At 40.2% G+C, this 260,631-nt stretch overlaps 2 protein-coding genes across 4 annotated transcripts; one reads left to right on the forward strand and one right to left on the reverse strand.

Moving 5' to 3' along the window:
• Nucleotides 1-2,325: 2,325 nt before the first annotated feature.
• On the reverse strand, nt 2,326-193,497 carry SRRM3 (serine/arginine repetitive matrix 3). 3 transcript variants are annotated; one of them, XM_087927084.1, is made up of 16 exons: nt 193,197-193,495; nt 116,147-116,258; nt 81,619-81,878; nt 67,627-67,728; nt 56,329-56,463; nt 52,703-52,783; nt 47,276-47,305; nt 45,533-45,601; nt 43,051-43,086; nt 41,840-41,890; nt 36,984-37,088; nt 35,782-35,959; nt 19,071-19,417; nt 15,256-15,471; nt 13,544-13,681; nt 2,326-7,765 (listed from the first exon to the last, which is right to left on the reverse strand). In XM_087927084.1, the coding sequence occupies exons 3-16, from the start codon at nt 81,840-81,842 to the stop codon at nt 7,576-7,578; spliced, it is 1,902 nt and encodes a 633-aa protein (XP_087783210.1). In that variant the 5' UTR covers nt 81,843-81,878; nt 116,147-116,258; nt 193,197-193,495; the 3' UTR covers nt 2,326-7,575. The 3 variants fall into 3 exon arrangements, with proteins under 3 accessions (XP_087783210.1, XP_087783215.1, XP_087783226.1); XM_087927089.1 differs by lacking the exon at nt 47,276-47,305 and having other exon boundaries at nt 193,197-193,497; XM_087927100.1 differs by lacking the exon at nt 43,051-43,086.
• Nucleotides 107,489-112,792, forward strand: LOC113441446 (kelch-like protein 24). The gene is made up of 4 exons (XM_087922935.1): nt 107,489-107,587; nt 108,424-108,572; nt 110,398-110,625; nt 111,249-112,792. Exons 1-4 carry the CDS (start codon nt 107,489-107,491, stop codon nt 112,678-112,680), a joined length of 1,908 nt encoding a protein of 635 aa, XP_087779061.1. The 3' UTR covers nt 112,681-112,792.
• Nucleotides 193,498-260,631: the final 67,134 nt, after the last annotated feature.

A 260,631-nucleotide genomic window follows, 5' to 3' on the forward strand; every position in this document is an offset into this window, starting at 1 on the left:
TATGTGAAGATGCTTTCTATAGTGGACTGGTAAAAGGAGGTCATCAGTCGTTGTTCCACTTTATTCTTTCACAAGACCCCGAGGAAAGGGAGTCTGTTGGGCCTTTCTGGCCACCTGGGTTGTGTTGATTTTCCAGGTGAGATCTTCGCTGAGGTAGACTCCAGGAATTTAAAGGAGGAAACTCTCTCCACACAGCCCCCTTCGATGTAAAGTGGGGCGGGTTCCTCTCTCTTCTTCCGGAAGTCTAACACCATCTTCTTTGTCTTGCTGATATTTAGTTGCAGGTTGTTTTCTAAGCACCATGAGGATAATTTTTGAACCTCCCCACCCCGTACGCTGTTTTGTCTCCACCTGTAATGAGACCCAATATGGTAGTATCATCTGCAAACTTAATGATCACAGTGGATGGGTCAGACGATACACAATCATGTGTGTACAGTGAAACTGAGCACACAGACCTGTGGGGAGCCAGTACTAAACTTCAGGTTAGATTACTTAGTTAGATTGACTAAGTAAATAAATGTTTTTACTTTTATTGGAAGTTTATAAAAGCTTATAAAAATGAATTTGAATAATTTTTCCTAAGTTCCTATGCAAGTGGGACTTGCTTGCTAATTTTGCAAATAATTATCCAATTTCTTTGTTAAATATATTTTGTTAAATGCCAAAAATTTTATTCTGAACCCAAACTACAGAAAAAAAATATCTTTGCACAATATAATTTCATAAAACGCTAACATGTCTCAAATGAGAAGCAACTTTGTTTTGTGTGAGAGAGAAAGAGAGCAGAATGCAGGCCTAGAGAGTGGTGGCATCGTTGCTGGTGGTTGGGCTCAAACACCTGATGGGACGTCCAGGTGACAGTCGGAGTGAGAGGTTGGGAAATGAGCCCGAGATGTGGCTGTGGTGGTGGTAGGGAGGAGGAGACCTCATGGGCTTTTCCATCATGATCCCAGTGCCAAGATCCCAGTGCTAAGACGCCCTGGTTAACACTTTTGAACTCAAGAGGATGCAGCAGTGGAAGGCTGTCGCAAGCATGAAATGGGTGTGCCAGGTCTCACATACATATGACTGGGATGGACCAGCATTTGAAAGTCTTTGGAAAGGCTCTCCTCTAGGCTGCCCAGCTTTTCCTTTTGGATAAAGAAACCGGCATTCAAGAAGGTAACACCGTTCTCTCTGCAAAAGCTGATACTATTCAAGGAGAGAAGCAATCTAGAGCTAAGAGGAAATTTCCTGACAGTTAAAATCAGGGGTGGGATGCAAATATTTTTACCACTGGTTCTGTGGGCGTAGCTAGGTGGGCATGGTCATGTGATTGGATGGGTGTGGTTTCTTTTTTTGCAGCATCCCCCTAGGGTCCTTTTTTTTTTTTTTTTGGCCCCCTGGGCCTCAGGGAAGCCTCCTGGGAGGCCGTTTTTGCTCCCAGGAGCTTCCCCGAGGCCCAGGAAGGCAAAAAACAGAGCGCGGAGGGGGGGGCAGCCCCACCCGCCCTGCATTCCATTTTTTTTGCCTCCTGGGGCCTCAGGGAAGCCTCCTGGGCAAAGCAGTAAGACAGCGAGGGGGATCTTAGCACAGCTGATCGTCAGGAGGAAAACAAAATACCTTAAGGAATGACGGGGGGGGGAGAATGCAGTCAGCAATGTCAAGCATGCATGGTAAGGACTGACTCGGTGGGGAGGGGAGGAGCGGGAGGAGAGGAGCAGGGCCAGCCAGGGGCACGATTTGCCAGTTCTCCTAACTGCGCAGAATCGTAACAACCGGTTCTATAGAACAGGTCCAAAACGGTAGAATCCCACCCCTGGTTAAAACAATTAATCACTGAAGCAACTTGCCTCCAGAAATTGTGAATGCTCCTACACTGGAAGTTTTTAAGAAGAGATTGGGCAACCATTTATCTGAAATGGTATAGGGTTTCCTGTCTGAGCAGGGGGTTGGACTAGAAGACCTCCAAAGTCCCTTCCAACTCTTCTATTCTATTCTATTCTATTCTATTCTATTCTATTCTATTCTATTCTATTCTAAACAGAGCAGTAGATATTTTAAATATACTTTATACTATATCTTTTATATTTATTTTAGATATACTTTAAATATACTTCTAAAAAATGGAATCTGTAGTTGGCAGTCTAGATGGACATACAAAAGTTATTTGATATTGCAGTGGAAATTTTTGCAGCTGATGTTGGCCCAATATGGATTTACTGATAAACTTTACCAATTAAAAAGGTATCAGTTATTAAAATAGCAAACAAGTGAAAACTTTCCTTCCTTCACAAAACAGGGGGCCCAAGAAAGAATGAGAAGTATCCAACAAGCATTTTGTGCTCTGAAAATTGCTTTTTATTAGTCCCTCGTTTGAAACTAGAGTACTTGTTAGAGTTCTTGTGTTGGAACTTTTAACTTTCCTTCTAATAACATGTATTTCAGGTTCCACTTTTTCAAAGCACCCACCTTCCAGCTCCCTTGGCAGTTCCTTCCCTTGTAAAATATATGCAAAAATCATAAAAAGGCTTCACCATCAACTTGGATTTATAGAGAACTCTCATTTGCAAGTAAAGCTAAAGCTCTCATAGGAATTCATGTGTTGTAAACTCAACTAATAAATATTAATAACCAAAGGATAGATTTCCTCTTTGGAGTAACTGGTTCTTGTCCAGACTCCAGGCAATAACGTTAATCAAAACTCTTAGATTTTTTTTTTACTGTTAGTCTATTTCAGACTGCAATGAAGAATTTTAAATTAAATGTGGTATTCCAATCCTTCATCCAGGATTATTGCAAATAAAATTTTCCTCATCTTTTCCTTTTGTTCTATCTCATCAAGGATCAGAGGCATCCATGAAGTGGAAAGAAATGATGGAATGACTATTGTGCTATTGTGATTCAAGCTTTGGTCCCTTTGCAAATGCATGGTGACATCATGCACACCTACAATATGAGCAGATGTTGGATTACAATGGTGCAACACTCCTTTCATCATTTTGATAAAAGAATTGGAACCTGCAATAAAGGATATACTTTTATTGAGGATGTGCCTTATCTCTGTCTTCTTATATTTAATTTGATATTGAGACTATTGTTCAGGCCATAGAAATAAAGCCCTGGCATAAAGCCAGCTGGAATTGAACACAAAATTATTACTCCATGCTGATATCTTATTATTATGAAAATTGTATATTAGAATTCATTAATGCATTAAAAAAAAGTTTGGAAAGTTATGAAGTTACTCATTTAGCTGATTTAAGTATCATACATATCCTATAAACTCTTAAGATAGTTATGGAATTTTTACTTGGTGTCTAAACATGCTTAAATATTTCAACAGATTAATATTGATGTAGAAATATGGTAAAACAAAACAAAACACCACCCTCAGTGAGTTTACTGGATGGTAAAATTAGGCAGCTGATGGTCTCATTTGTCCAATAGTAGGTGGGATACTTATGCACAAACACATACATTGGCTCTTAATGAATGCTGGATATTACCCAAAGTTGACTCACCCTTCCATCCTTCCGAGGTCAGTAAAATGAGGACCCAGATTGTTAGGGCAATATGCTTGCTGACTCTGAAAACCTCTTAGAGAGGGCTCTAAAACACTATTAAGTAGTATGTAAGTCTAAGTGGTATTGCTATTACCACCTGCCACTTTTACACACCATCTACTAAGAAAGACTTGTGCAGACTGCAAAGGACTTCCCATTGTAAGGTCTCGGGTTCCACTCCCAATTCTGTATCTTTATGGGTGCCCTCCAGGGTTTTGAGAGGAATTCTTTGCACACATATCTGGATATTCATTTGACTATGTCTTTGAAATAGTCTTTGGCAACAAGTCAGTCTATTGAGCATGGTTGTGCCTACAGTGACTAGCAGCAGCTCAATTTGAGATCAGGGTTTTTCCCCAGCTCGTTCTCTACCCACTGGTATTGAACTTTGGACTTTTCCATGCAAAGCATCGTTTCTGCCACTGACCTATGGCTTTTCATTGACACTGTCCCATCCCCGAGCAAGGATTCTATTTCATCATGGAGATTCCATTACAATATAGATATTGTACATTTTATTATAATTGAACCAGATCATTGAATCTACAGCTTAACTCACAATCTAGAAAGAGAGAGAGAGAGAGAGAGAAGAGGAAGAGAAATATTTTCTACAACATATTTTGTTCCTGTTTGCTATCTCTTGCAGAGACTGCCGATGAATGCTAGGAAGACTGAACATTTTCCCTGATAAACCACCTTTTTCTGTTCATTACTGCTGGCTGGGTTTTGCTGTTATAGAAACTAGAAAGCCAGGGAGAATGCAATAATGGGGAGGAGCACTGTGGTTGCAGTCCTTGTTAACTTGGTTTGGAAATTGCTGTCCATTAATCAATGTTTAATATTGTCAAATTGGTCATAGAGTGCCAACCCACACAAAGGCTGTGTGTGATTTAATGGGAGAAGTTTTGACCAAACTCATTGCCTGCCCTCCTTCCCAAACACTTATAAAAACAATAAGAATATAAATTGTTGAACGCTAGACAGAACAGAACTCTGTTCTGCAAACAGACAAGCCTCAAGCCATATTTTTTAAAAATGGAGTCCGTTATTCCTTTCATCTTGTCAACCAAACCAGACTTTCTTTATGTTATAATTGTGCCTGGTAGTGCTTGATCTCCACAATCCCAGAGGTACTTGGTGTGCCATTTAAAAACAGAGATAAACAGAAGTCATTTTCCTTCAAAACATTTTCAAACTCAGACTGACTAAACAGGTTCAAAATAATAAAGGTTTCAGAACACAGGAAGAATTATTTGGCCAAAACCCATCAATTATACCCCATCCCCCAATATTTCTACCAGTGGTGGGATTCAAACTTTTTTACTACTGGTTCTGTGAGCGTGGCTTGGTGGGCATGACAGGGGAAAGATATTGTAAAATCTCCAGTCAGAGGTGGTATTTGCCGGTTCTCCGAACTAATCAAGATTTCCGTTACCAGTTCTCTAGAACTGGTCAGAACCTGCTAAATACCACCTTTGATTTCTACACTGAATTTCAAAATACTATTCTGGAGTCTAAAATTTGGCTATTAAAAGTTGAGGGCTCAGATTTGGTGGCTCTGGGCCTAAAAAATCTGGAGGATGATAACAGCCCATAAATTTGTATGACAAAAATTCTTTCAAAATGTCTGCCTTATTTTGGCTTTGGAATGGCTATAGGTCAGAATTAATTGTTCCAGTTTCTACAGGAACAACTTCTGGAGAGAAACCTTCAAACTAAATGGGATGATTTGCAGATTTCATATCTATGGAACAGGGAAAACCTAACCAACAGAGCAGTGTTTCTCAACTTCAACAGCTTTGAGCTTCAGCAACTTTAAAATATGTGGGCTTCAGCTCCCTGAATTTCCAGCAGGCTGGCTGTGGAATTTTGGGAGTCAAGTTCACACACTTCAAAGTTTCCGAGATTGAGAAATGCTGCAATAAAAAGTGCTTCCACAGATGTTATAGACCCATCATTTTATTTTTATTATGCTAACAAAGGATCTACCAATATTTCTGTTCCCCTATCTTGCATGTCTTCAGCTATTCAAATCAATTTGTTAGTCCTCATTGTGTCTTTTATTTTTTTAGAAATACCCTTTGACTTGATTGAAAAGGTTCTTAATAGATTTCAGTGGCTTGTCAAGGAAATCCTATAGATGCATGTAGAAAATGTGTAGAAAATCCTATAGGTGCATGTTTCTTTCCTGCCCTCATGGTAACTATAATGCCCTACAGCAGGTCCTCCAACCTCTGGGCCCCAGTGGGCTGTGATGTGTTTGCAACCGGGCCGTTGAAACAGTGGGCAAGTGTGGAGGTGCGCATATGCGTGAGCAGCAGGTGAGTGTGTGCATGTGTGCTCCATTTGCATGAGTGGCAGACGGGTGTGCACGCTGCTAGTGCAAATGGAGCTGTGGATATGCTAGCGCTTGCCAGCTGCTCGTGTGGACTCTCTCCCCCAGCTCTGCTGGTCCTCAAGACCGGAAAGATTTACGCCCATTTGGGCATTTTGCATTAAAGCTATCATTTGTGTACTGTAAACTGTACTGAGTTTTGACATGGTTTGCAAGGAAGGTACCTGGTTCTGCTCTAAATTACATTACTGCCAATTCCAGCACAGCTCACCTGTACGATTAGAAACTCTCAATCTCTCCCTTTCTCTTCTGGTTTTGTTTAGCTGATTGAAGAACTTGTCGTCCAAGTTCAACAGCTCGAGGTGTGTAGATTACTATTCATACAAAGTGCTTTTTTATACTACATCAAGCTGACAGTCCACCATTTCCAACAACCCTTGGGCTTTTTCGCCAGCTTGCTGTCATGGGGCAGAGGATAGTATCATCTGTCAGTTCAGATTATTTGTCCAGCTAGCTCTTCACTGTTTGCTCTCAGCAGCAGTTCTCCAAAGTATTAGGAAGGGAACAATCAAGAAATATCACTTGGACCTTTTCAACAAATATACCTGAAATCAATTTGGTTTCTGCAGGTGGCAGCATCTACCAGGAAATGCTTGGCATCTGTTATTAGTGACTATATTCAATAATCTCAGGGTGCAGCAATTAGGCTGTGGCTGGTTTTAGGCCCACAGAGGTGAACCCTCTTTTGAAAGCTAAAAATTCAGTATTCATCTCTGCATCCTTTTGAAGCCTTCCTTCCTTCCTTCCTTCCTTCCTTCCTTCCTTCCTTCCTTCCTTCCTTCCTTCCTTCCTTCCTTCCTTCCTTCCTTCCTTCCTTCCTTCCTTCTTCTCTATACATCCACCTCAATTTTTGACAGCTATCAGAGCTTTTCTTCCCCCATGAACATGACTGAATTATGCCCATTCCCACCCATCTCCATTTTGTCCAAATAAATTAAACCCCAAACTTCAGTTGGTACCAAAATTGAAATAAATATCTGCAAGAAATAAATTAAAAAGTCAACCCCAAGGAAGAATCTTCCGTGGCCTGTTTGTTAAGAAAACAAGAGCAAGAAATTAAAAAGTCCCCCTGCCTTTTCTTCCTTTTCCGGCATCCAAAGTTCTTTGCTGGAATTGAAATTTGTTCATTTGTTCTACTTATCTTATGGAATCATAGGTGCATTATATTCCTCTGGAGAATTCTTTCTACCTTTTATTGGTAGAAATTAAAGAATGAAATGAGAGCAATGTGCCTCTCCTCTGTGTAAGCAGCCACATATTTGAGTCCTCACCGGGAAAGATTTGAGCCACATCAAAATGTCTCATCCTATTTGAGTTTTTCATCCTTTCTGCTGAGCTGCATTTTCAAAGATAGCTTCATGGTTTTCCCTGGAGCACCCGGATCCCGCTTACAGAATTTCTGACTCCCCACTTAAGGTTTGGGCCCAAATTCATCAGGCTCTGGCCCGCGGGACACATCTAGCATCTCCAGGAATGCCAAGGTGAGTCCCTGAAGGGACCAGAGAAATGACAGAGACAAACCCTGGTGGAGGAATTAAGATGGGCCATGCCTGGAAAAAGGGGATGGAGACAGGGTTGGAGAGAAAGCTGGATTCATTCAGTTCATTCCTCAAAGTGGCTGGCAGGGAGTGCTCAAAATCCAGTGCTCTCAGAACTGCTTCGGCTGTTGTAGCTTGGACTGCGGCTCTGGGTGCGAGTCCGGCTCCTGCTGCTGCTGTAGCTGTCATAGCTGCGGCTGCGGCTGCGACTGTAGGAGTAGCTGGTAAGTGAGCTGGAAGAGGAAGGGCTGGGTCGATAGTAGGGGATTGGACGCTTCCGAGCACTGGGGGAAGAAAAAGAAAGAGTCTCATACCTTGGCAATAATAACAATAATATGAAGTGGATGGAACTGAATGGGGAGAGAGCGTTGGCTTTAGCACAGAGGACAGCTTTAAAAACTTGGAATGGAGGACAGCACTGATGATCATGATATCACCACATTAACTTTGAATTCTTAGGAGTGTTGTGTCAAGTCTGCTCACTTCCCATTCATTTTTTTAAACTGAAATTTCTTTTCTAAAATAAAGTCAGATGGGATATACAGCAGATAAATATGATCATACATAGAAGTCTTCTAAAGGAGTTTCAAATGTTCAGTTCATAATTTATTTATTTATTTTAATGCAAACAATGGAGAATAGAATCTGTAATTGTTTAAGATTAAACTACAAAGTTTGCAGATTTGTTCCTTTTTTATCTGGTGTGTACGGACTAAGTGGACTTGTAACTCCTCCTAAATACCTCCTCTTATTAAACTGGACTCCTCAGTGCTAAAGCTGCTGCCCCACCAGTAGTTAGTCCTGGATTAGCCAGCTAAAACAAACAAATGTGAAAGAATTAATAGTGTTTGTGATTTGCTGGAGACACTGGAGAATTAAAGCTGTAAAAAACAGAGGTTAGATGTTAGTTAGAAGCAGTCTTTTTTTCCTGGAAGCAGCCCTGCCTCACTCTAAAGAAGTATTATTTCCTGGCCAAAAGCCCACCCATAATCGTCCACATAATTAAAGTCCTAGGAGATGCAGTAGACTAATTATAAACATTGAATACAGTCCCAAGCCAGGATATATATATATAAGTTAAATATAATTTCAAGCCTGTTAATTTTGGCTGAAAGAATCACTGATCTAAATCACGGGATCTTGAATAAAGGCTCAGTAGAAACAGTTGGGAGTATCCTGGATCAGGCATGCTTTGATTGCATTGAATAAGACAATTAAAAGGGTGTATACTGAATATACTGGGAGTGGCATGAAATCAGTTAGATTGTTGGGTGTGCCCTTCTCTGGACATTAGTATGGGTGAAACTGCCTTCAGTCACTCCAATAAATCTTCAGATTCCTCCAGTTTCAGATAGCCTGGCACATGCACCTCAGCTCAGTGTCATTCTGAACTTTTTAGAATCCATTTGAGTTTTCCATTACTTTTTTGTGTGGCAGGCCAGTTTAGATATCCCTATAGATGATATACAAGGGATATCTTTATTCTGAATGTATCAAAGATTTCTACTAAAGCTAGGCTTACAGTACCTTTATGTTGCACAATGTTGAGAAATCAACTCTCTCTCTTGGGCTGGGCCCCAATTAATGGCTAATCAATGCTGCAAGATGTGCCCAAATTGCTTAGACAGCCTGGATATATATTAAATTGCCCCCAATTGCAATAGGAAGTCAATTAGTTGTTTTGTTCAACATAGATTTAGACCTAAGGAAATCATTTGATGCCTTGGGAATGTTTGGTATACAATAATGATTAAGGTATCAGGCTAGAAACCAGGAGACCGTGAGTTCTAGTCCTGCCTTAAACATGAAGCCAGGTGAGTGACCTTGGGCCAGTCATATCCTCTCAGCCCTAGGAAGAACGGCAAGTCACTTCTGAAATCTTTCCAAGAAAACTTCAGAAACTAATCCAGGCAGTCGCCAAATGTCAATACTGACTCATGTATCATCTTCAGCAATAGACATTTTCTTAAGAGAGTATTTTTCATATGAAAAAGGAGTGGAAGAGAAAATAATTCTTTATATCACTTCAAAACTTACCTCTGTTTTCAATATTTTGCCCTTACTGACTATGAACATAAACCAGTCAGAGATCATAGAATCAGCATTATGTTATAGTGCCAGATTTAATTTGACATGTGATAAAATCACACAGCCTGATCAGAAGGAGGGCCACGTTTCCTATTTTTTGAAATTCAAAACATTTCACCTTTTTGACAAATTGTCACTACAGTATGGAGATAGAGAAATTTCCCAGGAGGCAATTTTTAAAATATGTGAAAAATGTAGCCCTTTTTCCATCCAGTCCTCTAATCTTAGAGGACAAGAAAAAATCCCATTCTTCCCATCTGCAGCCAGATAAACTTCTCCTGATGTCGAAACGTGAAGGTGAAGCAATGCCCTGTGGAGAACATGAAATGTGTGAGGAAGATAGGAGGGTCTAGAAAGAAACCAGGCTGTTTCATCAACACCAAACCCATCTATAATTTCTTCATGCCATTAGATACCAATCAAAGCAACACTTGAACTATTAGATATACTCATCATCCTAGCTTCATTATTAATGAGAAAAGAGAGAAAGAGAGACGACAGGCAGACAGAAACAGAAGTGATAAAGCATAGCTCTACAAAGATTCACAAAGTGATGGATTCAAGGACACACAGCAGGTTTCTGATGGAAGGGAATGTTACCATGGTAACCCAGCCCTGCAGCTATGGGCTTCACTTGAAGTTTCTTCAGGAAGAACCTTGAAAGAGGATGGAAAAGGAGAGATTTGCATCTTTAACAGTGGGGACAGCAAAGCAGAAGACAGTAAGAACATGGGGAATTGGTAGGTGAAGGGAGTTACATTTGCACAAGAATAATAGAGCTCAGTTGCCTTTTAGATTTAACTAAAGGTTTTCATCAATCTACAAAGCTGAACCTCCTTCCAATAGTGAGCTTGAGGGAGTAGTGATTATTAAGGAAGTAATAAGGAAGTGGCTTTTAAATATTTTGCATTGTAGGCATCATGTATGCAGAAAAAGGTTAACTTGTGAATCAAAATATTTTATTTACTTATGTAAAAAAAATGTAAATCAATGTGCTACCCATCTGCCCAATAAGTTGACAGTGGCCAGCAGAGGTGGTATTCAGCAGGTTCTGACCAGTTCTGGAGAACCGGTAGCAGAAATTTTGAGTAGTTCAGAGAACTGGCCAATACTACCTCTGACTGGAGATTTTACAGTATCCTTCTCCTGCCACGCCCACCAAGCCACCCCCACAGAACCAGTAGCTGACTGGTCAGCTTATTATTTGATTAGAAAAACTCCCAAATTCCTTGATAATAACTTATGAGTTTGTACAGTGCTGGTGGCAATTGAAGAGAGGAAGAAGGGAGGAAGAAGAGGCAGAGAGGAGTGAAGTTAATTTTAAGGCACACTTCCCCAATCTGATGTCCTCCAACTATGCTGCAGTAAAAATCCCATTATCCTATCACATTGACTGAGGCAAATAGGATTTTCAGTCAGAGCGATCTGGAGTAGTCTGAGTTTGGAAAGGCAACTAAAGCAATTACATCAAACCAATATTGTGAATGAATGCATTAACTTTACATTTAACTTTAGTTTGAATCATGGTTTACTTCTATGTAATTTGGGAAAGAAAAAAAAAGAATGTGGAAGGAAGAAGGAAGGAGCAGACTGACTGACTCTCTGTAATAACCATCTTTGGAATGTGTCCCCCTGAATATGTTTCCTGTGTATTTTCTACACAGAAACACAACTGACAGGTTAATGCAGAAAGTCAAGGTCTATCAGACATTTCAGACCAAAGCTTTTAAGGCTGGTTTCTCAATCATAGCTGCTTGAAGATATGTGGACTTTTTCTTTTTTTAAGGAATAGTCAACTTAGTACAGATAGTCCTCGACTTACAACCATTCATTTAGCGACTGCACAATGTTACAACAGCACTGAAAAAAGTGATGTATGACAGATTCTCGCACTTATGATCAATGCAGCACCCCCAAATTACATCATTCAAATTCAGGTGCTTGGCGACCATTATGTATTTACTAGGGTTGTAGTGTACCAGGGTCATGTGGTCACAATTTGTGACCTTACCAGCTAACTTCCAATAATGCAAAGTCAATGGAGGAAGCTGAATTTACTTAACAACTATGTGATTCACTTAACTGATGTGATTCACTTAACAACTCTTGCAGAAAAGATCATACAATTGGGCACAACTCACTTAGCAGCTGCCCTGTTTAACAACAAAAAAATCTGGTCCTAATTGTGGTTATAAGTCAAAAACTATCTGTATGCCAGGCAAAGCAAAATCTTTTCTAGACAAAGAATTCAATAGGCATGCAGGACTCAAATACACGTGCAAATTGTGAACAAAGTCAGGTTGGGGCTGACTGGAGTTAGACATTATACCAGAGGCAAGTTCAAGAGAAGAGTGAAAAAAGATAAGCTTTAGTTATCTCTTCTGCTGGAAACTCTAACCTCCTTTACCCTAATAGATGTCTGAATGTATCTCAAGCCCCCAATGCCTCTTCTTCTTCCTCTGTAGATGCCTATGTTTCCAAGATACCTTTCAGAGATAAAAAGATTTTAAATGCTAGATAATTTAAATAAAAATGTTTCCATTAATGCCAATATTATCTGTATACCAGGAGTGGGATTCAAAGTTTAAATAACCAGTTCTGTGGGTGTGGCTTAGGTGGTGCACGTGGCTTGGTGGTCATGTGACTGGGTGGACATGGCTTGGTGGTCATGTTATTGGCTGGGCATGGCCAACTCAATATCACTCACATCGAGTCACGCCTCTCCTCGCCTGGCCTCTCATGACTGTGGGGATGCTGCAACAGTTGTAAGTGTGAAAAATGGTCATGTCACTTTTTTCAGTGCCATTGTAACTTTGAATGGTCCCTCCACACAAGCAAAGTACCAGCAAAGGAGGTGAAAATAACTCCAGAGAAGTTCCTGAGACAGGAAGTCTAGTCCTGCCAAGAATGTAATAAGGGTTAACGGAGAAGCAGTTTCTGTAAGCAACACCAGAATGTTTCCTTCCTGCCTTCCTTACAGGATTTGGCCAGTAATTTCTTCTAACAACCGGTTCTCTGAACTGCTTAGAATGTTTACAACCGGTTCTAGCGAATAGGTGCGAACTGATAGAAACCGACCCCTGCTGTATATATCATTATACAAATTTCTGAAATTATAAGACGGTAACATTTAGCTAAATTTCACAGTCATCTTTACTTGTTTTGTCTCAGTATGAGTTGAAGTTTAATTCTGAAACCATGCCTAAGGTTTATTTTTGGAATTCTTTCAATTTTATTTATTTATTTAATTTATTAATCAAATTTCTACACTGCCCATCTCACCTAAGTGACTAGGTGGTTTTCAAACATTTTATTAACGCTGAGATAATGTTCTGGCCTATCTTCTTTTTATGATGATTTTACTCTGTAGACTCTAACCCCAAACAGATAGAGATAAATTTGCCAATGCAAATTTCTTGGCTTAATTGTACTAGTTATTAATGTCAACTTTCTTCAATATAGTCTGTTTTTTATATAACTGCTATTGTTAGTATAATGTTTTCAGATGTGTATATTGGTTTTTTAGCTGCAGACTTTAGACTGAAGAATATTCATGTTGTCAATCTTTTAGGATATTTTTCTGTATGAAGCAGATCATGTAAATCTGTCTCCAGTGAAATCTGAGTGCTGGGCATATGCAGCATTGTTACCTCTGGAAAGTAGATGTTTGGAAAATACAGATCAAGGAATTTTTAAATCACTAGGTAGGACCAGATTTCTGAAAATTTCAGAGAATGCTTTAATTCTTCTGAAATCAGTTTGCATTTGCACACTTTACAAATTTTCAGACCAGCAATTATCTGCCATGGACTCTGCAAGCATTTTATTTTATTTTTGAAATTTTTTATTCTACATTCTGTTTGCAAAAGAATTTTATGAAACTCAAATGCTATTTTCCAAGATTTGCTGTAAATAACAAATTTTGGCCCCCATGTTCAGGGGCTTCCCATAGGAATGGAGAATCTAATATTTACCTAGTGATTCTTCTAGGCTCCATGAAACTTGGAGAATCACGCCTTCTCTTTCTGATGGGGGAATAGCTGCGGGAACGTCGCCGGGCACGGGTTGGTTCTGTGTCACTATGACGTGTTCGTGGCTCATTGTCCTTCTCTCTAGTAGTTAAAAAAAACACATTTACATGCTACTTCCATAAGTATTTAAGACACTCTGGACTTGAGGAGTTCAGGTTATGAGATTGTGGTCATCCTGGGCTATGCATTGTAGGTAAAATAATAATCGAGTTCCCACCAGGCCTATAAACAAACCCACACTGTAGCATGGATATAACATTTATTCTACATGTTTATGTACTGTCTATGTCCAAATGTCTCTCCTTGTTTATAAAATATTAATGTGAAAACAGCACTGCAAAAGGCAGATATTCTACTATTGCCTGAAAAAAAAATATTTCTGAAAAAATAAATAAATAAAACCAATATGTAAATATTGAATTATTTTATAAAAAAAGAGCAACTTTTACCCTAAATCAGGCAAAGCAGGCAGGCAGATTGAGTTGCTCACAGAATCACAGATTCATTCAGAGATCTATCTTTCTGCCATTGGCTACCTGAGTCTGCACTGAATAATAGAAGCTTCAGTCCTAAGGAAGGTTTGGCTCTGCTTAAGATCTAAAGATTAGCTAGAAAGCAAGAAAACCAACGATTTCCTGCTTTCTAGCTAATCTAAATCTTCGGCACAGCAGAACAGCTGATGGTCAGGAAAAAAAGAGGAAAAAATAGCAACTTAGCAGGCAAGTTTGCCAGGTAAGGAGTGAGTGGGCGGGGAGGGTTCCCGCAGGCCATGTGGGTAGCACAACCTTGTGTTCCTGAGCAGCCTGGATTAATTGCTTTGGGGGGTGCTCAGGGGGTGACATTTCTCTGTGGACCATCAATTTTTTTCATGGACCACTAGAGGGCCGCAGCCCACTGTTTGGCAACCACTGATCTAGTCCAACCCCCTGCCAAAGCGGGAGATCCTACACCATTACTGACAAATGGCAGTCCAATCTCTTCTTGAAAGTCTCAAGTGATGACGCTCCCACAACTTCTGAGGGCAAACTGTTCCATTGGTTGATTGGAATAAGCAGCTCATTACCGTTATTACCGTTAACTCCTTCCTAATATTTTTCAGAGTATATGCTTGATGTAGATTGTAGGGTGCTTCAGTTTTGCAAGATTCTATGTATAGGCGTAGAAAAATTAAAAAATCTGCTTGGAAGAAACATCACGCAACTTTCTTGGCTTTGAGGCCTCACACAGCCCTTAATTTCCAAACACCACCAGAACAGCAACAGGGTCTCTTCTTAAAGGACCATAACTCACACCAGATGAGCATGCAACTCACCAGGAAGGGCTCTGTTAAAAACTGCAATTACCACTGTTTTCTCCATTCTGCAAACTGAGAGGAACAGGACAGAGTAGACCAAATATATTTATATTTTGAACCAAGTATTATGTGTACAAGTATTAATTAATGGAAGAAGCATAACAAGAGTCTTGAATTTGTTCCTCAGTTTGTTGTGCACTCAAAATGCATAATTGTTAAAAGGAATGTACTTCAAATCATAGTATGAGCAAAGAAATTTTAAAAGCAATGAAAAGGTATGCATTAAAAATGATCCTAAAGTTCTTAGGCAAGACTATCACTTTCCCTATCTTGTTAGAAGTAGGGATTGCAGCCTCCATACCTGCTGCTTGTTGTTTTTTTCTGTGATCCCGATCGAGTCCTGCTGCGTCCAGCTCTCTTCTCCCGAGATCGGGATCGGGATTTTGATGGAGACTGACTAGAGCTCCAGGAACTGCTTCGAGATAGACTCCTCCTTCGTTCAGAATTGTGTCTGGAGTGTTTGACTGAAGTCGGAGAACAACTATGTGGTCTTCCCCGGTGGTGCCTCTCTTTTGCCCTAAAAGATGCAGTGGGTTAAGATTTAAAAGGCCGCAAGTTCAAATCCATGCAAAGGTATGGACACAAAATATGTTACCTTTTAAGGACCTAAGGAAAAGCCTATGAATTAGAATACAGATCAATCTAATTCGGCAGATACTCCCACTTCCTGTAGTTGCCACAGCAGTTCTCCTGACTTGCACCCTCAGCTGTTTTCACTTATTGAATCTGGAAGTTCAATTTTGTATTGGTCAAAAACAGCTGATAATCTAATTTTTAGTTATTCAGTATGTTACTCAAGTGCATTACACTTGCATATTTTCTCAGATGCTGTATGTGTCAGCAAAAAAAGAGATTGCTATTTAGATCTCTCTTTCCTAATCTGATGGTTTCATATATGCTGGGATGTTAATATCTCAAGATTTTCCATAGAAAATGTTGGTTGTTGGAGCCTCAACACATCTGAAAAGTACCAATTTGGCAAATTTGCATTACATTTGTTTTAGAAGAGATGCAAACCCGAATACAGATATCTTATTATCTGTACATGCCATTCGCTTCACTCATACTAAATGCTTTCCAAAGAACTGATATGAATTCTACTAACTTTGTGAACAGAATGGGATATCTTATTTAAATAAACCCTTAGATCATTAGAATGATCACCCAATGGCCACTGAATACTACTGTGGACTTCTTTCCCATGAAAGGAAAAGCCAGTTGTATTCTCTACCAATATCTTCCATAGAAAGACATGGGTGCCAGAAACAGGTATGGGAAGAAGGTGGACAATACGACCTGTGAACAGCTACTTCCTCTTTTGATTCTGCCTGTTTCCTTGATCTGAAGCAGGGGTGGGTTTCTACCAGTTCTGTCCACTCTGTAGAACCAGTAGCTCTGAAGAGCAGCAGACACAGAGAACCAGTTCTATGTCTGCTGATGTTTTGGCCCACCCACTCACCTGGGCTCTTACCTGAACTTTATTTCCTGATTTTTTTTCAACTTCAGCTGCCGTGCGAGGCACAGCTGCAGTTAAAAAAAGCAGGGGGAAAAAGGGCTTTTTGAAAGGCTGCTTCTCTGCACGCAGCATGCTGATGACGATTTACAGGCGAGCACCAGCAGCATGCAGGGAAGCACATTGTAAATCACCGAACCTTGTAAATGACCGAACTGGTAGTCGGACCCCACCCCTGATCTAAAGGTTATTTAAATCTAGTCAATGACCAAAGTAACGCACTGGTTTTGAATAGGCACCCTTTAGATATTCTTGAAGGATGTAAGCTTATTATTGTTAATATTGATCATCGCACAGTCAGCCAGATGTACAGACTGGGTTTGGCATTTTTGTTTACCTATCGAGTCCTTACCAAGGACCTGGGATAGGCAGATCTGGATGCTTGATGGTGTTACAGATATCATTGCAGGATGGAAGTTGTTCCCAGTAAAGCCACCTTTTGCAAATGACTGATGGCAAATTTGTCAATACCAGTGGTGTTCAAGTGGTACTCCAGTTGTTTTGGGCTTGCAACCTATTACTATTGATACTACTCCTACTTGCCTTTGCCACAGTCATTCTACTTCTGTTTGTATTTTGTTATCTTCTCCTTTCTTTATTATTATTATTATTATTGATTTAATATCCAATTTGATTCACAGTTGGGGATTGGTAAAAACCTGAAACAGTTCAAGTCCTAAGAGATTATTATTATTATTTCCAAGGGTGGGATTCAAATTTTGTAACAACCGGTTCTGTGGGCATGGCTAGGTGGGTGTGGCTAGGTGGGTGTGGCCATGTGCCTGGGTGGGTATGGCTTTTTTTGCAGCACCTCCCCCCATTTTTTGGACCTTCTGGGCCTCAAGAGAGCCTCCTGGGAGACGTTTTTGCTCCCAGAAGGCTTCCCTGAGGCCCAGGAAAGCAAAAAATGGAGGGAGGCGGATTTTTTGCCTTCATGGGCCTCAGGGAAGCCTTCTGGGCAAAGCAGTAAGTAAGTGAGGAGAATCCTGGCACAGCTGATCATGGGAACAGCTGATCATCGGGAGGGGAAAAAAGGTATACCTTAAGGAGTGACTGGGCGGGGAAGAACGCAATCAATGATGTCTGGCATATGCGTGATATTGTGCATGTACGATAAGGACTGACTGGGAGGGGAGGGGTGGGCAGAGATGGGTGGAGCCAGCTAGGGGCACGATTTGCCGGTTCTCCGAACTGTGCAGAATCATAACAACCGATTCTATAGACCCAGTGTGAACTGGTAGAATCCCACCCCTGGTTATTTCAGAGAAAATGAACATGTTGGATAGAGAGGATGGAGACAGTGAAGAAGCCTGTCATCTTGTTTGTGATCTTGCTGGGAATTTCTCACTTGCAGCTGAAAACATAGGACAGTCAAAAATGTCAGGAGGTATGATAGCCATATACATATCACCAAACAACAGGGCAAAGAGCATACATATTTATATAGAAGTGCAAATGCTAATTTGTAGGAATAGATTCAAATGTGGAAAGAATTAAGTCTGTCGCACCATCATTCATTCCATTGTATCACTCAAGGCACTGAGTGATTGAACTCATTAATAGCTCTTTATAAAGGTATTTTATCATGGTGCCAGAATTAAGGAGAGATGGAACTAGGAGTTGAGAGAGCTTTAAAATGAATATGATGTAAGGACAACCAAAAAAGAATACCTAATGAAAAACAGAGTGGGGAAAAGGCAGTCAAGCAATCTAATTTTGTTTTGATAATTAAGTAGTTGACACATTTTCTAAACCTGTGTTCACCTTTCAGGTTGGAATTAAATTCTCACAAAAAGGAAAGTTCCTTTATAAAGCTATTCCAATTCAATTTTTGAGAGGACAGAGCTGTTTCCATCAGCAGGATGTGGAGCAGAATTTTATCTTAACATCTGGTGTGCAAAGAACGGGAAGAAAACAGAATATTTCAGGATTTTCAGCATATCTATGTTTCCTGGGGAACTTTTATCTTAGGATGGCTGACATATATACCACTGTAGATGAGGATATTATCTGCAAGTGGTAGTACTCGATTATTATAATTATAATAATATAAATTATTATAATTTAAATTTAAATCTATCTTGCTGTGGTGACTAATCAGGTGACCCATATGTCTAGATAATCTGCTGTCTAAAATGTCATTGTGGGACATTTCGAATCTCTTTGTTTCTATTATTCTTTATCTTTAAATCAGGCTTGTTCTGGCCATTGCTCCAAATAATGTAGTGTCTTTGAAAACAGGATATACTTTACATAAATTCCTTTCAAAGGGAATTTTAAAAAGTTTAAGAACTGTAATCAATCCTCAAGGATTTTTTTTCAAAACAGACGGTCTTTTATTTTTGGGGTCTGGAGTACACAAAACCCATTTTTGCAAATTTGTACTGAATCCAGGAATGTGACTTACGTAAAAAACATTTTTGCTCAACTCAAAATGTTGGCCGTCAAAAGCTACCCATTTGCCACTGAGATACAGCTAAACTCAATCCCAGATAGAATCTAATCCAAAGAGGTATTCCTGACTACAGGGTTGGATGCTTGAATTGAACTATTCATTCATGCACTGAGCTAGTCATACATGCACCACAATCTTTGGCTCTTACGTTTTCAGATGTACCCTGTGGTTCTTTTCTGCCCCGGTTGTTGCGTGGTATTGATGTGAATAGGTAGACCCTTCTGAGTCACTGCTATATCCTGTATGGCTGACCGACCAGGATGATTCCTTGCTTGCAGAGGTTTTGGCCCTGCGACGCCCTTTGCGCTTGTGTTTTGATGTGGATCTGGTGTGACGCCTGTGGGAGGGTTTGTCTCCTCCAGAGCATCTCCCTGGGGATGTGGACCTCCGGGGGGTCTTGGCCCCATGTTTGTTCCCCCTGCTTTCTTTGGCGTGGAGCGATAGGGTTTCGGTCTTTATGTGCCCTTTGGCTGAAGGCGACAGGGAACCCAACCTCTGGTAGAATGAAAAAAAGGGAGCGAGCAGGAGGGGGAAAAAGAAAGAAAAAGGAGAGGAGAGGTTTTTAAAAGAAACCCCCCACCAACAAGGAAAGCTGCAGTACACAACGGCAATGCACAATGATTGAATAAGGCAGGCTACACAGAAACTACTCTGCACCTCGATCCCCTGTTCAATCTCTCGTCCTTAAACAACGCAGCTCATGCAAATCTCTGGCATGCAAAACAGAAAATGAACCAAAACCAAATGTAAATAGGAGGGAAAGTTCAATCGGGAGGAGGGAATCACCTTGGAAAAATGAAATTACATGATATATAATTTTTGTAATGATTTAAAATGATATTTAAAAAGAGAGAAAGGGGAGGATGTGGACGAGGGAATATTATGGGATGAAGAAAGGATTAGAAACAGGGGTCCAAGTGTGGGGTTGGATTAAAAAAAAATATTTGTTGATAGCCAATCGAGGAGTAGAAGACAGAAGTATGGGGAGGAACATGGTGGTGTAAATGATGGAAGGGGAAAGGGATGGTGTGGGGGGGGGGGAGGAAACAAATTTTAAACAAAAAGGAAACTCCACAAATGTCATCAGTACTGAAAATAAACAAAGAAAAGTTTCTGAACTCTTCCTGGGTTTTGAACTTTGTGCAGAGTCTCCACCAGCGTTCTATTCTCTTTTATTTCTCTTTAAATTTCACTTTATAATATTTTTGTTAAATTACCACTTTTTTTAAGTCCCTCTTGGTTAACGTCCACTTACCAAGAAAGTGGCATTTCCTCCTTTAGTAGGTAAGGTATGAAGAGAAGGGAAAAGTTGGGCAATATAAGTGAATCATTAGATTGACAAAAATGCAAGAGAGAAAGAGAGAGAAAGAAAGAGAAAGAGAGAGAGAGAGAAAGAGAGAAGAGAAATAAAAAAACAAAACCACCCTTGTCTCCTAGGGCCTTGCAGCAAACAATTAGGGAAAAGAGGGAAACAATCTCTCTGTTCCTCTCTCTGGGTCAATTATCAGAACTGGATTTCTATTTGGCTCCTTTAAAAAAAAAAAACCTCCAAGAACTGGTCTTTGTGCCTTGACTTACTTCCCATGGAGAAGCAATGACAACATGGGGGTGATGAGGATTTATTTCTTTATTTGGAGAGTTGAATATGATTGGTTTTCTTATTAAACCCAACCAACAATGTGGTTTCCATCCAGATTTGGAATATGAGAAATTTGTAATCCCCAGACCTGAAGCAGGAAGCCCTTGTCTGCTGAAGATTTGAAGCAGTTTCTCTCCTTATCCTGATGTTTCATTCTGTCTCTGATCCTGAGCAACCAGGTCTCCTAATTCAAAACTTCTCTACTCTCAACAGCCATGCAGACTGGGGACGTTGGAAATTGTGCATTGAAAGGATAGCATACTGGTGACATCCATTCAACTCTGCCATTAGCTTTGGTTAACCAGGTGTATTTTGAGAAATGTTTCAGAAGAACAGCAGTGTTCCTTCATTTCTCCCTTTCATCTAATCTTGTTCTATTATGGGTTAATGGATTCTCCTTTCTTTAGCAGAGGAAAATCTTCCCCTTCACTGCTGCATTTCCCCTTTTAATTTTAGTCATTGGAAAATTAGCCATGGGATTAGTATGGAAACATCTACTTTAGGAGATGGGCTCCCCCCCACCCCAAATAAAAAGCTATACAGCTATAACAGATATTTCTTGTTCTAAGAAATAATTATTGTGATACAGAAAAGCTTAATGTGGATTCTGTGCTATTTCAGAATTCCATCACTGTAAATAATGCATCAGAATAGAAGAAACTAGGCTGACAGACATCATTACCAAATCAAATCTTTGTTATGATCATAGACCAGCATAAACAGAAATCATCAGATTCTCTGTACTTCAAGCATTTATAAACTTTTTACCAATGTTACCATAATATTTTCGCCAGGAAACCCTGATCATTGTAGTTTCCCATGGATCTTCAGTCTCACTCTTTACAGAACAGTTTAAAAAATCCCCTCATTAGAATAAGAGGCTGTACCAATGTAAATTTTCCTTGAACAACTGAATGGCAGAATGCAACCGGATCAGATAACAAATCTCTTTTCCTAAAAAGTTTAATGGTTTGCTCAAATTCTTTCAACAAACATGGTAAGGTAGCCTTCAAATGTCTGAATCCCAATTGTACTTTGCCCTAGTCATTTTAAGTTTAGTGGGCCCACATACACCAATTTGCTTGTTTATAATAATTAAATACACTGTACAATGCCTTATTCCCATTAAAACAAAACCTTGTTTTCCATGTTTTTGGTTAGTTTTTCTATCCAGCTAAATGAAAACAATAAGTTTACATGTGGTGCCTTTCCTAAAATGGTGCTTTCCAATGGCCCTGCTAGATGAGCAAAATAAAAGCTGCAGTCCAGTTGCAGTCAAAATAAAAGTTGCAGTTCAGCACATCTGGAGGGCATCAGGTTAGGCAAGGCTGATCTACACATATCATGATGCTGATAGGAACTTCTTATGGCTTCTCTTGGCCAGAAAAGGCCTTCATGTTATTATCAAGATTAATTCAAAATGGAATTAAAAACAAATGTGTGGCTTAGTTCTACAAATACACATCAGAGATTATCTGAACATGTCTCTACCAACTCAGCATCCTAGGGATGAAGTTCTACCTCTGAATTATTCTTACAGAAGATTAAAATTATAGGTATCACTGGGCACTTTGATTCTGGTGTTGTCATGAAGGAGCTAGACTAGAAACAGGGAGACCGTGCATTCTAGTCCTGCCCTAGACCTGGAAGTAGACTGGTTGACTTGGGCCACTTTTTCATCCCAACTCACCTATCACCATAGTTGTTGTGAGGGAAATAGGAGTAGTAGTGGTATATATATCATCTTGAGTTGTACAAAAACAGGTGGGATATATCTCAAATGAATAAAATACATTTCCCACTTCTGAAGTCTGCCAGATGCCCTTGGACAAGTATATTGTTCAAGCTAAACTTGATTAGTAAAGACTTTTACAAAGAAAACCTTGTTCTTAAGTTGTAGCTAACAAGTGACTCTTTAGTGAGAAATCAAAGGGAATCTTAAAGATGACTATGAGGTGGACAGTGAAGGAATGAGGCATTTTACAAAGATTGCAATTGTTCTCTATCTAGTAATCCATATAGACAATCAGCATTTTCTTTTTATAATTACAGGAAAAAGAATAATTACAATGATATATAGCTTCCAAGATATTTGGAATTTATCTTAAGCATGGATATTATATTTCCCAGGATCCAAAGCTGGAATGTTATGTTATGGGGATAAAGCCCCATGAAAGCAATGAAGCAGAGCTGCTGACGTTTGTAGTACTATCAACATATTATGATTTTTGCATGTCCATATTTACCATAAAAGCACAACATGCTTTTTTGTTTTTCTTACAGTAAGAGAACTGAAAACAATGGACAAAATGGCATTAAGGGATTCTGCTTTATGAAGTACTACATATTTACAACAAAAATGAGGAATGCTATCTATCAAGCTTCTTCTTGGTATTTTAGGGTCAGAAATAATTATTTTTAATTCAAAAGAGGCTCTATTTTATATCTGATAAATCACCTAGGAATTCCAGGATCAGGTGGGAAGCGGGGAAAATATTTTGATAAAAACCATGACAATCCATTTCTGTAATGCTAATAAGAAATTGCAATGGATGGTATCAGCAGACATTAACCTTGACTCAAGGGCATCTTTTCTTTTTTATATTTTTATTAAAAAGTACTTGCTTTTTAAGGCTTCAGAAAGCTAAAGTTTGGGAAATAGCTTGAGAATATCACCTCTCCAAAAATAAAAAATTCAGGCCACCAAAGCTTTAGCTGTTTTGGATAAGGGTGCAGGCACAATAGACTATGGGCAACACCTGGAGGAATCTCAGAGGCTGGATGAAGGAATGTAAAAACACTGAGTCAGAAGAAAGAAAGGGACTTCTCCATGTGTTTCTGTGATAAGCATATGACCACTACAACTCCTGCAGTGGAAAAAACTATTAAACTCAGTGAAATTATGTATGGGGACACATGTGCAGAAAAATTCAGTACACTTTTTGCCAAATCCTCAAATATATTAATGTCTAAGATCTGTGATCATGTAGACTTGAGTTCATCATACAGAACTAAAAACATTCCTGACACAGGATTTGTAATGTGTGGTTTTAAAGTCACATTAACTGTGAATGTACAGATTATACTTAAAAATCTTTAAGGAATAAGGACTCTTTTGATTCTTTCTTCATGTTCTACCAATATTATAATTCCATGTGATGCTATAACTCTTGTCATCTCAGATAGTCTATCCTAGTTTGGTGAGCTGTAGATATCTTGATGAGGTATAACTCTGAACATGGACCTGATAGCTCGATTTGATACAGGATGTAGTATAACGTTTTTGGAAAATGCCAGGTTGGAAATTCTTAAGTCAAAAGATTATTGGTGTAGTCCTTCAACATTTTACTGATAGAAATAAGGAACCATGTTCATGTATTTGGAACTATTTCACAAAGAATTTCCGTACTCGTAAAGCATTACTGCATTATTCTTGATGTACCAATATTATCAATTTTTTCTTTCTCCCTTCCTTTTATTCTTGTTTCATTTTCTAGTGAAATGTGATAGCTAATAAACACACAATAAATAATAAATAATTATTATTGGGACATTAAATGGATCTTAGTAATTCTGAAGATATATATATATATATATATATTTGTTTTCTTAAGTTTTCGCGGGTACTTACATGTATGGTATTCACCTTTGTTCAGGTATTTTCCCACATCATTATAGTTGTGCTTTTAAAGTTGTAGCAACGTTTTGGCAGAATCTCATCTGCCATCATCAGGCTTCTGTGTTGTGTTCACCTGTGAGTCTTGGAATATCTGCTTGTAAGTTTCAACGTGGTTTCACTATTCACTCAAGTCCCGATAAAAAAAACTCTTGAAATCATCAAAAATATATACCAACCAGCTAAACACCTCATGGAACTAGCAGAACACTGCTTAACCAACACATATTTCATATACAAAGGACAAAGATACAAACAAATTGAAGGAGCCCCTATGGGATCACCACTGTCACCTGTCATTGCAAACCTGTTCATGGAAGAATTTGAATCCAGAGCCCTGGCTAATGCCACCCACAAACCCAAACTATGGCTAAGATACATCGATGACACATTTGTGATTTGGCCCCATGGAAAAGAAAACCTAAACAATTTCCTAACACACCTAAACAGCACACACCCCAAAATCAAGTTCACCATGGAAACGGAAACAAACAAACAACTACCATTCCTAGATGTACTAATCTACAAAAAAACAGATGGCACACTAGGACACACCATATACCAGAAGAAAACACACACCAACCACTACCTCAATGCCCAATCCCACCACCACCCAGCACAGATAAACTCTGTGGCCAAAACACTAATCGCCAGAACCAAACGCCTGGCAGACAAGACACACATAAAACTGAACTATGCACCCTGACTAAAGTACTGACAGTTAATGGCTTCCACAAAAGCAAAATCACTGGCTTGATCCACAAAAGCACACTGAGGCATAATGGAGACGCAGAAGATGAACAGACCTATGGAACAGCTGTCCTGCCCTACATAAGAGGTACTACAGACAAAACCAGTAAGATACTACACAGCCATCACACAAAGACTGCCTTCAAAACAGACAGAAAAATAGCAGCCATCCTAAGAAACCCCAAAGATAAAATTGACGTGGAAAACCAAGGCATATATGAAGTCCCCTGTGCATCATGCCCTGCCACATACATTGGACAGACCAATAGAAGAATAAGTACCCGCCTGGATGAACACAAAAATGCAGTAAAAAAGCTGGAACACACTTCCTCACTAGTCCAACACATGGAAGCCACAGGTCATAGCATCAACTTCAATGGCACCAAAACCCTAGCCACTATAGAAAACCCCAGCCACAGAATCATCAGAGAAGCCATAGAGATTTAAAAAAGACCAGAAAGCATGAATAGAAGAGATGATTCCACCAGACTGTCAATCATTTGGAAGCCTGCACTCACAAACAAAAAAATCTCCACGCCACAAGCCAGGCAAACACCTGGGCACAAACAGACTCCCCCTGATACCTCCAGCTCAAACACACCCCAACCAGGCACCCAGATGAAACCTAGCTTCCTAATAAATGATAGCTGTCCATTTACTCGGAGCCAAGCTGCACTAAAAGCCTCCAATACAGGAACACAATGTTGCCAGCCAATCAAGACAAAAAAAGCCACAAAACAGACAGAAGATATTAAAAACACCAATCAAGCAGAACACAGCAAACTCCAAGACCAATAAACACAGACCAAGACTCCCAACCAATCAGGATGAAGAAAAAAACATTATGGCACAGCAGTAGGCTCGCCCCAAATTTAAAACTGAAACAACTGTAAAAGTCTGACTCACAGACGAACTCAATACAGAAGCCTGATGATGGCAAATGAGATTCTGCTGAAACGTTGCTACAACTTTAAAAGCACAACTATAATGACGTGGGAAAATACCCGAACAAAGCTGAATACCATATATATATGGTATATATACATACATATATATGTTTTCTGAGGTTCTCGTGGGTATTTGTATGTGGATCTTTGGTTATTTGGGTTTTCTCCTGCGTAAGATTGGAAGTATTTAGGCAACGTTTCAATGAAGTCTCATTCATCATCTTCAGGCTTGTGTCTTCAGCTCTGTGCTTCTCAGAGGAGCACAGAGCCGAAGACACAAGCCTGAAGATGATGAATGAGACTTCATCGAAATGTTGCCTAGATACTTCCAGTCTTACGCAAGAGAAAACCCAAATAACCAAAGATCCACATACATACATACATACATACATACATACACACACACACACCAAGGATCTCACTGCAAGCAAATTTAAATATTTCACTGCCAGTTGATCTCTCATGGGACAAGTGCTGCTAATTATGACAGGCGACCATTTAGTCCTTTCCTTGAAAAAAAACATCTAGAGTGGGTAATGAGATATTTGAAGGGTCTCTTCCATCTTTTGTTTTTTAAATAAACTTGTAAACCTGTTTATGATGTTCAGTGGTCTAAAACTACTCCATAAAAAGCAGGAATAATGCTTCCATTTTCTAGTATGTCCTGCCATAGATATCTCGGGCTTATTAAAAATTGAAGGAAGATAGAAGACACCTTTCCCTACTTTTTCAGAATTAACTTGTAGAAATCTGGGGAAAGGGATTGGAATTTTAAAAATTGTAACACAGTTTGCATGCATCTATGAAAAGGAAAAATATCCTCTAACTAATCCCAAAAGAAAAACTGGGTAATGATTTGAAAACTGGAACATTGGGAAAGGACCGAAAAGCCTTTAGCAAGCTTGTCAGGATATGAAAGGAATATCTTTCTCTTGGGCTCTTTAAATTTCAATCGCTTGAATTATATTGCATTGGCAGAAACATGTATGTCATGTCTCAAAGTTTGTTGCAGAGTTGGCTGTAAGATGGGCAGCTAAATGAATGTTTTAAATCAATCAATAAATAAGGTCAAAATGGCCTCTCAAATGCCAGTGGTTGCAAAAGGACATGTCTAAATGTTGCTCTTTGCTTTGGAGTTGCTGGATCTAAGGAGTTCCGTTGGTTAACATCAGGGGGCTGGTCAATGGCAATCCTGCTGAGGGGTTTCGGCCTGGGCTCAGCTGGTGGCCAATCTACTTTTTCCAAGCATGCCCAACTACATCTCAAGAGAGTTAGCAATCCTTCTAAAATGTATATACCTACCAGTGAGGCACGCTATGGAGGCTTCAGCATGAACAAGAAAACAAAAGGAAATCAGTATATGTCATTCTGAAAAGTTAGCATTTCCACCACCAAACTAGCACCACCATGAGCTCAGGCAACAGTCTTTAACTCCTTCAAATTGTTAAATACGTATTGGAATTGGGGTGGTGATTGTGAAAACCATCTGATTCAGGCCAGAAAGGGCAGGAGGTACAGAGATGATATAGTTGCTTTCTACCTACAAAGTACGCACCTTGACTTTTTTGGTGCCAGTATTAGATCAAATAATATTTTTTCCATGATGGATTTGTCTTGTATTCTGCTCCAGCAGGATCACATTGTCAAATCATGATGGAAAACCGATCAAGAAGTGGTGAGCAGATTGTTCTTTCTGTTCCATATGTTCTAATATGAGTTAATTAATTAGACAATTGTGGTAATATATCCGTCCCTGTTTCATTATGCGGGGCTCTGCCCTTAAATCGTGTTTGTTCTCAGTTGTGACATTTCTGGATTTTTTTTTATGATATGCATGAGGGATCCCAATACTACAAGCAGTTCCATTCTTTCTGTGCTTCTTAACCTGAGTTGAAGTGCTGTTTTGATAGACTGCAAAATGCTTTATGCTTTGTTGATAGAAACAGCTTATTAAAAAGTTGTGCTTGTGTGTTTATGAATGTGTGCATTAAATCAGAGGAGGATCATTGGAGAAATGGTCTCCATATCAGTGACCTATCTTGAAGGAACCTTTAACAATCCTTTGCTTCTGGACATTTCTTAATGCAAGTCAGACTTGCTTCATTACAAATGTCCCCTGCAATAAACAGCATAAGATGGAAAAGCAAAGAGGGTCTGATTTGAACCAGGAAAATAGGAGGCTTATAAGCACGCACTAAATGGAGCAAATTAATTTATCCCTGGAAAAATAATTGGAAGCATAGTGGAGTATGAAACTCAAAATCCATTGGGGTATGTGCATTTTCTGGCCCAATTCAGTTGTTTAGGTATTTCATGTTAGGTCAATTGACTGCAGAAAGTTAGTATCAGAAACAGATCTTGAAATCTACCACATAGTTCAAACTTTCTGGCATTCAGTATTTTCTAGGATTAAGATTTGGGTGATAATGGTATTTGCTTTACTATGCAGCAGATACTTAGTTTTTGTTGCTGCTTCCCAAAATGTGAACCATGACAGGCAAGCAAATGTTTGTCAGCCTTGAATAACTTGGGAAGAACCCTATAGGGTTACTGTTCATACACCTGAGGATAAGGGATTGAGGAATCTTTGTTCAGATATCAGAACATAGGGGGCAAAAGGGTATATAGCAAAGAGGATAGGGGATTGTGCTTTGGAGTAGATTTGAGGACAAATCCCACCAGTTGCCTTACCTTAATCTTTCCCAATCCAGTACCCTCCAGATATGTTGGGCTTCCACCAAAGCTAAATCCAGAGGACATTAGGTTGGGGAAGGCTGCTTTATCCCTAAGCAAAGCTAAGGCGGAGAAAAACCTGAGTATACAAAAGGATGACCAAGTAAACTTTACAGGAGGAGAAACATGGATATAATTTTAAGTAATCTTTGAGGTAATTGGCTATGGAATGAACATAGAAAGGCCAAAACAATCCAAATCCTTATTGATTATGGGCCTTTATAATGTGTTATTTTGCTGAATGAGAAGCGTTTAAAGTTCAGAGAAGGTCAAAAACTTTTAGTGCTGGCTATCCTTTCCACTATTTTTGAGGCTATTTTTAAAAAACTTTGTATGTTTTAGAGCTAATCATGTCCCTTTTCTTAAGATAATTCAAAATATATGGGACAAAGTGGAGAGGAGTTGAGGGAAGGAAGGATGATTTCCTAGACTGGCCACATAGGAAGGAGTGGGAGAGCAAACCATCAGAGAAGCTGCTTTTCTGTTTGACAATGACTTCCCAAGAAGAAAAATGGCATCTGAAGGCTTATTTTGTGGTAAACATTCCTGAAAAGTTGTATCAAAGCCAGATCTAGTCAATGGAGTCACTCCAAAACTGCGTTATTCTAGTCATACACTGACATTTATCTTATTCTTCTAGTTTTTAACTTCTTTCAACTTTCCATGAAGTGATATCCTATGAAGTCTAGCCCAACTTGGAACCTCATCAAGAGCCACCATTTTAAATACAAATAAATGTTTGTGGCAAACTGAAAAATGTATACAGTCAGTCCTCATTTAGCAACTACCTTATTTAACAACCATCTGCAGTTATGATGGTGACAAAAAAGTAATTTTATGATCAATCCTCACATTTGCAACCTTCCCAGTCATTAGAACAAAGGAAAAACATACTCATGATTTCCCTTAGTGACTTCAGTTGTCACTGCCAATTGTGGTCACTAAACAAGGACTACCTGTATTGTAATTCATTATCAATCTCTGTCTAGGCGATATTTTAAGATTATTAAGGTTGTTAAAGTTATTCTTGCTTCACTTGAAACTGATGCTTTGGTGTAAATAGCTTTATGTTTCTGAATTGTGTACAGTATACAAAATTGTGATTACTACTGTATATTTGGAATTAACTTTTTCACAGCTTCTGCAAACTCAGTAACTACTAAACAAGTACATAAACACAATGCTGAGGATTCTATGGATAGTCCCTCTATTTAAAGATTCTTTAATGGGGATCATTACATGACTTATTTTTATCAGCCGTATTAAAAATCATATTTAAACCACACAGAGGAAATCAAATCAGCTGACATAATTATACCATTTATGAAAACAAACACAAGATCGAAGAGCTGAAAACACACAGAAATGCATTCTAACAATATAACATTTTTTAAAAAGAAAAAAGAAAGAAAAAACACGGGGAAAAGAAAAGCATGATTTTGTAGCTGTTTTTAAAAAAATACAATGAAAATTGTACAGAGCCACCAAAAAGAGACAAGCGTAAGGAGAGAGAAAGAAGGAGAGAAAGAATGAAAGAGATACAGAGAGAGAGAGAAATAGAAAGACAGAAAAATAACATTTAATCAAACTACGGTGCTTTTCAACAGGCTGATCTGTAGAAGTGAACGTGCGGAGGGAGAAAAATACCTACCTTCTGTTTGATCAGGAATGCAATAATAAAAAAAGAAACAATAATCTCCACATTTGGAGGGCAAAATGGGAAAAAGACAATGACTCTTTAGTAATGTACTTCAGACCCCTTTGCTTTGCTCTGAGTTTTCTTTTGACTCAGCTTTTCTTTTTTTCTTTTTGATCCATCAAGGTAAACATATGTTTTGCTATCTATATATCGGCATATTTATCAATTGTCTAAAAAGCACAGCCATTGGGAAATAAAATTTTAAAAAGTTACTATGTAACATTTAAAAATTTTAAAGTAAACAAAAAGTCCCAACAGCATGCAAGAAAAGCAGAAAATGAAAGCAGAAAATGTCAAGATTTAAGGTTTTCTTTGTAATGGGGAATAGGCCAAAAGTGACTTCCCTCAAAAGATGGAGGCATTATATAAGGTGACCATGAGGGAAAGATATAAGGGGGGAGGAGAGGGGGAGGCACAGTGAGAAATGGGAGGGTAGTGTATGGACCGAAAGAGTTGTAAAGGAGGCCCACAAGTGTAAAAAGTTGACATGAACATTGAAAGAATCTCTTTATAAGGGAAGTCAGTGTCTCTTTGAGTTTAATAGAGTTTTAGTCCTGTATCTACCTCTCAAGGTGTTTTAATTGGTTTTGCAGAGAGAATTGGATGATTTGGGGATAGGTGAGGATACTGCTGATTTTATTTTATAAAATCTTTATGAAAACCTACCAAAGATATCAGCTCAGAGAAGTTGGTATTGTACCAAGGATGGATAAAGGATGGCACTTGTATCATAATACGGGGGGCAGGGGGTGCGGGAATTTTCCTCACCTACCTCCACCCTTTTCTACCTATGGCTACAGTCCATCCTAACTCCTATTCTCCAGTAGCTGGTGTTTGGAATTATACTGAATGTGGAGGTAGTAATTCAGGGCACAGGCAGCTTGCAATCTTTAATGTTGTGTTGTGGGTTACATTTTATAAAGTGGGTGGAGCTAGGATAAAGAGAGGACTGGGCAGAACAAAAACTAAGTTTGATTTTGCTTAATGTTACCTTAATAAAAATTAAATTCAACATTGTTATTATGATTGTTTGGAATATCAGTATATGTCTCTCTGGTTTAGGGGCAAAAGAATTCCTAATTTGTGTCTCTAAAACCAGAGATCAGGATAGGGAATCTTATAATTAGCCTAATGATCAGGTGAAGGAAGATAATCCGGATTCTGATTTTTCCTGATAATTTTATTAAAATATATTTGGATTCAAAAGTTTTTGATTTTCTTCTAACTTTTTCAAATCTGCCTTTTATCTTAAAAGAATCTCTGGAACAGCTTAACAGATCTTTCCATTTGGCAAAAGTTACAATTTAAGTAAAGTTTAATTGAACATATGTGTTTTAACAATGTATGTAATTGTCTTCCCTTTTAAACATGAAATCTAAGGGACCAAAATGATTAAGAGTCATAAATAAGTAAAGAAAGATATCTGTGAATTTCTTAATTGGCTGGAGGGTTCTAGAGTAACATACATACATGTGTATATATACACACACACACACATTTCTAGATTCATATATACATATATGTATATGTATGTATGTATGTATGTATATATATATATATATATATATATATATATATATATATATATATATATATGACAATAGAGAAAAAAGAAAAAGCTAACGGTTTGCATTTCTGTACATTACAAAGTGGCAGAAATCAGAATGAAATAAAAGTCCCTCTAGTCCCCTTTCCTGTTTCTACTGAGTAAGAAATCAAGCTTTATAATGTCACATTTCAGATTGGGGGCTAAAAAAAAGCAGTGTTTCAGATAAAAAATAAAAACAAAGACTTTTAGAAAGTCATTGGCCACTGATGTTTAAAACAGGAAAATATGAAGCAGGACAAGAAGGGCTTTGTTTTGGAATCTTTAAAACTAGTTTTTTTTTTATAAAAAAAACTCTTTTAAATAAACATTTCCCAAATTTCAGAGATGTGAAGCATATTAATAGATTACATATTAGGATTTAAGCCAGTTTCACTAACTTGGATTCATCCTGATATTTATTGGTTATTTCTTCTGAAATTAAGCCATTATCTTGGATCTCTGCATTAATAGTTAATTGATTGCCCAATCGCAGCTGATATTGGAGGAAAAAAATAGCTGGTCCAATGAAACCGATGCTGGAATAGGGATTCAGGCAGATAGTAAAATCAGGTGGCCCCTATTGAGGTTTCAAAGCCCATTTTGTTCTCTAACTGATCCAAATCTCAGGGCATACAAGTCACACTATGCTTTAAAGCATTATTTTAAAAGCAAAGAGCATAAAATTGAAACGAGTAATGGAATAAATACAGTACTTTGTGTTTATGTGTACATGCATGTATGTTTTGTATATGGAAAGAAGAAAAATAAAAATGATAAGAATAACAACAAGCAAATGTGTCAGAAAGTGGATGTGATATATCTGAGACACAAAATGGGGGTAAGGTTTATGATCAAGAAAAAAGAATGGGTAAGCTGAGGAGAAATAGAGAGCCCTATTGAATTCTCTATGAAGATGACTTGCAGGGGCTTGCATTAATAAACCATTAACAATTAGGAGGATCAGGAACTCTGTTTTTAGGTAATGGATTCCATGCTGGAGCATGATGCACCAGTGGTTTTGATCAGCCCAAAGCCTGAACATCCCTCAGCCAGAAATGAGGTCTCAGTACATATGGCTCAATACAGCTAAATGCCTCTTGAAGAGACAGGCAACAGAAAATCATGTCATGCCTGACTCTGTCCCTAAGGTCAGAACCTCAGCTTTTTCAAATAGAACAGTAGTGCAATCCAATGCAACAATCTCATTAGCCAGAGTTGGGTCAAAACAAGTTTTCAAGTAAGAGATTGACAATGAATAAGCAGCTTTTCATCCAAAATTTGAGCTAAGACATCTGAGGGGACACATATATTTGCCTTCATTTGTAAGGCATCTGAGATCAACTGAGCTAAGACTTGTTCCAAGTGCTCTGTGTCATCCTGAAAATGTGATGGCCTTTCCTTCCATCTCTATGGTGCCTGAAATTTTACTGCCGGTTCACTTCAACACTGGATCACTTCAGTAATCAATCACTCATTGAGTTCTGCCATGAAACACATTAGCTGATTCTGGGCCTGTTATTGCCTCCCAATCTAATTTATATCAAAGGCTTCCTGAGAATATAATACGTTTGCATGTATGCAAACTGTGTCTTCTGTCATAAGATTCTTTGCAGAAAGCAAATAGCTGGGAATCTGTTGGCCACTGATCATATTAGATAGGGTTGGTGGGATTAGAATTCAACAATAGTTGAAAGGCTACAGATTTTCTATTCCTGTGGCAGATTATTTTCTTTTCCCTCAGAATGACAGATATGTTACAATATAAGGAATGAACAACCAGCAATGCCATTAATAGAGACAAACAAGATTTTTATATTTATTAATATTCTTTCAAGTGATTTGTATATCCTCTTTCCATTACATATTTCCAATTGTTGAAGAATTTTAAAAAAATAAAGCATAACTGAAAAACATCACGTTTCTTGTAACCATCTTTTGCAAAATTGGTTTTCAAAGTTTTCAGAGCATTTATGAGATATTTGGACCAGAGGCGACCATGAAGATGAAAAAAAAAGTGGATACTACTTGACTATCAATGGTTTTATAATAGTCCTTTGAATTTTTTGATGTGAGACAAGAGCAAATTTATTACTTATTTCCAATTATGTCTGGGTTGGGTTTAGATGATATTCTTATGACAATGTAGGAGAAGGAGTAGCAGAACCTGTGGGTGGAGTTAAAAGAGAGATCTGCGTAGAATCCCTACATAACCACAAATGAACTAAGTCCATCCTCCTTTGAATTCCATTGATTTGAGAAGATTAATGTCAGAGGCAAAAGATTAGGTCCACTTTTGGTTAATGACTGAAATGGAAGTTATTTGAATTTGAGATTAGGTCCACCTATGAAGATCCAATTAAACTGATTTATTGCTAATCACACTAATGCATAAGAATCTTTTCAATTAATGATTAACACCTGCTTGGGGTTAGATAAGAATCAACGGAATTATATATGTATCCATGTATTCATAACTATGTTTTTACTTATACCTATTATTTTGTAAACAATTGACAAAAATAAATAAATAAAAATAAATTCAAGGGAGGTTGGGCATAGTTTACTTGTGGCTATATACGGATTCTAGGCTTATCCTACTTTTAACTCCACCCCCAGATTTTGCCACTCTTGTTCCTTCAGAAAGGCCCACCAACAAACAAGCAACTGTCCCAGGAAGCTGTGGGTAAGTGTCATGGAGAATTGTTCCTTTCATTGACCTTTTAGAAAAGAGGGTATACGATCAAGAATGAATCATCTTCCTATTCACAGTACAGATGATTGTGCTCCTTGTTTTTCCCAGTAACAATTCTTTAGTGTTTAATTTATTATCATAAGTATTATTACTATTAAAATGTCACAACAGTGACAGAAACCACTGCCCTGTCACTAGAGATTTTGATTAACACCCAGCTATGTTTGACATCAAAAGAACAAGTCAATGTGAATAATACCTTCAAAATAGGAAGGTGCCTTATACACTTCATTGAATTCAGCATTATCTGTCCTAAATGGACTTTCTTTCTCATCCTGCCACCCTCCAAAGATGGTGAATGACAACTTCCTGTTTTTGGCTACTTAACAATGAAATTTTATGAGTTGTAATTCAATAAATTTAGAGGTTACAGAAGGATGATCTGTGGTTACTGGGGATTTATAGGAATTGAAATCCACATATCTTCAAGTGGCCAAGTTTGAGAAATACTCAGTAGCTTTTGAGGAGTTCAAGCAGTTACAGACTGCCTCTGGGGAACTTCTGTAAACAAATAATATGCTCTTTCTTGCTGATTTAAGGAATGTTCCTATCCTTGAAGGGGCTTGTGGATAAAAGTTAACAATCTCTATAATTGCTAGTAATCATGAACAGGCCGTGAAAGAGGGTGATAAAGGTGGGCATTTTGTGTGTGTATTTGTGTGCACAAGAGAGAGAGAAAGAGAGAAAGAAAAACGGGATTTAGAATGTTTTACACTTACAACACCCCAGCTTTTTGAACTGAAAAGATTTGCCAGCAAACTTTTCCCCTCATTCCTAATCTTAACTAAAAACCTGAGAAACGGATCATTTCTCCCCATGGTTTCATTTTTTTGCCCCTTCATATTGCACAGGTATATGAAGTTGCTTGGATATAGATAGCTGGATTGTAATTATCATAGCAGAATAATGGTTTGGGGGAATCTTACTCTGAATCAACAGAGTCTTTGCCATCCATCATATCCTGAGCAAAGTGTCCAAAAGAGAGCAAGGGAGGAGTGAAAGGAGGGGACAAGGCTGCTTTGGAAAGGAGGAATAGGTGAGGCTCAAATCATGGTAAAAACAGAAGCATCCGTACCTCCTGTTTCTTCTCCGACAGGGCACCATGGCTATGGCGACCATTCTGGGCACTGCCCTTGTGCCCATTTTGATGAGGCGTGGCTGATCGGCTGTGGCCAGTGCAAGAGGAGGATGGGCTGTGGCTGGATCTGTGGCTGCTGGCCCTTTGACCATCCTCTCTGTATTTGGGGCTCAATCTGTAGACAGAAGGGAAGGCAAAGGAACTGTCTATCCTTGTAAGTCATACTGAAGGCAGATAGCAGAAGGAAGGCTGCTGCTTATCACAACAAGTCGGGGATGCACAATGTGGCTTTTGTGGTTGGGCTGTGATTTTTCTTTTTCCTCTGAGTACACATGTGTGAGGGGATGGGTTTGGGATTTAAAAAAAATCAACTGCATTAATCTTATTTTGGAGTTTATGCTTTTTATATATTACCTTTCTCAGCTGATGGAAAGCCTCATTGCTCTTATTAAATCAGAGTTACAAGCCACTCCACAGGTTGCCAAAAGGGGGTGGGGGAGAATATTTGGAGGAGTCTGCATGCCAGCCTAGGTCTTCCACTGCCTACCCCTGAATCAGAGGAAGCCTACTTGTGGAAAAGCTGTACAGAAAATAGTACATTATTCTCCGTACCATGGTATTTAAGGCCAGTTTTCTCAGTCTAATGTCTTCCTTATATGGGAATTACTGCATTAGGTATTATCTTCAAACAGCCACATTTACAAGATTTCAATCCAGTGCTCTCCTAATTGCTGACACACTTTTACCAAATAATGTTAATATTATAGCTCAGCACTCTAACTGAACAGCACCCATATTTTAATTCAACGTTGCAGAACAGTTTGTGTCAAATTTCATTTCCAGTTCTTTAGACATATGTGTTCTGGTACAGATTTAGTTAAAGTTAGGAAGGATTTTCAGGGTCTGCCTTGAATAAAATGAACTCTATTTAGTAGCATTCCTCTTTCATGCTCCTGCCCTTTAAAAGAAAACTGGAAGGAAAAAAAACCTGGGTCATCGAGCAGACTCAGAACCATAGCAATGTGTGAACCTACTGCAATGTTGAGTTTTTGTATTCTTTGCTACCATTTTTAGTTTTTATTGTGCATCGCCTTGAATTATTTGAGGATTAGACAGCCTTAGAAATTGACTAAATGAAATCATAAATAATATAGTATGTCCACTAAAAATGTGCCATATCAGACTCAACCACAGCTTACCTGCCTGTGGATTTGCAGTCACTGTATTCCGAGGAAATGGAAAGGCTCCGAGAACTACAACTGCTATGTCTGTGGGAGCGACGAGGAGACAGTTCACTGTGAGATCTGTAAGAAGGCAGTGAGAAGCTGGAGCATAAGGTAGCTAAACAGAAAACAGTGATCGGATACTCTCTCATGGGATTAGCAAGGTTGCACTCGAAATTATGGATTATTCTGCCCCTCAAGTGCTGTTGGCTAACTCTCTGGTTTTCACTGCAGTGGTGGGAAAGGTGGAAGGGAAGAAAAGAAGAGGATGACCAGCAGCAAGGACTCAATAACAATGCTGATGGGTGCAAAGACTTGAACGACCAAGTTAAGGATAGATTGTCATCGATAAAATCCAGTTATGCTGTGCTACGAATCAAAAACAGCTTGATTGCATATAATTAACCAACATATCAAATGATCAATCAATCAATCAATCAAACCTGCCCTGTCAAGTATTGCTGCTGATGTTGTTGTCTTATTGCAGGGAAAGGCAAACTGTGTTGTGGTTCGCTGGCAGCCTGTGCAGACAGCAGCGTAATTGGACAGTGGGGAAGAACAGGGACCAGTCCGGGAGTCTGGAGAGGACTTGGACGAGGGTCTTGCGTCCAATGCAGAGATGGGGCCAGGACCATCTGGGAGTAGGGTGCTGCCTCCGGAGCCTCCAGAGTCTGGCAACAGCGAAGCAGAGGGCCCAGGGGAGCCTGTTCCTAGTGCGCATGTGCGCAGAGCTGCTAGAAGGCAAGAGCAGTTGAAACAAAAGGGGCAACTTGGGAGTAAGGCTGCGAGGTGATTGCCCCTCCCACAAGGTATAAAGGACAGGCAAAGATGATGAAACCTTTGCAGGAAGCAAAGTCGTTCATTCGGTTCAGATTCATTCTTGAAGCTTTTGTACTTCGGTGGTTTTTTTTCTAGCTCATTGGACACTTCTATTATTGGCAGCACTTCACAGGGAAGAAAGATGGGTGCTTATCTCGAGGGACTGTTTGAGATTCATTATCAACTGAGAATGAAAATAATTCCCAGAATTGCAATAAAACAAGACTTGTTCTTAAAATAAGCATGTGTGTAATTACGGTCAGAGAAGCCTTGGTCAGAACAAACTGTTTAAAATTGGATGTCACTGGGCAATCTCATTCTATGTTCAAAATATTACAAGAGCTCTTAGCCCTCTCACCCTAAAATTTCATATGATCTTATAGGAATGCCCTGAGATACTGGGAGATTTGGCAGGTGTGCAAGATTCAGATTGTGTGGGTTTTTTCTTTATTCATTTCAATCTGGGGACTCTCTGGATATTAACCGGGGCGCTCCATTTCTGATTCTTATCAACTTGCTGTTTTCACAGACATTTTAATGGAAAATATTTAAATGTTTGTAATGAAACTCTTATGAAAATATGGATCTTTAAATGTTAGAACAGAAAAGAAGGTACAAAGAAAACACAATATTCAACAGCAAAACCTACAAAGACATTGGACTTTTATTCAGAGGCTTCTGAACTAGAAGAGAGGGGAAAAAAATTCAGAGTCAGATTCTCTTCAAGGTCCTCAGCCAGCCAGAAAGCAGGAGGGACAACAGCCTGAGCCTCCTTATGACAGTGTACCAAACCTGGATTTGAAAATTTACCTTTTTTCAAAGAATTTTCCCAAGCTATCGGTATTTTTTTTAAATCAATTTCACCCTTGCTTCTTCTGGAGACTTTGCTGCACTATCATTGATGTTTCTTGTCATCCTTAGAAGCTATGTGTACACACACACACACACACACACACGGGTTTGCTGAATCCAGTGATCCATGAATTAACCAAACTTGCTGGGTTCATACAGTAATTTACACCAAGTATTTACACCAAGACAAATTCCTTGTGTGTCCAATCACATTTGGCCAATAAAGTATTCTATTCTATTCTATTCTATTCTATTCTATTCTATTCTATTCTATTCTATTCTATTCTACTCTACTCTACTCTACTCTACTCTACTCTACTCTACTCTACTCTATTCTAAAGCTAAGTCATACAAAAGGAATGCCTAGAACACCCTACCCAACTCCATTGTTACAGCCTCAACCCCTCACAGCTTCAACCTCAACCTATCTACTATGGACCTCACCCCATTCTTAAGAGGTCCTTAAAAAGGGCCGTGCATAAGCACACCAGTGTGCCTACTGTCCTTGTCTTACTGTCCCCATTTATCTGTATTTACTTTCTTTGTTCTTGTTTATATTCATACTTATATCTTGTACATGTTTGACAAATAAATAAACCTAACCAAATTGTGCAACTGATCTGATTAAGAGTCTTTCAAGAACCCAGCCTGAGTCTATTTTGAAAAACAATTGTCTTGACACAGCCCATTATCTTGTAAACAAGGTTTTTGTAAGTAACTGCCCTTACATTACAAAACATCTCCCCCCTGACAATTTGGCAGGTCTCCACTCTTTTAACCTTTGGCATTTTACCCAGACCTGGCTTTTTACCCGGGAGCTGGGATAGAATAGAATAAATGGAATGAAATGTTGGAGCTGGCTGTGCAGTTTCCTAAAACGATGATTATAGCACCAGGGTTTGGTTTTGGTTTTGGTATGTTTTTATATGTATTGGGTTTTACTGCTGTTGGGAGCTGCCTTGTTTAAGATGGGCAGGCATACAAATCTTTTAAATAAGAGCTCTCTACATGCTTCCCAGGTTGTAAATCTAAAAGTATTTCTGATATGTATAGGTTTCTACTGTAAATCAAGGGAGAAAATTTGCTAGACACAGGATCAAAAAGTAACGTTAATGTGCAAGAAATCATGCATTGCCTATTCTGAATTAAAAACTTTCCCACAGGTATGGGAGGGTTAAATCAGATTCAGCTCTCTGGAAGAAAAAGCAAAATGTTCAGAATGATCTCTCCACCCCCAACTCAATTTTAATTCCCTTCAACTCCACAAAATTTATCAACAATCTTTATCTCAGTTATTCAGAAGTTATTACTTTAATCAGGGATAAGCAACCTGGAGCTCATGTCGGTGCTTTTCAGGACTCCTGCTCTATTTGATCTTTTAAAAGAGAAATGGAGATTTATTGTGGCAGATAATCCAGCTTTTCCTAATTTGCTCACTGCAAATGTATTAGGGAGTAATTCCCAATTTTTGTTGTTCATACATTTAAATTGTTTTAACATTGTTTTCATTTTCCAGAGTTGCAAGGAACACAGGTGGCCTTATATATTTAATACGTTAATAATCCCACGCTAGCAAATGAATTCTGAATCAGGAAAGTGATGATTCTATAAGTAACTTGGCAACTGCAAGTTCCAGCAGTTTTCTTGGTAAGGTTTTCAGAGCTGGTTTTCCCTTCCCAACTTCTTCCTAGGGCTGAGTTTCTAGCCTGATATCATTGTTGGGTATATGAATACTCCAACTGGTTTGGGTTGAATAAATATGTAAACCTAGGATTAAGTGCTATGTAGCTTTAAGCACAAGAAACTGCAATGTCATTGTGGGTGCGGTTGCAGGCAGCCATATAGGTAGGAGGGGAAACGTAATAGCCCCGGCTTCTGGATGCAACTGTTTGAGTCCGGCTTCTGCATGCACCTGGTTACTGTTCCTGGTCTGCTGCCTACTGTTCTAGAAAGTCTATCTGCTTACCTTGGAGGCTACTGTGCCAGATACCATTTCACCTGAACACAAGGACTGTTTACTGGTGAGCTGTGGATTCAGCGTTAGTACTTGAGAGAAAGGTATCTTAAGAAGAAGATTTACAAGCAGATAAGAACATTCTATTTACTGTAAATGGACTTGATAACTGGATTGATAAACTGGATACTGACATATGGACTGAATGACTATTCTTAATCTCTGTATGAATTAAATACCTATTTAAACCACAAACAGTGTATTTGTCTCAAGTGTGTGTATACTCCTGGGCCCAGCCTCTCTCTCATTTGGCTGCCTGGCTTGACTGCTGCTGTGCACTCAGCTCAGGGGTTTATCCCCAAACACTAACAATCATAACCAATACCCCAAGCTGGCTCTCCTGTAAGTAATGTGAACAATACACAGGAAATTCCCTTGTGGGCAAACTATGATGAATTCAGGCCTGGTCAACAAGGCAAGTGCCCCAAATTAATCACCTTCTACCCACTCTATGTAAAATCAAGTGATAGCATTTATTCCACCTTCTGATGAATTCCTCCCTCTTAATTCTGCTTCATAGATCACTGCCAGTGGGATGTAACACTATCACAGGTAGATTATCTGGCAATGTTAGAAAGATGCTTTCTAAAGCAATAGTTTGAAGCAGAGACTGAAATGCTTAGAAGGAGATTTTTCAGCATTTTCTTGCCATGTTTCATGTGTTGATCTCACTCCCTTTTGTGATTTGACAACTTCCATTAAGGTCTATTCCAGTATCAATATCAGCACTGCTACATCTGTTAATGCTATGTACTTGCAGCCAACACAAGCAACAAGCCAACAGGAAGAAAAAGAAATTATTGATGAATTAAAATTATTTAAATTAGAGGTTCATTAAAAAAATATTAAAATTACATGATTTTAAAGGCTGTCTTAAAAGAAGCATTTTCCTCCTTTCTGATATATAGGAAAGAGTGCCTCTTCTTGGATGAAGCACTTCCCTTACATCAGAGACTATGCATCTTAAGTGTGGCATTTTCACTTCCTTCTACTTTCCACAGGAAGGAATGTTTTTATTAAATGGGAAAAAGACACCAGCTTTATATCACACCAACCAGATGTGTTTTATAGATTCCAACATCCTACCCTATCTGCTCTCTAGCTTTAGAAATTCATAAGCATTGCAGACTGACAATTGAAAACTCACCTTTTTCTGTCTTTATTTTTTTCTTTCCTTTTGCTCTTGGGACTTCTGGATCTACAAGAGAACAGGAAACAAAATGTTCAGGAGAAGGAGGAAGAAAGAAGAGAGAGCACCCGTGGGGTAAAACAAAGAGAAGGAACAGCCTCTTGGTTGGGCCTATTAAGTAATTTGCAGATAGTCTCACCGCCCTGGCATCTTCTTTTTCTTCATTTAACAAATGCCCCCATCTCCCCTCTCCCATCTTATTTTTATCCTAATCCCAACCCTTATGAAACCTCACTTCTTTTTGCTCTGCATATGCAGACCTTTTATATTACTAAAATGAAAGGGGATGTGGGTAGTGTCAGGGAAGGCTGTGTGGGTACAATATGTGGCATGCAATTATTCTATTATGGTTAGGTTGCTGTGGAGCTATATTACTCTGGATTTTTTATTGGGATATCAAGATCATATTTCTTGATGAGTTGCTATCACATCACCTGAAGAGGTATTTCTGCCAAGTGAAGCAGTTTTCTCACTGCTACCAAGCTTTTCAACTTTTCACTCAATATGATAGCTGACCCACAGCCAGTGGTGTGCTAGTGCTGGCTTGTGTCTGTTCACGAGAGCCAATTATTGAATTTTGGGGAATTTTGCAAGGTGGTTGGTTGAAAGTAGAGCTGAGCTAGGACACCTAGTGAACTGCATATCCCCAGACATGGAGCTGGCAGAATTGGTTGTTATACACTTATCAGCATAGCACTGCTTACAGTTATAAAGCTATCTTTGCTATAGTCTCTAGCCCATTTCAAAACAATCTGTATGAATATGCCAGGCTGTTTTTAAGCCCATCACAGGAAAAAGGGTCAAATAATTAAGTTTAAATTAATATTTTCTTCAAACTGCAAGTCAATTTATTGTCTATCTTACTCGCTATAAAGCAGACAGTAGCATATACTTGACCTTGGCTAAATTCAAAAACTAAACAGGATTAAAGCTGGTCAACACTTGAACAGGATACCAGCAGAGTGAAAAAGCCTCAAAGAGGAAGGCACTGGCTAATCTTCCTGGTGTTATTGCCAAGAATATATGGTTCTTCCATGTAATCACCAGGAATCAGGCTTGATTAGGGCCAGAGTTAACTTCTATGTACAAAGAAAGGAAAGGGGTGCTAGCCTTGGAATGCAAAGCAGTGAAAAACAGAAGGGGGAGAAAGCTACAGCGTTTGCCCTCACCTGTGCCTCCTCTTCTTATGAGATCCAGATCCAGACCTGACAGGCAACCAACCAGAGGAAAACCAATGGGAAGGAAAGGGAGAGGGATACATTGTTTGAAACAGAGGATTAATAGCACAACCAAATATTAACTGGAATGTTCAAAGGCTTTTTTTCTTTGACCTCACCCCCTTCCTAAGAGGTCTGTAGGGGGCGTGCATAAGCGCACCAATTGAGCCTACCATCCCCGTCCTATTGTTTTTTTATTTTTCTTATAAGTATCTATCTCATGTATTCAAAACTATATTTATTCTTATACCTGTATCTTGTAAGCAATTGACAAATCAAATAAAATCTAAATGTAAATATGACAATATTGTATGACAAAACTGGAATCCAAGGTAGAGACAGTGTAAGTGTGTTGACACTGACTCCTAATGACTGAAATTTTGACAGGAAACTTTAGTCTTCACTCAGAAGGGTGTACATTTAATTGTGTTATATAACTATTTCTCTGTGTTTGTGTGTGTAGGGGGTGAATGTGTGGGGTAAGAGAGAGAGAAAGAGAGAGGAAAGGGGGGAGGGAGGGATGGAGGGAGGAAGGAAGGAAATTGTACACACCATGGAGATTCTCAGTCATATTATCCCACAGACGCTTTTTCAAAAGGCAACTGGACTTCGCTTTTTTCCTTGAAGACACTTCATTTCTCATCCAAGAAGCTTCTGAAGAAGGTTTTGAAGAACATCTTGGATGGGAAGCAAAACATCTTCAAAAAAACTCAACAACAACCCAAAAACAAAGTCTAGTTGCCTTTTGAAAAAGCACCTTTGACAGAGTGGTCATTTGTTTCCCTAATATTACCAACCCTTCAATCTATTCCTGCTGTAAGTTAATGCATCTTCTAAAGATACTGTCCCAAACTGTTAGGGAAGGCTCCCGTCAGGAGCTTTTCAGAGTTTTTGGTATCAGTGGATCCTTTAGCTGTTGGGAGGCTAAATCAATATCTTTTTCCTTAATGGATTTGCTCCAGAATTGAGTTGCAGCATTTCTTCAAAACAGGAAGACATCATTTTTTCCAGTGAGTCCTTCATGTATACAGTATTTTTCTATACTCAACATTGTATAAAAGTTCTTGTGTATAGTTTAGTTGTGTATAAGTGTCTATGTACATTTGTATATACACACCCATATACAAGCACAGAGTCATTCTCTAAATCCCATCACATGACCAAGAAACTAAATCCAAAGTGTGAATATTAAAAAGGGAATATTTTGACAATCTGCTCTGAAACCTAAACCTTATGAGTGCCATAAAAGCATTTAAAAAAACATAAAAGTATAAAACATGTAAAGGTGCCCCTTGGCTTATGAATATACATTTAGTTGTCAAGATTCTGACCGCATTGAAAAAAGTGACTTATGACTTGTCCTTATACTTCTGACAATCGCTGTGTCCTCACAGTCACATGATTGTGATTCGGGCACTTGGCAACTGACATGCATTTATGACAGTTGCAGAATCCGTGTGTGTGTGTGTGTGTGTGTGTGTGTGTGACATGATCACAATTTGTGATATTCTCAGCCAGCTTCCAACAAGCAAAGTCAACGGAGGAAGTGGGATCATGGTAAAAAAAAAATTACCAGATGTGGTCGCATGATAACCCAATGACCACATGGCTTAGTGACTGAAGTTCCAGTCCCAATTGTGGTCATAAGTCAAGGACTACCTGTACCATAATTTGAATTGGAGTGAATTTTGGTTTTTTTAGTGCAGTCTGTGGCAGCCAAAGATCAGAAGTCCTTTTATTTTCACATTAATAAATTTCATTAGAAGGCATAAATTTTCATGATTTACAGCACAATGCGTCAGATGCAGAGTGGCTAAACTGCTGTAGTTTTTACACTGGGTTAGTGGAGAAAGCAGAAGAGAGGGCTGTTGTACAGATGCATGTTGCACATTAGACAGTCAGGTTACCAATATATTATATGATAAATTCAGGTGTTTTTTTTTAAAGTTTAAGAAGAAAGACAACAACCTTCTTTGTAAGATTTATAAAGTGCAAACAATTCTATCCATATCCAAGCCTGACAAAGTTCTTTCAAACCAAGATGAATGCTTGCTAATATGGCTAAATTGGAAATCTGTTCTCAAAAACACGCAGTTTAAATGAGACAGACTTATTTTGACTGCTTAATCCCTAATGGTATACCATCTCTTGAGTAACTCAATAAACTGATCCATTTAGCCCAGTTTCTCTATATCAACAATTTTCCTAAGTTTGGATTTTAATTTGCAGACTTCTCTAGCCAGCTGAGAAATTCTGGGAGTGGAAGTCCACACATAAAATGGCTGACATTAAAAATTCTAGGCTAGGCCAATGTTTCCTTTGCTCTCCTCAATCTTGCTTGAAGAACAAACTGTACCTGTTGGCTACGTTCCTTTTAACTGGAGATACATGAAAATGCCCTTAGCCACTCAACAAAGATAGCCAAACAGATTACCTGTCCCTCCGGTGTTTTTTTCCACTTTTCTTCTTTTTCTCCTTCCGAACTGGGGAAGAACTACCCCTACTGTAAGTAATAACAAGTATCAGATGTTAGTTAGTAAAAGGTAGGAAGGAAAAAAACACAGGCAGGGGTGGATTTACCATATAATATGTTGGTACTGTGTATCCCCAATATTCTGAGTGGGTGGAAAAGCTGTAGTTTTGGAACATTGGAAAATGGAGGGACAGTCCTATTCTCTTTCTCAGTCTGTGTCTCATACCTTGCACTCAATGCATCAGTATTGGATTTTTTGTTAGTTCTGAGCAGGATTTCTCAACCTTGGCAATTTTAAGATGTGTGGATTTCAACTCTCAGAATTCCCCAACCTCTGATTATGAAGAATAAGAAATATGTTTTATAAAGTGTTTCTTCTCTTTTAAGAATATATTTTGGTATTATACTGCCAGAATGCTCAGTCATCAAAGGAGTTACAGTTCCCAAGACAAGAAGAAGGGCACCAAATTGGAGTAGATGAATGACCACACACAAAGTGAATACACACAACCACACAACCTCATAGAAGTACACCTACATAATCCCATGCAAGGAGATTTCTTAATAAATTCCAGTTATGGGTATATCTGATATGAGCTACAAAATTCTAGATCAGTGGAGTCTAGATTGGTGGGATATCAAAAAGGCAAGATGGCAGGTGCATCACAATGAGAGTCCTACCTCTTTTGTACATGCGGATGTGCATGGAAAGCAGACAGGACTTGCATTGCAATGTACCTTCTGCCATCTTGCCTTTTTAGACATGCACATGCCACCATGGCCCTGGATATCCATTGGGTCACTGATGGCAAACCGCAACATTTTGAGTCACACATGAGTGTTCATCAATGCCCAACAACAACTATTCTTAAAAACATACAAGATTCTTGTGTATTTTTCAGAGACTATGAAAGCCTCATGAGAATGGGGTGTGGTCTTGCATAGCCTATGGATGGTCTGCAAGTCATACAAAAGAGCTGTGCTCTTATATGGGCTCCAGAGCCTCCAGAAATCATGTGAGAACAGAGCATTTTCCGCAGCTGAAGGCCTCATATGATCTGAGTATCTTGTGTAGGGCACAGGGGTCTGTTAATAGAAAGAAAACATTGCCTAAAGGTAATTGGTATATAACAGATCCTGAGATCACTGGGACCTGGGGGAAATCTCATGCACCTTGTGAAACAGCTGTGATGGTGCTAAGACTGAAGTTCAAAGGATTTGGGGGAGAGGGAAAAGGTGGGTGGGAGAAGGTTTGTTTAGAGACTCCAGTCCTAGTTCTAGCTGGATACCTAATCTGTAAGGGAAAATAACATATAACAATTCTTTTGTAATCATCTCATTATAGGCCATGCACTTCTAGGAAATGCTTTCCCCATTCAAGAGGAATAGGATTTTCACTTTCCTCTGAAAGTATACTGCCTTTTGCAAAAGATAAATGACTTCACAAATGCTGAGACAGAGTTTATAGTTATATGTAGGTATGTTTTCCACAAGGACAAGAAAATTACAAGGTACAGATGAAAGATTAGCAACTTAAACCAAAGGGCCAGATTAATCAATAAAAGAATTTTGTTTAAAAACCTCTGAAAGAGCCAGGAACAAAGAATTTTGGACAGGATTTTCATATCCAAGTTTCAGATTGCTGGGGAAAAAATGCATGACATCAAATATGTTGCCCTCCCCCACAAAATACCTGAGACTCACCTATGCTCTGATCCAGGTTTCCTTTTTTTGCTGAAGTTGCAAAACAGAAACAGACAAAGCAGATATTAAGGAAAATCTCTTCATAAAGAGAATTTGGGAAAGGGACCAGCTTCTAAAATTGGATTTATTATAAGATGGGGATTTCCCTTTCTCTCACCATCCCCAAAGGTTCTATTTATTAACTTTCTGCAAGTTCTGTCATTCTGCATGAGCTCTGAATAAACCCATGAGTATCTAAAGAATCAAGATTTCCTGAACAAGGCATTAGTTCACATTGAGATGAAAAAAATAGGCTTCAGAAGCTGTGGATCCTCTTTGAAAGAGATCCTCAGAGATGCATAAGGATTTTGCAGCATTGCTAAGTGACAAAGCATAAAACATTGACGTGCAAAGTAGTCAATCATATTTGAGTCTAATTTTTGTATGAACCCAACCAATTATTCAGTTTTCAATACAGCATGTTTTGTAAATGCTAGAAATAGGATTAAAATCATGGATTTTAGTTATCCATGGGAAAGTGCAACATATAAACATAGTCAATCTAGAAGACTTTAGTTATTTAATTATTTAATATCCTACACACTTCTCCAAGAAGCTCAAGGAATTCTAACAATTAAGGGAAAACCATTTCATGAACATTAGGAATCAGAATGTGTGTCATATCTGATATTAATGGAAGGCTTAGTGCCATCTAGTGCTGGAAGGAACAAGAAGCTACCCTGCCAAAATGTAAGGGAAACATGACACTTAAGCCTTCCTCTGGATTCATCAGAGCAGACCTATATTTCATCCAATTGAAGACCAGTCAGGTACCACTATAATTTCTTTCCTTGCCCATGGTTCAGGGTAATTTCTTTTTAAGCAAAAGTTATTTGTGGATGCACGTAATATTGCTTTTGTATGGTTAGCACTAGTAATGAGCATTTATGAGATAATTCATTAGGAAGTTGTAGTTTGAAGGATCATCATACAGCAGGTGCTATAAGTGCCTAGAAGGGACTTTAAAAATGCCTAAGAATTTAGGAACCAACGGGGAGTTACATTTTGCAAATCTTCCTGAAAAACGCTTTAATCTGCATTTGACTAGTTACTGTGTAGATTGAGACATGGCTGTCCCATTTTATATTTCTCAACCATTGGAGGAAGAGAAGATTAAGCTGTTAAAATGGTTGTTCAAATATGGGAGGGGAAAGAATGACAAATACATCATTGCTGTAAATGCTCAAGGTCTTTTTAACATCCCTGGAGAGACCTGAAGGGGGGGGGGGATTTTAATTGAAATCTGCTGATCCAGCCCTCCTCCTTCCACTTCTCCACATTTTCCTCACTTCATGCTGGGTCAATTTTTTTTCTCCGTTGTTTTTGTCCTTTTAAGCCAGTAACCCAATATAATAGAATGTGTATAGAAACCCCACTAACTCATAGTATTGCATCCTTGCTTTCCTGACCAGAATGAAAAGTGTCCATCGATTCAATCATTTCAAATTCTGAAATATTGTATTTCTGGACAGAGCCTCCCTGTGAGGATTGAGGCCAGTGGGACTAAAGGCAAAAAGTTAAGATGATGGTTGCAACTATGTAATCAAATCCATCAACTTTTTGACACCCTCTCCCCTGTAATATCCTGCTTGAGGCAATTGCTGTCACTGTTGTTCCTAAAGGCTTTCCCAATCCCTATAAAATATCTTAGTTCACCTGCTAGGCAGCCATTTTGCCTTTGTCAAAAGAGACATTCCAGGGTACTCTTGCTTTGAGTGATTATTTACTGGGCTCACCAAAATGGCTAAATAAATTTAGTTGGCTTGGCAGACACCAAACAAGCAAGTCATAGAAGAAGCAGAGTGAATAGCAGATACAGCCAGATAGTTTTATCACCCCATAGTTCCTCCTTTTAAATGCTTCTCACTAAAAAAAAATTGTTCCTCAAAACAGTTGTTCTCTAAAGAGAAGAGCACACTGAAGCAAAGAACCTGGAAGGTTGATGGGAAGAAGGAAAGGAAATGGGTGTTCCTGCTTGGCCTACATTGCCTCTTACAGCTGGCTGCAGTTCAATATCAGGCTCAAGATATTACTGACAGAGCTGGGCAGCCATTCATATTTAAAAAGATCTGTGACACAGGAGCAGGCTGGTCTTTACATTAGGTGGGAGAAATTGGAGATGTCAGCTGTGGTTGTGATATCCTCAGCATTTCATTTTGTTCTATTTCATTCTGATATATGGGGTCTCCGCCTTAATTGTATCCTGAAGATCAGGAACACTGCTGCCTAAAAATGTCCAACAATTGGGGAATTTCTTCCTGATGGCCAGCAAAACTGCTGTCTTCCGATATTTGAGGGGCTGCCACAAAGAAGAGACAGTTAACCTATTCTCCAAAACACCTGAAGGCAGGACAAGAAGCAATGGATGGAAACTAATCAAGGAGAGAACCAACCCAGAACTAAGGAAAAATTTCCTGACAATGAGAACAATTAACCAGCGTTAATTGGCTTGCCTCACAAAGTTGTGGGTGCTTCATCACTGGGGTTTTTGAAGATGAGATTGGACAACCATTTCTCTGAAATGATTTAGGGCAGGGGTGTCAAACTCATGGCCCGCAAAATGGATGCATCACACACTGGCCATGCCTACCCCCAGTTTAGTGCAATTGATACCCTTAGTATAGGGTCTGCTTGGGCAGTGGGTTGGACTGGAGGACCTCCTTGGTCCCTTTCAACTTTGTTATTCTGTTATTCTTTCTGTGATCATGTATATCCATCCAATCAAGCCCAAAGAAAGTCCAGAATGATATAGGATGTCCTGCCGTGGTACGGAGTTGGACAAAAAGAGCTTTTTTATTCTATTCTATGCATTTCCCTCATGTGTTTGCATCATGATCTAATTGAGTGAGATGCTTCACTGCAGCCTTGTTGCATCTGCCCCCCCCCTTAAGTTTTGGAACTGCCACTCCTGGAATTTTCCACTAGCAAACACATCTGGAAGTCAACAGCTGGAGGAAGGATGGAAACATTTTGGAAACAAAGATGATAGGCTGTTTGATTCTGTAGGTAATCTCTTAGTCTTCAAGCACAACTGCTCCTGTTGCCATGCCTTCCTTCTTTAATGGATGTGAATCATGTTTAGTGCAAAGAACATCATGCTCAATTGTATAGGGAGCCTCCTAAAGTCCAGCTCGCTTGCTCTCACACAAGGCGACAAGGCCAGGTAATCCTTTGACAGCAACTTTACAGAGGTCTAACCATTGTCAGATGCTACTGATGCAATAGATTTTGCTCTCTAAAGCAAGGGTGAGATGGCGTCCACCCTCCCCATTCCCTTTATTGAAGGCCATTTGACAGATAAGTGAGCCCTAATGAATTTGTATAAAATGAAATTTAGATTTATACTCTGTTTATCAGGCAGAAAGTCAAGGCTGGCAACTGAGTAGCATTCTTGCCTAAAGCTGATGGCAGCAATCTAGTTTGGGAGATAAAGGCTCTGTTTTCAATAGGCAGAACAGCTTGGGAAGCTAAAGTTCATCTAGACCAGCTCATTCCTATTGTCCCTTAGCATTTATTCCTCAGGTGATTGTTTCCCTTTGCTTCTAGGATCGACAGCCCAGCTGAGGAGAGGGAAATCAATTGCCCTTTCATGGGGCCTTTTCCAAGTCCTTCACTGCCTTCAGCCACCTACTCCAAATATATCTAATTGAAAAAACTTCATTTGGCATAGTGGGATGGGGGAGGGGATCCTTTCAGTTTTGATACAGTTTCCAAGGTAGAGGTTTCTCAAGGAGTGGAGTAGAAAAGGGAAGGATTCAAAGTCTCATTTGCTCCATCTGTGTGTGTGTGTGTGTGTGTGTGTGTGTGTGTGTGTGTGTGTGTGTTGTTAATGCTATCAGTTCTGGTTGCAGAAAACCAGATGAGCCCTTGATGTAGTAAAAAGATACAGAACACTCTAATTCTTTATTGCCATTTGATGATTATCTTGATTTATGCAACCCAGATCTGGTAACTCTATTAATGTGCATGCTCAAAACAATGGACCATTTAATATCATATCTGGCTTGCCCACAAGATGGCGACCATGAAAGTCTATTTATATTCTCTAGATATAAAGGGGTCTGTGTGTGTGTGTGTGTGTGTGTGTGTGTGTGTGTGTGTAGCCCTCTGTCTCAGCAAATTACTCTGGGCGGTTCATAATTTAAAACATATATTACAATTAAAATTAAAAAAACATTTTAAAACAAAACAGTAAAAAGCATTAAACAGTAAAAAATATTAAAATGTCTAATTCAAAATACATACAAAAACAAGGTATCTAGCCTATTAACAATACACTCAGGAGGCTGGGCCTTTGGCACATGTTGTGCTCCAGACTCGCAGGCATAGCCAGGTTTTTAGTGCGTTATGAAAGGCTAACAGGGTTGGGCCCATTCTAATCTCCAAAGGGAGGTTGTTCTACAGCGCAAGAGCCACTGCAAAAAAACCTTGTCTTTTAGTCCTTGTCAGTCGACATTCTTTGGCTGACAGGATCATGTGATGTGAGAAAGACCTGAAGAGATACTGCTTAAGGAATGGACTCTCCCTAACTTCTCAGACTGTAAAGGAGATGGCAGGAGATTTGTACTTTCAGACATGCAAGGTTTTGTTAATACAGTATAGTTTTACAATAAAGTAGAATTAGCTCATCTGGTAATCTTTCCTGCCTGGTTTACCTGGGAAGGTTGACAATAGATAAAATAATATTGAATCAGACATCAGCCAACTTTTCCAGTTAAGGAAGGAGTCTTTTGGCCAGATTCAGGCTCTAATACCTCTCTAACTTCCCTAACCCATGCTCTCAAAATGCTTTAACCTTGGCAACTATGACTTCCCAAATGTCTAGATCATCAAGAAGTTGTAGCCTATTGCATCAGGAGAGTATCGGGTCAGAAAAGGCTATCAACTCATTGATTCAGCTAGCTGAGTGGTTCTCAACTTGTGGTCCTGGATCACTGGAGGTCCTCAATGTCATCACAGGGTGTTCATGAAGGCTTGAAGAAATGTTATGATCCAAATATTGAGTTAAGTCTTGGGGGTCTATGGCCATGGAATATGGCCACACAAGAAGGAGGGGTCTGTGGTGAAGAAAAGGCGGAGAACCACTGATCAAGCCTATTATATAGCAGACTATGCTACTTGGCAGCAGTGTAAGACTATTTTTTATTCAAAATGCAAACAAGCAATAGAGGGTAATACAGAGATACAGAAAACTCTCTTTCCTGCCATCTAAGGATCATTCTGATTATTTCAGCCTAGATCTGGAAGCCCTCGGTATAGACCTAATTAGAGATGTCAAGAATCGCACTCAGAATTTTTTGCATAAATGAATAAATGAAGCAGCTCAATTGGATAATCCCAGATTCAAGTTATACACTTCCAGACATCAGTTCCATTGAAGAGACTCACCGGTTTCGCCGGTGACCTGATTTTTTTTTCTTTTTTTTCTTTGGTGGTGGAGAGGTGGAGCTACTAGACTGTCTCTTCAGCCTAAGAAAGAAGTAAATAGAAGACACTCGAGTCATTTCTTTAATGATTTCTCACAGGAGAAGAGAAGATATGTCTGAATCAGAGGTGGTATTCAGCAGGTTCTGACCAGTTCTGGAGAACTGGTAGCAGAAATTTTGAGTAGTTCGGAGAACCAGCAAATGCCACCTCTGACTGGAGATTTTACAGTATCCTTCCGCTGTCATGCCCACCAAGCCATGCCCACAGAACCGGTAGTAAAAAAATTTGAATCCCACCACTGGTCTGAATCTGAACATAAGTAGTACCACTAATGACTAAATCCTCGTCTTTACAACCACCAATTCATTTCTTGGCACGCTTATTGGTTTTATTTTCATTTGCAAATCTATCACCTTATGCGATCCTTTCCCCATACTACAACTGCAATTGCAGGGCTCAATTATGGTTGTAACTCGAGGACTAGATGGTAAGTCAATGTACGATGACTGAATCAAGACAAAAGGGAGCTCCAGCAATCCCAGAAGAGTAAAAAGAGAGTTCTTAAAAATTTTAAGAGCAAAGACAAAAATGATAATACCTGTTTTATAATAAACCTTAGATACATAATATGAAAACAGCTGCATAAGCAGAAAAGGCATTTCCTGATTTTAGAAAGATATGTTTGCAATGATTGAAAAGATGTTTTTATTTGTGAGCCATGGTGGTGCAGTGGTTAGAATGCAGTATTATAAGCTAACTCTGCCCATGGTCAAGAGTTCAATCCTGACTGGCTCAAGGTTGATTCAGCCTTCCATCCTTCCAAGGTCCGTAAAATGAGGACCTAGATTGTTGGGGGCAATATGCTGCCTCTGAAAACTGTGAGAGAGTGCTATAAAGCACTAAGGCACATTATATAAGACCAGTCTAAATAATATTGCGATTGCTATCTTTGCCACTATTATTTCAAGCCAGAGGAGATGCTTGTACATTTGAAGTCCCTCAATGATGGTATTAAGCTACATATAGGAAAGGTCTTCCCTCACAGGACTCCTTAGCATTTGTCCCCCTGCCTTCACTTATGGAATAGTCTCTCGAAAGAGGTACATATTATAATTAGTGTTAGCATTTATCGTTTCAAAGTTTCATGTATATAAAAACTTAATTTTTCATTTCTACTTCTTGTTTGCTGCTGCAAATGACGCATCAGAAGGGAAGCAAAAGATAATTGTTTAACATACACATGCCTGTAGGGTCGGGGTTGGGGATGGGGGTGTTTGTGTATCTGTGGGTGTCAGTGACAATAGCATTTTATTTATTTTTTATTAATTTTTATCAATTGCTTACAAGATAATAGGTATAAGTAAAAACATAGTTATGAATACATGGATACATATAAGAAAAATAAAAAAAAACAAAAGTAACAAATAAATAAATAAATAAAAGTGGGTCCCTTTACAGGGAGTACAGATATGATGACTTCATTTATTTCACAAAAAGGGCCTTGTGTGCCTATTTCTTCATATCACCATGAGGGATAAATCAGGAGATGACCTGAATTAAATGGAAAGCTCAGAATTGTCAGGGCCTTTTCCATACAGAATTAACTGCCGGGTAAAATTATTGGTCCTTAAAATTGCTGAATGCAGAATCCTAGAATTATACATTGGATTCGTGAAACACTCTACAGTACATCCTGAATTGGAAAGGAAAACTAAACACAAATAGTCTTCACAGCAATCTAGGCTTTTTTCACCACACCCTGCAGACATCTCTGATGAATTCATCAGTCTGCAATAATGAAAAGAAGTCCTACATAATCAATATAGAAAGTAGATGTAAACTAGGCTGTGGCTTGAAGTTATCTTTTTGGTTACATTTGTACAATTTGTTCCCCATTCAAGTTCTCTGGCATTGGCAGCCTGCCCACAAAGCATAGCAGAGATGTATAAATATTATCCCTTTTAGCTGAGTACAACATGTGGACCTGACCTGGTTAAAAATCTAGCAGCCACATTTGCATGAATCTTCGTTTGTTTCTTTTGGGTCTTTGCATATTGTGCAAACCCAGCTTGTTTAGTTCATTTATGTTCAATGTTGTATAATCAGGTTATTCATAAAGTATGGAGCCACCTGCATAGTATGTAAATTAATGTGGCCTTTGGGGGATTAATCAGCCCATTGCAGTCTAGTCCCCTGAGTGCTGGCAACTTTGACACAGATCTGACAATAAAAAAAGATTCTTTGTTTTGGCCAGGGAGGAAGATTTTTCCATCCCAGTTTAAAATAAGCAGTGGTACTTTACCAGAGAGATGCATAAAAAAAGACACATCTGGGTATTCCGTGTATGAATAGACAGTGCAGAGAAAAAGGGTAAAATATGATTGAGAATTTAGAGGGTTTTATCTTGACACATGGGACATCTATTGTGGGGGAATAAAAAAAAATCAGGATGGCAGCTATAGTGTGCAGCAAGTGTCCAAATGAAGTCAGAGACACTGACAAGAACTTGTAGTTTTATATAAATAAATATATGCTACAGCAAACAAGATAATCAGGCTAAAAGGAGCATCATGAAGTAAATCATAGAGCATACAGGGAACACAGAAGAAAAAGGTGGGAAAAGGGGAAACTCCCCCTTCACACCCACAGCAACCAATCAGAGTGCAGATTGCCTCATGCAAGAGCCATCATTCTCCAATCAATCAACTATAACGGTGTCCTGGCTCCCTGTACAACCCACTGCTCCTGCTACTAAATTTAAATATCTTAACATATAGTCATATGAAGACCATCAATGTGGCATCAATGCATATAGAAAAGGGATGAGGCATTAGCTGCCTGCCATCTTGATTTTTTTTTTTTTACATTTCCCCTCTATGGGCATTCCCAGTGCGATTTTACTTCAAATACATCCAACTCCTTTAACCTTTCATCCCAGAAAATAAATAACTGGCAAAACTGGTCACATAGAATTGCATAGAAGTCTGGCCCCGAACAAGGGCAAGGAGATAAATAAGAAATTTTATCACTTCCAAAATTACCAAAAACTTTTGTCTTCCAAAATCAAAAATCCGAAATGACAGCTGAAATCTAAGCTTTTATCTTAGCTAGAATTGTGATGTCATTGGTGGATATGGGGGCTTATCCTAAGAACAGTAGAAGAATCTGAGATTTCTCTACCAGTATTTGCTGTAATAAGATTTTCTGCATTTGTCAGGAAGTTAGTATTTCATTTCAAAATTTCACTGAAAAAAACCTCTTTTCCTAGGCATTAGAAAATTGGCCCAGCTGCTCCATCTGTTTCCTTGACTTGCTCATTTTAACATCTAAATAACCATTTGTTCATGGCATGGAATTTTTTTTGTTTTTTTTTAAATCTATTTGGAAGTTATTATTTAGCAGATGAAAATCCATAGTTCCGTTTGAAATGAACCAACAGTAAAGCTCTTATCTCTAAGATTAAGCTTCATGTAATAAAAGAGCTGTGATTAAATTTCATAGAATACTAAAATCTTGCTAGAAAATCAGTGCACCTAACTCCCAATAGAGTTTCCCTTGCAGCCGCAGCTGATATCTGTGACACTCACCTGTATTCTTGGTGACTGCTGTCATACTGGTAACAGTCAGCTGCACAGTCACACTGCAATGGGCAACCTTCTTCATACTCTGCATATTGTATGGCATATTCTTCTCCATCTACCATATGATGATTTTCTATCACTCTGTCCAAGAAAAAAAAGAGGAAAACAATCCTTCAGAGTAGTGGTGGGATTCACATTTTTTTAACTACTGGTTCTGTGAGTGTGGCTTGGTGGGCGTGGCAGGGGAAGGATACTGTAAAATCTCCCATTCTCTCCCCATCCCACTAACCTGCTTTCCAGCTCCATTCTCCTGAGCAGGGCAACCAAAGAAGACTCAGCTGATCAGCTGGGACTCAGGAGGCAGAGAATAGATGGGGGCGGGGCCAGTCAGAGGTGGGATTTGCCAGTTCTCTGAACTACCAGTTCTCCAGAACTGGTCAGAACCTGCTGAATACCACCTCTGCTTCAGAGCTTACCTTATCGTAGTATTATGGGGAAAGCCCCTTTGTGAATATGATTTTATTCATGCTTGTACCAGGATTCTTTGTGTGTTTGACTGCACATTGTAAAACAGCAGAGAAAACAACTCTCATTATTACTATAGGCCACAATCACATTTAAACTTCTTTTCTGTAATGTTTTGTTAGTATGTGTGTATCTGTGTATATATGGATGATATAGCTATACATACACGTATCCATTCTAATTATAAGGGGAAATGGAGTGACTGAGCAAAATTTCAATTTTCAGCAAATTTGCAGGGGTTAATACATTCCTAGTTCAGATTAACTCCACAAATACAGATAATCCTCAACTTACAATCACAATTGAGACCAAAATTTATGTTGCTAAGTGAGACAGTTGTTAGGTGAATTTTGCCCCATTTCTTCCCCATTTCTGTGAATCACTACAGTTAAGTTAGTAACATGGTTGTCAAGTGAACCTGGCTTCCTTATTGACTTTGCTTGTGAGAAGTTTGCAGAAGATGATCACATAATCCCAGGACAAAGACTGAATTTTGATCATGTGACTGTGGGGATGCTGCAGTGGTCATAAGCATGAAAAACAATCATAAGTGATTTTTTTCAGTGCCTTTGTAGCTTTGAATGGTCACTAAATAAACTGTTGTAAGTCGAACACTATCTGTACTTATAAGGCTGTCCGCCCCATTATTACACTTTTGTGTTGAGTGGTGTTTCTAAAATGCTTTTGAAAAGTTGCTTTAAAGTAAGTTTTTGAACAAATTATATTTCAAAATCTACTTAGGTATGTGCATGTTGTCTAAAGCAGTGGTCGCTAACCGGTGGACCGTGAGAAAATTTTGGTGGTCCACAGAGAAATGTCACCCCCAAAGCACCCCACAAAGCAATTAATCCAGGTTGTGTGGGAATACAAGCCTTGTGTTGCTTGCATTGCAAACAACTCAAGATAGTGAGGGGAGGGGGGAAAGGGAGGAGGGCGGAACTTGCCCAACTTACCCCACACGCCTCACCTGGCCACAGGGCTGCTTCTTTCTGCTTCTGCTTTGGGTTGCACGCAAGGAAAGCGGCAAAAGTCTTTCTTTCCCCCAAACTCCAACAGGAATGAGTCTTTGGAACCCTGCAAGCCATCCTGCTCCAAGAGGCTGTGCCATTCTAGTGGAGTTTTGGGGAGAGAAAGAAAGACTTCTGCTGCTTCTGCTGCTTTCCTTGCATGAAGCCCAAAGTCTCTCTCTCTCTCCCCCTGAGAATGGAGCTGGAAATGGTATCCTGCGATCCCAAATAAAGAATGATCGATCAGTAGGAAAATGGGGTGGGGGATTTTCCTGCATAATTTTGGGGATATTCCCAGGGTCTCTGCTGCTTCTGCTTTTTCTGCAAAGACCCTGGGAAAAGCCCCCAAAAAGTCTGCAGGAAAATCCCCCATCCCGTTTTCCTACCGATCAATTGTTCTTTATTTGGGATCGCAGGTAATGTGTCTCTCTCTCTCTCTTTCCCCCTGAGAACGGAGCTGAAAAGCAGGTTAGGAATGTGGCTGCCATGGAGGGGGTGGGGGTATGAGGGACATGTGTGTATGTGTGTGTGTGTGTGAGAGAGAGAGAGATAAAGAGAGAGAGAGAGAGAGAGAGAGAACATTACTGCCAGCCCTCCGAGATTAGATCAGATCCCCCCCCTCTCTCTCCCCCTCCCTCCCTCTCTCTCCCTCCAATGTCAGTAAGCCACCTCAAAATTCATATTAGTGGTTCGCGGGATTTAAAATTATGAGTTTGGTGGTCCCTGAGATCCAAAAGGTTGGCGACCCCTGGTCTAAAGATATGTTTTAAAACACAGATAGTTCTCGAGTTACAACCACAATTGAGCTCAACATTTCTGTTTTTAACTGAGATATAATAACAACATTTCTGTTGTTAAGTGAATCTGGCTTCCCCATTGACTTTGCTTGTCAGAATATATGAACTAGTTGCCAAGCAATTGAATTTGAATTTTGATCACATGATCATAGGATGCTACAAAGGTTGTAACTGTGAAAAATTGTTGTTAGTCACTTTTTTCAGTAATGTTGTAATTTTGAATGATCACTAAACAATTTTCTATGTCAAGGATTATCTGTATTTTAATGCATCTGAGTATTATATCATAAAATATGGGGAAAGGCTTCACCCAAAGGATAATTCTAATGTCAACTCACATTGAAATTTATAAAATTTAAAAATGCACAAATATTAAATTGAGCAATTTTTACATAAAAAGTGTAGGAATATATATCTAATAATATTACCACTACTTTGGAACAATCAGCTTGAATAATCTCTTTTGTGTCCCAATTGAAGTTTGCCTTAATGAAAGTGATATTTGTTGTATTTAGCATATGCAGTTTCTGCAGAACTCTGCCAAATAGAATGGTCAGCCATAAAAATCCCCCATCAATTTTTAATATCTGGAGAAAGACTGAAGAAGAGGCAGACAGTCCATTTGGTCTTATATTTCTTACTAGAGTGAAATATATTAAATTGCTATTTTAAGCTACTATAATTCATTCTAAATTTGCACATATAAATTAGCATCTTAATATAAATTAGCATACACTAATCTTATTCAAAGACCAGCATTGTCCAAAGACCTCCTGTGTCAGCATGCAGTTGCCTGGAGCTCTCTGCTATCATGTCACATTTACAACCAGCCTGACATATTGTTCTTTCTAGATGACCCTGACAGTACAGGCAGTGTAGAAAACAGGGACAGCTACTGAGCTGGTAAGAGCAGGGTGAAAAGGCTGGGAGAAAGAGAAATGAAATCTAATGGTTAGCAGACGAATATGAATTCTAAGACAGCCTTTTCAAGACAGCTCAGGGCAAGACGCTTGATGGGATCAGAAGCGAGGAGAAATCTCAAGATCCACTGAAAGAAAGAAAGTATTGTCATAGCCAAATCTAGACAGATAACTTGGGGGAAAGACAGATAACTTGGGGGAAGAAAAAAAAAACTAGAATAATATCTTATCTTTAAGAGATTGATTGATTGATTGATTGATTGATTGATTATATGCCATTTTCATTTTCTACCACATAGAATTTCCCCAGGAAGATCTATGATAATCTATAACAGAATAATAGAATAACAGCATTGAAAGGGACCCTGGAGATAACAGATAATCAGAGTTGGAAGGGACCTTGTAGGTCATCTAGTCCAACCCCCCCCCCCAAGTGGGAGACCCTACACCATTTCTGACAAATGGCAGTCCAATCTCCTCATGAAAGTCTCAAGCGATGGTGCTCCCACAACTTTCGAACGGAAGCTGTTCCACTGGTTAATTGTTCTCTCTGTTAGGAAATTTTTCTTTAATTCCAGGTTGGTTCTCTCCTTGATTAGTTTCCATCCATTGTTTCTTGCCTTCTGGTAATTTGGAAAATAGGTTGACCCCCTCTTCTTTGTGGCAGCCCCACAAATATTGGAACACTGCTATCATGTCACCCTCTAGTCCTTTTTTGTTTTTTACAAGACTAGCCATATCCAATTCTTGCAACTGTATTTCATGTTTTAGCCTCCAGATCCCTAATCATCTTGGTTACTCTTCTCTGTACTTTTTCAGAGTCTCAGCGTATTTTTTATAATATGGTGATCAAAACCGGATGCAATATTCTAAGTGTGCTCTTACTAAAACTTTATAATTGGTACTATCCTACTTATCTCTAAATAGGGAGCGGGAAAGGTATGTAAAAGTGGAAGAGTTCTCATTTAGTGAAGAAAATTCTAAGACTGAAAACTTTACTTTGCTAGTAGAAGGGTATTTTAGCCCAAGAATTTTTGGCATATACCAGTCAAGTTAGTTGACTTTCCTTTGCATTATGGATTTATTGACACTTCCTGGGTATTTCAGAATTTGGTTGCTGAGCTAAATTGTAACACTGCTTAAAATGAACCTTACCTTGTTTTGCTACATTAATAAGAGAATTATCATAACAATGATTTGGGTGCTGCATCTTGGATCAAATCCACAACTGCCAAAGCCCTCATGACATCTCTGTAAGTACTATTTATAATCCAGATGACATTTTAAATCTGGGAATTTGGCTGTGGTTTCCTCAATTATTTTTTGGATTAAGTAGAATGGGAAGAGGAGTCCCTTTAATTGTGTTTATTTATTAAAAATTAACCCATGCTTTGTCAATAAAGAGTAAATTATTTACTGAGAGCTCTCTATCTTTACAATACAAAAAGTATTGAATCAGCATGCAAGCAATGCCTCCTCACCAAACAAGAAATCCATCATGGACAAAAATAAGAGAAAATCACTATAATAACATTTGGAAATGTCACCCCCTCTGCCTTTGTCTCTGCTTTTTCAGAAAAAGCGTGTAATTACAATATTATAGCTGACTAATGTTTTAGGTGGAACTCTCCAGTCTTCCCTTGGAAAGATGTCAGGAGGGGAAAATTGCAGGAAGAGTAATACAGCCCAGCAGATACTGCCTGGGAGACATTAATCTCTGCTGTTCAAGAAGCTTAACCCGATTATAAGCCAAGTGAATAATTGGCTGTTGTAAGGGAAATAAACCCCAGGATGTTTGAGGGAGCAATATTAGTGGGCTGGAGAAACAAAAAAAAGGGAACATAGCTTTTGGGTGGGTTAAAAAGCTTACTCATAGTTTTCTCCAGGATAAAAGATAAAGCATTCTTTGAGTCAAAGTTTGTCCTTTGATAAGTTCATGGACATATCCATGCATTCTTCTGGTTAACATTACCGCCTTTTTTTCTATTGTTATTGGAGAGCAAAATAAAGGGAAATTCTTACAAACAGTACTCATGAGCTTCAGTTCATCATTGTCTCGTGACAGAGAAGGGGATTATATTGTCTGTGTGTCCAGTTTGTTTGCAATAATTTGAGGGCAAGAAAACAATGAAACACAATACAAATGTTCTTCTAATGAAAGAAAAGTTGAATCTCATTGCTCTCTATTAGATTTTACTTTGTGATACTGTTACGTATTCATAGCTGATAGATTGCAAGCTACAGTACAGCATCATAAAGCAGGCTGTACATCCTTCACTAGTTCTATCACAAGATCATCCAAAAGAAGGTTATGTTGGATTAGGCCCAAAACCTAACTAATCCAGCCGAGACAAGCCAGAGAGTTGGATATCCATGATCTAGACCAGGGCTGTCAAACTCGCAGCCCATGGGCTGGATGCGTCACACGCTGGCCACACCATGCCCAATTTAGTAAAGGGGGGGAAGTCATGATACTTTATGTGACAACACCATGACGATGTGAGTTTGACACCTCTGATCTAGAACAAGAGATGGAAAATCTTCAGGATCAGGGTTCCCTAAAACTCAGTCTTGCAAGGTTGAGTTGAAGTCTTTTTTTTTTCCTATCCAAACCCCCTCAGTCTCCAGACACAAAGACAAAATCTCCGCAGCATCATTTCAGTGGGCAGGGTAGAGATATAAAATTACTTTGTAAAGTTATTACATAAAAGTTACTGATGATAGTTCACTCCTTGTTGCCAGATTACCTTACCTAATGTCATGCCCCTGTCAGAGTCTGAATCTGAGGAGGAAGATGAACAGCTGAACAGGGAATGGGAGTGTGGCTCCGTTGGTTATGGAGGAGGCTGGGGAAAAGTAAAGTCCGGCTGAGCAGAGCAGGGAAGAGATAGAACAAGGGAGAGGGAGTTTTGAGGAAGACCCAGGGCCACCCCCTCTTCATCCTAGGGCATGCAGGGAGGAATGGAGAAGAGAGCAACATCGGTTGCATGGTTTATGGGGGAGGAAAGGGCCCTGATTCCCTTCATTAGCCACACCTGGGAATGAAAGTTTATAACAACTGAATGCTGTCTGTGGCAGCTGCTGGGAGCAAACGTGACTTTATCTTGTGATGACTTTTCTTATCTGTGTTCCTGGCATCTTCCCAACCATGTTGCCGTGCCTTCAAGTCTGGAATTCTTGCTCCTGCCATGCCAAACTAATTACCTCAGTTTGGCTGGATTGCACTTAAAGTTACATTTTGTGTTGACCATGTTTTGGACTTGATTCTCTCAGTTAAAGGCTGTTCCTGGGAGAGTTTTTCTCCAGCCGGAAGGTAACCTGGACATTGGGGGCAAAGTTGGAGCTATTAAAGGGACTCTTATTGACTGGGTGGCCTTTGTGCCATGCCCCAGATCATCACACCTACAGCTGTCATAGGTAAGGATATAAACAGGAATGGAGAGATTGCTAAAGCCTTTGGGACCCTGTAAGTCAGGACTGTCAAACTCCTGGCCTATGGGCCGGATGCTGGCCACACCCATGACCTGGGTTAGCAAAGGGGGAAAAAATCCTGATGTGTTACGTGACACTGCCATGACAATGTTTAACACCCGTGCTGTAAATCATAGGCCACAGATTAAACTCCTGCCCTCTTCAACATTGACTCGAACTAGCCCTAAAGAAGGAAGAGAAACACCATAATAGAATGCTACCCATTCCCCAATCCAATTCAGAAGAATACCATGATAAATTGTGTGCTGAAAACTACTAAGAGATCAAAAGAAGAGGTGACCATTATCCACTTCTGCCAGAGATCACCTACAAGCATGATCAGTGCCATTTCTGTCCTGTCCTCAGCATATCCTTAATTCTCACCTCTAAAATGATATACTGTATATACAATATAGTCATGTAGAACATAAGAGATGATAAGATTTGCATTAAAATACATGATGGTATTGTATATGTATAAAATAGAAGAAGTGGGGCAGGCAAGAAGAAAAGGGAGTTTTGAAGCACTTCAGTCCACCAAATGGTCTCCTTTAGCTGCTTTTCGTCTGGTAGAAGAACCTTTTAGATTGTGGTTGAAATGAAGCTTTTGGGGGGGTCTCAGTGGAGCTTGAGATACAAATGCAGCCTGCTCTTGCTAATCTATAATTTAAGTTACATGTAATAAACATCATTTGGGTTTACATAACATTCTGATCTTGTAGTACATTGACCCATAAACTAACTAAATATCACATTAACCTAACCAAGGTCAGCAGCAATCAACTTTTCTGGTACTTGTGAAATGTGTTATATAGATGCTGCCAGCAGAACCTTAGCTAACCTAGTTAATCTTATTACATAAATATGGCTAGCTAGGCCTTACTTGAAATAAGGCATTATATCTGCAGCAAGATCATGATTACAAGCAAAGCGGATGGAGGTTGCAAAAAAAACAACGATCTCACCTTGAAAGCTAAGGCTTAAGACTCCTTTGGCATCTTTTGACTCCATTCTGAGCATTATGCCTTGTTTAGAGTTTTGAAGCATGAATTCAGCTCCAGAAAAATAAACAACAGATGGCTGATGCTTCATTTAACATCTTTATAAACTTAATAAGTAAATTTTACAAACCAGTTGTAGATTTCTCCAACACAGAGCAAACTCAAACAGAAGTAGACATGTTACAAGTTCAGGGGTTCAGCAGTAACTTCAGCAGCTCAGAAACAGACATCAGTTTCACTTTAGTTCAGCAAGCAAGCAAGATACAGAGAAGCAGTTTCATTTCAACAGACAGACTCAGAGCTCAACATAGCTGCAGAGTTGCAGAGCTTAATATAAAGCCACGCCTAGGCTACTTCTAGTTTCAGTTTCCAAACTGTCCTCACTGGTTGATTTAGTTGCTGTGCCTATTCATTGGCTGACCTTGTTACCATGCTCTATTCCAGATGATGGATATACTCTGACATGCCTGTTTTTCTCCTTAGGACCATGGCTAATTTATCTCTGTTGTCCCAAATGGCCAGGCCTAACAAAGTGTTCATATTAATAAATTAACTTTATTCGTGTCCTGAAAATCCTTCTGATTTCTCTCTTGACCCCCTGATGGCTGTCCTGGCTGATGGCTGTACATTCATATGTAATTCATTTGCTGTGCAATGTGTAGTACATTAGTTCAATCAATCAGTCACTCAGAATAGAGTTGGAAGGGACCTTGGAAGTCTTCTAGTCCAACCCCCTGCTCCAGCAGGAGAATCTATACCATTTCCGACAAGTGACTGTCCAGTCTCTTCTTAAAACCTCCAGTGATGAAGCACTCAACTTCTGAAGGCAAGCTGTTCCACTGGTTAATTGTTCTCTCTGTTAGGAAGTTTCTAATTAATTCCAGGTTGCTTCCTCCTTCAATAGTTTCCTTCCATTGTTAAGAAACAATGAAAGAGTCTTGCCTTCTGGTGCTTTGGAAAATAAGTTGATCCTCTCTTCTTTGTGGCAATCCCACAAATACTGGAATACTGCTATCATGTCACCCGTAGTCCTTTTTTTCTCTAGTCTAACCATACCCAATTCCTGTAACTGTTCTTCATATGTTTTAGTCTCCATGCGTTTAGTTCAGGAGAAGCAACATCCTTAATAATGAAAAGGGTTGGGTAGGGGATGGACCACAATCTTTATCATCCATTAGGAAATAAACTCCAGAGATGCAGAAAAGAAGTTTACAGTTCTGTTCACAGCAAGTTGTATTCTTCTTTTCATAAGTTGGTGGCTTTTTGACAAGCAGCAAATAGACTGGTTAACTAGCCAATGACATCAGGGATGGTTGGTCATTTGACAGAAAAAGACTTCTTTGGTTGGGATGATGAATTTAGCCTGAATTGAATTAGCGTTGACACAATCTATCCACAGTATAGGAAGAGTACTTCAGAAACCAAGGGTTAGTTTAACAGAGAGCAATCTCTTTGCAGGCTTGCCCAGCCAATTAACCTTTTCTAGTATTCAAGATGAATATTGAACTTAATGAACTATCTGTTGAATGGTCAGTCAAGTACATATACATGAATACCCAGGTGCATGCAAATACAAATATTGGGATAAACTAAAACAATGATGTACCAAAGATCAGGGCAAGATCAAAGAACAACTGCTGGATAACAGAGTTGGCCAGGACTTGAATTTCAATGATGAAAAGCTGGCTAAGAACAGCCCAATCCCTTTCTAATAGTCACCTCCACGAGTCTTTTGTAACAAGACTCTATGATAAAAGCCAGCTGGTCAGAATCAACACTTTTAGATTATAAAAGGAGACGAAAAGGAACTGTGCTTGCTTATCTCTGTGTGTGCTTGTGTGAGAAGTATAAAAGTTTCTCGGATCCATATCTTGCAATTTTATTTGCTGTTTTTTGCTATTACTTCTCTGCTATCCCCTTAACTCAGCAATTTTTCTAGAGTTACAAAATAACTTTTCCCAACTATCTGATGACTAATTTAGATAATTCTCCTGCTAATATTAGTTGGGAAAATCATGTTTGTCATCAGTGACTGTCTCTAATTAGTTGTGCTGGAAATGAGCAATGTACTAAAGCAGGGGTGTCAAACTTGTGTTGTCACAGCGGCATCACGTGACATATCAGGACTTTTTCCCCTTCACAAAATCGGGTTGGGGTGGGGCTGGCACATGGGCTGCGAGTTTGACACCCCTATGCTAAAGGGACAGCTATATTCAAGCTGTGATTCAATAAAACTGTGCAAAGGCTGCACTATACTAAAAAATGGTTACTTTCTGGAGTGATTGAACCAGATAAGGACAAAGTTCCTGAGAAGGAGTGAAAAGGTTGTCTCTGGTTTCTTCCCTTAAGATACACTTCCCCAGAATTGAATTTATTGTGCAGTAAAATCTAGAACCCCATCTGAACTGGAAAGAACCATCAAAGAGGCTACGTTGGGAGAGAGAGAAAACTATGTTTCCTAATAAATATTTAGAGACAGAAGAGATTCTTACAACTATCTTCCTCTGTGGTTTCATGGATAAAAACTTGAATATCTTTAGTCCAGCATTTTGCAATTGGATTCCTTTCCAATAGCCATATTGGATTGTAATTGAGAATAATCACCATCATTTCAATTATCTGATATTTGGGGCACACTGCTCCTGCTATTTTTATGGCATTGATGGCAGTTAAATCTTAAATAAACTGGGTAGAACCATGATGGCGAACCTATGGCACGCGTGCCACAGGTGGCACACAGACCCATTTGTGTGGGCATGTGAGCCTCAGCCAAACTTACCTACACTGTGTTCGCATGCCTCCCAGCTGATTTTTGGCCCATTTGAGGCCATTTTCGCCTTCCCAGTGGCTTGAGGGAAGCCTCTGCAGCCTTGAGAGGCCAAAAAATGGGCCTTTCAGAAATACCAGAAGTGCCGAAACTGGCCAGTTTTCAGCCTCTGGGAGGGTGAAAACGGCCTCCCCTGGGCTCCAGAGGCCCTCCAGAGGCCGAAAAATGGACCTTTCGGAAATACCGGTAGTGCCGAAACAGGCCCATTTTTCGGCCTTCCAAGGCTGCAGAGGCTTCTCTTGAGCATCCGGGAGGGTGAAAATGGCCTCAAATGGGCTGAAAATCAGCTGGGAGGCATGCGCATGTGCAGTGCAGGTAAGGGGGCGGGGGACGGGAGTATTGCATGTGCATGCGCAGGGAAGCACATTGCATTGTGGGTGCTGGCATGTGCATGCTTTCCGTACACCACAACAAAAAAGTTCTCCATCACTGGGGTAGAACAATGTACAGGTTAATTATGAGTACCAGAACTCTTCTGGTGAAGGTTTGTATTAGTTGTATCAGAGCAAGAGTAAGCGATGAAATTTTAACTGACTGCCATGGGATTTACTGTTTCCTTCAGCAGGGAGACTTCCCCCGCTCAGTGGATAGAAAAAAAGAATACCGGAGGGAATGTCCAGCTTATCCTTCTTGCTGGCATTCTAAGTTTCTACATGCAAGAATTTGGGTGCAATTAGACTCTTTTGAATCTCCTCCACAGAGCTGGAAAGAGAGAAGCCAAACTGACATGATTGCATAGCAACTCTCCATACTTACATATGTCGTCCGTGTTGGTCTTCACGGGTGAGAACACCCTCCTTTTCCATCAGCATTTGCCGGAAGGTGCCAACCTTCTGCCGGATATCCTCTTCAGAATACCTGTTGGAAAGAAGGAAGGAAGAAAAGGAAGGAAGGAAGGAAGGAAGGAAGGAAGGAAGGAAGGAAGGAAGGAAGGAAGGAAGGAAGATGGGAAGCACATCAGCAATATTCAGAGTTTACCCTCCTACAGATATCAATCTTTCCTTTATTAAAGGTATCTCCTCCAAATCACAAGCCAACCATCTTGACTTTTTATATACCTCCCTTCCCCCAAGAACAACCCTGCTAAGAATAATTAGTATCTGGGGCTACTGAATATCTCTTTCCATTTCCCCATATTAATTCAATAACAGAAGACTTTACTTTGGCTTGCTGAAGCAACAGCACTAACAAGAAACTGTACTAATGGCCTCATTCTGCTTGGTCTACTACAGCATTTCCTCTTTGATGCTATAAGGTGCTGAGCACAACATCTGCCTTTGGTCTCCATAACAGAGCCTCTGGGATTCAGTTGTGCACACAGAGTCCAGGAATTAAGATATCAATAATTCTTATTCATCTAACTTCAAAGAATATATAAAGCAACATATCTGGGAGTCCCATAGTGACTCTACAATGTGGAATAAACCTCACAGACATACAAGGAGAAAATTAGGAAGGGATGCATACTGAAAGAACTGATGCACAGTTTCGCACAAATTGGAAAATTGGAAATTGCAGCTTTGCCTTTGGAATGGTACTCATTGTGTTATATAAACATCTCAAATCAAATAATTTGTTGTTATTGTGGCAGGGGTGGCTCCTATATTAACAGAATAACAGAACAGAATAACAGAGTTGGAAGGGACCTTGGAAGTCTTCAACCCCTGCTCAGACAGGAAACCCTATAGCATTTCAGACAAATCGTTGTCCAATCTCTTCTTAAAAATTTCCAGTGTTCACAACTTCTGGAGGCAAATTATTCCATTGATTAATTGTTCTAACTGTCAGGAAATTTCTCCATAGTTCAAGGTTGCTTCTCTGCTTGATTTGTTTCCATCCATTGCTTCTTATCCTGCCTTCTGGTGCTTTGGAGAATAGGTTGATTGTCTCTTCTTTGTGGCAACCTCTTAGATATTGGAACACTATTCATAATAGCCACCCCAAATCTTCTTAGCATTGACTGTTATCACCCAATATACTGTACACAGTGGCCATCTTTTTGATCTTCCCAGCAACTTCCTACCAGCCTATCCTCTGTTCAACCCTTCCCCCAACCTTCTTACTGCCCTCCATCTTCAATGATATGTTTTTCAGCAACTATAAAAAAATGAATGCTTTATTCAATTTGCACAGAATGGCAAAAAGATGAGATGTAACTTAGAGAAATAATTAACAAGCCTAACTCCTTAATGCATCTATACTTAACTATATTCCAGTGAATGGAATCAGCCATAAAGCAGACATTTCCCCCTTAAAAATTTAATCTACTTCCCCTATTTTCAGATGCCAGTATCTACCTGGCAAATCACTGACTGTCTTCACACTTTACTCTCAGTCTTAATGTGCTTTGTTTAGTTTTCACTTAGTGTGATGTGTGAAGCCAGTCACCATGCCTTATTTAACAAATCCCATTTAAATTAAATCAGGATTCAAAGCAATGTATGCGGCCAGCTACTGACCTGATTTCTGGGTGCATTTCAGAATGTCCATGGAACAGTGGTTCCTAAACTGGGAGGGTAATTACCCCCAGGGTGGTAATTTGAGCATATCCTAATTGTACAAATAGAACAATTTGTAATTGCTTGATTGTGAACTGAGGGTCGAATTTGGGGCTGCCACTGTTAAGATAATTGTAAAATAAGAGATTCTGCAATTTTTGTCAGGTTAATGACATTATTTGAGACAGAAAAAAAAGGGTTATTGGGTTAAACAGTTTAAGAACCACTCCCCTCGAAGTTAAGTCCCCAAATATGGACTTCTCTATCCTTTATCACTATAACAGAAGTGTTATGCAGGTTTCTACTGCTTTGTTGAATTATTTATGTAGGGGATGGGGTGTGTTTTCCATGTAGCTAGTCACTAGCAAGTGTAGCAGGTATGCAGCCATAAACACTGAATAAATAAATAAAAAGCATGAATAGTTAAAGTATGGCATAAGCTCTAAATTCCATGCAGGTCATAGGATCTTTCCTCACGACTGAATTAAAAAGCTTTTTACTCTTGAATGGCCAGAAAACAATCCCAGCATTAAATTTGCTATTCTCCTTACTAGTCGGTATCTTGCTTCTATTGTTCCTCTCCCCAGTCAGAGCAAATCTTGACCCTGAAGACTCTTCTTCACTTAATAGTTAGGAACTGAATCCCTGTATTCAGAGGCAAGGATGTCTTTATCTACTTCTGTGAAGCATTCATCTGTTTTAGGTTGAAAATGGTCCTTCTCTCCAAAGTAAATGCTAATAACATTTTAAGAGATTTTATTTTATTTATTTATTTTGTCAAGCGATTATAAGATTATAGGTATAAGCATAGACATAGTTATGAGTACATGAAATGCATACATATAAGAAAAATAAAAAGAAACAATAGGACAGGAACGGTAGGCACCTTGGTGCACTTATGCACGCCCCCTACAGGCCTCTTAGGAAAGGGGTGAGGTCAATAATAGACAGTCTAAGGTTAAAGTTTTTGGGGTTTGGGGAAGAAACCACAGAGGCTGTTGTTAGACATTGCTCGAGTAAGTGGGGAATTGCTATTTTTATATAATCACAGCTTATAACCATTTATTTCACACTCATGGGCTAAGGACAAGATGAAAGCCACGTGAAAGGGGAAAATAAGAACGATTGCAGAATTATATGGGCTTGTAAATAATTAACTCCAATGTAAGATGCTTTTGCTCTGCTATTGTATCGGGATAAAAAGACACCCCTCTCTTTAACCAAGACTGGAGAAATAAAAATGAAAGCAGATGGAAGGTAATATTTCTACATCACATTTAACCAGGTCTAATGAAGATCTGGCATAGTGTTTCTCAACTTTGGCCCCTTTAGGCTGGCTGGGGGATTCTGGGAGTTGAAGTCCACACAACATAACATTGCCAAGGTTGGGGAAGCACTCGTCTAGCAGCTACTTTTGTACACTCCCCTGTTGACTCTGGCTAGTGTAATCCTTAGTTTTATTTGTTGTCACTTAATGTGGTGTGTGAAGTTAACTCAGATCATTATCTCATTGCATGATGTAGTGTGTGAACCCAGAAAATAGATTAATTCAGAAATCGGGTTAATTGTTATCAATCAATCAGTTAATCAGAATAAAGCTGGAAGGGACCTCGGAGGTCTTCTAATCCAACCTCCTACTCAAGCAGGAGACCCTAATCTAGAAGAAAAAATAGACCCATCCTAAAAACTGATTGAACTGAATTTGGATTTGATTCCACTACTGCCAAACTCCAAACCAATTCAAGCAGCTCACAATATGTGTGTTGTGTGTATACATACATACAACCATACACACACACACACACACACACAGGCATAGGCATAGGCATAGGCAGATAGATGATAGATAGATAGATAGATAGATAGATAGATAGATAGATAGATAGATAGATAGATAGATGATAGATAGATAGATAGATAGATAGATAGATAGATAGATGATAGATAGATAGATAGATAGATGATAGATAGATAGATGATAGATAGATGATAGATAGATGATAAATAGATAGATGATAGATAGATGATAGATAGATAGATGATAGATAGATAGATAGATAGATGATAGATAGATAGATATAGATAGATAGATAGACAGATAGATAGATGATAAATGAATAAATAGATAAATAGATAGATGATAGATGATAGATGATAGATGATAGATGATAGATGATAGATAGATGATAGATGATAGATAGATGATAGATAGACAGATGATGATATGATAGATAGATGAGGATGATAGATGATGGATGATAGATGATAGATGATAGATGATAGATGATAAATAGATGATGATAGATAGATAGATAGATAGATAGATAGATAGATAGATAGATAGATAGATAGATAGATAGATAGATAGATGATAGATAGATAGATGATAGATAGATGATAGATAGATAGATAGATAGATAGATAGATAGATAGATGATAAATAGATAGATGATAGATAGATGATAGATAGATAGATGATAGATAGATAGATAGATAGATAGATAGATAGATAGATAGATAGATAGATAGATAGATAGATAGATAGATAGATGATAGATAGATAGATGATAGATAGATAGATGATAGATAGATAGATAGATAGATGATAGATAGATAGAGAGATAGATAGATAGATAGATAGATAGATAGATAGATAGATAGATAGATAGATAGATGATAGATAGATGATAGATGATAGATGATAGATGACAGATGATAGATAGATCATAGATCATGGATCATAGATAGATGATAAATGATAGATGATGGATGACAAATGATAGATAGATGATAGATGATAGATGATGGATGATAGCTGATAGATAGATGTTAGATGACAGATGATAGGTGATAGATAGATGATAGATGATAGATAGATGATAGATAGATGATAGATGATAGATAGATGATAGATAGATAGATAGATAGATAGATAGATGATAGATAGATGATAGATAGAAGATAGATAAATAGATGATAGATGATTGATAGATAGATGATAGATAGATGATAGATGATAGATAGATAGATAGATAGATGATAGATAGATAGATGATAGATAGATGATAGATAGATAGATAGATAGATAGATAGATAGATAGATAGCTGATAGATAGATAGATAGATAGATAGATAGATAGATAGATAGATAGATAGATAGATAGATAAGTGTGTGTGTATGTAAAAATTCAACCAGGTAAATAAAAATATACTTAAGGAAATAAGATAGAAAATGATGCTTCAGATATCCTACCATTTGGGAAATGAGGAAATCAAACCAAAGCAAGCAGCTTGTTTCTGCTATTAAGATGGAAAGGAAAAGCTTGTGTGGGCTCTTACAGATGGCTCAGCTGCCATCAAAGCCCTGATAAATATTTCATGGCTTCCTTGCATGCTTAGCTTTTCAATAATAGAACAGTTGACTTTAGGTTGGCGTTCAAATACACAGAAGGGACTATTGGCTCTTCCCCACCTCTGTCAGCAACCTTCTCTCTGCCTTGCATATTTTTGTTGCTGTCACCCTTTTCCTCTCTTCATGAAACAGCAAGGTGCAAAACAGTTCCCCTTCTTTTTCCACGTAGTTCTCACTCCTTACACGCAGGTGAGACACATATGCCAAACTAGATGTAAGAGATCATTGCTTGCAGATAATGGTGGTGATACTGGATGTATTGTAATTCATATTCTTATCTATATAAAACTATATTGTTCTCTGTTTATCATATTTTTATATATTTTGATATTTTTCTGGTGGGGGTTTTAATTTCTCTGCTATGGTCTTTCAATTCTTACACCCTGCACACAGGTGAGATACCTGTGCCAAACTAGATGTAAGGGATCATTGTAGTGCAGATGATGATGATGATGATGATGATGATGATGATGATGATGATGATGGATATATTATACAAGTAGTCCCCAAATGACAACAGTTCATTTAGTGACCGTTCAAAGTTACAACAGCACTGAAAAATGTGACTTATGACTTTTTCACATTTATGACCTTTGCAGCAACCTCATGATCATGTGATCAAAATTCAGATGCTTGCTAACTGGTTCCTATTTATGATTGTTGCTGTGCAAAGTCGATGGGAAAGCCAGATTCACTTAACAACTGGGTTATTAACATATCAACTGCAGTGATTCACTTAACAACTATTGCCCCATCCCTAACACTTTCTCACCACAGTTGATGATGGGAACTGGAATTCAGTCTTCGAAGAATCATACTTTGCACAGCCATACTCATTTGGGCTGTATTTTGTTTACTATAGAGCAGTGTTTTTCAATCTTGGCTATTTTAAGATGTGTGGACCTCACCTCAGAGAATTCTGGCTGAGAAAGTTACCAGTTTTCTTTTTAAAAAAACATGTTCTAAAGTGAAGTCTGTGAAATCAGCTTCAAGCTAATTGTCTCTTTTCCTTTCTTCCCAGAAAGAAATTGGAATGGCCTCCTTGAAGAAGGTTCGAATTAGCTGTTGTAGTGAATAAAAGTGTAAAAAAAAAAATTGACAGACAAATGAAAGTTACCCTAATTCTTCAGAGGGCATCAGCAAGATACCACTGGGTGTCACCTGATGAGATGGTGGGAAGGTTAGACAAGGAGTGGAAGAGAAAACAGAACACTGATATAAAACAATCAAGAAAAAGAACCAAGTCAGTTAGCAGATGATCTCATTGAATGGGTATCAGGTTTTAATGTTGTTTTTTATGAAATGGCAACTTAGCCCCCGTGACCAGAAACCCGGAAAGAAGCTTTCCGACTTCTTCCAAGAGACTTCCTGCACTAATAATGTTAACCTAGTTTGGTAATTAAATGTCTGCAAAAAAACCCCAACCAAGCTCAGAGAGAACCAAGAACCTTTCAGACTCTTCCTTATTGTCAACCCTACAAGGCAGATGAGATGAAGAAACCAGTATCGGGACCAATTTTATGGTAACTATAAAAGCAAAACAACCTCCAAAAAACATTGCCAAGAAAACTTTAAAGTCTTGTTCAAGATGTCACCAGGAGTCATTACTAACTTGAAGGCAAACACACATAGAGTAACAGAACCTTGCAAATCTGAATGGGTTCCCCTTTCCCTTCCTCTATCTTCATTTGAACTAAGGAGGGGCTTATCTAAGATACTTTCTTAAATTCATTTTCTTGGCCTGGTCTCAAGACTCTCTTATCTGATTGTTGACTTTGATAGTTGCTTTTCCTCCTGTCCTACAAGTCCATTCTCTGTGTCCTCCACACTTTTTGAACTCATTATAAATGAGGGTAGGAAATTCTTTTTATTGTTTCTAAGATTCTCTAATTATCTCAGTGTTTTTCAACCTTGGCAATTTTATAATGTATGGACTTCAACTTTTATAATTCTCCAGGCAGCAAACTAGTTGAGGAATTCTGGAGTTGAAGTCCACACATCTTAAAGTTGGCAAGGTTAAAAAACACTGATTTACCTCTTACAGTAAAAATTTCTTCCTGATATCTGTACTGTTTCTTCTTTCCTGATCTCACCCCGGGTGCATGGGGGCTTGGCAACCAGCTACAGAGCACATAGCAATGTGCTTAAGTTCCAAAAGGAATAGCTTTCTCCTATTGCCTGCCTCCAACCCCCTAATACAGTGATACTCTACCTCTGGGTAGCTTACAATTAAAATCATAAATATTTAAAATATTTAAAACACACACACAGTATGTGAAGACAGCAAAATTGCCATTATCATGTCTGCCAAAGGAGGACCATTTCCATCTCTGTTGTTGCTAGGCAAAATGCCAAGTCCGTTTCCTTGAAGAATGCCATAACTATGGCAACAGTCTTACACCTTGGTCTATGGAGGTTATAATATAAATATTACATTGTAAGTGCTAAGTATGGGGACAAATCTTCCCACTGTCAAGAAGCAAGATTAAACAGAGTGATACCACTGTGCCAGCAATATGTGGCAGGAGAGGTTTGCCAGAAAACAATTAACTTTTTTTCCCTCAGGAACTAAGGAGCTGATTCAGAATTGAGTAGGATTCCTCCCTTACCACTGTTATTTGCCATTGAGATCAGCAATATTTTCAAGTCCTGGTCTTTGTCCTAATATCCTCCCCAAAACTGCCCAAATTATTATTGTTAAATTTTTAAATTTCTTTTGTTTTATTATATTATACAGCATACAGAGTCACTACATGAGATGGGAGGCTATACAAATGTAGTAAAATATTTTGAATTTTGTTATAAGAACACTGACATTTTATGAAATTGTGATGTACCTCTCATCAGATCTCAAAATGATGTGGCAGTTCTCATGAGTGACCTATACTCATTTCTCCTTTTTGTGGGAGACCCACAACAATCAGACACAAATAGAAATTGGCTACAATGGAGCTAACTCTAACATCTATTTTCTTGCGTGATGTGCCTCTTCCTGAATAGAATCCAATCCATTATCTTTCCCCTGCTGATACCTGCTTCAGATCAACCTAGGGGAACTTTGCTACTGTTTAGGAGAGCTTGGTTCTCCAGAAAGTCAGGCAGAAAAGGTGAAGAACCCATATTTTTTTCACATTGGTCAAACCATGCTTCTATTTTAATGACACTTTTCACTGCAAAAGGCTCTCAGAATGACTGTTTTACAATCAAAGATGGGCAAGACTGAAACACTCCCTGTCTAATAATTCAGGTGTGTGTGTGTGTGTGATCCATCTGATCACTGAAATAAAATGATTTTGATGATCAGATGGTTATTTTTTCAAATGACTAAGAGTTCCATTCAACAAAGCCACCAACTCTTCTGTCCCTCATTAAAGCTCCCCTCCTTGACTTTTAGCAATAGGATCTGAATAAAAATAAATAAATCAAAAGAGGCTTTTTTAGGCAAAGAAAAATTTACATCAGCCTGAAAGCTATAGCCAATCTAATAGACTGTGCTATTGTGATTAATCCAGCCTTAGATGGAGCTCTGCTGCCTTCCCCGTTGCCATCAGCCCCAAATCTATTTATTTATTTTATTTACTTTGATTTGTCAGTCGCTTACAAGATAATAGGTATAAGTATATATATAGTTATGAATACATGAAATAGGTACATATAAGAAAAATAAAAGAAACAATAAGACAGGGACAGTAGGCACGTTGGTGAGCTTATGCACACCCCCAATCTACACTGGTAGATTGTGCTTAGTAAACATTGTGACTAATCCAGTCTCAGATGGAGCTCTATAAAGAGTCAGGCCTGAGAGATTAATAATAACCAACAGTTACCCAATGGGTGGTGAAAGATCCAGCTGAACGAGGTAAATATTTGCCATTGCACATTATTCATATCAACAATGTACTTGGTGACAGGATGTCAAAAGATTGTGGCATATGGGAGGCAACAGATGGCCACTCTTCTTATTAGCCCCTTTATATTTTATTTATTTATTTGCAGATGGAGCTGCTCAGGAAAAAAAAAACTGGAGAGGACAGCTTTGAGTTATAAACAAGGAAGAGAATTTGTGACTCTCAGTAGGAAGGAGACATAGAGCATTACCAATTAAACAAACTATGTCTGATTTTGGGATGCAAGCATATTCATTAGGGAAGTCCTTCAGAGTTTCTTCTTTAGTGCTTTGGGGTGTCATCTGATTAATTCTGAATTGCTCTGATCATGACTTCAGTATGTCCTGTTGAAAATAGGCCATTTTTTCCAGTAAACTCAAGATGAGTTTATAGGAGATACATAAACAGCTGTAACTTTTACATTTCTGACCCAGTTACAGATAGTCCTCAACTTAAAATGAGTTGCTTAGAGACCATTTGAAGTTACAACAGACCCCAATAAGGCTACTTATAACCTGATTTGAAGTTCTGATGGTCAGGCACCCCTTGGTTAGGCATGGTCATATGATAACTAGCTAAACAACTGCCATGATTTACAGCCATCATAGTGAGTTCATTTAGGATCATAAATCAAGGACTGTCTTTGGGTCAATAGCATGATGGTATGCCAAACAGCCATAGAGAGGTAGGGCTTTTTAAAAAAAAATGGAGAAGAAAAGGTTTTCTTGCATTCTGACTGTTTGTGAGAGATGTGTAGGGCAATGATATATGCTGTAGGGTCTATCCAGGCAAAAAAACCTGCAGTATTTTAGACAAATAGATGCAAGGAGCATCCTTCCCTTTTGCTAAGAGAGTATTTGCATCACTATTTCAACCCAGGGGACACTGTAGAGATGCCACTAAATAAATAACGTATAGAATGTAATACAGAAAAGTGGGGAGAAGGAATTATGGAATCAGGGGTGTTTCAAAGGGTGTAAAAGAAAGTTAGATGATGGGCACAGTCATGTGAGTGAAGTCACACAATGTGATGCACATAAAATCATGGTGCTTTGAAAGCATGGCTATGGCTGTCATGTACACTTTTCTCATCCCCCTCCAGACAGCCATGTATAGAATTAGACTGAATAGAAAGCAGTTAACACAAAATGTCAGGTTCCTCTTATGCTATTCTTGAAAAAAACTGGAAAAGTTGATGGGGGAAATAAAAAAGAAAGCCCCTATAAGCAATAAACTTATAAGCAGCTTGGAAATCAGAGCCTATAACCTACTTCCTTGTATTCCTTGGTGTTCTTTGCCTTCCTCTTATTCATTTGTTGGTTTATTCGTAAGATGTATATGAGTGCCCAACTCGTAATAATCATGTCCAAACTCATGCAATTATATATACTGAATAATTATAGGTAACAAATCAAATAAGAACAAAAACATAACCCGTTACTAAATGAATTGCTGCAATTGTTAAGTTAGTAGCATGGTTGTTAAGTGAATCTATGTAGACTATGCTTGTCAGAAAGTCACAAAATGGGATCACATGACTCCAGGAAACTACAACCATCCTAAATATGAATAAGTTGCCAAGCATCTGAATTTTGATCATGTGACCATAGGGATTCAGCAATAGTCATAAGTCTGAAAAAAAAATGGTCCTGTGACTTTTTTTTAGTGCAGCTGTAGCTTTGAATGGTCAATAAATGGACTCTTGTAAGACTGCTTATATTTTGGATTTTCCCCATTTAAATATTTAGTGCCCAATTATATTGGTGGCCATAAAAGCATTAGGAGAAAAGAATATTGACATAGGGATAGGATGCACTGAAAAGTGGAGGTTCTGCAAATGAATGTCCTACACATAGGCTTCTTGGAGTCTTGAAAACATGCAGGAAACATTTTGTCAACGTTCCAGCAAACCTGCATTCCAATCAGTAACTCCAAGACCAACATATCTCAAAAGTACCTTTATTAGAATAGCACCTGGCACATCTGTGGAGACCTGTTTTTTCGGCTTCCCACAATTTCTCAAACTACAAATCCATCCCCCTTCAGTCATCATCACATCGTCCAATCATGATCCGTCCAAAAGTAAGATCCTTATTTCATCCTGCGCCTTGTTAAATGACCTTGAACTAACAAAGAATTTTATTTTGCCTACTTAGAGCTACTTAATTAAAATCATCCCCCTTCCACCCTCCCAGGCTATGGAATATGGCTTCCAAAGTTGACACATCTAAGCATCACATATACTAACATTATTTTATTCCAATTCTTTCGCAAATTGTATTTAGAGAAAATCTATGTCTTTTTATGCACAGCTTTGCCTAACAAGCACAATCTTGCACATGGCTTATCCAAGCTTTTATTTCAGTTACCATATGTTTTTAGTTTTCAGTAATATACTTTGGGGTGGGTTCCCCGTAATTTCTTTTAATATAGTATTTCATAGAATAAAGAATGAAGGAATGAAGAATAAAGGGTGCTGGCAGACATGTGTACATTATTACTACTTGGACCATGGTGAAATTTGCATGTTGCATTGTTCACCAAGCAATTAACTTAAATTGGAGAATGCTGGACCGATATTGGCAGTGATAATGCTATATCTACATATAAAGGATCTATTTTGCTAGGCTAATGACTTTCTGAATGTATCAGTGATCTGTTTAAAAATCCTAGTCAATTAGTTAGGAGCTTCTATTCAAATATATGTCATATTTTCTCACAATGCTGTCTTTCTACTGAGAGCAATAGAAAACAGGCCTTCTGCCAATGCCAAGGAAGTGAATCTGACAGGCTTGACTTCTTAAGACAGTTGCTGCCGCTAGTTAAATCTGAGTCACAAACCAGCTGGCTGAGTTAGAAGCAGCTGCTTCCCTTTAGGAGGACAGAAAAACTCATGTCATACCTTCCCAGTGGCCTTCTGCTCCTCTGCTCCCTGTGATGCATCAGTCCCTTAGTGCACCAGGAGTCAAAAATAGAAAAGCAACTTAGGGTCGAAATGGGAGACAGCATTGCCTGGGGAATCTCTCTTTCCAACATTAAGAGCAAAACACCTCTCTTCCCCTAACTGGTTTTTCTTCTCAAAGATGTAGGAAACCCGTCACTCGAGCAGATGATGCCCTGCAGCAAATCTGAACTATACAGATTCATGTTCAGGTTGATTTAATTTGAATAGCGGATTAGCCAGTAATTAGAGCATGCCCTTTCCCTACAGTTTGGGGGATTATGCAATCTGTGGTAGACTAGGAGGTAAATCATAATGTTTGAGATTTCATGTGATGGGAAGAACTGCATTTTTAAACTGCTCTCTTGCAGAAAAAAAAGGTGAGATTTCAGTGTGTGGAAATCCAACACCTAACCAAAGATGCTTCCCTTTTATGTACTGTTTTTTACAAGGATGGATTAGATGTGCATGTGTTCATTTGCAGTACAGATACCTTAGATGAAAATATTGGGTTTTTTTTTTAAAGCAATCTCTTACTTGCTATTAACTGTTACAATATCCACATATCTTTACTTGCTATTAACTGTTACAATATCCACATATCTTTACTTGCTATTAACTGTTACAATATCCACATATCTTTAAGTTCTTTAAACTTTAGGGTTTTCATATGACAATCTTTATTTTTCATTAAAATATTCTCTGCAAAACCTGTGGCTGATTTCATGTAACCTGCTAAAATAATGATTTCTTTGGTTTGGCCTTTATGACTTATGAAGTATAATTGCTGAATGTGCCAAAGGTGGTATATTCAGTGCACAATTTTTATTTATTTATTTTATGTATTTATTCGAGTGGCATGGTGGTCTAGTGATGAAAGTGCTTGCCTTCCATTTGGAAGGTTGAGAGTTCAGTACTAGGTAGCGATAGATGTTTCCTTCCTAGGATGCAAAGAAAAAAAAAATCTGCTGTGAACTGCACATGGCATCAGGAAGGGCATCTGGTCAGTAAATGCTCAGCTCTATCCAATTACGCCAACTCTACCCCGAATAAAGGAATAAAGGAGTTTTTTATGTATTAAATTTGTTTGCTGCCCATCTTTCAGTGTGATGACCCTGCTACTGAGTAGCTGTCATTATTACATTATGCTTTGATGCAGTATATAAATTTTGTGAGTATGGCAGGTGCAGAAGCAAAAAGGGTCAGAATTTGAGAGGGGAACAAGACAGAATATCCAAAAGGAATTCAATTGTTCCAACTCTCCTAGATATAGTTCCCTAGCATGGCAGAGAGGTGGTGTTGACCATGATGCTGTTTTCCTATATGAACAATGTGGCTGTATGACAGTCAGTTCTAGAAGGGCCACAAGCAAACAACCGGAAACAAGATGGGACTATTACTAAGTCAAGAGGTAGATGGAAACCATTACATCATATGAGCAAAAGGTGGCGTGGAAATTTGATCCTTAGTTTCACTATAAATAGGGCTTCCATTTAATACACAGCAATTATTGAAATTCTTTCACAATATCAATATCAATCGCATATACTACTTCACAGTGGTTTACAGCCCTCAGCTTACAGTGTCAGTCTATTGTTCCTAGGTCCTCATTTTACTCACCTCTGAAAGATGGAAGATTCAGTCGACCTTGAGCTGGTGAGAATAGAACTGCTGTCAGTCTGCAGAATTAGCTTGCAATAACAGAATTCTAACCACAGCACCATCAGGACTCTTCACGATAATTTCATTACTTTTTCTGCAATATATCTACTTATTAGAAGTTCTTGAACCAGTTTTTCCGCTTCTGGTTTGTCATGAGAAGCCTGTTAGGGTAGATCCCTCAGAAACATTGGGGTAGCTATTGTGCAAACTTGGGTACTAGGTCAAACAAGTACTCACTAAACCAATAGTACTGATGATGCTATCCAGTTTGGGTAATGAAATGTCTGCAGGAAAACAACCATGCTCAGGGAGCATTAAGGACTCCTCACTCACTCGACCCTCACTTACCCTTGCTCCTCCATCATCTCCTGCAGCTCCATGCACTTCAGCTCCACCCGCCGTTTCCTCTCATGGTCCAGGATTTCTCGGTGTGCCTTCTTCACCAAGCCAGATTCTACCAGTCGTACTTCCTCTTCTGGTTTGTGCCAAGTACCTGAGGCACTGGGCTGGGGGAAGCCATTAGATGTCTCCTGCGGTGAAGGCATCTTGGTGCCGTTGTTATAGACAGACATGTAAACTGGGTGGTCTTTGGTGGTATAGGCTGAAAACTAGGAAGAGAGGAAAAGCACTTGTTTATTTTTTCATTGGGTGGGGGGGGAAATCCGCTAATTTACAATTAAAATTAACATCGGCAGATAATTTCACTGGGATCACACTCTGGTTGTGTTCACTCAACACACTTAATTGATGAATGAATGACTTCATTTCTGAATATGAACAATGTATTGAATCTTGAACAAGTTAGTTTTATATAACATGCTAAGCCACAAACAATCCAAGCATAGTATGTAGATTCAGCAACAACTTTTAACTAACCTGGTTATGTTGAATTCACACAGCCAAAATATTTTTAAGGTGCAAAACAGATGCAATAATAATGATGAGTTGAAGTCCATGTATCTTAAAGCTACCCAAGTTGGGAAATACTGCCCTAGGATGCATTTCTTATGAATAAGTATCTGTTATAGGGATAAAATATGCTTCACTAATAATTATTCATTATTCACAACAATCAATACATTAAAACACAGTCAAATGTACATGTGAGTAGATGCTAAAAAAATAACATCTGAGAATCAGTTGTTATTGAAACATTAAGTGATTCTTGAATGTCTACTTAAACAAAAGATCTGCTTAGGAAACACTTGCCATATTTTGAAGGCCACCATGGAAAAGGCCCATGGAGTCTCATACATTTACCACTATGGAGATTCAAAAAAGGGCTCCCAATGCCACATTCAACCCTTGGAGAGCTTGATATCTGAATGGTTCATGTATTATTTTGCTCTCAAGCCTTTAAGACTGCTTTTCTCACTCTAATAGCCTCCAGTGTGTTACCCTTTAATCTCTATGCTGGTTAGGAGATGATGGAATCTCAAATGTAACATATGAAAGTCACCAGTTTAAGGAAGGCTGTGTTTAGTCACTTGAAAGTGAAAGCATAGCCCTCTAATCCTGATACTGACACAAAGAAACCATAGCCAACAAAAGAAACTGGCATAAATTGCATGAGATAAATCAATGTTTGAATTTCAGAATCAGAATTTGATTTCATTGTGGAGAATAATACTGAAAGGAGGAAAGCGAGCAGAGAGAAATTTTACTGATTAGAATTACTCAGTGTTATAAGTCATCAAACAGAAACTCATATCTTCAAAACTGCTACATATCAGTAACCAAAAACAGGCAATGTCGATAGCTATGTATTGCATTTTGTCAAAATCTGATTGCCAGAATTCAGCTATTGTCAGTTTGAATAGTTGCAAAAGCTTTGAATGGCAAAGAAAACTGATAAAAAGACACATCTACTTTTTAAAATTAATTTATTCTAGCACCTACCTTCTCTTATCTTATCCAGTCAAGAAGTTTATTTTCAGCTTAATAAAAAAAAATAAGCAACAGCTGAGGAAGGGAGGAGGATGGCACCCAAGAATGACTGAGAAAGAATCTGCAATATCATGATGCACACAGTGCTGGGAATTAATTTAAACAATGTTGTTTTAAATAGGTTTAAGCCATGCATTGTGTCAGGGCTCCAACAAATCCACCCTCATTCAAATCGAAAGTGTTAGAAGTGGCCATGTTGGTACAGCCGATACTAAATCCCATCATATATTTCCCCCTTGACCCTGGTCATCCCCCCCCCCAGATGTGACTTCTCCAGTGGGACACATCCATCTCCAAGAGTCATCCATCATGCTCTCCAATAACCTTCTTATGCTCTGTCAACTTTGGGCTACCGAGGTGATTATCTAGGCATTTCAAGAATGCCTTGTTTCCCCCACCCCCCACTCCCTTTTTCTGGCAGCTAAAAAGCCCAAAGGAGTATCTTTTTAGTGGACACATTGATGACCTCAAGAGAGATTGATGAACTGCTATTCTCACAATTTCTAAGCCAGCTGAAGGTCAATAGAGAATCCAAAATCTGGAAACCACATCTCTAACCCAACCGAAATTCCAGATTGGGAAAGATGGTGGTTCTTTCTCCATGTAGGGGAGTGGATTCCCAGGATACCCACAGCAAGAATCATCAGCTTTGCTGCTGGGTACAGTCAGGCATGAAAAGCCATGCCCCTTTATAATGTGAGTTGCATGCATTGCACAGGTGGGCAGGGCTACTGTTCCCCGCTCCATTATGAAGCTTGCTCATTTTCCCATGATGCTGTGGGTGTTCTGAGGTTGCTGCTCCAAAGAAAATTCAACCTCCCTTGCAAATGAGAGGGGGAGATCCTTGAAAAGGACCCCACCTCAGGTGGCAAAAATCTATCATGCTATCCTCCAGTCCTTCATGTTTGTATGTAGGTACAGTTTGCACTCTTTTCACCTTGTGGCTGGTTGTTAATCCTTATCACGAAAATGAAGTGGAGTCAGCTAAGAAGAAAGGCTGGGATAAAACTGTCTTGTTTTGCTCCTCCCTACTGGCCAGCTGATCATTGAACACTGTTACTTTCCCATCAAAATGGTACCCATTATCTACTCGCAGTTGTATACATTTGAACTGCTACATTGGCAGGAGTTGGGGCAAGGATGCAAGTAAATCCCATTGCATAGCACTCAGGTGTTAAACCTAGTGTCAACCTGCAAAACGACTTCAGATGAAGCCATGCTTCCTTCTGCTTAGTTTCTTGTTGCCATTCGGGGGGAAGCGGGGAAGAGCATCAGGAATACGGTGCCTAAGCCAGGTAACATCTACCATCCAGCATGAGAACCAAGGTCCTGTCAATGGACACCTGTTGAAGTTGAGTGGGAACCTACATCTGGACTGATTGGCCCATGTGACTTGAGAGATAATAGGGGGTGAAGAGGTATTAGTCTTTTAACTATCCCTATATGTGGAAATAATTTAGAGCTAGCGTCACCTTTCTAAGTGCCAATATGATATACTCAATAAAGGCTCTCTTGAACCTGAACAAAGCAACACAGTCTAATGCTGAGGTACTAATACCACTCTATAAATCCTTAGTAAGACCACACTTAGAGTACTGCATCCAGTTTTAGTCACCATACTATAAAAAAGATGTTGAGGCTCTAGAAAAAGTTCAGAGAAGAGCAACCAAGATAATTAGGGGACTGGGGACTAAAACATACGAAGAACTGGGCACGGCTAGTCTAGTGAAGAGAAGGACCAGTTGAGACATGATAACAGTCTTGAGGGGCTGCCACAGAGAGGAAGGGGTCCATCTATTTTCTAAAGCACCTGTAGGTCAGACAAGGAATAATGGATGGAAACTGATCAAGGAGAGACTCAACCTGGAAATAAGGAGAAACTTTCTGACAGTGAGAACAATCAACCAATGGAACAGCTTGCCTTTGGAAGTTGTGGGAGCTTCATCACTTGAGACTTTCAAGAAGAGATTGGACTGCCATTTGTCAGAAATGGTGTAGGGGTCTCCTGCTTGGGTGTGGGGAGAGAGTTGGACCTGATGACCTACAAGGTCTCTTCCAACTCTGATTATCTGCGTCCTGACTTTCCTCAGTTCATTACTTGGAACAGTGACACCTGGGCTACCAAGATTTCCAGCCAACAAGTCCAGTGTCTTATCCGCTGACCCACCATGCCACCCTAAGTAAGGTAACAGAAACTTGCAAGCCTAAGAGTACACCTCCCCCCTCCACAACCTTATAGTCCAAGAAACTTGGGAGGGTTCCTTTTGAGACGTTGCCATGCCGTCCTTTTTTTCTGTAGACTCAGCTGCCTCTTCTGTGTTCATTGCATAAATCCGCTCTTCTTTCTCTTCTGTCTCTTAAGGACGTTCTCACAGACATTTACATCATGAGAAGCACTAACCAGCAATGTGTGAAGATGGAGCTCAGTACAGTGACTCTTGCCCCATGGCTATGAGAGAGAGGTGGGGTGGCTTTGTAGAGCTGTATTTTTTGTAAGGAATTGGAATAGGGCAGAGGTCTTCAAACTTGGCAACTTTAAGACTTGTGGACTTCAACTCCCAGAATTCTCCAGCCAGCATGCTGGCTGGAGAATTCTGGGGGTTGAAGTCCACAAGTCTTAATGTTGCCAAGTTTGGGGACCCCTGGAATAGGGCAACAAACAGTCCTTTGGTGATAGTTCATGTCAGAGACTGCATTCTTAATCAATTGCTTTTAAGCAAAGGACCATGCTGAGAATCAAAAGCTCTGTCAGAAAGTTTCCAGGTCTTCTCAACCCATGCTAGAATTATGTGTGTGAGGAAAAGGAAGATAAAAGAATCTGCAGATTGGGACTTCCGGTTTGAGCTTCTTCGGTAACAGACCAAAACCTCATCTCTCCGAGGCTTCGATCTGTGCTTGCTGCTGGAGCGCCCCGAACCAGCTGGTTTCCAGGCTAAGCCACCCCATAGAGGTGGTGAAGAGTGGGGGAGACTGCCTGCAGGGTTGAGGAGAGCCGCATCTCTCCTCCCCAGCTGGCCATTACTCCCTTTCCCGAAGGCATTTGTAGCGGTGGTCAGAAATGGCCACCACAAAGAAGAACTCAACCGGAAAAGAATGTGCAGAGGAAGATAAGAACAGAAAGTTTTGGTTGACCGGGTCAAACAGCAAAAACAACAAATAAGGTATCCTGGAATTTAAACCTAACAACATTGTTCCCAGAGAAGATTTTGAAACTGCGAAGGAGAGAGAGAAGGGAAAGGATTAGGTTTTTTTTCTTCCTTTCCTTATACTGACAGCTAAGAGACTTAAGCAAGAAACTGAAAAAAATCCACTTTGACATTAATAGGCATCTAAACTGAAAATAAAAGTCAAAGGGATAATAAAGATTTCTGGACATTTAAAAGTTTTTAAAAGCTGGAAAGGGGGAAAAAAAAAGTATAGAAGGGCAGGATCTGGAAAAATGGAGGAGACTGCCTGGAATTAAGGAATGGAACTGTAATTAAAAGGAACTTACAGTGAAATTTTAACAAGATTCCTCAAAGATACATTTTAATGGAAACTTGGTAACAAAATAATAGAACCCCAGGAAGAGAAAGTGGAAAAAAGTAGAAACAGCCTTGGCTTATTTGGATTATTTGGTGATTTTTGGTTTTTGCATCTAGATGACTAAAATTAACTGGGTGGTTGTTTAAAAGTTTTTAAAATGGTATCACTCTTAGAAGAACTAAAAATGGAAGTTAAAAAATGGAAAGAAGATGCACAAAAAGGGAGAAGTTCTTTTGGCTTTGTGTTTCAATTCTTAGAAATGGAGATCTGGAACTATGAGAAGCAACAAGAAACGCTTGCAGAACAAGAAGATTGGGACAAAGAAGAAGCCATCTTTAATGATAAAATAATTTTAAGTGGGGGGAAAAAAGAAAAGGGGGGAAAGAGAGCGAAAGGTTTAAGATTAGAAAAAACAACCAAAAAGAAGAAGAACAATTTGAAAGATAAGTATAATATTAGAAAGCAACAGAAGAGGGGATTACAGATGAGAGAGTTAGAAGTAAGAGACGAGGGGGTAAAAGGGGAGGGAGAAGAAGAGGGGAAGAAGGCAAGGAAAAGAAGTTGTAAAAGACAGAAACAAGAAATGGAGAAACAGGGAAAAGATATAAGGATTGTAATCATAAGTTTGTTTAGAGATAATGGGTGAAAATTTAATTGCAAAAGGGATTCTGCAAACATAAGATAGGTTTGTTATATTAAAAATAGAAATAACTTTAGAAAATATGATGATGGATAAAATATTTATTGTAATACAGTGGGATGTTTGTTAATAAATAAATGAATTAAAATGATTGCGGGAATTAAAAGGGAACATTTTTAATTATTAGTAATGATTTATAAAAATATAAGTGAGAAATATGGAAAAAAAAGAATTAACTATGGAAAGTTTATAAGTGTTCCCAAGGAAGTATGATATTTAATTGAAAAGAAATGTTAAAGATGTTAAGATTTAATGCATATTAATGATAGAATTGAATTGGAATGGAATGTGTTTTATTTACATATATATATATATATATATAATTTTTTCTTTTTAAGAATATAGTGTCTATTTTAAGAATGTACCAAGCAGAATTCAGTTGGAAGTGATGTATTATATTGAATGCTATAATCTTAAAGGTAACATTGAAGCTTAAGAGCTTGAATGGATAAAATTAAAGGATATAAAGGTGTCATACTGGTAATTACAGGAAAAATTCTTAATAAGAAAAGATAATGTGAAATTGTAACAAGACAGACAAAAGTATAAATATAATGATTTGAATTGAGATAATTAAAACAAAGTTGAGAAAATTAAAAGAGGAGAAAAACTATGTAGAAAATATAAAATGGTAATAAGATACGGAATAGAATAAAAAAATGAGCATGAAATTGAGTTTTGTGTCTGTATGAAGAAGTGATAACCTGGGACCATGCTATTTTCAAAAAAGATGTTTTATTTGTGTTTTGTTTTTGTGAAAACCTGAATAAAATTTTCAAAAAAAAAAGCTTTTTTTTTTGAGGGGTGGGGAATATTTACACAGCGTGCTCTTTTGCTTTTTCAAAATTAGTATTATTTTGGTAGGTACTGGCTACCTTTGACTTATAGTCATTTATTTAAAGACCATTCAAAGTGACAAGGGCACTGGGAAAAGTGACTTACAATTGGTCCTCACTCTTGTGACCATCACTGCATCACCAGTCCTGTGATCAAAATGTGGGGACTTGACAACAGGCATGTGTTTGTGGTGGTTGTAGTACCACGTGATTGCCATTTGCAACCTCATTAGCTAGGTTCCAGCCAACAAAGTCAATGGGGGAAGCTGGATTCATTAAACAACTACAGCAATTTGCTTAACTGTGAGAGTGGGAAAAAAGATTGTAAAATCAGAAGTGATTTACTTAACAAGCACCTTGCTTAGCTATGGAAATTCTGGTCCCATCTGTGGTCATAAGTCAAGGACTACCTGTACGTGCAAATTCCACATATGTTTAACTTTTAAAATTGCAAAAAAAAACCCAAACCAGCCAAAAATCCCAACCAGACCTCTTTGAAAAGAGAATGAAAGCTGGGCAGATTCCATGACCCTGGAATTTCTTTCCTCATCTGAAGAAGCAAAGTGAGCATTAGCATTTAATAGCTGAGTGTTATCTTCATTCATTTAATTTCTATTAATTTCTAATCTAATAGGGCCTTGCAAGATAGGATGTCTTGGTGTTTTCCCTCAATAAAGCAGAAATTGTGAGATTGGAATCCAAGTTTAATTTTTTTACCCAGCTTGTTGCAATTCTCTACTTCAGATCTTTGTCTGCAATCTCTTTGTTGCCAAGAGCAAAGCTGCGCTGATGCTAAGAAGCACTTGCCTAATGCACTTGGTGTGGGACTCAAGGATTTCCTTCTTTCATTTTTTGTTTTCCCTCTGCAACCCAGCAGACACCACAACTTTCCTACTGACTGACATTCAATGGGAACAAACAAAGAATGGGGCCCTTTCCATTATGGGCTCATCGCTGTATGGTTTCTAATACCACACAAATATCTGGCTGCTTAAAAGAAACCCAGGGAAGCCATCATGTGTTCTATGTTATCACATATTTGCAGTTAGCTTGCTTTTTCTTTGAGCAAAAGAATGAAGGTGAGAAGATTTCAAAAGCTGAGATTCAAAGGCAGGATTTTCTCATTCAGCAGTCTTGGAGCTGCGGCTAGTGGTTGTTTTGCGCCTGTAGCAGCTGTGACAAGATTCAGAATGTTCTGTACAGAGTAGAACCATGCACAAATGTACTCTAATCTGCTTCAAGCCAAGGGCTAGTGCAGGCTATGTTAATTAAAGAACCTGAGCAAGGAAAACAAAGGCCAAGCAGAAGGAAATTAAGCTGGGAAGGCTGTCTCTTGTCTCTGAGCTTTATCAACATTCTCCTCAGCAGTCGGAAACTGCAACTGGGATTCTGCTTTGGAAGCACAGATCCTTTTGGGAATTCTGCTTGGATGTTTTATGAGCTTTTTATTATGGGAGTTGTAATGGCTTGCTTCGCCTGCATACGTGATCTCCCCAATTCCCATTCTTTGCTTTCGACTCGTGGAAGACAAGTTGCTTCCTTTTCCTTGCTTCTGCAGAACAAAAGATGCTGATTTGCCAATTCAGTCATTCACCTTGCAGTGGACAAGAACAAAGATTCAAGAAGACAGCAGGGTAGGGCAAGAGAAAGGACATTGGAATATGAGTGAATGACTGAGTGAGTGAGTGAGTGAGTGAGTGACACTGTGCATCAAAAGATACACTACTTGCCTTCCAAAGGAAAAACACCAATTAGAGAGAACTGAGAATAATAGAGTTGGAAGGGACCTTGGAGGTCTTCTAGTCCACCCCCCTGCTCAAGCAGGAGACTCTATGCCATTTCAGACAAATGGCTGTCCAGTTTCTTTCTGAAAATCTCCAGTGATGGAGCACCCACAAATTCTAGAGGCAAACCTTTCCATTAATTGTTCTCACTGACAGGAAATTTTTCCTTATTTCTAGGTTGGATATCTCTTTGATATCTTCCATCCATTACCTCTTGTCCTACCCTCAAGAGCTTTAGAACAGGGGTCTCCAACCTTGGCAACTTTAAGACTTGTGGATTTCAACTCCCAGAGTCTCTCAGCCAGCTTTGCTGGCTGAGGGACTCTGGAAGTTGAAGTCCACAAGTCTTAAAGTTGCCAAGGTTGGAGACCCCTGCTTTAGAAAATAAGTCAAGAAATAAGAGCCTCAAAAAGTATCACAATGCAGTGAAGGACAAGTCATCAGAAATAGAAGATATTAAGCTATGGTAGAGAGTTGTTTTTTTTAACTCTGCAATGTTGTTTTATCAGAGTCGCATTCTTGTGCAGAAATCTTAATCTCTACCAGAGACTTGTAACTTTTGATTATTTCTTGAATATATGAGCAACGTTCATAGCCAGGAGAAAGCATAGGCAAGCAGGCAAAAATAGTGGCTAGTCTGTCAGCATTCCAATGAAACACTCCATTTCATTCAGCACTCAGAAATGAAATCCATCCAAGTGTAAACATTTATTTAAGAAGTCATATTGGCACATCCGGGAAAACATGAATCTGGGAATTCTGGGTTTTCTCTTCCCAATTGAAAATCAAAAGCCCATCCCCTGCACTCACCAGTCCATCACATAGTCCAATCAACCATCACTTCAACTGGAGACATTCCTCCAGACACTCCTCTCCAGGTGCAGGGTAACTTGTCCTTGACTTTATGAGAAGAATGTTGTTGAGTCTAATCTTCCACCTCTCTATGAAATCCTTCCTCCCAAATTCCCAGGCACTAAATGTGACAGACTCAAACTTCTAAATAAAATATGGCTTTCAAGGCTGACATAGTCTTTACCAAAAGCAGCAATTTCTCCCAAATCAAGCTGCCCCTACCATCAGCCCCATAAGGGTGGTTTCTAGAAAGCCAGATGTAACAACTCACCTTTTTATAAGCCATGCAAAGACAAGACACCCCCCCCAAAAAAAATAAATCACTGTCCTTCTTGAATCTGCCATGGCTTTCTTGATGCTGCTTTGTATGAGTTTTGATTGAAATTCACTCAGGGAGCTCTAATTCATAGGTTATAATCAGAGGCATGATGGGATACCAGTCTCACCATTTATTTTTACTTATTTTTATTTGTCCATAACATTTCTACATCACTTGTCTCACCTAAGTGACTCTGGGCTGTTCATAATAAGAATTATGAAGAACAGAAAAGGATTTGGAATCAGCGATGATCAGTGAGGCAGGGTAGTTACATTCTCATTATACAGTAGACCAGGTTACAACAGGTACAGGTAGTTTCTAGGGAAATTTAGCTATTCTATGAGCACTTTGTCTGATTGGGCAACTATGCAGGACAGAGCATTTATTTGTTGAGATTTGAAGTTGCCATTTGCTTGACCATTCTGATACATAGTCAAGGTCTTTTTGAAGGGTAGCAGCATTGTCTGTGGTGTTGAATAGCTTTACATCATCAGCAAAGAGAACACAGTTGCTCTTGATATGATCACAGAGGTCATTTATGTAGAGTATGAAAAGAGTTGGTCCTAGAACACTGCCTTGGGGGACACCACTGTTGACAGGTACAGAATTTGCTAGGACGCGCCCAATTTTGACCATTTGTTGTCTGTTTGACAGGAGTGCTTCTATCCAATTATGCAGGTGTCCAGAGATACTGTAAGATTTTAGTTTTAGGAGTAGTTTGTCGTGTACCACTGAATCAAAGGCTTTACAGAAGTCTATGTAGATTGCATTTATTGCTTTGCCCTAATCGAGTTGTGTAGTCCATATGTTTTTGCAATGTAAGAGTTGCAGATTACATGATAGTTTTTTCCTGAAAACAAATTGTTTATTAGAGAGTAGGTTGTTTTTTTCTAAGTGGAAGATGATGGATTGGTTAATAATTGATTCCATGACTTTACAGGTGACGCAGCATAAAGAGATTGGTCTGTAATTTTCAACTAGGCTGGGGTTTCCCTTTTTGAAGATGGGGATGACAGTGGCTTGTGACCATAGTTTTGGCAAGGAGCTGGTCCTGAAAGATTGTTCAAAGATTATGCTTAGAGGTTTGGCTATGGCAGTGTGTAGCTTTTTTAAGAAGTAGGCACATATTCTGTCCGGTCCAATAGATAGGGATGGTTTTAGATTGTGTAGTGCTCTTTCAACATTGTCTTCTGTAAAATTGATATGTATTAGATCATTGTAGTTGTCTGTGGTTCGACTAGGAAATACTGGGCATGATCCATTGCTGTTTACAAATACTGAGCCAAAGAATGTGTTAAAGAGGTTGGCTTTAATAGTGTCATCGTTGCAGTCTTTACCATTGGGTCCTTTCAGGGGTGGGATGGGCCTTGAGTCTTTTAGTTTGTTGTTTACAAAATTGTAGAAAGCTCGGGTGGGATTGGTGCATAGAAGGTTTTCTTCTTGTTTAATGTGATAATTGGTGCATTCAGTTTTTATCTGGTGGCATAATTTTTTGTATCGGCTTTTGAAGTTGGCAACATGACCAGATTTATTTTTCCGCCAAAGTGATTTCTTTTTGGATTGAAGCTTCCTTATTGTTATGGGTAATTTATTTTTTCTGGTTTTGGGAGTTGTTAATGGTACATATAGTTTGATGACTCTTTTGACTTCATGTAAAAATATGTTGTAATGGTCTTCTACAGTATTGCATCCAGTGAATAGAAATTGCCAATCAAGGGATGAGAGATCGTTGTTTATAAGATCATAGTTGCCTTTTTTGAAGTTATAATTGGGGATTCTGTTGTTTTGATAATTTTTGTGTGGACATATATTGAGACAAAAGTGTATCATGGTGTGGTCACTGCTGGAAAAGAGTTCTTTAATTTGTATTCCGTAAATTGAATTCAAACTATTGCAGAAGATGAGATCGATGAGATCGAGGCAGTTGTTAAGTCTAGTATTTGTTGGTTACTCGTTGTTCTAATCCCAGATTTGTTACTGCATTGTATAAGGTTGCATGTGTGGGTTCAGTTGTACATTTGTTAAGGGTCCAGTTAATATGAGGTAAATTGAAGTCACCAAGAAAGATAAAAGCATGTGGGCAGGATGCTGCCCATGTTAGTAGTGTATTTAGCTTGTTTGCATGTTCAATGTCATAATCAGGGTCTCTGTAACATAGTAAGAACCAAAATGTGATATTTAAGGACAGTTCACAGACGATGGTATCAGGATAAGCAAGCTCCTGGGTAAGTTGGATGTTTTTTAGATGTAGGGACTTTTTATAGAAGATAGCAACACCACCCCCTCTACGGATTTCACGATCTGATTGGTAAACATGATAGTCTATTACTGTGGTAATGGAGTCAGGGAGAGATGCATTGAGCCATGTTTCACAGACAAATATAATGTCGAATTTAGCCATATTTAGTAAGAGGAGAAATTCAGGTATTTTATTTACAAGGCTTCTTGCATTGAGTAGCTTGCATTTAAGGCCAGTTGTGGTTGGAATAGAGGTAATTAGGGGCGTGCATGCCTAGTTTTGAGTGATGTTGGATTGGATGGGGTGGGGTTGGATGTGGAGTTGTGGGTTGTGTGACTTTCTTTTGATGCAAACAGCTCGGTAGTCAATATATAGATCCTTTTCTCCATTGTCTAGACCATTTTTGAGTTCTTCGTGGAGTTCATGGGTGCAGATTCTTTGCAGTATGGATAAGTCTGGTCTTGAGATAAGTTTTTTGTGGTTGGGATTGGTTTTTGCAATGGTGTTTCTTGGTGAATCTAACTCTAAACTCAAGACACCAGAACCATTTTCTCAGTATCACTGTATGGAAATGCACCTTGTTCCCTCAAAAACTAAATCAATCTTCCTTCAGCAGGAACCCTGCAGAAATTTTCAATTATAGCTCCATTCTGGATCATCACAGGATTGGATATGTATTCCAACCCTTCTGGGAGGCACTGGATTGAGAAAGGTGGATTACACGTTTCTGTGGGCAGATGATAAGCAGGCTTCAGATTTGAGGGACTGTTTTGTTTTTAACAGAATCCTAAGAACCACAAACAGGTGCAAAATACCAAGAACCCATTCCCACAAAAATCTACTCATGCCTTTCCTTTCAAGTATTCTGTCTACAACCTAATATCTTTAGATGATGGAGATTATGTTTTTAACTCATCAGATGAAAGTCACAGCTAGCTGGGTGTGCCACTTATAACTCTACCTAAACCAGGACACCCTGAATATAACAAATCATGACTTCAGCATCTTAATTATCACTTTGCTAGACTACTGTAACACACTTTAAGTCAGTTTCTTAAAAGCTGTATCCGGTACAAAATGTAACAGCCAGTCTGCTGGTAGGACAAACATATTATTGCAGCAATTAGTATAACACCAGTATAGAAGTCTTGGCGTTACACTAAGCTCCCAGGCTTAAATCAAAGTTTTAGTTATTACCTGTTGTGACTCGGAGGTTTGAGCCTGCTCTGTTAGAAGACACAGGCTCAAGTAATGAGGAAGAGGAGGATTTGGCCTTGAGGTTTGAGCCTGCTTTGCTGGGAGACACAGACGTGAGTCAGGAGGAAGAGGAGGATTTGGCTCTGAGGTTTGAGCCTGCTTTGCTGGAAGATTTGGAATCATCTTCCTCCCCAGGAGCTTCCTCCCTAGTTGTGCCTCAGGTGTTGGCAGATAATCAGGAGAGAGTGCCGGAGTCCTTGGCTGAGGATCAAGCCGAGGAATGCTGGTTTGATGCAAGGCAAAGACGCAGGCAGAAGCATGAAATACAACATAAAAGAAAATGTCAAATCAGGGACTGACTTGAGAGACTGACACGCCCCTCAGGAAATAAAAGAGGGCGTGTTAGCTCTGAATCTGTTCGCCTTTGATTTATGGTCTTGTCTTGTTATCGGACTTGGTAGGCAGCTTTTGGAAGGCTGCCAAGGACTTTTCCAGCCAAAGGAATTTAACTCTGACGTTCCTGGTCCGGTCTGTTTATTTATATTCCTTTGGAAATTTGGACTCTCACCTCGTGGTCACAGGTGAGACAGAACAATTACCTATACAGAATACAAAGCCCTAGAATGGTAAAACTGGGATAGGTCAGGTTGTCAGAATTGGCTTTGCCTTTTTGGTCCAAATATCTAGGGAGGGCCTCTGAGTCATAGCCCCTCAAGAGGCAAATGGAGTGTGGGCCAGAATGCAATTGCTTTCAGGTCTAGCTGTAAGCTTTCCCATGGATGTACATTATCATCATCATCTTCTTCTTCAATGAACCCATAATCCCTTGCGGGATGGAGTCTGGGCAACTGAATGGAACCAAGTATACTGGCTGGATGCCCTTCCTATCACCAATGCAGAGTTATATTCAGCAGATATATTCTCATTGTGCCCAGAGAGAGAAATATCTGCTTCCACCTAGGAGAGAACTCACAGCCTCCTGATTGTGAGGCAAGCACTCCACCTCCAGGCCACTGTACCACTCTTTCCCGTGGAACCCATTATTCCTGGGATTTCGTAAGACTGTTGAAAGTGTCCCATTTAGATATGCTTCGAATGATACAGTGCAATGCTATCTTATATAGATTTGTTGAGATCTTGGTGTTTTACTCTGTTACATCATTCAGAATCTCCATTTACAAATATTAGAAATCAGTACATGTTTTGCTCATCCCCCCACAGAAATCTTGGGGAAGGTTTTCCTAACCAGAGGCTTTCCATATATAGAGACTGCAGCTCCCAAATTTCCAAGCCCTGGCAATAGTGGTTAAAACTTTTGGCGATTCTGCCCTGCCACATCTGGAAACACCAGGCTGGAAAAGGCTGATATACACTGATTTCTTTACCTTGCCAATGAAATACTACCAATTCCTCCTCCCTACCTCTGCCCCGCTTTGTGTTTTGTTGCGCGTTTATTTTTAAAAACAGTACTTTCCAAATCTGAGTAAATTACCACAAACTGGGTAACGAAACACAAACCCCACAAATATACAAATCACAACAGGGGCATTTAAATGGACTTGACTAAGTGTTTTACCTACAGAGGGACTTTCTGATAAGTGGTTTTGGGTAATGAAGGAAAAGGTATAAGAAGAAAAATAAATCAACATCATTCTATTCAAAAAGCTAGGGCTGCCTACTCATTAAATATCTTTTTTTACTTGATTGATCACCTGTCTCCAGGTTGATTAATTAAGTAAATTTAAATCAACATGTCCATTATTAAAGCTTCACTGCAGCTGCCTTTTACTGATTTCAAGGGGACTATGAAATGACTTTCAATTTAAGAAGCAAAACATGCATATAATCAGGCCATCTTTAAAAATACATACCTTACTCACTGCTTGAAAAAAACACTAATATTAGAATAGCTTCCAGGGACAAACAACCATGCTCTTAGTCCTTGACCCAATAAAATCATTCTTCCTGAGGAGTTAACTAACAATAAATGTTATTCAATCTGCAGATTATTTCATTGATTCTAGTTGCCTTTCATTGTGTCACAATATTTAACCTAAAAAAAGAGTAAAATTGTACTGATCTGACCATTCAGACTTATAGGGGGAAGGGGGAAATAGAAAGTGAAAGAATTATTCTCTGTGGAGCTAACATGGTGCCAAAAAAGAGTAAACTTAGTAATCCTAGATCAGTGGTTTTCAACCCTGGCAACTTTAAGATGTGTTGCTGCCTAGAGAATTCTGGGAGTTGAAGTCCACACATCTCAATGTTGCCAAGGCTGAGAAATACTGACCCATATGGATATATGGATAGTCCTTGACTTACAACAGTTTGCTTAGTGACTGCTCAAAGTTACAACGGCACTGAAAAAAGTGACTTATGACCATTTTTTACACATTTGGATGTTTGAAAACTGACTCACATTTATGATGGTTGCAATGTCCTGGGGTCATGTGGTTGCTTTTTGCGACCTTCTGACAAGCAAGGTCAATGGGGAAATGAGATTCACTTAACAAAATGGTGTTAGTAACTTAACAACTGCAGCGATTCACTTCATAAATGTGGCAAGGAAAGTCGTAAAATGGGGCAAAACTCACTTAACAAATTGCTCACTCAGCAACATAAATTTTGGGCTCAGTTGTTGAGGAGTACCTGTAGAAGCTAACACTTGATGAATTAAGGAGAAATCCTGCTTGATGGGCTTGGTGAACATGTTTATAGGCTGAGGAAATAGTAGCAGCTCTCCAGACAAGCAGATAAAAACTTGAAAGCTTATTTTGCACCCCTCTTCTTTTGGGGTTCTAATGTTTAAAGTCCAGAGCAGAAATTAAAATATGACATTTTGCATTAACTGTCAAACCCCAAATTCCTATGATTATAACAATACTCTAAGGAAAATAACTGCAAGCCCAGAGAACTTGTGAAATCAGGTTCCCATAGCTTTATAAAATTGACCAAAGTAATGCCACTAAGGAAAGCAATTTTCATCCTTGAAAACCTCCCGTTTTTGCAGATGTGCTCAACAGGATGGAGCCAAAAGAGTCAAGATGGAAGCTACAACTGCACCATAAAAAAAAAGTTCAGAGCTTTGATTGTGCAGTTGTAACTACCATTTTGCATCAACACATGTAAAGGAGGTAGGGGCATTGATGTGTGATTGTGACTACCACCCTGACATTATTTTTAACTTTCTTGCGGACTTCCCCTTCCCCACTCAAATAGGCATGCTTAAAATTACTCTAAATGCATAAAAATAACACTACAGTATCTTTACACAAACTTAAACATTTGACCTGCATCAACAAGGGGTAGACAAAATTGGCACACATTGTTAAATGATAGCAAAGGGCCAATTATCTCTGTTCACCTTTTGCTATCTTTGTCTTCTAGACTTTTCCTTCCTTTTGCATTTGCTGTCACGCACAATTCTTCTCCTGTCCCCTAGGAAGAAGGCAGACATAACTCAGCTGGAGAAATAATGAGAATCCTGGTCCTGACAAATAATCCCAAAGAGCTGATGATGCACAGAGGCAGATTGTATAACAGCCATACAGTATGTGGTGGTCTCTTAATTCAGTCAAGAAGAAAAGAGCTCAGTCAGTGATATCTGGGGTGCTGGACAAGTCTAATTTATTACAATCCCTCTCAGCCCTAGAAAGCAGGCATCTAATCTATCTATCTATCTATCTATCTATCTATCTATCTATCTATCTATCTATCTATTCATTCATTCATTCATTCATTCACACTCTGGGTGGCATAAAAAACTAGAAAAAAATATAAAACTAAAAATGAAAACAGATGTCCCAGTCTTGTTCAGGACTAGCAGGCTCGAAAGCCTGCAACTCTGATTGGCCTGCTGATAGCGGATCGTGATTGGTCACCTCAGACTGATCCGATTGGCTAGTAAGCGGGCTGCCGCGATTGGTCTAGCCAAGTGCGGCAAACTCAAATCACCGTCATTGGCTGCCTAGCCACAGCCAGCCCTATATAAGGGACTGCTGCGGCTGGGATATTTCGCTCAGATCTGAAGTCACTAATAAAAAGCTGTTGTTGCTATCTGAGTCTTGTCTCCATCCTTGGACCTATCCTCCCAGATCTAACACTGGCGACGAGGATGGGATGCGGAGACAACGAAGCCTACTGAACACTCGCTGAAGCTGAAGGAGCACGTGGCTGACAGAGCGCAACATCGGCGACATGGCCAGCAGCGCTTAGACCAGGGCTGAAGAACCATGGCCCTTTTTGACTTGTGGACTTCAGTTCCCAGAATTCCTGAGCCAGCCATGCTGAAGTCCACAAGTCATAAAGGGCCATGGTTCCCCCACCCTTGCCTTAGACTAGGGGTGTCAAACTCATGGCCCATAGGCCAGATGCGTCATGTGCCCCACCTGGTTTAGTGAAGGGAGGGAAAGTCCCGATACACATGACAACACTGTGACAACACTGTGACAATGCGAGTTTGACACCCTTGCCTTAGACAAATAACAAACATCAACCCCAGGCCTGGGACCAACACCAGCTTTTTCAAAGCTTTCTGGGAGAGTGGATGCCATCTTTATTTGTGAGGGGAATATTGTTCCAGAGGGTGGGAGCTGCCACAGAGAAGGCACGCTTCCTATACCCTACAAGAGGATAATGTCTAATTGATGATAACATCACCTTCAAGTTTCTGAGTTCTATAGTATCCCAGGATTTGAAATGGACACCTAACATTAGAGCCATTGTTAAAAAGGCACCACAAAGAATGTTCCTCCTGTGTCAACTCGGAAAGCTCAGATTGCCCAGGGAGCTGATACAATTCTACAGAGGAATTATTGAATCTGTCATCTGTATAACTGTCTGGTTTGGTATAGCAACTAAACAGGACAGGTATGGACTTCAACAGATAATTAGGACTGCAGAAAAATAATAATTGCAAACAGCCTGCTTTCCATTGAGGACCTGTATACTGCACAAGCCAGAGAGAGGGCTGAGAAAATACCTACATACCCCTCACATCCTGGTCATAAACAGTTTCAACTCCTCCCCTCAGGATGCCACTACAGGGCATTGCATGCTAAAACAAAAAGGCACAGAGACAGTTTTTTCCCTTGTGCTATCACTCTGCTGAACACCTAACTACCACAGCACTGTCTTATGTTTAAGGATATTTACCCATGCAGTAGATCTGTACTACTATTATCCTTCTCATCTTTCCTATTGCCTTCTAATAGTACGATTATATTATTTTGTTGTTTGTATGTACATAGAGTTTATGGACTGGAGACAAATTCTTTGTATGTCCAATCACACTTGGCCAATAAAGAATATTCTGTGTTCTATAATATTCTATAACTGGACCATCAGTAACATATTGGGTGGAAAGAAATGACTGGAGAGTAGGAGTATCTCAGATATCCAGGCCCTATGCCATAAAGGGCAAAACAAATTGGCTTCAGGTTGGCAAGTGGTATGGCGAGGCTGCTGTCCCTTTATTTATTCAACTTATATGTGGAATATTTATATTAAGGGGAACTGGATGGGAAGATGATGTATGGTTTTTAAACTGAAGAAACATCAATAACCTGCCACTTGAGGAAGGCAGGTCCAACCTTTACATTGTCGGTTCCACCCAATTCTTAATTGATGAGGTCTCGTGGTTGGTTAAGGCCTTCTGTGAGGTGGCAGGAGGCTGGATCTGAGCAGTAATCAATGTGTCAGCTTTGGAAGCTTCTAGTTCTAATCAGGGGTGGGATTCTACCAGTTCGCACCTATTCGCTAGAACCGGTTGTTAACATTCTAAGCAGTTCAGAGAACCGGTTGTTAGAAGAAATTACTGGCCTAATCCTGTAAGGAAAGCAGGAAGGAAACATTCTGGTGTTGCTTACAGAAACTGCCTCTCCGTTAACCCTTATTACATTCTTGGCAGGACTAGACTTCCTGTCTCTGGAACTTCTCTGGAGTTTTCCCTGCTTCCTTTGCTGGTACTTTGCTTGTGTGGAGTGACCATTCAAAGTTACAATGGCACTGAAAAAAGTGACATGATCATTTTTCACATTTACGACTGTTGCAGCATCCCCACAGTCATGAGAGGCCATGGGAGGAGATGCGTGCCTCGATGTAAGTGATATTGAGTTGGCCATGCCCAGCCAATAACATGACCACCAAGCCATGTCCACCCAGTCACATGACCACCAAGCCATACCCACCACCTAAGCCACCCCACCACCTAAGCCACGCCCACAGAACTGGTTGTTAAAAATTTGAATCCCACCCCTGGTTCTAATTTAGCTTCCAAAGCTGACAGGAATGCTGACACAATGTTCCTTTGTGTGAGAGGAGGTGTTTCCATCACCTTTGAAAGAAGCAGAGATGCCTTTATTAAATAAAACTGTTTTTAATCATTATATGCCTGTCTCCATACCACCTCTACATGAGATGGAGTAGCACGTAAATTAATTAATAAATGCCAACTTTTCTTTTAAAAGTTGTAGCAAAAGTCAGAGCCCTACATCTATAAAAGACCCTAAAAGAAGCTGATTATTATCATGAAAATTGCATGATGGTTAAGGATGGTTAAGATCCCAGATCTAGAGGATTCTGGGATCAGAATCCTCTAGATTGCTCAGTAGTTTTTTTTACTAACAACCATAATTGTGGGGAATTCCTTATATAGAGGTATTCTGTAATTTATATGTTCTCCTGGAGTCACAGCTCCTGCTTAAAGCTCCGTCTTTTCCCCATCACCTTTAATAACTCCTGATAGACCTATGGGAAGAAAGACACACTGTAGATTGCAATTCCTCTCCATATATACATGGCTCCTGGCAGACCCTGCCATGCACATCAGCCTGTGCAAATGATTTTAATTGGGTGCACGCTGCACGGGTCTGAAATGCCAGGTGCTGAAATTCTCCCCATAAATTTCAATCTGAGAATGTGACATGAAATCCATTTCCCAGATACTGGCACATTTTTGTTGATTAGCTAAACCCTGCCTCCTTGTAAATGGATGTAAAAAATCTATCCCTCTAAACAAGCAGAGACTGATGTCAGTGATGGAGGTAAAGCCGGTTTTTGATGGCTGTCCTGAAAAACCATGTTCCAAAAATGTACAGAGATGAGGCTTCTATCAATGGCCACAATCACAGTCTAATACAGGTTGACAGCTAGCCAATACTTAGGAGGAGGGTAATTCATAATCATAAATCGTACATATGCTTATTTTCAGTAGTTAGTGGGAGAATTTTCATTTGAATCACAACATGCAGGAAGGGGCAATTTCATTTCCTTCCAGATATGATTCTGGTGAAATCGTTCTTTTATATCCTGCTAAAGGGTTTAGGGAGAATCCCTCTCCCCAGCAAAATGGAAGGCAATAAAAACCATGAGCCAGCCATGTGTGGCGGCAGCCAAAAAAGCTGATACAATCCTTGGTTGAAATGTGTTTAAATATTAGTAGCTCGGGTTGTTGGTTAGGTTGTTGGTTTGAGCTCAGAGCTTGGCAATTTGGTTGCAAATGTTTTTGTCACCATTTGAGGAGACATCGTCAGCATGTTTTGAACAAGAGGGTCAATTTATTTTCCAGAGCACTAGAGGGTAGGACAAGAAACAATGGATAGAAACTAATCAAGGAGAGAAGCAATCTGGAATTAAAGACTTTCCTGACAGAGGGAACCAGTGGAACAGTTTGCCTTCAGATGCTGTGGGTGCAGGGGTTTGGACTTAGAAGATCTCTACAATCCCTTCAAGCTCTATTCTGGTTGATTGTTTGAAAAGAGAGAAATTCAGTGGGAGTGTGACTGAAATGGAAAGGCTTACATTTTCCTTTCTGCCTGATGGGCTCCAGATGAAGATTGCTGCCATCTGTAATGTCAATAATTAATGGAGGGAGAGAAAAACTTAGCATGATTCTTAATGGTAGATTATGCACTACTTATTATGGAACAGAAAAGAAGACTTTTAAATAAATCAAAGACACACAAAGCTAGGTTGTATAGCCTATTTAAATCAGGGCTACTTTGTGTTCTTTTTCTTCAATAATTTTATTAAGAATTATATAAAATGATGAATTAATACAAAAACTATATATGTGTGTGTATGTGTGTGTGTATATGTATATGTATATGTATACACACACATATACATACACACATATGCATGATATACGTACATACATATATACATACACAATATATGCATACATGTTTACATACACAAACACAAGTGCATGCAAAGAAAGACACATCTATACACACATCCACACACACACCCGTACACAGCATGGGGGGAGGGGGCAGGTGGAATCCATTCTCAAAAAAGATTATAAGAAAAAGAAACTTTCTTCTTCATTTTCAGCAAGCATATTCGATATTAACAACTTATCTCTATCTCTTAAAATACAACCAGCTACATCTTCATTCCATACCTCATCTCATTTACTATAAATTATCTCTAAATCTTCAGCTCTCCTTATTAACCAGCAAAGGTCCAGTAAAAAAATAACAATACCTAACAAAATAAGTGTATAATCCTTCTTTCCATTTAATTTAAATACCCCTCTTCTCTCTCTTAACCATTAAGCATTGCAAAATAAAAAAGCTATTAAACATTACCAAAAATAATAATATCTTATTTGAACTAAATGTTCGAAACTAATGCATTACACTGTTAAACATTTCCAAAAGAAAAACTATCCAATCCAAATAAGCAGGGGTGGGATTCAAATTTTTTAACAACCAGTGGGCGTGGCTTAGTTGGTGGGCATGGCTTGGTGGGCATGTTATTGTCTGGGCATGGCCAACTCAATATCATTCACATTGAGGCACACATCTCCTCGCCTGGGGTCTCATGACTGTGGGGATCCTGCAACAATTGTAAGTGTGAAAAATGGTCATAAGTCACTTTTTTCAGTGCCATTGTAACTTTGAATGGTCACTCCACACAAGCAAAATACCAGCAAAGGAGGGGGAAAAAACTCCAGAGATGTTCCTGAGACAGGAAGTCTAGTCCTGCCAAGAATGTAATAAGGGTTAACAGACGGTTTCTGTAAGCAACACCAGAATGTTTCCTTCCTGCCTTCCTTACAGGATTAGGCCAGTAATTTCTTCTAACAACTGGTTCTCCAAACTGCTTAGAATGTTAACAACCAGTTCTAGCGAATAGGTGTGAACTGGTAGAATCCCACCCCTGCAAATAAGTATTAAACATTCACCAAAGATAGCAACTCATTTAACTGTAGTCAGATAAAAGAATTTTGTATTTTTTCCTTCTCCCAGGGTTACATCATGTTCTTAGTTAATTGGTTAGTTAATTCTCCATAAATGACTGTTCAGTTTTTATAATATTGCAATATTTTTCTTCATGATTGTTTGCTTGTTGTTTGTTTTTTCTATTTTTTTTCCTGATCCTCTACATATAATTTAAACTCTTTTGCCCATATTTTAGTTAAAGAAAAATTGCAAGAATTGCTAGGGAGATTCTTAAAGTTCAATTTCTGTTGGTTATGAGCTTTGTTTGTCATGTCAATTATGAAACCCTTAAAGTGCTATCGTTTGTAAAATGTTGACAACTAGAAATCATCTTTGCATGTCAACAAATTACCTATTAGCAGGTGTATAAATCAATTAAAGAAATAAATAACCTGCTAACTATTACTACATTTTCATTGTCAAATGCAAATTCAGTAATATGCAAGGCATTCAAGAATGTAAAGGATCTAATTTTCAAAGATACATTCTAAGAAAAATGATTTTATTACCATGGCTTGCTTCAAAATATTTTTCAAACATTATTCCACAACCCAGAAACCAATAGCTGCTCTCTAATATTAGAAACATCCTGCCAGTGGTGAAACCTTCAGGGATCTCGTGAATATTCAACATTTAGAAAAGATAATTTTAGGGAATAACTCATTTGAATGCTTGTAGGAGGGCATCCATTTCCCAGGGATTTGCAGACTTGCAGGGAAGAAAATTCTCTGTTTTCACACACATGGCATTCTACGAGTTTCCTTGTAATTCTAGAACAATCATTCTTATCTCCTGCTGAATCCACCTCAGTAAGTGGCTGATTGCTTAATTACATTCTGTCCTCCCTTCTTTTTGTGCACTGATAGCAGACTAAAAATATGCATAGTCAAAGCTGAGGCCAACAGGGTTAGACAGCTGTATTTACGTTTCTCCTTGGTATTTGAGTGCTTCTTCAGAATTGGCTGAAAATTAGAAATGCATTAGCCAGCATATGTCCCCAGCTTGTAGTATGCCACCAACATTGATGAGGTCACATGCACAGGGTGTTACTTAAATGCATAATTGGAGGTGGGGGTAGGCAAAGGACCGGATCTGAATAATAAACCCTTGGGTGTGTCTTCCAGAGCCCTTTCCAAAAAAAGTAATTAAATTCACCTTTGTCATATGACAGAGGCAGGGATGATTAAATCAGAAGGGACCCTCATAATAATTCCTCAGTTGATTCACTTAACTTTATTTAAAAGTAACCATATTTAGTTTGGGTTTTGTACATCCACTTTTCCCTAAAATTACGTAACACATCTAAAGCAGCTAATCTTGGATCAATAAAATACAACCGGTATTTGCAAAATAAGCCATTATACAGAATAACAGAATTGGAAGGGATCTTGGAGATTTTATAGTCCAATACCTTGCTCAAGCAGGAGACCCTATAACAGGGGTCTTCAAATTTGGCAAGTTTAAGACTTGTGGATTTCAACTCCCAGAATTCTCCAGCCAGCATAGCGAATTCTGGGAGTTGAAGTCCACAAGTCTTAAACTTGCCAAGTTTGGAGGCCTCTGCCCTAAAACCATTGTAGGGCTGTCCAATCTCTTCTTTAAAACCTCCAGTGATGCCTGAGCACACCTTAGCATGGCTCGACATGGTGCCTTTCCTCAAACAACGTTCTCGGGACAATAGCTGGCACAACCTAGCTATCCTCCATTTTAGATTAGACTAGTCTGATCTCTCTGCCCAGTCCCTGTGTAACCTTCTTTCCTCCTCTATACTTTTATCAGGTTTATTTGTGCATGTACCACATCAGGTGCTGAGTTGCTAGGAGACATTCAAGGGAAAGGTAGCAGTTGCTAAGTGCCCAAGGAACAAACATAGTGACCAGGATGCTGAGAAATAATTCAGTCAACTACCTCAGTTGTCCCTCATGCAAACTGGTTGAAAGAGAACCACTGCTAAGGAACAGCAAGGAGGGAACCATCATTCATGGAATTTGGCTAACTCTTGGTCTCAGAACATACAGAATTGACATAGAAAGCCAAGAATTATAGATACCTTTCCCATTAATCCCAGATTTAATTTTTCCTGTTTTATAACAAACCTAGCTAAATATCACTGCTGGTGGGGATACTTTATTCCTCTCCTTCTATTACATTTTTTTAAACACCACCCTATTTAATATGTATCCCAAACATATTTGTGTTTGTCTTCCACTATTTCAGTTCTTCCTATGATGCTCCCACACATCCTGATCTTCCTAGAGCATCTCCTGTTGCCATGGCACCCAAGAAGAGTCTCACTTTTCTCTCCCCATAGCCTGCCTGAACTAGGCCTGGTGGAATGAAAGGGTGGCCTGGTCACCTGGGCAACCAAGCTGATATATCCCACCCCACTGGATGATGCATTACCATAGCAACCTACCTGCTGTTTGCCCACCCATCTGTTTATTCTTCACCTGGGTGTTTCCATAGCTCCTGTCCCTGGCCCAGGTCGTGCTCTTCACACCCCCATATAGCAGGTGGGCATAATTCTGGTTTTGAAAGAACTTCGAATTCCAACATTGCTTCCAGAAACAAAAGAGTGGCTTTGGGGAGGCCCCAGAGGCAAAATGGCAGCTCAGATTCTAGAAACAAATACTTAACACCACATTCAGCTTAAGAAAGTTTCTACAACCATCAACAAAATAAGATATCACTTTAGGCACATAGTTGTGCAGAGAGCATCAACCTGGGTGAGAAGCTGTTTAGACCAAATGTCCCTGAGCAATACTGTCATGGTTTAACAAAGGATGAAGAAGTTCAACACTTAAAGGAAAACAAGAGCAAAGTCCTAGCTGACAGAAACCGGAAGGGATTTTGTCATACATGAATGGGGAAGGAATTGGGGAACTGGAGGATTGGGTGCTTTGTTTTATAAATTAGTGTAAGCCTGTTTAAGATTGGACTCTTCTGGGGTGTAAGTTTCCCTTGCTACAGAGGAAGGAAATGTGCCCCTGGTTTTCAGCAGTTGTGGATAAGGGAGATGGGTCAGAAAAGCTGCCATGACCCTGCAACTGAGCCCCGCCTTTTTTTTTTTTTTTTTTTGCATGCATCAAATATGTGATGCTCATAAAAGGAGGCAAGGCTTTTATCACATTATCACAGTAAACAACTTGATTTTATTATTTGCACCTTGGTTGTTGGGGTGGGGGGAGAGGATATGGATGGCTACATAAAAGAAAATAATTGGCTAAATGATGTACAAGTTGCAGGGCATCTAGAATAAGATAGACCACCTACAGTTCCCAGCACCCAGTTTTTGGCTCCAGAACATCTTAAATTCATATCACCGTGTGTTATTACATGGTTGGTTCTTGTTAAATCTTTGCAAAGCACATCACCGTTGGAATATTTAGAAAATCCTTTCCAGAAGGCAACAGATGGTACCTGGCTTTATATATCTTCCCTTTAAACGGTCTTCTTTTTCAGAGGTGATGTAAAGGATCTCCACGCAAACACATCAAAGTGATAGCATGATTTTCCCTTTCCAACCATCTCCCCTCTTGCTTTGTAAACTCAACAGCAGCACCTAACATTCTGTATCTTTAGATGGACAATGACTAATGCTACAGACTTTCTGGGGGACAAAGAGATGCAGTTAGATGAGACTTCAAGTCAGGACTCCTCTCTGAGGCACTCCATTGGGCAGGGTAAGGTTGGATCATTTCTGACTGTTTCCATTGCATCCCTCAGGGTAAAATATTTTCAAGTGTTGGCAAAAGTGGTGAGCTTCCATACCAGTCAATGTGTAAAATGTGATTCTACATGCACATTTGTATCCCCTGGGTATTCAATCTGTTTGCATAGCAACCAAGCTGAAGAATCCAAGCTGTTTATAGGACTTCAGTATTGAAATATTTTACTGTCAATAATTACTGGTTATCAAGACCTTGGTATTTGCTAGAAAGCTGTTTCTTTCAGTCTTGGATATTCTGAAGTTCTCATAAATCCAGTGCTCAGAGGAAGGAATCTTTCAAATGCATACTGAGATTTTTGGTTTTTTTAATTGCTTCGTTTATTTTAAGATAAAACAGTTCAGAAGCTCAACCCTGATATGTCTTCCTTCAAATTAAGACTTTTTAGAATCTAATATATCATGAAATGGCAAACATGTTATACAATATTATCTTGATAATCTTGTCCAGCAAGATTATATTCTGTTCTAAAGAAATACTACCAGAGTGCTTGGCCCCTTCCAACAGGAATATATTCTTATATACTGTACTCTTACTTATATACTTATTTATTTATATCCCCTCTTTATTATTTTTATAAACAGTTCAAGGTGGTGAACATATTATTACTCCTTCCTCCCACAACTATTTCCCCCAGAACTTTGTGAAGTGAGTTGGGTTGAGAGGGATGCCTGGCCCAAAGTCACCCAATCAACTTTCATGCCTTAAGGCAAGACTTGAACTCACACTCTCCTGGTTTCTAGACTAGTGCCTTAATATCTGGACCAAACTGGCTCCATTGTTTTGTGATGTGTAGAAGTACAATATCATATTTTTCCTTCCTCAATCCCTTTCAATCAGTCACATCATCTCTTCTACCCCTGTAGGTATCAAGGAGTTGTACCAGGATCAACAGCTCTGTGATATCACTCTGGTGGCTGATGGAAGAAGATTTCCATGCCACAGGTAGGCAACTGTTGTCAATAAATGAATTAAAATCTTCTATACGGTTTCTGCAAAAGAGGTTGTTTGCAGTTTCCATTTCTAGTTTTCTGGCTTATTCTCAAGGTGATTGAATTTTTAAAAACTTGGTTTGGCAGTCAGAGGGAATATGATGCTACTGCTGATACTGTTCATTTTTATACATCATTCTGTCATTTTGAAGCTTCTGTAATTGCCCATTTCTCTGAAACTGGAAAAAAAAACCTAAATAAGAGGAGTTCCTATGTAATTTTTTTTTCCTTTGGAATTTAATCTAAATTTAGGAAATGAAATGGAAGTGGGAAGCACTGCAGGTCACTAAAAGAGGATTGACCATTGAAAGATAGGATATTTGGACATACTTTTTCATCTTTTCCTAATGAATGAAAAAATATCACATTGCACCAGTGAGAATTTCAAAGTTCTCTTCTTTGAAAAGTTTAGTCCTCTTTAATCCACTTGAATAAAAACTAGTAAATATTGTATGGCTCTAGGAATAACTCATGATGTATTTAGGGGGAATTCATAATTGATGTTGAAATGGAATAGGTCATTTAAAAACAGTAACTGTGAGAGGGACCTTGGAATCCTAGTGGATGATCACTTAAATATGAGCCAGCAGTGTGCAGCAGCAACCCAAAAAGCTAATACTGTACAATTCTTCATTGTATAAACAGGCATGGAATCAAATTCCCGTGAAGTATTAGTACCACTTTATAAATCCTTAGTAAGACTATATGTGGAATAATGCATCCAGTTTTGGTCACCACACTACAAAAAAGATGTGGCAGCTTTGGAAAAAGTGCCAGAGCAACTAAGATGATTAAACACCTGAAGATTAAAAAAAATATGAAGAATGGTTTGGGTTTGGCTAGCCTAGAGAAAAGTAGGGCCAGGGGTGATAGCAATATTTCATTATTTGAAAGGCTGCCACAAAGAAGAGGGGATCAACTTATTTTCCAAAGCACCAGAGGGCAGGACAAGAAACAATGGATGGAAACTAATCAAGGGGAGAAACAACCTGGAATTAAGGAGAAACTTTCTAACAGTGAGAACAATTAACCAGTGGAATAGCTTGCCTTCAGAAGTTGTGGGTGTTCATCACCAGAGGTTTTTAAGAAGAGTCTGGACAGCCACTTGTCTGAAATGGTAGAGGGTAGGGGTGTCGAACTCACATTGTCAAGGAGGCATCACGTGACATATTGGGACTCCCCCCTTCACTAAACGGGGGGGGGGGAGATCATGTGATATATCTGGCCCATGGAGTGCGTGTTTGACATCCCTGATATAGGGTCTCCTGCTTGAGCAGGGGGCTAGACTAGAAAACCTCCAAGGTCCCTTCCAGCTCTATTGTATTTTATTCCATTTCTATGGCAGAAGTGAAGGTGCTGTGCTTTTCAGATTGATAGATTCTAATTCTTGTTCTATCCTAGCAGCAATATTGAGAAGAGTTGGAACTCAAACAACATCCAGATACTCACTGGCTTCTCAGATTTGTTAGAGGATCTATCCACAATGAGCCCACCAAAGTTAAATAATTGGCCCACAGAAAATAACTCACGATAATAGAATTATATGGAGAATATAAAGCAGATTAGCCCTACACTGAAGGAAATTACTCTTCCATCTAGCAGCTTATGGTAGCCCGCAATTTAGACCAATTGGAAGGTCTCTGCTGAGTCTTTCTTAATCCTGCTTTTTGAGATCTTGGAGATACTGTGAATTAAACTAGAACAATTTTCTTGCAAAGAGTGTGCACTTTTCCACAATGATTACTGCGTTCTCTTTCTTCTGGTTGCTTCCCCATCAGAATACTCTTAGCTTCGGTCAGCCTCTACTTCCAGCGCATGCTCACCAGCACCTTCAAGGAATCACGGGAAGGAGAAATTGTGCTTATGGACTTATCTGCCACTTGCCTCCAAAGCCTCCTGGATTATGTCTACACTGGGGAATTGCTGCTTCTTGGAGATGAGGCAGAAGAACTGTTCACTGCAGCCAGTAGACTTCAGATTACTTCTGCACTAGATATTATCACGAGGTATAGGAAGGAATCTAAATCAGTTTATTTACATGTCTGAATCAGTGAAGATGATTATTTTTATAGGCCTTAAGATCTTGTTCCTAATGTGTCCCAGATAAATAGTTCCCCATGAAACCCTGCTTCTGGGAATTGCCCAGAAATACCAGGATTTTGGTAACTTCTAGAGGTATTGAGCTACCACACATGCAATCCCTTGTGTTATTGACCAAACTAGCTAGCACTGAGGGGAATTGAACCCCAAATTTTTGGACAATACTAGCTTGACTACTCTAGGATGCCAGCAGATTCTGTTTAATTGCTATTTTTTTTTATGTCAGGACAAAATCTGTCTGGGGGACCACACCATTTTGTAGGAATCTGTGTTTCCATTGCTAAAGGTTCTATCAATCACATCCAATACCTCTTACAGATCTTCCAAATTTGTCTAATTCCTTTTAATTTGTTTTGTTTAAAAAGATATGTGCACTGCCCTTTGAGTATCAGAATTACTTAGAGAAGTGCAATAAAATACAATAAAAACTAATCTCATTAGAATATAACAAGCAATTACACAAAATGAGACTGAGTGTTCAAGGTTCATTTTTACCAAAGTCTATTATGTCATCTCTTGCTCTTTATAGATTTCTCAGAGAAAGGATTTCCATGGAAAATTGTCTGGAGCTTTATGTGCTGGCATATTCCCACAACCACCGACCTCTACTCCACTCAACGTCAAGTTACATTGCTTTTCACTTTGAACATCTCTCAGAGCTTCCTGCTTTCTTATACTTGGACGTTGGTATCCTGATTACCATTATTGCTTCAGAAATCCTGTTTGTGGACTCAGAACTGATTGTGTACAGAGCTGTGCGCCGTTGGGTCACCTATAATCTTGCTGAGCGACTCCCAAAGTTTGCAGCCCTTATGGATTATGTTCGTCTTCCCCTCTTGACCCCAGAGGAACTTGCTGAGGTCCGGGCTCAAACAGAAGAATTTTATGAGTGTGTGCGTCTCCCTTGGGAGGAGCTTAGTGTGGAAGAAAGGTTGTGGGCAAGTAGAGGGCTGAGGCATGGCATGTATCATGAAGGAATGGTGTGCGTGGGTCTCCCAAAATGGAGTGAAGTCAATTTCGAGGATGAGAAGTTGGATTCTCATGTGCATTTCTTTGACCCTTCCATCGATCAATGGGATCAGCTCCCTGACCTGAAATCAGTGACATCTCCCAGTTGTACCTCCATGGGCCATAAACTCTACATATCTGGTGGGCAGCATTTAGATGGTTCGTATTCAGACAACCTACTTGTATATGATACTCTTGGGGGCTGCTGGTCCCAGCTTCCCTCCATGTCCACAGGTCGAGCTTGGCACGCTTTCCTCGTATGCAAGAAAAAGATATACGTTGCTGGTGGCTGGGATGCTGCGGGGACACTGATAAGTGCAGAGACCTATGACTTGGAGCAAGAAGAATGGATAACCATCGCTAGCCTTCCCTTTGCACTGTCCTATTTTGCTTCTGCGGCACTCAGGAGCAAGCTGTATCTCATTGGTGGAGAGATGGGTGACTCTGACTTGCCAATTCCCCACAAGGGATTCCTGGTTTATGATGTCATATCAGGAGCCTGGTCCCAGATCCCCACAGCCTTGGAATTTTATGAAGCCAGTGCCGTCACGTTGGGCAATAACATCTTTGTGGTTGGTGGGCTCTCTGGAGAGGATACTCAAGGAATCCGCCACTTCACCCAGCGTTGTATTTGCTTGCTCAGAGATGGTACTACCAATCCTAACATCTCTGTCCCATTGCTTCCCATAGCTATCTCTTATCCGGGCGTTGCCTGCTGGAGAAAGAGGATCTATGTCTTTGGAGGAGACAGCAACAACCGTTATTCCAGTATAATCCTGTACTGGGAGCCAGGCCAAAACTCCTGGACCCAGTGCTCAGCAAGCCTACCTGATCCTAACTATGGGGCATTTGGGTTTGGCTGCATACCACTTAAGGTGCCTCGAAAACATATCCTCAGCATCTTTCATAGGGGATCGGCCACAGCAGTAACAGAGCACGCAAGCTGCAGTTAAGTATGCTACATGGCACCCCACCTACTTGGCAACCATTGCTGCTGTTTTTCATGAACGAGCTAATATTTCAAAGGAGAGGCCGGAAGGCAAATATCTAGTGGTTGTCTTAGGTCACGGTATTAATTCAGACGTCCTCTATGAGCAACCAAGTCAGCTTCCACCGCTTTTGACATGAAACAGTCATGTTGACTCTCATCTCCCCTTTCTATCTCCTTGACTTCTCCAAAACTTTGCCTCTGCAACAGAGCCCAACCTATTGTACATCTTGCCTCAATTTTCTATGTGAGTTTTCTTCTATCTCAGTCAAACTGACATTCCAATTACTGCAGGATGTGGAAAATCAGGGCCACTGCTGAAAATTGGGATGTCTTATATTCTCTGGTTTATAAATATTCTCTGAAATACAAAATTTCAGCCAACAATTAGAAGCTCTAACTGTTCTTCAGTCTGTTTATTATCAGGCTCCAAAATCTGTGTATCATCAGTCTGTGTTCAGACTGCAGTAGAATATCCAGACCAGCTTACATTCCGCTTCCTGATGCATTGTTTTGCTTTAGGCATTTTTAGCGCTCCATGTGAAATATTATGTGAGAGTCCTACATCACCCAGAAAAGGGTCCTTCAGAGAAGGTTCTAGGCCTCTGTATGCCCTTCCTCCGCTCCGGGAACGATCCAAAGGCAACACAAAACTGGGTCGAAGAAATAAGAGAGTTTTCAAAATAGCTATGGAAGATTTATAGAGAATACTGAAAACAACAGGACTAAGAAAGGCCAAGGAGCAAGAAAGAAACAAGAGATGGCAGAGTATATGATTTTCATACTTTGAGCCACACACAGTGAAAAGTCTGCTAATAGAGGAAGTTTATATGAGAAGAAGAAAAGACATGGAAAAGGATGGAGCCAGGGGCAAAACGCCAACTTTTAAAGCAACATAGCTTCTGAACAGAAGCAACATTTCTGACAGCTGATTGTCCCAATGGTGTCTGTTTCCTTTACCATAACCAGTAGCTACTGACTATCCTTTGTGATAATCTTGGTAGGAGATGACAAGCAGCTGCAGCTGTTCCTTTATTCCACGCTGTCTGCTGCTTTCCCATATCTAGGGAAGGAGGCAGGGGAATCAAATTTAAAGTTATGGATTCAATACACAGATAGCATAGAAACAATTCTGGTCTGTGCTAATTTTTGAATCTCTTTGTCTGTTTGTGGGCTTGTAGAATATTGGCCTGAAGATCAAGCTGCATCTGCAGAGCTGCTTATTTGTTTCCCTGTGGTGGTTTTGTGATAAGCAAGCTTGCCCAGAGATCCAGATTGATACTTCCTGAAGCGAGGTATTACCTACCAGCATTATAACATAACATGATGATCTAACTTCAGTTATGTGTGGTTAGCTTAAAAAAGACTCAAGTAGCAGAACCAAAGTTGATGCTAGCTATGACTGGATATTAATTGATCTAGAGCTGTATTAAAACTGATCTGAAATACCTTTTGGCCATGTATTTTTTTCTGGATTTGGGGTGCAAAAGTGCCTGATATTACAGTAGAATCCCTTGTTATTCCATATAACTATTACAGTGTTTTGCTCTTTTATTCCTAGAAGTTCATTTGGATTCTTTCCCATGGCCCGCCCCCACATCCCCTCAAATTGCTATTTGTGCACTGCAATAAACCAATATGCGACATAAGCACATACTTGATTCCAATACAATTGGAATGCTTTGCTAATTTTCAGAGCTTGGATCCTGGTAACATATGAAACAGGACTCAATCCATTTCATGGATTTATTAGATTTTCCTCCTACCTTTATTATTTCATAAGTAACTCAAGGCAGCAAATATACATAATAGTCCTTCCTCCTCCTCTTTTCCCAACAACTACAACCCTGTGAGGTGGGTTAGGCTGAGAGATAGTAACTGGCTCATAGGTACCCAGTCGGCTTTCATGGCTAAGGCAGGACTAGAGCTCACAGTCTCCTGACAGGTTTAACTCTTATGACCAAATAATCAAAATCACCTCTGCACTATCTCAGAATGAATTCTGTGTATTTGAAGGCCCTAATTTAATAGCCCTTGAAGAAGAGTGAATGGGTTCAAAAAGCATTGGAATCATCCTAATAGCCTTTTGAGGACTATTTTGGTTATTATGGCCTCACATCCAATTCTAGGTTAATAACAATATTAAGAAGATTCATTTGTACTGAATGCAAACTCACTACAATCTCAACACCATTATTTTTTTGTAGCACATTATCAATGCTGTATTATATATCTGCAGGTGAAGGGTAAAAACAAAAGAGGATTGAAGGAGTTTGAATTTGCGACAGAGATTTTCCAAGCTAATCTGGGAAAGGAGAACACTCCATCCCATAATTTTCTCCATTGTTGTCCAGTGTCAGACATAAATATGAACACCGAAAATGTTTTCTGGGTCACTTTGTAGTGGGGTTCAATCTTACGTTTTTTCCCCTCCTATTTTTATGCATGTTCACAGGTCCTTAAGTCCAGTCATCTCCCTCTTCTGTATGTGTCAGGCACTGTTTTAGTTACATAGATCAGGGGTCCCCAACCACCGGTCCGCGGACCGATACTGGTCCGTGGAACATTTCCTACCGGGCCGCCGGTTTGCTGGGTGCCGCCATCTTGTTTGACAAGAAAGTGCTTCTGGGTGAGCTTTTCCAGTTGGAAAGCGGCGTTTGGGTGCTGAAAGAATCCTCGCACCTTAGTTTCATCGAAGGGGGGGGGCTTCGAACGAAACTAAGGCGCGAGGATTCTTTCAGCACCCAAGGCAAGGCGAGCTGAGCGACCGTCCCGAAGCCATCCCGAAGCGAAGCCCATCGACAAAGGTACAAAGGAGGAGTTGAAGGTAGCAGGGAGAAGCGGGGGACGGCTTGCTGGCCGGTCGCTCGGCTCGCCTTGCCTTGTCATGCGTGCTGATGCCGGTACCGGGCCGTGGATCATTTTGTGATGCCAGTACCGGGCCGTGGCACAAAAAAGGTTGGGGACCACTGACATAGATGACATTCAAGCCCAAATTCTGGAAATAGAGAAGATTTAAGGCACTAGAATTCACAAGGAGTGGAATGTAGTCTGGAGTGAATCAGAGCATGGAGAAACCCACCTACCCACCCTTAATGTGAAAGTAAGTAACATTTATCCAAGCTGTGTTATTTCCCATGGGATGCAGGTGTATCTAGCTGTATATCCTCTCTGTATTTTGCCTAGCTAGTCAACCAAATAGGATGGGATGAGAGGAGATAGCTTGGGTCTAGTTGCCTTGGAAACAGCAACATTTCTCTTGCCACAGCTCTGCAATTAGTTCTGTAGACTTTTTTTGGGCAGGGGGGAAATCACCAAAAGGAAGCGTTCATGATCACACATATACAGTAGTATTCTTTCTTTTCTAGCTCAACATTGAGTCAAGCAGAACTGTTCCTCCTCCTGTTTCGCACAAAACTTTAAGCGCTCACCTTTCAGAAAGTGGGATACATCCCTGCTTGGATAGAAGATTTCAGTGAGTCAAGTCCTAGTTCTCCTCGCTGAAAGGAAGACTCGAGATGTTTCTGCTTGATGCTTTGAAATCTATGAAAAGGAAGAGCAGAAAGTGTAACTTCTCCCAAGCTTCAGATATCGCCCTAAAATTGAAAATTCAGAAAATGGGATTTATATTTCTTAGACAGGCTTTAAGTTCTGCATTTTCTTATCCAGAAAGGCTGTTGTTCCTTACAGTGATTCAGGAAAACAATATAAATGGAAGAGGGATAAATCTGCAGCATTTAGAAATGTAGAAGATGTTGCCCACTGATCCTTCTGGACAAATCTCTGGGGATGACACAGGATTTATTCTATACTATAAAAGGTGCAAAAATCTTAAAGCTTCCCAGTCTAGACTATAGCCTGGATTTCCAAGTACCAATCGTATCTAGGACTAAAGGGCAGGACTGAAGGCTGGGAATTTGTGGATACAATTTAGACTTTATGTAAAGACCAAAACCCACTTCTCAACTTGATGTTTTCAAGATCTACTTCATTAGCTTGAGAGCTGCCACAATGAAACCTTTTCACACATCACTATTAGTGAGTCCAAAAACAAAACAAAACAAAAAAGAGGCACAGTATGCTATTAACTCTTTTAAAAAACTTTACTGTGAAATATTGCACTACTCAGAGTTTTTTCATTTTGGTCAATTAGCTGGGACATTTTTCATTAACCAATGTTTGGTTTAATACTGGGTTTGATATGTAATATATTTTCAAGATCATACTTAAGAAGATATAATCTAAGAAACCAGTCCTGCTAAAAACTACCAAGAGTCCAGATTTTCCTTTTCACTAGTTAAGGATGACCCCTTCTCCACCCACTTAATACAACTCTTGGCATACAATACAATCAACAGGAGGGGGAAGGTCTATAAAAGAAAAGATCAATAAAAGATTCAATAGCATTAGCTTAGTATAGATCTCTACCAGAAAGTTCTACTAACTAAAGTCTTTAAAAAAAAAAAACTTTTAAACTTCTTCAGAATTGAAGAAGCTTCTTGGTTGAGAAGCGAAACATCTTCAAAGAAAAACAAGAAAGTCCCATTGCCTCTTGAAAAAACCACCTTTGGGACAACTATGACCGAGAACCTCCATAGACTTTTAAATTCCCTAAGACTTTTGGGATACTCTATAGCTGTGATGGGGAACCTATGGCACGCATGCCAGAAGTGGCACACAGAGCCATTTCTGCCAGCACACGAGCCATCGCCCCAGATCAGGTCCACTGTGCATACGTGTGCACCTCCCGCAAGCCAGCTGATTGTCAGATATCTGCCATGCATGAACAGAGATGAACGACCCACAGGAGGGGTTTTGCATGCATGCGCAGAGGTGTGTGGTGCACAGGGGCACACACGCATGCACAGGGGGCGGGGAGTTGCACACGCATTACATTATGGGTGCAGGCATGCATGTTTATGTACGCTTGCACACACCCACACTTTTGGCACACGAGGACCAAAAGGTTAGCTATCACTGCTCTATAGATTAGAGATCAGTTTAATCACTGCTTACTGGGCTATCTTCTAACCATCTCCCACATCCTATTGGGCATCTTATCTTTTGTGCTATTAGACTCAATCTCAGCCTGCTAGATCTTACAAAGCTTTGGCCACCGAGTTTGTTCCCCAGTCTAGAAAACTTGCTTTGATGTCAGAGATGCCATTGAAGTCCCTGCCTGCTGCCACAGAATTTCACTCTGCCTCACTGGTGCTTTTTTAAAACTCCTTTAAACCTCATGCCATGTCTGGATTCAAAGAGGCGACACAAGTAGAGCAGAAGCTGATGAAGACCAATCCATTTCTCAAGAGGATTTTGTTCATCTTTGAAACTATTTGATGGAGGACCAAGTATAGAGAAAGGATTGGCTGTTCCCAGGTTCTTGCATGCATTGGTCAGACCTTGGGTGTTGTGTCTAGTTTGGCGAAGGGGAATTCAGTCAGAATGGAACAAATGCAGAGAAGATGATCAAGAGGTTTAGAAACTAAGTCCTATGAAGAAAGTTTAAAGAATCAAAATATATTTTCTCTTGGGAAGAGAAACTAGGTATTGACAGTGAAGGAAGAATAGGACTGCTGTTCAGTTCCACTGTCAACTCTGAAGATGGCCTGACTGAGAGCATCATGGAGGCTTCAGTGTTGCTACAGTGGTGCTGAGGGAAAGGAAGGGAGGGTGGGGGGAATGGTGATAGCTGGAATTTTGTAGCCAAAGCAAAGTAGTTCCCCCTGAGAACCAAGGACATTCCCACAGGGGGCTGAAAGGAGCAACCGGACAGCACTTTGATTGGACCATGTGACTGATTGGGAAAGGTGAAAGCCATGGGAAGCCATCAGTTTTCACCAGTCTGTGTCAATATGATATGTCCAATAAACCTGTTCTTTGAAGAAATTGCTTGCTTCGAAGTTCTGCTTGCTATGGCCCTATTACTTGGAACCCTGACGTCCTCTTCTAATTCTTCATGGTGTAATTGACTTCATTTTATCTGGACAGGCTGTTACCAACTGTTTCCTTAAATATTTGTATACTCCTGCCATGGGCACTTTGTCTTTTTTCAGCCTCTTGCTATTGTATTCCAAATTCCCATTAGGATCTTTTCCAATTACTCTTGCTTTTTACATTATCGGTAATGCAATGTTTTGTCTAAATTTAACATTGCCTTTTCTCAGGTAGCAGGCAATTCTTTGTTTCATGGCTAGAGTCATCATCCCTGTGAATGTTTAAGTGCAGAAGATTAAAAATCTGTTACACTTCAGCTTCTTCTCCACTTATTTGCTTTGCATCAGCGTTGCATTTAACAGGTTTTTTTTTCAAAAAAAAATATTGATCAGTAAGAATGTCACACAAAAGTAGGTCATTGTCTGTTCTCTATTGTTCTTGTGCTTGGGACACAGAAAAATAGATTTAGATTCTGACTGAATGTTAGGAAAAAAATCCTAATAGTAAGAGTTGTTTGATAGTATAATCTAAAACCCAGAGAAGTGGATGGGCCACCACTCAGTCAATGCATTCAAGCAGAGGTTGGACAATCCTCTGCATTAACGCTATTATTGAACTAGGCAGGAGTTGGCTTGATGGTCTAAACAGCCTTCCCAATTTATGACTGGAACTTGTTTTCTACATATCTACAGTAATAAACTTAGGATGACGTTTGGCTCACATGGATTGCAAAATCTACCTATCAGGAAACCCTATTCCAAATATAACGTTGTCATAAAAGCAACAACCGCCTTCCTATTGACGTTTAAATTGATTTTACTAAATAATTTGACCTTTACTCTATAGAAGTGCTATTCTGCCCTTATACAGTTATAACATTCTTAGATTGAATTCAATATAGATTTACAAGAACCATTTTCACGCCCCCAATCCATATCTAATGTTTTACTGAAACTTGAATTAGGATCTCTTTCTATAATTGCTTGCATACAAATGTGCTGTCTGGTTGAAATTACATTTGGGGAGCAATTCTTTTGTTAACTTGTTCTTATTGACAAATTCCACAGTTCCTGGAAGAAAGTCATATCAAATACTCTCTTATGGGACTTCCCAATACACATTCATTTTTTTTATCTCATCTTCTGTGATATTCCCATAATTTTTAAAGAGATAGTTTCTCCACAGAGAAAGGCCCTTAATTCACTTAATCAAAGTTTGTGGAAGGACAGTTAAATAATATCCCCTGTTTAGATAATTACTACTTGTGTTTGGAAGTAGTCACTGAAACAATAGTTCACTTTCTCCTGAACTGCCCATTACATCTGGATTATAAATTTGTTCTGATGTACCCCTTCTTGCCATGTATACACACTGGCCTAAAACTGAGATTGTGCACCTCTTATTAACAGACACGTACCTGAAATTTCCAAGAAAGCTGCTAAATGCTGTTATCAGAAGACAATGGATTAAAATTTAATTTAGTCTGGAGTGCTTGGTTCTTTAGGGGACTATAAAGAGAACTACTCGCTGCTATTATCTCTTTTATTATTGCTCTTTACATACAGATATAAAAACACTTTATTTGATTTTACTGTATTTTACTTGTGAGGTTATTCCCATTGGTTCCCATTTACTCGTCTTACAAATACATACATTGCTTTTTCCATCTAATTTGTTCATTGGCCATGAATTTATAACTAATGAAACACTTTCTGCCTCTTGTTCTTGGTTTATCTTTGTTTCTTTTCCAACTCTGAAGATGAGTCGGAAAGTCAAAGCATTGAGACAACTCCACGGAAGAGATGCCTACCAATTAGGGCTGCACAGAGACCCAGATTCAAAGGACAAAATGTGGCTCTGCATGTGTGTGAGCATACACATAGCACCTATTGGGAAAAAACATTCTGTTTTTTAAATAATTTGAAGGTTGTTTCTCTTAGCTCACTGTGCAGCTGCACACTCTCCAATGCCTCTTTTGTCCTATGAATCCAAATAAGGCATGGCTAGGTGGGCATGGCCAGGTGATTAGATAGACGTGGGGTTTTTTTGGCAGCACCATGCCACCACCCTATCCCATTTTTGGGCCTTCCTGGCCTCAGAAAAGCCTCTGGGGGGCCATTTTTGCTCCCGGAAGGCTCCCCTGGTGCTCAGGAAGAAAAAACATGGGGCATAGGAGGGGCACACCGGACCCCCTCCATGCTCTGTTTGGGGCCTTCCTGGCCTCAGAGGAGCCTCTGGGTGGCCATTTTTGCTCCCAGGAAGTTTCCCTGGGGCCCAGGAAGGTTAAAAAATGGAGGGGGCTATGCCCCCTCCCTCCATTTTTTGCCTTCCTGGGCCTCAGGGAAGCCTCCTGGGCAAAGCAGTAAGAAGCTAGGGGAATCCCAGTTTGATTGAATACCTTAAGGAGTGACTGGGCAGGCGAGCATCGGGTGGATGCATCAGGTGGACGGGGCAAGCGAGCAAGCAGTGACTGGGCAACAGGGTTGGCGGCATGGCCAGCCAGAAGTTACTACCGGTTCGGCGACCCACCCCAAATCCTTGCTACCGGTTCACTGAATCAGCGTGAACTGGCTGAATACCACCACTGAAAGCTGATTTTGGGAAAACATGCAGGAAATATCCAGAGAGTGGTATGGTGGCCTAGAGGTGGAGCTCTCGCCTCACAATCAGGAGGCTTTGAGTTTGATCCTAGATAAAGGCATATATTTCTCTCTCTGGACACACTGAGTATATATCTGCTGAAAAAAACCCTCTGCATTGGCAACAGGAAGGGCATCCAGCCAGTAAACACTCAGCTTCATTCAGTTCCCCAGACTCCACACTGCAGGGGATTATGGGGTCATTAAAAGAGGTTGGTGATGCAGGAAATACCCAGAGAACAAGGATATCCATAAATGGCATCTCCAGGGGGAGGAGCTGACATATAAAAAAGTGGCAGAACTTGCATTGGGATGCTTTGTCCACCAACTGGCCAATTTTGACCACCTTCCTCTTTCAATGCCAGTGACATGCATAAAACATAGCAACATACTGGGATCAAATTTATATTTATTAATTTAGACATGAAATTTTAGGCAAGATTGTATCTCGAGCGACAGTTTTCCCAGTGGTCAGAATACAATATTGCAGGCTAATTCAGATCACTGCGAGGAGCCCAATCCTGACCGACTCAAAGTTGACTTAGCCTTCCATCCTTCCAAGATTGGTAAAACGAGGACCTAGATTGTTGGGGGCGATATGTTAACTCTTTAAATTGCTTAGAGAGGGCTGTAAAGCATTGTAAAGCGGTATATAAGTCTAAGTGCTATTCTATCTAAAAGGTTTGTATTTCCAAACCTGGCACAAAAGACTAGGGCCAGATGGACACCATACCTGGCGTACAATATCTCCAACTGCTATCCTTATTGCCAAGACTGAAGATGTCCAGCTGTTTGTGTTCTCTTTACATTTTAACCAGCCTTGGATAGAGCAGAAGGCATTCAAAGAGATGTTTGACCTTAAGAGCTCGTCTACTCTCCTCTTTAGCACCCATAACCACTCTACTCTGAATATGTACAGGGACCCAAATTGCTGAGTTATTAAAATGCAATTAAGCTTGTGAGCTACGGAGTACCCATCCTTGTCTATTTTGGAACTCATTGGCCTTCCTCAACCTTCGGTTGCCAGGGTTATAACATTAATTTGGGCAGCTGTCGGATGGGGGTGGAGGGAATCAAAGAAAATAGCAAGGTTACAATATTCAGTTTTTACTTTTCCCTATTTTTAAAACCTTTTATATTTAGAGTACAATGGAAGGAGATTGAATAACACCCGTATGGTATATAACAAAAGCACGAATAGTTAACTGCCCTATACAGTGGTGGGATTCAAAATTTTTTACTACCGGTTCTGTGGGTCTGGCTTGGTGGGCATGGCAAGGGAAGGATACTGCAAAATCTCCATTCCCACCCCACTCCTGGGGGAAGGTTACTGCAAAATCCCCATTCCCTCCCCATCCCACTAACCTGCTTTCCAGTTCCATTCTCCTTAATTGCATTTTCTTTAATTGCATTTTAATGTGCAGGGTGACAAAAGAAGACTCAGCCAATCAGCTGGGACTCAGGAGGTAGAGAATAGATGGGGGCGGGGCCAGTCAGAGGTGGTATTTGCTGGTTCTCTGAACTACTCAAAATTTCCGCTACCGGTTCTCCAGAACTGGTCAGAACCTGCTGAATACCACCTCTGCCTATGATACAAAAGATACAGATGGGATACAGGTGAGTGTGAGGAGTAAGGGCCAGAGAATTGCAAAGCATAACAAAGATAATCATGTTATAAATAGCTTGTAAACCGCTTGGTGTGCACAAATTTGCTCATCTTTTGGACCACAGAGGCCCAATAATGAATAATTTGCAAGCTCAGTAGAAGAGCTTGTTAAGGAAAGCAGAGCAGGTTAGGGAAAGAGCTCTTCCTTCCTTTCCAACTAATGTCAGCACAAAGGGAAAACGTTCACCTACCACTTCTTTTATCCAAGGGTGACAGTGGGGAAGAGGCAAATTTGGGTGAATGGCTAGACCAGCAGGTTTAGCAATCTGTTAGAACTCATTCCACATTTTGTCTAACTGGTGACAGTCAGTGCCAAGGGAAGCTGTGGAGAAGCCGGAAGGTTGGCTTATGCTGCCTGCCTGCACCTGTCAGCTATTATTCAGGCTGCCTTTGAATATTGGTTGAGTGCGCTTCTGAAAGATTGGAATACCCATGTTTAATAATAATCTGTCAACCAGGAGATGATGAACAACCAGGTGCTGTCAATGGCTCTCCAGCTGCCCTGTGATGTCTCTACTACAGAGAGTGCCACCTCTTAGTTAAGCAGATTCTTCTTTCAAAACCAGAGCCTCCAAACTGGGAGGAACTCAGAAACCTGGCAAAAGTTGGGAAAAAGCCTGGTTAAAAAGACCCATAATTTCCCACTGCCCAAACCGGAAGAGCCCTTGAGGAATGGGACAAGCCCACTCCAACCTAAAGAGGCTAGTAGAGTCAGGGGAACAAGCCCCAGAAAGTGGGAAATGAAAACATAATAGGAATAAAATGAACAAAGAATTGGGGACATCAGTCAAAAAAAAAACCCAGAACAAAAAAAAATAATTCCTGCTCTTTTTTTTCTACCAGTCCAATTTGATGACAGAAATTCTGCTCTCAATTTTCTGTTCAAAAGAGAAGTAAGATTTTGATCCTCGAGTGTGGGGGAGGATGTGGGATATTCTCAGTCTTGCAACAAACCTCAATTTTGTGGGAAGAGGCTATCCTTTCCCTTCTAAAGCCTGTTATGTCACAACCATTTGTAATCTATGGCAATTTAAATTATGCAAATGATGTAAATTGTGAACAATGGCACAAAATCAGTGTGGATTCCAGTGCGTTGTTCAGACCAGGGGTCTCCAACCTTGGCCACTTTACGGCTTGTGGATTCCTCAACCAGCATGACAGGGGAATTCTGGGAGTTGAAGTCCACCAGTCGTAAAGTTGGCAAGTTTGGAGACCTCTAATCCAGGGGTCTCCAACTTGGCAACTTTAAGCCTTTAAGAAGGTTACTGCAAAGCTGGCTGGGGGATTCTGGGAGTTGAAGTCCACCTGGCTTAAAGTTGCCAAGGTTGGAGACCTCTAGTTCAAGACCATCTTGGATGCAAATCACTATTATTTTGGGGAGACTTGCGAATAGAAATTTGATCTGTTATGTACAAATTCAGCTGAATGGGAGCTCATTAAATTAAGATTTAACTGCACTTAGTTATGAATTGGCCAAGAAAAGATGGAAGAGCAGTCATATTTTATCTTTCCAGTCCAGAGGTGAGATGCAAATATATCTTACTCATGATTTACAGCTCTCTTAGCTTTCTGTGCCTCAATTCAACTCCAAGAAAAGTCAGCATTTGAGGAAACTCTTAAATGTGGCAGGTTAGGAATTTATGCCATTGTTGCTGCTTATAACTGCCTGTAGTAGTTCCTGGAGAAGTGAAGGAAGGAGCAGGAGCATTATTGGAAAGATTCCTTAGTCCAGGAAAAGGGACAAAAGGTGAGTAACTCTTTACCTTTATTATTCTAGGTATAAATTGATCTGAAGAATTAATTTGCCCGGCTTTTGAGATCCTCTTATCCTGTTAACAATAAAGACAATCCAAGATGGTCTTGCTTCTTCATCACCATTTGCCAGGCTTGTGAAGGCTTTGACACTTCCCGCAGCATCTGGGATGGAGCTCATAAGAGAGATGACCATGCATGCCACACCCTTTTTGTATAAACGTTGGCAACAAGCACAGGTACAAGAAGGATGGAGTGCATGTCTGGATGCTGCCCCACCATCATACCAATCTTGACCCTCCTCCCGCTGGATGCTGCTGGGAATTCTTGATCTTGAGAACTTGTGGGAGAAACTATGACAAATTCGAAGAGTTGTTTTGAAAGCCCAATTATGCCTGGCCCTAATCCTCAAGCACCGTTGAAAAGGAGAAACACAGAACACCAGAATGCATTTGCCAACTATCAAACTGATCAAGGAGAGATTCAACCTAGAAATAAGGAGATTTTTTTTTTTCAGAACAATCAACCAATGGAACAGCTTGCCTTCAGAAGTTGTGGGTCCCTCATCACTGGAAGCTTTCGAGAAGAGACTGGACAGCCATCTGTCAGAAATGGTATAGGGTCTCCTGCTTGGGCGGGGATTGGACTAGATGACCTACAACAGGGGTGTCAAACTGGATTTCTTCGTAGTTCTCCACTGCTGGCCAGCCGTAGGGGCAGAGAGGTGGATGTCTCCTGCAGCACCCTGCTGGCCAAAGTGGGGCATGGGGGGCTGTGTGCGCTCCCCCCATGCCCTGTTTCAACTTGGATGGCCTCCTGCACCATATTGTTGGCCAAAATGGGGCATTGGGGGACTGCACGAGCCCCCCCCCCACACACACACACACTAGGGGTGGGATTCTACTAGTTCTCACCTATTCGCTAGAACCGGTTGTTAACATTCTAAGCAGTTCGGAGAACCGGTTGTTAGAAGAAATTACTGGCCTAATCCCGTAAGGAAAGCAGGAAGGAAAAATTCTGGTGTTGCTTACAGAAACTGCCTCTCCGTTAACCCTTATTACATTCTTGGCAGGACTAGACTTCCTGTCTCAGGAACTTCTCTGGAGTTTTATTCCCCCTCCTTTGCTGGTACTTTGCTTGTGTGGAGTGACCATTCAAAGTTACAATGGCACTGAAAAAAGTGGCTTATAACTATTTTTCACACTTACAACTGTTGCAGCATCCCCACAGTCTTGAGAGGCCAGGCAAGGAGATGCGTGTCTCGTTGTGAGTGATATTGAGTTGGCCACGCCCAGCCGATAACATGACCACCTAGCCACATCCACCTAGTCACACGACCACCAAGCCACGCCCACAGAACCAGTTGTTTAAAAAATTTGAATCCCACCCCTGCCCCACACCCCATTTTGGCTGCCAGAGGCACCATGGGGTGGACCTCTACTATTTCCAGACCAGCCTCATGGGCCAGATTTAAGCACCCCGCAGGCTGGATCTGGCCTGTGAGCCTTGAGTTTGATACTCCTGATCTACAAGTTCCCTTCCAACTCTGTTATTCTATTCTATTCTAAACCATCAATATGAAAACAGCCAGAGGAATTTCCTAGGGTAACATAATCAAGCAGGTTGTGTCTCTCTGATCGGGTTGCCCCAAAGATAACCAGAGCAGATTAGCAACATATGTAGGAAGAAGGATGAAGGGAAGTACTGTCATCCAAAGCTGCTAAGGCAGCAAATCCCAGCCTTGATGCCTCTGCAGTCCAACCTTTCCACAGGGCTTTATTTGAGCATTTGGACTTTCAACCAGGATTCTCAGTTGTGATCAGAAATGGACAGGAAGCTAGTGAAGTTCTAATCAAATCTCATTAACCCAATGAAAATGCATGAAAGACGCATAAATATAAATCTCAGTAAATGATCTTTTGGAGACATGGTATGTGCATTCTCTAAAGCTTAGCAGAGATTTCAGGAGATTAAATGGTTCTGAAAAGAGATTAGATGAATCTGTGGAGGAGAAAAGGTCATTTGGTGGCTATTAGTCATCATAAAACTGCATAAAGATGTTACAGGCTGCAGGATTTTCATTCATGGTTCCAGCCACACACTTTCCCCATCATTCCCCAACTTACGTTTTGATTATTGAATATAATCAACTGGCATTGGATTCTTTGGCATCTTTTTTTTCCTTTTCCCTTAAAAAAAGCTCAGTTTTGAAAATCTTGTTTTTCCCCCAAACCAGACCTGATGCATGGACAGTCCTGTATTAAAAGGTAAGGACACCCACCTGCACTGTGCAATACTGTGGTTCAGATAACAGATAACAGATAATCAGAATTGGAAGGGACCTTGTAGGTCATCTAGTCCAACCCCCCTCCCCGCCCAAGCGGGAGACCCTACGCCATTTCTGACAAATGGCAGTCCAATCTCTTCTTGAATGTCTCAAGTGATGGCATTCCCACAACTTCCGAGGGCAAGCTCTTCCATTGGTTGATTGTTCTGTCAGAAAGTTTCTACTTATTTCCAGGTTAAATCTCTCCTTTTTCAGTTTCCATCCATTATTCCTTGTCTGGCCTTTGGGTGCCTTGGAAAATAGCTTGACCCTTTCCTCTCTGTGGCAGCCCCTCAAATATTGGAACAATACTATCATGTCTCCCCTGTTCAAGCCTACAGGGAGGTTTCCACCTGGATACCCAAAGTGGAGAGTCCCTTGTGCTTCCCCTTTCTCCCAGTTTCCCCAAGCCTTGCAAGAGCTAGGCAGAAGGATGGAGGGGCTAAGTAGAGAAGAAATTGACTCCTGGGTCAACAGTCACTACATCACTGCTGCAGAGGTGGTTTTCAGCAGGTTCTGACCAGTTATAGAGAAATGGCAGCGGAAATTTTGAATAGTTCGGAGAACCAGCAAATACCACCTCTGACTGGCCTTGTCTCCATCTATTCTCTGCCTGCCGAGTCCCAGCTGATCCGCTGGGTCTTCTTTTGTTGCCCTGCACAGGAGAATGGAGCCAGAAAGCAGGTTAGTGGGGTGGGGAGGGAATGGAAGATTTTACAGGAATCTTCCCCAGCCACACCCACCAAGCAATGCCCACCAAGCAACACCACGCCCACCAAGTCACGCCCATCAACTGCAATGATAAAAAAAAATTGAATCCCACCTTCCACTACTCCCATGACCTTAATCATGTCCTCCACTGGATTATCTGCAAAGGGAGCCAGGAAGGCCTGGGCTGCACAATTTAAGTCCATGGAGGCCTTGGTAGCTCCCCACAGTCCTTTCCTCACTCTGCTCCTTCCTGCTTGTGAAGAAAGTGGAGAGAGGAATACAGGTAGTTCTCGACTTAACGGCCACAATTGAGCCCCCAAAAATTTTGTTGTGGTTAAGTGAGACATTTGTCAAGTGAGTTTTGCCCCATTTTATAACATTTCTTGCCATAGTTATTAAGTCAATCACAGTAGTTGTTAAATTAGTAACCCGGTTGTTAAGTGAATCTGGCTTCCCCTTTGACTTTTTTTGACAGAAGGTCGCAAAAGGGGATCACGTGACCCAGGGACACTGCAACTGTCATAAATGTGAACCAGTGGCCAAATGCCTGAATTCTGTTCACATGACCATAGGGATGCCACAAAGGTTGTAACTATGAAAAATGGTCACTTTATTCGGTGCCATTGTAGCTTTGAATGATCGCTAAATGAACTGTTGTATGTTGAGGACTATCTGTAGACTATTAGGTGACCAAGGGACTCCTTCTAAGGCAGGGGTGTCAAATTCAAGGCGCACAGGCTGGATCTGGCCCATGGGCTGTTTAGATCCAGCCTGCGGGGCTGGCCTGGACATAGCAAAGGACCAGCCCATGGTGCCTTTGCTAGCAAAAGCCTGGACAGCTTCCTGCAGCACCCTGTTTTTGGCCTGGACAGCCTCCTGCAGCACCCTGCTGGCCAAAATGGGCTGGGGGCGGGCATGGAGGCCATCCAGGCCATTTTGGCCGGCAGGGTGCTGCAGGACACCGTCCGTCTTGTCTCCTATCCCCCATTCAGCCAGCCCGCAAAGGACAACTTGAATGCTGATCCAGCCCTCCAAGAAATCCAGTTTGACCTCCCTGTTCTAAGGTGATGGGGAGCAACTGTGTTCTGCAAGGGCTAGTAAGAATCTTTATTGCATGCTCAGAAGAGGCCTCTAAAAGAGCAGAGTGCCTTCTGCAAATATCAAAATGCACCATTCTTTTTATGCCTACCATTTGGCACTTCTTTCTCTCACCTTTCAATTGTGCAATAGACTTCTTAGCCAACAATTCTTGGCTTGCGTAACCGGCTTTCCATGCCTTCCGGAGAAGGAGATAACAAACACTAAAAGAAAGGGCGACAGATAAACAAAAAAAACCCAGGCTGTTGTTTTTCCTAGTCTTGTGAACAGAGGCAGCCTATGGACATAATAAATGTCATATTTAGGGTACACGGTGTTAATATCCAAAGCAAGAATAGAGTCCTGTTAGTTTAGAGTGGCTCGGGATCCCTTTACATTCTTAAAAATGGTTGAGGACTTCGAAAAGCTTTGGGTTTTTTTTGTGTGTGGGGGGCGTTATATCCATCAGTATTTACTGTATTAGAAATTAAAACTGAGAAATTGTAAAATATTTATTTGAATTTGCAGGCCCCTGAATGGATCCTCTGGGGTTCCACACTTTGACAATTGCTGATTTAGAGGAATGTAGGGACACTGTTGCAAAGTCATCCCCTAAGTATTTTCTAAAATGTTCCAGTTACAGAGGTTGTAGTATGACTGACAAGATTTTCTTTCTCATTGCCACGCAACAAGCCAAAGATGACCAAACCTATAACTTTGCTTTGTTCATGGTTCTTCTGCAATGGTTTTGGCAAGAAACCCAATGATCATTGCAGTTGAGCATGCGAATAAATGATACTTTGGTTCCAATTGCTTTGGTTCCTTATTAACCTAAATTAAAGGCATTTGGCTCAGAACAGTTTGTTGACATTATTAATATCTCAACTCACACATTTGCTTCCCATCTATCTACTCTTTTACAATTAAGATTTTTTTTTTTGTTTACAAAAGAGAGGCATGTCACACAGAAACCATAAGATGCCAAGGAAAGGGGCTATGAACATACCACTGTTCATCGATAATCAATTGCCTACTTTGCCCTGTTGCTAACTGTGCCTGCTTATATCAAATAGGATATTAAAAAGAAAGTGATTATTTACAGTATGTATATTTACTTCCTAACAGAAAACACCTGCTAAGCTCTGTTTACAAAACAAATGAATTCTCAGTCTGCTAATGCTCCATTCTACCAGCTAAAGACAACAATAAAGCAATTGTCTCGTTTTCATTGTGGGCTGCAATGCTGTATTAGAGTTCCTCCCAACATTTTCACCTATACTGTAAATTCAGCTATTGACCAGTGTGGTGGCCTAATGGGGAAGACACTCACCTCCCACTTGGAAGGTTGAGAGTTCAATTCTAGGTATCAGCAGAAGTTTTTATCCTAGGGTGCAAAATAAAAAATATCTGCTGCTAACTCTGTGTGGCACAGGAAGAGCATTCGGCCAGTAGAAACTCAGCTTCACCCAGTCAGCCTGACTCTACCCCAAATTAAGGGATTACAGAGTCATAAAAAGAGAGTTATTCAACTACTGAATATTAGGCAAAAATGCTCTGAAACATTGCCTTCAAACCTCTATGATTTCTGAATTTCAAAATTAAAGCAAATACGATGAGAAAGCTGGTTTTCACATAGTCAGTGATGAAGATCTGATTGTTGCAAAGACAAACGACCAATAGAAACCATCTCTCTTCTGCAAAACATGGGATCAGCCACCTTTTAAGATGGTACAGGAGATGAAAATAGATTTAAAATTGTTTCTCTATATACAGCTTACTCTGAAAACACAACAGCCACTAGAAATCTTTCATTATGGTTCTTCAAATTTTCTTGAATAAAGAAAATAACATTACTAGTTTGGGGATTCCTGTTGAGGTTGCTTATTTGATTCTACTCCTCCCTATGAAATGAAGCCAGAGTCAGTATGATTGGGGCAGTTTATAAATATTGTAAGTACTGTAAGTAAATGAAATTTACTACAACACAATAACTTTCAGGAGTGGGGGACAATAAATCACATTTAAAAAAAGAATATGCTTTGCATGGAAGAAAAGCAAATCTCAAATTGCCTTAGTTCAAACAACATGATAAACCACAAAAATTTGACCTGAACTAAATTTAGCATGATGGGCAAATACAGCTGCTAAGTCTTTTGCTGACCAATATAAGCAATCTGTGTAAATATATATTTATTCTTTGCCATGGTTCTACAAGCAATTTATATAAAAAGCTTCACTTCTAAAATAAAAACATATACTTCCTGTATTCATACCATACCTGGCTCAACTCTCAAAAGAGAGGGGGAGAGGGAGGGAGGAAGGGAGGGAGAAGGGGAGAGAGAGGCAAAATTAAAAAAATTTTTTTAATTTAAGTACTGTAATTAAAGTTAAATTAATTTAATTACATGCAGTTGATAGGATTATACCTCATCTGTTTATCCCTTAGGCATATTACACATTATTCTTTGGTGGCAACTTTTAGTAGGAGCTTTAGAGCTACATTTGAGATTTTCAATGAATCTCAGATTCTATTCTCTTACCATAAAATTACAATTTACTAATCACAATGACTTGGACCATAACTATTAAGATTAATCAAATCAAACCCAAACCTGTGAAGATCACAGATTCAGCAATATTTTTTCAGTGCATGAAGACCTTTAACTTGATGTTTCATTTATTTGTTCACAATATTTGTAAACCAGCAGTGAATTTATTGTTAGGAATTACATTTATACTGCCTCAGTACCAACACGCACAATGTGGATATGCTTAATACAGACTATTATTTATTTAAATTTATTGGGCACCCAACACTAGCAGTCTCTAGACGATGTAGAAAAAAGTAAAAATAAGACATAAAAGCAGCTAAAAGTACTAAATCAGATAGCCCAGGCTAAAATGATCAAATAACAATGTCAACAAATAAAAAACAAACAGGAGCCATTAGATAAATAATATATATCAAATCCAGATCTGGGATCAAAGCCATGTTTTAATTTTTTTCCTAGGAGGGACAGAACACTGTTCTTAATATCTGAGGGAAGCTCTTCCATACATTGAACAATACATTAATCAAAATATTATTTGCACAACATATTAAGCCACAAAAACTAATCCAGGTTAAGAATAATCAATTTTAACATATTGTGTAAAAACACCTCATTTTTAAAGGGACTAGTTTAACCAGGGGTGGGATTCAAATTTTTTAACAACCGGTTCTGTGGGCGTGGCTTAGTTGGTAGGTGTGGCTTAGTGGTCATGTTACTGGCTGGGCGTGGCCAACTCAACATCACTCACATTGAGGCACGCATCTCCGTGCCTGACCTCTCGTGACTGTGGAGATGCTGCAACAGTTGTAAGTGTGAAAAACAGTCATAAGTCACTTTTTTCAATGGTCACTCCACACAAGCAAAGTACCAGCAAAGGAGGGGGAAAAAACTCCAGAGAAGTTCCTGAGACAGGAAGTCTAGTCCTGCCAAGAATGTAATAAGGGTTAACAGAGAGGCAGTTTCTGTAAGCAACACCAGAATGTTTCCTTCCTGCTTTCCTTACAGGATTAGGCCAGTAATTTCTTCTAATAACTGGTTCTCTGAACTGCTTAGAATGTTAACAACCAGTTCTAGTGAATAGGTGCAAACTGGTAGAATCCCACCCCTGAGTTTAACTATGTTCAGCAAATAGAGTCTTAGAAAAGGCCCAAATCAGAACACACACACCCAAGAAAGTTGAAGAAAGCTAAAAGAATATTCTACAAGGATTAACTATTATTTATCTGTCTTAATGATGGCTAGAAGGTGTAGGGTGTAATCTCTGCTGGCCTTGTGGCACTAATATATTGTGGGAAGCTACCCCGCTCCTAGAAGAATGAAATATTTTGAGAAATATTTTTAAAAGGCAGGATAAGATATTTCCCTTAAAAGAGAAATAAAAATCTTAAGGGAGACAGAAATTCAGAGCCCTAGCTCCCAAACAGATACTAAGCTGAGGCCAGTTTTAGAAATGCAGATTTGGTAATCCATTATTCCCTGCAGCAAGGTCTGGATCTGAACGAAGGTAGGGTTAGCCTTCAGCCACAATAGGAATTGCCAACAAACCCCTTCATTGTATCAGCCAAACTTCAACCAAACATAAGCTCAGACAAACTCCTAAGACTTGTACATGGCTGTCTGACAATAGCCAATAGAATACATGTTCTTGCACAGGAACAGGAAGCTCAAGTTCAAAGCCCAAGAGAAGGTATACAGTAAATACCCCCCCACTCTCAATTTCATGTGGTCAGCTACCCCAAACCATGTGCTTGGTGGTTCTGCTTCACCATTAAACCTTCTTTCCAATCAGCCTCCAGCCTCCATTTTGTCTCCAGTGCCTTGGAACTGAACCAGATGGATATTTCTTCCAACAATATGTTTGATGATGGTGCAGTCCTGCATCAGTCCTGCAACCAAGCCCCATTGTTTCGATGCACGAGCGATAAATCATATTTTACAGTTTTGCTTAGTGTGAAACTTCTGAGGGTGTCTGCAGTTTATTCAATAATGTATAGATAAGCATATTATAGTTTAATGTAGTGTGTGAGCCCAGTCACTGCATAAATTTGCATCTGAGGAATGGTATGTGGTCCTTCCCCATATCCTGGATGCTTAGCTCCAGTGCATTCCACTAATCAGTGTGAGATGATCACCTCAGTTGCTACACTTCTCTCCAAGGCTTGGTGGTAGATCAAAGCTCTCCAAATACTCGATTCTTATGTAGAACTTGACTAGTCTTAGAAGATTTTCAGACACATTCACCTAGATTAGAGATTATTGCAGGCAAGTACAAACTGCCTAATGCAAGGGTTGATTGCCCACTGCAGGACAATTTCAGAATCTTCATGCTCCAGATTTTAAACTCTCAGCATCTCCTCCTGCCCTTTTGAATTAACAGATACAAGGCCATTTGGGTGGCTGAAATATATTTACATAACTTTCCTCTCTAACTGGGAGCTGCTCGTTTCTGCCTTGTCAGCTTCAGTTCTTACATTAGCTGTCAAACATAATTTACATTTAGGTCCTACTAATTTTTCTCCCGTGACGGTTAACAGGGCCAACTGAAAATCTTTTTTATGGTAATTTTGACTTTTTGCAAACTGCCCTGGGAAGCTGTTCAGGGGGTCAGATGTAAATCAAATAAATCAGAGTTGGCATTTTGGGGCCAAAGGCCACACTTAGACTTTTACTGGTGTCCTAAGGGCTGCATTTCAAAGATGAGAGGAGGCCAAGATGAAGTCTAAATTTAATTTATATCATTTAATTAAATACAGTGGATGTGAATAATCCCTATGCATTTAATACTTTCCCCTTTCCATCACATTAAAAGTATTATTTAGCAGCAACTCTGGAAGGATCTGTAAGTCATACACAAGGCTTTGGGGAACTATATACAAGTTCCAGGGCCTCAGGCTGTGACCCCTAAAGTAAATAATGGAAAGATGTGCATTTTATATAAGATAATGAAACAGATGCCCTTCAATGACTCAGCAAAGATTTATGATATTACAGAAATCCCATTCTTAACAAAATAAGCAACGTGGTCCTCCTTAGACCAGTGTTCCTCAACTTCAGAAACTTAAAATGTGTGAACTCCCATAATTCCCTGGGATTCCCATACTGAGGAGGGCATGATAGCAGCATTCCAGTATTTGAGAGGCTGCCACAAAGCAGGGGAATAGAGTGTCAATTTATTTTCCAAAGCAAGAAACCATGGATGGAAACTAATCAAGGAGAGAAGCAACTTGGAATTAAGGAAAAACTTCCGAACAGTGAGGACAATTAACCAGTGGCACAGTTTGCCTTCAGACATGATGGGTGCTTCATCACCAGAGGTTTTTAAGAGACTGGACAATCACTTGTCTGAAATGGTATAGGGTCTCCTGCTTGAGCAGGGGGCTGGACTAGAAGACCTCCAAGATCCCTTCCAGCTCTATCCTGATTGATTGATTCTGATTGATTGACATCTTAATTGTGGAGGTTGAGAAACAGTGCCTTAGACCATGAGCCCTCATCTTGAGAGGTTAATGTCAGAGGATTTATCACTGAGTAAATGGGCACGGGGACAAAGCTTCACAGATGCTAGTCAGCTATCTGAGTTTGGCTTTACAACAGATTTGGATTCTTTCTCCTGAATACAAGGTGGAACTATATGGCAGAAGATCTGCTCTGACTCAGTTGTGGCAGGTTTTTCTTATGCTGTATTTGGTAGCCACCCAAAGTTGGGAGGGAGTTGGATAGCCCATAAATCAAACAAACACACAAATACCAAGAAAGGAGAATATTTGTATCTCAGGGTTGAAATGAGGGGTCCTTGGTGGTCTCTGAGATTGACCGTTTTCTTGCAGAGAAATATGCTTTCCGAGGACTGATGATGTTACCTAGAGGGGTAATGAAACATCTGCAAGAAAACAACCAGGCTCAGAGACCACCAAGGATCCCTCAAATACAGAAATAGCTTTTAAAAAGAGGGAAAGTACAATGAAAATATATAGGCCAGAACACTTAAAAGTTCATCTACTTTACACATTAAAACAAATGTACCATTCCCAACCATTAGTCAAATCAAAATGTCATTCTTTTTTATGCCTCCCTGAATTTCATAATGCAGTTGGCATGTAAACACACAGGCAGACACATTCAAACAAAATTATGTAGTTCCCAATAGAAGCTAATACAAGTTTTAATCTTTTTTTTTTTTTAATTTGATTTAAAAACAGAATGGAACAAACTTATGAATGAACACCAGCAACGTTGATAAAGATCAGGCTGCAACATTTTTCCTGGATGGAAATTTTCAAGTTACAACGTTCTTTGACTCTTTTGTCTTCTATTACTTGATTTTGGACTCTTGCCCAATGAAGCAGTTCTCTCAGTAGACAGAAGAAAGTAATTTTTCAGGAGCAACACCCCAGTTATGGAACTATTTCATAAGGAAAGGACTACTCTGTCTTGCTTTCTACGATGGCTGAAATATATGTTCCACCCAGGCCAATGCAGGGTAACCAATGCTCCAGGACTGGATAGTTTTCTCTAGAGGAGGGGTCACCAGCAGTGGTGTGATTCAAAAAAATTTACTACTGATTCTGTGGGTGTGACTTGGTGGGCATGGCTTAGTGGGCATGGCAAGGAAAGGATACTGTAAAAACCCCATTCCCACCCCACCCCACTAACCTGCTTTCCAGCTCCATTCTCCTGTGCAGGGCAACAAAAGAAGACCCAACCGATCAGCTGGGACTCGGGAGGCAGAGAATAGGTGGGGGCGGGGCCAGTCAGAGGTGGGATTTGCCGGTTCTCTGAACTACTCAAAATTTCCGCTCCCGGTTCTCCACAACTGGTCAGAACCTGGTGAATACCGGACTCTGGTCTACCGGCCTCTGGGCTGTGTCCTACTACCTGACCATGGCTTATTCAGAATTGGGCCACGCAAGTAGCTGGCTGGTGCACGTGCATGTGTGCTTGTTTTAGTTTAATTTGCACAAGGAGCAGGTTAGTGGGCAATTATAGGCATGCTGGCCTGCCACTCATGCTGCATGCGGGCAAGCTGGCCTGCCACCCTCGCTGCGTGTGCATGCATGTGCATGACAGCCTGCCACTTGTACAGCCTAGTTCCCCTCACCACTCCCCCCCACCTGGGGCTGGGCCAAGCCGCAAAGGTTGAGGGCCGCTACTTTAGGCCAATGTTTCTCAACCTCAGCAATTTTAAGCTGTGTGTGGATTTCAACTCTCAGAATTCCCAAGCCAGCATCATTAAAGTTGCTGAGGTTGACACATGCTACTCCAGACCATCCTTTTCAAGATGAATTTTTCAAGATGATTTTTGTATGTTATGATCTTGTTTGAGGAGGAGTGGTGGCTTTATTGTTGTGGTTTTTTTAATTTAATTCTTTCAATTGAAGATTGATTTTGGCATTTATTTGTACACTGCACCGGGAGCCTTTGGGAGGAAGGGCAGCATAAGATAAAAACAAATAAATAAAATAAAACAAATAGCCGCCTTATTTGGGATAAGAATCCTGACTACAGTGGCTTACACCCTTATTACCTCCCAGCTAGACTACTGCAGCATCCTCTACATAGGACCACTCAAAAACTTTAGTGTTGGAAAAATACAAGGTCCTAGGTACTCAAAGGGATTTACTGGTAGACCTTGCGCTGGATTCCTATCAGCTTCCAGGTGCAATCCAAAAGTGTTGGATTTAACCTATAAAAACGTGCTTATTGGATTGCCTACAAAATGCACCTTGCTACTACATTTGGCCCACCATGCAATTGCGCTGGAGAAGCAATTGGTTGTCCCCACCCCCATTTCTAGAAAGTCAAGGGGGAGATCCTCCCAAATGGATGACATCTTGTAGGATGTCAGGTTGCCTTCAATTTATTTATTTATTTATTTATTTATTGATTGATTTTGATCTTTCAGGAAAAAAACTGAAGACTGGCCTTTGGAGCCAGACACAATATATTGTGTTTGGGTTTTAATTATTTTATGTCCTCATGTTTTCATATTGCTATTGTATAATCCTTATTTCGTGAGCCATCAAGACTCCCACAACCTGGAACATGACATCATCGACTTAACAAAATCGTAGCAAAATGGTAGCATTGTGAACAGCAACAATATCACAGAATAACAAAAGTTGGGAGGGACCTGGGAGGTCCTCTAATCCAACCCTGCCTCTGATAGGAAATCTTATAGCATTTCAGACAAATGGTGTCCTATCTCTTCTTTAAAATCTCCAGCGTTGGAGCACCTACAAGTTCTGATATATGCCTGAACAGCAAAAAAAATTAGGATATAAGGAGACGTGGGAAACTTGTGTCAATTTTGCAACATCAAATGAGATACAATATATCCACTTTTTCAAAATAAGTGGAAGAAAGGGTTCAAGATATATCACTCTTCAGCAGGAGTCAAAATTACCCATACTAATCCAACCAATTAACTGCAGTCAAGAATAAATGTAGGGGACGTGCATAAGCGCACCAATGTGCCTACCGTCCCTGTCCTATTGTTTCTTTTTTATTTTTCTTATATGTATCCATTTCATGTATTCATAACTATGTTTATACTTATACCTATTATCTTGTAAGCGATTGACAAATAAAATAATAAATAAATACATTTGAGTTAGCTTAGTATCATTATTCTGCATTTCAACCTGTAGATCCAGAGAAATACATTATTTTCAAAGGGGGAGAAATCATATAGGATGGACAGGCTCCTGTTAAATGCCTACATACTATTTTTTGTTCTTCTTTCAACAATTTTTTTTTCTTTCACTGCTTTAAACACCCACATAACCAGCACAAACTGTGACAGATACTGATAGTAAAGAAATTAGCATGTACGCTAATGATTTCAGCATTTCCGCCATCACTCTTAAATACTGTTTATCTCTAGTTCCAAAATGAGACACTAAAATGTATGCATGTAAGCATTCCAACAACAACATTTGGCAATTGGAGATGGCATTTTTTCCAAATTCCTTTCATCTGTTTCAAGGTCTGCTGGAATCAAATGGCGAGATGAGCAGTGACATTTGGAAGAAAGAGCGATCTCTTGAGAGAATTGAAGAGCCACATGTCGCTTGACCTCGCAATCTGGCAAGTCTTTCCTTTCCTTCAATTATTTTTATGTCACCCGGCCCCTTTCTTGTTAATGTTGCGGATTGTGTACAGACAAGCTGTCTGATACATTGATAGATGGGAAGTTCAACAGACCACAGGCCAAAATCTTCTCAATCTACAGCAGATCCTTTCTAATCTGGATTTAGGTCTACAGTATATTAGAAAATCACAATTCCAGCTACTGGCCCTGACTAGCTCCAGATTTTCAGACTTTTATAACAGCAGGGATGTCATGTGGGATGGATCAAGTTTGACCTGGTGTTCCCTGCTTTCATCTTCCATACATGACTCAAAACTGTTGAGGGTCATCATCTGAAGACTGGGCAATGATATGACCAGTAGGCTGAAGAAATCCAAGTTTTGTTCTCCCCTGATAGTGGAGAACAAGGGACATCTCACCCTGGAGGATTGTGTGTTGATAGCTAAGATTTGCTTTAAAGTTGAAAAATAAAACTGTGTCAAATTAAGGTCAACTCCAGGTGACAATGGGGAACCTGTGTACTTTTCTAGTCAATAAGCATAAGTGATTTGTCAATGCTGTCTTGTCCTCTAAATGCATCCAAAAGTCAATGAGCTGTTTGAGGTAGGTTTTTTTATGTATTGTTTGTTAGCTTCTTAGAGTTAATTGTTTAAGATGGGGAAGGTGGGATATTTTCCATTTTTTAAAAAATGAAACAGTCACTTTTTCTAGTCCCAACAACACAATGCCGCATAACCAACAGTCACAACCAATTCTAGGACCATTGAATTCCAGTTGTCCTTAGGGAAGAACCAACAATGTACCAGTTCCTGTACTGGTTGTGCTTTCCCTCCATATATTTTGTCTAAAAAGACAACAGGATTTTTATCCCAACAACAGAATCAACTCCATTTGGACTTAACATGACTTCCTCTTTTCCCTGGAAAATCACTGCTACAGCCGGCCCACAGATGGCCCTCTAGGATGATAAGCCAGAACCAAAAGAAGGAGGATAAGGGCATATCACACAAAGCCTTCACTTTGAACAAGGAGCGACTGGAACACAAAGCTCCCTTTTACTCCTTCCTGTCCACGAGGATCCCATAATCAGGAAGGATGGGCAGAGTCAATCCAGCGTCTATAGCAGGGGTCTTCAAACTTGATAGCTTTAAGACTGTGGACTTCAACTCCCAGAATTCCTCCTCCAGTCTTGTTAGCTCAGGAATTCTAGGAGCTGAAGTCCACAAGTCTTAAACTTGCCAAGTTTTAAGACTCTTGGTCAATGGGTACAGTGGCTTATAGCAAGGGAGAACTCCTTGTTAATCACAAATCACTTGACCAATTGGCTAGGATTGCCCAACATAGTGAGCTGCTAACTAGCTGAGCAGATTGGAATTTATCAACCAGTGCAGATTCACCCTCTGTGATTAATCAGTGTTGTATAAACCCAGGTTATCATGTTGAATAAATTTGAGTGTGGCATCTTATCTTTTGTCTCTTTATCATTTTTGTTGGAGAGTTGCTAGCATGAAACAAACAAAAAATGCAAGTGCTATCATTTCTCATGTCCCAATCCTGTCTTGAAAATGCACCTCCTGGTAGGACATGGAAATATGACATCTCTAGCCCTCCTGTACACATACATACATACATGTACACTGAGACAACTTATTCTTTGTGCCATTTCTTAACCTTTAGCTGCTGTGGGAAATTATTTTGAAGAGAAAACCTTATATGAAAAGACTCATCAACTCCCCAGAGAACAGAATATGACAGACTAAATCAGTCTCTTCAAATCTGGTGTCTCTCCAAATGCAGCTCCCATAATTCCCAGATGTGTGGGTTAATAGCTGGCTGACAAATCTGAAAGCTGTCATTTCAAATCAAATCGAATCAAACCAAATTAAATCTTTATTACTGTCATAGACCAGCATAAAGCTGTCATCTGATAGAATTAGTAAAGGCTCCTGGATTAAATGAACACACAGCAAGTAATAACAAATCTTCAGCTATGAGAAGGCAGCTTGTATCATGATCTTTTATACAATACAATTGTACATCTGACTAGGAATGCCCATTGGGGTAAACTCTAAAATGCCAAGCCTGTAGCCACACCAGTGTGATCTGCCTGTTTTTCGTATACACCATATGGGCACCTAGAAACGTAACTAGAGTTTGATCACACCATCTTAGCTGCCCACTTGACTTTTTTTAACCATGCTCTATGGACACCTTTGCTCCTGTCCCTAGTTTGGTTAGTAAAATGTTAAAAAGTGTGCAGATCTCATCTTCTGAGGTCCTTTACAGTTGCTGTCCATTCTTGTGCCCAATCATTGTGATCAACAATGAGAATTGTTCTCATTCAAAACTGTTTCTGAGAGGCAGGAGAGCTCAAAACATAATGTGCTCGATTGCCACCCCTCTTAATAGCAATAATACCCAGTTCTCAAATTCTTTTGCAGCCTAAAACAGAAAAATCTCACATATATATCTCGGTCAAATCCTGGAAGTAAAACAGCAACACTAAAATATGAAATAATGGTTAATTGCACCCATACAGTTTTGGAAGTGCTAATTCAATAGCATAGGTGGTGGCTGGGGGTCCTTAATGCTCTCTGAGCTTGGTGGGTTTCTTGGGTTTCTTTACCAAACTAGGTAACATCAGAAACAGAGATTTGTAAGGAATGATTCTGTATCTCCTCTTTGTCTATTACTCTACCAGCTTTTTGTCCCATCTTTCTGCCTTTATGTCCAGGCACACATGTACAGAGCACAGGCTCTTAGGCATTCCTCTTGTAGGATGTAGCTAGCGAGGTGCTAGGCTTTGCTAACCCGTATAATGTATTTCTTGTAAATAAATCTCCCTTCTGTTAGTAAATATGAGAAGTGCTTCTCTAACCATTGCTCAAATCAGATTCCTGCTCTGGGGAATACTCAGATGCCCATACAGAATGCTTCAATCGCATGGCACTCAAAAGACATCAGCTGCTTAAGACAGCCACCTCTTTGATCTAATGCTTGGGCCAATTCTTGCTAGGCAGTACTGCTCGTTTCCTCCTGGGGAGTGATAAGCCATCTGCCAGCTCCACATCCTTCGTAGTGGTGGTTGTTTTTGCAAAGAGTCATTTAGCTCAGGGGTCTCCAACCTTGGCAAACTTTAAGACTTGTGGACTTCAACTCCCAGAATGTGGACTTCAATTCCTCAGCAAAGCTGGCTGAGGAATTCTGGGAGTTAAAGTCCAAAAGTCTTAAAAGTTGCCAAGATTGATCTAGTTTACCAGCTGCAAATTTCTTTTAACTTGCAAAACGGGAGGATGACACAAACAAGCTGAAAAGCAAGGGGCTCCTGCAGCAATGGGCTGAGGTGGAATCTGAGAGACTTGATGATAACCCACCACTCGCTTTCATTAACATCCGTGTGCTCGCCAATCTCATTTTGTTCTCTTTCTTTGTCTCTGATTAACAAAGCAGGCATTGGGAGCATGGCTGGCACAGTGCTAGCATTCGTGGAATGGGAAACACAGTTAATAGGCAATGAATGCAATTTTCAAAGATCAAAGCAGAGGATTCTGGATTCTTTCAGTATTGGGCTAAAGAGCAATGGAGGGGGGAAAAGAGTATGTATTCTCCTGATTAGATTCGTTTGAAAGGAAACTGAAATATTTTCCTTGGATGGAATAAAGACTTGGAATTAGGAATATCAGCCCAAACATTAACAAATACAAATTAATGTGCACTTTCATAGTTCCTGCTTTGGTCCCTTTCTGAGACATCAAAGGACAGGCAGATAACCATTTTGATTTAATACATTAAAAAGAGTCATGCATTGACCTGGATTCAGCCGAGCAATTGGGGCACTTCAGCAAAGAACCTTATTGGAAATAAATGTACTGGTCAGCCTTTTATAAAGTTATGTAATAAATTTAGCCAGAAAGTGGTAGCCTGTTACTAATATAGGATATGGAGAAGAGATTAAGCATCCCGCTCTGAACATTTGAAAGGAAGGTGAGGATAATCAATCCATGCTGAAGATGAGGTGGCAGTGGTTGGGGCATCTTTGTGGCTGCTTCTTTCCGCTTTTTTCTTCTTCTGCTTTTGGCTGCACGCAAGGAAAGCAGAAAGAGTCTTTCTTTCTCTCCCCCAGACTCCACCAGAAATGAGTTTCTGGGACCCTGCAAGGCATCCTGCTCCAAGAGGCTGTGCCAGCAAAGACTCGTTTCTGGTGGAATTTGGGGGAGAGAAAGAAAGACTTCTGCTGCTTCTGCTGCTTTCCTTGCATGAAGCCAGAAGTCTCTCTCTCTCCCCCTGAGAATGGAGCTGGAGACGGTATCCTGTGATCCTACATAAAGAATGATCGATCAGTAGGAAAACGGGGTGGGGAATTTTCCTGCAGGCTTTTTTGGAGATTTTCCCAGGATCTCTGGTCCGTGGGATTTAAAATTATGAGTTTGGTGGTCCCTGAAGTCCAAAAGGTTGGCGACCCCTGGACTAGTGACAGAATGATAAATAAAAATGTGCCTTTAAATCAGAAGTAGGCAAATGTGGCGCCTAATAAGCATATGCTATTTGGAGCTTTCTGAATTCATAAAGACACTGACACAAAAGTTCTCTAGCGAGAAAAAGTCTTGCCCTAAAGATAAAATACAGGGAGTCCTCAACTTACAACTGGATTAGGAGTTACAACAGACCTCCCCAAGAGCTATTTATGACCCAATTCTGAAGCTTTGACAGCTGTTCCCCCACCACCAATGGTCATGTAGTTGCATATTGGGGACTTGCCCACATTTATGGCCATTTGCAATGTCCTGCAGTCATAAGACCACTGTTTTCAGCATCTTTTGATGGAAACCAGTGCTTACTTCCAGTTTCCAGTCAGATAAGACTTCATGGATTTGGGGGGAAGTTGTGTTTGTGCCATTTGTGACTGTGCAACAACTCCAAGCTAAACTCCTGCTTGACCCCCTCCTTCTAGGCTAGCTGGCAATTCCCTAAAATTTATAAAGTCTAAATAGAGCTAGGACATACCTGAGCAAACACAGATGATGCCAGAGTCTGGCACTGTACAACATGACAGCTTCCAGTTTAATTTTGCTTTATATTTTGAAAAAAAATATTAAAAATAAAATGTAGATGGAGAAGAGAGTTGGGCAGGTAGCAAAAAAGAAGGCTACAGCCACAAAAATGTCTAATTGTATGTCATTTGTCTACCCCTGCTTTATATTATAACCTGCCTACTAACAGGTTTCCTGTACCAGTTACACTACAATTAATCTTGGTTAATTTACTTCATGTTTCCAGAGTTTTGTGCTCCAAAAGATTCTGAGAAAAATGGAGAGAGCGGTTAAAATCACCTCACCAAAAAGTGGCCAGGAGGCCAAACACCCCAAGAATATTGGGCAATGGATTGGTAAATTGATTTCTGCAGGTCTTCTGATAAAGAGGAAGAGGGGAAACTGGCATCCTAAGAGCAAATGATTGACCTCTCATTGTTTGCAGTATCTTGAGAACTGAGCTTTGCTGCAAGGTGGAAAAAGAAAGAAATGGATTGGTGGTTTAAAGTGAAGAAGCACAGCTTTTAACATTTCTACCATTCAGTGTCATTCCATGAACGCTGTCTTTTCAACCCAGGTAGAACAGCTTCTGAATGTCATCTTTAGTTTGATACTTTAAAACCCCGCGTCTCTGAAAACACTTTCAGAGACTTTAAAAATGGTTAATGTAGGCTGCAAATACCAAGACTGTACAAATCCCTCAAGATCCAATTTCAGTGGTAAAGTCCAGTCAATCCTATTCCATCATCAACATGACTCTTAGAGGTTGGCTTAATCTACTGATTTGAATGGTTACCCTACCAATGAAATGTGTGTAAGTGTCCATCCATACTAAAATCATTTCATCAAATCACCAAATCATTTCAAAAGCACTTGGTTCATATCGATACTTTCAACTCATTCAGCAATTTTATTTGAAAGTTTCATTCAAATTAAATCACCTTCTAACCTTACGACAAATTAAGTTAGAAGCAAAACTGCAGCCTTTAGCACCATTTCTATTTCCAGGTATGTCACCGGACTTCACAGAAGCCCATGTAAAAGTCAGAGACATTTTTAGAAAATAAAACTGGTAAGAAGGAACTGTAGAAGCTGGGGGCTATGGTGGCACAGTAGTTAGAATCAGGGGTGGGATTCAATTTTTTTAACAACCAATTCTATGGGTGTGGCTTAGGTGGTGGGTGTGGCTTGGTGGTCAAGTGACTGGGTGGACATGGCTTGGTGGTCATGTGACTGACTGGGTGTGGCCAACTCAATATCACTCACATCGAGGCACGCATCTCCTCGCCTGGCCTCTTATGACTGTGGGAATGCTGCAACAATCATAAGTGTGAAAAATGGTCATGTCACTTTTTTCAGTGCCATTGTAACTATGAATGGTCACTCCACACAAGCAAAATATCAGAAAAGGAGGGGGAAAAAACTCCAGAGACGTTCCTGAGATAGGAAGTCTAGTCCTGCCAAGAATGTAATAAGGGTTAACGGAGAGGCAGTTTCTGTAAGCAACACCAGAATGTTTCCTTCCTGCCTTCCTTACAGGATTAGGCCAGTAATTTCTTCTAACAACTGGTTCTCCGAACTGCTTAGAATGTTAACAACTGGTTCTAGTGAATAGGTGCGAACTGGTAGAATCCCACCCCTGGTTAGAATGCAGTATTGCAGGCAAATTCTGCCCGCAGCCAGAAGTTTGATGCTGACAGGCTAAGGATAGACTCAACCTTCCATGCTTCCAAAGTCAGTAAAATGAGGACCCAGATTGCTGGGAGCAATATATTGCCATTTGTAAACCACTCAGAGGGTGCTGTAAAGTATGTACTATGAAGCAATATGTAATATATGCAATAGATTCTATTACTATTGCTAGATGCAACCCAATTTTTGTTTAGAATCAGATTCATCTGTACCCGCAAAGATATAATTGGGGGAAGAGGGTATTGGGGCTAGACTCTTTGCCACAGATATCCTCAGCATTTTTATTTCTGATCTCTAGCCAAAATCATTACATATAAATCCACCGGGCTGAAAAAAGGCTTAATTTTGCCAAGTGCCATCTTTGACTCATTGATAAACAGATCCCTTCTGAAAAAAACTTTTTGTAGCTGATTCTCATTATGCATTAGCCCTGGACTCATTCCCATTTTGATACTTAACTACGCCAGGAGAACCTGTCATACCAAGACAACAGAGGAAGCTAAAACTCAACTAGTGCAAAATGTTGCACATGGAGCTGCCCTTGAAGGTTACTCAGAAGCTTCAACTAGTCCAGAATACAGTAGCACCCACAGAAACGTATATGCCTCAGTGTGTCATGCGACACCTCTGCTCTATGATCTGCACCAATTGCTAGTTTGTTTCCAGGGAGGATTCAAAGGACTGATTATCACCTACAAAGCCCTATATGGTAAAGGGCCTGGTCCTTTGAGAAACCACCGGTTTCCTATGATGTCTGCACAACCAATTTGAGGTGACAGGATTGGCGTGTTGTGGGTTCCTTCAATCAAACAATGTCAGGAGCCAGAAACATCCGTCTCTACTACAATGCCTACTTCCCAGAATTAGTTCCTCCTGAGATCCAGACAGCTCCCATCCTGGTATTCCAGACAGCCATAAAAAACCTGGCTGTTCATCCAGGCCTTGGACTAGGGTGGCTGGATGTCATAGTATGTTTGGGTTGTGGTTGGGTTTGCCATCTCGATACTTTGCTTATTTTCTCAGTTGTTTATATTTTACAGCAATAGCAACAGCACTTACTTATATACCGCTCCATAGTGCTTTACAACACTCTCTGAGCAGTTTACAGAGTCAGCATATCGCGCCCAACAATCTGGGTCCTCATTTTATCAACCTTGGAAGGATGGAAGTCTGAATCAACCTTGAGCCCGGTCAGGATCAAACTCCAGATTATAGGCAGAATTAGACTGCAATACTGCATTCTAACCACTGCACCATCAGGGCCCTTATGTCTATTTTTATTGTGTTGTTTTTAGTGTGTTTTCATGAGCCACCCAGAACCCGCTTTGGAGCAGAAAATAATAAAATAAGATAATTTGAATATGTAGTTTATCCAGACAATTTAATCAAGGTGTCTCATGATTTTTATAGTTCATTCACAGGTCCTAGTTCCAAGATTAGAATATGATCTCTAATCAGTAGACAGAGAATTGTGTACAGCAGAAAAGGTGGGAAGGAATTCTTTGTAAAGCACCTAGAGGACATGGATTATTGAACAGGTTAAATAAAATAAAATAAACCATTAACTAATTTTACAGTGGACGATTGTAAAATGTTCTTATCTTTTCAACCGCGATCATAAAAGAGAATAATTAATGACCACAAATTAAAAATACTGAATAATAGGCAAACATTAAACAGGAACAGCTTTATGCATCTCCTTCGTAGGCAGAAACTGCGCCATCTGGATGTCCTTCTTTTAGGAGAGTCATAAGTGAAAGATAAAATTTCAGCCCAAAGTGGACTCCTGGTGGTTCCATAAACAGTGTCTTTTTAAAAAGATTTTTATCCCACTTTTTCATATTTATTATTTACAGTTAATAAATGTTACAATATATACATGATAAATATCCATTGCAAATGGCAGCTTTGCTTGGAACAGTTTACATGCAGTGATGATACCACTGTAGAAAGTTAGCACCCACCCCTCTCCTAGAAGAATAAAATATTTTAGGAAAGTTTTAAAAAGGCAAAATATTATATTTCCCCTAAAAAAGAAATGGAAATCTTAAAGGAGACAAAAACTCAGAGCTTCAGCAGATATTTGGTGCCTATTGAGAAGGACTGGGCCAGCCTATCTAGAAGACAAAAGACCTTCAGCTCCAGGGTGATGGGATTAAGGCATGAGCCTCCAGGACATAATCGGACTATCTAGCAGCAGGGCTCACTGCTTTACAAAGTCACCTGGGGACATTGCATCACCCAGCAAGCTTCAACCAAGCTTGACTCAGAAAACCTACAAGTTTAGCTATGACCCCTACAGCAGCCAATAGCTTGAACAGGTACATAAAGCTCAAGTTCAAAACCCAAGAGAGGTATAAATAACTCTCTCTCCCAACTCCATGTGTTCAGCTGCCCAGGACCTCAAACCCATGTGGTCCTTTTCCAGTCAGCCTCCATGTTTCCAGTGTCTTTCTTCCCACTCAGAACTGAACCACATCGATATTTCTTCTAACATCACTAACCCAATAAAACATCCACATTTGTCTATCCCAGATCCTTGGGAAAGACTGGATAGGTGGATAAAACAATCTGAACATCTGACTGACTGTGCAATGAATCATAATAAATAATTCCTTATTTATCCCTTGTTGCAGCAACAGGAAACCAGATCACCATACCTTTTCTGAGATGTTTCCTTGACTTCCCAATTTAGTCTACTGTCTGAAATTTCTTAGTGGTCTTCCATCAAGCAGTAATCAAGCACAACCATGCCTAGATCAACCAAGGTTAGCTAGCTACTAAAAGCCAAGACACAGAAAAAGGTGTGCATGGAGGGAGACTTACTACCCATAGAAATTTTCCTAGAAAGAAACTTCCAGTGGCATTATTTCACAGTTTACTAAGGGTCATGGAGTGGAATTGTTGCACATAATTCAGTTGTTCAACACTCAATTATTTATTGCTGAGATTTTTGGAAAAGAATCCAAGCTTTAGGTGACTATTAGGTTCCATCTTAGGGACGTGGTGGCTCAGTGGCTAAGACGCTGAGCTTGTCAATCAGAAAGGTTGCCAGTTCAGCAGTTTGAATCCCTAGTTCCACGTAACAGAGTGAGCTCCCATTACTTGTCCCAGCTTCTGCCAACCTAGCAATTTGAAAGCATGTAAAAATGCAAGTAGAAAAATAAGGACCACTTTGGTTGGAAGATAACAGCGTTCCGTGTGCCTTTGGCGTTTAGTCATGGATGGCCAAATGACCATGGAGATGTCTTTGGACAGCACTGGCTCTTCAGCTTTGTAACCGAGATAAGCACTGTCCCCCTACAGACGGAAACAACTAGCAGGTATATGCGGAAAAAACTTTTACCTTTACCTAGGTTCCTTCAAAATTCTCCATTGCATATCCACATAGTTGGGAAGAAACCTTCTGCAAGAATGAGAATAATTTCAAAGTTTTCCACATCTAACTTTCTTCCTAGACTTGAAGCCCTAACTTATCTACTTATGGCTGAATAAGCTGTCTCAGTTTCCAGCTCTGGAAGCATCTTCTACATCCAAACTCATAACTACGCTCCCAAGACATGGTGATTGTTTAATATCTCTGAATGTTGCAATGTCCATCAGCAAGACTGATCGTGAACACGGATTATGGGTTACACAACATTATATTTTTTTACCCCAAAAGGGACCCTGCAGTTGTTGTAATCCCATCTGTTTTTGTTTTCAGTAGCAGTCCATCAGTTGACATGAATGGAGCCAGAACCATCAGAGCAACAACTAGTGCATAGATATGGTAGAAGATCAAGAAGAAGCAGGAACAAGCACAAAACCTCAACAATATTTCCTTTTCCCCTCTTAATATTATCTATGCATATATGTAATATTAAAATATTGCTTTCCCACTGCAAAAAAAGATTTTGATGTGATGATCTGTATCATTGCATCAAGATAATTTGGGGAAAATGTTTTTCCTTACGTAATGCAGATCTATACCTGGAAAAAAAACCATACTAAAATAATATTGAGGTTCATATCAGCTTCAGAATGCATTTTTTCCAATAATAATTCATCAACACTTTACAAACAGTCCACCAAAGGAATCTTCAGATTTTCATATTCATGGATTCATCAAAATGCTTTCTTTCCACAGCTCAGTGTGCATAACCAGAAAAATTGCATGGAAAAATGCTGAAGGAATGGCAAGCTGAGATAAAATGGAAAGTTGAAGCAAACCACTTCTGAAATTAATTCTAAAAGTTCTAATAAACAGGAACACAGAAGCAATAGACTGGAGAGAGAAGCAAATCAACAATAAAGCAGGTGGAAAATGCCGAATTCTACTGAAAAGCTAATATATAAATTGTCAGACATAGAATCATAACATTCAAAGGATCCCCCCAAATCCTTAAACTTCGCTCTTGGGACCCCTTCCCAACTTTTATAAATTACGGAGGACCCCACAACATTGTTTTTTCATATATTTATTAATATTTAGTGTATAAAAATAAAATTGATGCATTCATGGAATATTTATTTATTGAATGATGTAAAAATAACATTGTCAAACCCTTTAGAAGTTAGCATAAATGAAATATTTTTCATGAGCAAACCCTGCATTTGTAAACATTTTTTTAAAATTAGAAAAATGTCATTGTTTATAATTTTTGCAAATATATATGTTCAACATCTGGCAAATAATTTTGATTTCAAGGACCCATGAAGGACCCATGTCCTCAGACCACATTTGAAGGAGAGACTATTTATAGCTCAGGGTTGGGCTATGGCATTCTTTGTGCTCATTGAATGAGGCTTGTTCTCTGTTTATATACAAGTGACTTGCCCTATCAGTGTTAGTGAGAATGGTCTTGATCATTTCTTGATTAGACTGTTGTTTACTATTTCAAGGTTTATCCCATCCCCTTCAAGGTGATAATGTTACCTAGTTGGATAACAAAACATCTGCAAGAAAGCAACCAAGCTCAGAGGCCACCGGGGACTCCACATTTGTTAAGAAACACAGATATAGCCCCAATTTCAAATCCATTTCTACAGCATTTTTAATAAGCAACCACTGTTCTCCTGAAACCTCTAAGGAGATTTCCCCTTCTTCAGAGGCAGCATATTTCCCTGTCATATGACTCATATTGTCATGTAAATCTAGTCCAGGGGTGAATAACCATATGGTACCTGAGACTTTCACTTAATTAGGGCAGAGATGGCATGTCAGTGATACAAATGAGACAGAGACACATTGCATGTGTACTTCCAAACCAATCTTTCCTATGTGTGTTTTTGTTTTTTTAGAAAGTTGGCTCCCCCTCACCCACTTTGACTCTTTGCGATCTTTTAAGCCTATTTTAAGGTTTACACCAGAGCTTGTGTGTGTTTCCTGCCTCCATATGGCATCACTGAGTGTCGATAGTGGTGTCACAGAAAATTCCAGAGTTGTGAGCAAGAGATTTGTTCTGGAGGACTCTTTTATTAAATTAAACTCAGCAGTTCCATGTTGGTTCAGATTCAGTATTCACACACCCTGCTTATCCTAATTTAGCTAAACTTAAGGCTGGTACCACATATGTCACATGAAGGAAACTTGCTATCTTGAATTTGGCTAGCTTTCTCTGTGGATGCTGAACAAAGCCAGCCCATTTGGATACCGTATGGTTCCATGTATTATGGAACTACCCAGATCATGGATTAATACAATATCCAAGGAACTATGTTGTGTGAATACAGCCAATTTGTGCCATAATCGCCCCCAGGCTTCTGAGCATATTTATTTATTGGTACTGTTCTGCTTTTTATTGATAAGAATCCCAAAGTCACTGATCCCAAAATAGCCATCATTTGTTTTCTCTTCAGCATATTAGGACACAATACAATCTCTTTCCTTGTGTTCTATGACTTAATTTCTTGACAGCCACTCAAAACAGTTTCTTCTCTTTTCTCTTCTTTTCTGATTTACCTTTTGCCTTTTCTGTTTGCAGACAGACATATAATGCTATGCCTCAGTGGAAGGTAGAAAAGTACCCTTCTACCACCTGGACTAAAGCTACCTAAAAGCTGTTCATTCTTGGGAAAATAGACTGATTTCCCTCTTCCTTTTGCCTCTCACTTCAGCCCAGTGTAGAAATAGAACTCGTGGATTCTATTTATAAAGCTTAGAAATTGAGCTGTGCTCATAAACACACAGTGGGGAAAATATACACTTTCCCTGCAGTTGAAAACAGAGTTATACAGTCCTGCACTTAGACTGGCATTCTACTACATCTTGAACAATCAAAACAGAGGTGGGGATTTATTTCACATTCAGCATTAATTGCAATCACTTTTGATATAGCCAGAAAGACCTGCAATTGGATATAATTTGACTGCCTATTTTGCTCTCTTTTTTTACAATACAATCTTTTGCAGTGCCAAAGACAAGCAATTTGCAATGTTTTCATTTCTAAAATAAATTCAAGATGAAAACCTGTCCAAGATGACTGCTTGTCATGAGCCCATGCACTTTGCTTTCATTTACTAGGAGAAAAAAAATCTCATATAGGATTGAACTGACATTGTGTGCTATGAAACTTCTATCGCAAATTATTATCTAGGTCCCCTATATTTACATGTGCAAATTTGAAGCAAGAGAGGAATTGGTTAGTTATGGATGTAACACATTTAAACACACACCAACAAAATTCCAAATTACGTATTTCTCAGAAAGAACCATCACGGAGAGGCATTGAAGTGATAGCCAACAGAGAACCAGTCTATTCTCCCTCCTCATACACAAGGCATGTTGGCCAGCACAGGTCACAGCTGCACCACACATTAAGCATGACATGTTGCATGAACCCAGAAAATTCAATTAATTTATTGTAGATCCATTAATCCACTGAATTAATTCTGTGATCCAGTTAAGCATGTTGTTTGAATGCTGCATCTATCTATCTATCTATCTATCTATCTATCTATCTATCTATCTATCTATCTATCTATCATCTATCTATATTATCTATCATCTATATCTATCTACAGTATCTGTCTAACATCTGTATCTATCTATCTATCATTTATATCTATTATCATCTATATCTATCATCTATATCTATCTATCATCTATCTATCATCTCTATCTATCTATCTATCTATCTATCATCTATCTATATCATCTATCATCTATATCTATCTACAGTATCTGTCTAACATCTGTATCTATCTATCTATCATTTATATCTATGTCTATCATCTATATCTATCATCTATATCTATCTATCATCTATCTATCATCTCTATCTATCTATCTATCTATCTATCTATCTATCTATCTATCTATCTATCTATCTATCTATCTATCTATCTATTGTATCTATTGTATCTATTGATCTATCTATTTCTATCCATCTATCATCTATAGCGTTGCAGTGCTTCAGAGCACATAGAGCAAAGGCATTACAGAACACATGGAGATATTCACATAGCCTCAGTCAGCAACTCTTTAAAGCAGCTGCATCTTCTCTTAGATGCCTCTATAGCTGCAGAATGGCTTTGGGAAATGATCATTTGGATTAATGAGCTGCAGACACAATTCCATGTGAATTCCATGTGCATCATGGGTGATACCCAAAAGAATTATTTTGAGAGGGCTAAATTACCTAATTCTCAGAAAAGAGCCATCACAGGGAGGCCTTGAAGAGATAAGCAACAGATAAACAGTCCATTCTCCCTTCTCATACTCAAGGCATGTTGGCCAGCACAGATCACAAGCAACAACAAAATGGGGGAAATTGAATTATCCCCTTGTTTATTAGCCTAAATTAAGTGAGTTTGTCCGTTCCCTTATTTTCCACCAAAGGCAGAGGAAGAGAGAGAAAGGAAGGAGACCATCATACAGGTAGTCCTTGACTTACAGCTATTTGTTTAGTGACCATTTGAAGTTACAATGACACTGAAAAAAGTGACTTGCAACTTATCCTCACACTTATAACTGTGACATCTTCACGGTCGCATGTACAGAATTTGAGTGCTTGGCAATAAGCATGTATTTACGAAGGTTGCAGCATCCTATGGTCATGTGAACAATATTTGGGAACTTCCTAGCCAACTTTCAACAAAGTTGAGGAGTCCAGATTCACTTAATGGCCATTGAACTGATTTCACAACTGCAATGATTCACTTAACAATCATGGCAAGGTTGTAAAATGTCGTAAAATTGGGCACAATTCACTTAACTACCTTGCTTAGCAATGGAAATTCTGGTCTCAGTGTGGTTGTAAGTCAAGGATTTCCTGTATAGCCTTCAGTGAAGAGTTAATCTCCAGACTATTGGGCTTCCGCTGAGCTTGTCAGCTGGAAAACCTGGGTTCAACACCTGAGCATCTTGCAACGGGGTGAGCTCCCATTATTCACCTCAGCTCCTGCCTACCTAGCAGTTCTAAGGCATGCAAATGTGAGTGGATAAATAGGTACCACTTCAGTGGGAAGGTAACAGTGTTCTGTGCACCTCAGTGTATAGTCATGCTGGCCACATGAACAGGGAAATATCTTTGGGCAATGCTGGCTCCTTCAGCTAAGAAATGAATAGAATAGAATAGAATAGAATAGAATGGAATGGAATGGAATGGAATGGAATGGAATGGAATGGAATGGAATGGAATGGAATGGAATGGAATGGGAGGGGAGGGGAGGGGAGGGGAGGGGAGGGGAGGGGGATGGAATGGAATGGAATAGAATGGGAGGGCGGGGAATGGAATGGAATGGAATAAGAGTTGGAAGGGATCTTGGCCAGGGATGGGATTCAAATTTTTAACAACTGGTTCTGTGGGCGTGGCTTAGTTGGTAGGCGTGGCTTGGTGGTCATGTGATGGGGCGGACATGGCTTGGTGGTCATGTTACTGGCTGGGCGTGGCCAACTCAACATCACTCACATTAAGGCACGCATCTCCTCGCCTGGCCTCTCGTGACTGTGGGGATGCTGCAACAGTCATAAGTGTGAAAAAGGGTCATAAGTCACTTTTTTCAATGGTTTCTTCACACAAGCAAAATACCAGCAAAGGAGGGGAAAAAAACTCCAGAGAAGTTCCTGAGACAGGAAGTCTAGTCTGTTAACCCTTATTAAACGGAGAGGTAGTTTGTGTAAGCAACATGTTTCCTTCCTGCCTTCCTTACAGGATTAGGCCAGTAATTTCTTCTAACAACCGGTTCTCTGAGCTGCTTAGAATGTTAACAACAGGTTCTAGCAAATAGGTGCGAACTGGTAGAATCCCACCCCTGACCTTGGCAATCTTCTAGTCCAACCCCCTACTTAGGCAAGAAACTCTATACCATTTCAGAGAAATGGTTATCCAAATGGAGATGAGCATTGTCCTCTAGAGTTGGACATGACCGGGCAAAGGAAACCTTTACTGCAAAAGTATTCTGAAGGTTTGGGGGATTTTTTTTCATTGTTGTGCATTCTGGGGCCTTCCTGTTTCAGGCACTTGCAAAGAAAATCATCCCTCTGGTTCTAAAAAAGAAAAGAAAAAATACTCTTGTTGCACTATGCTGTCCTTGTACTTCACCAGTGCCAAAAATAACCCCTCTTTCCGTATGTTATAACCCTGCAATCTGTTCTCTTGTGTGTTTGCCATATTTGCATTGCTGTCTGTTCAGAGGTTTCCCGAAGCAGCATGGAGGCATCAAAACTTTAAAATACCAAATAATAAAAATACAAATATCACACTCCAAAAAGAAATTAACAACAGAGAGTAAGCCAAATGAATGCCATCTGGACTACCAAAGCTTCATAGAATTCAGGCAGACAATGTTTAAGTTCTAGAATCTTTAAAACAGGGATCTTCAACCTTGGCAGCTTTAAGCCTGGAGGACTTCAACTCCCAGAATTCCCCAGCTGGCTTTAAAACTCTCTGAAATCCCTGTAAAAAATGCACAGTGTGAATAAGCTAGCAAAGGGTAAAGTTCTGTCCCTCTCATAAAAATAAAATGGCAGGATTCACTTATTTAACCTGGTTAGTGAATTAATCCATTTAAAACTGCGTTCACACAGCATATTTAATCTGGTTAGCGATAAACTCATTAAATTATATTATATTATATTATATAAATTAAGACTATAATGCACTGAGCTCTAAACTAACCAAACAACCCACACTACTATCAGCATCTCTTTCCCCCACCCCATCTCCCAAGGTCATTCTCACATACCATTACACCAGCACCCTGGGTTGTTGAAAGTCAGCCTTCCCTTTTCACATACACATATCCAAAACACAAGTTGAAATATTTTGAACATGCCCAGGGCCATCCATGGGGGAGAGGAGGTGTCAGTAAAGTCAAGATGAAGTCAGTGTCATGTTATTAATATTCACTGTTATTTACATGCATTGTGCACGCAATGTACACTAAAAAGGGGTAGGGCTTTGACTATGCACCTGAAGGTGCCATCTTGACTTTATTGACTCCCCAGCCTAATGGATGACCTGGTTAAAGAAATGAGCTGAAAATCAATCAAACCAGAACTCCGACCAAAATAAAATGCCAAAGAAACAATAATGTAGTTCATTCGGTAATAGTACTTTAGAAAAAGATCTGAAATATTTTATTATAAACTCAATAGTCATCGGCAGCATGTTATGTGTAGGATATGACCAGGCTGAGCCTGTAGGGGTCAGGCACATCATTGGTCACAAGTCCCTTCACACCCATAAGAGATCTAAGTCCAGCCCTCTTTGAATTCCATTGACTCATTTACCGCCAATTTGCTTTGACGTTAGTACGTAGTTCAGATTCTTCTAGAGAATGTTAGCATGCAATAAACCTGTATTCATTTGAACTGCCTTGATTCCTGATTTCCTGTGCTTGACAATGTGCCTGCAAAGGGCTGTAATAATGTTAGATGGAATCCCTAGCTATGTTGTTTCCAAATCACAGGCAGAAAATAATAGTTCCACTTAATTCTGTGTTGGTTAGATTCTACTACAAACACATAGATTGGATTTTCAAATACAGTTTGAGGGAAATTCAGACTCAGAAAATGGCAGTAAGGATGATCAAGAACTAGAAATTAACTCCTATGAGCAAAGAATGAAGGAACCAGATATATTTAATCTTGAGAAAAGAGACATGGGACTTCCAGTGAGACTGCTATGGTAAGATAAACATCTCTCTCATGGCAGAACTGTGCCGAAATCTCCCCAGAGAAAGAGGGGGTTTTGATATAGTCCATGTATCTCCAGACAGCTGCTCCTTGTGAGTGAAGTGCAGGAATCAATGTTTTGGAGTTGGCTTCTGAGTTGAGTGAATGGGAGTCAAGGGAGGAACCATCTTTGCTCACTCATGAATAAGACCTTTTTAAGGATATAAAATTTGATTAAGTCTCATTTCTTAACTACCTTGGATATATTTCATGACCTTTGAAATATCAAAATCCTTCAAAACTACAAATTATACTGAACTCGACGAGTGAGTCATCAACCGTCAGAAAGAATTTTTAAATACAATTTTAAAGTTTTGAAAAAAATATAACTTTTTGGATTACACAGAAAAATGGTTTCTACAGTGTTGATTTTGGAACATTATCAACAGATTAAAGGGTCCAGATGGACTTGGAATTACAATTTTGAATTAAGTGGAAGAACCCTTCCTGTGAATTTTAAATTAATTAGAAGAATCCTTCCTTTGGGAAATGGTGATAGTTTGGAGTTCTTTAAGCAGAAACATGAAAATGGGACCTTGAAGATTTTACACTAGAGAGTACTAAAGGATAATAAATTTGTCTTGTTAATAAAGAAAGGAGCAAAAAACTTTGATGGATATTTTTGAATATTGGCCTTTGAAATTATTTGATATGATAGATGACGTGTTAATGAAGTTACAGAAGAACAAGCTACACTGGATAAGTTTGCAATTAATTTGAATGTGGATTTAAATATGACAAGCAATGAGAAGGACATGGAGAAAAATGTACTGGATATACAAATGGAACCAGTTGTTTCATTTCTTAAAGAAGATGTACAATTACTAACCAGAAAAGTGATTTGGATAACTCCTTTTCCTGTATGTTCAAGACAGATCTATTAAAGTCATGAAGGGGTTTTTTGAGAAGTGACCAAAAAGAAAAAGACAAACTTTACTTACTGGATGTACAAAAGAGGCCCACTAAAGTTTTGAAAGTTTTATCTTGAGACAAAAAAAAAAAAAAGATGAACAGAAACCAAGCTTTAGAACTGTATTTGAAGGGATTAAAATTAAAATTGTTAAAAGTACAGGGAAGGAATATAGGCTTATTCCATCAAGATTTTGGATTCTGCTTTTAGTTAAGAGAGTGATTACGAAGGGAAGAGAGCATATATTGTATGAAATGATGGCGATGAACTCGTAAAATTGTTTATATTTGTTGGGATAAAGTGGGGTGTTGCTTCTTTCTAACCTTTGTTTTCTTTTTTACACAATTTTTCTTTTTGTATATATATATATTTGTAATCTGCATTAGTTTTTTTCTGTTTTGTGTTTGGAATATGGAACAAAAACAGAGAAATGGGAGGTATGACAGCCCTGTTCAAATCCCTGGAAGGATCCCATGTAGAAGGAAGGGAAGACATGCTCTCTTTCATTCCGGAGAATAATGAAGATGTGAAATAATGGATTTAAATTACAAGAAGGTTGATTCCAGTTGAACCTTAGGAACTCTCCTAAATGTAGTATGACATTAGAACAAATTATCCATAGAGAGGGCCGATTCTGCTTTACTGGATGTATTCAAGCAGAGGTGAGACAGCCAGTTGTCACAGATGCTTAATTCCTGCATTGAGCAGGCTATTGGAATTGATGACCTGAATAGCCCTTTCCAGTTCTATGCTTCTATTATTTCCAGAGGCATCTGCCCGGTGTCTGTGGAAATGGGATATACTGGATTAGAAAGACAAACAAGGCTTGGTTCTTCTTAAGTTCTGATTCATTATTTATTATGAGGTTTGATGACATTCATTTCTAGTGCTTATATACTTAATGAATGGCTGGCTTCACACAATGTCCGATAAATAGTAAACTTAGGTTAGCAGTACACCTTTATGTCTATGAAGATTCTCAGTCATTCAGGTCATGGTTGTCCTAAAGGTCCCTTTTCCCCACCCACAAGTAGCAACTGGACTTTCTGGTTTTTCTTTGAAGGCATTTCACTTCTCATCCAAGAAGCTTCTTCGGATCTGACTGGATGGTGGGGAATGGAAGGGTTTATATTCCTTTCAGACAGCTGGTCGTTTGCATTCTTTTAGAGAGTTGTTGACACCCATTTGCACTACTCAGGTAACCCTGACAACACAGATAAACCTCCAGGTGGCCTCAACAACTCGCTAAAAGAATGCAAATGACCAGCTGTCTGCAAGGAGTATAAATCTTTCCATTCCCCCACCATCTAGTCAGAGATGAAGTTCAGTTGCCTCTTGGGGTGAGCACCTTTGGGACAGTACATCTTTACTATGTTCACATCTTTTTCCAACCTGACATTCTCCACATGTACGGGATTGCAAATTCCAAAATTCCCTAAATAGCATGATATACATGGCTGGGAATATTTGGCATTGCAGTCCCAATGCTGCAGCACAAGTTGGGATTTCTACATACCTAGTTCTGACCAAGGATGCTTAATGATGGGTTGGGTACAGAAATGAATATTGCCACTTGATCAGTGGTGGGATTCAAATTTTTTTTACTACCGGTTCTGTGGGCATGGCTTGGTGGGCGTGGCAGGAGAAGGATACTGTAAAATCTCCAGTCAGAGGTGGTATTTGCCGGTTCTCCGAATTACTCAAAATTTCCGCTACCAGTTCTCCAAAACTGGTCAGAACCTGCTGAATACCAACTCTGCATTTGATCAAAGTAAGCATGAGAAGAGGTAGTCCTTCCAATTTGCTGAACACAAGGATAAAACCAACCCCTCCCAGGGAGAGCTTACAATCAATCACCACTACTCGAAGGTGTTTCTGGAGATAAATATAGTCACTGCAAAATAATTTATATTGCAGGTAGTCCTCAACTTATAACCATTCATTTAGTGACCGTTCAAACTTATGACACTGAAAAAAGTGACTTATGGCTGTTTTTCACACTTATGACCACTGCAACATCTCCATGGTCACATGATCAAAATTCGGACTGTTGGCGACTGGCTTATATTTATGATGGTTGCAGTGTCCTGGGGTCACGTGAACACCTTTTGTGACCTTGTGACAAACAAAATCAATGGGGAAGCCACAAAGTCACTTAACAGTCATTTTTCTAACTGGACAAATGCATCGGTTCACTTAACAACTGTGGCCAGAAAGGTCATAAAATGGGGCAAATCTCACTTAACAACTTAGCAGTGGAAATTTTGGATGCAAATGTTGTCATAAGCCAAGGACAACTTGTACCTAATAGACTTTTTGCTACTTTAAGTATTTCCATCTAATCCCTTATTCATAGTCCATAAATAAGAACTGTGTGACTTATTCTATGTTATATTTTATATTTTAAATTCTAGCCTTCAAAACAGAGACTACTAACGTCCGTAGGTCCTTTTAGGAACCTTTGCAGCTACAGGAGCGATAAAAATACTTTAAACACATGGTGTTGTATTTTGTTCTTGCATTTATCTTAATTTCCTCTAAGGGTTCAAAGCAGTGCATACGGTGATGGATTCGTCCTTTATTTTTATCCTCGATATATCCCCACGCCATGTGACAGGCTGGGCTAAGAGATAACATGAAACGCATCATTACTATTTAAGCTCCAAAGCTGAATAAAAAAAAAAAAAATTGAACGTCAGTCTCTCTATCCCCAGTCCAGCCCAAGAATTATTGCACTATCCTGGCTCTTTAGAGCCATCATCCAATATACTGTATATGCGGATGAACCACGTAGCAATAACACGTAGACTTTATATCATTTCATAGGGCTTTACAGCCCTCTCTAAGCATTTTACAGGATCACCATATTCAGTCTGGATCCTCATTTTACTGACCTCGGAAGGACGGAAGGCTGAGTCAGGATCGAGCCAGTCAGGATCGAACTGCTGGCAGTCAGCAGAATTAGCCTACAATACCGCATTCTAACCACTGCGCCACCATGGTTCTACAGAACCCTGCTTTCTACTCAGAATTCCAGAAAGAGGAGGTCCTTGTGGGGATTGCCCGCATCTAGCCTACCAGTTCTATTATTTTAATGTTTTCCCATTCCAGCGCATGGAAAAAAAGTCCCAGTGGAAGGCCACACTAATTGCATCGAAAGAACAAGCTGCCCATTTTGCAGGTACACCCGAAATGACATCAGAAGCATACCTATGGAATTGCCAGAGGGAGAGAGAGAGAAAGAGAGAGACAGAGAGAGAGGCCATTGCAATAAAACTGGCACGACAATGACCCTATGGGGCTGGTAGAAGCAATATTTAGCAGTGAGCAGCAATTTCCCTGCAGCAACTCAAGGGTGTTTCCTCATCAAGCGCCATGCTGAAGTCGCAGATTTTGCTGCTGAAACTCTGCAGAGGGACAGGCAAGCACCAAGGAGGGGACGCAATCCTACGAAGGAAGAATAGAATAAGCCAAATGTAGACCCTTTCCTGTTCACGGGCATCCCGCGATCCTTGCCAAGTTTTTTTTTCCTGATTTAACTCTTTTTTTTTTAAATCTTGTTTTAACAATCACCACACACACACACACACACACACACACACAATCACAAGACAAGCTGAGCATCCTCTTTGTTTTCCAGAATGCTTCTAAGCTCCACATGGACCCCGGTGGCATTTTGAGAAAATAAATATGGTGGGAGTCTGCAGCTCCGTGTTTTCTTTGGAAGTCTGCCTGTGTAGCTCAGAACGCCAGCTTTACCATTCCTCTTCTTTTGGACAGATTCCTAAGTGTAGGGATCCGTTTCTCAACCTATCGCTTAAGGGCACACAACCTGTCTACCCAATATTTGCAGTGCTTTCTCCTCCTTGGAATCTGGACCATTCAAGTCCTGGAAGTCCTTTTACAGGCGTTTGCAGAAAGAATAAATGCCTGCTAGTTGGCCCAGCTTGGTTTGGACGTGTGTCAACTTATTCAGAAAAAAAAAAAAACCAAGGGAACTAAGGGAGGTAGGTAGCTGGAAAGCTAGAGAAGCAGTAAAAAATGATTAGTGTTAGGTTTGAGCAATGAGAGGCTGAACCAGAGCATGAGTGCAACAATACTTTATTATAACAATAAAGGGCTGACCGCGCTTGCCACGCCTGGAACTGGCTCGCAGCAATCAGCAACTGGTTGGACCCCGCAGCCTGCTTTTATAGCTGGCTGCTGGGGAGAACCAACCAATGAGGAAAGGGGGAAGAACGCCCACACAAGTGAGTGGACCTGAGTGAGAACTCCTAGAGTTCTCAGGACATAACACCCCTTCCCCCAGATGCGAACATGCATAGTCTTTGAGGTAGGCAGGAGGTTTATGTTGGCGCCCGGAACGGCGTAGCTCTGGAACATCGTCTGTCCGTCCGGGGTCTGCCTGGGAAGGCAGAGTCGGCAAAGTGTCCCCAGTGTGCCCCTCGGTTTGGGCCTGCCCGGGGCTCGTAGGGTTGATCACTGGGGTGTGCTCCTGTAGACTGGATCGGGCTGGTCAACTGTCCGGACGCCGCTGTCTGTGTTCGGGCTGAACCGGCTGCAGGTGTGAACTGGTCGCCGGGCGTGATGTGGATGTGAGGCTGAGGATGAAGCCTCCCTCGCCTTGTGCCTCTGGGTCTCTGCTGGCGATGGTGCTGAGGCGTCTACGCAGTTGGTCTATGTGCCTTCTCCAGATGCGGCCATCCTCCAGTCTGACCCGATACGACCGCGGCCCAGTGATGGCTACGATCTCGCCCGGGATCCACAGGGGGTCTCCAGCGAAGTTCCTCGCGAAAACTGGCTCCTGTAAGATAAAATGTCTAACCCCCGATGTGGAAGCGAGGGGAGAGTCAGGGCAGTACTGTGGGTGTAGTCTGTCCAATACAGTCCTCAGATGCCTGCCCATCAGGAGCTCAGCTGGGGACTTATTGGTGACTGAACAAGGAGTTGAGTGCTGGCTCATCAGGAACCGCGAGAGTTTGTGGTGCCAGTCATCCTTGTTGAACCTTGCCAGGGCTTCTTTAGTGGTCCTGACGGCCCTTTCAGCCAATCCGTTACTGGCAGGGTGAAATGGGGCTGTGAAAAGGTGGCGGATACCCAGATTGGCAGCGAAATGGCTGAACTCAGTCGATGCGAACTGTGGGCCATTATCGGAGACAATGGAGTAGGGTAGCCCGTGCGTAACGAACAGACGTGTTAACACGTTGGTGATTGCTAGTGTGGTGGTCGTGGATAGCTGTGCTACGTCAATCCATTTGGAATAGGCGTCCACGACCACTAGGAACATCTTCCCATGCAGAGGGCCGGCTAGGTCGATGTGAATTCTGGACCAAGGAGCGCTGGCGTTTTCCCATCTAGTAGGGGTGGCAATGGGGGGCAGGACGGGATTCCTGGCAGGTGTTGCAGGAACTTACCCAATTGACAATGTCCTCGTCTAGACCCGGCCACCACACGTAGCTGCGTGCTAACGCCTTCATTCTCACGATGCCAGGATGTCCCTCGTGCAATGCTTCCAGAACTCGGGTACGCAGTGAGGCCGGAATAACCACTCGAGTGCCCCATAGTAGGCAGCCCTGCAGACTTGACAATTCCTGCATGCGAGTCTTAAAAGGTGTGAATTTGTTATCAACATTGCTACCCTGCCACCCCCTCCTCACCCAGTCGAGCACCTGGGCGAGTGTTTGGTCTGCCTTGGTTTTAGCAGCAATGTCCAGGGCAGTGATGGGTAGGTCCAACTGGGTGATCTCTAAAATAGCGTGGACAGGAGCAGGGTCTTCAGCCGGGGCAGGCAAGGGCAGCGACTGAGTGCGCCAGTGTGGGACAGTGTTTTACCCGGCGGTGTATAAGTCTGTAGGAGTAGGCTGCTAGGAAGAGAGTCCACCTTGTCATCCTAGGGAGAGGACTTGAGGGGTCTGCTTGTCCCCGGCTAGTAGGCCCAGGAGGGGTTTGTGGTCCGTGACCAGCTCGAAAAAATGGCCAAAAAGGAATTCGTGAAATTTTTTCACGGCTGCAACAGCTGCTAGGGCTTCCTTATCGATCTGGCTGTAATTGCGCTCCGTAGCAGAGAGCGTCCTTGAGAAAAAGGCGATGGGAGCCTCAGCGCCATTGGGAAGCCTGTGACTTAGTACCGCCCCAATTCCAAAAGGGGAGCGTCTGCTGCCAGTACTAAAGGGAGGTTAGGGTCAAATTGAATAAGTACCGCCTCTGACGTGAGTAGTGATTTGACGGCGTGAAAGGCATGGTCTTCTTTGTGCCCCCAGTGCCAGGGTGACTTTTTATCCAGTAATCTGTGTAGGGGTTCCGCTACTGATGCTTTATGGGGCAAAAAGGATGCGTAAAAGTTCAATAGCCCCAAGAACGCCTGTAGTTCAGTTTTGGAGGTTGGAGTGGGTGCCTCGTGGATTGCCTTAACCTTGGACTCCAGGGGGTGAATGCCAGAGGCGTCAATTTTATAACTCAGAAAGTCCACCTGTCTAGTGGCAATGGCACATTTTTCTTTTTTTCAACTTGAGGCCATGCTGTCTGAACCTCTCTAACACAGCTCGAACTCTTTGGAAGAGTTGGGGTCTGTCCCTGGCCGAGACTAAGATGTCGTCAGTAGGGTACTACACCAGGGAGGCCCTGCAAAATCCGCTCCATGAGGGATTGAAAAATACCAGGGGCAACACTTACGCCAAATTGGAGACGCTTGCATCGGAAGGCACCCCTGTGAGTGACAATTGTCTGGAGTTCCGCTGTTTGGTTATCTACAGGGAACTGCTGATATGCTTGAGACATGTCCAATTTAGCAAAAATGCTGCCTGGCTCGAATGTGTGTAATAAGTGCTGGATGACGGGCACAGGATAAGCGCTAACTTGTAGAAATTTATTGATTGTCGTCTTGTAGTCCGAGCAAATTCTCAGGCTACCGTCTTTTTGAGGGGTGTGACAATGGGCGTCTCCCACTTGGCAAAATCTGTTGGCTCAATGACCCCTTGTTTTAATAGTTTATCCAATTCCGCATCTAGTTTTGGCCGAATAGCAGTTTTGGCCTAAAACGCGGTTTTAGCCTGATTGGGACTGCTTGGGGGTCAACTGAGAATGAGATGGGGGTACCGTTATAACACCCCAGCTCTTCGCTGAATACATCTGAGTAATCAGCGAATAAGGAGTCAGTGTCTGAGGTTGAGACAGCATGGACTCCTGTTAGCCCTAGGCCGAGATGGGGAAACCAATCGAGCCCCAATAAGGTGGGTAGATTGCCGTTAACTACCACTAGAGGTAGGTGACCTTTAAAAGCTCTAAAACTGACAAGAAACTTGCCTCTGCCGATTACAGGAATGGTCTTCCCTGGTAGTCCTTCAGGCCAAACTGGCATCTCTGGAGCCGGCTAGTGGATAGGCTTGGTTGGAGCCTCTTAAGGGTGTTCCACGAGATAATTGAGAGCGCTGACCCTGTGTCAACCTCCATGCGGCACGGTTTACCTTCTAGGGAAACGGAGAGAGAAATTTACTAACAGTGTGGCAAGTGTGCTTGGCAAGGTGGTGCGTGCGACAGTTCAGTACTTGCCTCTGTGGTCCCGAGTGCGAGGGAGGGTGCCTTTGTGCTGCGCTTTGGGGGCTTGGCAGACTCTCGCGATGTGTCCGCTTTAAGGCAGTTATTGCAGGTGGCTCCTTTAAACTTGCAGGTGGCCCTCTGATGAGATCCCCCACAGGCTAGGCACAGGGTGATGTGCTTGGGTGGACCGATGTTTTCTTGTTTGGCTCCTACCTGCGGCCGTCTGTCGTTGGATAGGCGGTGGACTTCGTTTTCATCACTGATGGTTTCCTCTGCTACCACCTCCTCGGAGTGGACTGGGAGTGATGTCAGCTTGGCACTTGGGCCCTGGATTTCGGTGGCTGAGTTTGTTGCCAGCTCAGCTGCCAAGGCTTCCTCGACTGCTTGTGCGAGATTGAGGTCTTTTTTGCGAGAAGGCGCTTTGCAGGTGGAGGTCCTTGACCCCGCAGACTAATTGATCGAGGAGCATGTCCTCCAGGTAGGTTCCAAACCCACAATGCAGTGCTGCTGTTCTGAGAGCGGCCATATATTGATTGATGGTCTCCTTGCTCGATTGCTTCCTCATACGGAAGGTGAACCTCCTGGCAATCTGTGAGGGCCTGGGGAATAGTGGTTAGTGAGAATTTCAAGTAACTCAGACCACGGAACGTTTTTCAACTCACGAGGAGCTACGAGCGCTGCGGCAGTATCGTAGACAGTGGCTCCACAGTAGATTAGGAAATACGATTTTTTCCGATGCTCCCCGCATCCGCCAGGCCAACTGCATCGATATAATGATTGAAGCGGTTCTTATATGATTCCCACTTCTCCTCGTCTGGTTTGAACGCCGGGAAGACTGGATTGGAACTCATGGTGCTGGGACCGGTTGAACAACCTGAGGAAAAATCTCTCTGGGGCAGCAGACAATGTTTTAGTGCCCGTGGTGGGCAAGTGATTTCAGCTCAGGAGAGGCTGTTTGCAATCCTCTCTTTCTCTCTGGGTTAACCACGTTTGGCTGTTAGCCGTTGATGGCGTTTTGGATTCGCGCCTGAGTGGGCGTCAGTGACTGGCTACAGCGCTGTGCTGTACCTTTTAGGTTTGAAATTCAAATGACAACCGCTTGAATTTCGCGCCTGATACTGAGCGGCTGCGGCTCGCAGCGCTTCACTTTCCCTGTAGCTGGGCTAACAAGCTGCTACAGACGCTTCTAACTTTCGATTCTGACCGCTTCTCTGGCTGCGGATCAGCGTTTGCTTTTATCGCTTGCTGGCCGCTTTCTCTGTCAGCGGATCAGCGCGCTTTTTGTTTGCTCTTTTTGTTGGCTGACCGCTCTCTGGCTGCGGATCAGCGTTTCTCTTCGCCGCCGATCGCTCTCTCTGGGCTGCGGATCGGCGGCTAGTGACTCAGCGGTTGCATGGTGCTTCTGGTAGCCATCCCACCCTCGTCGCCAGTGTTAAGTTTGAGCAATGAGAGGCTGAACCAGAGCATGAGTGCAACAATACTTTATTATAACAATAAAGGGCTGACCGTGCTTGCCACGCCTGGAACTGGCTCACAGCATCAGCAACTGGTTGGGACCCCGCAGCCTGCTTTTATAGCTGGCTGCTGGGGAGAACCAACCAATGAGGAAAGGGGGAAGAACGCCCACACAAGTGAGTGGACCTGAGTGAGAACTCCTAGAGTTCTCAGGACATAACAATTAGTTTGCCTTCTAGTCAATGAGCTTTTACCTGGTCCTACTTAGTCATAAGGCTTACATTTAGAATAGGAATAGGAATAAGAACAGAGCAGAGCAAAGCAGAATAGAATAGAATAGAATAGAATAGAATAGAATAGAATGGAATGGAATGGAATGGAATGGAATGGAATGGAATGGAATGGAATGGAATTAGAGTAGAGTAGAGTAGAGTAGAGTAGAGTAGAGTAGAGTAGAGTAGAGTATAGAATAGAATAGAATAGAATAGAATAGAATAGAATAGAGAATAGAATAACTTTATTGTCACTTGAATGTACACTAATCAGCATATATTAAAATGAAATTTTGTTGCATACAGCTCTCAAAGGGTCACCAACTCCAATGTACACTACATAAATAGAACAAAATAAATAAATACAGAATTATGCATATACCCATATATATTATGTGACACGGAGAAACAACACATTCTAATTCAGATATGTACCTCTACATGGCAAAAAAATCGAATCTTGCGAGTTTACCAGATGGATGGCACAGGGAACAAAGCTATTACAAAATCTGGTAGTCCTGCTAGAAATGCTTTGAAACCTCCTCCCAGAGGGGAGCAACAGAAACAGGCCATAAAGTGGGTGTGTGGGGTCTCTAGTAATAAAACATAGCACTTAGAAGCAATACCCCAAATACCAGGAAGTGAGCTTCCTATAATCTTCTCTGCTGTCCTTACCACTTTCTGTATGGACTTTCAACCTTTCAAACCAAACACTGATGCAGTTTGTTAAGATGCTCTCAATTATGGCTCTTTAAAAAGTAGCCAGGACAGAAGAAGAAAGATATGCTGTCCTCATCCGATGCAGGAAATGCAGACGCTGGTTTGCACGCTTCACTAAGGACGATGTGTGGAGAGATCAATTCAGATGGCTAGTTATCTGCACTCCCAGATACTTAATACTGTTGACCACCTCTACGGCTACATCCTTGATACTGAGTGGAGTATGACTATGTTGGCTCTTCCTAAAATCTACGATGATCTCCTTTGTTTAAGGAGAAGGTGACCTTTTTTTTAGTGAGAATAACAAACTGCTGATTTATATCTTCCCCTTATATTTAGGAGGAAAACTGAACTCCAGTGATGCCAGAACAACACACTTATGACACTAGACCCAGTCTAGCAGGCTTATAAAAGCTGTTCCTTGACCTGGCAGGATAGTCTTTGCCAACTAGTACAATTTCAATTGGTGTGTGTGTGTGTGTGTGTGTGTGTGTGTGTGTGTGTGTTCCTCTTGAAAGATGGGTACAGCTCTTCATCCTCCAAACTAGAGGAAAATTTTATTCTTTGGCAGCTGGTGCAAAAGCTATAGAAAAATGAGTTCTAATCTAGGATCTGGTTGAAAAGAGTGGAAAGAGTTTCTAGGGCAGTTGGAAAATGTTGGAAGGTCTGAAAGTAGGAGAAAATAAAATTTTCATGGGTAGTTACCAGAAAAGTAACAAACAGGAACAGTTGGCAAGGTCATCTCAACAGACATTATGTCCCATTCAAAGATAATAATCTCAGGTAGGAAAAGGATAGGCAGAGAGGTCTATTCTTTCTTTTTCCTTTTTCCCTGTGCTTCTTCTCACTTTAATTTCAGACACTGCTTGTCAAGGGAAATATAATTAAACTCAATACCTTTCAGATTGGCAGCTGAGCTTGTGCAAACAAAAACAAAAAAAAGATAAGAGCCTCATGTTTCTTTTTCTTTTTTTCTTTTCAAAAGACAGACAGCCTTAGAGAGATGGGACTGTAAAAAACCAGCGTGTTCCTCCCCGTGTTTTATGTTGCCACTGAAAGACAACCTCCCAAATGAAGTTAGCCTTGAAATTAATCTGCTCCACAAGATATACTGCCAAGAGGACAATTCTGCTCCTTAAAATTCTCCAAGTATGGTATTGTCAGGGATTTCCTCATAATTAGAAATTGCTAGATGACACTGCTAAATGTGTGAGCAGTGGTTACTGGTTTGCACATAGATCTAAACCATGGCTTGTTCAACTATTTTTTAATAAGCAACAATTGGCCAGGTTCTCAAAATGTGCCTTACAAACTCTATTGTCTGGGTCTGTACCACCCACTAAGCCACTATGAGGAATTCTGGGAGTTGAAGTCCACAAGTCTTAAAGTTGCCAAGTTTGGAGATCCAATGCCAGACCCAGCCCAGGAAGATTCGATGTGATGAATGATTCCAACCAGAGGTGGTATTCAGTAGGATCTGACCAGTTCTGGAGAATCGGTGGTGGAAATTTTGAGTAGTTCGGAGAACCAGCAAATACCACCTGACTGGAGATTTTACAGTATCCTTCCCCTGCCCCGACCACCAAGCCACACCCACAGAACCGGTAGTAAAAAAAATTGAATCCCACCACTGATTCCAACCATCATAGTGAATATGTTAATGCTTCCTTTTAAAGTTAGGTTAGAAGGGATTGAAGAATATAGCTGTATCCCTGCAATACATTTAATGTAGTTATTGCACTAACCCAATTTTATTGAGTGAGTTCAGAAAAATGAGATAATTCTGTAGTCAGGTGAAGTGTATTGTACCAATGCAGTTAAAAGCTGCCACAAAGTGCCTTTAAAACCTTACAGAATGTTTTGCTTTTCTCACCTCAGTGGTCCCCAAACTTCCTCTGCTTCAAAATAAGATGTAGCTCCAGAAATATTTCTACACTTAGGTTTTGCAGAGAATAAGTGCCAAAATTGATCTTGATGGGAGGTGTGCAATTAGAAAAGGACCCCACATATTTCCGTATCAATTCTTGATCAAGATGCAATTCTCAGCTGAAAACCATGACTTTATCGGGAAGTTATTAATCATTCATACTGCACTATAATAAGCACTGCCTTTGCTATCTTGAGCTTCGTTCTGAGAAGAAAATTGCTTAAAAATACAATTCTGATAATTTTAGAAGCAAGGAGGCTGAGAATCAAGTTACATCAGGAGAGAATGAATCTGCTGAAAACCTGAAGCCTTTTGGGTGAGAAGTGAAACATTTCCAAGAAAAAACCCAAGAAAGTCCAGTTACCTTTTGAAAAGCACTCTTGGGATAAATATGACCTGGATGATTGAGAATCTCCATAGACAAATTGCCTGGAGTGTCCTTGTCCTCCTCCTCCTCCTCCTCCTCCTCCTCCTCCTCCTCCTCCCCATAGTCTGGGGCTTTGCAATAGCGATAGCACTTAGACTTATATACCACTTTATAGTGCTTTACAGCCCTCTCTAAGCAGTTTACAGAGTCAGCCTACAACAATCTGTGTCCTCACTTTACTGACCTCAGAAGGATGGAAGGCTGAGTTAACCTTGTGCTTGGTGAGATTCGATCTGCCAAATTGCAGGCAGCTGGTTGCAACAGAAGTAGCTTGCTGTACTGCCCTCTAACCACTGCATCACCGAGATTCAACTGTACAATTACTGTAAAATTCACTAAAACAGGGTCGCCAACCTTGGCCACTTTAAGACTGCTTCAGTGGTTCAAGGTTGACTCAACGTTCCATTTTTCCAAGGTTGGTAAAATGAGGATCCAGATTGTTGGGGAGGGGCAATATATTGACATATGCAAACTACTCAGAGAGTACTGTGAGGCTTTATGAAATGGTACATAAGTCTAAGTACTATTGCTATTGCTATTAGAAATGTACCTTTCATTTTGGGGGTTTTAAAAGAAAGTTGGGGGAGGAGGGTTCAACATCTGAACTCTATATCCAATCTCCCCTTATATAGTTTAGTCTGCATTCTGCATAATTAAGACACGATCATAGATGATGATGATGATGATGATGATGATGATGATGATTATTATTATTCATTGTACAGTCAGCCAGATGTTCATACTGGGTTTGGCATTTTTGTCTACCTATTGAAGTCCTTACCAAGGACCTGGGATAGCAGATCTGCTTGTTTGATGGTGTTACAGATATTGCCGCAGGATGGAAGTAGTTCCAAAGCTGCCTTCTGCAATTGACTGATATCAAATTTGTCAATGCCGATGGTGTTCAAGGGCTGCTTCAGTTGTTTTGGGATTGCCCCCAAGGCATCTATTACTATTGGTACTACCCTTGCTTGCCTTTGCCATAGTCATTCTATTTCTATTTGTAGGTCTTTGTATTTTGTTATCTTCTCCAGGTCTTCTCTTCTGCTGTCTCCAAGCACTGCCACATCCACCATTCAGACTTTTTTGTCTTTCTTACCAACAACTGTTAAGTCCGGGGTGTTATGTGGCAGGTGCACATTATTATTATTATTATTATTTTCCTGAGATTTTTAGCCATTCTTAGTTTTCCTCTTTCAGGGATGGGCAGATTTATGTTCACTGGGGATCATGGTTGGAATAAGACAAAAGAGAGTAAAATAACTTCACAGGTTTTAGATATGTGCAAAAGTCACCATGAATTTTTATTGATCTAGTTTGAGAGGAGGAAGAAAAACAGAGATTGTAGAATGGTAAGTAAAACTAAGGAGGATGAGTGCTAAACAAGTGAGGAGGCATTGAGAGATATAATAGGGATTTGTGTTGTTTTAACAGCTCCAGCTCACCTTCTGCTACCTCAAACTCTGACTAATAGGTTGTTAGCAAGGGAGAGAAACAACTATGTCTCCTATCGGACTGATTAGCCCCCATTGCTGGTTGCTAAGCAACATGTTTGAAGGTTCACCTAGTTATCTCCAAACGGGCTTAGGAGCCCAAATGAAGGGCAAGGAAAGAAATGGAAGAAGAAATAGAAATGCTTGTTTGAGTATGTGTGTGGATGTGTGCACATACACAAAGTTGCTTAGCAACAAGACTCCTTCTTGACTTTCCTGCTGAAGAATCAACAACAATGTGTTTCAGAAAAGGAAGGAGGGGTAAATATAGGAAGGTGTTAATTTATAAAGGATCTGCCACCTGTATATTGTGGGGAAGTGATGGAATCACAGAATCCTAGAGCTAGGTGGGATCACTTCAACCATGCTCAGAACAGGATTTCAGATCAAAGCATCTCTGACAGATAGCTGTCCAGCATTTGCTTGACTGCATCTAGCAAAGGAAAGCCCAGCAGCTCACTGGCTAATTGATTCCCTTGTTGAACTGCACTTTCTAATCAATCACATTCTCCTCTTTGCAATGCATATTGGGAGGCTGGTTCATAAGAGGGTAGAACTTTCCTCACTTAAAAGAATGGGATCATCAGCAAGTACTCCAGCTATGCCTATTTATGAAACACAACTCTTACAATTAATTTTGATCCCTGATAAAGTGTCCTTACAACTGAGCCTTTTTCCTTGGCTTTCAGTGAGACATGTCAGGCACAAGCAACATGGATAGGCCCAAATAGATATTTTATAGCAGTGTTCCAATATCTCAGAGGCTGCCACTGAAGGCAGGACAAGAAGCAATGGGTGGAAACTAATCAAGGAGAGAAGCAAGCTAGAGCTAAGGAGAATTTTCCTGACAGCTAGAACAATTAATCAGTGGGACAACTTGCCTCCAGAAGTTGTGCATTCTCAAACCCTGGGGTTTTTTCAGAAGAGATTGGATAACCATTATTCTATTCTATTGTTGATCACCCATATTACAAGTATCTCACCAAACCCTCTGGCTCCCATCGGGAAACAGCAGATATAGACCTGGTGGGGTTCGATCTCAAATGTTTCCTCCCCCAAACATCCTTCCTGGCAGGATCTCCTCCCCTTCAGTCGGTGATTCCACCACAGGCCTCGCATAAAAAAACCATTGGTATGCTGGCTGGGAATAAGAAGAGTTGTAGAGAATTAATTGGAGAGGTGAGATTATTCTTATCCTTAGAGAGTTGTACTAGCTTCAAGCAGGCTTTCAGGCAAAATCAGAAATGATGAGCAAGACCAAAACAACTTAGGTTCAGGTTCTCTGAGATAATAGCAATAGCACTTAGACTTATATACTGCTTTAGAGTGCTTTATACCCTCTCTAAGCGGTTTACAGAGTCAGCCTATTGCCCCCAACAATCTGAGTCCTCATTTTACCAACCTCAGAAGGATGGAAGGCTGAATCAACCTTGAGCCTGGTGAGATTTGAACTGCCAAATTGCAGGCAGCAGCCCATTAGCAGAAGTAACCTGTAATACTGCACTCTAACCACTCCACCACCTTGGGTCATGATGTCCTATGCTGCAGGATTCCTATCTATGGAGATTCTCAGTCATCCAGGTCATGGTTGTCCCAAAGGTGCTTTTTCAAAAGGCAGCTGGACTCAGTGGTGGGATTCAAATAATTTAACAACCGGTTCTCTGCCCTAATGATTTCTTCCAACAACCAGTTCACCAAACTGCTCAGAAAGTTAACAACCGGTTTCCTGAACTAGTGAGAACTGGCTGAATCCCACCATTGGCTGGACTTCCTTTGTTTTTGCTTGAAAATATTTCAATTCTCATTGAAGAAGCTTCTTCAGTTCTGAAAGGACTGAACTGAAGAAGCTGAATCTCATCTTCTTGGATGAGAAGCGAAACGTCCTCAAGCAAGAACAAAGAAAGTCCAGTTGCTGTTTGAAAAGGCACCATTGGGACTGCATGATCCATATATTTCTCAGGAGAAGTCCATCTTCAGGTGCCAGGTCAACTGAGATACCAATTTGGGATTGGGTCTTCTCACTTGTAGACCCTGGTTGTGAGACATATTCCTAGGAGATAATAATCACCTACCTTCTGTAGAGGCCTTTAAGAGATCTGTCGAGACCAGCTTTATAGCCTGCCTTTTTAAAAATCAGCTTTAGTTTTAAATGTTTTTTAAAAGAGTTCTTTATTTTAAGCTATCTCTCTTTAATGTAATCTAATGGTTTACATTTTATTGTAAAGCATGCTGGGCCATTTAAAAAAGCATCAGAGGAACAGCCTAAGAAACAAATTATAGAAGCAATAGCTCTTAAGGAACAATATTGTTGCCCTTGCTAACGGCATTTTCCACCCCTAAGGAAGCTCATATATCTCCTCCTCATTTCTCTGCCCACAAAAAAGATGAAAGACGTCATTTCACAAAAGATCTCCGGAGAGATATGGCTTGCCTCACCTTCACCCATAAAAATGTTAGAGTAGGGAATATGATCCACGAGTGTGTAGAGATGCAGACATTTTTCCACAGAATCCTTTTGTTTTCCTCCATACAGGTAAAGTATCTGTGTTATGCAACTTCCATGCTAGGGGGTGACTTATCTCAAAATCATGGAATTCAAGACAGAAGTGAAAGATTTTGCCCAGCTTGTGAACAGTTTGAACAGTTGATGAAAGCAGAAATTCAGATCACCTAGAGCAGGGGGTCAAACTTGATTTTATTGAGGGCCACATCAGAGTTGTGTTTGATCTCAGGGGGGCCTGGGGGGGGGCAAGGCTGAGGTGTGTGGCCAGCTTGACATCACTCATGTTGGGGGCACCTGGGGGATCTATTGTCTCCAGTGGAAGAAAGGCAAGACAGGGGAGAACTCCAAACTCTTATCCTCCCTTATCCTCTGCTGATGGCCAAGTGCTAAGGCAAGACTTTCTTTCCCTCTTTCCTTCCTTCCTTCCTTTTCTTCCTTTTCCTTCCCTCATTCTCCTTTCTTTTTCCTTCCCTGCTCTCTTCCCATCTTCCCTTCTTTGTCTTTCCTCTTTCCCTTTCTCCTTTCCTGTCCCTTCTTGGATGCTCAAATGCAAAAGGGGAAACATTTTTCCTTTTGTTTTGTTTTATTTTGCCAGCAAGAATGGGGCCCGGGCTCCATTTTTGCTGGCAGAGGCACCTCAGGCCAGTCCATCACCATTTCCACAGCTGCCCTGCGGGCCAGATCTAAGCACCCCATGGGCCAGATTTAGCCCACGGGTCTTGAGTTTGACACCCCTAACCTACAGCATAAAACATCATTGCTGGGTTGGGTCATGTGTCATATAGTAGTCAACCACACACATTAATAAGCAGGGAGAGGAGGACAATAATCCTCCTATATTATGACTCCCCAGTGGCTGGCTTTCCAAGGCATACAGGTCTTAATTCCGGTGTTAAGGTACATTTTTCAAGACTAGTGGTCATTGATAGATTTATTGCCTGTGAATTTCTTTCATTTTTGGCCTTATTTATTTAGGATAGATCTATTATTGCCATTCCGCCCTACAGACCTCTGGCCTCATTACAATATCTGGGCAGAAAGTGTGATGATTCTCTTTCTTTCAAGCAACCTAAGTGATCTCTAAATTTGGAATAATAGTAAACTTCACAGCTCATTTTAAAGTTGTACATATAGTCTCTTAAAACCCATTTTTATATAATAGACTAATTATTTATACTTCAGGCTGAATTCCTGCCTCTGTTATTTTGAGTGATGCATTAAATCTAAACTTATGGCATCTTTTTTTAAAAAGCCCATTTTTTATCTCCTCCTCCTATCCCTCCAGGGGCACTTACAAAAATTCACTGAGTGGCTGAATATAGTGTCTGCTACTCAACTCCTCATCCACATACCATTAAGCTTCTTATCAGGATAGAAGTCGGACTTTCATTGTTAGGATTACTTAAAAACAACAATAACCAACTTTGCATCTTTAAAAGCAGTGCCCAAAGTGATACATTTTAGTTTTTTTTTCCCATTGGAATTTTCCAGGTTTTTCTAGTTTTTATCTCTATTATTGCTTTGGAAAAGCTTAAAAAACAAGTAGACATGAATAACCTATGCCTTCTTCACAGTGATTCTTCTTCAGAACTGACTTCCATAATTTTGCACTCTCCTGATGTTTTGGACTATAACTGATATTACCGACTGACCTTACCGATGGTCAAAGAATATGTAAAGTAGTACAGTTCTGAGGAAAATTGTTCATTTTAGTTTTCTGGAGATCAAGTCCCCATTTGGCCTTTAAATATATGCTAGGCCAAATTCCAACTAGAAGCTGGAAGTAGGACAAAAATAAAAATTAAGATATAATTATAACTTAATTGAATAATAATGTGATGATTCACCACCTTGGAAAGATTCTGGAGATTCACACCAGAGGAAGATTAAATTACTTTTGGTGATATTGGGACCTATTAGAGTATCATTATGGCTTATAGAAGATCTTCTTCCTCCTCGGGCAGTAGAAAGGTGATCTGAGAGGGAAATGAAGGCTGATCCCAGTCCTAAGAAGCAGTGGAAACTCAGTTGATTTCCAAGTACAATAGACTTGTCTAAAGAACTCAGAGAAGGATTCTCTTTGAATAATGACCTACATATGAGTTAAAGCTCACCTTGTGAACAGGAGTTTTATAAAAGCTGGTCTGATGATTTAACTTAGATTGAGCTAGAGAAGTTTAAAAGCTTTCAGTTCCATCCTGTAACTGAAAATATCTGTTTACAAACTTTCTACTGACATTTAGCAATCCATTGCCATGTATCTTGTAGAATTTGTTATTCTTAACCCTTCAGTTCTTTTGATGGTAAGTTGCAGCTTTATCTCAGGCTGAGCAAAAACATCCATACCAGGAGAAATCTAGGAGTCAGCCCTATAGCCATTTAAGTAGCCCGACAATATTATAATCTGTCTTCCAGCAAGGAATCTGTTTCTAAAACCTTGGTCTTACTGAAAAACTCCAGCTCCATCCATCCTTCCCTTCCTCTATGAGAGGTTATGCCTTAGGAATTGAGTGACGTTTCTTAAATTAGAGCTAAGGTTCCTGCCAACTGCTCACATAATGCATTGTTGAATTGCAACTGACTGACTGACGCTGTTGCCCAAGCATTGCTTTGGAACTGTCCATGGTCTTGACTCTTTGCCTGAAAGTTCCCCTGTGATTCTAACCAGGAGAGGCGAAAAGACTAAAACAACGCATAACCCAGCCAACACTCCCTCCCTTTGCAGGAATTCAGTTCTGTTACTTGGTGACAGTGGTCATGTGACCAGCATGACCATGTGCCAAAATGTACAGCTGTTACCTTCTGACTGAAGTGATACCTATTTATTACTTATATTTACATGCATATTTTTTGTCTTGATGGGCATCTGTGTCAAAATCAGACATTTGGATGATGGTGTGAATTAAAAGTAAATTGAATTGTCACTCAGATCATAGAAGAAATTCCCCCACACAAGAATGTATAGAGTCTGGACTTTTAGTAAAATAAAGCTTTTTCCCCCTAGTGTGATCACAAGGTAGAAAAGGTTGTATCCATCTTACTGGTATTTCCTAAAACAAGACTGACTTCCAGGTTTGATGCCTGATTGCAAAAGACAATTTTATAATTATGCGTGCCTCATAGAAAGGTACAAAACATGCATCCATGGAACTATGTTCATAGACACAAACTATCAGAAATTTGGTCTGTCTCCCTACAGTAATTTTTTCCCCTCTACCAATATAATAAATCATCTCCCTGAAGGTTCTTCTCTTTTAGCACAGTTGGCTGGTAGCCCAACAGCTAAATCTTTTCTCAACATTCCTCACATTGCTAGTTCAAGATTTGCCAGAGGCTTACAATGAAAACATTTTCTCTTTTTCATCCATTCTGTATCCTCTGACCTGAGTTCCTCTCCTTCAAACTTTCTAGATTAACTGGATAATATCTCAAATATATTTCACAAGTGAAACAGGAGCAATGGAGTGAAATTGGTATTTTTGTTTCATAGCTCTATTTTCAGGGACCGAAAGAAGAGAAAGAAACATTCTAAGATGGAAGAAAATTCATGAAAAGTGACAAGAGTAAAATAAATAAAATAAAACCTAATCATGCATTGTCTCAGATGAAACATCTAATACACAAGCTATAAAATATTTTCAAATACGAAACATGATTGCATTTACCAATCAAATTTTACTAGGGAGGTTATACCATTATGCAGCAACTATTTCAAAAATACTTACTCAGTTGCATGCCCATATCCAAAAATCTACCAATTACTAAAGAGAATCATGTGTGACTTTTAAAATAAAGCAAAATATTAAATACTATTACATAGCAATGTTGGATAAAGTCAACATTTTAAATACTCTTCCAAACAGTACAAAAAAAAACACAGATATAGCAACTGTCCAATACTGGCTCCAATATGGAAGCATTTAACGTAAATGTAATTTCTTAGGAATAAGGGTTTTTAAAAGACATTTTCTGAAAGGTAAAAGGAACAGCATATAGACAACATGAATAGGCTGCCATCTATTATTGTCAACCAATTCCCAGAAGAGTTTTGCAAATGTTATTAAAATGTTTCCCTTTTAATTGTAAAGATATTATCGTAATGGAGGGAGGGAGAGAAGACATTAAGGCATGAAAAAGAGTGGAAGCATGGAACTCAGCAAACTTACCGATAATTGATTCGGTATTAAACCACTTTAGAATGCACATGTTCATCTTGGAAATGACAAGGCCACATTTAAATTGTAAGTGAAGAATCTGTATGGCTGTAACACTCATATAAAAAGAAAGGTGATTCTTATGCACAATTAGCTGTCAATGTGAATGAGGGGCAGTGCAGAGCAGGCCCCCCAAAAAACCCACCCTTATTCATTCTTGGAAAACTGATCAGAGGCCAGCAAAATCTGACTCTCCATTGAATCTGAACAAAATAATTGAAACTGGTTTAGAAAAGGGCTGTCTCTGGGTGGTGGGATTCCGAATTTTTTTTACTACCGGTTCTGTGGGCATGGCTTGGTGAGCGTGGTGTGGCGTAGTGTATGTGGCAGGGGAAGGATACTGCAAAATCCCCATTCCCTCCCCACCCCACTAACCTGCTTTCCAGCTCCGTTCTCCTGTGGAGGGCAACCAAAGAAGACCCAGACGACCAGCTGGGACTCGGGAGGCAGAGAATAGATGGGAGCAGGGCCAGTCAGAGGTGGGATTTGCCCGTTCTCTGAACTACTCAAAATTTCTGCTACCCGTTCCCCAGAACTGGTCAGAACCTGCTGAATGCCATCTCTGTTGCCATGGGACTGGAACATGCACTCCACTACATTTCCATATATTTGCCTCCTTGTAGGGCAAATTCAAAGCTGCAAAACAAGCTTTGTCATTGCTGAACAAGAAAGACAATTCTCTAAGAATGCTACAAGGGCAGGCAAGGGGCAGCAATCCTATTTTTCATTATGCAACCCTCTCTCCACCAATCTGCAGTTGTCTGGCTTGTCACACATCAATTTAATCCCTTCAGGAAGGAATTACCCCCATGGAGCTTTTCTAGTAATGATGTTACTATCACAATAAACAGGAATCCTGCCCTTGAGAAGCTGTTAGAGACTCCCACCCCCACCCCCCACTCCCCTGGGAATTGCATGGAGAATGTTAAGAAATCATTTGGCTCCAGCTGTAGTGCGTAGTGACTGAGTGATGAATTGTTTCCTCCGATCAATTTTTTAAATGTATAGAATAAAGCTCTAATCTCAGGTTTACACATTGGACTCTATTATAAGATGCTTCTGAATTTTTCTGAAGGCCAACAATGATAGTACCATAATGGGAATCTAGAGGGTAGGGGGAGAAGGGGAGTGATGAGACTTGCATGACAACATTGTGCTGTGTGACTTACCTACTTGCATTAACATTGATGAATGCGATGCAGAAAGAAAATGGTGAAATTCATGTGATTACGTCTTTGCTTGAAGGAACCAAACAATTTAGGCATTGTTGCTACAGATGCCACAAGCTACCACTCCAGAAAGATTGATTTTGTCAAATAAGAGCTACTAAGCCAAGACCGCAGTGCTTGGTTTGCACATGTCCCTGAGGAAAATACTACAGACACAGCAGATGCTTCTTTCTATGGCAACAAGGATGCCCATTGTAGATATTTGGTCAATGGCATGAGGATCAGGTTGAGCAGATTGGAGGACCATATAAACTAATGTGTTGTCTCCCAAAGATGGCCAACACATCACTGAATGACTCCGTGAAGTTTGCAAGCAGGACCCAATGGGGCTGGGTCAATTTCTTATCCCCAGGAAGTGAGGTTCCGTTTCATTCTGAGCAAGTAAGCCTATGAATTCCAGTAACCCAGCATCTTTCTAATATGATGGCTACATGTCCTTCATAACCCCCAATCAGTGTTGCTATTGTTATGCTACCTAGAAATTATGGGAAATGAAGTCTTCAATTCCCATGTTGAAGACAAGGCTGCCCTTTCTTTATCCTGTGAGAGTCTGCTTAATCCAGTTTTAAAACTACTGGTTTCATGAATGTCACAACTTTCCATAGCAAAATACATTTTTTAAAGTATTTGTGGTACAGAATGCACGTTTGTGGGAGGATGAGACTGTAGCTTTTATGCTAAGCATTTTGTCCATCACTTTGACTGGATGTTCCTGAAGTTCTTTCCAGGGATTGTGAAACCATTAGAATAGCTTCACTGGGACAGACCACACAGCTCATCTAAGTAGTGAAGCAATTTGATGGCTATCTCATTTATCCTGCGTGAAAAACATGTCAATTCCTGCTTGACCCAGTTCAACAGACACCAACTGTACACATTACAAAGATGAGCTCCTCCCTCAGTCAATTCAGGTCCCTTCATGTGTCAATGAAATTATTAGGTCAGTTGAGCTAACACCATCGACAGGGGATGAGGGTGTCATGCAACAACATAACACACACATACAAAAGAGCTGAGGCTTGCATTGTGACATTATGCCTATCGTCTTGTCTGTTTTCACTCTCTCATAGATACTGCTGCCAGCAACCCTATTTTCATCCCTTCTTGTGACCTTACAGTGATTAAAATGACCATAAAGATGTAATGTCTTGAGAGGCCCATTTGTGCAGGGACGCTCTAGGATTTAATCATTATTCTTGGAATGCTTAATTCAAATTTAGGTAAGGAATTTGCATTTACCACAGATATCACTACAACCTTCTAGATCAGTTCTTCCCAAACATTTTCCTTCATTACCCCCAAATTCAAGGATTGGTCATATCTCTCTTCCTTTTGCATCATTATAACTTTGGTTGTAACCCAAGGACTATTATAAAAACAATATCATTGCATTATATTTGTCATTTCAGCCAATTTCAATTGATAATTTCACTGATTTTTGTTTTAATAGGAATACTATGGAAGATTGCTGAATATATTTTTGTACATATGGCAATCTTTAAATCAATTCAAATGCCCCTATTGTAAAAAAAAAAGTATCATTACCACTTTTATCCAATTGTAGGTAATTTACTCAGATTTGGAAGCATTGCTCTAGATGAATTAGCTAGACCAATGAACTGGTCTAGGATATGTTTCCCAGGACATGTAACCCCCTTATCATCTGGTTAAGCATGTTGTGCAAATAAGACCACTGGCTGATGGCCATTTAACTGATGAGATTTGAGTCTCACAGCATGTGGAAGACCAAAGATACAGGTACCAATTGGATGGTACTCACACAACATGCTTAACCAGTTAAAGAATTATCCATTTTCTGGATTCATACAATCCAATAAAGTAAACCAATAGGTTAGTTTAGTATAACTTGTTAAATTACCAAATATGATTAACAGTAATCAAGCTTAGCATGTTATGTCAATTTTGCCTCTGCTACTGCCCTACATTGAGCTCCATGGTTTTCCCAAAACAGTAGCTACCATAATGTGCAGCAAGCATTCTCCTTGTGCAAAATTAATAGGCAAGGAGATTCCATTAAGGGTGACATATAAAAAAAATAGCATGCGTAATAGTAGTGGTTGGATTGGTAACTTAAATTCTAGTCCAAATTCTAGCACTGCCTACCTTAAGAAAAGTGGACCTATATACGAGCATGTTGCCTCGATCTCATTCCTGGTAGAAAGACAAACTATGAATCTAATTAACCAGTACAGGGTGGAACTTTAAGGTAGTACCTATGAAGATCTCAGTGTTTTTTAATGAGTTTCTATTTCATGTGTTTGCTTAGCATCCTCCAAATGGAATCAAAGAGATGAAAGTATATTCAGAGGAATGTACTAGCAAAAAAGCTTCTAAAAGATTCATACTACCCTTTACAATTGTCTCTGCTGTGCTCCTGAAGTAAAAATCTAGACGAGTGTTTCTCAATTTTGGCAGCTTTAAGATGTCTGGACTTCAACTCCCAGAATTCCACAGCTAGCTAGAGTTGAAAAACACTGCGCAGACAATGCAGGACAGCAACAAGATTTATTCTTTATAATATTTAATCAGACCCAAATTAATCTCTAATCAGGGGATCAGGATCAATCATAAAAACTGCATGTTATAACCCTAAAGTCTAACTCGTGAATTCCTTGCCCCATATTCAAAATTATATTCAGGAATTTAGATGGGAAATTAGCTGGGGATGACATTTTTAAGCATGTCAAAGACTGCCTTTGCATAACAGATATAATCAGGTGATTCAAAATCTAGCGGTAGCTGCATTTGCACAATGCAGTATATAAAATCTGGTTTGTTTTAACTTTTGTGAGGATGTATAAGTATGTGAGAAAGAACAAGATACTGAATGAGGGGTTTTCTACATATGGCAATCTTTTATATGTAAGATTGTAATTTTCTTCAACCAGCCATCACTGTGGTAATTTTCATGTAATTACCATCTGCCTCTACATCCCCTTCCGATTAATGTACTTTTTCCTTCATTTTTCTGAACCTTTTTCAATGGATCTGTGACAGATTGGTATGTTCGTATACGATGGCATGAATTTGTGCCTCAAGTGAGAACTCAGTTTTGTTTTATTTGTTTTTCTAACCAGCCATGGTATTCCTGAGGGTCTTTTCCAACAGCAAAAGTTTAAAAGTATTTGTATTTTTTTAACTTCTATCTTCTTCGAAGTCTGACTTTTGCAACCTCAGAGTTATAGGAAAAAACATGACTTGAACAATTCTAATTATTGAAGATAATTAACAGCATTGGAAAATTTTTTTCCTACTCTGAATATCTTTGCTATTTAACCAATTGCTAATCTGTGATGTATTTCTTGGCTGCTGGTTCCTTCACTTTTGATAGTTGATCCTAAAAGACGGACACTATCTTTTAATGTCTTCATTTTTAATTGTGAGTGCAATAGCTGTTATTCTTAGTTTGATTTTCTGTATATTTAATAATAGTTTCAATATTCTTATCGCTGTGCCCTTTATATTTCCATTAGTTGAATTTGAAGATCATTTGCAATTTCAGGCATCAGAGTAGAGTTACTAGCACAAGGACAGGTTCCTAAGATTCTGTTCCTCCAATTTTAAAACCCATGCCCATTTTCTTTGAATGCATCTTCTTTCAATCTATATTCACATATGAGTAAAATAAATAAGGAAAGACCATATAGCCTTGACTCATATACTTGCCAACCTGGAGTTAATCAGTTTTATCATGTTCCTGAAACTATGGTTTTCTGACTTATGTATTGGTTTTGCATAAGGACAATGAGAGAGTCCCGTTCACCTAAGGACATTCCATAATTTGACATGGTTGACCTAATCAAAGATCTTCCTTCTTTCTTCCTTCCTTCCTTCCTTCCTTCCTTCCTTCCTTCCTTCCTTCCTTCCTTCCTTCCTCCCTCCCTCCCTCCCTCCCTCCCTCCCTCCCTTTACGCTGTCCATCTTCCCATTAGGTGACTTTGGGCAGCTCACAGATTATAGCACATTCTGTCTGCTTTCTGGTATTGTTTGACTTTCTCAATGAGTCAACATGCATCATAATAATGTTTTGCATTCCTTCCTTGGCCCTTTTTAAGACCTTTTTGAACATCTGGCATTTCACTTTCCATGTCTTTTAATCTGCATTGGATTATCCTAAGCATTAGTTTGCTAGTGTGTAAAATTAATGATACCGGGCAATAGTTACAAACTCTACAGTATTAGGTATCCTTTCTTTATCATCGGGATACAGGCTGAGTTTTTCCAGTCTGTTGCCCACATCGTTCTCCAGATTTGCTGGTATAATTTAGTTCAGAACCTTTACAGATTTTTCCTCTGTTACTTGACATATTTCTGCATCAATGCCTTCCAGTATGGTAATGGCTACAGTACTGATCTAACTTCATTTTCTAAAATTAGCAGTTCTTGTAAATAGAAATCATTTCTAAAATCGCGTAATCTAGGAGTGTAAGGTTGTTCACAATAAAGAAACAAGGGAAATGTTGTACAGTAGTCTTTAACCCCTGTTAGAATATAGCAAAATAGCACTACAGTTGCTAATCATTCAATAATACAAGTAAATGTATATATGAAGGATTGTGCAATGCTTCAGACTTAATTCCAAAAAGACAGTTCGGAGCATGTGAGAACCCAGCATCTGTCTGTAACTCTTTAAAGCAAGGGTGGGGGGCTACGGACCCTTTAGGACCTGTGGACTTCAACTCCCAGAATTCCTGAGCCAGTATGGAATTCTGGGAATTGAAATCCACGGGTCATAAAGGGGCCATAGTTTCCCATCCCTGCAAATTAACTTGTAAAATACAGGCTAAAATACAGTCTGTAAAATACAGGCTGAAATGAACAAGGACACATATTCAATTTTGGAGCTGCTAAGATTGTTGGGCGAGCAGGCACAAAAACAGCCAGGGAGGTGATTAAAGCCTAGGAAATAGGTCCCTCATCAGTCAAGAGGAGTGCTGATTTACCACCAGTCTATCAAGTACTTAGAAGATGAGGGCCAGGGAGCACAAGCAAATGATAGCCAATAACTTAAAAACCAGGCATCAACACACCCCAATCAGCATCTAATAAGGCCACATACAACAGGCTCTATAAATACCACACAGAGTACAGCACACACTCTGCTAGAGAGAAGTTCCCTTAAGATGGGCTTCAGGACAAGTCCGAAAGCTTGGAAGACAAAACCTCTGGTCCCAATGATCCCGATTGGATCCTGCAACATTATCCTGGGACACGTATATTTGCCTTCATTCGTAAAATTCTTAAATCTGTGGGGCATGTGAAAGATACAACACTATACAGCTCTAACCACAACGATTCCTAAATTACCCCCTGTTGGTGGAACATTGTTCCATTTCATTAGAAGCTTTTTCATACGTATCTTTTATTGATTGCCTTTATATAAAGCAGTGCAGCCATTCTTAGACAGAGAGGATTATGTAACTTGGCTGGCTACCTGTCCAGAAAATGGGGACATTAAGGAAAGCAGGCAGAAAGAGCAAGACAAGCCATTATATTCTAAAACATGGTATGTGAACAGTCACATATCCAAACGTTACCCAACTCATTTAGCTTGTCACAATGACATGACCTCTTGCAGCATATCCCCAGCCTGGGAAACTGCCAAAAACTTCACATATATTCAGAGACAGGGGACAAAAAAAAGCCCCTGACAAAATGCTGAAATGTGAAAACCGAGACAGAGGGTGAAGACCTTTCTTGCTTAAGCATCAGCTAGGTGACAACGCACCATTTTAATGATGGTTCCAGAAGCCATCAAAGCAACGGGATGCTACAACCGGCTTCTTTTCTGCATCAAGCAATGGATTGAAAACGTATTAGATCAGCGAGAACGTAATCCACCTTGATCTCTATTACAAGTTCAGAACTAGCAGCTTCCATGGGAAAGAAGGACAAGAGGATGAGAACGATGAAAAGCAGCAGCATGCCATGAGCCTCACGTATTTTGTACCTGCAACAGCAAGTGAAACAGAGCTGCCAGGGCACCAGCAAAATGTGGTTTCCTTCATTTCAACACTCATGGCAGAACCTCTAATCTACACGGTTGCCTGCAGCCATGAAAACCTTGTTTCCAGCCCTATGAAGTTGTTAGTGGACTATTATTTTTAATGTGACCGAAAGGGGAAATGATTAAATACACAGCTGGAGACCATCAGATTAATTATATTTAACTTTAAATGAACAGGTAGATGAAATCCCCCCTGACACACATGCCCCTTGTAGTTCAGAGTATGCTCTCCCTGGGTACAGGTTGCACACCATTAATCTAGATTGGGATTTCTCTGTCTCAGCAAGTCCAAGGAGGAGCTGATGAGATTGTGAAAAGGAGAGAGAGAGAGAGGGGAAATTTCAAGAACAAAATGCAACGTACGAAGAGTTCTGTGGACAATGGGAAAAACAAGGATGGTTTTTCAAGGATTAAAAGGCATGGCAAGGTATAGCAAATGATGTTGATCTAAAGTAGATTTAGCTATTTATTTGTTTGTTTATGTATTTATTTAGTATTTATTTATTATTAAATTTATTTGCCACCCATCTCGCCACAAAGTGACTCTTGGCAGCTTACAAGGTTAAAAGCAATAAAACTATACAAATATATATACATACATATATGTATACATACACACACACACACACACACACACACACACACACACATACGCGACATGGTAACTCGATGGCTAAGATGCTGAGCTTGTTGTTTAGAAAGGCCAGTAGTTCAGTGGTTCGAATCCCTAGGGCTGTGTAATGGAGTGAACTCCCATTACTTGTCCCAGCTTCTGCCAACCCAGCAGTTTGAAAGCATGTAAAAATGCAGGTAGAAAAGTAGGAACCACTTTGGTGGGAAGGTAACAGCGTTTCATGCACCTTCGGCATTTAATCATACCAACCACATGATCACGGAGATGTCTTCGGACAGCGCTGGCTCTTCGGCTTTGTAACAGAGATGAGCCAGAAATGACAAGCATGTATGTGCCAGGGGAACTTTTATCTATCTATCTATCTATCTATCTATCTATCTATCTATCTATCTATCTATCTATCTATCTACCTACCTACCTACCTACCTACCTACCTACCTATCTGGAACTTTGGTTATTCGGGTTTTCTTCCGCGTAAGATTGGAAGTATCTATGGGGGAGAAAACCCGAATAACCAAAGATCCACATACTAATACCCGCGAGAACCTCAGAAAACAAATATATATTTATATTTATATTTATATATATATACACATACATACATACACATACACATACATACACACACACATACATATTTATGTGTGTGTGTGTATACATAAACATAAATACATATATGCAAATACTGTACATACATGCATATACATATACATACATAACATACACACAAATACTCTATATTTATATATACAGGTAGTCCTTGATATATAACAATTGAACCCAAAACTTCTTTTACTAACTGAGACATTTGTTAAGTGAGTCTTGCCCCATTTTACAATCTTTCTTGCCACAGTTGTTAAGTGAATCACTACAGTTGTTATATTAGAAACCTGGTTCTTAAGTGAATTTGGCTTCCCCATTGACTCTTCTTGCTTAATAAGCTGATCACATGACCCTGGGATACTGCAACCGTCATAAATATGGGTCAGTTGTCCAGCATCCAAATTCTGATTGCATGACCACAGGGATGCTGCAATAGTCATAAGTGTGAAAAATAGTCATAAGTCACTTTATTTAGGGCTGTTATATTATAAAATTATAATTAAAATTATAAATTATGATAAAAAGATGAGGAGGGAGCTATATTTCTTTTCCTTTGTTTATCTCATACCAGAGGTGGTATTCAGCAGGTTCTGACCAGTTCTGGAGAATTGGTAGCAGAAATTTTGAGTAGTTTGGAGAACCAGCAAATGCCACCTCTGACTGGGCCCACCCCTGTCTATTCTCTGCCTCCCAAGTCCCAGCTGATTGGTCTTCTTTTGTTGCCCTAAACAGGAGAACGGAGCGGGAAAGCAGGTTAGTGGGGTGGGGAAGGAATGGGGATTTTACAGTATCTTTCCCCTGCCAAGCCCACCAAGCCCACCACTCACACAACCAGTAGTAAAAAAATTGAATTCCACCATTGCCTCAGACCTTATTTTCTTTGATTTAGTGTTTCTTTTCTGCACATTGTACAATGTAGCTTACCCTCAAACGGAATATGCATGGACACAATTCGCAATTTTTTTTAACCAACTACAGAATGGCTATTGAAAAGTAAACAGACTGTAAAAAAAAAGAAACAGGAGCCTCATCACTATAAGGGGACTGAAAAAGCACAACCCGGTTCTAAACCACAAATCTCTTTAGAAGGGTCAGGTTAAATGTATACAAGCAACCCAACCCATCCACACAAATGCTGGACCCAAGCTGTGGGGGATGAGAACAAAGGCAGGCAAAGATCAACTGGGAAAAGAACATTTCACAGACCCTCTTAATGGTAATGTCTTCCTTAAGCCAATAGAAAGATCACAAAAGAGCGGACCAAGTTTATTGAAGTGTGCTCGTATAACTGCAATGTCTTTAATGGACCTGATTATAACTGTTGGTAATCCTATGAAAACCTCTTATACAGGATCCAAAATTAAACTGTCCATCATGCCAATTAGGGCTCCTTCTAAATTGCTGCCTTCTGCCCATTATCGTATATCATTTAAAAAAAAATTCTAGCAAGTTATTCATTCCACTTCTCATTCCTTATAGTGGATTTAACTTAAATGAGAAAAGTGTGTCATTTGTGATAATCATCATCAAGAAAACAAGTCTTCTCTGCATTGTCCCATCCCTTCTCCCCCAACACACACACACGCACACACACACACACACACACACACACAGTTACTGTTGGTGTCTCCAGCAATGTTACAATGTTAGAATTCCCAATTTACCGCTAAAAAGCTGCAGTTTAAGCCCCAGGTCACCATGATCTGCCTTGCTTGGTCTCCCACTTCTTATTATCTCTACGTTTTACTATAGAGGATCACTTTGGTTTTTAGTTTATTTCAGAACCCTTGTAGATCCCACCACTACCACCATAAGTTGTTTTTGACTAAAAACAACTAATCCCTACAAGATTTTCAGAAGTGGTTGGCCATTGACTTCTTTCTAGGACTGAGAAGGAGTGATTGGCCCAAAGTGACCCACTGACTCTTGCCAACCAAAATGTTCTACTGTTCATGATTGATCAGCAAATAGAATCTTTGCTCAAATCACAATGTCTTATACCCCAAAGACACAAAAATGCAAGGATTTCTTTATCCATAAAAGAAAACAACAATTAAACAATCAAGATTTTGCTATCTTTGAAGGATGCCAAAATCTAAGCAGACCCGTCCATAGCGTGGGAGGGAGGAGGAGGAAGAGGAAGTGGAAGAGGAAGAGGAAGAGGAAGAAGACTAAAATATGTCATCTAAGGGTCCTTTTTACTTAATGGTGATTCACCCAGGGCCATCTGTAACATGTGTGTGTATTTACATGTATGTCAAACCCTGCAAAAAAAATGGCATCATGCTCGAAGCCCTTCCTTTTTGTATGTGCAAAGCATGTATAAAAGGGACAGGCCTTCCCATTGCAATGTCCTGCCTATCATCTGGCAGATTTGACATGCATATAGATGCCTTGATTGTCTCCCTTCCAAACTCTCCAGAAGCCTAATTCTCATTCTTCAATTAGCAAGAATAGAGCCAATTCTGGATGTTAGGGTTGGAGGAGAAGGAAGAGTTGCTTTGTTTTTTGAAAATCCCAGTTCCTACAAGCGATATACTTTTTATTTTTAGCCTAGTTCTTCCCCATGTAGCTAGGAATATATTATTGTCATTCTTGTTGCCATCTATTTATCAGCTGTCTCTTAAAACAAGTTCTTTAGGCAAGGTAAAACAAAACAAATTAGTTTTGTATAATTAAATACCAAATTAAGATCCTAAACAACCCTAAAACTAGCACAAGGATGATTAAATTCTGGCGAGTGCTTTGAAACGTAACAAGAACTAAAACATCTCAGAACTAAAAATAGTGCAAATGTCATCAGCAACAAAGTCTTTGTAAGTCAAAACTGTGTTCGCTCATAGTTAATCAGTTCAGCTAAAGACCCAATGCCTGCATTTCTGCAATAGGATAAACTTGGTTCAATTAAACTTTGGCTTCTTTTGGGCAGGCAAATAATGTTTGGTTTCAGTGTGTTTGGTGAAGTTTATGAGTCTATGTATTATTGAAACTCAGAAAATGGGTCAATTCAGTGACCAAGTTAAGTGTGTGGATGCAAGTGCTAAATTATACATTAGATCTTTAAACCTCCCCATTAATCTTTCAAAAGGAGGTGGCTCTTAAAGGTCCAAGAGGTTGTGTTTTTTTTTTTTCTTAAAGGGCTTGTCTGTCAGTGAAAAGAGAAAATGTGGGTGCCAGACAAACAGACCAAAAGAAAGCTGTCCCCAGACAAGAAGCCCGTGTTTTGCCTCAGTTGCCTCCAGTGACAAGGAAATGGACAGTCATTAACCTTCTCAGCAGTGACATTCAGTAATTTGTCTAATTAGATTTTTAAAAGGATGAGGGCAGCAACAGCAAAGCAGGCATGGAGGGGCTGAGGCTGAGGCTTCACAAATTGTGAGCAAGAAACATCACAGGAAATCTAGAACTTGTTAAGAAAACACTATCTTGGTGGGAAGGTACTGTGAATGAGAGCTTCCTTCCAGCTGATGCCAACCCAACCTGACTGTTATAATGAGAGTTGTAGACCAATGCATCTAGAAGCTGCCAGCAAGGAGAAGGCTATATCTATGGGTTAATTTTATAATGGTACAATGGACCAAGGGACACCCAATTTCAAATTATCCCTTCAAGCTCCACAAAACTCATTGACCTGCTCTCTCAACCTACTTGAAGATAAATTGGCAAAACCCATGCAGATCAGTTTAAGACAAAGGGGGAGAACATGAAATACCACCATGATTTTAATCACTGTCATACGGATCATCAACAACTGTTCAACACATCCTCACTGTGAACTGAAAACAGAGCCAAGAACTCTATCATCAAACTGCTTGTGGCCAAAAATATAATATAATGTAATGTAATAGGAACAGGTGAGGGAGCCACATTGTATCCTGCAAAGGAAACAAAGATATAACACTCACCTGCTTCAAGAGGCTAAACGGTACATAAGATTTCCTTCTCGATAATTGCATTCAGACAACATGCTTAACCAAGTAGAGACCAAGTATCAGGATATGTTTTGCTAGCATTTTATGGCTCAGTGTGCTCTGCGAACTCACACCCTTTGATTAGTTTATGGTGCAATGTATTATACTGCTCTGCAGAATACAATACAATGTTTTGTACGAAGTAGACACATTCAGCAGCCATCACATTAAATTATTTCTGTGCACTCAGCGCAATCAATCTCTCCCCATACTTCCTCATCTGTAAAATGGGTGTGCCTCTGGCTTCCCTTTCAAGGATTTTCTTGCATGTTAAAATGTTACAGAAGTTCAAAGCAGCTGCCACAGTGGCCACAATGAAAAATTCTTTGCAAAAATGTGACTACTATTGGCTCAGCCTGAATTATAGAGGACTGCAAGACCTAGTGTGGCTGGAGGAATATATAATATTCCTTCTCTGACATAATGTATACATCATTAAAAAAAAATGCAACACAGTTATACAATGAACCAGGAAGTTTCTGGTTCAAATCCTGTCTTTGCCAGTACCCTTTTTTAAAAAGCTAATGTCTCTCTGCCCCCACCTGATAGTTGCTACCAGGATGCAATTTATCAGGACATGAAACAATTGCCCAGCTGGGAAAAGGGCCCACAGCTCAGTGACACATCCTATATTTTATGCATGCCCAGTACAACTACAGAAGGAAGTCTTGCAAGCCAATGATTCTTCCCATTATATCACCCTGGGAGCTCAAGGTGGCAGAATTGGAGATTTTCTAGTTTATATTCCTATAAGTTAACCACCATAGGCTATGAGAGGGAAACTCAGTCACTCCATGAGTGGAAAGAACTCAAATCCAGATCTCCTTCCCTGGTTCCATTTTTTTTAAATACTGATCTTATCTGGTGTTCTCTAGATAGTTAAGATTATAATGGCCACAAACCAGCTGTTCTGCCAGTTGTTATCTAAGTTAGAAATGATGCAAATGGTAATCTTACATAACCTGATTGAGGAAAGGTAGAATAGGACCATCCTGGAGATGGGCAAACAGTCTATCTCCTGATGCAGCTTGATATTTTCAACTATCCAAGCAATGAGGTCACCCAGAGGGGGTGATATTCATGTACTTTTTTTATTTGCTGTCCCCAGCATTTAAAAATCTTGGTTGGCTTAGCATAAGACATTTAACCAGGTAATTTAAAAATCTAATAGCTGTATATGCATACCATGTAAAGGGTGGATTTGATTTGTTTGCCTCAGTGGTTCAGTGGGTTATTGGATTATGGTTTAATATATTGAGAGAACCCAAACGGATGAGGCTGGTTACTAGGTGAAGTATATAACACATGCCCCACCCATGTTCATCTATGTTAAATCCTAAGCAGGTGGAAACTCACATGCAATGTCTATGTTCACGTGGCATGCTTACTCATATCCCGATTTAACGTTATGGCCAAACAACAAGTATGTGAAATCAATAACTGAATTCCCACTATATGATGAAGTACCACCTATACCATTTTAATCTAGTATGTTCCACAGATTCAACCTTAGCTCTTATGCTGCTGAGCCCAAAGGATCTCCTTAACTTAGCTTACGTCATTTACAGACTACTATTTCTGTATATAAGCAGATCGGTCTGTTCACATACTTATGCAAAGTCTTATACACTGATTGGCTGAACTGTCTGCACAATTCATGCTTTCTTTTCACCTTTGCCTGGTCTTAGATGTTCCTGTTAAGCCTTTTCTTGCAACCCATACAGAAAACTTCCGTTGTACCGTGCAACTTTCTGTATGTGCCAAAATGTGCCCTCTGCAAATACAGAGGATTCCCTTTAGGGCACTCCCCACAACATTCAGAGCAGAATGAAGGAATATGCTTAATCTCTAGGCAACATCCCTTACCAAATTGCAACTTCAAATCTCTTGGGAATGTTTCCAAATTATCCTTGGTGAATTATTCCAAAAAGCTACTTAATACCCTAAGGTGGACTAAGGTTCTTATCTTTCCTCTCTCCTCTGTTGTCTTTGCAGAAATGTGATCCACCTTATAACCCAGTGGAGAAAAAAACTCTTGGGAAACATCCAAGTCATCTTCTCTTAAGAAAAGGTTGGAACAAACCTCTCTTCCCACTCTAAAACAAAAAAACCCACCACTTTCATTTGTTTTGCTCCTGGACTTGCGTGACCAAATGAAGACAGTGGATCTTTAGGAAAATAACATGGAATGATGTAAAATTCCAGAGATGTTCCCCTCTAGATGAACATTAATTTCCAAAGCATATAACTATATCCTATTTCTCCCCCCCCCCTTACACACACACACACACACACTCAAAGGAAGACCTAGGTATACTTCCTAATCTCACTTCCCCATCCAAAAGAGAGCTGTCAAATTACTGTAAGTCAACATCCCCCTCCTCTCAGGGACCAATGCCTTGCTTTTAATTTGTCCACCAGAGAAGGAGTGCATTCTTTGACATCGAGCCAAGTCTCAAGACCTTCCCCATGAAGCCCTTTGGGTTATTGGCTTCTTCCTTTCTTAAACAAAACAAATCACATTGAGAGAATCTTAGAGTCTCTCATCTGCCTCCTTCTCCCAAGAGGCATAACCACTATCCACCTTCTGCTCTCTCCCCCACACCCACCCACTTCCCCACTCACAAGGCTCCCGTTCTTTCCACTGATCTTTGCAAAGAGAGAATACCTAGCACAATCAAACAGACACAACAGATGGGACTGCAGCCAAAAAGCCTCTTGCTAAGCTTCCCTGCACCCCACCCCCCCACCCCACATCCTCCTCCACCACTGCCGCTTCTCCCTTAGGCAATCGCAGCGCTTCGAGGTCTGCTGTGACCCTCGGGCACCAGTTCTCTCCCCACAGCCCCCACTTTCCTCCCCCTCGGCCCAAGGCGAGCAAGCTTGTCCCCTTCCACCCACCCACCCCCTTCCTGTCTTATCGTACCTTGCTGGGGAATTCTGCGCCCTTGTGATCTTGTGTCCGTGCCAGTCACTGCAGCTGGGTTTGGCCTCGCCTCTCTCCTGCCAGCCTCTTCTCCCTACTGGATTCCCCGGGATTTCAGCTTTCTCTGCTTTTCTGCTTTTCCTCGGATTCTCGCCCCAGCTCCGGCTCCGTCCCCGGCTTCTTCGCCGGCCAATCTTGTTTCTCGACAATCGCCCTGCCGTTCTCTTTCGGAGCATCCCCCAGTGAACGGCTCCTGAAGTGCTGGACAGCTCAGGACCATAGAGTCAGCCGTGGCGTGGTGCAAGACCGTCACCTGACTCCCAGCTTTCACCTTCCACAGAGCCCCCTAAAGACGAGAAGAGAAGAAAGCAGGCAAGAAGCTGAAAAGAGAAGATAAAGATAAAAACTGTTATACGGTAATCCAGTTTTATGGTGCGCGTGCCTGTGTGTGTGTGTGTGTGTGTGTGTGTGTGTGTGTGTGTGTGTGTGTGTGTGTGTGTGTGTGTGTGAGAGAGAGAGAGAGAGAGATGCAAACGGAATAATATATTTTCGATAACAAAACGAACTGACTTCCAGCTCTATTCTGATTAACGGATTCACTGTCTTTTTCAGTAGTTCTGGCATAAATAACATGTCAGTATGAGAATGGCATTAAAACGTATAGTGTGAAGTGCTTCTAGCAGGATAACATTCTGTAGAGATTCACAGTCATCCAGGTCATGGTTGTCCCAAAGGTGCTTTTTCAAGAGGCAACTGGACTTTCTTGTCTTTTTCTTTGAAGACGTTTTGCTTCTCATCCAAGACGCTTCTTCAGCTCCTGACTGGATGGTGGGGAATGGGAGGATCTGCAAGGAATATAAATCCTGCCATCCTGAAAAAGCACCTTTGGGACTTGAACCATATGCAAAACTCTGGTTGGCCACTTGAGGGAAGGAAATAATCAAACTGTTCTGTATCCCTTTGCTGGCATACCTAGTGATTGTCTGAATTTTGCAGCTCTGATCTATTAAACGAAATTTAAGGAATCAGACAGGCAGCTGAGCTCTCTTCTCAGAATTGCTTTCCATCATTTCCCCCCATTCTCTATAAAATATTCCATTTTATCTATTAAATTATTTATTTATGACATTTCTCTGACTGCCTGAAACCAACCAGACAGTAGGCAGCTTACAGAATATTAAAACAAGAATGCAGAGTCAGAATGAGATAAATTTCAATCAATAAATATTATAAATAAAAATAATAATAGCTGTTTCCTGAGGACATGAAATTTCCCAAGAACTGATTTTTTTTTAATTTTCTCTTATTTATTATATTTATTCATTTGCACTAAACAAAAAAATGGATTTTTCCTGAGCAAGTTATAATTTTCATATGATTCACTGATGGATGCTTCTGTTTTGACAATATAAGGTTAGCCTTCAGCCAAAGAACAATGGCAATTATAGTTGAAAGTTGAATTCACCTTGAGTAGTATTGAGTATTGATAGTGTTGTATTTGCTTAACTGGTTGAATGGATGCTTCCAGTATTAAAAAGGAAACTGTAAAACTTCCAGTAAACTGTGGATTCTGACTCTGCCGTTGATGTCTGTGAACAAGGATGAGGCTAGTAAGGAACTGTCCGATAATTTTAAAACCAATGAGAAGATATTAGTAAGGAGATGAATGTCAGCAAAGAGATTTCACACCATAAGAATGTTGAATCAGAGCAAAATTCAATCTAGGCCAGCATCCTATTTATTATAACACCAATTATATCCGTTTAGGAAAGCTTCTAAAAAGTAATAAGGCCAACAGACAGTTTTGGTTTTATAGCCAGTCAAATGTAAGCAAGTAATAGTTAAACACATTTTGGCTTTCTTCAGGAACAAGAAACCTTTTGGCTCAGGGAACTTTTGGAATTTGGAAAACATGGTAGATACACTTACAAAATAGATACCATCAGGGCATGCCTAGTCATAATACCCATAAACTGGAAGGTGAATTATTGACCTCCTTCTTCAATTTTGTTGTTGTTAGTCGTGAAGTAGTGTCCGACCCATCGCAACCCCATGGACAACGTTCCTCCAGGCCTTCCTCTCCTCTACCATCTCCCGGAGTCCATTTATGCTCATGCTGACTGCTTCAGTGACTCCATCCAGCCACCCCATTCTCTGTTGTCCCGTTCTTCTTTTGCCCTCAATAATTCCTAGCATTAGGCTCTTCTCCAGTGAGTCCCTCCTTCTCATTAGGTGGCCAAAGTATTTGAGTTTCATCTTCAGGATCTGGCTTTCTAAAAAGCAGTCAGGATTGATCTCCTCTAGGACTGACCAGTTGGATCACCTTGCAGTCCAAGGGACTCAGAGGAGTCTTCTCCAGCACCATAGTTCAAAGGCCTCAAATTTTTGGCGCTCAGCCTTCTTTAGGGTCCAACTTTCACAGCCATACATTGCAACTTGGAAAGCCATATGGTTTTTCTTCTTCAGTTAGGCCTTTTAAATAAAGGAGTCCATAGGATATGGTGAAAAGATGGTGTCCACAATGGTACATTTGAAACTGCATCCTTTTATTATGAGCACTGTGCATGTCACATACATAAACAGGTAGATAGATCTTCAAGCATGCTATCTTGACTGTTTTGATTACATCCTCTGGGTACCCTGATTAAGTGAGATATTTGTGTGGCACAAACATAGCTATTGAAATAGGAGAGGGTAGCCTTCTACAGCATGTCGCCTTCCTATTTACTTTATTTTATTAAATTTATAAATGTCAGGAAGGTGGAACAGGAAGATATAGGGAAGAAGTAAGATATCTGGAATCTATTCATGTCTTCAACATGTCTTTGTTCCAGAGTCAACTTGTTGCATTACTTCAATTACCTGGAGGTGATTGAATGGATTACACATTTTTAAAATAAACATTTCTGTGTATAGGACAGTATTAACTCAATAAGCCAATGACCCAATAAAATTTTGTGGGTTGGTTTTGGCAGCAGAAAGTCACACTAAATGCCTACAAAGATTCTCAGTCATCCAGGTCATGGTTATCCCAAAGGTGCTTTTTCAAGAGGCAACTGGACTTTCTGGTTTTTCTTTGAAGATGTTTCACTTCTCATCCAAGAAGCTTCTTTAGCATTTTGGATGAGAAGCAAAACTGAAGAAGCTTCTTGGATGAGAAGCAAAACAACTTCAGAGAAAAACCAGAAAGCCCAATTGCCTCTTGAAAACGCATCTTTAAGTCATACTAAACGCATTAATAATCTCCATTTTGCCAATCAAGAGTCTCCATCCACTTTGTCCAGACAAGACCTAATATCCCATGAACCTGTGCACCAGGAGAATATTGGCAAGACTTAATGCCAATATTATCTCCTTCCCCATTGGTCAGGCAGACAGCAGTAGATGTGATTTGACTATAGAAATCAATTAGTTTTGGGGAGATATGTTTTGTGTGACCAAGGCCTTCATTTTGATGGAAATGTTTTCCTTTTCCCGCCTCTTTTTCTCATTAGCTCTTTTCCTTGAAAGTCCAGGTAGATGTTATGAGTCAGGACTCAGGTGCTGGCCCTAACTGTGATGAAGAGACTCTAGCAGATCCTATGTAATGTCAGCCTCAGGAAACATAAAGCCAAAAACCACATGAGGCTGATCAAAAACAGGTACTACCTGGACAGCTGGACCAGTCAGATAAGAATGACATAAGACCTTTCACCCCTGCACACAGTAAGTAAAGAGGAGAGTAGAACAGAGAGATTTCTTGCAAATAAGGGAGTAAATCTTTGGTTAATGACAGCTGGCTGTAGAGGCAATTCTGATCCATGTTCCTTTGCTGGAAACAACTGTCTGATCTGGCTCTTGTATGACAAATCATGTGGATTCTGCATCTGAAATTCTGACCTCTGGACTGTCTGACCCCTTACACAACTCTTGGAACATTAGACTGACTTTGGACTATTTTCTATGCTATTTTTAAAAGCTAACTATTCAAGCAAGCATCTGTCATGAGTCTGTTCTGATTTGCATGCTCTGACTGTTGTCATCTCTTTAACCTTGCATAAACTGTGAATTACCATAGCAACTGTGTGAGAATATTTGAACCACTAGCAGGACAGTAGGCAAAACAGAACAACTGACTGAGATTTGGAGTTTCTATAATACCACCATGCTAGAGTTCATCCTAGTCTATCTGGAAAAAATTCTAATCCTCTGGAGATTCAATGCCATGTTCAATTGGTCTTTTTTTTAATATTCCTACAATACATGAAATCCCCCATTGCTCACTTAAGAATGTGGGAACAGAGCTAGGTGACTTTGATGTGCTTTCATACATGCAGGACATCAAATAAGAGATATGCATGTGTGGACACTCTAAGGGAAAACAATAAATTCTATTGCAAAAGGGAACAATAGAAATTTAAACAAGCAAGAAGTTAAATGAGTAAATTAGAAAACTGAAATGGCAAGCAAGACTTACACTAGACTTAGTTTAGACTTAGTTCTAAGTGCTAAGTTTGCCAAGTTCAGTATGAATTACTCCTGTGTAAAATCCTATAATAGTTTTTTTTAAACTTGTCAACTTCATGGTGTGTGGATTTCAACTCCCAGAATTCCCCAGTCATCCAGTAACAGTGTTTTAAGTCAATGTGACTTACTCACATTGTAAAGGCCTATAAAATTATAACCTTCTTGTGTAACAGAGTTTATTACTTACTATTTCAGTTCCTGTGCCTTTCTATCCCTTGAGCTCATGGACATACGGTTAAGAGTGAACTTTGTAAAGTTAATTAGGGACAGGTGTCTCAGTCATACTTGTTGATTTGGTGAATTTATAAACTGCTGTTTAGTATATAATTCCCAGGGTGTGCTATTATTCACATAATTAATCTTGCCTTTTACAAAAAGGCACCCTCCCTTCTCACAAGCTTCTCAGAGTGTAGAATTATTTGCTTAGTATTTTTCTCACCATCTCTATTCCCCCTACCTCCTCCAGGGAGTGGCGGGGGGTGGGGGGAGGGGAGAAATGCTGTCATTTTTACTTAGAAACAAAAAGCTGCTGGGGAAAAAGGCATAGGGTTTTCTTTGCATTAATAGAACTTGAACACTGCAGCAGCGGAAGCTTGGTGCGTTGTTGCTGAGCGGTATGGTAAATCACAGCAGATGAATTAAAATCCCCAAATAAAGCGGTAAATGGCAATCATAAAACCTCCAAACACCCTACATAAATCAGGAAAGAAAATCTTTCTCAACAGACTTGCAGGAGGAGAGGGCTCTATTTAAGGAAGCCCCGTCTCTATAAAAAGAGATGCAGGGATGGAGAATTGGGCATTTGGAGCTGTCTGGGTCAAACAAGTGACGGGTACAAGAGCAAGTGGCAGAAAGTAGGTCACTAATATGTCCGTATAAGGATGAAATTGGGTGGCAGTTTTTATTACTTTGGATCCAAGGAAGAAAGTCATTGCTTTGCATGCAGAAAGCGCAGAATTGAATGCCTGGCATCTCCAGGTGACACTGGAGCCCTTCTGTTTGGATTCTGCTATAGCATCCTGATACACTGTAATGAGCTTTGCTTAGGGTGTGGTATTAGCCAGGACATGAGTGGTGTGGTGGCCTAGAGGTAGAGTTCTCACCTCACAATCAGGAGGCTGTGAGTTCAATCCTAGGTAGAGGCAAATATTTCTCTCTCTGGGCACACTGATAATTTTATGTGCTGAACAAAACTCCACATTGGCAACAGGAAGGGCATCCGGCCATTAAAACACTCTGCTAGCTCCATTCAATTGCCCAGACTCCACCCCACAAGGGATTATGGGGTCATTAAAAGAAGATGTTTAGCCAAGACCACCAGATTTAGGCAGCAAAAACCCACATGAACTGTTAGTGGCAGCCAAGAGACAGAAAACTACCTCTTTGCTGCCATCAAATGATTGTCTGGATTTTGCAGCTCTGACTCAATAGTTTGATCTGCTATAATTTATAAACCATAGTTTATGCTCAGTTTGAAGTCTGAACCATGCTGCTATGATTTGAATGGACTATGATTAATATTATCCTAACCAAAGCCAAATAATATTGATTAGTTTGGCAATGCATTGCTAATCCAAGAAAATTGTATTGCCAATTAAAATGAATCTAGGGTTAGGGTTAGATCTACTTGGAATCATGGTCAAAAACTGATGCTAGGGTTAGATTCTTAGAAGTTTTCTAAGAAAGGAGACATTGGCAGCTTTTCGTTCAAAATTGTTTGTGGGCCCACAGTAAAATAAATGGCAAAATCCCATTGCCAATGAAAATGAATCTGGAATTACAGCTAGGGTTAGAATAAGGGTTAGGTCAACTTAGACTCATGATCAAAAACTAAATGCTAGGGATAGCATCTTAATAATTTTCTAAGGAATGCAACATTTACAGTTTTTTGTTCGGACTTGTTTGTAGACCATAGTAAAATACATGGGAAAATCCCATTGACAATGAAAATGAATCACAATATGGGCTAGGGTTAGGGTTAGGTCTATTTGGAGTCATGGCCAAAAACTAATGCTGAGGATAGATTCTTAGTGGTTTTCTAGGGAAAGAAGCATTGAGAGCTTTTCTTTTGGAATAATTTGTGGACCACAGTAAAATACATGGGAAAATCCCATTGACAAAGAACATGAATCTATGGATAAGGTTAGGGTTAGGGTTAGGGTTAGGGTTAGAGTTAGAGTTAGAGTTAGAGTTAGAGTTAGAGTTAGAGTTAGAGTTAGAATTAGGTCTACTTGGAGTCTTGCCCAAGAAGTAGTGCTAGGGATAGATTCTTAGCAATTTTCTAAACAAAGATATGTTGACAGGTTTCTGTTCAAAGATGCTTGTGGACCCTAATCAAATACATGGGGAAATCCCATTGCCAATGAAAATGAATCTAGGTTTAAGATTAGGGTTAAGGAACCTACTTGGAGTTATAACCAAAAATTAATGCTAGGGAGAGATTTTTAGCTGTTTTAGCTACAAACGAAAAGCTGTCAACTTCTCTTTGCTTAGAAAACCTCAAAGAATCTATCCCCAACATTAGTTGTTGGCCATGATTCCAAGAAGACCCAACCCTAACCCTAGGGAGTGGAGAGGGAAAGGAGGGGGAGAAAAAGATTTGCTGCTCTGCAACTTATGGTGGTAGTGGTGGGATCTACAAGAGTTCTGAAATAAAAGCAAAAACTAAAAACCAAAGTGATCCTCTATAGTAAAACGTAGAGATAATAAGAAGTGACTGCTCTGAGAAGGAGGAAAACAAATGATAGGAAGAACAAATTCTGTTCCAACCTTACCAGATAACAGTGCTTAGCTCGCCCCACCCTTTTCTAGCGGCTTTTTTTAATCTTGCCGATGAAATATTCATGGGGCTTCTGCTCTGAGCAATGACTTTGTCTTCATTCTAGGTCTGCTTCTTAATAGCTCTAATAGTGCAGGCCATAAATGTAATTTGTAGGGAAAGTGGGCTGCATGCATTGCAATTTTGAACATACATGGATGGAGGGCAGCAATTGTTTCTTTGTGTGGTACTAAACCATGTAAGTATGGCAATTAAAATAAGGAGCAGAGAAGAAGCTTTGCTGGTCCTTTTTTTTTGCTTCTGAAGTGGCTCATCTTTAAAAAAAAAATCAGGAAGATCTGCCACAGACTTTGGCATAGCAAATAATGTAGCATGGTTCAGCAACCACTTTAATTGAGATAAGCTGGCCATATTTCTCATTCAAAGAGACAAGCAAGCAGGAGGAAAGAGAAATTTTGGGATGTGAAAAAGGGCATTGCATCTACCCATCCCACCACACGGAACCACATTGGAGATTTCCATTAATTTAATTTTGGAAACAGGGACCTCTACTTCATTCAGAATATTCTGCTTCTGTAATTTTCTAGCTTTAAAAAGAGGAGTCGTGCTTGGAAAACAGGTCTTCAGAAGCACAAAACACTCTTTATTCTCCTTCCTTCCTTCCTTCCTTCCTTCCTTCCTTCCTTCCTTCCTTCCTTCCTTCCTTCCTTCCTTCTTTACTTCCCCACATTTTAAGAATTTCCCAGCAGGAAGGTCCATAGGAGAGGCAGTGTCAAAAAAAAAACTCAAAATGATGCCTGTGCAAATGTTTAAAGTTGGAGGGCAGGATTTCGATCACGATTGTGACTAGCCATTTTGATACTTTTTTATCCTTGCCTATGGATGCCCATCCTTCCAGAACAAGTTACAAAAATCAATGATTCACATAACTTGGCCCTCAAGTGTATAATCTGAAGAGATAAAGAAATGTCTTGGCAAAGAAGTGGGGGTGGGGGGGGGAGAAAATGAAGGGTGTGGTAAGTCTCATTGTCCAGCTAATATAATTTGAACTGGATAATACACAGATTTGAACTGTCTCTGCTGTCCAGGTCTCTTCCTTTCTCCTCTGTTAATCTTTCCTCTGCTTGTTTTCCATTCATAAATTCAAGCTTAATTTGCCCCTCACAAACTGGCATGGCAAATAGAAATGATTTGGACAGGGGGTCAAAGAGGAAGATGGAAAAAAAGGAGCCATGGTGGCACAGTGATTAGAATGCAGCACTGTAGGCTAACTCTGCTCACTGTCAGGAGTTTGATCCTGTCAGGAGCTCAAGGCTGACTCAGCCTTCCACCCTTCTGAGATCAGTAAAATAAGGACCCAGATTGCTGAAGGCAATATGCTGACTCTGTCAACCACTTAGAAAGGGCTGTAAAGTACTATGAAGGGGTAGATAAGTCTAAGCGCTATTGCAATTGCTAAAAAGTCAAAATGGTGATGTAATGGTATGCATGAATGACCTTGAGATACAGGCAGAAGAACCACAACCAAGGAAGAGTTGTGGAGAGACCTAGGATCACCAAGATTCCAACACTACTGAATAAATATCATCATCATCATCATCATCATCATCATCATCACCCACAAAAGGAGAAATGTCTGAGAAGAGACTCTCTGCAGTTTCTTGTGCTGTAAAGGCAAGGGGGAGGAAAAATACTCAAACTTGCAACATTCTGTTTATTTAACTTTACAATAAAGTAGAATCCATCTATCTGGTCATGCTTCCTGACTGGACTACCTCACAAGGCTGACAAAAATCTTGCAAATCTGAAAGTATATTTCCCTCCCCTCCCTCACCTTTACAGGCCAAGAAACTAGAAGGGGTCTCTTCTGAGCCATTTGCCATGCCCCTAGTTCTTCCATGGAGTTAGCTGCTGTTTGCCTAACCATTGTCTAGTCTGCAGATCTACTACCTATCTCCCAAAGCGATCCCCACATACCATTTCAGGTGGTTACACTCACATAATCATCTACAGCAGAGGTGGGCAACGATGGCCCCTTTACAACCCATGGACTTCAATTCCCAGAATTCCTGAGCCAGCCATGCTCAGTTGAAGTGCAGAGGTCATAAAGGGGCCACAGTGGCCCACTCCCAAACTGTAGTGTACATTATACATTAGCCTCACTGTACATTCAGTTTTTCTCATGGTTAAGATCTGATTAATATTGTCAGATTTGTATGGGCAGGAATTGCTATAGTTAATGAGAAAGAACGAAAAGAGTTGAGTTTGGTAGCAGAAGGTCCAACCTTCAGCTATTAAGTATGCACTGTAAGGAAAAGCTTGGCTGTGACATTTCACACTATCAGCCCATATTCCTAATGTAAGGAATATAAAACGCCAAGTTGGGCCCTTTTTCTTTTTAAGGATACCATGTCATCAAAACCCATGAGTCCAATTGCCATACAGGCAACACGATGATTGTACACATCAAAGACCATGGGCATCATTTAATCCTGAATATTTGTAGGATGGGCATCCCTCTCTGCACATATCATAAATCAGAGATATAGTTAATATACTGAATAAATAACCTTCCTTTCCCACACCTTAATGATTCGTTCAGTTTCCTTCTCTTTCTCACCAGTCTCTTTTGCTCTTGAACCTTCCTCTCCTGGTGTGTTGTTTTGAAGGCCATCTGCTAGCACATTCTAGCAAAAACAAGTTGGATCCAAGTCTTAATAGCTAGTAATTAATTTTCATTTCCTTTAGTGGAGGGAGAAAAGCCAAGTTTGCTAGAGTCTTGCCTGCCATTTAGTGATTAACCTTCAGGTGAGACATCACTTAAAGTAATGCAGTGGGAAAGAAACTTGGGGTGAAATTATTCTCGAAGAAGGACATATAGAATGACTAAATGCCTTTCATTTCTGGTACCACCTGGGGAGGATGGGATCAAGTTTCTGCTCTGCCATAAATCTTGATAGTTAATTTGGGTGTCTCACACTGCCTATTATTCTAAATCAGTGTTTCTCAGCCTGGACATGTGAAGAAAATATATGGACTTCAACTACCAGAATTCTGAACATTGGCTTTGCTGATTGAGGGGTCCATCCACCCACGTGGGAGTCAACAAGGTTGAAAAACACTGCTCTGTTATAAAATGAGGGTGCACCAGAGGTGGTATTCGGTAGGTTCTGACCAGTTCTGGAGAACCAGTAACGGAAATTTTGAGTAGTTCGGAGAACGGCACATACCACCTCCGACTGGCCCCGTCCCCATCTATTCTCTGCCTCCCAAGTCCCAGTTGATTGGCTGGGTCTTCTTTGGTTGCCCTGCACAGGAGAACAGAGCTGGAAAGCAGGTTAGTGGGGTGGGGAGGGAATGGGATTTTGCAGTAACCTTCCCCCAGGAATGGGGAGGGAATGGAGATTTTACAGTATCCTTCCCCTGCCATGGCCACCAAGCCACAGCCACCAAGCCACACCATGTCCACCAAGCCATGGCCTCAGAACAAGTAGTAAAAAAAATTGAATCCCACCACTGGGGTGCACAACTTTCATTGGTTTGAGACCCTGTTGCAAAAGTAGGCCAGGCTTCTTAAGGAATGAAATGGTGCACAAAGCCTCTGCAAAACCTGAGGGATTTTTTTTGTCCCCTGGCTCAAGGGATCTCAACCTCAGCAGTGCTATAAGCCTCCAAACCCATGTGAGACCTCCCTTCAGAAAACACCAATAGTTTCTTGGGAGCTAAAGCTAGCAAAAAATTAATAGCCATACGTAGAAAATAAGTGTCAATCAAGCAAAAACTGTGGCAGAACCTAAAACCTAATTGTGAAAGTACAGAGATAGTAATAACAATAGCGCTTAGACTTATATATCGCTTTACAGCAGGAGTCACCAACCTTTTGGACCTCAGGGACCACCAAACTCATAATTTTAAATCCCGCAGACCAAAGACCCTGGGAAAAAAAATCTGCAGGAAAATTCCCCACCCTGTTTTCCTACCGATCGATCGTTCTTTATTTGGGATCGCAGGATACCGTCTCCAGCTCTGTCCTCAGGGAGGAAGAGAGAGAGAGACTTTGGGCTTCATGCAAGGAAAGCGGCAGAAGCAGCAGAAGTCTTTCTTTCTCTCCCCCAAACTCCACCAGAAATTAGGCTTTGTGAAACTTGTTGTGCCAATGCAGCCTCTTGGAGCAGGATGCCTTGCAGGGTCCCAAAGACTCATTTCTGGTGGAGTTTGGGGGAGAGAAAGACTTTTTTAGCTGCTTTCCTTGTGTGCAGCCAAAAGCAGAAGAAGAAAGAAGAGGAAAGAAGCAGCCCGGTGGCCAGGTGAGGCGCATGGGATGAATGGGCGCGTGGGGTGAGTTCCGCCCCTCTGCCCTTTCCCCCCTCCCCTCACTACCTGGTGTTGTTCACAATGCAAGCAACGTAAGCCTTGTGTTCCCACAGACCACGTGGGCAGTGCAGCCTTGTGTTCCTGTGCAGCCTGGATTAATTGCTTTGGGAGTTGCTTTGGGGGTGACATTTCTCTGCGGACCACCAAAATTTTCTCATGGACCACCAGTGGTCCCCAGCCCACTGGTTGGCAACCACTGCTTTACAGCTCTCGCTAAGCAGCTTACAGAGACAGCATATTGCCTTCAACAATCTAGGTTCTCCTTTTACCGACCTCAGAAGGATGGAAGCAATGGTGGCCTGTAACTGGTTTAACAACTGGTTCTGTGAGTGCATGCAGCAGCCCACCAGTGGATGGAAGGCTGAGTCAATCTTGAGCCAGCGAGATTCGAACTGCCAAATTGCAAGTAGCTGGCAGTCAGCAGATGTAGCCTGCAATACTGCATTCTGCACCACTGCAGCTCTCAGTTACATTGAAGTAAAAGTACAAAAGCACCTTAACCCTGAAAGAGAGGAAACAGTGAGAAAGAAGCTCAAGATTGCTCCAAAGAAAGATGCAAAGAATGAATTAAGCAGTCTGCTTTCTCCATGCTACACATCACCTCCTTGCCAACTTCTCCTGTTAGTAGACTGGTCATTTCCTTGACCTTTTTCTTGTTTCTTACATGTTGAAAGAATGTTTTTCTTTTGCAAGTCTTTGTTCATTCTGAGCTTTAGCTTTTCTGACTTTGTTCTTGCAGATTCGGGCTATTTGCTGGTATTCTGTTTCAGTTATATGTCCCTCTTTCCATTTTTTATACAGATAAAAATTTTCCATTTTTTTTAATCTGAAAAAGTACTAAGCCACCAGTTTATCACAAGTATCGTGAGCGTTCTATGAGTGGCAGATTAGAAATCATAAAAATACATACATGTACACATACAATATGTATATAACAGCATCTTGATAAGAATTATGGAAAGACAAAGGCATTTTAGACCTTTTCAGAAATTTGACAAGCTGAGTTTTGCTAATTTTAAAGACAGCTCACTGAAGCAGATTTTTAATATGAGAAGAAGGACTGAATATTTAAAAGGTCCCAATTTTCATCTCAGAACTATTAGAGGACTTGGTTAGTATTTCGGTGATAAGGAAAACTGAATAATGTATGATGGCTCCATTTACTGGAGGCTGTTTTAATCAAATTCAGAATAAGCACTGTAACCCCCAACCAATAGAGTTCACAGCAGGACAGTGCAAAGGGCAGATTTGACTTTCCTAATAGATCCCTGAGGGTTTCTGACTCACAATTATTGAATTATAAATTATTATGATTATTTATGGGGAAATGCCTTTTTTAAAAACTTAAAATAAGCTGCTGAATTGAAGAAAGGCTAAGGGGGAACATAGGCAGAAATCTGAAAGAAAAAAAACCAATGAGTCCTATTTGGAACTATGTAAATTTCAGATTTAGTTGTTGGTTTTTTTAAAAAAAAAAGTTCAAGTAGGATTTTTACTAGATGTCAACCGGGTGTTGGCTCTTAATGAAAGCATCTTGGAAATCTGAAGTTCGTTCATCCCACTTTACAGAGGAGCCTGCATGGAAATACAAAATTCATTTTTAATTACATTTTTAATGCTGACAATGAGTTTCTCTTTCATTAGTAATGCAACAACATTATTTGAGGTTTTGAATTCAGTTTCCATTAAAGGACAGCCAAGCCAACTTATAGATGTTAACAATTATGAATCACTTCATATTATTATTTAATATTATCAATTATTATAAAGTATATACATGATATATATACATATATCAGAAAGGTCGGCAGTTCGGTGGTTTGAATCCCTAGCACCGTATAACGGAGTGAGCTTCCATTACTTGTCCCGGCTTCTGCCAACCTAGCAGTTCGAAAGCATGTCAAAATGCAAGTAGAAAACTAGGGACCACTTTGGTGGGAAGGTAACAGCGTTCTATGCGCCTTCAGCATTTAGTCATGTCGGCCACATGACCACGGAGATGTCTTCAGACAACACTGGCTCTTCGGCTTTCTAACGGAAATTAGCACTGCCCCCTAGAGCCAGAAATAACTAGCACATATGTGCAAGGGGAACCTTTACCTTTACCTATATACATAACCTACAATAATTTAATATTATTATAAATAGAAGGTATCTGAGGAGCTATCTTACCCCAATAGGATTGGTCCATCCCACTCACTCCAGTAAAGAAGGCTTGCTATGGACTCCATCTGCCAAGGAACTTCAGCTGACAGGATCCACAAGAAGAGCCTTTTCTCTGGCCCCTACTTTTTGGACTATTCAAGGGTTAAATATTCCCCTGCCCTTTTGGTTTTCCAGAAGAACCTTCAAACCTGACTCTGTCAGCTGGCCTGGGAAGCTTTGGGGCTGCTTTATGCTGGAGGTGGGGTAGATAAAAGATCCCAATCCCCATATCACCTGTAGAAAGTTAGCACCAACCCCTCTCCTAGAAAAATGAAATTTGAGAAGTATTAAGAAGGTAGAATATTATATTTCCCCCAAAAGAGAAATAAAAATCTTAAAGAGAGACAGAAATTCAGAGCCACAGTTCACTGCCCCCAAGCAGATACTCAGCTGAGGCCAGCCTTTAGAAATGCAGATTTGGTAATCCATTACTCCCAGCAGCATGATTTGAACAAAGGTAGGATTAGCCCTCAGCTACAATAGGAATTGCACAACAAGCCCCTTCATTGCATCAGCACACTTCAACCAAACTTGATTCAGACAAACATGACCCCACATGGCCCCATGGGAGTTTGACTACAGCCAATAGAATACATTTCTTGCACAGGAACAGGAAGCTCACACCCCCCCCCCCCCCCCCCCGCAGGTCCCCCCCCCAACCCCACCCCCCCACCCCCCCCCCCCAACCCCCCCCCCCCCCCCCTCCCAGGCGCAGGCAAGACCCAAGCAAAGGTATAAATATTTGTATCATTTTGTAAGCTGCTCAGAGCCACTTCAACAGTGAGCTGGGCTGCATACAAGGCCAATGCATATGGGCTGCATATGAGGCAAATGTGTTTGGGAGCCCTTCTCATTCTGTAGAACAAGGCTGTGCACCCCAGGATCTCTCCCTAAAAATGCTTCCCACAAGACAAATATGTCCTACACATTTTACTACATGGAATGGTCTAATTTAAAAGAAGGGTCTTGGAAGGAGCCCCCAGAGTTGAGTGTCATGCCCTTGTCAGAGTCTGAATCTGAGGAGGAAGACGAACAGCTGACAGGGAATCGGAGTGTAGCTTCGTTGGCTATGGAGGAGGCTGGGGAAGGGCAAAGTCCGGCAGGGCAGAGCAGAGAAGAGATAGAACAAGAGAGAGGAAGTTGAGAGGAAGACCCAGGTCTACCCCGTCTTCATCCTAGGGCATACAGGGAGGAACAGAGAAGAGAGCAACGTGGGTTGTATGGCTTATGTGGGAAGAAAGTGCTCTGATTCCCTTCATTAGCCACATCTGGGAATGAAAGTTTATAAGAACTGAATGCTATCTGTGGCAGCTGCTGGGAGCAAATGTGACTTTATCCTGTGTTGTCGTTGCTTATCTGTGTTCCTGGCATCTTCCCAGCCGTGTGAGTTTTGCCATGCCTTTACGTCTGGAATTCTTGCTCCTGCCCTGCCAAACTACTTACCTCAGTTTGGTTTGATTGGACTTAAAGTTACAGTTTGTGTTGACCATGTTTTGGACATAATTCTTTGCAGTCAAAGGCTGTTTCTGGGAGAGATTTTCTCCAGCCAGAAGGTAACCTGGACATTGGCGACAAAATTTGAGGTAATAAAGGGACTCCTACTAATTATCTGATTGTGTTGCCTTTGTGCCATGCTCCGGGTCATCACTTTGAGATGGTGAAACATATAAAAAAGGGCTGTAATCACACATTGATGGCTTTCATTTTGGCTTTGGAGACCCTCACCCACAAACATCCTGTTTAAAAGCATCACTTAGGAAAGAAAAGCTGCTGGTACCTCTTCCCTCAAATCAAGGGTAAAATTTTAACCATCTTTCATTTATGTACTTCATGACAGCCTTTGAGATTATATATGTATGTATGTATGTATGTATGTATGTATGTATGTATGTATATGGTATTCAGCATTGTTCGGGTATTTTCCCACGTCATTATAATTGTGACTTTAAAGTTGTAGCAACGTTTCGGCAGAATCTCATCTGCCATCATCAGGCTTCTGTATTATGTTCGTCTGTGTACCCACGAAAACTTAGGAAAACAAACACACACACACACACACACACATATATATTCTTAAGTTTTCGCGGGTACTTATATGTACGGTATTCAGCTTTGTTTGGGTATTTTCCCACGTCATTGTAGTTGTGCTTTTAAAGTTGTAGCAACGTTTCGGCAGAATCTCATCTGCCATCATCAGGCTTCTGTATACATCATCAGGCAATACAGAAGCCTGATGATGGCAGATGAGATTCTGCCGAAACGTTGCTACAACTTTAAAAGCACAACCACAATGACGTGGGAAAATACCAAACAAAGCTGAATACTATATATATATATATATATATATATATATATATATATATATATATATATATATATATATCTCCAATACTGAACACTTCAACAAGAGAATAATCAGGAAGCCATTGAAATAGAGAAACACCCCCATAATATGAATAAACAGGATGATGCCTCCCACCTACCAGACATCTGGAAACTAGCCCTTATCAACAAATGAGTCCCAGCCATGAAAACCAACACTGGACCCAAAACAACACATGACACCACCACCATTCTCCCTCACCAGACTCAAACCCAAACCCATCCCATAGATGAAAGACAACCACCATCCAGAAACCAGACCACAGCTGCATCACCAGCTGTCACACACCCTGACCCCCAAACCAAGCAAACGGACACATGCCATGAACACATATCCAAGCCTCAAACTCAGAGCCAAACCAAAACCCGGAACGTCACATCACAGCCACCCACTCAGGATATCACACCACAAAACCTCAGGATGTTGCAACACAGCCAACGACCCAGGAGATTACAGCACAAGACCCGGGATGTCACAACAATAGAACTCAGAAGGTCATCGCACAGCCCATTAGCCAGGTCGTTACAACACAGGAGGCTGATAGGCACACAGCCAACACCTCAGCCACACATGTTCTTATGAAAAAGCCAGCCAATCTGCAAACTCCATCAACCAATCAAGAAATGACAACACAGCCAACCTCCCCACCAGTATATATAGGGAGATGGCAGCTCCAATCATGCTTTGCTCGCACAAGCATGAAGCCGAAAGCACCAGCCTGAAGATGGTGAGTGGGACCTCTTCGAAATGTTGCCAAGATGCTCTCAACCTTACACGGGAAAAGACCCGAACATGCCAAGACCTGCATAACTGTACCCTTGAAAATCTACTATCTATCTATCTATCTATCTATCTATCTATCTATCTATCTATCTATCTATCTATCTATATATATATATATATATTTATTTCCACTGATAATGCTCACCCATGATGAGCTCCACTTTTTAATACTGATAGTACATTCGAGAGATGTTCATAGCTGCATTGAACCTTTTGCATTTTACAAGATACCTGTGGTGTGATTAATGGATATCCTTCACATAAGACAGTTACTCCATATCTTTCTCCATATGGACCTGCACTGTCATTTAATACTGCAAACAGAGTGTTACCAGTTGCTCTGCCAACATACAAACTCCCACAAAAGATAGCAATTTGTTTTAGAAATATTCTCCTTTCCTCCCTCTCTTTCTCTCTCTTGCCCTATCTCTTCCCTTCTTTCTTCCTCTTTTCCTCCTTTTCTCTCTCCCTCCCTCCCTCTCTCTCCCAACCCTTTCTCTCCCTCCCTCCCTTTCTTTCTTTCTCTCTCTCCTGCTTTTTGTTTTTTCCTTCATCTCACTCCAACTAATGGCTCCCTGGTTTTTAGGTGATCTGGATTCACATGACTCCTGTAACAATAAAATGGATAGCTGAGCAAGACTTGTCATCTTCTCTGTGGAGACTTCTCTCAATTCTAAAACATCCTCTCAAGAATAACAGAACAGAGTTGGAAGGAACCTCGGAGGTCCTCTAGTCCAACCCCTTCTCTAGATCCTATACAATTTCAGACAAATGACTGTCCAATCTCTTCTTAAAAACCTCCAACGATGGAGCACCCACAACTTCTGAAGACAAGCTGTTCCACTGGTTAATTGTTCTCACTGTCAGGAAATTTCTCTTTAGTTCCAGGTTGCTTTATTAGTTTCCATCCATTGCTTCTTGTCCTGCCTTTTGGTGCTTTTGGTTGACCCCCTCTTCTTTATGGCAGCCCTTCAAATATTGGAACACTGCTATCATATCTCCCCTAGTCCATCTTTTCATTAAACTAGGCAGACCCATTTCCTGCAACACTTTTTCATAGGTTTTAGCCTCCGGTCCCCTAATTGTCATTGTTGCTCTTCTCTGAACTCTTTCTAGAGTCTTAACATCTTTTTTATACTGTGGTGATCAAAACTGGATGCAGTATTCCAAGTAAGGCATTATAAAGTGGTACTAACACTTCATGTGATCTTGATTTCATCCCTTTGTTAAAGCAGCCTAGGATTGAATAGAATTGAATTAGGAACAATTTCCCAGGTGCCAATGGCTTTTAAACATTCACAACTTAACACATAATTATTTTCTGCCAATATTTGAGGCATTTCTGGGCAAAGATGATTATTTCTACAATTTTGTAAATAACGAACTAAAAGACTCAAGGTCCATCCCACCCCTGAAAGGACCTAATGGTAAAGACTGCAACGATGACACCATCAAAGCAAACCTCTTTAACACATTTTGGCTCAGTATTTGTAAACAGCAATGGATCATGCCCAGTATTTCTTAATCGAACCACAGACAACTACAATGATCTAATGCATATCGATTTTACAGAAGACATTGTTGAAAAAGCACCGCGCAATCTAAAACCATCTCTAGCTACTGGAGCGCACGGAACATGTGCCTACTTCTTAAAATAGCTACACACTGCCATAGCCAAACCTTTAAGCATAATCTTGGAAAAATCTTGCAGGACCAACTCCTTGCCAAAACTATAGTCACAAGCCACAGTCATCCCCTTCTTCAAAAAGGGAATCCCCAGCCTTGTTGAAATCTCCTTTTGCTGCATCACCTGTAAAGTCATGGAATCAATTATTAACCAATCCATTATCCTCCATTTAGAGACAAACAACCTACTCTCCAATAAACAATTTGGTTTCAGAAAAAAAACTATCCTGTAATCTGCAACTCTTACACTGCAAAATCATATGGACTACACAACTCGATCAGGGCAAAGCAATAGACGCAATCTACATAGACTTCTGTAAAGCCTGACTCAGTGGTACACGACAAACTACTCCTAAAACTAAAATTTTACAGTATCTCTGGACACCTGCATAACTGGATAGAAGCATTCCTGTCAAACAGACAACAAATGGTCAAAACTGGGAGCATCCTAACAAATTCTGTACCTGTCAACAGTGGTGTCCCCCAAGGCAGTGTTTCAGGACCAACTCTCTTCATACTCTACATAAATGACCTCTGTGATCATATTAAGAGCAACTGCGTTCTCTTCGCTGATGATGTAAAGCTATTCAACACCACAGACAATACTACTTCCCTCCAAAAAGGCCTTGACTATGTATCAGAATGGTCAAACAAATGGCAACTTCAAATCTCAACAAATAAATGCTCTGTCTTACATATTGGCAGAATAAATCAGAAAATAAAATACAAGCTAAATAATCAAGACCTTGTTGAGGATTCAAACTTTGTCAAGGACCTTGGAGTCCTCATCTCAAATGATCTAAGTGCTAGAGCCCACTGTAACTACATAGCCAATAAGGCACTAAGAGTTGTTAATCTAATCCTATGTAGCTTCTTCTCTGGTAATATCACACTACTAACTAGAGCATACAAAACATTTGCCAGACCTATACTTGAATACAGCTCATCAGTCTGGAACCCATATCATGTATCTGATATTAACACAATTGAAAAAGTCCAGAAATATTTCACAAGAAGAGTTCTCCGCTCCTCTACTCATTGCAGAATACCTTATGCCACCAGACTTGAAACTCTAGACCTAGAAAAGCTAGAACTACGCCGCCTCCGGTCTGATCTAAATATAGTACATGAAATCATACATTGCAATGTCCTACCTGCAAATGAATACTTCAGCTTCAATCATAACAATACAAGAGCACACAATAGATACAAACTCAAGGTTAACCGCACCAAGCTTGACTGCAGAAAATATGACTTCAGCAACAGAGTGGTCAATGTTTGGAATACTCTATATGACTCTGTGGTTTCTTCCCCAAACCCCCAAACCTTTAACCTTAGACTGTCTATTATTGACCTCACCCCCTTCCTAAGAGGCCTGTAGGGGACATGCATAAGCACACCAATTGTGCCTACTGTCCCTGTCCTATTGTTTTTTATTTTTCTTATAAGTATCTATCTCATGTATTCAAAACTACATTAATTCTTATACCTGTATCTTGTAAGCGAATGACAAATCAAATAAAACGAAAAATGAAAAAAAATGTAAAAATATTTAAAAACTTACAGAGTGCTAATTTCTTAGAGGGTTAAAACTCTGTGCTTACAAAGAAATGAAATTCAACTCATACATTTCCATGTTATTAAGGGCACATAAATAACACAAACCCAATGTTAAAATCAGAAACCAGCTTCGGTTCAAATATAAAATGTTGCTTTCTTCCAAGTTCAAAACCTGGAGCCATAGAGAATAATGCAGGAATAACCATGTCCTATTTCACCTGTAAAAACATTTGTATATTAGTCCACTTCAATAAATGTTCAGGACAGTATTCTGGGAGAAGAGAATTGTATCTTCAGTTGTTGGAAAGTAGGGAGGGAAAATATAAGGAAGAATATGATGAACATTTATAAAACAATTGTGAATCAAGGGCAGAATTTCAGGATCTTCAGGTTATAAATTTAATAAAATAAAGTCTTTCCCTGAAAATAGTCAGTGACTAACAGATTCCTTTCTTTTATCTGACTTTTATCTTATGACTGTTATGTGCTGTAGGTCATCCTGGAACAACCCAATTTTGAAGACAGCATAGAAGTTTTAAGCAAGGAGAGAGAGAGAGAGAGAGAAAGAGAGAGGGGGGGGGGAGGGAGGGAGGGAGAGATCTTTACCACCATTTCTCAAATTTAGCACTTTTAAGACACATGGACTTCAACTTGTGTATTTTGGGGGCATCTATGGATCCATGGGAGGAGGATGGCAACATGTCTACTGAAAAACAATGCACATTAACCAAGTGCTCTATTACCAAAACAGATACCCACACAACTTTATCAAAACTTGCCTGACAACCTGAATCAACTACAGCACAAACAACACAACCTATGAAAAGATAACATCACCTTATATCAAAAACATCTCAACCAAGAAACTAGTATAATTACAGCATTACTGTAGCACACAAATCAATTAAAGTCATCCAAAACATATTAAGTAAACCAAAAAAAGTCCAGTAGCCCAAGAAGAAGGGTAAAAACATGAATGACCTACAACACAGAGTTTAAGGACTATAACAGCCGCTATGTAGGACAGGCAGGCAGAAGTCTAGAGGAACACATCAATGAACACCAACTACCAGTCAGAAGACACAATGAAACCTCCTTAACGTGACAACAGATGGACAGACAACCATAGTTTCAACTGGAAAACTGTGAGCATCCTAGACTACACTAAATCCAAGAATACTAGGGAATTCCTAGAAGCTTGGCGTTCAAATAAATCGATCATCAATAATCACATAGAAATAAAACATATTTACATACATTCAAAAGAGACAATAAAAAAGGAGGAAGGAAGCAAAGAAAGGTCAGAACACTTCCCCTCCAGCCGCCAATTCAGCAGGAAACAATATCCTCATAAGGAACTACCAAGAATTAGACTATATATACAGAACGCTGGCAGGGCAAGCTACTGCATATAAACAGAGAGAAAAGCAACCCTGCACTCTCTGGACTTGATGATGTTCCTAGTTGGGTAATGAAATGTCTGCTAGCAAATGACCAAGGTCAGAGAGCAGCAAGCTGGCTAGAGTAAGAAGAGACAACTCTTGAATGAGTCACCTTGTGCCAAGATGGGTGGCAAACAAGTTTAATAAATAAACAAAGAAACAAACAAATAAATAAATAATGGTCCATGTCTGTTTCCTTTAGGGCAGATTTCCCCAACCCAGATGTTGCCCTCCAGATGTGTGGAACTGTGACTTTGGCTATCCTGGCAAGCTCGGTCACTGACCAAAATTTTATCTGCTGCATCAAAGTCCACCCAACTGGGAAATATCAATCTGGGAGTTTTAAACACAGAGCTTGTAATAAACATTGCAAATGCTGGTGCAACCCTAACCCCCGTTGCCAGCCCCAATTAGTAACCCAGAGTGCATCCATTCTGTGGGCTCCCGGGTGAAGAATTTACTGCTTTTCTGCTGTAAGCTATAAGCAGAAATGCACCCAGCTTGAAAAAGCAATCTCTTTAAATCCCTTAATTTAAATATATGTATAGAGAGTGAGACCTTGCTGTCATCCCAGGTGGTATACACAAAAATCAGAAACTCGGCTATATAAAAACAGCAGGAAATTGAGCACGCTAAAATGGAAATGCATTACAAAGTAGGTCAGCTGGCATAAACACATACACACACACACTCACTTTTAAAATAAAAACATTGGTTCAAGCTTCCCTCCTATTGATATCTTTGCCCTTCCCTTCTTAGAACTCCCTCCTAAAATATTATTGGAATTCCACCATACCAAATGCTGCTCTTCCCTCAATTTCTGACATGGTTTGAGGCCATTAATCATCCCTTCAATCTGCAAGTGTAATGGACACGGCTTTTTCTCTCTTGCTCAAGCTCTTCCTTGTTCATATTCATGGTATTATAAAGCACCATCCATGCTAATGGGCAGGACAAAGATAGCTGCTTGCTTTAAGGAAGTTCCATCTATAACCTGGCAAAGAAGATATGCTCTAAAGACAAAAGGGAATGGCAATGAGGACAGTAAGAAGAAGAATATTGTGTATTGGTTTGTTTCGGAGGTGGTATTCAGCAGGTTCTGACCAGTTCTGGAGAACCGGTAGTGGAAATTTTGAGTAGTTCGGAGAACCAGCAAATACCACCTCCGACTGGAGATTTTACAGTATCCTTCCCCTGCCACGCTCACCAAGCCATGCCCACAGAACCGGCAGTAAAAAAATTTGAATCCCACCACTGTTAATTGTTTGGTTCTTAATCAGGCTTTTCTGTAGGGATTCAAGTTGTCATTTAACAACTATCTTGTAGGTTAGAAATAGCTGAAAGATAGAGATGGCCGATGTTATCCAGTGATCTTTAATGACTAGGTTATTATTTTTTTCAACCTTGGCAACTTTAACATGTGTAGACTTCAATTCCCCAACCAGCATGATTAATAGGGTTTAAATTTGGACTTTCTTAATCCTTGTCCAATTCCTGTAATAGCTAAGATTCTCCCATGTCACTCTGGACTCCTGATGAACACGTAGAGATGTCTGTGCAGTTTTCTTGCCAATAATCCGGTCCCTCACACTTCTTACACAATACTTTTTCAACATCCCAATCTAACCTACCATACTGAGCTTTAGTTGTCCCCTCCAATTACTGACATGATCAAATCCTGCTTAGCTTTCATTGTCAACTAGGTCTGCCAATCCCTGTATACTTATAGGATGATAAGTTTAAATTTTCTTTTGGGTCACACACAACTTTTTGTGCCCTTGTGAGTATACTCATGTAGTTTGCTAGGCAATGATTCAAAAGTAACTTATCATTTCCCACTTCTGGGAATTTTTTGTTTTAAATTTCTCAAGGTATTCTGCAGCCCTGGCAATTCTGGTAGTCTCCCATTCAAGTGCTGGCTAAATTTATTTATGATTTACTTACTGAATTTATTTGCTGGTCATCTCCTAATGAACAACTTTCCTAAGTCCAACTCTGCTTAACTTTTGTTCAGTATATAACAACAATCGCAGTACACTGACATTTATTTCCACGTTTAAAAATAAATTAAGAAAAAACGTTCACTGTAACTGAAGAAAAGAGACCGATGATTTTGGCAACAATTTACACTCTTATGAATTGGATCTTGCAATTTCAGCTTATATCCATGAAGAGCAAAGGACCTTTGGGTAGCTGATAGAGACCAAGCTGTAATTGATAAAGAATATGGAAGAGGGTTAAGTTGATGATGAGGCAGAAAAGAAGGAGAGAAGTCAAAGGATATGGACAACTTTGAAAATCCAGATAAGTGTCTCACACACTGTAATGGTATATGGGAATGAGTTTGAGGGATGAGGTGAACAATTCAATCTAACCTAGGGGAGAGGAGGGGAAGAGCCCTCAGCTGCTTAGCAGTCAGAGAAAGAAACTTGGGAAGGACCCCTTTAAATGGATAGCAATAGCACTTAGACTTATACCACTTCATAGTGCTTTACAGCCAGGAGTGTGATTCAACTAGTGTAATAACCGGTTTGGTGAGAGTTTGTTACTGACCTTCTCCTGCAATCCTGTACTTTTCCTGTGTATTAAACAGCTGATGCGTGGCAATCCGCTGTGCTGTGCGAAGCAGCTGAGCTTGAAAACCAGGAAATAAAGGTCAGAATAGAGCCAGGACAGGTGGGCAGGTCCAGCAGCTGATCGTCAGAGCAAACCAGTTCACTCACAGAGCTACTGATTCAGGTGAACCAGGCCGAACTGGTAGAATACCACCACTGTTTACAGCCCTCTCTAAGTGGTTTACAGAGTTAGCATATTGCCCCCAACAATCTGGGTCTTCACTTTAATGACCTTGGAAGGATGGAAGACTGCGTCAAACTTGAGCCCCGTCAGGATTGAACTCCAGGTTGTGGGCAGAGTTAGCCTGCAATATTGTATTTTAACCACTGTGCCCAGGATCAAAAAAGTTGAAAAGGACAGCAAAAGATTTTCACTTTCAGACTTGCAAGATTCTGTTAATGTACCTTTACAGTAAAGTAGAATGAGCTTGTCTGGTCATCTTTCCCTTCCAGTTTACCTGGGAAGTTTGATACAGAGAGTCTAGAAGCAATGTAAGAGCAATCTGCCCTACTTTTCACAGACACAACTTTTTTTTTTTTTTGCCCCTTGGAGATACATTTTAGATTCCAAGCTTTTTGGAGCAAGGAATCATCTGTCAACTGCCATGTATAAGAATGATGTAAAATAACATAAAATAAAATTGAAGAATTAGAGTCCAAAACATTTATAGTACTTAGTATAGTCAGCCAGCAGAGGGCATATGGGCTCACACTCAGTCAGAAAGAGCTTGGCCAAGGTTATATCAATATATCAATATATCAATATAGATAGATAGATGATAGATAGATAGATAGATAGATAGATAGATAGATAGATAGATAGATAGATGATAGATAGATATGTTTTCTTAAGTTTTCATGGGTACTTAATTTGAAGCAGGTTGGTGTTGCATTGTTGTCTCTGCAGCTGTGTAGGAATTTGAGGTCACATAGTATTCCTGCTCTTTTAACTTCCAGCTTCTCATAGGTTTTGATCTGGCTATTTATTTCATCCCCTTAGAGGTCTGATATTTGTTTTCTTAAGTTTTCACGGGGACTTACACGTATGGTATTCAGCTTTGTTTGGGTATTTTCCCACGTCATTATAGTTGTGCTTTTAAAGTTGTAGCAACGTTTCGGCAAAATCTCATCTGCCATCATCAGGCTTCTTATTATGTTCGTCTGTGAGTCAGACTTTTACAGTTGTTTCAGTTTTAAATTTGGAAGTTGCCTACTGCTGTGCCAGAATGGTTTTTTCTTCATTCTGATTGGTTGGGAGTCTTGGTCTGTGTTTATTGGTCTTGGAGTTTGCTGTGTTTTGCTCCTGGCAGCAGTCATAATAGCAGTCACGCTGCAAATGCTCTGACATGCTCTCCAAAATTTACACCACCAAGACTCTGGGTTTCAGAGAGACCCATAAAAACCTACTAAGCCATTTAAGAAAACCAAATTGCTTCTGCTACACTGGTGTAATGCATTAATCTTTTGGCCCCAATAGCAATAACCTGATTAGAAGATAAGAACATTCGGAGAATCAGCAGGTAGCTTTCTCTCCGGTCAGGTGAATGCTTGGCTCAGAAGAACCTGGAATATATTTATTTACTCTTGCAATGGCATAATTGGGAAAGTTTAGCCCAGAGTTAAGCAACCTGCTGGTTATATACAGTATGCAAACCTCTCTTACATGTACCTCCTAGAACAGGGTTTCTCAACCTTGGCAACTTTAAGCATTGCTGGCTGCGGAATTCTGGGAGTTGAAGCCCACACAGCTTAAAGTTGGCAAAGATGCTTTTTCAAAAGGCAATTGGACTTTCTTTATTTTTCCTCATCCAAGAAGCTTCTTCAGTTCCTGGATGAGAAGTGAAACGTCTTCAAGGAAAAACAAAGTCCAGTTGCCTTTTGAAAAAGGCCCTTTGGGACAACAGTGACCTGGATGACTGAGAATCTCCATTGACATAAAGTGGCCAAAGTTGAGAAACAGTGTTCTAAAGCAATACAGTTTAGATATGCAGATTTGCTTATTTCAAAATATGCTACACCAGACCTGCTGTGTTGGGTGGCATTCTGGCTTATTGTCCTGGAGAGAGGCCCTGCCTTTCTCACCAAAGCACCTCCTCATAGCTCATTCTTAAGGTCGCCTCTTTCCTCTAATCCTGAAATCCCAAGATCTACCATGTGTGATGACCCAGGGTGGGATACAAAACAAACACAGTCACAGAAAACAGGCGAAGCCCCTTTTATTCCTTCAGTTTGCTTCCAAGCTCCAAATAGCTTTGCCGGAAGACAAAAAAACTCCCACACAGTTACACAAAGAAGGAAGAAAGCAACACAAACCAGGCAAAATATGAGCTGGAGGATGTCCACAGATAGCACACACTGGGAAGGACACCAAACTCAGAGACGAATTATAAACTAGAGACATTTACACGATTTGTTTCCAGCGTTTGCCAGTACGCAGGTCCAAACTCTTATTCAGTCGTCACACCTGCAGCCCATGAAGAGGATCAAGGCCCTCTCCTCCCGAGGAGACCACATCTCTCCCTTATCCTCTCCTCCCAGTGTGCCCTAGGATGGATAGGGGATGGGCCTGGGTCCTTCTCTGACTGCTCAGCCGGCCTCTGCCCTTCCTCAGCCTCCTCCACAACCTCTGGAGCCAACACTTCCACTCCCTGTCAGCTGTTCCTCCCCTCCCTCGGAGTCAGTCTCCACCAGGGGCATGACACTATGTTCTATTTTACCCCCAGCAGCGAGGAAATTTACCACAACGTGCAAAATCCTCTTCTCAACATTTCATTAAAGATAATGATCAATAGCCTTAGAGAGGTAGGACTGTTTAATTACCCCTCCAAGTTTTTTGGTTTTTTTGAAAAAAAAAAAAAAAACCCAATCCTTCCATCTCCTGCTGGAACACAGCATCCAGCTGGTATCTTTTATAATTCCAGACCTGTCGAATGAGGAAGTGAAGTCTCTCAGAAACTGATAAGAGTCATCCATTATTTTTCCAGCAGCATCTATCTCCAAGACATCAGCCCATTAAAAAAAAAGCCCGCTCTCGAAAGTAATCGGGAGCAGGAACAGAAGGTCAGCACTGCTTGAAACCAGCCTCTGCTTCATGCTTTTTAATCTTGGTGATCTGAAACAAGAAGCTGAAAATGGAAACTGAACTTGTCCTCAGCAGTGTGCACAAGTGGGGAAGGAGGCTGCTTCGTAATAAGTTAAACACATCAGCTAATGACAAGCCTCCCATCCTTAGAGAAGCAAGATTATACAGGCCCCGACTATAGATGGTTGCCATTAAATTTAATATGTTTCAAAAGTCCTTGTGCTCTGGAGGGAATTATTATCTCTGGTAGTCATAATTGAAATGAAACACTAGTCACACTGTAGCACTGGCCCAATTGGTTAAGGTGGGTAGGAGCTGGGGCCCAACAACACCTGGACAGTCCCCCCTACCTATCCATGCTTGCTTTTCCTTTTGGACTCTTCCTATGTTAGACTTTTTAAAAAGTTTATAAGTTGCAAGAGTTATTCTCCTGCAAAATTCTCTAATCCTTTATCACCCAGATAAGCAGTGATTAATACCGGACAAATAATCAAGCAGAAACAAAATTCTAATAGCAATAGCATGCATATATATATATATATATATATATCTTTACAGTGCTTTACAGCCTTCTCTAAGTGATATATAGAGTCAGCCTATTGCCCCCAACAATCTGGATCCTCATTTTGCCCACCTCAGAAGGATGGAAGGCTGAGTCAACCTTGAGCCTGGTGAGATTTGAACTGCCAAATTGTAGGCAGCCAGCAGTCAGTAGAAGTAGTCTGCAGTACTGCACTCTAACCATTGCACCATGCAAGGAATTACCAAGGAGAAAAACCGCATCCCTATGAAAACTGGCAGGGCAAGCTACAGTATTTAAACAGGGAACAAACCCTACACTCACCAGTCGTGATGATGTTACCTAGTTGGGTGCTGAAAGCAAACAACCAAAATCAGAGAACAGCAAGGAGTCCACAACCCACTAAGCTGTTAAAAAAACTAATCAAGATTAAAACTAACCATGCTTTGTATGTTTTATAAATGCATTTGTTATTACTTTACTGATCTGGTTAAGCAAAACAATAGAGCCAGTTTGGTGTAATGGTTACAATACCAGGCTAGAACCTGGGGCAGAGGTAGTATTCAGCAGGTTCTGACCAGTTCTGGAGAACTGGCAGTGGAAATTTTGAGTAGTTCAGAGTACCGGCAAATACCACTTCCTACTGGCCCCATCCCCATTTATTCTCTGCCTCCTGAGTCCCAGCTGATCGGCTGGGTCTTCTTTGGTTGCCCTGCACAGGAGAACGGAGCTGGAAAGCAGGTTAGCGGGGTGGGAGGGAATGGGATTTTGCAGTAATCTTCTCCAAGGAGTGGGGTGGGAATGGAGATTTTGCAGTATCCTACCCTGCTACACCCACCAAGCCATGCCCACAGAACTAGTAGTAAAAAAAATTGAATCCCCCCCACTGACCTGAAGGTTTTGTGAGTTCCAGCCTCACCTTAGATACAAAGCCAGTTGGTGATCTTCAACCATTCATCCTCTCTTAGTCCAAGAAAGCAAGCAATGGCAAATCATTTCCAAAAAACCTTGCCAAGGAACTATGGGGACTAATCCAGGGAATCAGCAGAAGTAAAAAAAAAAAAAAGTCCACCAGTAACTTTATAAGCTTGCAAAATGAAATTATTACCAGTGAAAAATTCAAATCCTTTAACATTTTCACAGAGAGCATATTAAAGCAACTTCCTTGGCTGAAACTAATTTCCACCTAGAAAGACCCTTCTGCACTAATTGGTGTAATTGGTCTTGTTTTTTATCACATTAATTTCCATGCTGGTTGCTCTTTGTTCTCAGTTCTGCAATTCCCAAAGACACAACTTCTATTTGGATACATCTTTCATGGATGAATGGGACTTGTTATGATGGTTTTTTACTGGGGAGAAAGCAGAGTCCTAGAGGACTGAGACAGCGCTGGTTGTGTAGATTGTGTCAGCAGCATCTTGCAAGGGGGTAGATTTCTTTTACATCTCTAGGGACAGAAACATATCAGTGTTAGGAAGAATCGCAAGGAATGGGGTTTGAACGCTGAGCAGAAAGCAAACATTTCTGTAACCGTAAGGCTTATTGTATTCCTTGGCTAACAGACACAATGAAATAATGTACTGGGTGCCCAAATGCAAGAGCATTAATGGACTCAAAAGCAAAGAGTGCAAAAAGATCAATGCCCTCCAAACCAGGTCAGGACAGGATGGAAAGGGATCAATACAATTGAAAGAGCGAAATGCAAGGAGCTTCTCAAGATTCCTGTTTAAGTTAAATCTAGCTAACAGAATATTGTTTCCACTCTTCTGTGAATGGCTTAACTTATGTAGCCTCTGTTGCTATCTCCCCAATCTATGGGAGCCCTTTGGAATCAAAGGACAACGATTCTCTTCTTTTCCTCTGATCTTTCAATGTGGAGAACAAGAAGCAAAAAAATCACTATTTTCCTGGAGCAACTAAAATCCTGCCACCCCTCCTTCAACACTAAAGAGAAACAAACTGCAGCCTTTAAAATGGTAGACCAAAAGGTGTTTTTTTTTCCAAAAGGCAATTGGACTTTCTTGTTTTTTTTCTTTTGAAGACGTTCTGCTTCTCATCCAAGAAGCTCCTTCAGCTGTGACAAGATGGTGGGGAATGGAAGGATTTATATTCCTTGCAGACAGCTGGTCATTTGCATCCTTTTAGAGCAGGGCTGTCAAACTCGCAGCCCACTGGCCATGCCCACGCCCAGTTTAGCAAAGGGGGGGAAAGTCCTGATATGTTATGTGATGATGACGTGATGACGTGAGTTTGACACCCCTGTTTTAGAGGGTCGTTGAAGCATTGGAGGCTTATCTGTGTCGTCAGGGTCAGCTGAGTAGTGCTCTTGGCTCCTGTAGTCTGCATTTTTTTTTCCCCTCTGGAAATCCATTCCTATTCCCACACCATTCAATTGGCATTCATCCCTACATACTTTATACTGATAGTCCCAAAGGTGCTTTTTCCAAAAAGCAATTGGACTTTCTTGGTTTTATCTTTGAAAATTTTTGACTGGATTGGGTCTTAAATTAAAAGTGGCCTTGCATCCTTGCATCCTAAAACTTGCATCCTAAAGAACTTGCATTCATGGCCGCTTTTAATTTAAGCAGTAGACAACATACCCCCAGCTAGATATATCACCTAGGAGAGATGGATCCTGAAGGGATAAGTAGGAACGAACTTGATTAGTATGTCAATGTAAGTCCATCCAAGGTTCCATCCTTCCATCCATCAGCCTTCCATCCTTCCAAGATAAGTAAACTGAGGATCCAGATTGTTGGGGTCAATATGCTGACTCTGCAAACCACTTAGAGAGGGCTGTAAAGCACTGTGAAATGGTATATAAGTCTAAGTGCTATTGTTATTGCTATCAGGAAATATAAGAATTTAGGCTAGATTGAAAAGACAAAGCTTCCTGAAGAAGACCACCATAAACCATTTCTAAATCATCAAGAAAACTGTATAATCAAATAGCCACCAAGAGTCAAGCTCAGCTCCAATCAGATTTTGTCTTTCAAAACTATCCACCCTTGATATTCACTCCTTCCTGGTAGCCTTATTTCTAGAACCCGATCAATCTTATAGCCAATAACTTGTCTTTATCTTCTCGGTGGGGGAATCAGACAAGTTTAAGTGCTACATATTTGGAGGGCACCAAACTGGAGAAGGCATTCCAAGTGATGCCCACAATAAATAATTAAGCAACTAGGAGATGCAACCTGCATCTCTGTATCAATCCACAGTTCTTGGGGGCTGCTAAAAGATAACTTTGATGGTTTTGACTGCTTCCACAAGTCCCTGCCTCAATGGACCTGGAGAAAAAAGCCAAGAGACTCTTCAAAGTCTATTCTTTTTTTTAAAGCTCCTAGTAACATGAATGACAATCCCCACAATTCGGGGATACTACTGGTCTATATGCACCCTGCCAATTAAGAGGGAAACTATCACTTTGATGAGAAAAGGGGACTCAGATGTGTAAACATTTATTAGATGCTAATGCATATGTAAACATGTAAATTTGGAGATAACTATTGTTATGCACCCAAATACCTATTAGTCTTCTTGTTAATTTAGACCCTCTCATTTATACTGCTGTGCATAGATTACCCATGCATAGCAATGCCTATGCCCAATGCATGCCACACACATTTAAATTATAAAATCCTCTGGTGATTAGCCAAGTCTGAGAAGAGTCAGATCGTAGGTGATCCCAATGGTTTGTACTAGCCATTCTCAACCTTCCATTGCAGAGGTGTGATCACCAGCAATTAACCATTGTCTGCATCAGCAAAGCTGCAAGCTTTGTTCTATTTGTTAATGTATTTTTATCACATTTCTACCCCATCACAATTTAATCACTTTAAGCAACTTACACAGAATATAAAACAAGGTAAAACATTCACCACTTATTAAACATTCCCAAAAGGGCTATCCAAGATAACGTGAACAAGCTATAATAATAAATATGAATTTAAAGTGGGGAAAGTATAAAAAGATAGCCTTGTATAGCATACAATGTCTTATGAAACAGTTGGGTTCTTTAACCATTTTGAAGAAGAGAACTAGCCTGATTTGTATTGGGAGGCTGTTCCAGAGTGTCAACACTGCTACACAAATGCAATACTTTCTAACTTCAGCTTCCAAATATCTTAGGAATATGGAACCATAGCAGTGGTGGGATTCAATTTTTTTTACTGCCGGTTCTGTGGGCATGGCTTGGTGGGCTTGGTAGGGGAAGGATACTGTAAAATCTCCAGTCAGAAGTGGTACTTGCCGGTTCTCTGAACTACTCCAAATTTCTGCTACCTGTTCTGACCCACGCCTTTTTCCAACAAATCAAACACAATCCCAAGGGAACAGAAACCTGGTAATGCTTTTGCAAAATAATTGCCTGTGATAAGCACAAGCCTTGCGAAACTGCCAAAAAGACTTGCCAAAAAGAAAACAGATAAGAAATAATTTGCAATGCAAGAATATTCAAATATAAACTCAGGATACTGGAATGTCCATGAGGCTGGAGTTTCAAAATGTCTTTGCCTTCTGCAAAGAACATTCATTTCACAGCTGGCTTTTATCTTCTTGGAGGAGGGGCCATTACCTTGCAGCCTTACTCCTGAGTTGCCTGTGCTGTTGTAGCTGCTCTTTCCTACAAGCAATCCTGAGCACATGCGCACTTTGCACAGGCTCCTTGGGAACCTCCTCATCACTGCTGCCAGCCCCCACAATCTCTGAAGGCAGCAGTCCACTCCCTAATGGTCCTGGCCCCTCAGATAACAGATAACAGATAATCAACCCTACACCATTTTTGACAAATGGCAGTCCAATCTCTTCTTGAAAGTCTCAAGTGATGGCGCTCCCACAACTTCCGAGGGCAAGCTGTTCCATTGGTTGATTGTTCTCATTGTCAGAAAGTTTCTCCTTATTTCCAGATTAAATCTCTCCTTGTTCAGTTTCCATCCATTATTCCTTGTCTGGCCTACAGGCGCTTTAGAAAATAGCTTGACCCCTTCCTGCCTGTGGCAGCCCCTCAAATATTGGAAGACCACTATCATGTCTCCCCTGGGCCTTCTCTTTACTAGACTAGCCAAGCCCAGTTCCTGCAACCATTCATTGTATGTTTTAGCCTCCATTCCCCTAATCATCCTGGTTGCTCTTCTCTGCACTTTTTCTAAAGTTTCAACATCTTTTTTTATAATGTGGTAACCAAAACTGGATGCAGTACTCTAGGTGTGGTCTTACTAAGGCTTTATAGAGTGGTATTAGTACTTCCCTTGATCTTGACTGTATCCCTCTGTTAATACAATTTAGGATTGCATTAGCTTTTTTGGCAGCGGCTGCACACTGCTGGCTCATATTTAGTTGGTTGTCCACTAAGATTCCAAGATCTCTCTCACAGTTACTGTTATTGAGCCTGGTTTCACCCCAGTCTATATGTATACCTTTGGTTTTTCTTGCCTAAGTGTAGGACTTTACTTTTCTCTACATTGAATTTCATTTTGTTAGATATGGCCCAGTGTTCTTGTCTGTCAAGATCCATCTGGATCTTGAGCCTGTCTTCTTGGGTGTTAGCTATTCCTGCCAGCTTAATATCATTTGCAAATTTGGTAAGTTCCCCTTCTATTCCCTCATCTGCATCCTCGTTCTCCTCAGCCGTCCGCACCTGCTGCCAGCTAACCACAACACTACCAGTTCTCCAGAACTGGTCAGAACCTGCTGAATACCACCTCTGAACCATAGGTAATCCTCAACTTACAATCACGGGTAGGACCAGAATTCCTGTTGCTAAGCAAAACTGTTTAGTGAGTTGCATTCAATTTTATGCCATGATTTTAAGTGAGTCATTGCAGTTGTTAAGCAAATCATGCAGTAGTTAAGTGAATCCAGCTTCCCCAGACCCCCCTCACTGATTTTTGTTATCCAATACGACTTGCCTCCAAAAACTGTGGTTGCTCCAACACTGCAGGTTTTTAAGAAGAGATTGGATAACCATTTGTCTGAAGTGGTATAGGGTTTCCTGCCTGAGCAGGGGGTTGGACTAGAAGACCTCCCAGGTCCCTTTCACTTTTGTTATTCTGTTACCTGTCATCCAAAAGAGTCCAATGCCAAGAGTGACCAGTGGATTTCCATCCCATATCAGGTCTGAACCCAGTCTGAAAAGGGTCAAAATAATTCATTTCTTCTAAGATAGTAAACAATTAGTCTACTACTCTCATTAATCTTCCTTAAAAGGGGAGGCTAGGGACAGGACAATAGTTATCCATGATCCAATATATCCTCTTAAGAAGGTAGCACACCAGAACTGCCTTCAGGTCTAACCCTCCTATAAAGAGACATTGACAACCTCCCGGATTATTTTGTCATTCATTATATTCCTATGATCTACCCATCATTTTACTAATTCAGCTCTCTCTGCAACTGGCATCTGCTTTGAAATGACAGGGTTCGTATTTGCATTTTGTAAGACAATCCCCTTAGATCATCCTTTCCATAAAATAATAAACTTGGATTGTAAGAACTCACTGGAATGACATGAGTTAAAGCTGTTTGACTAGTGAGACTTCAGATCCATATTTTTTAAGATGTCAGAATAATGACCATCACATGTAATATAGAAATAAATGTACGTGATTTAGGCATCCTCTTCTTTAACATAACTTCATTCATAACTTCTAGCAATGGAAGGTTCAGCGATTCTTGTAATGTTTTATAAAATTCTGCCGGAAGTCCACCTGGGCCTGGTGCCTTTCCATTATTTTGCTTATATATCTCTCCCCAATGGAGAAGTTTGGGCCATATGAATTGAGCAATGCTAACTGATGATGGACAACTTCGTGGTTCTGCTCACCCTTTTTATGGATCATAATCAAGAAGCTAAAGTTGGACAAAAGACACCTTCAAATAAAAGCCATCTTCAAACCAAGGGCAATCCAACACACACATGGCCACCCAACTGCTTTAATAAAAATCATTTATATGTCCATTTCTTGCAAATGAATCTTACCAAAACATCACTTGTCTGACCTTGCCTGATTGGAGCAACTGATTCTGTACCTTCCTTACTATTAGGGAAAAAACAAACTGAGTGCAAAATCTTATTTCTTCAATGTATCAATGGAGGACTATGAAATGCTGAGAAAACAGAAAAGGCCAGCTGTCTGCGGAAAGGAGGGAAAGAGGGAGAAAGAAAGAGACAATGATGAGAAAAGCAGTTCCTTATCCTCAGCCAAGAAAGCTCTGTATATTTTGGGCTTCTATTTGCACTCTCCAAATTGTAGTCTGTGCAGATTCCTATTTTCATCTTCTATCTTTTAGCAAGACAAAGCAGATTCTCTCCTGGCTTTCTCTTGACATGCTGGTGCCATGTTAAAACACAAAAAACACTTTAGCAGGGAAATGAAAGGCTGGTAAATGGAATGACATGGAGTGATGTATCAAGATCACTTTGAAAAGTCATTTTCATGTTGTTGTTGTTATAAACCAAGAAAACATTTGCCCAGCATTCTGTCCTTTAGCCAGATGACTTCAAGACAATCTAAAAACAGAGCAAGAGGTTGCAGAATATTGATTTCTGTCTTTTTTGTCAACTCACAAAGCATTCCTAACTTACTCTCAAGTTGCCATAGGCAAGGGGGATGGGAAATTGAGCCTCACAGCTGCATCAAGGAATTTGCATTTCAGTCAAAACAAAGCACATTCCAACCGTCAATATCGAGGTCATCTCCACAGAGACCCACAGGGGACGAAGGGAGTGACTTCTACAACCCGTGAACTTGCTTCATTGGGGAATGTGACTGATGACACATCTTGGGGGGAGGGGGAAACAGGGTCCGAGCCAAAGCGTAAATTAAGTGATGTCAGAGTTGGCTTCACTTGGTAAGTGCCAACATGAAGCTCCTAATAAATAATTGGATTTCTTTTGAAGTTTGGCCTGAGACTCATTATTTAATTAGGGCATCGGTCAGAACTGACATTTTCTTATATTTTCCAGAGTTCTGCCAGGACTTCCTTTTGGGATATGTGCATAAGATTCAAATTTCTCTGATTATTTGTTATGTCACACATTTTGTGGGAGATACGTTGGGCCTGTCCTATTTTTCTAGAGAGAAAAATCCCAATTCAGGACCCTGATCAATTGGATTGCTATCTTCTATATAATTTGTTTGAAGATGACAAAACAATCAGGCAACATAACATCATGGTGGTTGAGCATAGAAACATCCTTTTCAGATGCTACCGGTTCAATCCTCCAGTTCAACATAACCTTTTCTTTTGGGCTACAAGAATGGAAAGCAATTTGAATAATATAGGAAAATATGGGACAAATATTACAAAAATTGAGACAGTTCAGTAGCAAGTGATATTATAGTTTTAGAAGCTGGAGCAATCGTGCAATTAGAAAATATTAGATTTTGGATTGAACTATACAATCATTTCAGTAATATAGTAAAGAATTTTGTAAAAAAAAAATGGTAAACCTGCTACGATGACATCTCTAAACTTTGATCCAAGACCAGTCTTCTAGTGGATAAATTGCAAACTTTCCTATTACTGGATATAAGATTCCTCTTCATGAGGAATGTCTTTGAAGTTAGTTCAAAAATTCCTATCAATGAACAACTTTGGTCATCTGATTGAAATCCATTGCCTGCTATATTATTATCATTTGCTACTGATTCATTCTCAGAAAATTATTGATTTCTCACTTCAAAGAATTCCAGTTCATTTTTAAATCAACAATAATCCTCTGTTACGATTTTCTCCAAAGTTTGGAGTGAACGCTATAATCCTGTTCACCTCTCAAAGGTTAGAATTCATTGGCCTGTTATTTTAATACAGATTTATCCAATTTGAACTATCCAGCAATCAAAGCAGATTTATACTGTACAGAAAATCTGCACTTTGAAACAGGTTGCAACTTATAAAAATGCAAACATACATGCAGATATTAGGGGAAAGTAGACAAAAATACCCATTCTTTTAGGAGAATATACACACAAACACCTCCAAAGATCCAGACTAACAATGTGCTGACTAAGGTAAAATACATATCAAAATGGGAACATTAGGAGGAAGGTGTGGGAAAATGTATGTATTCTTTGTCTATGGAGATTCTCATGGAGGTCACAGCTATCCAAAGGTGCTTTTTCAAGAGGCAATTGAACTTCCTTGGTTTTTCCTTGAAGACGTTTCACTTCTTATCCAAGAAGCTGAAGAAGTTTCTTGGGTGAGAAGTGAAACAACTTCAAGGAAAAACAACACTTCCTTTTTAAAAAGCACCTTTGGGTATGTATTATTTCTTGCAGATATTTTTTTTTAATGCAGACTGGGAATATGTAACAGAACGAATGGAAATACACAACCGAACATCACCTGACTTGCAAAAATTACCCATCAATTATCAGAGACGGTCTTCCCTGTTGTTCATCCAAAGTAAGGATTGATTTTCCACCCAATTCCATCCTCAGTTTCTTTTTGCAGAGCAATAAAGATTCAGCTGCTCCAACATATACTTTTTTGTTTGTTCGGTTACAATATATTTCAAAGCTTCATTTGTAACTGCATAAGTGACTCTGCTTCCTGTCTCCATCTGTTCTTATATCGCATCTCTTTTGTTGTTTTTCTGCAATTTAGAAACGGCCTTGATTAGAAGTGACAGAAAAACAAGATAAGACTCCTCTGAACATTTTTAAAAACATTACGTGAAATAAATCAGTTTCAAGTAAAGATTTTGGCAGAGAGGTTAGAGAGTGAAGCCTTGCCAGGCTCAAATCTGGGTTCCCTTGGGCTGTGGTTGCACATATATACAGAGGGGGGGAGGGAGGGAGGGAGGGAGAGGGTGAGGGGGAAGAGAGAGGGAGGGGGAGGGAGGGAGAGGGAGGGGAGGAAGAGAGATGAGGGAGGAGGGAGAGAGAGAGGGAGGGGGAGGGAGGGAGCGGGAAGACAGAGAGATTGTCTTATTTCTCATACCCAATTCTCATTTGCCTCTTTGATGCTGATCAGTTTTCATTTAGCCATACAGAAGGCTAGGCTTCCCCCCCTCCCTCCTTCCACCTCTTGCCATACAGAGTCTTTCATCTGATTAAAGGCAGATGGAAGGCCTCTTCATCTCAGCATCTCTTTGGAGCCCTGAGGAGGCAGTTGCTACAGAGCACCATCCTCGCTTGTGGCAGACACATCAAATGAACTGCAGTTCAAAGGCTGCAGTGCTAACAGAGACCCATTTTCCTTTAACAAAATCTCTTGCCTTTTGCTTAAATGGTTCAGGGAGGGGAGAATCCTCACTTACCTTTTTAAAAAGTCTGCTTTGCAGCAATCAAGGAGTAAGAAAGACAAAAAGAGAGATTTGTAAACAGGGCAATATTTGGACAAACGTTGGCCTACATGAAAGTATAAAAAGCACATGTCTTTAAAGGCTGAACAGAAACTTGGTTTACTCAATTGGACGTAACCAGAGGTGGAATTCATCCAGTGAAACAACTGGTTTAGTGAGTGCGCAATTTGTGTGTGCATGTGTGATTCGCACATGCGCAAAGCATTTGAAAACCGCTTATTTTCAGCTCCAAAACTCACCTTCTACTGCAGCCCCAGTGAGTAAAATAGCTGATTCACGCAGCAATCTGCTGTGCTGCACAAATCAGCTGAGCTGCAAAACACGGAAATATAGGACAGACTAGGGCAGGGCTGGGTGGGTGGGCAGGGCCAATTGATCACCGGAATTACCAGTTCACCCAAACCAGTCCAAACCGGCTGAATCCCAGCCCTGGAAGTAACACATTTGGGGGGGGGGGAATGACAGACGCCCCTGGAATTTTGAGAGTGTGTCAAGAGCACTCACACAAAATGGCAGCCATAATGATTACAGTTGGTCGACAAGCATGCTTAATCAAAAGGCAAACTGGTATAGAAGCTCTTGATCACCTCCTAAAACCTTCCTTTCTTTTCCCATTCCCAAAACTCTAGGACAATGTTTGTCAACTGTAGCAATTTGAAAATATGCAGACCTCAACTCCCAGAATTCTGGAAACTAAAGTGCATAACTTGAAGTTACCAAGTTTGAGAAACACTGGTCTAGGATTTAACAAGCCATATTTTTCTTTTCTGACAATGCTTATAGAGCAGGCATGTTGTGGCACATGTCTCACAGTGCAGAATCAATTTATCACTTGTTCCATCTTGTCTTCCTCAAAATGGGCAATCACCTGGCCTCAGAAATAGAATTCACCAGGAATCCAAGAATCTTCATTTGAGAGTCTCCTTATCACTTCTGTGTTTTTTATTTATTTATTTATTTATTTATTTGGTTTGTCAATTGCTTACAAGAGAATAGGTATAAATAAAAACATAGTTATGAATACATGGATACATATAAGAAAAATATAACATATAAGAATACATGGATACATATAAGAAAAATAAATTATGTTACCTCATAAAATTAACTCAGCAACCAAGGATGGAAAAGCTGCAAAGAATCTTTGGATTGGGAAGGTAAAGAGTAGTGGATGAAAAAGCTTCATTTTTCGGAATTCCTTCAAAGGAGAAAAGAATTTTGGAAAAATTTTCAAGTTGGCATGTGGTATTCTTGCATGGTTCATTGCAGCATGAGCCAATGAGTATATGTGAAGATCTTGTTTGTCATTGTACAATCATCTTTCCAGTGTCTGCAGCCTTCCTGACCAGAATGGGACAACTCACCGTGGCCAACTCACCACAGGACAACTTGCTGATTATCCATGCTTTTATTAAACTCCAGCAGTCAAATTTATGCAGTCTGAAAAGAAATTCAGAATAAATTCACAAGGTCAATCTTAACCTTGCCTCATGTATACCAGCAGCAATGTGTGATTAGAAGTTGGCCTTCCATCAATAATAAGAGTAAATAAAGCAATATTTGAGGGGACTAGTCTCGTGCTCAATACTTATTTGGCAAAACAATGTTTCCATGAACAACTTTCCAGTAAAAGATAGATGAATTTGTGCCTAAAATTATGCTCACAATTCTCACTAGATCATAAACTTCTGAGTGACTTAAATTATCATACACTTTTGAGGGAATAGTTATTTTTTAAAGATTTTAGACAAGATAGACAGCGGGTATGTAAGTTTAAGTGACGTCAATTTTTCAAAGGCCAAGGAATGTCATACTATTTATGGTCTCTTACATCCCATTCTCTGAGAGAAACCTTTAAAGAGCTTCACATTCAAAAACTGTCAACACCCTGTTGGATGAAAATGCTAAAGGATTGATTTATTCATTTATGTATTTATTTAATTTGTATTCTGCCTGTATTATTTTTACAAATAAATCAATGCAGCAAACATATCCAACACACCTTCCTCCTCCTGTTTTCCCCACAACAACAAACCTATGAGGTAGGTTGGGCTGAGAGAGACTGGACCAAAATCACCAGCTGGTTTTCACGTGTAAGGGAGGACTTGAACTGACAGTGTTCTGCTTTCTAGCCTGATTCCTTAATCAGTAGAACAAGCTGGCTCTCACCAATTATGCCTTTGTAGTAAGTTATAGGTAGAAGATTTGACTATTACTTATTACATTGCAAACTTTTATCAGGAATCTAGAGCTAGATTCATTTTGCCTTTGTTAATCCAATCGAATCAGTCTAGTCTAGAAGAATAAAAAAATCTTTTTTTCTGTTGTCTGATTATGATAAACAGATAACAAAACAGAAAACACAAGGAAGGCCCGAAAAGCACATGCTGACAAATAGTGCTGTTAATATTAGAGGGGATGTATTGAACTGATATGGATTGCTGTAATTGTATATAATTTTGCTAAAACAAATGCAAATGAATGATTCAAATACAAACTTCAACAGAAAAAATAAATGTAAAATTATCCTATTGGCTTTTTCAGAACCAGCTGCTACTACTACTTATAAAGGTTCCCAAAATATCATTGGATTATTTTTTTTCCTTCCTCCAGCATCAAGCTTCACTTAAAAAATTTAACTTTACCTGGAAACATCCAGAGAAATTGTTCTTCCAATTCTTCACCCCACAAATTGAATCAGGATGCACATGGGGAGTGATTTTTTACAAAATCATGATGGAATCAAAGCAGTGAACATAAAATCCAGGCAGAGCATTAATCACGTTATTGTGGCTGTTATCCTAACTCTATTTGACCACACTGTGCAGACCCTTCTGAACTGGATGGAGAATTCAAAAGGCCATTTATGCTAGAAAGCAACAGAAGAGGGAAATGCAGAAGAGAGAATTAGAACTAGAGAGACAAGGGGGTAAAAAGGGGAAGGAGAAGATGAGAGGGAAGAAAGAAAGGAAAAGAAGTTATAAAGGACAGAAGCGAAATATAGAGAAGCAGGGCCTATTTAGAGATAATGGGTGAAAACTTAATGGAAAAAGGGATTCTGCAAAGGTACATAAGATAGATGGTTATATTAGAAGCAGAAATAATTTTAGAAAATATGAAATAATGTAGGATTAAAATGTCTCATAAGATAGCTATCGTAATTCAGTGGAATGCTTGTCAATAAATAAATGTAACAAAAGGTATATTTAATGATTTATAAAATATATGTGAAGAGAAATAAGGGAAAAATTAATTATGGAGATTATATGTGTTTTTAAGGAAGTATGATATTTAATTGAAAAGAAGTGTTAAAGATGTTAAGATTTTAATGATTATTAATGATAGGACTGAACTGGAATGGAATGAGGGTTTACAATCACATATTTTTACAATCTTTCTTTCTTTTTTTTAAAGAATATAGTGTGTATTATAAGAATGTACCAAGCAGAATTCGATTGGAAGTTATGTATTATGTATTATATTGAAGGTCATAAACTTAAGGTATATATTGAAGTTTAAAGAAGAGTTGAATGGATGTAATTAAAAGATATAAAGGTGTCATACTCCAATTAGTAACTACAGGAGAAAATTTGTTTAATGAGAAAAGATAATATGAAATTGAAACAGAATAGACAAAAGTATAAATATAATGACTTGAATTGAGATGAGATGAGATAATCAAAATAAAATTGAGAAAATTAAAAGAGGGGGAAAAACTATATAGAAAATGTAAAATAGTATAAGATATGGAATAAAATACAAAAAGGAGCATGAAATTGAGTTTTGTATAAAGAAGTTCAACCCGAGACCATGCTATTTTCAAAAAAGATGTTTTACTTGTATTTTGTATGTGTGAAAACCCAAATAAAACTTTATTTAAAAAGGGGGGGCATTTATGCTTAGCTCTAATTAAAAATCTTGTGGCTCATTAGAAAAATAAGCCAGAGGCAGTGACATGAAATCAAACCAGAGGAGAGAAGAAGGGAGGAAGGGAAGGAAGGAAACATTACCTACATGGTTTAAAATCCTTCTGTTCAGTAATCTTTGTCTTTAAATAAGACAATAATGTCCATGTTCATATAAATAATCCTTGCTTAATGACCATTTGTTCAGCGACCATTCAAAATTACAATGGCACTGAACACTTAGGACCCATGCCTGAAGTTACAGCTGTTGCAGCACTTCCATGGTCAAATGAATCTGGGCATTTGGCAACCCTTCTCACTGATAATGAGTTGCCAAGCATTCCACAATCATATGATTTCCGTTTGCAATCTAGCCTACCAGCTTCCCCAAAAAGTCAATGGGGAAGCCATCAGGAAAGGTTGCAAACATCTGCTGCCTCCTGAAAGGAATCCCTCTGCTTTCTCAAGACTAGCTGAAAAAGGTCCACACCAGTGGTGGGATTCAAATTTTTTTACTACCAGTTCTGTGGGCATGGCTTGGTGGGCGTGGCAGGGGAAGGTTACTGCAAAATCCGCATTCCCTCCCCATCCCACTAACCTGCTTTCCAGCTCCATTCTCCTGTTCAGGGCAATAAAAGAAGACCCAGACGATCAGCTGGGACTCGGGAGGTAGAGAATAGATGGGGCAGGGCCAGTCAGAGGTGGGATTTGCCAGTTCTCTGAACTACTCAAAATTTCTGCTACTGGTTCTCCAGAACTGGTCAGAACCTGCTGAATACCACCTCTGGTCCACTCTGAAATCCAAGCAGGATTTTAGGATGGAGTGTTTGCAGCATGGGGCATTTCCAGCCAGCCCACAAAAATGAGAAAAAGTCCTCTTGACTCTGAAGGATGGTTGCAAACACTCTGTGCTACAAACACTCATGCTAAAATCCTATCTGGATTTTGGGGTGGACCATTTTCATCCAGCCTCTTTGAGGGTGAAAGAACTGCTTGTCAGAGAGATTCAAAGCCTCCCTACAGCAGACAGCTTTTTTGCTTCATCTGTTTAATAACCCAGGAGATATCTTAATCACTGCAACTGGGAGTGTGTGCTGGCCATCTCTCTCTCTCTCTCTCTCTCTCTCTCTCTCTCACACACACACACACACACACACACACACAAACATACACATTGCAGTGAGTTTAATGGTTTTTATTCAAACCCCCAGCAATTCCAAGGTACATTGAGCAGGTCCAGTTGCCATACTCGGCAAGACTGGAGTGACAGAGACATTTTTGATGAGATTCAGTCCATGAAAATGCAATTCATAGTCCAAAGCCAGTCCAAACATGAGTTCAAGAAGCAAGAAACAAGAACATGAAGTAAGGAGCTGGACACATTGTTCCAGCAATTCCCATCTCTTTGGGCAGGATTAAACAGGCAATGTCGATATGACCCATCACGATGAGCAAGGCTCAGGGGTAGGATACGACAGGGTTAACTACCAGTTTGGGATTTATGAGGTTCAGTGATTTATGATTTTTTATTTATTTTTATTTGTCAATTGCTTACAAGATAATAGGTATAAGTAAAAACATAGTTATGAATACATGGATACATATAAGAAAAATAAAACAATAGGACAGGGACAGTAGGCACGTTGGTGCGCTTATGCACGCCCCCTACAGGCCTCTTAGGAAAGGGATGAGGTCAATAGTAGACAGTCTAAGGTTAAAGTTTTGGGGGTTTGGAGAAAAAACCACAGAGTCAGGTAGACATTGGGGCAGACATTCCAGACATTGACTACTCTGTTGCTGAAGTTGTATTTAGCTGCCAGCTGCCCACCTGTAAATCGTCATCAGCACACTGCGTGCAGAGAAGCAACCTTCGAAACAGCCTTCTTTTCCTGCTTTTTTAACTGCAGCTGTGCCTCGTTCGGCAGCTGAAGTTGAAAAATCAGGAAATAAAGGTTCAGGTAGACAGGTGGGCAAAAACATCAGCAGACATAGAACCGGTTCTATGTCTGCTGCTCTTCAGAGCTACCGGTTCTACAGAGGTGGACTGAACTGGTAGAAACCCACCCCTGGTGAGGCTGCTTTCTCATGAGTAGCCCGGCTGACTAGCACTGCACCTGCCTCCTCTCCATACTGTGTGTCCTTGGATCAAGAGGAGGTGTAGACTCCACCTCCTCATCTTAGCTGACTGCCAGCAGCTGATCTCAGTCTTTGTCTGAAGCCTCCAGGCTAACATGCTACAGCTGCAGCTCCCTCAGTTTGGGCTCAGCCTGCCACCTGTCCAGAAGTTTCAGCTATGGCTGCTCAGTCGAGCTGAAACCCTCCGCTCCCTGGTCCAGGTCTCCATGCGCACCCGTACTCTCTTCCCCAGAAGTGCCATGACTCAACTCCTCCTCCTTCTCATGTCCAGAAAGTGAGTTATGACAGAGTTCCAGGGTTATAGTCATTGAGTTAAGCTGTCATATGATGTCTCGCTTAATGACCACTTCACTCAAAACAACCTAAAGTCACTCCATGAGGGAGATGAGCAATGTCTTAATGTGATATGTAAACAAACAACCAAACAAACCAAACAAAAAGGGGGGCATGGTGGCTCAGTGGTTAAAGACCACTGAGAAAACTGACAGCCTGGGTTCGAGATCTGAGTGCCACAGGACGGAGTGAGCTCCTGTTACTTGGCCCAGATCCTGCCCACCTAGCAGTTCGAAAACATGCAAATGCGAGTAGATGAATAGGTACCACAGGCCTTGGCCACATGACCACAGAAATATCTTCAGACAACGCTGGCTCCCTCAGCTAAGGAACAGAGATGAGCACCATTCCCTAGAGTTGAAAACGACTGGACAGGGGAAAACCTTTACCTTAACCTAAACCAATCAAAGTTTTGAGTCTCAACTGTGGCCATAAATCAAGGGTGACATATAAAACCGAAATAAACAGTGCATCCTTCCCATTTATGCTTCCTTGCCATCTCTCTTGTGCCAACCCTCTCCCAACAAATGAAGGAAATTCTTCACCGGCAGCGAATTAATTGAGTCAGTGAGTTATAGCTCTAATTGTGCTTCCACAACTCGCTCTAGTTTTACATTATTATGGCAGGCTTTAATTACCTAGTTCACTCTGACACGGATTCTTGCTTCCTCCAAGGGCCGTTCCCCTGAGAGGCATGTTGCAAAGAGATGATCAGCATGGAGGAAACTGAAAGACAAGGGAGAGAGATGAGACATCTTTAAATGTGGAGCTTTCCTCAGAGTAACCATCTCCACACTTAGTTGTTTTGGAGCAACCTGCAAAACTCGTTCAGATCAAAAAGGTGCCCAGGGAGACGTGACAGCATTTATTCATTCCTTCGTTTACTCAATTTACATGTTATTGTATCCCCTGGATTCAAGAAGCAAAGACAGTCTTTCTAAATGTGAAGATGCTCGCCTGATGTTTTTTATTTTATTTTATCCTGCTTTTATTATTTTTTACAAATAACTCAAGGACTGCATCCAGTTTTGGTCGCCACATTATAAAAAAGATGTTGAGACTCTAGAAAAAATACAGAGAAGATCAACCAGGATGATTGGGGGACTGGAGGCTAAAACATACAGCGAATAGTTGCAGGAACTGGGTTTGGCTAGTCTAGTGAAGAGAAGGACCAGGGGAGACATGATAGCAGTGTTCCAATATTTGAGGATCTGCCACAGGGAGGAAGGGGTCAAGCTATTTTCTAAAGCGCCTGTAGGCCAGACAAGGAATAACGGATGGAAACTGAAAAAGGAGAGATTTAACCTGAAACTGAAAAAGGAGAGGAGAAACTTTCTGACAGTGAGAACAATCAACCGATGGAACAGAAGTTGCCCTCGAAAGTTGTGGGACCATCATCACTTGAAACTTTCAAGAAGAGATTGGACTGCCATTTGTCAGAAATGGTGTAGGGTCTCCTGCTTCAGCAGGGGTTGGACTAGATGACCTACAAGTTCCCTTCCGATTATCTGTTTAAGGAGGCAAACTCCTCTGAAGCTCAAATGATCCTACTTTGGACATATTATGTGAAGACCCAGCACTCTGGAAAGGCTCTGATCAGTGGTGGGATTCAATTTTTTTTACTACCGGTTCTGTGGGCATGGCTTGGTGGGCATGGCTTGGTGGGCGCGACAGGGGAAGGATACTGTAAACTCTCCATTCCCTCCCCACTCCTGGGGAAAATGCCCATTTCCTCCCCACCCCACTGACCTGCTTTCCAGCTCCGTTCTCCTATGCAGAGCAACAAAAGAAGACCCAGCCAGTCAGCTGGGACTCAGGAGGCAGAGAATAGATGGGGGCAGGGCCAGTCAGAGATGGTATTTACAGGTTCTCCAAACTACTCAAAATTTCTGCTACCGGTTCTCCAGAACTGGTCAGAACCTGCTGAATACCACCTCTGGCTCTGATGCTGGGAAAGGTGGAAGGGGATAGAAGAAGAGGACAACCTGAGAAGGTGGATGAACTTAGTTACAGTCGGGATGACCGCTCCATTGGGAGACCCGAAAGAACAGGTTAAGGATAGAGTGTCATCCTTATGGAGAAAATCTGTCCATATGGTCGCTAGATGACTTGAGGACCTATAATCAAACAAGCAAGGGGAGAATACAAGGGAGCAAGACAAAAGTTAATATAGTAATCAACACCTCTTAGCAACTAAATCCCTCTCCCTAGTAACCTGAATTCCCCGTTTTATTGTTAGCCTTAATTCTGTTTATTCAGGAAGGATTTGGCAGTTTCCAAGGGACCTATTTCTCTGTTCCAACGTTCCTTGAGGTTTCACTTCTATATATTACAAGCAGTTCTTAAACTTTGTGCTTTTAGATATCAGGTCACTGCTTTCTGTGCCAGCTAATGGCATGTTGTTAGGACAAGCAAATTCTTTGGTTAGTTTTCTCCTTTAGAACAGAAACAACAGACAGACAGCTAGCTTACCCAACAGCCCTGGAACAGCCACAACAGCGCTGGAATGATGAGCTCTGTAGTCCGAGATATAAGGATGGTTCCAGGTTGAAACACATTACTCCAAAGTAAGGATGAGCAACCTAAGGACTCTTTGAACCCAAAAGGTCATGTGTGAGTCTCAAGCCCCCTTTTTTGTGGCTCCCCAGACATCTCTTTGGCTGATATTGATCCAAACTGCCTTCTCCCCTGAAGTTCTTTTTATTTCTTGGTTGACTCTGAACTTAATTAGCTTTTTATGATCAATCAAGAAAGTATTGACATCCACTGTAGGATCAAATGGACTAAGTGACTGAAAAGATTGAAAAATTAGCAGCAAAAATCCAAAGAATAGACATTTCCTCAATCCTAGCCATCCTTCTTCCTTGCCGTTTTCTTATGCTTTCATCATCCCCCAGAATATCTTACTAGCCACTGTTTTTCATTATTATCCTTCAACGAGATTTTTAATCTTAATGTTTGCTTATTAGGAACAAATGGGGAACAGAGCCAACAATAAAATGGAGAAGGGCTGCTGAGTGCATTCTTTGGCAGATTCACATATCAGCTGCAAATTCACATGCGTTCAAAAAATACCTGCAGACTAGAAAGCTCCAATTCTGATCCAGTTCAAAAGGAGCAGGCTAGAAATTCAGAATAAAATAAAGGAGGAGAATATGGAGGGCATAGACTGAGCTTGGGCATGTTGAAAAATCAGCATTCATGTTCATATTTATTTATGTTTGCAATGTTTTTAGTTATTCACAGGCAGCTTTCAAGGGAGTTAACATCTAAAATGAAAGGTAGCTTATCAAAAATATTTTTCTTTTATTTTTGTTTTATGTTTTAATTCTAAACCTATTGGTACAATTTAAAAGTGACAGACAAATCTTTGGTGTGACCACACAGAACCTTGTGTCCCCTTTCTGTGCTTTCACATGGGGTTGGAGAACTGGAGAAGATGCCAATAATAGCAAGCAAATTGGTTGAGGTTTTGGTGCAAATAAGATGAAAACTTATATGTGGAACTTCTAAGTGATTGAGGAATGTACGAACATATGATGATTAAACCTAATATTACACAGATGGTATTCCCAGGAATACCTCAAAAACATTATTGGTGGAACGGTGCAATTGCCACACAAGGCCAGGTCAAGGTGCTGTAGCTTTGAGATGTTGTGAGCTTCATGTGCTCATTCACCCACAAAATCAACAAGTCATGCCCCTGGTGGGGACTGACTCCAGGGAGAGGAGGAACAACTGACAGGGAGCTCTTGAGGTTGTGGAGGAGGCTGGGGAAGGACAGAGGCGGGCTGAGCAATCAGAGGAGGACCCAGGCCCATCCCCTATCCATCCTAGGGCACACAGGGAGGAGAGGATAAAGGAGAGATGTGGTCTACTGGGGAGGAGAGGGCCTTGATCCTCTTCATGGGCTGCAGCTGTGACAACTGAATAAGAGTTTGGACCTGCGTACGGGCGAACGCTAGAAACGAAGTGTGGAAATATCTCTAGTTTATGATTTCTCTCTGAGTTTGGTGTCCTTCCCAGTTGTGTTATCTGTGGACGTCCTCCAGCCCTTATCTTGCCCGGTTTGTGTTGATTTTTCCCTTCTTCTTGTAACTGTTTGTGTCCGAGATTTTTGTGTTCCATCAAGAATATTCGGAACTTGGAAGCAAAGTGACGGAATTAAAGGGGCTTCACCTGTTTTCTGTGACTGTGTTTGTTTTGTATCCCACCCTGGGTCATCACACAACATTTGAATTCAGATCTCTGCACAGACCTTGTACAGAGGACATCAGGTTAGGAAGGCTGCTGAATAGAATTCACTTTGATTATTCAGTTGGTAGGAGCTCTCCAACAGTTCAACCCTCAGCTACAAATATTTTCTGCAGTCAGCTGTCCAAGATCTTGATCCAGGATTATCATACCGGCGTTGCAAAATCCTGGATGACCCTTAGATGACAGCAAACTAATAGCCCAAACTCTTTTTATGACCCTCTAATAATCATCCGAATTTTTTGCAAGCTAAATCTGGTAATCCTACTTAAGTAGAAAGGACTACTTCTCAGGTTTGTTCCCCAGTGACTAAATCTGGGTCTTTTATTTTACTTGGATATGAAATGCGTATGTTCCATCCTCTGAGCCATGCCATCTCCCCATGGTATGATATCAAAGAGAGCTTTTCAAGTAGCATAAATCTGGTAATTAAGAATTTCAAGGCTCATCTTGGCAAAGCCCGGTGTTTTGTAACATATCTTTCTAGAATTGCAAAGCCCCACAATGCAGTATAATACAACGAGAAGAACAAAATGGAAATGATTCATCTTGATTTAAGAGCAATGCAGCATAACAAAAGAAATTTAGCACCGTTCTACCAGCTTCTCTTAAGGTGGCTGTTTCACTCATCTTCATAATTCCTTATTGCTTTTCTCTCATCAGCCTATTTTCTCTATGATATATTGTAAACAATTTAACATAGCCTCACAAAATTTTATGTGGCCTGTTTAACATTCACACAAAAGATTCCAAGGTAAAAGCAAAGACTGAACAAGTGGTAAAGGAGACAAAGAAAATCTTAAACTTCCTCAGACTTTACCCGTCCCTTTATTTGACAAGGTATATCAGTACTGTTCCTTTGACAAGCAATCTGACCATTCATGGACTATCATTAAGCCATCCTTCATACAGCTCTAAAGGAACTGTCACTTGCTCTTCTAGCATCTGTTGCTAGCTGCTAATCAGATTTTGCTGAGCACATAACATTCATCTAACAGATAAGGATGGATTGCAAGTGAGAATCTAAGGACCATCAACGAAAAGCCTAAGGATCAAGGAAAAGCATTATACTTTCAAAGAAATATAGAGCTACTGAGTTGGAGAATGCTTACAGATCAGAAATTGGGAACATTTTCCAGGTCACAGCACCAGTGGATCATTTTATGTGAAAACCTAAATGGCCCCAGCTACCCAGTTGCTAAACTCTTGCCCCAAAATCTTAAAAGATCTTTTGCATGTTGGTTAAAATCTGGCGATTTCAGGATAGCTATGTGCACTTCTTGGAAGTTTTGGGAAGATTTCAGCACGCTAACCCAGATAAATGCTTCTTGGGGTTCTATCAAATCCAAGAGCTATGGATGCATGTTGCTAGGGTGTCCACAGAGAGTCAAAATGTAAGTGTGTGCACCATTGGCGGGATTCAATTTTTTTACTACCAGTTCTGTGGGCGTGGCTTGGTGGGCGTGGCAGGGGAAGGATACTGTAAAATCTCCAGTCAGAGGTGGCATTTGCTGGTTCTCCGAACTACTCAAAATTTTCACTACCGGTTCTCCAGAACTGGTCAGAACCTGCTGAATACCACTTCTGGTGTACACACATATAAAAAGGGGGAAGGGTTTTAGTTGCAATGTAGTGTACATATCTTGCTGATTTTGACACCCACATGTATGGATAGCCTGTTGTTGCTGTAGCTCTGCAAATCACCTTGCTATTCCATCTGAGAAGCTCAATGCTAAAACATTCAGCCTCTTTGGCCTCTGTTTGAAAATATTCAGATGTTGCTTCCTCTGGTTAAATTCCCAAACTGTTTCTATCATCAAGAAATTTTCCTTAGTCTACCCTTGTATAACTTAAGCCCTTTGGAATAGGAAAGGTAAATAAAAAAAAGATTATCTTTGACCTCTTTGAGGTATTATTCAGTCACAGATACAGATTAATAAAGTTGGATGGTAGGCCATCTAGTCCAACCCCCACCCACCCCCAAGCAGACCTTACCCCATTTTTGACAGATTGCAGTCCAGTCTCTTCTTGAAAGCCTCCAGTGATGAAGCTCCCACAACTTCCGAAGGTAACTTCTGTTCCATTGGTTGATTGTTCTCACGGTCAGAAAATTTCTTCTTATTTCTAGGCTGAATCTCCCCTTGATCAGTTTCCATCCATTATTCCTTGTCTGGCCTACAGGCGCTTTAGAAAATAGCTTGACCCCTTCCTCTCTGTGGCAGCCCCTCAAATATTGGAAGACTGCTATCATGTCTCCCTTGATCCTTCTCTTCACTAGACTAGCCATGCCCAATTCCTGTGACCATTCTTCATATGTTTTAGTCTCCAGTCCCCTAATCATTCTAATTGTTCTTCTCTGCACTTTTTCTAGAGTCTCAACATCTTTTTTATAGTGTGGTGACCAAAACTGGATGCAGTATTCTCGGTGTGGTCTTACTAACGCGTTATAGAGTAGTATTACTCTATATTACCCTTGATCTTGATTGTATTCCTCTGTTAATGGAACTTAGGACTGCATTGGTTTTTTTGGCTGCTGCCACACACAGTTAGTTCACAACGATAAGTCAGCCACTGTATTCTGTGGCCATCCCCTGACTTGTTCTATATGCAGCTTCCAAAAAAGGTTTTCCAGATCTCATAGAAAAGTTGGTGGAGGATCTTGGAAAGGTAGATTGGATGGAAGAACTCCAAAGGATTGTCACCTTTCACTGGAACAAGTATCTCCTTTTGGTTTTCTTCATTCTACCCTGGAGGGGAAAGGATCCCATTGGAAAGCAGGGATGCTGTGCTCAACTCTGTGCAAGTGTCCAGGTTCTGCAAAGACATGGCAAGTAGATGACTTTCACTGCCAAGGGCCAACCTATATTGCTACGATGATATCAGGGGTGAGCAACTTTGGGACTGTTGAAGGCTAAATTTATTTTGAGGAAAGCAGAAGGATACCTGGGAAAGTGATGGACTTTATTATCTGAAAATTGAGAGAGAGTCCAATTTTCCATAGGCTGCCTTTTCTCTCTCAAACACTTGGGCGAAGATGTTTTTGGAGGTCTGGTCACACACAGCCACACACACAGCATACCTAATCACTTAGCACCACTGTGCCTTCTTCCTGGCTCATCTCCATCCATCTTGTAATTGAATTGTGTGTGACATCAGTAACCCAAAAGCTATCTAGCAGGTCAAATTGAGATAAATGCTTTTATTCTAAGCCTCAGCAAGGGCCTGTTGGAGAGAGAAAAAGAGGGGGAAAAAGCACAATGACATTGATAATATTAATTTCATAGTAACATGTTTAAAATCAGCCAGCACTGTACAAAAAGTAGGTGTCATATAGAAATTACCATCAAGATTACTATCTAACATTAAAGATGTAGCACAGCAGGAGAGTTGAGAGGGGAAAAATATAATGCCAGTGAAAGATTGGCAAATACCAGCCTTAAAATCTGATAAAAAAATGCAGAGGCACAATGCAACGTAGTATAGAATAAGATTCAGTTCACAAGCAAATCAAGTCACCTACTAGGTCACCTACTGCATATTATCTATATGTTGAGCTATTTTCTGAGTTGCTTTTTGGCCCAAAACACCATTTAAAACTTTCAAATAAGCCTATTTTAGAATTGGAAAGGCTACATTTTAGAAATATTTTAGTTTAAAAAAGGACAACCATAAACAATCGAAGGGATGGGCATCAATTCTTGGAATTCCTTTGCTGGGGAATTCTTGCAGTCCAGATGTCTTCAGGTTGCCAAAGTTGAGAAACAGCATTCTCCAAATGATCTGACACTACAGTTTTTAACTAAAAAGTAAATATGATTCTATTAGAGAGAGAGATGATGATATGTCAGTAGTGGAGGAACTGGAGACAAAGATGTTGATTGGGTTCCCACATTCTTCTCCTTTTTCATCCTCTTTTCCTAGAAGGCAAGAAGGGAGGATATCCAAGATATCCAAGAAAGTTGAGAGACTTAAGGCAAAAACAAGGAAATGTGTCCAAGAGGAGTAGATGTAGACAAACTACCCAATCTGTTTCCCTAAAAGAGTGTAATGGATAGAGATTACACAATGAAGTCATGAGAGCTATTTGTTAGCAAAAACACAAATGCCTATCAGGTCTGTCCTGTTAATGAAGTATTTCTGAGTTGACAATTCTGTCAAATAGAAAAATGGGGAAAGCAAATAAGCAGCACAGAGTGGCTGGGTGCACTAAACCACGGGGTCTAATAATCTGACAAATGAAGGCAAATATATGCATCCCAGGACAATGTTGGACAATCTAATTTAGATTAGTCCCTGGCACCAGAGGTTTAATCTTGTTGTGGCCTGCCAGTGGCCAGCAGAGCTGGCAGCAGATTCGGATAGTGAAGAGTTTGGGGAGGAACATGGGCCAGTCCTGGAGTCTGGGGAAGGCTCTGACGAGTGCTCTGGTCAAAGGCAGAGATGGGGCCAGGGCCATCTGATAGTTATCAGCTGCCTTCGGAGTCAGACATCAGTGAGGCAGAAGAACAGCTGGAGACTGTTCCCAGTGTGCACATGCACAGAGCTGACAGAAGAAGGGAACAGCTAAGGAACATGGGTCGACTTGGGAGTAAAGTCACAGGTGGACAGTGAATGGCCCCTCCCATAGAGAATAAAAGAGGAGTGAAAGGGGAGTGGGGTTTTGCAGGAGACCATTAGTTCATTTGGGTGAAGATCTGTTTCTGCATTCTAGCCAAGTATTGTCTGCTCCACTGTGGCATCTGAAAGATAACAGCCTGGCAACTCTCCAAGCCTGATAAAGGTCTGTAATTGTGAAATATCTTGAAAGACTGTTGGCCAGGACTTTGCTAGAGAGAGATTCACTGTAAACTAAATAAAAGGTTTATCGGAATGAGTAGTCAGCTTCGTGCTGTTGGGGAAGCCTAGGTCAGAACAAATCTTCTGAGCTTTCAGTCTCGTGCTGAAATGCATCCTCAGGGAACTTCTCTCTAGTAGAATGTGTGTTTTGGGCTATTCTGTGTGTGGTATTTATATGATGTCTACTGTGTGTGGCTTTTTAGATGTTGATTGGCACTAGTAAGTAAGAGGTTTATTTATCTATTTGATTTATTTATTTGATTTGTCAATCGCTTACAAGGGAATAGATATAAGTATAACCATGAGTAAGAATGCAGGAAATAGGTACGAATAAATTTGGACAATAGGACAGGGACGGTAGGCTACCAACATTGTTGAATGAGCTGGCACAAAAACAGCCAGGGAAGTGATTGAATCCTGGGAACCGGGCCCCTTGTCAGTCAACAGGAGTTTCTAATTACCCCCAGTTTATCAAGTTAGAAGGTGAAGGCTTGGCAGCACAAGGAAACAACAGCCAGCGACTTACTAGCCAGCCTTCAACACTCCAATCAACATCTAAAAAGCCATACACAACAGGCACCATATAAATACCTCACTCCAAATAGCCCAAAGCATATACTCTGCTAGAGAGAAGTTTCCTGAGGATGGGCTCCAGCACCGGTCCAAAACCTTGGAAGACTAAACTTCTAGACCTGGTGACCAACCCAGATTGGATCCTCTAATAATCTGATTAGTTAAGTTCTCACAACATGCTGAAACAATCACTTTTTGGGAAACCACAGCAGATCAACATGCCCCATTTTTGGCTTAGTGTGTTGTGCAAAGCCAACTGAAGTTTCAAACTTGAATCATTAGCTTAGGTCATCAGTGGTCTTTGAGATGTAGCTCTCTCTAAGCCAAATTTCCTAGTGAATCAAAATAGACACAGTAAGGGAAAATGAAGAATATTTCTGGCCATTTTATACCACTGTTAATTATTCTGAATTTATTATTATTAATTTTTTTATTTGCTTCTGTTCAATAATGCCTGATTTTCTGAGACTGCTTGGACAAAAATCCCTGCAGTTTTCTTAACAAGGTTTTCCAGGTTTGCTATTACCTCCTTCCTAAAGCTGGGAGAAAGTGTTTGGTCCAAGATTCAGCAAAAACAACAATAACAACAACAACAACAACAACAACAACAACCATCTTTGCACCCAAGACAGAACTAGAATCCACAGTCTCCTGGTTCCTAGTCTGGTGCCTACTGTATATCCACTATCCACTCTAACCACTATCCCACACTGACCAGGTAGTTTGACTTTAATACAGGGCAAGACAATAGATTGTTCTCACAGTCACCTCTCATATTTCATTAACTCTAAAAATATAAATGTAAAAATATACAGCTACATTCTGATTTTCCTAAAAGGCTTTCTTCTACTTTTTCTTTCTTTCTGTCTAGCTTGGAAAGTGCCATTACAGCTACAGGTCTCAGGGGGTGGTAGTGCAGAATTTGAGAAAGTATGCATAATATTCCTTGTATTTAAAACCCTTCAGATTTCATAACTGGGGCACATTGCTAGATTCCATTTATCTGGGCATGGATTTTTTTTTTTTTACTGGATTTTTAAAATAAGCCCACAAAGACTTTTTTCTTCTTCTACATACTTATTTCTTCTGATTAAAACAGGCCCAAATCATGTGGCCCATGTGGAACTTTTAAAAAATATATTCAGTTCCACCCGGAACATGGAAAACAACCAAGTTAGATTCTTAGTTCCCCCTAATCCAGGGATGGGATTCTACCAGTTCTGTCTGGCTCTGTAGAACTAGTAGCTCCGAAGAGCAGCAGACACAGAATTGGTTCTATGTCTGCTGCTGTTTTGGCCTGCCTGTCCTCCCGGGCTTTTACCTGTCCTTTATTTCCTGCTTTTTCAACCTCAGCTACTTTGCGTGGCACAGCTGCGGTTGAAAAGCAGGAAAATAGTGCTTTTTTAAATGCTGCACACCTGTGCGCAGCGCTGCTCAGCTGTCCGGGCAGCACAGCTCACGACGTTTCACATGCGCACGCAGCAAATCATAAATCACCAAACCGGTAGTTACACCAGTACAGCTTGCCCTCGGAAGTTGTAGGAGCGCCATCACTTGAGACCTTCAAGAAGACATTGGGCTGCCATTTGTCAGAAATGGTGTAGGGTCTCCCGCTTGGGCAGGTGGGGGGTTGGACTAGATGACCTACAAGGTCCCTTCCAACTCTGATTATCTGTACTCTGTTATCTTTTTCATTAAACTAGATATACCCAATTCCAGCAACCATTCTTTATGTGTTTTAGCCCCCAGTCACTCCTCTTCTCTGCACTCTTTCTAGAGTCTCAACATCTTTTTAACATCATGGTGACCAAAATTGGATGCAGTATTCCAAGTGTGGCCTTAACGAAGGCATTATAAAGTGCAGTGGTGGGATTCACATTTTTTTACTGCGGGTTCTGTGGGTGTGGCTTGGTGGGCGTGGCAGGGGAAGGATATTGTAAAATCTCCAGTCAGAGGTGGTATTTGCCAGTTCTCCGAACTACTCAAAATTTCTGCTACCAGTTCTCCAGAACTGGTGAGAACCTGCTGAATACCACCTCTGATAAAATGGTATTAGCACTTCACCTGATCTTGATTCTATCGCTGTGTTTATGCAACCTATAACTGTGTTGGCTTTTATGGCAGCTTCAGCACACTGATTTGTAATGATTCACTTAACAATGGCAGCAAAAAAGTTTGTAAAATGGGGCAAAAAACTTCACTTAACGATTGTTTTACTTAGCAACATATATTCAATTATGCTCAATTGTGGTCATAAGTCAAGGACTGCCTGTATTCTGTGTGCCATAGAAAATACAATGAAAAAGTTTATTTGCATTGAGAAAAATCGCCCTCTGCTTCTTGGCAGCTTTTGAATCTCCAGGGTGCTGCGCCATCAAGGACAGTCAACACAATTCCCATCCTACCTGCTTATTTTATGGCTTCTTCCCTTTGTGTTGTTAAAGGCCACTTTTCCTTTGTTTACCTATATAAAAGAGGCTGAATTGTCCTCTTGTGCTACAGAGCTGTCAGCCGAGCTTCTATAGCAAACAACCAAAGAGCTTTTGACTGAATGAAAAGTCAGGCTGGGATACAATGAAGTGACACTTAATACATTTAAATGTAAAGTGCTGCAGGCTGGGAAGATGGCCTGGGAAGAGGTACATGCTGCCAGCCTGTGTCTTTGTTTAAACACTAGACAAATTCAGCAAGGAAGGCTCATGTCTCTGCAGCTATTAACCAATGCATTTCCAAAAGAAAGGAAACATTTCACTCCCAAAGAGAGGACAGGCCTAAAATTGCTGTTTTGTTTTCAGATGCTACTTTATATAGGTAGAAATGCAAACATGGAAAAGATGGTTAGCATTTAAACTGAAAGGCAATTGACTATGCTGTAGCAGGGAAGACGTAGTAGGTGCCTAGGTCAACTTGGATTTCTGGGAACTGTAGTCCCTGTAAATTTGTGGTTGATGGGGCGTTGCTTCAGATTTGGTATTCAGCAGGTTCTGACCAGTTCTGGAGAACCAGTAGCAGAAACTGTGAATAGTTCAGAGAACCTGCAAATACCACCTCCGACTGGCCCCACCCCCATCTATTCTCTGCCTCCCGAGTCCCAGCTGATTGGCTGGGTCTTCTTTGGTTGCCCTGCACAGGAGAACGAAGCTGGAAAGCAGGTTAGTGGGGTGGGGAGGGAATGGGGATTTTGCAGTATCCTTCCCCTGCCACACCCACCAAGCCACGCTCACCAAGCCACATCACTCCCACCAAGCCATGCCCACAGAACCAGTGGTAAAAATGGTTGAATCCCACCACTGGGGTGCTTAGAGTCTTAAGCAAAGAAATAAAAAATGCCTCCCAAGTCTTTTTTTCGGAGATGTCAAAAACTGAATCCAGGAAATCAAAGAAAAGACTTGTTCTGCCACTAGGCCCTTCCCCTTAATATTTATGAAAGCCTCGCCTTATATTACCATTTTTGTTTTATTTATTTCATTAAATTTAGTAGAGCTACCCTTTCAAGCAGACTTAGGATGGCTTACAAAATGAAAATTGAACTATCCACCCATCCTTATTCTTTTTTTAATAAGTTTATTTGAAAAGGAAAGAAAGAGTGAAAGAAAATAGGTACATGGAAATTACGAAATTACAAAATACAGATAACAGAAGAGAATAGCAGAGTCAGGAAGGACCTTGGAGGTCTTCTAGTCCAACCCCTACTCAAACAGGGAGACCTTATACCATTTCAGACAAACGTCTGTTCAATCTCTTCTTCAACACCCACAACTTCTGGAGGCAACTTGTTCAACTGATAAATTGTTCTCACTATCAGGAAATTTCTCCTTAGTCATTACAGGGGAAAGATTGCAAAGAAATATAATAAAAATGAAAGAAAGTGCAAATCATTCCACTGGATGAAGTATCTCATTTTAACTTTATAAAACCACTTGGATTAAAACAAATCCAATCTAGATTAAAATAAGATCCAACCTAAAAACTAAGGAGAAATTTCCTGACAATGAGAACAATTTATCCATGGAACAACTTGCATCCAATAGATGTGGATGCTCCATTGCTGGAGGTTTAAGGCAACCATTTGTCCCGGAGGTTGGACTAAACGATCTCCAAGGTCCTTTCCAGCCAATGATGGGATTCAAATTTTTTTTACTACCGGTTCTGTGGGCGTGGCTTGGTGGGCGTGGCAGGGAAGGGATACTGTAAAACCTCCAGTCAGAGGTGCTATTTGCCAGTTCTTCGACCTACTCAAAATGTCTGCTACTGGTTCTCCAGAACTGGTCAGAACCTGCTGAAGAGCACCTCTGTTTCCAGCCCTACAATTCTATGATTCATGACATTTTAACAACACTAGGCTGCAAAATGCTAGGATAAAAGTTCCTAGCGTCTCCTCAGCTGTGCTTGATTGGAAAGACCTGTTTCCACCTGGAATCTGTTACAGTCCACATGCCTGGAATGAGATCTCCCTGAAGGTCTAGATTGCTCCCACTTGAATGATTGGTTTTTAGCCAACCGTCTCTTCTTTCTATGCTAACTTCTGCTTTATTGTAAGTTGTCACTGATGCTTCAAGCAGTCTTGAAACTGGCATGTTAAATTAAAGACTAAAGGTCACTCCCCTCAGCCACATTCTTTGCCATTTGCTGAGAATCCACATTAACCACGTGCTGCTTCTGTTATAACCCAGACTATTTTCATCCAGATAACAAGGGCAGGCTGTGTTACGTTTTGTGTCTTCTTCCTACTTCAGTGCTACACTGGGTTTTTGATGTGCAAATCCACTTGCCATTTGTGCAGGCAAGATAGGCAGATATCAGCAACAAGTAGTCCTGCAGAAAAGACAGCAGCCTAAATTAAGAACATGGTTTTGAAAGCTAAACTAGGTGTTTGAAGTGGACCTGTCAAAATAACATTGAAAAAATCCGCAATTATTGCTAGATAGTAATTGCTTAGTTAAAAATATACATCTAGTACAGCATTTTCCAACCTTGGAAATTATAGCAAAAAGGAGACATGTTTTAAAATGAGCCAAAGCAACATTGCAGCCCATCTCATGCCAAGAACAAGTTTGTAGTGCTAAAAGAGACAGACTGTATCTTTGAAAGCCCATCTCTTGATGATCCAGTGGGATTTCTGAACTTTAAACAACTTTAAAATGTGTGGCCCCAATTCCCCAAGCCAGAATGGATACAACTCATTGCGGCACAACTCACCATTGGACAATTCAACAATTGGATTTAATTATTTAAAGTAATTTAAAAACTATTTTAATTTTTGTATATTCACATTTCATTTTGTCTCTCCCTTGGCATCCTTTCTTTAATGATTCTATTCTACCAATTCTTCAATATTAGTGTAACTGAGTTGGCCATGGTGAGTTGGCCACAGGAAGCATACCCCATATGGTGAGCTTCATTCATCTTCTCCCATGTTTTCCTTGTAATCTGAGCCAACTCTTTCATTCTTCCCAGACCACTGCTCTGATAGGCTTGGGAAATTAATAATCCCAATTCCCTGGGTCTTCATGGTGACTGCAGAAACTTCCATCTCTTTTGGCTATAATTCATCAGCATTTATTTTTTATAGTCTTTGCCGATTCATCTCCCTCTTTGCTTACTTTAAGGAGCAACCTTGCTCAGGCTGATAGTGTTTGAGTAGTGAGTGAGGGCCACATTCTAAAAGAAATTAGAAAGTTGAATTTAAGGTATTAATTATAGAATAAAGCTTAATTAAAATTTCTTTAATGTACAAAGACAAACCAATCAATCCCCTGACTGCATATACACAATTAAGAGGGCTTGAAAATAACATTCAAGTCTTGGAAGTCTATAAAAGCTAGGTCTATAAAAGATCAGGGTCTATAAAAACCTATATTTATATCCTATAATAATAATTCAGGATATAATACTGCCATTCTCTTTTTATTTGTGGTAACAGCTACTCAAATGCCAGATATTCTTCAATTTTCCTATAATATCCAAGTGAGTAGAAGGGATCCTGGAGGACCTAGAAACCATATCCTTATCTCTTCTGCTTAGAATGCATCTTAGCTATCATGAGTTGCCAATACAAGCAGCCCTCAACTTACAACCATAATTGAGTCCAATATTTCTGTTGCTAACTGAGACAGTTGAACTGAGTTTTGCCTGATTTTAGTATTTTTCTTGCCACAGTTAAGTGCATTTGTTAAGTTAATAACATGGTTGTTAAGTGAATCTGGCTTCCCCATCAACTTTGCTTATCAGTATCAGGTCGCAAAAGGTGGTCACATGACCTGAGACACTGTAACCATCATAAATATGAGTCAGTTGCCAAGCATCACAAGACCATGAGATGCTGCAATGGTTGTATGTGTGAAAAACAACAAGTCCCTTTTTTCAGTTCTGTTGTAACATTGAATAGTCACTAAATGAACTGTTGTAAGTTGAGGAATACCTGTATAGTAGGATCCAAATGTAATAGTGGGCTCAAGAAGATAAAATTTATTTATTTATTTTACTTATTTATAAGATGTGTTGGCTGCCCATCTCTCCTCATTCATTCTTGTGATACAGAAAAAAAAATGTAGAAGAAATCAACATTAAAGAAGAGCTTCGTTGTGACCAAATTGTGCAATATCCAACTGGCAGAGTTTCTTAGAACAACCTTTTCCCACTTGATCCTCCTCAAATTGTTGTGGATTCTGAGTTCCTGGCCAGTATGACCTGCTCATCTGTTTACATTAGTAACAGTCCTGACAGCATAAAAGACTTCCTTTCACCTTGAGTTCTGCCTTATCTCCTTGCTTCTTTCTGAATAACAATATGCAGAAAGTTCTTCTGATCATATTCTCCCCATTTGTTTCACAGTTTTTAGATTATTATTTTTTTCTGAGTCTCAGAGAGATTTACCCTTGTCAGCCAAGGTGGCTGTGATCAATGGGAGCAGAGCACCTTTTGACTCTCTGTGCATAATGAGGAAAGGCTGACAATCCATTTCCTGCATCTCCAAGAAAAAAGACACATGGTGAAGCTCATCCTAACAACTTCTCTCCTGCTGTGCTTCATCTGATGAGCTCAGAGAAGGGCAGAATTCGATGGATGACTTTCTAGCACCCTGCCTCCAAAAAGTGCCCAGGCTTGGCCTTAGAAATACAAGAGTGCCATCATCCAAGCTTCATAGGACAGGCAATATGTGTTGTCATCTGCTAAGTGTGGGCAGTCTGCTAGATTTTTTTTTAATCTTCATTGGGTTTAAATTAGAGTAAATTGACAAGAGGAGGTATGTCTAAAAATGTGTGGATATTTAAACAAATCAACCCAGAATTCTGATTTGAGGACCAAATGACCTGTCTTAAATTATCCTACTTTGGAGGCATTATACAAATAACCAACCCTCTGGAGAAAGCTCTGGTGCTGGGAAAGGTGGGAGGAAAGAGAAGATGACCAGTAATAAGGGTAAAAGCCAGATTAGGGACAGATCATCATAGATAAAAATCAAATCTAGGTTGTTGCCGAGGAGTTGAAAACAATGTAATGGAACATAATCAATGAATCAACCAGTCAATCAAGTATGTCTATCCATAGTGCTGGACTGTGATAACTAAAGGGAGTACAGGAGAAATCATCAATTAGAGCCAATTATTGGTAAGGTAAGCAACAGAGAAGAGTTAATTTTATAAAATGATGGTGGACTATAGCTTGGCTGTTATCTGAAGCAGTACTGAAGTGAAGCAGCCTTTTGATCAGATCTAGTGTATTTGCGACTTTCTTAATTCCAAAATGCCACTGTTTCTCTTGCTCAAATAGCTACAGTCTAGGCTACCAGAGGAGAGCACGGGGTTCAAATCCAACAGATAATCAGAGTTGGAAGGGACTTTGTAGATAATCTAATCCAACCCCCTGCCCAAGCAGGAGACCCTACACCATTTCTGACAGATGGAAGTTCAATCTCTTCTTGAAAGTCTCAAGTGATGGCACTCCCACAACTTCCGAGGGCAAGCTGTACCATTCAGTGGTGGGATTCCAAATTTTTTTTACTACCCGTTCTGTGGGCGTGGCTTGGTGGGCATGGCAGGAGAAGGATACTGTAAAACCTCCAGTCAGAGGTGGTATTTTCCAGTTCTCCGAACTACTCAAAATTTCCACTACTGGTTCTCCAGAACTGGTCAGAACCTGCTGAATACCAGTTCACTTCCGGTTTGAGCTTCTTCAGCGACAGATCAAAACCTCGTCTCTGCGAGGCTTTGATCCATGCTCACCGCTAGAGCGCCCTGAGCCATCTGGTTTCAGGGCTAAGCCACCCCATAGAGGTGGTGAAGAGGGGGGAGACTGCCAGCAGGGTTGAGGAGAGCGGCATCTCTCCTCCCCAGCTGGCCATTACTCCCTTTCCTGAAGGCGGTTGCAGCAGTGGTCAGAAATGGCCACCACAAAGAATAACTCGACTGGAAAAGAATGTGCAGGAGGAAGATAAGAAGAGAAAATTTTGGTTGACCGGGTCAAACAGCAAAAGCAACAAATAAGGTACCCTGGAATTGAAACTGTTAAAAAACAATAACATTGTTTCCTAAGAAGATTTTTAAGCTGCGGAGAGAGAAAAGGGAAAAGATTCGGTTTTCTCCTTTTCCTATACTGACAGCTAAGAGACTTAAGCAAGAAATTGGAAAAAAATCCACTTTGACATCAATAGGCATTTAATGCTGAAAATAAAAAGTCAAAGGGATAATAAAGATTTATGGATAATTAAAAGCTTTTGAAAACAGGAAAGGAGAGGAAAAGAATAAAAGGGTAGGATCTGGAAGGGAGGAGACTTCCTGGAATTAAAAAAGAACTTACAGCAAAATCTCAACAAGACTTCCAAAAGATACATTCTAACTGAAATATCACAACAAAAACCCCAGGAAGAGAAAGTGGAAAAAGAAATCAGAAGATATAACTTGGGACTATCTGGATTACTTGATGATTTCTGGATTCTTGGTTATTGTTTTGAACGACTAAAATCAATCAGGTGGTTGTTTAAAACTGTTTAAAATGGCTCCACTTTTAGAAGAACTGAAAATGGAACTTAAAAAGTACAAAGAAGATGCACAAGAAGGGAGAGGTTCTTTTGGCTTCGTATTTCAGTTTTTAGAAATGGAGATTTGGAATTATGAGAAAGAACAAGAAATGCCTGCAGAACAAGAAGATTGCGACAAAGAAGAAGCCATCTTTAATGAACAAGTAATCTTAGATGGGGAAACAAAGGAAAGGTGGGGAAGAGAATGGACAGTTTAAGATTGGGAAAAACAACTCCAAAAATAATAGAGTGAAAAATAAGTATAACATCAGAAAGCAATAGAAGAGGGAAATGCAGAAGAGAGAATTAGAACTAGAGAGACAAGGGGGTAAAAAAGGGAGGGAGAAGATGAGAGGGAAGAAAGAAAGGAAAAGAAGTTATAAAGGACAGAAGCAAAATATAGAGAAACAGGGCCTATTTAGAGATAATGGGTGAAAACTTAATGGAAAAAGGGATTCTGCAAAGGTACATAAGATAGTGTGGTTATATTAGAAGCAGAAATAATTTTAGAAAATATGAAACAATGTATGATTAAAATGTCTGATAAAATAGCTATCGTAATTCAGTGGAATGCTTGTCAATAAATAAATGTAACAAAAGGTATATTTAATGATTTATAAAACATACGTGAAGAGAAATAAGGGAAAAATTAATTATGGAGATTATATGTGTTTTTAAGGAAGTATGATATCTAATTGAAAAGAAGTGTTAAAGAAGTTAAGTTTTTAATGATTATTAATGATAGGACTGAACTGGAATGGAATGAGGGTTTATAATTACATATATTTACAATCTTTCTTTTTTTAAAAAAGAATATAGTGTGTGTTATGAGAATTTGCCAAGCAGAATTCGATTGGAAGTTATGTATTATGTATTATATTGAAGGTCATAAACTTAAGGTATATATTAAAGTTTAAAGAGTTGAATGGATGTAATTAAAAGATATAAAGGTGTCGTACTCCAATTAGTAACTACAGGAGAAAATTTGTTTAATGAGAAAAGATAATATGAAATTGAAACAGAACAGACAAAAGTATAAATATAATGATTTGAATTGAGATGAGATAATCAAAATAAAATTGAGAAAATTAAAAGAGGGGAAAAAGTATATAGAAAATGTAAAATAGTATAAGATATGGAATAGAATACAAAAAGGACCATGAAATTGAGTTTTGTGTCTGTATAAAGAAGTTCAGCCCGAGACCATGCTATTTTCAAAAAAGATGTTTTACTTGTATTTTGTGTGAAAACCCAAATAAAACTTTATTTAGAAAAAAAAAGAACCTGCTGAATACCACCTCTAGTTCCATCAGTTGATTGTTCTGTCAGAAAGTTTCTCCTTATTTCCAGGTTAAATCTCTCCTTGTTCAATTTCCATCCATTATTCCTTGTCTGGCCTTCGGATGCTTTGGAAAATAGCTTGACCCCTTTCTCTCAACCATACATGGATAATCTTGGGCAAGCACTATCACTATCACTGAATCTAATTTACTTTATAGAATGGAGGTTATGATAAAAAGCAGACGAAAAGAATATTGATACTGCCTTCAGTTCTTGGAGGTTGCGTGAGATTTAATTACCTTATACAAGTAGTCCTCCACATACAACCACAATTGGGATCAGAATTTCTGTTGCTAAGGAAGGTAATTGTTAAGTGAGTTGCATCCAATTTTATAAACTTCATTGTCACAGCTGTTAAATGAATCGATGTAGTTATTAAGTGAATCACATGGTCATTGAGCGGATCTGGCTTCTCCCATTGATTTCGCTTGTTGGAAGCTGGCTGGAAGGTCACAAATGATCATCATGTGGTTGCTGGGATGCTGCAAATGTCATAAATACATCCTGGTTGCCAAGCGCCCAAATTTTGACTGTGAGGATGCTGCAACGGTTGTAAGTGAAGAACTGGTCATAAATCACTTTTTTCAGTCCAGTTGTAACTTCCAATGGTTGCAAAATTAATGGTTGTAAGTTGATAGATACCTGTACCTCACCTGTCCTATAGGCAGAGGTGGGATTCAACCAGCATTACTACCGGTTCGGTAATTGTTTTGTGCACACATGCGCGCTTTTCAAGCACACGCACCAGATGCACATTACACATACGTGTAATACACCATAAGCTGTGTCACCCAGAAAGCTGATAAGCACTGCACGCAGGTATGCAGCATTTCAAAAAGCACTTTTTTACTGCTTTTTCAACCTCAGCTGTGCCGCGCAAAGCAGCTGAGGTTGAAAAAGCAGGAAATAAAGGTCATATAAGAGCCCAGGAGGGTGGGTGGGCCAAACAGCAGCAGACACAGAACCGGTTCTGTGTCTGCTGCTTTTCAGAGCTACTGGTTCTATAGAGCTGGGCAGAACCGGTAGCATCCCAGCCCTGCCTATAGGAGATAAAAGCAGCATCAAAGAAACAATACAGCAGGAGGAGGAGGAGGAGAAACTTTATTGTTTCTCTCTGTTTTACATGTACTCACAAAACATTCACCTTAGACACAAGACTCGGGATTCTTATTTAAAAACACCCTGCTTTTTAATTATTCTTTTAAGGAATTTGGTTTGCCATTCTTTCTGTGTGTCATGATCAAATACAAATATTTTCTGAGGATATTTTAGATATCAGTTCATTTGTGCCCAGAGATTTGGCAACAAGTCATTACAGGCCCAGGCCTGCTGCATCTTGGATGAGTCAAGGATGTAAAAAAATGCTTGAATATTTGCTTATCAGAGATTGTCCTGAATTTCTAGTCCGTGTTTCAAATAAATCACTCCAACTTCCTTCTGTTGTTGTTGTTGTTGTTGCTACTGTTGTTTGGGGGGATACGTAATTTGCAGTCTGATTTGCTTCAGTTATTGTTCACTAGAGTTGGACTCATTTTTCAAGTCTAGGTTTAAGACTTGCCAGTCACCAGAGGCAGTCATTCAGACAAACATCTGTACAGAATACAGAACATTAATTAGCAAGAGAGAGGAAGGAAATAAGAGTGATATATACATGCAGTGATCCTTAAAAGCTTGTGGACGCTTTTAAATTTTCAATATTCCTGCATAAATAGTATCTAAAATATGTGTTTTCCATAATAAATCTGAAAACTAGATAAAGATAATCCAATTAAATAAATGAGTCAAAAACATTATATTTCTTTGTTTATTGAGGAAAATACATAATATGGAATAACAGAGTTGGAAGGGACCTTAGAGGTCTTCCAGTTCAGCCCCTGCTCAAGCAGGAGATCCCATTCCATGTCAAACAAATGATTACCTAATATCTTCTTAAACACCTCCAGTGAGGTGGGCACCCATGACTTCTGAGGGAAAGTTGTTCCACTGATTACTTGTTCTCAATTAAAGAAAATATCTCTTTAATTCTTGGTTGGATCACTTTTTAATAAGCTTCCATAGGTTACTTTTTGTTCTACCCTCAGGTGCTTTGGAAAATAGGTCAACTCTTCTCTGTGATGCCCCTCAAATATTTGAAGACTGATATCATGTCACCCCTAGTCTTTATCTTAGACTAGACATAGCCAATTCCTGCAAACCATATACTTTAACTTCCAGTTCCTAATCATCTTTCTCTTCTCTGAACTCTTTCTAGAATCTCAACATCGTTTTTGTATCATGGTGACCAAATCTGGATGCAGTATCCCAACTGTAGTGTTACCATTACTGTCTAAAGCAACACTTCATGTGATCTTGATACTTGCCCTCTGTTGATGCAGCCAGGACTGTGTTGGCTTTTTTGACAGCTGCAGAACATTGTTGGCTCAAACTGGTGGTCCACTAGGACATCTAGATCACTGTCAGAGTTACTGAAAAGATCCAAAGCTACATCTTTGTGTGTTTCACGTCTAACAATAAACCACAAGTGATACTTTATAAATTAAATATACCCAAGATACTTTAGTTAAAATTGGGTGGAACAGTTTGGGTTTAGTTTGCTGCGGGAACCCAGCCCTTGTCTTAACTTTTGAGGGGAACCAGGCTATGATGTTATGCCATAATTCAGTTGGTTGGCTAATAAATGCATCGCATACAATCCAAGCACAGCAACTGTGTGTTTGTGAGTTGTTTGCACCCAGTCATTTTGCCCTAAAGCAGAACAATGAAATAGAAATAGAATGTAGGAAGTGAGGGGTCC

Source organism: Pseudonaja textilis, chromosome 1 (assembly GCF_049901715.1).
Source record: "Pseudonaja textilis isolate UNSWEBS1 chromosome 1, rPseTex1.2, whole genome shotgun sequence".
Classification (NCBI taxonomy): Eukaryota; Metazoa; Chordata; class Lepidosauria; order Squamata; family Elapidae; genus Pseudonaja; species Pseudonaja textilis.

Bases quoted from the DNA above. Each gene is read 5' to 3' on its own strand.
- LOC113441446 (XM_087922935.1), top strand. From the start codon at position 107,489: ATGACTAATGCTACAGACTTTCTGGGGGACAAAGAGATGCAGTTAGAT. The intron at 107,588-108,423 runs GTTGGATCATTT...TGTGATGTGTAG, and splicing joins ACTCCATTGGGCAGGGTAAG to AAGTACAATATCATATTTTT. The intron at 108,573-110,397 runs GTAGGCAACTGT...CTTCCCCATCAG, and splicing joins AGAAGATTTCCATGCCACAG to AATACTCTTAGCTTCGGTCA.
- SRRM3 (XM_087927084.1), bottom strand. From the start codon at position 81,842: ATGTCTGTCTATAACAACGGCACCAAGATGCCTTCACCGCAGGAGACA. The intron at 43,087-45,532 runs GTAATCTGTTTG...GTTGCCTGTCAG, and splicing joins AAAAAACACCGGAGGGACAG to GTCTGGATCTGGATCTCATA. The intron at 13,682-15,255 runs GTATGGAGGCTG...TTTAACTACTAG, and splicing joins AAAAAAACAACAAGCAGCAG to AGAGAAGGACAATGAGCCAC.